General features: G+C 36.8%; 14 protein-coding genes, 1 long non-coding RNA gene and 4 other non-coding genes across 20 annotated transcripts; 9 read left to right on the top strand and 10 right to left on the bottom strand.

Annotated features, from left to right (window-relative positions):
* Nucleotides 1–24,338: 24,338 nt before the first annotated feature.
* LOC133518979 (general odorant-binding protein 83a-like) lies at nucleotides 24,339–30,036 on the bottom strand. The gene is made up of 6 exons (XM_061852804.1): nucleotides 29,880–30,036; nucleotides 27,052–27,127; nucleotides 26,136–26,224; nucleotides 25,706–25,808; nucleotides 25,265–25,335; nucleotides 24,339–24,439 (listed from the first exon to the last, which is right to left on the bottom strand). The coding sequence occupies exons 1-6, from the start codon at nucleotides 29,943–29,945 to the stop codon at nucleotides 24,422–24,424; spliced, it is 423 nt and encodes a 140-aa protein (XP_061708788.1). The 5' UTR covers nucleotides 29,946–30,036; the 3' UTR covers nucleotides 24,339–24,421.
* Nucleotides 30,037–45,871: 15,835 nt separating this feature from the next.
* On the bottom strand, nucleotides 45,872–51,735 carry LOC133518978 (GILT-like protein 1). Its single transcript, XM_061852803.1, has 4 exons — nucleotides 51,543–51,735; nucleotides 50,517–50,702; nucleotides 48,966–49,139; nucleotides 45,872–48,380 (listed from the first exon to the last, which is right to left on the bottom strand). The coding sequence occupies exons 1-4, from the start codon at nucleotides 51,684–51,686 to the stop codon at nucleotides 48,144–48,146; spliced, it is 741 nt and encodes a 246-aa protein (XP_061708787.1). The 5' UTR covers nucleotides 51,687–51,735; the 3' UTR covers nucleotides 45,872–48,143.
* A 3,319-nt stretch (nucleotides 51,736–55,054) lies between these two features.
* LOC133518977 (splicing factor 45) lies at nucleotides 55,055–60,411 on the bottom strand. Its single transcript, XM_061852802.1, has 7 exons — nucleotides 60,055–60,411; nucleotides 59,353–59,530; nucleotides 58,334–58,455; nucleotides 57,243–57,461; nucleotides 56,550–56,703; nucleotides 55,946–56,043; nucleotides 55,055–55,378 (listed from the first exon to the last, which is right to left on the bottom strand). The coding sequence occupies exons 1-7, from the start codon at nucleotides 60,208–60,210 to the stop codon at nucleotides 55,106–55,108; spliced, it is 1,200 nt and encodes a 399-aa protein (XP_061708786.1). The 5' UTR covers nucleotides 60,211–60,411; the 3' UTR covers nucleotides 55,055–55,105.
* A 5,478-nt stretch (nucleotides 60,412–65,889) lies between these two features.
* Nucleotides 65,890–68,193, top strand: LOC133518976 (uncharacterized). Its single transcript, XM_061852801.1, has 3 exons — nucleotides 65,890–66,189; nucleotides 66,414–66,653; nucleotides 68,028–68,193. Exons 1-3 carry the CDS (start codon nucleotides 65,914–65,916, stop codon nucleotides 68,130–68,132), a joined length of 621 nt encoding a protein of 206 aa, XP_061708785.1. The 5' UTR covers nucleotides 65,890–65,913; the 3' UTR covers nucleotides 68,133–68,193.
* A 2,270-nt stretch (nucleotides 68,194–70,463) lies between these two features.
* On the top strand, nucleotides 70,464–80,125 carry LOC133518974 (serine/threonine-protein kinase greatwall). Of its 2 annotated transcripts, none has more exons than XM_061852799.1 (12): nucleotides 70,464–70,676; nucleotides 70,872–71,120; nucleotides 71,755–71,983; nucleotides 72,383–72,529; nucleotides 73,227–73,348; nucleotides 74,107–74,309; nucleotides 74,626–74,835; nucleotides 75,310–75,532; nucleotides 75,880–76,034; nucleotides 77,071–77,195; nucleotides 77,901–78,113; nucleotides 79,688–80,125. In XM_061852799.1, exons 1-12 carry the CDS (start codon nucleotides 70,584–70,586, stop codon nucleotides 79,732–79,734), a joined length of 2,016 nt encoding a protein of 671 aa, XP_061708783.1. In that variant the 5' UTR covers nucleotides 70,464–70,583; the 3' UTR covers nucleotides 79,735–80,125. The 2 variants fall into 2 exon arrangements, with proteins under 2 accessions (XP_061708783.1, XP_061708782.1); XM_061852798.1 differs by having other exon boundaries at nucleotides 72,383–72,562.
* Nucleotides 80,126–80,487: 362 nt separating this feature from the next.
* Nucleotides 80,488–95,316, bottom strand: LOC133518975 (proclotting enzyme). Its single transcript, XM_061852800.1, has 12 exons — nucleotides 95,030–95,316; nucleotides 90,173–90,246; nucleotides 89,366–89,542; nucleotides 85,750–85,871; nucleotides 84,769–84,914; nucleotides 84,158–84,243; nucleotides 83,618–83,716; nucleotides 83,182–83,345; nucleotides 82,775–82,910; nucleotides 82,344–82,482; nucleotides 81,830–81,975; nucleotides 80,488–81,128 (listed from the first exon to the last, which is right to left on the bottom strand). Exons 1-12 carry the CDS (start codon nucleotides 95,163–95,165, stop codon nucleotides 80,973–80,975), a joined length of 1,581 nt encoding a protein of 526 aa, XP_061708784.1. The 5' UTR covers nucleotides 95,166–95,316; the 3' UTR covers nucleotides 80,488–80,972.
* Nucleotides 95,317–127,753: 32,437 nt separating this feature from the next.
* On the top strand, nucleotides 127,754–144,585 carry LOC133518972 (uncharacterized). The gene is made up of 6 exons (XM_061852796.1): nucleotides 127,754–127,942; nucleotides 128,076–128,245; nucleotides 141,701–141,771; nucleotides 142,193–142,332; nucleotides 143,596–143,745; nucleotides 144,368–144,585. Exons 1-6 carry the CDS (start codon nucleotides 127,852–127,854, stop codon nucleotides 144,517–144,519), a joined length of 774 nt encoding a protein of 257 aa, XP_061708780.1. The 5' UTR covers nucleotides 127,754–127,851; the 3' UTR covers nucleotides 144,520–144,585.
* Nucleotides 130,610–138,723, top strand: LOC133518973 (uncharacterized). The gene is made up of 3 exons (XR_009799563.1): nucleotides 130,610–131,308; nucleotides 137,528–137,661; nucleotides 137,765–138,723. It is a non-coding gene; the product is annotated as an uncharacterized LOC133518973 (long non-coding RNA).
* Nucleotides 144,586–146,246: 1,661 nt separating the features above from the next.
* LOC133518971 (phosphatidylinositol glycan anchor biosynthesis class U protein) lies at nucleotides 146,247–149,568 on the top strand. Its single transcript, XM_061852795.1, has 3 exons — nucleotides 146,247–147,295; nucleotides 147,507–147,778; nucleotides 148,123–149,568. Exons 1-3 carry the CDS (start codon nucleotides 146,532–146,534, stop codon nucleotides 148,374–148,376), a joined length of 1,290 nt encoding a protein of 429 aa, XP_061708779.1. The 5' UTR covers nucleotides 146,247–146,531; the 3' UTR covers nucleotides 148,377–149,568.
* Nucleotides 149,569–149,712: 144 nt separating this feature from the next.
* LOC133518969 (uncharacterized) lies at nucleotides 149,713–158,714 on the top strand. The gene is made up of 12 exons (XM_061852794.1): nucleotides 149,713–150,270; nucleotides 150,653–150,830; nucleotides 150,979–151,260; nucleotides 151,589–151,863; nucleotides 153,814–153,999; nucleotides 154,393–154,683; nucleotides 154,849–154,966; nucleotides 155,191–155,330; nucleotides 156,595–156,878; nucleotides 157,280–157,495; nucleotides 157,964–158,153; nucleotides 158,519–158,714. The coding sequence occupies exons 1-12, from the start codon at nucleotides 150,228–150,230 to the stop codon at nucleotides 158,671–158,673; spliced, it is 2,358 nt and encodes a 785-aa protein (XP_061708778.1). The 5' UTR covers nucleotides 149,713–150,227; the 3' UTR covers nucleotides 158,674–158,714.
* Nucleotides 158,223–158,296, bottom strand: Trnat-agu (transfer RNA threonine (anticodon AGU)). The gene has a single exon. It is a non-coding gene; the product is annotated as a tRNA-Thr (tRNA).
* A 282-nt stretch (nucleotides 158,715–158,996) lies between the features above and the next one.
* Nucleotides 158,997–159,069, bottom strand: Trnar-ccu (transfer RNA arginine (anticodon CCU)). The gene has a single exon. It is a non-coding gene; the product is annotated as a tRNA-Arg (tRNA).
* Nucleotides 159,070–161,377: 2,308 nt separating this feature from the next.
* Nucleotides 161,378–161,449, top strand: Trnaw-cca (transfer RNA tryptophan (anticodon CCA)). Its single transcript has one exon. It is a non-coding gene; the product is annotated as a tRNA-Trp (tRNA).
* Nucleotides 161,450–183,925: 22,476 nt separating this feature from the next.
* LOC133518968 (RING-box protein 2) lies at nucleotides 183,926–237,090 on the bottom strand. Its single transcript, XM_061852793.1, has 2 exons — nucleotides 236,824–237,090; nucleotides 183,926–184,992 (listed from the first exon to the last, which is right to left on the bottom strand). The coding sequence occupies exons 1-2, from the start codon at nucleotides 236,984–236,986 to the stop codon at nucleotides 184,811–184,813; spliced, it is 345 nt and encodes a 114-aa protein (XP_061708777.1). The 5' UTR covers nucleotides 236,987–237,090; the 3' UTR covers nucleotides 183,926–184,810.
* Nucleotides 219,707–231,358, top strand: LOC133518967 (facilitated trehalose transporter Tret1-like). Its single transcript, XM_061852792.1, has 4 exons — nucleotides 219,707–220,229; nucleotides 227,766–228,230; nucleotides 228,983–229,096; nucleotides 229,480–231,358. The coding sequence occupies exons 1-4, from the start codon at nucleotides 220,155–220,157 to the stop codon at nucleotides 230,737–230,739; spliced, it is 1,914 nt and encodes a 637-aa protein (XP_061708776.1). The 5' UTR covers nucleotides 219,707–220,154; the 3' UTR covers nucleotides 230,740–231,358.
* Nucleotides 237,091–242,660: 5,570 nt separating the features above from the next.
* On the top strand, nucleotides 242,661–256,997 carry LOC133518966 (facilitated trehalose transporter Tret1-2 homolog). Its single transcript, XM_061852791.1, is given in 4 exon segments — nucleotides 242,661–243,176; nucleotides 252,967–253,086; nucleotides 254,066–254,635; nucleotides 254,637–256,997. Coding segments are annotated over 4 exon segments (1,473 nt in total). The 5' UTR covers nucleotides 242,661–243,092; the 3' UTR covers nucleotides 255,336–256,997.
* Nucleotides 256,998–257,346: 349 nt separating this feature from the next.
* Nucleotides 257,347–265,105, bottom strand: LOC133518965 (uncharacterized). Its single transcript, XM_061852790.1, has 12 exons — nucleotides 263,333–265,105; nucleotides 262,936–263,104; nucleotides 262,429–262,580; nucleotides 261,844–262,073; nucleotides 260,573–260,823; nucleotides 260,152–260,356; nucleotides 259,816–260,070; nucleotides 259,497–259,691; nucleotides 259,009–259,158; nucleotides 258,417–258,636; nucleotides 257,845–258,023; nucleotides 257,347–257,494 (listed from the first exon to the last, which is right to left on the bottom strand). Exons 1-12 carry the CDS (start codon nucleotides 263,572–263,574, stop codon nucleotides 257,361–257,363), a joined length of 2,382 nt encoding a protein of 793 aa, XP_061708774.1. The 5' UTR covers nucleotides 263,575–265,105; the 3' UTR covers nucleotides 257,347–257,360.
* Nucleotides 265,106–265,235: 130 nt separating this feature from the next.
* LOC133518964 (uncharacterized) lies at nucleotides 265,236–274,429 on the bottom strand. Its single transcript, XM_061852789.1, has 13 exons — nucleotides 274,223–274,429; nucleotides 271,870–272,102; nucleotides 270,938–271,115; nucleotides 269,828–269,982; nucleotides 269,447–269,745; nucleotides 269,041–269,297; nucleotides 268,571–268,769; nucleotides 267,875–268,150; nucleotides 267,601–267,795; nucleotides 267,102–267,254; nucleotides 266,620–266,848; nucleotides 266,090–266,280; nucleotides 265,236–265,791 (listed from the first exon to the last, which is right to left on the bottom strand). The coding sequence occupies exons 2-13, from the start codon at nucleotides 272,094–272,096 to the stop codon at nucleotides 265,649–265,651; spliced, it is 2,502 nt and encodes an 833-aa protein (XP_061708773.1). The 5' UTR covers nucleotides 272,097–272,102; nucleotides 274,223–274,429; the 3' UTR covers nucleotides 265,236–265,648.
* Nucleotides 274,430–276,124: 1,695 nt separating this feature from the next.
* Nucleotides 276,125–276,206, bottom strand: Trnas-gcu (transfer RNA serine (anticodon GCU)). Its single transcript has one exon. It is a non-coding gene; the product is annotated as a tRNA-Ser (tRNA).
* Between the last annotated feature and the right edge of the window lie 12,152 nt (nucleotides 276,207–288,358).

Raw genomic sequence — 288,358 nt, 5'->3', positions numbered from 1 at the left:
TTAGGAAGTTAAAATTAAGTGTTCTCTGAACAATGTGACTAAAGTGTTTCAGTTTATAATGACACTTCCGTAAATAACATAATATACAATAAACACAAAGTTTTTAATTATTTTTAATTCACGCTTTAACGAAACATAAGGGTCGCATCTTTAAGAGATAAAAAACCATTAATTTTAAACATGTATACAAGTATATTATAAAAATAACTAATCACTGTGAAATACACTTATGTTCCATAATAGCATTCTTCAGCCACGATAAATTTTATTATGTAGCTTCTTATAGGCCAATTCGAGTTTTAGTTATTTAATCTGTTTCTGATATGATACTGATCTGTCATTGTCAAACGGCCCGAGTCGAAGAATGATTAAGACACATTTAAGATCTTGGAAAGATCTTTAAAAGATCGATAACAAAAACGACATGTCAAAATTGATGTTTACTTCGATTTTGACATTTCTTCAACCAAAAAGTCACTTTTGACAAATTGAAGATTACGAGTAATATCTTGTTATTTATGTTATCGTTATACATATATAACACTTGCATCACCCTCGAAGGTAAAAAGAACCAAAAAAATTGATTTTAATGGAAATATTCTCATTTAGCTCGTAATTATAAATAACGCGATTTGTGTCATATAATTTATCTGGCAAGTGTTGAGAATATGTGAGAGAAGCGTGTGTTTGTTTGTACCTACCAAAACCCATGAAATTTCAATTAGGGAGTATAAGGCACAAGACTGTAAGCATACTGGTACCGACAAAACGCAGAGCACGTAAACGATGGATTATGGCGTATTGATCGAGTCATCGATGCGACAACAATTTGCCGGTCCGCTCGGCTCGAGTGTTGCTATGCAAATGCCCACGCTCCATTTTCCGCTTGGGCCAAGCGTAGGGCCTCAGACGGGGAGGGGTGCGGGGCGCTGCACATGGCGGATGTTCCGCTGTCGTCGCAGGAAATTGAGACCGCTGCATAAATCCTGATCCTACAGACCAAATTTGATTCGACCTAATCCGGATATTGATACGAAACAAACGCCAACCGTGGAAAATTTAAATGATTCCCCGAAGATCCCGAGCTCCGTTTTGCGTCTCACATAAAAGCTCTGGTAATTCAATTTGCTTGGACGAATATATTCTTAAGTCGTATGAGGAAACGTACAGAGTTAGAACACCAACACGATGAAATATTGTCGACTAAATTGAATACGTGTAGGTATTTACAGACATCGTCGTGTCACTATCCATTTGAAGTCGGCCGAAGTTCTGTGTCAATACTTTAGTTGGCACTACAAACTGAATATTAACGTTTTCGGCGACGTCTAACACGTACGGTTGTATACGTAACACACTAACATTTTTTATACTCTTCGTATTTACGTAAGGCTTGTAACAGGAGCAAATATCGCGAACTAGTAAGCTAATTATCAATTACTCATGGTGGTTTTTACCCGACTGCATCAGAAGGAGGATAATGTTTTTCGAGCGTATGTATGTATATATTATGTCCGTCCATTTCTCTTTAGCCCGCCTTACAGCCCAAACAGCTGAACGGTGTTTTAAATATGAGAAGTCGTTGAATTCGTCAGAATTGTGGTAGTGACATAGGCTATATAAATGTGAAAAATGGCGCTCGCATATCAAAAAGGGGGGTTGTTTTTTTTTTTACCATAGCAATATGGGTATGAATTGAAATCTAGTTAAAAAACCGTTTCAAAAATGTATGTAGCACCAGATTTTTTGTTTTTATAATTAAATTACTTGTTTCATATGTAAATAGCAATAAAACTTTCAAATTCAAGAACTGATAGTAAAGTGTCCATGGAGCTAAAGGTACTGCGTGCAGTGTGAGCCTCGATATAATCACTGATTGCAGTTTACCCATAATATGATCTAGTAGTACGACCACAACCCACACTTAACAAGCATGATACCGATGCATGATTCCCATGAAGTATATCCACTTCACTGCTCTCATTCCAATCACGGCAGTCACCCTGCGTGCTCTCTTCTAGTTAGGCGGAGACCCCCGGGTTAGGCGTCTTTGCCACTAACTGTATTCAGTATCAACACAGAGAAGCAAGAATTTAGAATATCTATGTATGGTCACTTTTTTTCTCCAAAAGAGCTCCTTAAGCTATTACTATAGGTATTAAGCAGTTAGGTTTTAGGTAGGTACCATTCATTCGGAAACTGTTTTCTAGAACTAGCTTTTCACCCAACATAGATGCAAACTGTCGTGATAGTAGATGAAAAACGAAAGTTATTTGATAAGAAATTCCATTAAAAAGATTGGTGCGGAGCTCCACACCTGTTCTCAGTGATTAAAGCCGCCGGCAACGACGAGGCGAAGACGCTGAATGTAAATGTTAGCCCAAGAACCTTTTGCGGTACGCCCAACAAAAATTTACACGTTCCTCTTATTTACATGCCTCCAAATGTTCTCTGTTCACAGAAATATCAAACAAGATTTGGAATACAAATAGTTTAACGAGTTGATGTTTGAAGCCAATCATAAATGATGCGAGAGATAAATATTTGGAAGATAAATAAATAATTGAAATTAAACATAAAGATTACAACATTACGAGGATGATTATTCAGATAGCAATTTTCTTGTATCAAATTACAACAAAAAAACACATAACACATTTGAGAACGAGAAATCTTTATCTGATTTACCCCTGTTTGAAATATTCAATTAATCCAGAATTCATGCCAAATAAAGTAGCAAATTTCTTGCCTAAACCCAACAGCGCTAAATACGACATATTTTTATATGCCTCTACGAAGCATTTTGGGTACTAACATGGTAAGGGTACGATGTAGCGCTACAAGCGTAGCTAATTGGTTATTCTTAGCTGCGCTCGTAATGCTACGCTGCATTAGAACTTACAGAACAAAACTTCTAGAGTCTTATACAAAATTAATCCACGTATCGGGTCTTGATCGGTATTCTGATTTTTTTTTTCTTATGATACGACCTGGCCGCGTAGCCAACGTTACAATCGTTAACGCTGCGTAGCGAAGCGTAGTCATCTCTCTAGATCACTCTTCCATATTAGTGCGACTGTGACAGTTGCGTTTCGTTCGCCACGGAGCGTGAACGATATGCACGTTGGCTACGCGGTCTGGCCTTGCACCAATCAGTGTGAACGATCGTTAATCTCGTTTCATAACAAGACCAAAATAAATAAAAATTATCGGGGCATTCTTACACAGATTAACTAAGTCCTACGATAAGCTCAAGAAGGCTTGTGTTGTGAGTACTCAGACAACGATATATATAATAGTACACAAATACTTATATACATAGAAAACATCCATGACTCAGGAACAAATATCTGTGCTCATCACACAAATAAATGTCCTTACCGGGATTCGAACACAGGACCACCGGCTTCATAGGCAGGGTCACCCACTAGGCCAGACCGGTCGTCAAAAAAGCACCACAAACCACAACCAAAATCTTAACAAATTCTAAAATCTGAATAATGCTCCTGGGTTGACGTCCGATATTAAATGTATCGAAAAGGACGTGGACATATGCCTAACAATGGGTGCATACAAACTGACGAAAAAAAAGGAGAGATCGTAAAGGAAGCGGTATATTTAGTGTTGTGATAAATACCTATTAACAATTAGTTACTAAACAATAAATTGAATTAAATTTGCTTTTAACATCTTTACGTAATGCAATGCAACTGTACTACCTGTAGTCAAGTACTTACAAACGTGTAACTGGTGGAAGTGATTTTATCGACATGAGAGGAACTAGGTACGAGCAGGGTACATTAAATTCAATAACACGAGTTAGGAGTTCGACGCTCGCTCCGACCGTCCTCAAATAAGTAAAGAAGAAAACTTTTGAAAAACTCCGCTCAACTTGTACCTACTGTTGTATGTGCGAAATTTTAAAAGAAAGTATGATAATGTTTGACCGATTCGTCATAGGTAACAGGGATGAGTATTGCCAACAGAATATGCTACTTATAGATAAAATCAGTTAACTATTTTTTTATAAATACCAATATTTTAGTTAGCTACTTTCATAAAAAAGGAATAGATATGCATATATAAAACTATAGATCTAACTTTTTTTTTAACTAGCGTGTCATAGAGACAGAGTAACACACATCAGAGGGCCTACCGTGAACCACGGCGACGTGTTGCCTCTCTATCGCACTTGTAAATTCGTACGTAAGTAGGACAGGTAGGCAACTCGTCGAACGTGGTTCGCGGTAGGCCCTCAGGTCACAGACATTCTGAATGAAATATAAATTATCCTTCTGATTAAACAGGTTGGATTTTTTAAAAGGTTAGGTTAATAAATCAAATTACCAAATCCCGTGCTGCAACGCGAAGATTGCTTTAGACCATCCTTAACTTTTTAACTAATGACTAATGATGTCAATTTTTTTGAGAAAAATTTACAGTCTGCTTCGATAAAATTGCCACTTCTGAGACATATTTACCATATCAGTGGGAGTTAATTGAACTTAAAAAAATAGCCTATATACGTCCCACTGCTGGGCACAGGCCTCCTCTGCGCGAGAAGGTTTTGAGCTATAGTCCCCACGCTGGTCCAATGCGGGTTGCGGACTCCACGTACACCTTTGAATTTCTTCGCGGATGTATGCAGGACAAGGACTAGTACCCGCCTAACACCTGATGTTTAAGTATGTAATGAAGTTTTATGTAATTAATGCTACAATGAAACGACTTTAACAAACATAGTTAGCTTCCTTTACTTCAAGTTTCAGATATTCAGATTTACAAACTAGGTACGACTAGAAGCAACATAAGCGTATGGGAACCTGACGAAGAAATAGGTACAGTAAATGTTTGCTCTCCGATAGTCGTATCGGAAGAAGTTGTGAATGTCGTTACGGTTTGTGCGAGTCGCGCGCGTCGCCGTCGCGAGCATTGTTATTCGCCGCGGGTCCCGGACAGTTTACTTGTTAGGATATTCTCCACTCAACTCACTACTGCCTACGCTACGACTCAACTACTAGATAAGTATCTCTTCAGTTTACCCTCTAATTTTCACTTCTAAACATGTTAACGTCTAGTCTTGGTACGGTTTCTAGTGTAAGTTTAGTTGGTCTGCTATAAAGTTGGCTAACTACATAACTATATTGTTGAGTGGCTGGAGGTCTAGCCAAGATGACAATTATACATTAACAAACGCCAAACGAATGGTAAAAATGTATCGGGATTACAGATGCTACGAAAAGTCAGTCATCTTGGCTAGCTGTCATATATTTAATAAGTACAGTGTGATTTTTAGGCACTTCTTTAGAAAAATCTCAAATTCATTCGAAAGTCTTACACCATTCGCCTCTTTTTCTTGATGCTACTCAGTTTCAATTTAAATTCAAATGTATTAGAAGTTTGAATGTAGGTAATCTATTGTGAATTTCCGTATCACGTAGAGGGCGGGCGGCGGCGGGCGCTGCACCGAACTGACGCTCTCATCAAGCCATCATTACGGACGCGCCATGTTTTTAAAATGGTCCGACACAAAGCGCCATAGAAGCCGATCCAAATTAATCCTGTTATGTTTTTCCTATACGAAGAAATTGCACAATCTGTGCAGAGCTAAAACACAATGTTATAAAACTGGATCCAATTTATTTAATTAGAAGTTCAAAACTGTTATTTGATGTTTTAGAAAAAATGGCGTTTAAAATATTGAAAATTGGTATAAAAACAGCCGCATTGACCATAGATACAAAAAAGAATACCTTATAAACCAATAATAAATGGATCGAGACTGTAATGAAAATTAAATTTATTATGCCAAATACATTATAATAATGGCCTATGCAAGCCGCCACTGAGATAAAGAAGATAATAATAACCCTTCTTGTTCAGCGGACATAAAAATAATAGAGGTATTGAAAGTCGATTATAAATTTAAACTTACGAAGGTATTTTTCTGTCACGATGAAGAAGACTTACTCAAAGGGGTCTCCATTATTTCTTTGCAGATTTTAACATGTACCATTTCGTGATCCAACTTTTCTAATTACTAGTTATCGTCCTGGTGAGACTGTATTTTAGCTTCTATTTTTCCGTGAGAGTTAACCGCGCTGGCCAAAAATGCTTCAATATTAATTATTCCGCGATCAACCTCTACGTCAGGCCGTGACTTGCTCCGTGCTTCTGCATATAATTTCTTACTCAGCGAATATAAGCTCAGCTATGCGCACCTCAACGTTAGATGTAATAAATTGTACCTGAACGTTGACGTTCATTGGCAACGATAACTAGTTGCATAAAACGACCGTGGTGTAAAGAGAAAAGCAAGTGGATTAAATATTGATTACCCTTTACTTGAAATAATAAACAAATATCAATTTTGAAATAGCGATGCATTTAATCAACTAGTCCAGTAGGTAGAGTATGGTTGTGAACTGATAAGTTACTTACCTTTAAGGTTTTTTCTAGTTTAAATAAAAAAAAATGGTTGTCTGTAAAAAGATAATTATGCGTGATAACGCCATAAGAAAACATTGATAAAAAATTGCATACTTTTATTTATATGAATTGAATTAAATTGTGAATTGTGACTGAATTGTCATTATTTTGTGAAATACAAAGAAGGAGTTACCATAGAGATCTGTCCACAAAGTGGCCGTAACGTTACCATGGAGATCTGTCCACAACGTGACACTTTTTCGTGTATGTTTTTCGATTTATCGTTATCACGTCAAAAAAAACCTAATTAGGAGACTCTTTTGAAATTTAGAGGCAAACTGATAATACTAGCAGTGAGGAGGGCAGAAGGTCAACGTCCGGTCGATTATTCCTAGTACATCGGAAAATATGAAAGATAGTTATGTAGTGTAGGCGACAAGAAAGTAGAGTAAATTTCTTCTGATGCTTATTTGAATTAAATGTACGAGATGAACTATTACCTCGTGTTGCACGTACAATTTTTCACCGCAACAGTGAAAATATATTAAACTAGAAAATACAACCTGAAAAATATAAAATCCTTCTTCATCACTTATTCACTTATATTTTCTCAAGGTATTCTAACAATTAGGTTTAGTCATCACAATAAAACACAAGATAAAGAAAGAGATTCTAGCAAAATAATGTGTGAATAAAATACTTCAATTTGACACCTGAACTTTTAAGAGCGTGCGGAATTGCGGATTTTTTTTGGATAATAAAGAGAATATATGCTATATTTTAGTTGTTTAAAAAAATATATATGTATTACAAAATCAAATTTTACGCGCTTGTCTGTTAACTCCTCTGGTATTGTGGGTGTCCATGGGCGGCGGTGATTGTTTACCCTCAGGCGATTCATCTGCTCGTTTGCCTCCTATATCTAGTCTTAAGTTTCTCAACGATGTAGTCTCGCTTTTTTCGGGGTCTATTATGAACTGTGAAAATATGTAAGAATGACGTTTGAACGTTTTGCTATCTCTTTATTTTTATTAACGACGTGAAAAGAACAGAGCAAATGGAATACAAGTATTTCAAACGTGTTGAAATGACATTTATTTTACTTTAAAGATTTCAGTGCAGCGTGTGCTATGCGCTACGTGCGTAGCTGGTAACATGTGAAAACTCGTAGGTAGCTAAAAGCCACTATAATCAGAGTGCCCGCCTGGCAGGTCACTGGCAGCGAATGCGACTCTTTTAGTCTCCCGCAGTGAGCAAAATCGAATTTTCCTCACTGTTTTTAGCTTATTAAATTGGATTTGTTATTAAGAGTAAAGGGGACGGCCGCTTCTCCATACAAACGTAGTCCCCGTTTTCCACTCTGGATTTTGATATTATGGAAAATATTTTTACCTAATTTGATGTATATTAACAATAGCTATGCCCCTACTTTTGACTTTATTAGGTTTTTGGATTCGTGCAAAAATTATGAGCGAAAAACATATTTCATACAAAATTTTAAATGCTTCTAACTCTTATAATAATTAAAATTTCAAAACAAAACAAACGTAGGGGCATAGATGTGGTCGATATACAACAAATTGTGTCAAAATATTTTCAATTAAGTATAAGTTAATATCCAAAGAGGAAAATGAGGACTACGTTTGTATGAAAAGGTGATTTCGCGAGGGTTCTCCACTTTCGTCTTAATGCAAAAAAAGAAGAAGAATGTAACTATTTATTTCAGCCAATCTATTCAGGTTAAATTTAAACTTTGTGTTGATTTCTTCGAATTTATCTTTAAATTATCGATGCTATGCCCATAATGAAATAAATATTTATAATGGTACTCGTATTCTTGGTTTCGCATTGGAAATAGGAGATATTCTCGTGTCGCCACGCCGGGTCGCCGCGGCAATAACCAGTACAATGCGGCGCACTAACGACTCACGACACGGCTCGCCCTCTGCAACCACTGAGCAAATACAGAAGGATAACTGGGGCAATTACAATCCAAGCATACAGTAGGAATTAGTGTCTGATCGAACAACGATTAACTCATATCATCATAAGATATCAACCAAAGGAGCTGCTGGAAAAAGTCCCCTTCTACACCGTGTTTTTCTTGATTTCCGTTAATTTCAAGGGATCTATTCCTGAGCTTAAATTAAGTAACTTTCTCATTGACACCGGTATTCTAATTACCTCTATTTCGGAAATAATCAATAATTTATTTTTATCTGATAACGCCCTTACGAGCGTATACCCTTGCCGTAAGGCCTGTTTACATATTGCTCAATGTTTAGTACGTGTTTATATATTTACAAATAAATCCATACCCCAAAATTAACGGAATTCAATAAAACGGTGTAGAGCTTTAAAGTGGTTCGATTTCCATACAAAAAACGACTGCGTTTTATGAAGTCATTACACCCTATTATATAAATATGTGCGCATCTATCTACTTTCGAATATTAGTTTGCGCTAAACTGATAGAAAAACTATGTTTCATACAGAAACCACGCAAAAAACGTTATTTCGGTGTTACTTTCATAGAAAAATATAACGTTTTTTGCATGATTTCTGTATGAAACATAGTTTTTCTTATAGTTTACCATAAATCTTCGTGCGCTGCCTTCACCGAATGGGTCCGGGTTGACCGAACCGCCATCGCCATAGCTCTTTGTTGGAGGCCTATTCACATTGTATTGGCTTTCAATCCAATAAATATAAACAAATCAGTTTGTTGTCAATTGGACATACCTATTTAGGCCTATATTTTCCAATTACTTTTCACCTAGTCCTGATAAATATACAAATTTTTAAACTTAGGGGCATATGTATCTCTTTCGATCCTCTACTCAAATAAACAAGGATTCATTTCCAAAAATTGATATTAAGTATGAAAAAGTTGTAAAGCCATTGAATGCATGAATTTGGAGCTACTGTCCCTCCCATTCGTTTTGCAAGGCAGAGCCCGTGCCGGGTGCCGGATACCCAGGCGCCGCTCGGTAATAAAACCACGCATTTCACTTGCAAGTCACGGACTAGATTACCTACCGCGAGACGACAACCGTCCGACATAACCAGCCGATCTGTCCTTACAGCTCAAGTAGGGGTGATAAAATTACGTTTGAATCGAAGAAGCTTTTTAAAATGTTAGTTTCGAGTGTCTTTTATCAAAATTTGCTTCTTTCACAAAAATGTGCATTTAGCAGGTTATCGAGTCACATACGTCATTTATTTATACACTTAAAATTTATATATGCCACAAAAAACTTAGCCAATCTACCTATCAATCTATCTATATATAAAACACCAACCTATGTGCATTTAATCCAAAATGTATAGGGTTATTTTACTTTAAAATATAAAATATGGGTACTTACCATGCAAATAGATATATTTTACGAAATACTCTCATAAATTTGCTTAAAACAAAAGCAAATTACAAATGCTTAGGTACTTACGTACTTTTATCGTTGATAAGCGTACATCAACAATTAATTTTTTATTGGTAGTCAAATGCATAGATTTGAAACAAACCATCATCATTATTTATAGCCAGTTACCTTCTGCCGATCTACGTCTTTTTCAGAGAATAGATACAATTTTTCTATATACTAAAATGATAATGACGCAATTGGAACTTTTTTCCTAATAATATTAATTAATCTGCTACATAATCTGACGCACGTTGACCCTTTTCAACGATAGCCCCTATCAACGTCGGAAATTCCCAACAAACACAAAGTTAAATCAAAATACAACGAAACAAATTGAAGCCTAATTAAGTTCCGTACAATAACTCATATTAACCTTTGAGCGCAGCATCAAAGAGACAAAGTACAGGAGCCCACCGTGACACGACGTTCCTCCGCCCGAGTAAAATGGAGAGCCCTTAATAACCGACACCGACTCGAAATACATTAATATAATTAGCATATTTTATAAAAGGTAGGTGCGCAATTTGCGTTACATATACTGATGAAAAGACAACAAGGTGCTAAAAAAGGAAGAGTTTTCGAATCCAGCCGTATTTAAACCTATCGAAATAAGAACTTCGTATACATTAGACGGATAAGACATTTATTGATTAATTCATTAAAAATTTAATGTGTTATTTTCGTTTCATTATGAAGGTTTTGGTATTTAATTGCTCACGTATACGTACGTACTAGACCTAGATTATTATAGTAATATGTATATAATAATAATAAACTAATAATTACTTGAAAGGTAACAATAAGAGTTTGTGTCCGACGTCCGTGGCTAGATCTCATGCTTATGAATTCACGTCCATACTGCATGTGCACAAAGTTCTTAAAATCGGTCTGATTCTGCACATCCTAGTAAATTAGAGCGGACAAAGAAAAATATGTCCTATCAATAAGTGGTGGTGGAGCTGGCAAATTGAATTGAACAGAGCACACAAGTCCGCTAACGAGCCGGTGTTTACCCAAGTGGACACTAATTGGCTTAGCCAGCGGTCGCCACCGCCGCGAACGCCGAACAACAATACGGGAGTGATGAAACTTGCAAATAATGGATGAGGTGGTTTTGATAAGTAATCTGCTTTAAGAGGAAAGGAGACGACCGCATGTCCATATAAAAGCAGTCCTCATTTTCCTTTCTGAATATTAGCATTATTGAAAATATTTAGACACAGTTTGATGAGTATCAATCACATACACCTGTGATTGATAATATTTTCATCAAAATGAATAATACCTTCGTATAGGTATTATTCATTTCGATGAAAATATTTTCAATAATGTTAATGTTTATTTAGAAATTGGCGTTGAAACTCTAGGTCCATGGAGTCTCAGCGCGCACAAGATTTTTGCAGAAATCGCGAAACGTCTGGTTGACATAATTGGTGACGAGTATTGCGATACAACGAGGAAATGCCGCCAGCATCCTCAAGGGCCTATTTTAGATTTAAGGTAGTTATAGTATCATCAGTATAATCCTCTGTATATTGTTCTTGTAAATAAAGTAATTGCCCGTGTCATAATATTAATATCCAGAGTAAACATGTTGTGACAAGAGGGACACGGACTCACAAACTTTGTGACGCCACTATAACTTCATCAGTAATCGAAAATGGTTTTAATTTTTTGAAGTGAAAACTTCTTTAGCGGCGCTGTGCACTTTTTGTGATGGGGAAAAAATATTAAACTCGCGACAGGTCACGTGACCGACAGATCCGTCAGATTGAAAATTCGTAAGACGGACACGTGACCTGATCGAAAAACGTTGATTTTTCTGAGAGATAAACTTTTTAATGTTTTGTAATTGTAATAGTTCTGAAGTATTAATTTTTTTTTATATAAATTGTCGTGTGTGTACGATAGCGCAATAAATGAATATTGTATTTTACCACATAAATGATAATACTTACTGACAATTAAAGCAATTCGTGCAATGATAATCGTTTTCATTCATGTGACTTTTATTGCTCTTATCAGAAATATTTTTATAAAAATAATACTTAGATAAATACGATACGTAGATTCGAATTACCAATTTCGTTGAAAACAAAATTGCCTAATATGCTGCATTACACCAGGGAGGAGGGGTTTGCCAGCCAGCCAGGTTCACCAGCCCGCGTAGCCAACATGTCAATTGTTAACGCTCCGTAGCGTAGCGTAGTCAAATCTCTCTATCACTTCCATATTAGTACGACAGCGACAGTTGCATTTTTTCGCTACGGAGCATTAACGATCGGCATGTTGGCTACGCGGGCTGGTGTGACAAGGAGGGGGGACCCCTTAGTACTCGTAGTTACTGTTGTACCAACACGCGACGCATTTTAATTAGATACGAAAACATGGATATATGTTATGTTATATTTAACTATTTACACAGACATTAAATATTATTACAATATTATTATATATATATATATTTATATATATATAATGTTTCTATACGATATATATTAGTTTGTATATTGACGTTAGTATATGGAACATTTTTTCTCAATGCACTTAGCAAATTTCTATTTGGCTCAAGGGTTGGCTGGTAGATAATGCATTTAGGCATTAAGTCGGCACTTTTTACTTCTTTTTGTGTAGTAGATTTTAAAATAAATAAACAGATTCCAAGCTACCAAAGATATGCCACATCCATTATTTTACTTTATACTTTACTTAGTAATCCAACATGAGGTCGATTTGGTGTAGGGTGACTTCTGAATGAAGATGCAATTACTGTGACAAGGCGTATACTGTATGCTATGACCGAATGACCGTGTCCCACTTCGTACATCGTAGTAACTTTTTACGTGAAAAACCCGAAATAAAATTCCGCGAATTGGTCATTATATTTTATGAGAATTAGAAATAGCACCTAACATAACAACAATATACAAATTAGATATATACTCAAATAGGCCCTTGTATTATATCTAAAATAGGCCTAGAGTTTAAGTAAATAACAAACTAGATAAAATAACGAGTACATTGTCACCCATACTCGTTCTCTCACAATCAATACAAATATATAGCAGATTTATTAATTTAAAGGACAGTGTATTTATGGGAAAATAATAATTTAAAAAAAACGCCCCAAGCTTCGGGTTATTATATCTTTTCTCGAGGAAATGAAATAAGGAAGGTAGGTATCATTACGTTTAAATAAACAGATGATGGCTTAAACCGTGGAAATGGGTTCAAAGAAAATAAATTGCGTTGTTTGACGTTTTTATACACAAAAAATATATAAATATGCACTTCAAAAGAAATAGGCGGGAACTGCGGGAAGGTATCCGCGGTGGCAAAATATCAATAAGTCCATTTGTTTGTTTCATAATTAAAGACGAAATAAAATAAAATAGTAGGTACCTTTGTAGAATGGTAAAACGATTTATGCGAGTTTTATATTACAGACGATGTTGTGTGTTGGGTAAGTTATTTGCGAAGTGTTAACACGGGCCGGCGGTGGCGGTGAGAGACCGGGCTATGTCGACAGCTGAGTGGCTTGTATCTTATGTCGGATTTGCATATAAATTGTGTCTTCCGACACGACACACGAAGATGCCATACGTCTATGATGTCCCGCCGCCTGATGGATGCTACTCTCAAACTAACTACTAACAGCTGCTGATTAAGCTAACCCGCTTTGCTGAAATACAGTTTCTGGAGTTTCTTTAAACTCAATTCAAAATATTATTTCGGGAGGTAATGCCATTTGCATAGAAAACAAAGTTTGTGACAACGGAACAGTTTTAATTAGATAGCTTGTTAAAATTTATAATTCATAATTACAATTTGTGTAAGCTGGATTGCTAAACAAAATAGTTTCCTGAATAGAAAAGGAAGTTTGGATAATACATCTGAGTTTTTAAATAACGTGCAAATCGTTAGTATACAATATTTTATACTGAATATAAAACATATAATTTAAAAGTCTTTCCATCAATATAAGATATTTACAATATTATTTTTATTAAGTCCGCCATTTGTACATTGTTGTATATATTTTGTGCAATAAAGATTAAATAAATAAATAAAATTATTTTCATCACATCACGAGGGAGCCATTACACTTTTGATCAAGCAACAATTAACTTTCTTTACCCACACCCTATTCGATGCCACCAATTATGAAGTTAGGGTAGCATTGTCAAATACTTATTAATCTTTATTAATAATCATACATTTAAAGTAGAAATAGCTGCATAAATTTAATAACTGCAATGAATCCCCGTTTCACCGTTACTAAGCAAAATTAACGGTTAAATTAGTCTTCATCAGCTAGCCGAACGCAGCGCGGGGCAATAAAACGATGAAAAGAAGCTAATTTTTCAGCAAATCATCTCCGGCCCCATGAAGACATCAATATTCATTTTGTGGCGCGCCTCTGGAACAACACCTTTCCTAAAAAGCATAACATGATTCCTTTGAAGGGAACTATGCCTTAGTTATACAGGGGCCGGTGCGCGGACTCGGATAACTTCATTTATTAAGATAATTGGCTTGTTTTACCTCGTACCTCACCATAATAAATATTTCAATTACAGCTTCGTCAGTGCCGCTAGGAACTTTAATAATTTGTTTCACAATGGCTGAATAATTTTAATGGATGTTTTATTAAAATATCATGAGCGAAGCCCTCTAAGATTTAATTGTCAATAATAAGGCACCCAGGTGAACTTTTCTCCATTTGTTTTCTTATGTAAGTACCTATAGTTTTTCATGGAAAGAACGTACTTAATTTACTTTCATTTCTGTTTAATTTTCTCGTATCTATATGGTGCAACCCACACACCGGATCCTCTATGGTCACGAAATAAATTCAGATTTTCAGATATTATCTATGGTCATATTTTTATATAGAAAAATCAGATGACATAGGGATGACATAGGGGTAAGGGATGCCTCAGTGGGATAGATGCCTCGATTTCTACTAGTAGCAGGACTGTGTGAGTAAAACTCCACTATATAATAGCAAGCGCTCCCACCGCAAACATCAGTGCCGCTGTAAACTGCGCATACGCGTTTCGTCTATGAGTGCCAAAACCTTCCGCGGCTAGACTTCAAAGAGCGTGCAAATAATATTGGTAAGTATTTGTTATCGTATCGAATTTGTTAACTTTTGACTCGCTTATAATTTCTGTATTTTGTTAATTGATTTATTAGTTAGGACAGTTATTGAGAAAGCACGCGAGGATAAAGAAAAACTGTTACTGGCTTTTATCGACCTAGAAAAAGCATTTGACCGTGTACCTAGGTCTAGAATATGGCAAGCCTTGAGAGCGCACACAGTACTAGAGGACTACATCAATCTGATTATGGATATGTATACAGATGTCCACCCGCGGGTAAGATGCCCTGCCGGAATATCCGGAAGATTCAATATTGATGTAGGCGTTGATCAGGGTAGTGCACTTAGCACTTTATTGTTAAATATCGTCATGAACTATCTGACCGCTAAGATTCAAGAGTCTACCCCATGGAACATCATATACGCAGACGACGTGATTCTGATTTCCAACGTTCGTGATGAGATTCAGCAAAGTCTAAACAAATGGACAAAATCGTTGGAAGAAAACGGCTTACGTATCAGCAGAACAAAAACAGAATACATGGTATGTGATTTTACCTCCACCAAAACCACCGCCTCATCACGACTACCAGATGTTCATCTTACCGTCGATGAAGCTGCATTCCCGCGAGTGAACATGTTCAAAAACCTTGGGTCACAAAAAATATCGACACAGACAATGCTGATAGAGTTTCGGTAGCCTGGTACAAATGGAGATCACTTACTCGTCAGAAATGCGAATGCTTCGATGGTCAGCGGGGGTGACACCCAAGGACAAGATACGTAACATATTGACGACCGGTTTGGCCTAGTGGGTAGTGACCCTGCCTACGAAGCTGATGGTCCCGGGTTCAAATCCTGGTAAGGGCATTTATTCGTGTGATGAGCATGGATATTTGTTCCCGAGTCATGGGTGTTATTTAAGTATTTATAAATATTTATATATTATATATATCGTTGTACTTAGCCCTCAACACAAGCCCTATTGAGCTTACTGTGGGACTTAGTCAATTTGTGTAATAATGTCCTATAATATTTATTTATTTATTTATATAAATCACAGGCAGCTATAAAGTCTCACCCATCACGGATAAAAAATCTGAATCCTGACTGAGGTGGTATGGTCATATAATGCGAAGGCCGGAAAATCACATTATCAGAAAATCCATGAATACTATAAAAAGAGGACGACGAAGACCGCTTACTGCAAGGACGAAAACTATTGAGAAGGATATGGATGGCCTTAACTTACGTATGGAAGACGCTCAGAATAGAACTGACTAGAAACTCAGAATAAAGAAAGCCGACCCCGTATAACGGGAAAAGGCGACCAGGGAAAAGAAGAAGAAGATTTGGGTGCACTGAAGTTTAGGCTTAATGGATTAATATATTTTATTTTTTATTACTTTGTTTTTTTTTTATTGGAAAGGGCATCTATTCTCTGCTAAAAGTATAGTTGCCCTGTTTTCGAATCGACATAGGCATCTAAGGGCATCCCTAAGGGCAGCTATTCTTAACATGTTTCAAATAATTATTATATCTCAGAGGGGCAAAATGGCAAAATATAAAAGAACATGTGGAACACACACACACGACACTTAATAATAATGAATATAAAAAATCGATTACTTATATTTTAGGTTGCTTGATTTAACAGGGCACAGGGCTTTCCTCTGGCCCATTTGTTGCGACGAGTCATCTATCCCCCACGGTGGGCACCTATCCCATTTTTAAGAGGTCAATAAAGTACGATTTATACAAAATCTATACGACATATATCAAAACAAGTACAGTCAAATAATACAGCCATAGTTAGCATACGTATACGACACATTGCTATAAAATGATGATTTATTGAGTTATAAAGCTATTTCAAAAAGGGGCATCTATCCTGGAATTACCCTAGATAGAAAAAACAAGGTGCCGCAGACAATATCTGAATTTTTTCCGAAGCCATACAGATTCCGGGGCTTAATTATAACCCATGTATGTATATATATATATATATATACGTGTTCAGATTCATACTCATACATCCATCTCATTTTACCGCAGTGGCACTTCCTATAGGTCTGCTGTGGTTTACATATGAACGCAAATGACAAATTCCGAGCAAGTATCGCCCTAGCGTAAAATAATGACCTACGGTACCAAAGTTTTATAAAAACCGCAACCAATACTCAGTTTTTAAATCTGAACTCCGGTCCTTATTACATTAACACTATTATAAAACCTCGATTGATTGATTGGTTTAGTAGCTCGATTGGATTGGTGATTGGTTGGAGCTTAAAATTAAATCAATCATATTAGTCGGGCTCACTGAGTGAAAAGGTCGTATGGAGATGGGCAAAGTTCGACTCAACTAGTATTTTCATGTCACCAAGTGGCCTTAAAGTAAATACGTGTAGGCAAGTCCTTTTGTGCTCGTCAATGTTTCGGTCGATGAAAGCGTAATATTCAGGAGCACAGCGCATTGTTCGGGGGCGTCCGCATTTTCATCGTCCAGCCGATATAAGCCACCCCGATGCAAACCAGTTTGTTTCGTATTGACTGTCCACTGTTTGTGATTATCAAATCACTATGCAGTTACCGTTCGAAGCTATTAATATTCCGGTTAGGGGGCACACGAATAATTTGAGGGCGACTCCGGCGTCCGGCGGCCAGGCCACTTCGAAGCACCACCCACTTACTTCATTAACATATAAATTGTGTCTCATATATCGAAAAGAAAACTGTTACAGGCTAGTGGACACCAAAGCACTACAAATATTACATTTTTTATCATATTTTTATTTACCCATTCAAGTAAATGAAAATATTTGGTTTAATATGCAATTTAATGCCTTAAAAATAGCGTGTTTTAGCTGCAGTTTAGTGCAGATGAGTTAAATTAAGTCTATCAAGTAAATATCGAGAGGTCCATTACCTAAATGATAAATTTATAAGTTTTTAATTTAAGTTTTTAATTGTTTATCCACCCATTTGTGTTTACTTTTCTATTAAAAATATTTATTAAAAAAATCTATTGTTAATGTAAATGACTTAGAAAATTATTAAAATTACAATAACTCTAAATAATGTTTGATAGGGAAAAGTCGTAAAGTTTTTATTAAAAAGAACTTCTCATTACTTTAATCAATAGAGAACATGGTACATTTTTAAGGTACGTCGGTGGCAGACAAGCATACGGGCTGCCTGATGGTAAGCAGTCTCCGTAACTGTGGACGCCTGCAACTCCAGAGGTTACATGCGCGTTGCCAAACCTAACATTCCTTACCCTCGTTGAGCACTAGCAACCTTACTCACCGGCAGGAACACAACACTATGAGTAGGGCCTAACCCTAGGTTCGTGATTGGTGCAAGTGGCTAATAAGTGGCTGGTAAGTAGATATATACGAGTACGAGAAAAAAAACACGAACGTCCATTACACTATAAGCATCGTAAGATATAGACAGTCATCAAAACGATATAAACAATAATACCAAACCCTTATCCTTCCGTACTTTAGATACCCCCTTAGTAGTAGTCGCGTGTGCGAAGCAGAAGTACGTGGCCGGTGGAAGAGCGGCGGCCGGCGGCGGCGGGCAGGCAGCGCACGTCGCGCGGCGGGCAGCGCGTTATTACGGCCCCGGCCAAATTGCGATATCCGCAGCCTGCTGAACGCTACTGCCTGCCAGATACAGCCAATTTCGTAATTATGTTCCGTTATTTTGTCCAATAGATGGCCTTAGCATGATTAAAATCTATTCGATTATTCACCGTTATCAACACATTGAATTTGATTCCGATATTTTAATACTATACGGGCGGAGGCGCTTATTTGAAGTGAACTTATTAAAATAACTAACTAAACAAATTAAATTATGTTTATGGGATGTTACAAACATAATTATGAAAAATATGCTGTAACTATAGTCAGTCAAACTAAATTGTGGAATTCCAAACAATTGTAAGTAATATAAAGTTATAAAGTTAAGTTGTAGTAATACTCGACCTACTTATAAATCTTATAATTACTATTAAAATGGGATATTTAAGCTGTATTTTGTTTTCGCGGTTTTATTATAATTAAAGCAAATCACACAAAGCTCATAAAAATACGTTGCAGTACCTGATTTTTGCTCTTGACCTACAGCGTAAAATGAAAATCAGATCGTATGATAAAAATAATTCAAATATTGCCACCTTCAGGGTAAGGGAGCTGGGAGCAGGAAAGTCAGGACGCTAGGCGCGGCGCCGCGATCTGTTTGCAGAGCGTGACTCTGGCGCACTATGACCCGCACCCGCACTGATGTCCACAGAACCTAACAAGCCACTCCTGTTTATTTTACCGCAATGAATTTCTCTGCAACATTTTCTTGGTTTTTTAATTTTGAATACGTTCGAGTACAATTCACCGTGTCGGCTGCGCGCCCCCGGCAATCTCCAAATTGCCTCTTTATGTGCAGATGTTCCGACCCTCGGTTTTCCGTCTTTTGAATGTCGTTTTGCTGTTAAATAATGTGCTCTTTTATTGTAATTGGGGGTTTAATAATTTACTTTTTTTCTAAATCAGTGACTGTTATGGTTGTGACAATGAACCAGTTATTTTGAGGGGTTATCTGGCCCTGGTGGTGTTTTATTTCGCGAGGGTGAAGAAATAAGAATATACATAATATATTTATTATATTATTTATATTAATTACTTAATAAGAGAGCGCCCTGATACAGAAGGTACATATTGTAATACCGAAGGTCCGAAAGAGGTCCAATATATCCTCGTGGAAATTAGCTAAAATATAGAAATAGGAAGAAAATAAAAACATTTACCTCTATGTTACTTTTTATACCTGACTCCGGTAAAACTTAGGATTTACCAGACTTTTGCCGAACGTTGACTCGGTAAATCTTAGATTTTACTGCAGTGACTGGTAAATGTTGAATTGAATAGGTAATGGACTAGTTTAGGTAACATTATAGGTATTTGTAAATTGATATCTAGCCAGCTATAATATTTTTCATAAAATTAATAAAGCCATCTAGGTATCAATTTCGTACATCCTTTTCCTTTCAAGTTCTTGTATGCGTGTTTCTTTCAATATCTTACTTCTGTATAATAAATATTATATGAATTAAGGCGTGTTCGGTTAGGGAGGGTTTCGGAACTCCATACGACATAAAAGCCATACTCTAACAAAAAGTAGTTTCTTTCCGGCATTTACGTCCTTTTAATAAGAAGAGAATTTATGTAAAAAAACTCATCAATGGGTCAACCGAATATGTTTAAAATAATTGTTATTGAAAGCTTTATTTTCTAACTATTTTTAGAATAATATTTGATTTGTGTGTTTTAAGTAGTCACCCTACTAGATATAAATTATAAACTGAAATAGATATCATACACCAAAGTAAAAGTGACCAAGTTCACCGCTGGCCGAGGCGGGAATCGAACCCGCGTCTTCAGCTTACGCGACTAAGTTCCTGACCACTAGACCACCGGCCACGCCGCGTCTTCTAGTGATCCACCTCCACCTTACCAGTGCCTTACCATAGAGAAATAAGTTAGCATAGAGTACTCACTCCATACATCAGTTTTGTTACCAAAACGTTTATTATTTTACACACACTCTCGACATCCTATTGTCAAGTACTGATAAATCCGCTACCTACTTGACGCTGATGTTAACTACGAAAATAATAAGCATTTCGATAACAAAACTGATTTATAGAGTGAGCACTCTATGCTTACTTATTTCTCGATGACCTTACAGAAAACCGCAGCCAAATAACACTAGACCTTACCCTTAATGTTGTGTTCCTGCCGGTGAGTAAGGTTGCCAGAGCCCAAAGAGGTTACGGAGTGTTAGGGTCGACAACGCGCATGTAACACCTCTGAAGTTGCAGGCGTCCATAGACTACGGATATTGCTTGCCATCAGGCGAGCCGCATGCTTGTTGGCCACCCACGTATGGTATAAAAAAAGTCTACGTCTTCATAATCATATTCGTTATCGCTTTGATTGAAAGTCTTTACTTAAGCTTGAATTTCAAGATATTTTCTATATTTTTGGATGCACGTTTCAAAAGTAAGAGGGGGACACAATTACAATTCAACTATGCTGCCACTTGTTATTGAGTTCCACTTGGCCGCCAATTTTTCAAAGGATACTTAACTTTATTATTATGTTCATTTCCTGATCTATATATTGTATATATATAAATGCACGTGTCCTGACTGATTGACTGACTCATCAACGCAGAGCCGAAACTATATTTGCTAGAAAGTTGAAATTTACACACTAGGTTGCATTTATAGTGTACAAGAGCTAAGAAGCAACCTTGACAAATTCAACCCCTGAGGGGGTTAAAAAGAAGATGAAAGTTCATATGGGGTTCAAGTTTTTTTTAAATCTAGGAATTCGAAACTTCGTCAAAAGATACCTATATTATTAAAATACAAGAAAACGAATTTCAGCAATTTTGCAATTTCATCCCCTAAGGTGGTGAAGAAGGGGTTGAAAGTTTGTATGGAGATCAACTTTTTTTTAGTGCGGGACTTGAAGCTCTGTACATGGGCATATTATTAAAATACAAGAAAAGTAATTACAGCGTTTTTAAGAATTCATCCCCTAACAGGCTTAAAAAGGGGTTGAAAGTTGGAATACATTACAGATTCTTTAAAATTTCTTATAAAGGCATAATATAAGATAACAAAATAACATTAACTGAAAGTTATTAAAAATATAACCCCTGAGGGGGCTAAAAGGGGATGAAAGTTTATCTTGGGGTTCAAATTTTATAGTAAGTTAGGAACTTGAAACTTCTCAAAAAGGTATTATAATAAACAGAAAAAAAACTTATTTCAGCGGTTTTTTTTAATTCATCGCCTAAACGGGTTAAAATGGGGTTGAAAGTTTTGTATTACGTTCGAATTTTATTTTAAGCGAGAAACTTGAAACCAGGGACCCGTCCACCCCTTCCCAGAAAAAAAGCCTTTAAATGGCTTAGCCGTTCATCGAATAGGCCTAACGATCCCTTTGAATGGCTTACCGGTTCATTTGACTTAGCTCTAGGAATGAGTTTCCCTTTCAGACATACCGCTAAATGAAAGGGTATCCTTCCTAATTCAAAAACTTATGACTCCTGTGCTGTTAACGCGCTAGACACCCAATTCTTCTCTTTAAACATAAATAAGCAATATTTGATTCTGTTTTTACCAAGAGAAAGTTGAAAATGGCATAAGCGTTATAATTTATAATCGATACCCCTTTAAGGGGTTAGCGCTTAGGAACGGGTTGATACCCGTTCCTAAGCTTACCCGTATTGTGAAGCGCTTAAAAAGCCAAACGAAAGGGTTTATACCCCTTCAAAAACCCTCGGAGGGAATACCAGACCGGTCCCTGCTTGAAACTTCGTAAAAAGGTATTTTAATAAAAGAGAAGAAAACTAATTTCAGCGTTTTTGAAAAATTATCCCTCGAGGGGGTTGAAAGTTTGTATGGAGATCAAAATGTTTTTCGTGTACGAAACTTGAAACTTTGTATACTTAATTGCATATTATTAAAATACAAGAAAACTAACTTCAGCGTTTTTAAAAATTCGTCCCCTACCTGGGTTAAAAAGGGGTTGAAAGTATGAATCCATTACAAATTCTTTGAAACTTCTAAGATAGTCATCATGTTGAATTACAGCAACCAACATCAAAATCCACTTTACTTAAAACTTCATACAATTTGCAAAAAAAGAAAAGTAATTTCAACATTGCTTGGATATGAAAATTATAGGTACCTACTAAAGATGTAAAATGTTCAAGATAAGATTCCACGCGGACGAAGTCGCGGGCAACAGCTAGTCTCCAATAATCATACAAATTGAGCGGAACGGAACGATTATACCCGAAAATAATCACTTTATGGTTCATGAAGACCCCCATTCATTCGTTATAAAAGACATCCTATTGCGTTGTCGTTGAGATTCAAGATGGCAAAGACGTCTCGAGAATAGTTTTTTGGGCTCTTTGCTCATTAATGTTGTTTAAAATGTAATACTTATTGATAGCTTATTATGCAGTGAACTATCGTGGAAGTGTGCAGCTAATGAAAAACTAATCTTAAAACGCGTTTAACCATGTTTTATTTAACAACCAATTCATCATGTGGTTAAAGTCCAGCTATCTCTTTACTAAAAGCAACTACCGAACAACGACTTGACATTGGCAAAATCATCATAGATTTGATGGATGCCATATTTTAAAAGAAGAAGAATAATACATATCCTACGATACCGAAAGGGCTAAGGGTTGCGAAACTCATCCGCATTTTACGTGAAGAGAAGGTAGCCTAAATTATTATTTCTGATTTTTATTTTAGTCAAAGTATTGACTGCGTGATTGAATTATACACCCATACATAATTGGAGCTTTTTAGCACTTAGTGAGCTGCTCAGGCAAATAGACGGACATGGCGAAACTATTAAGGGAAGTTGACAACGGAAAAACGAATAAGTAAAATGTAAGTAAGACGAAAGAATACAGCGCTTGCAATTATTGAAAAAGTATCTGTCTAGGTATTACATTAGGTGGCCGATTCATCCACGTAAATTATAGAGTCTGACGTAGAATTAATTTCTTATGTAAAAAAATCAATACTACCTATTTTTTATCACTGCCTCACATTTATTTAAAAAGTAACTTAATTGAAATCTTTCTGTAGACAATAATATTCTTCTTAAATGATTCTTTATTGGTTTTCATAAAGGAAAACGAAACACATCCAGTGCTCCCTTTGTAAAATGAATTTTAAAATTGCCGCCGCTCACTGGTGGAGCTCCCGCGGATTTAATTTCACTAAAGATCGCAATTACGCGTTATACAAGATTCGAACCCATTTATTTTCCCAAAAAATCTCGTAAAGCAAATTAATTCCTCAGCATTATACTTCTTTCAAGATCTGAATAAACTTGAGGGAGATTTCATGAAAAATAGGCGGCCAAGAGCCTGCGGCAAGCGCCAAATTACGTCTTTATTTACAAGTATTTTCTGCTCTCTAGACAGTGGCAATATGACTTGTAATTATATTTGGCCTACGAATAATAATAATCTCCGGAACCCGACTTTTAGAAATGCGGAGTTTATTACAAGATTTTTATTTAGTTTTAGTTGTTTCGGTGCCTGACGATGTGACGATAACGACCACGGGTTAGACCCTACAAGTTACGGTTAAAATACTTAATCGCAAATCTTGTAATTAAAAAAATGTTTATTCGCTAAAAATGCTCCTAGAAAACACATTATTTCTAATAATGGACGAGTAATGCAAGTAAACGTCGGGAAAATCGTTAAAAATTTTCATCTTTATATGAATTATACCAGAAAGTATGTAGGGCATTGAATGAAAACAAATATTTGCAGTTAAGAAGTATATTTATTAACTTTTATTGTTACCATAGTCTTCTCTTTTTCGTCAGCACACAAGCTTCCTCGTAGTCTAGAATAAGAAATATAACTGAAAAGAAATACGAACAAATTATTAATATACTGTTAAGCATGAACCCTTCATAAGAATGAGAAGTGACAAATATTTAATGAGCCAGTCAAATAGCTCGGTCGGAATATTTAAGTAACTTGCCAAGAATAAGTCAAAATGAAAACAAAAATGTTGTATTACTTTGCTAATCTGGATTCAGTTGCCGGGCGTCAGACCGTTCACATCTCCAGCATCTCCCGAGGATGCCTCGTAGAGAGGCGATCCGAAACTCGTGTCGATTTTTGTACTTTTGGTGGTAGTTTGTTTTGCGTATTTACTTTTGCGGTGGGAGGGTGGGAATATTAATTACATGTCAAAAATACGCATGTAAGTATAAAGGGTTAGCACTGATTGAATAGCACATTTTTAACTCGCGGATTACCAAAGTAATTTTTTTAATTTAATTAATATGGATTTCCGCAAAGTAACGCCTGATTCTAAATAAGTTTGAAACAAGCACGCAAGTTGTCTGTTCTCAGTACAAAATTTGATACTCAAGCCGTAGCCACTTAAGTGGTGGGCAAGCTGTGTACCTATGTGTGCGTTTTAGGGATGTGCACTTGTCGATTTTAATCATGCTATATATTGATAATCTCTACACAGCGGAACGGAACAACGTTAATTGAAGCTTCGATATCTTCACACTAAAAATTTATATCATTGAAATGCTAATGGATTATGTACACTTAATGACATTATCATGAAGTTTCGATTACTTACTTACAAAGTGCAACAGATCTCACTTGCATTTGACGAACATTTTAGAAAATAGGACTGAAAATATAGAAATAAAACCTTACTTACATCTGGATCCTTCGAATATGAACATTTGTGAACGTCAAATGCCCTTTGGCATTTATCTTTGTCAGGTGTATCTGAAAAAAAGATATCTAAGTTACTAATGGCCCTGTTTTATAGTAAATACATCTCTCCGAGCTTATAGAGGTTTCATATAGTCAGCATCAAAAGTAGCAGATTAGACTACGCGTCAAAAGTATCTATATTTTCTAATAGCCTAACAAAAAGATATGTTTTTATTTGAGACACATTTACTTTTGAACGCGAACTGTAGAGATATATCTCTATTTGTAAAAGTATTCGAGGGTGGCAGATACTTTTGGTGCATTGATGTATCGACTAATCTTGATGGTGATTGTACTAACAGACGCTTACGTTTTAGAAAACTCTTTAAATGAGGAGCCACTTTAAATAAGTAGAGTAGTAATAATATAAGTAATTTCTCACCTAAATGTTTGCACGCAAAAATCATCTTGGAAACTCTGTCGGAGTACTGCTCGGGGATCAGGCTCACCATCATTTCGTAATCTACCGTATCGTTTTCATCCACCTGCCAGGCAAAACCAAGAATTAATACGCCATATTGCACGTTAATTACAACGGGCATATGTGTATTTAAGGTACCGGGAGGTCACGACGGTACGAAAGGTACGATACAAAAAAATTACTTATATTTATATTTTAAAAGTTCTCGTAACTTACATGATCAATAAGAAAAAATCAAATATAAAATCTCTTTTTCTTGCCATGCAACATCCATACTTATGTATATTTACTAAGGCAATAAACCCATGCAAAATTTATAAGCAGTTTAATCACGTAACTATGTTATATAAGCCTGAAACCTAAATGAAGAGAAACAAATAAAACAACTCACGAGACTCGCTTCTTCCAGCAGGCAAAACATATAGCACTTCAATTTGGTGTCCTCCTTAAATATGCCGTTTTCGCAATTCGCTATATCCTCTGGGGGCAAGTAAGAATAAAGACTCTTTAATGTACTCAAACGCGAGACATGTTTTTCAAAACAATAGAAGTGAAAGTGAGTAGAGGTGACGTCTTTTTAAAAATAATTTATTGGTATAGCTGTGCATGGATTTAGCAAGTACTAAGCATATTTGTTTCAGGTTACATTGGAGTTTAAATTATTAAATTTTTCAGAAGTTTGGTTATTGGCAAATACTACAAATAACTTAAGGCCGACTACGCCACATTCATGTAAAAATAAAATAAAAATATACAAAGCATAATATAGTAGACGGATTTATGTGTACTTTTTATGACACTGATACATACATAAAAATACATGTTTTTTTATACAAATAAAATCTCGGCTTTGCTGTAGGTGTTTGAAAATAGAAGAGAAAAATATAAAGATGTCAAATGCATTTTTACACACTTTCTACAAAAACACACTTATAGCTCTTGAAAACTAATGGCAGACTTAAGAAATGAGTCCTTTAGAAAAGCCACTCCACCGCCACAGCTACAATGCAGACGAATCGAGAATAGGGTTACCAGTACATTTATTTAGGTTAGGATTCTTGCTTTCCGATAGACACTCGAGACACTCCAAAACCACGTCGAATGCCATTTCGGCAATTTATTATACATTCTTATTTCATAACTGCTTTTTCTAACCACCACATTCCACATCTAAAAAATGTGACAGCCCTATCTAAGAGCATCTTAGAGCTATGGTGTTAGGTTTAGCGGGCTGAATGTTTGACGTCACTCGCATGCGAGCGTAGAACAAAGGTAAGTGGAAATACAATTTTCTTTTGCGAACTCACCCTCGGCGACCCCGGTCTTGCCGACGCACTCGTTGTGAACGTGTTGTATTATTTCTTTGATTTCATCACTGAAGACCTGAAATAGTTTTCATACTTTTAATATTTCATCTCGACATTCTTATATTCGCTATGAAACAATACATTTAAAAAATACATTAAAACGTATTTTGTATTTCTGATAATTCAAAGCAAATATAGTGTGGCCAGGGACTTTCTCATTTTGAACATAGAGAGAATTAAGTATACTATCGTTGTCTTACGCTAGTACTAGCACCTCGACGTCTTACGCTAGTACTAGCACCTCGATGTCTTACGTCAGTACTAGCACCTCGACGTCTTACGCTAGTACTAGCACCTCGATGTCTTACGTCAGTACTAGCACCTCGACGTCTTACGCTAGTACTAGCACCTCGATGTCTTACGTCAGTACTAGCACCTCGACGTCTTACGCTAGTACTAGCACCTCGATGTCTTACGTCAGTACTAGCACCTCGACGTCTTACGCTAGTACTAGCACCTCGATGTCTTACGTCAGTACTAGCACCTCGACGTCTTACGCTAGTACTAGCACCTCGATGTCTTACGTCAGTACTAGCACCTCGACGTCTTACGCTAGTACTAGCACCTCGATGTCTTACGTCAGTACTAGCACCTCGATGTCTTACGTCAGTACTAGCACCTCGACGTCTTACGCTAGTACTAGCACCTCGATGTCTTACGATAGTACTAGCACCCAAAAAATAGGATGAGTAGTTCTTTTGTTCTTAACTACTGAAAAAATGAGCTTGGCAGACGATACCTAAAAAAAATTATAATTTAATAATTTGTTTCACCTATCTACATAGTTTGTAACTAAATTAATAATGTCCACATTTTTTTCCTTTAAACCTCCAGTTACTTTTCGGGGTTGTAAGGGTAGTCACACTGCTCCCCTAACAACACTTTTGAAACATGTTTTTTCAATATTTACTATTGGTAGTTACTTGCACTAAATAAACAACAAAGATAACGTTTAGAATGTTGTCAACATAAAGACAGCCAACTATATATTCACAGCCGGTTCTTATTTTACAATCTGAAACATCAACACGTATGTGTCATATAAGAGTGATATAAAATTGACAAGTCTTGTAGTCCCTATTTTTTATTATTCACTCGCTACGTGCCCCGTATCTACATGTTTTTGCTTTGTGAATAACGTCAGAGCAAAAAAGATGTTAATAAAAATGATATAACATTTCAAAGAAAATTATTAAGTTGTGATTCCACGGGGACTAACCCAATGCGCATCAACTTGTATCATGGTGTTTAATATTTAAAATGGTGCGAATTCATCTCCATTGTCACAAAGCAAATATTTACCACTGAAATTATGAAATGGGTGAGTTTCAGTTCACTATTATTATACACAGAAATTCATCGAGATATAAACTTACCGCAATTTGTATAGAACTATAAAGTAAATACTCAAAGTAATAGTTTGTCATTAGAAAAAGTCGCAAAATTCAATTTTTCTATGGGAAGACAACCATCGATATTTTTTTACCGCATTTTTCTAGTGACGGAAATGTCTTATCAAAATATAGTTACAGACGCATGGCCACACTCCCTGCATGCAAAATCATAATACATATTAAACATAATACATACAATTACATAATAAATTAAGTTTAAATCAGGAGTTACCCAAATAGTCGCATGCTTAAATTTTTCCCACAAACACAACCCAGAAACATTTTTGTTTTTAGCAGCACTAAAAATTCGAAATCAAAAGGCAATGCATACTTCTTTCACACTGCCAGCGACAGTTAGTAACGTGTGATATTGGAACATGCCCCGTGGCTGCATTACGTATGCTCTGAGAGAGACATTGAGCAATAGTGTCGAGCGCTCCGCGCCGTCTCATCCGTCAACCCTTCTGTCTAATTCACAAACATTCTGTCTCTATTGTAAATTGTAAACTTACCTCTAGAACCAGATCACCTTGATAAAACTAAGAAACCTGGATGAGATCACGCTTATACTGGTTTTTCAGATGTGACAAGCTCGGTGAGTTTAGTGAATGCCAGCCCTTACCTTGCAGCTCATAAACTAACTCGAAAAATGTGATGCGACTTCGCTAATGCGATATGTGTACCTACTTGTTTTGAGAACAGGGCACGGAGGGCTTGCGGTGAGGATGAAATAAACTAAATGTGAAACCTTTCAGAATCTCTCGGGACGTGAAATACATCTGTATATGAAACTTAGAAAGATTTTAGAGAGAAGAAAATTGACACACATTTTTCAAATCGATGGATAAAAATTAAAAAAACGATTTCACAAAAATGTTCTAAATACCTACCAATCAAATTAATTTCCTTTCTGGTCTTCAACATCACCAAATAGACCCTAGCGCGCGTCGCCTCTATGAGGAGCTGTCAAAGGGCCTTGTAGAGGCTTCTGGTGACCAGAGGGCTGGCCAATATTTTGGTCAGCGAATCAGCATTTCCGTCCAGCGGGGCAATGCGGTCAGCCTTCTGGGCACCCTACCGCACGACCACGGCAGATATTTTACTTAAAAGTTTCATACATACCTACTTACTGACTTAAGACATTGTTGATGTATTTATGCAATGTAAAAATCTTTATATTTATCGCTACTAGAAGCTAAAGCTACTATAGTCTAGCCAATCAATTCTTCAGTAGAAATAAGATCGACCCTTAGTGCCTCAATTTTTTTAATTTGCTGCAGTTTACTACTGACCAAATTGTTTTGCCCGGCCAAATTGAATAGCTAACTGGACTAATACCTACTGAGTGAATAAAAAAAAACTGTAAATACTCACTGGCGTTTCCTTTCCTCCGCAAGCCAGAGCTACCAGCGCGCAGAGCACTGGCAGCGACCTGGACATGGCTCCGGATGCTGAAAGGCCAGTGAGCGGCGATGGCACGCGCTGCGCTTTTATTCACACAATTATGCCGCGTAATGGCTGCCAATTCCGGAATATAATAAGTCACATTGAATCTTAAAAAAACAACATATTTTTATATGCATTGCGCTCGTACCTACGTACTTGTTTATAGATGTTTATTAGTCACATAAAATCTTTAAAACATTCTTAATTTACATGTCATAAAAAACAGTGATTAAAAAAATACCTAAAAACTACTACTTACATTCATAAATAGCCTGCATTTCTGATGCTCTGAAAGTGGGTAGCTGATGTTGTTCTATAATGTGTGCAGAAAATGATACTTTCTAAGTACTTTTTTTTACTACAAGCAATTGAAATTTTGGTTTTCAATGGATTTTTTTGTGCAATGTCCAGTTTGATAATTATTTCCCCATTCTATAAGTAACGATTTTTTTACCTATATTGTTAATTAAAAGCACCCTCAAAAAATACTACTGAAGTTTATACTTAGGCGCGTTTTTTTTTAAATGCACATGTATTTTATTTTCCTTGTATTCTAAATTAAAAGTAGATGTTTTGTTCAAGATTAGTGTTTAACTCGGGTGAAAGGCACCATTTTATCCCTTGGTTAACAATCTACTATTATAGATTAGATCAAATGATAATCAGTTATTCAAAGTTCAAATGCCGCTTTAGCTAAGTAAGCTGTAAGAAAAGCTACGAAGCTTTTGTCACAATAATTGTTTTTCTCTTGCCTCTTCTTCATTCGATTTCATGATTATTTTTTAAAACAAGATATTTAGTTAAAATATAAAATTAAGTATATTTTTTTAGTAAACCCAAATTGCTTTAAGTACGAGTCGCTTTTTGTGGTGTTCACTCAGTCGATTACTCACGAATCACGAATCAATATCAGATTTCATTTCCGGCATAAGAAAACCGAGTCGAGTTTTTTACATTTTCAAGAATAGAATACTATTCATTTTGAGAATCAGTTACCTGTGGTAGGTAAAACAATAACAAAAGCTAAGCAGAATGTACTGAGAAAAATTAAGAAAAACTATATACCTATCATTATTTATACAATGCGTTTACAACAGTGAGTCTGTTAATATTAAAACTGAAAAAAGGTGCGGTAGTAAATACATTTACTCAGTAATAATTGGGGCTTTTTTGTTCAAATTATAAAAAAAACCTTACAAAGTCAGTAATTACTAATTAGTCATAGTAGGTAGTGTTAGTTTAACGCATTCACTGCCAGGGGGCGTCGCCTAGGAAAAACTTGTATGACGGTGAACACATATATGCGTCGGTGGCAGTGAATGCGTTAAAGTGGTTTTATTTATGTGTATAAGGCACAGGAACTAGAAAAGTTTATTTAGATTTTATTGTAGGACCATCACCTAAATTTCTTGTTTTGAATCAGAATATGCCATCAGATCTCTCACAACCCCCTTCGGCCAGAAGCCCTTCGCAAACAACTAAACTTCGTACAAGTTTATTAACGTTTCGCCTGAGTTTTGTTTCAGAATAAGCAGCAAGCTAACACAACAAGAAGCTGTAGTTACAGACAGACGGCAATTAACACATTACATTAGCGCCGTCTCGTCACTACAAGGTGTAATCAGCGGGCGGAAGTTCGTGAATGAATAAGCAGGTGCCGATGCCGCGGACAACTACTTGGTAAAGAATGTCTACTGCTAATTAAGTTCGTGTTCTTCTCTCACTCTCAGTAAGTGAGATGGAAGTACGTGCCCGAAAGCGCGGATATCATGTTTTTAATTTTTGTAAAAAGAATACCTAATTGATACGTTCCCTCAAACATGATAATGCCCATTTTTAGAAGCAATTTTAATATTTTTAACTTGTGTGCATAATTTATTACAAATTTTTAAAATGCATTTTAGACCTACGTTAGTGATTTTTTTTCTATCAAGCGAAAGTCAAAACCTCAGGATTTGAATCGATACAGTCCCTCGAGAAAAGGCTTCAGATTGCTAATTAACTTTATGGCAGCCGTATTGTGATCCAAAAAAGTTTAAAGACTTCGTTTTCTGGACCTTAAACTAGATTGGCTATTGAAAATATTGACCGCGGAAACAGGTGATTCTTAAGTAATTAAATATTTGAAGTATGTATAAGTATTCCGTTAGATATTTACTCACTCAAATTGAATTTTAAAACCAGTTTATCAATTTTTTTTTTAAGTTTATCTTGGTTACAACAAAAAATCGACTTTTAAACCTTTGTTTACTCTAGTGACATAATTAAAACTTACTTTAATTATGTCACTCTACACTTGGGATTGGGAGCAATATCAGCGATGAAATAACAGCTTTTACCAGCAAATGTGATAAAATTGAATAACGGAGTTTTCAAGCTGGTTGTTTTATTTATGCGATAAACCTGCGTTAAGCATGGTTAAGCGCGATGCGATTGACGCATATCATTTTACATCAATTAATCTAATTATCATAGATTTAGACCAAGCTAATTTGGCAGTGATTTTGATAGTGAAAGTAGAAGTGTTATTTTAAACGTCATAATGATTACACTCGCATAGTCAGTGCTACGAGTGTCAAAATCGCTGCCAACTTACCTTGGTCTAACTCTACATTGTTTTACGCGATGAACACACAGCGGTAGGTAACCGTAGCGTGAGACGCAATGCGTCCAACGCACATAATAACACATTTTATCTTCATAGTATGTGTTAGGATTATCCTTGTTCATTGCGAGAAATTATGAATGATTTCATTGATATAATCGCCATGCACTTTAACAGCTGATGGTACCTAATAGTAGTGTAGACGCACAAAACAACATGTATTTTAATGTCATGCGCAAGCGCTAAAGGTCTCCCAACACCCATCGACACAGAATCGGCAAAATGTCTCTCGACGCGGCTCGGCCGACGCGACGACATCTTCGGTCTTATTGCGTAGACATTAAGGGCCACCCACTCACCCGGAGTTAACCGGTTAATCCGTTAACCCAGTGTCAATTTGTACTGGTAACCAAGGTAACTCCAGGTTTAACCGGTTAACCCCGGGTTAGTGATTGGTGCAAGGGCCCCTAGACATGAAGCTTTTTTCTATCGGCTTACAGACTTACAGAGACCGTAAATCGCGTTACAAACGCAGCGTTGTAAGCATAAAACAAAATTGCCCTATGTTGTTTTAACGTAGGAAAAATTACTTTCCGCGACATTTAACGCACACGTTTGTTTTGCCGCAAAAATCAATGACGTTCATTTGGAACGCGGACACGGTAAACGCATTTGCATTCGCATGCGTCTAAGGCTGAGATTTCCGCACAAAACAACCGAGTGGTTAAACTAACAACTCTCTAATTCAGGCCCCTTGCGTTTTCTAACTTGCCTGAAAATTGTGTAACATCCAAATTTTCCATCCATACTCTATACTTTTGGGATACTTTCCATAAACAATCAAAACGATCCCATACACAAGGATATGATATGACAGATTGTTAAAGTCACTTCCCGGGCAATTTTACACCCCAGTCATTAACGTTTAGCGCTGAACAATGGGAAGACGCTTACGTGTTTTTAGCGGACGACTCTTTTGTGTTCCACACAATAATAATGTCATAATTTGGCGAGTCGGCGGCGCGGGCGCGGCCTAAGCCCGGCGGTATCGGGCTTAATTATTATTAATGGCTGCAAGACAGCCTGTAAAATCACGCTCAGCTTATGCTACACTATAATGATTAAATATGACGTCGATGTAAACGCTTCCAATTTTCGAGAATGATGGAGGGAGTCGTTATGCATTTGTTTAAGGCCAAAAACACCACCAAAACGATAAAACAATGGGTAGAATACGGAAGCGAAAGTCCTAGTGGTAACTGAAATAAAATTTACTCTACAATCTTTCGGGGCAAACATAGACATGACGTATCATGCTCTTTTGCACAAAATTTTCCTGGAATAATCATACTACCTACGGCTAGTTCAATAACAATAAGCTTATCACCTCATGCATTGTGCTAGTATTTTGGTAAACACGAAAAATCCATTAGAGTTGTTTGCGATACGTGGCCCCCGTTATTCCAAACGATCACATAGTTCACCGCTCATCAAAACTAGTTTACTTTCATTCTCAGACTGTGCGTAGTTGTTATAGAACCCGAGCTCACAATTATGCGAGTTCACCTAAACGATTGGCTTTGTAACTGGGATATCCTGCCAGCGCAAGCGGCGGCGTCAGTGACCGTACTAAGCCGATTTGTTGCCGTGTTGCCAGCAATAGTATCATGCTCTCGCGTGGGCCGAGATCAGCACGGATGCACCTTTATAGCGTTTTGATGTGAGCCGATAGCCAGATGGCAAAACTGACTTCAAATAACTGAAAGTCAAACTGATGGGGCGAGAGCGGTTTTCATTTTACCCGCTGTCTTGTGTAACAGATAAATATCACCATAGTATTTATTACATATATATGCATACTCGTATTTATTATTTAAGTATGGAGTCTGCAAGAACACAGCAATACTGTTATTTAGTAAATATAGTACAGTCAACTGCAGAGATAGTTGACCCGTCCTGCATACAAACAGTGTATCAGGGGGAGTCAACTATTTCTGCAGCAAGCTGTACATGCAGCCTGCAGCTAATTTCACCAACTAATTAGTAATCCGTTAAATTAAGTAAGGCCCGCATTCATTCAAGGACCACATTTTATAAAGTTTTTCAATTACAATTTTACAAATATATTTAAATTGACAACATTTCCCTTACATTGTAGGAGATTACCTACGGTAAACAATTGAATGAGTTTTGACCACGCCGGGAATCGATTGTTAAGTAATCTTTATAAAATAAAGTCCTAGTGGGGAAATAATCCTCAATAAGTACTAGCACCTAGGGTAACAGATAAGATGCCTAAGGTGGCCATCAAGGCGGTATTAAAACCTTCACCGCCTCATCTTTACTATATGTCAAAGTTAACTACATAGAACTATATATGAATGGAATAATTTTGAAATCTCGGTTATTAAAGACTTGAAAGTTGCGTAGCGTCTTAGCAATCCTAATGACGATGGACATGAAAGTCGCATCATTATAACGTTTTAATTTGTATGAAGGAATAATTAATTCGAAGATAGAGTGGATGCGGCATGCAAGAGAAGAGCTATAGGCGACGTCATTAAGGTTTGGGTGCGGGTAGCGCAATCAAAGCCCGCAGAACCCGCCCCTAACGACGAGTGCTCTCGATAAAAATTAAAAACACGTGCAAGCCCAGTCTGAGGAAAGTTTTAATGAGTACACGGCTCTCACCACCAACGGGGCTGTTATTACTATCACTAATACTGGCAAACCAGTCAAGTTGTGATCTCAACATACATGACACTAAAAGTGACAGCTCTTGAGTGCACGATAACGACAAGATGCAGTAAATGTCACCTTCTAACACCACCTAATGGTACCTAAGAAAGGCGGGTGCGATAACCGCGAACCTACACGTACCTTAGATTATGTACTTCTGCAGTGCAGATCATCAAGATGGAAAATGTAATGTAACGGCGCATGCAAGATGTGTTGGCCACAAGTAAAGTAAATTTCAAGAATCTGACTGCAACGCTTCAGTGGTAAATCCTGAGATGGACGATAACAATAAAATACAATAAACGTTGCCAACGCAGCCAGCGCAGCTTCTAACACCACCTAATAGGTAACTAAGAGAGACGGACGCGACAACCGCGAACCTAATGTACTGCAGATCATCATGGTGGGAAACGTACCGGAAAAGCAAATAGTTGGAGGCATGCAAGATGTCGGCTACGCTAAAAAACATTTCAAGAATTCGACTGCAAACCTTCAATGATAGACAGGCACTTAAAGTTAGCTACCTACTCGTACTCAGAGATCATATTTATACTGGTTTGGTTAAGACGAGTGCTCTGTAAGGGGTGAAAGCAGGACCAGGATAGACGCCCCTTGCCCGCGCCCTGTCTGTTTGGCAAGAGCTTCGGGTTTGCATTTTGTGTTACGTTTTGCATGTTTTTGTAGCGTAATTTGTGGCAGTAGTTTGCTGGGTAACTAAATTAGCTCTAACTTTGTGTGAGAGAAGGTGACGAAAAAAGGAGAATCCAGTAGGTATTGGTAATAGTGTCAGTAGAGTATGTGTGCCCGACTATCCACCTGTGACTTTTCGCATAGGATATTCGACACATAGCTTTTCTTGAAAGTACAAGGGAAAGCTGTGTACTTAACCCATTCAGGGCCAGCGACTCAGCGTATAGGTCATGCTCAAACAGTTCCGAAAGGCCAGTGACTCACATGTGAGTCCTGAAGAAATTCTGATTTAAACAACGACAACAAACGAAACATAATTTGACGTAATAACGTACGTATCCACTAACTTAACAACCATTTCCATAAGGTATATTACGATAAAAAATTATAAACACGTTTTGGTTTACTATCAGTGCAATATAGTAAATTTACTTATATTCTAGATACATACGCGTTGCGAGCAAACCGAAAAATCCATATTTCAAAGATACCAAAAATATGTATATTTTAGAAGTTATTGACATGACTCAGGGTATGGGTCACCGTGGCCTGGCGCTACTTGAAAAAATTGCAAATGTTTCCGTAACAGGCCAAAATAAACTTTATTGCCTGGTTTTAAAGCTTATTACATGTTGAAGCTGTTTGATGTTGTACCATTTTACAACCGATTACTGTTTAGATGATGGCAAGCAACATTTACCAAGAGTATAATAATATTTTGTTTAGTGTGAGGGGTAAGGCAACGAGGATTTTCTCCCACTGTACTTTTATGTGATAATATTTGGTGATCGTTGTATTGGGTAGGCAATTACCTACTTACAATGATGTTTATATTCATTCATTTTTTTTCGTTACAATATAAAACAAGGCAGTTGAAACAGTCACCGTCACCACTTCACCACTAACTAATTTTGGTATTATCATAACAGTGTGTGACAAATATTTACAAGTTTTTTAAAACGTCTTCTTGGTTTCTAGGATAGAAATAAAGTACTTGCATTTTAAGTGGTCTCTTGTTACTATATTATAATGACTTTAATCACAACAAAGATAACGACCGACCAAGTGTAAGCTTATCGGACACACTTGGACAATAAACAATTAATGCATCCGAGCGGCGGTATTATCTTTCGTATGGTATTTTCACAGGAGTTCAAGAAGTGTTTCATCCCATCCCTACTATTAGAGATGTATTTTGGAGTAATATGGGAAATATTATTTAGTCACGATTTATTCGTCGGCAACTTTATACTGCTCCTGTGCTGTTTAGTGATTTCGTATTTTCTGACCTTCAAGGTCAGAACAATCAGCCAATGGCTATGAATTACCGGAACTTTTTTGTTTTATTTTTTAATTTTTGGCACAAGGTTTTATCGCTGACTGTACTTTGTTTTTCACATGCAACTAATACTTATCGAGACAATTGTAACAACCCCAAACACAATTCGTTTGCGTTGTATTATCACATAGTTCCCATGGCCATTTTCTGTCTTCATCATCAGATCAGCTCCATTTTAATTATAATGTTGCATTGTCATACGATTTACATATGTATACATATGCAAAATTTCAACTTAATTGGAAATCGGGAAATGGGTCAAATTGAACTTCCAAGATGTGACCCAAAAAATAACAAAAACAAACAGATAGTTATAAATAAATATTATAGGATAGATAAATAAATAAATATTATAGGACATTATTACACAAATTGACTAAGTCCCACAGTAAGCTCAATAAGGCTTGTGTTGAGGGTACTTACACAACGATATATAGGTATAATATATAAATATTTATAAATACTTAAATACATAGAAAACACCCATGACTCAGGACCAAATATCCATGCTCATCGCACGAATAAATGCCCTTACCAGGATTTGAACTCGGGACCATCGGCTTCATAGGCAGGGTCACTACCCACTAGGCCAGATCGGTCGTCGAATAGTTAAATATGTAAAAAGTAAAAATGTTCATGCCTACAACCTGCAATCTTTTTAGGGTTCCGTAGCCAAATGGCATAAAACGGAACCCTTATAGTTTCGCCATGTCCGTCTGTCTGTCTGTCTGTCTGTCTGTCTGTCTGTCTGTCTGTCTGTCTGTCCGAGGCTTTGCTCCGTGGTCGTTAGTGCTAGAAAGCTGAAATTTGGCATGGATATATAAATTAATAAAGCCGACAAAGTCGTACAATAAAATCTAAAAATTTAATTTTTTTTAGGGTACCTCCCCTACACGTAAAGTGGGGGTGAATTTTTTTTTTCGCTTCAACCCTAGAGTGTGGGGTATCGTTGGAAAGGTCTTTCAAAACTAATAGGGGTGTTCAAGAAACATTTTTTGATAAAGTGAATATATTCGGAGATAATCGCTCCGAAAAAAAAAGTGTCCCCCCCCCCCTCTAACTTTTGAACCATAGGTCCAAAAAATATGAAAAAAATCGTGGAAGTAGAGCTTAAGAAAGACATTAAATGAAAACTATAGCGGACATGATCAGTTTAGCTATTTTTGAGTTATCGCAAAAAGTTTTCCCTTCATAGTAAAAAGACTTATTTTAATTAGGTACTGATTATGCAAATTTGCCTATTTGTTTAACTCAGGTGAAAGGTACCGTTTTATCCCTTGGTTAACAATTTACTATACTTTAAGCTCCAGTTTAGCTTATTGTGACGGAAGAGTAACTACGGAACCCTACACTGAGCGTGGCCTGACATGCTCTTGGCCGGTTATTTTTGATAGGCACAGAAAAAAGGTGGTTAGTAAAAATGTTGCATAATGTTGTTCAACTGGCCGGCTTCATAAGCGGCTAGCACCCATAAGCTGAGTCATACGTTTTAGCTAAAAACGTTTTGTATGGTGGCCCGGCGTATTGTGTAGATACGCTCGACGGGTCTTGGCCATGAATGGGTTAAAATTATTGGTATAAATACGAAATGTTATGTACTTACCTACTTTAATACAAACGTTCTGGGGCCTATCTAAGATGACAATCGTTCGCACAGAATCGAAACGAAATGCTATCTGTCTCTATCGCATTAATATGGAAGAGTAACAGAGAGACATTAGCGTTTCGTTTCGTTTTCTGCAAACGATTGTCATCTTGGCTAGGCCCCCGGTATTATCATGCTACCCACTTACCGTACCTACTATTTTTTAACCGTATCACTCCATATTATTATATTTTTCATTTAATATTTAATTTCCTTTATTTGTATTTCAAAAAAATTAAGCAAAACATTTGCCCAAATATTTCTTATTAAAAATAGCTAACCGATACTGAACCAATAAAAAATAACTGAGTCTACAAAAATAATTCCAGCAGGATACACTATTAAAATGAATCCCCGATCCGTCCGCGCGGATGAAATCCATTGGCAAGATGCTTTTTCCATTTTATTCATATTGGTGCATTTTCAGGCAACATAAAAAATCCATTAGATCTGTGCATCGGCCGCGGCATCAGCGAGAGAACGGGCGACGACGCAGCGGCCGCGAGCGCGGCAGTTGACCGTGCGTAAGCGGCTTTATTGCTTTCCTATCAACACCACTTTATTCACAACATATTCTATCTCATCTCTGATCTCATTCCTAACATAACTTGACTTTAAAATCCGTGACAACTACCCATAACCGGAGGCTAGGTTCAAAACTGGTTATTTTGCAAAGTGGTCTGCGCGTTGTGAACAGCCTAAATGTGCGCACATCGTGTACGAAGTGTGATACCCCTGATTAATTTTACAGAATGCACTCCAAATTAAATCAATTTCAATGCCTCTGCAGGCGTATTAGTATTATTACAGGTATTAGGTAAAAGCCTTGTTAATTGCGACTAAATAATCGATAGGGTATCTGCCACCTAACGTAATAGACGAGACGTAATGATTTGAAATTAGGTAAAGTATACCCGTACGTACCTACATAGGTATACATACTCGTAGTAGGTACCTATACGCAGAGCATACTGTAATTAGTGACACTGCTGATGAAAGTGGTGTCATATTTTTGAAAAGATTTTTTTGCTTATTAAAATTTCTCAGCGGTTTTGAAATATTGGTACCTAATCTTTTCCATCCCATTGTTCTTAACGGATTAAGTCTTATTCAACAAAGAACTCTAATTTGTCCGAAAGCGAAAGAGAAAAGCTTTTCATTTCTGTGAGTCATAAAGCAGATGCTATTTTAAATCGCAATAACGCTCCTTCTCATTGTGCAGTCGGCTAAAAGTAGGAATAAATCGTGAGAATCTTTGCAAAACAATAGTTGGAAATGGTGTACGAGAGAAAAACCCGGATGCAAATGCCATTCATATTAATTAGCAAGCGAGACGGGCTTTTACGAAATTAGACCCGTGATTTCAGTGGAGATTTATTATGGTGTTTGAAATGGTTTTCGGGGCAAAGGTAGCCATTTAGAGACAGGCAAATTGGTGTTGTCAGAGTGGCTTTTCAATTGAATTGACTGGGGCTTGTTTGTTGATGGCGGGTGAGTCAGAGGTGAAGCGGCTTATTTATGGGTTACGTGATCGGTATGGAAGTCACACTTCACGTTCCATTAATTAGGGCAAATCGTCAGGAGTCCGTTGGCATAATTTAATTTGAAAAATATTATTGAAAACCAGATTGGATTTATTGTCACTGCATCACGCTTGTACCATCCGCCGTAAAAGTGCATGGCGACTTTATCAATGAATTCATTCTTAATTTCTCCATGCAATGAGTCATAGATATGTTTGGCCATATCTGCCGCATGCACCCACGTAGGTGGGCCAGAATAGCGACGAAGTGGATGGCGTATGATGGGCTGGTAGAAGTAGTAGGCCCATGCAGAGACGGCGGGATGACATATATGTTATATGTGGTTTATAATGACTGGCCGGAGATTGCCCACAACCGAGACGGATGGAGATCGAGGGGGGAGGGCGTTTCCCAGAAGTGGAACTCTAAAGAGGTTTTTAATGTTTGATATTATTGGCATATCTATTTTACGTCTAAATTATTGAATATGTGTCAAAGAGTTCGAAAACCACAGTGTACTAAAAACAGCAACACTCGCAGTCATCGATGGACCTTATGACATTGCAATAATGATTACGAAGTGTTGACAATGATGGTACCTAACCAATCCAAGTACAGTCAAGGTATTAAATATCGGCACGGACAAAGTGCCAAAAATATGTATACACGCCCTTATTACCTTTTTTACGTTCAGGTAGTGTGTACATATTTTTGGCACTTAGTCCGTACCGATATTTAATATCTTGACTGTACCTATATCCCAAAACTTTTGTACAAGGTTAGGAAGAGTATGACGTAGGTACTATATATGCCACCATTTTTTCCCTCCCTCGGTATTGTAAGATATTGAACGTTAGGTACCTATTATATATTTTTCACGTCAGCAGCTGGAACAAGGGTAATTTGCTGCTTAAAAACAGTGAGCAAAATCGCATTTTGCTCACTGAGTGAGACAAAATAACATTCAAGTGACCTTCATATTCGAATGTCATTTCAACGTGCGGGGCCTAATACAAGTTCGAAGTATTTGGATTCTATTGTCTTTGTCCCTTTCACGTCATTAGCAAAAAGAAAGAGACAAAAAAAGTGCATACGTAATTCAACAATATATTGACGGTTTATAAATAATGACGAGTAGCTATAGGAAAATTAAAAGAGATACGCTACATAGGTACTAGACTTACCTACATTGTAGGTAACACATAATAATATAGAGACGGGCACTTTTTAATCGCTACGTATCAAGGTGAAGGCGCACACCGAGTAGGTAATTAACTAATTAAGTACTTAATTACCCGAATGAAGTGAATGTACTTATTCTAGCATTTTTCCCATTCGTTATGACTGAGCAGTTGAAGTGCTTACTGGCATTTTTGAGTTGCCTTTTTAGGAGGAAACCTGGGGATGAAAAAAGCTTCTCCGTTTTATTTATAAAAGCCTATAAGTACTTATGTACACTTGTAATTATTATGACTACTTACGTTCATTACATCCGAATATTTTAAGTTCTTTACATCACTGTCGTGTGGTGTCGTTTCCAAGCAAAAAGTCTCACTTTGTCGCCTGCCATACGCTTAGGACGCTTTGACAGGTTATTCGTATAAAGATACAAGCAAATCTCGTCCTAACGGTAAGCGATAGAGTGGGACCTTTGTCTAAACTTCGACACAAATATGTGACTGCCGCTTTCTACTACCGCACCACTCGCCATTGGCAAGGCGTTCATCGTCTCCTAAAAACCTATAAAGTATTTAGTTATTATAGGAACGGTAACGGCTATGTGACACCTTTGAAATTACAAGCGTTCATAAGTTACGGTAAACACTTACCATCATTTTGCTGGCTGTACAAGTGTACATGAACATATCAAATGAGCTCGTGTTAACCTACACAATGGCATAACTTTTATCAGTACTGTCATCAGACAAATCTAATCTTCTGAACAAGACACACTTAAAATGAATAAAAGTGCGTCTATTTGTACCCATTTTCAATGTTTTTTACATAATGTAGCCTGGAATCTAAGTGAGAAAAAGGAAACAAATCATCTCAAAATGTATTTTGATTTATTTTTGGCATGCTAACCACAGCAGCAGGTATATATATCACTTATACCCTATACACCTTTAACCCTTTTCCAGGCATAGTACGATTTATCGACCACATACGCGCCATTAGAATTTCAACTTTAGCATTCCGATTTAAGGTTCAAATTATAATACACTCTCTGGAAATGTTGTTTGTCTTCAAATGAATCGTCAAAGCTGGATTAATTGGAATATTAAAAAATTAAAAAATTATATATATTAAAATTATTTATTTTCGTAAAATATACAGGTGTTTATAAAGTAGGGGATAGTGCTACCCGGTAAGCAAAATTTGCTTGTATTGGGCAACACCGCTCTTCCTTAATTTAAATATATTTGAATTTTTTGGAAAAAACCTTGTAGATTGGTGCGGCCTGGAAAAGTGTTAACACATTGGAACATACGAATGCCCATTGGAACAATAACAAATCATGTCATAGAATCCATGCAAGTAGGCAATTATAAAAAATGGATTCAGTAGTTGTCCTTTGAGGGCGTCATACACGGTGAAGATACTATAGTATTTTCTGTTAACATACCAGATATAAGAGATTTGGCAGTCTGTGTTATTTATATAAAATCCTATTTGAAATAACGTGTAAGCCTGAGGGCCTGCTGCGAACTTCGAAAATCGAAATTCGTGTATCCCCAGATAGGTAGAGATCGATCCAATGGGGCAAGATAGACAATCTTCGAATTTCGTTGTTCGCGGTAGTTCTCATGAACATTTTGCACCAGTATGTAGGTACTTCGTGAAAATATTCTGACAAGTAGTCTGTTACGCTTAGGCTAGGTTCACACGGCGTTAATTTTTCCCGTATACCGTATACGGGATTTTATCGAATACCGCAGTGGCAGCAAAATTTGTATGGCTTCTTTCAAAATCGTTCACACGGCGTCTATGCGGGAAAGCCGTCTAGCCGTGTGAACGATTTTGAAAGAAGCCATACAAATTTTGCTGTCACTGGCGTCACTGCGGTATTCGATAAAATCCCGTATACGGTATACGGGAAAAATTAACGCCGTGTGAACCTAGCCTTACGGGCAGCCAGTTATATACCTGAGTTGAAGTAATCTGTCCGAAGCACTTATAAAAACAAAATTAACAACACGCCCCCACGAGTGCTAGTCCTAGTTAGAAAACCTATGAAATCACTGCCGCTTCATAGGACTTATGCCTTTGGCTCAGGCAGGTATACCTACTGTTTCCACGTTGTTAATGATTACACGCCAACATATTATATAAATGACTATAATTATATAAAATAATGGACAAGTTTTTTTTTTAATTTATCTCACTCATAAGAATTTGCTCCAAATTATATTAACCATAAAATAATACAACCACTTGACGACTTAAATACAACAGACCATAATTATAAGTAATCAAATAAAAGTAAATTTATTATTGCAAACTAAAATTATAACAATAAAATACTTAATCTAATACAACAGATTATAGGCGATAATATAAGCCAACAATGCAAGCCAATTTTAGATTGTTGCTCGTGCTAGACTCGAAGCTAACACTGCGCAGGGAAAAAATGTAATGATACTTTTTAGGGTTCCGTACCCAAAGGATAAAACAGAACCCAATTACTAAGACTCCGCTGTTCGTCCGTGCGTCCGTCTGTCCGTTGACGCTGTATCTCATCAACCGTGATTAGTTAGACAGTTGAAATTTTCAGATGATGTATTTCTGTTGCCGTTATAACAACAAATACTAAAAAGTACGGAACCCTCGGTGAGCGAATCCGACTTTTAGTCCGATTTTTATTACTTATACTACACCCAGAAATTTAACGTTTAACTCTGTCGCTAGTAAATCCGGTGCAGAGTTATCTTGGACTGACTTGGTCACCGAAGTACCGTTGCTATCTTACCACTTGGGAGATATACATATATCTAGACTCACTCTCATCTAGAAAGGGTAAAGAGGAGCGGACCACTCAACGCTCTTATCAGTCTTATAGCGTTCATAATAGCGAAGTCAATGCTATGCGGGCCTAGCGGGCCTAGCCCTAAAATCGATATTTATTTATCTCCCTGTTTTTCACTCTTGCATGTTTTAATGATAGAAAACTAACGAAGTTGTTCTCGAGCGAGTAATACAAGAGCCGAAAGCAGTTATTTTTATATATATGACTTGAGTATTCTTATTTGCTGTTTTTAATTCTAACTCCTTGATCTCATGCGTTATATAAAAATTACATTAAGAGTAGAAAATTGACCTTTCTATTAATCTATAGACTTTCGCCGGAAAAACATTGTTAATCAATAATCATAGAAAGTTGCCACTGGATAATCTAATACGTTAGCGCAGAGAGCAACTTGAGCAAAATATAAGTACCTACTATACATTACAGTCCACACTGCAAAAAATAGCTTAGTTTTACTAAAATATATAGAACTAGCTTCTTCCCGCCACTTCATCTTCGTGCATGATGATAACAAACATACATAAAGACAGAGTTATTTTCGCGTTAATATAACCCGTAACGTTCCTATATGTAGTTCGTGTCATCCACATCACGCGCAGAGTTGTCAAATATAACCTTTAATAACATGAGAATACGATTCAAGGCACGCGTCGTCGTGAATGACACGATCTATAACTGTGTTTTATTACTATGATTATAGATGTTATACAATAATACACTAAATGTAGAATATTTAAAATTAAATGCTGCCCTTCGTCATTCCTAAGTAATAAATAAAATACATAAAAAGCCTCTACTAAAAAATTAAGACATTACGAAGTCAAGAGGAACTTGTTACGACTTACTTAGTAATACATTATTGATATCTAAGTAGTTAAAATAATTATATATACCTACTCGTAATTATTATAGTCATCCGGTTCGGGGTAAGAGCACGCTGGGGGTAAGAGATCGCGGTGTGCCGTTCTCCGCAGTGGTGATTAGAGCAAAGTGTGTATTAGCAGGATTAGATATGTCAACATTTTGGAACCACGTGAGGTGCGGACGCAAAGTGAAAGCAGTTCGACACACCTTGCGTTAAAGAAAAACGGTTAATAATATCTTCATTATCTTTGCTGGGGAAGTGTGTACAACTTACATAAGAGTTATGACCTATCGTATAATTATTTTGCTGTCTGGGGTAAGAGTACGACGTTAAAAGTTCGCACGTAACCCCAATACTGCTACTACCTTAATACAAAATAAAAAAAGAAATTTAATGTGTCTGTATGGTGAACTACTAAAAAGTTTAATTTATCTTTTATAGCTGTTGGAATTCCTTGTATAAATAAATACGAAATAAATATATATATTTTTCATATTGCAGAATATAGTAAGAACCCCAGAAATTACATAATAAAGCGTATAGTTATAATTATTGACGTATAATTATAACCTTTATAGTTGATTTAAGTCAAGTTTTGCAATAATCAATCGCTATAAAATACCTTAAAGTCTTAATAGTTATTTAACATTCTTAAATTAGTAAGTGGATATTGATCAGACAATTTGACTAATATTCATTATACTAATAACTTTTATTTTATAGGCCATTGCATTAAAATTTTATTGATGCGAACAATTACCCTACATGCGTACTTTTACCCGTTCGACGGGGCACGAGTTCAGACATGGTGACTTATACTTGAAACACATATAAATAGATAAATTCTTGATATTGAACGTAAAGCTACTAAAATAATTGAACGACATTAAATTTCCTGTGAGTTTTATGTTTCATCCATACGACAACCTGATTTTTTATAAATTTCTTGGAGATCAGAAAATTAAGTGCGTGCGACCCGAATTACCCTACTTATAAAAGTTAAGGCATATAGTACGTAACCTACTAAGCTGACAGAACGCAAGGCAAAAAACTAGTAGAGATGGAATGAACTACATACAGGAATTAGAAGTTTTATCACTTTTCGATTCTATGTAATGGACTTATGGCTTAAAAGTGACAAACCTTCAAATTCCGTGACTGTACATTGTAATTACATGCTTCTGTTTTGACTAATAGCTTGTGCTTGGGCAACGGTCACCAATTACGTTGTTATTGCCAAGCAGTATGCGCTTATGTATTTCTTTTTTTTTAATCAGGAAGACTTAATGAACTACAATATGACTTAAACTATATATGTTTTAAGATAAGTGTCCAATCTTTTTACTTCTAATGGTAATGTACATACCTAGATATCGACAAGTTTCATTTTTGCCTATAGTAAGTTTACATACTGTATGGGACTCTAAAACAACTATTTGGTACAACTTATTAATCTAAAGTCTTCAAGTTGAATATGTATATAAACAATTAATACTTCAATAGACTTATTACGTTTTTTAGTTCAAAAACGTAAGTGTAAAAATAGGTCTAATTAATTGTGCGTGTTGTAAAAGTGACCACACCATTATACTAGTTTAATTTTCTTGATTGCATTGTAAAAGTGTGTATTTACTGTACATCTTCCTCTCGTTAAATTATTAATTAATCATTTGATTAACTTTAATAACAGACGAGTAAATAATAAAGACTTACAATATCAATTATGCTAAATTATGTTTCTGTAACACAAACAAAGGTATTGCGGTAGGTACCTACTTATAAAAATATATGGGAGAAGGAACCTTTGTAACGGAGGAACGCATAATATTATATACAGATTGAAAGTTTTTATTAATTACTCGTGTATGTTTGAATTAATGTATATAGATATTAGTAGTGAGTCTATAAAAGCACCGATGTACAGAGTGTTCATTATTTCTTGGTATTTTCTGGTCGAAATATTTCTTAGCAATTTCATAATGAAATAGGTACTTAAGTTTTGAGAAAAACTCAACTACATCAACACAAAACAAATTTAAAAGACATTTTTAGGTACATTTCAGTTATAAAAAACACAATAGTTCTCGTAAGTACACAAACTGCATGCTCAATGTAAAACGCTTTAAATGTATTTCAAGCTATTAAATAAACAATGCATAACTGATAAAATAAATGCTCAATACTTTTGAGATATAAATTGCTTCGGAATAAATACTTGTAGGTATAAATAGTCTACTTGAGCCTTAAGATTTATCATTGTCGCGCAAAACTTACCACTTAGTCAATGGCAGTAAGGTAGGATAAACTACCCGTCAGCACCTAAAGGTCGGCACCTTCAACCTTATTTTAAGGCGACAGTTGCTATACAAATAGCTGCTGATGGGATAAGTTAATTCTAACCATTGGATAGTTTACCCTAACTCAGGGATCGGCCAACCGCGGCTCGCGAGTCATATGCGGCTCTTTAAGCCACACAAAAAAATAACGCTACACTTGTGGCTCTTTGAACTACATATTATTGGTAATTTTTGAGGTGTTTGGCTCTTTTTCGAAAAAGTTTACCGACCCCTACCCCAATGGTCAAAATTCTGATGAATTTAGCAACCGGTAAAGATACTGTTTTACCTTTTGATACGTCATTAATATTGACGATCTCCTGAAAACGTCACACTGTCCATGATCAAAATACTTAGTTTTCGGCTTCACATGTATGTTTTTAACTTTAGCATCTGATGCCTCACTCTTCTTCGTCGGGTGCGTCACAAGCAAGGGGGCGGCAGCGGCATGGCAATCCGCTTGCACACCTCAAGAAGGAAATTCTTGAGAATCGCGGGCAAAGTTTTTTTTGGCATCGACCCGTTGAGAGTTATAGTTGGAATGAAGTATGGGTTAATGATCTGCGTGTCGTCTCCGTACTTCTTCAGTAGATCCGATCCGTGCTCGCTGGATGAACACGTGCTGATGGGGTCTGGGTCTACGTTCATCTCTTTTGCACACTAAAAACAATATAGTATTTAAGGTGTACAATGACAATTGATAATAGTTTGGTACATGACATTGTGGATACCTTACATAAAATTAACTATAAATATTAACTCCAACATCAGGGCCCAGACTCTTTTTAGGGTTCCATACCCAAAGGGTAAAACAGGACCCTATTACTAAGACTCCGCTGTCCGTCCGTCTGTCACCAGGCTGTATCTCATGAACCATGATAGCTAGACAGTTGAAATTTTGAAAGATGATGTATTTCTGTTGCCGCTATAACATCAAATACTAAAAAGTACGGAACCCTCGGTGGGCGAGTCCGACTCGCACTTGTCCGGTTTTTTGAAATTGCATAATCCATTTACCAGGCAAAAGTTATGTGAACTTCGTAGTCAGTTGTTTATTGTTATTACGTTAATGCGCTGGTTAGCGAATGTTTTTTTTTAAATACTATATTAGAAAGCCATGATTGGCCCTATGTTGACATGTATACCTAACTTTTTATAGTCTGTCGGGTTACTCGGGCCCACCCTGTATAATTAGGCTTCAAAAGGTAAGGCAGTAAAATATATAAAGTATTTTCAATAGCTTACCCTTGAGAGAGCTTCATCTGGGTCGCTGTTATCCAGAATCATACATTCTGTAAACTTCACTGCTGTTGTCATGTTTCCTATAGCCTCAATAGAACAAGCATGGATCTTGTTCGCGTAGCACTCAGTCTCACCGTGTTGACAGTCGAAATAATACTTTCCGTCTTTCTCTTTGGTCTAAAAAAATACTTCAATCATTATTTTTTAATGTGTCTTAGTGATATTTATTTATATATCTACTGTAAAAGAAAAGGTAATACAGTCCAAATCATAAGATCCACGTGCACATTGCGCACTTTTTAGAAAATGCATTTTTAGCATGGCTGTTAAATTTTTTAACAAACTACCAGAATCGATACAAACTTTACCGATAAACAGATTCCGCATTACGATAAAAACTTTATTGAAAACCAAGTGCTACTATGACATATACGAATATTTAAACGACAGCGAACTATTTTGATGCATGTTTTTGTAATACATATATTATCTAAATTATATAATTTAAATATATACCTTAATTTGACATTTAAAAATTAGAATTTTTACATTAATTGATAAGCATGTGTATGTAAATAGTTGAAATTTATTATTTTGATGATGACAAATACCTACATTGAATCTCATGAGCTACACCGCCACTCACGTTAAATATTTGTATGCCTCATAATATGGCCAAAAGTGGAGCACTTAATTATCTCTATGTAACACCTGTTTGTAACACTACCTGCTTTTCGACAAATAAATGCATTGAATTGAATTGAATTGAATTGAAGACTCATAAGCATATCTTATTATTATTGAATACTTTATGATTGATAACATATGTTTGAGTAACCATTTACCTACAATACAAATAATCAATTAACCATCCAAATTAAAGTATTCAATTATTAGTTTGACCCTGGGTATGTTGGTTGTTTGAGTATATTATGTTGTATGTTAATGGTTGAAATATCTATGACATTCTAACAAATATGATTATGCAAGGACAACACATGTTTATCTATAGAAATAAACATTATCAATATGACCGTGAATGTATAAATCTGTAATATTAACACAAGTGGGCAAAGTGAAATTAAGGTAAGAAAAGGACATAATAAAAACAATAAGTAAACCTTGTAAGGCCCACCATACAAAATTTTCCTATTTTTAATTTGAACCTTGTATAAAAAAATGTGGATGAATTTCCTTTGAAAAAACCTTGAAGCTATTAAACAAAAGAAATGATACATTATTTGGTTAAAAAAAGGGCAGAGTTTGATTGCAATGAATATGTACATTGTAATGAACATTGAGTCTTACAAGGATAGCAAAATTCTGGGATAAAAACCACTACTAGACAAAATTTCGAGGAAAATCCAGTTAATAGAATAGCTAATTACATATCCTAGGTATTTTCTGCAGATTGACAGCCGTTCTTCTGGTCAATATCTATTGATGTACCCATGAATGGATAGTCATAGCTGCTGGGATCCATTCCAACCTTAACAACAGTTTACAGTGATCAGGTTGTATAAACAAAAAAAAATATTAAGTCAGAATATTTACAGTTGCTTTTCCATAAGGGATTAGTGCTATATCTAGGAACTCTGAAAGTTTTTCTGTGACGGGCCAGAGGTGTTTCATGAAGAAATGCCTGGAGTCCGGACACAGTGCCTCATAGTACACCCGCACTTTCACCTTGTCCTGTTTATGTATGTTAAACTTGTCATCCTCCAGTTCCACTATTCCAGACTAAAACAAAAAAGCAATGGTGCTAGATATTAATCATTTTAATTTGGTTACAACATAGTCTGATACAATGGGGTTGGCCAGGCAAAGTTGTTACAGATGATTTCCCCTGGTAATCATATGAAAAGTGTCAAATTCTAGTTTTTATTTTGGAAACTCTAGTCAAATTGCATTGAAACAGCAGAAACTTATACGGGTGCAATCTATAAAATCGTTTGACAGTTGCCTTCCCCACTGGTGCAGAGTATGACATATTTGCCTTTTCAACCTTTATTATGACCAATATTGGATTTGTTCATCAGCTAAATAGTGAGTTTATGAAACCAGGCAAGATCTGACTTACAGAGCCAATATGTCAATACTGTTATGATAGAGGCAAATAAGCAGACGAAACAACTGATGGCAAGTCAAGCAATTGCCATCACCCATGGACACCCGAGCGTGTTGTCGACCTTTAAGGTAGTATCGGCCCGGACAAACCATGAGCCACTGTTCATTCCACAGTTTAGCGTCACAACCCTACATAAATACCCATAATTAGGTTACCTGACAGCATTTTAGAAAAAAATATTGCCTTTCCAACATTCTTTTGTAAAAATAATACATACTTAGTTGAGAAGATTCAGTTAGTAGAATCAGGAAAAAATTTAAAACACAATAAACATTTATGTAAATCAATAGGTATTCTCATTAAATTTTTGTTTATTATTTTTCAAATTGTATAAAAAAACTTCATTAGCAATACACAATTCTAAGTATTACCTAATGTAATACAGCCTATTCAAGCCAAATATAATAGAATTTACCTCTCAAATCGAGTGAGAGATTTCATGCAAAGCATACCTGAGACAGTTTCTCATCTCGCCCAGAATTCCCCGGAAACATACTAAACAGCTGCCACATTATTAATGACAACAATATTACAACAATTAATCTGTATCGATTACAAGAAAAAGCCATTTTCAAAAAATCTTTACAAGTGATCATAAGTCTATAAAATTAGAAGTATTATCAAATGGAATAAACAATGATATATGAAAATATAAGAAATAAGTTACGTGGAAGTCCTTTTTTTGTTCAATTACTTATCACTTCACATACAAAACGACTTGAAAAATAAATAAAAAAGTAATAATAGTTTTCATTTTATTCAGTCCGCGACCTAGTTTGCATTTGGCGAATCCTATTTCATTACGTTTAATGATGCTTAAATTTGACGTACAATAATAGACCTTCTTCAATATAAAATATGATAGGAACTTCAACACAGGCTTTCTACCAATGTTTAGAAATAAGACTTTATTTGCATGGATAAATGTCACATTGTTGACACGTCATTTTGACAGCTGCTCTTTTTTTTAATTTGAATAATCCCAAGCCCGGTTATTATACATCATCACACGAAACAATGAAACAATCAACAAACATGCCTCACCGATGCCAATGCGGCGTCATGGTAGACAACCTAGGCCACCACGGCCTCTCTTGCAGCCGAAGTGCTGGGAGGATACCTCGGCACGCCAGCATCAATAACGTCATCCGTAGGGCCTTTGTTAGTGCCAAGGTGCCGGCGCTCCTCGAGCCAAACGGCCTGGTCAGGGATGATGGCAAGAGGCCTGATGGAATGACGTTGGTGCCTTGGAGTATGGGACGGCCCCTTGTCTGGGATGCTACATGCGTAGATACCCTGGCACCGTCCCATATTCCAGGCACCAAAGTTGACGCTGGTGCGGCTGCATCCTCGGCCGAAAGCCTCAAGCGTCGCAAGTATGTCAACCTCGGCAGTAGTTACATATTTGCGGCGTTTGGGGTTGAAACCCTAGGGCCGTGGGGGCCTAGCGCGCGCCGCCTCTATAAGGAGTTAGCAAAACGCCTTATAGAGGCTTCGGGTGACCAGAGGGCTGGCCTGTACTTCGCCCAGCGGATAAGCATTGCTATCCAGAGGGGCAATGCAGCCAGCCTTCTGGGCACCCTGCCAAGCGGTCTCGATCTGGGACAAATTTTTTATTTATAAGTTTTTAATTGTTTTTCCACCCTCTGTGTTTATTATAAATGTACAAATGAAAAAAAAAAAAAAAAAAAAAAAAAAAACAATGATATAATAACATTTTATTATCAGTCGCTTATATCATTTGTATTGCCAAAACAAGCATTAAAAATTTTCAAAATCTTAATTATATTTGCATTGATTACTAGAAGTTAACTGTTAGAATTATAGTCTGGCAAACTAATCTCCTGAGTCGAAAGAGGCTTTCGCGAACTTCCCCATATGTGTAAAGACATATTACTTTATATATCATAGTAGGACTGCGATCAGCGATAATATACTAGTAAGTAGAGGGCGTCGCGATGCTAAACAAATCACGTAGTGATTATATGCTCTTTGAAACAAATGTGCACCTAGGTTTATGGATTATGTGATTGTTTAAATCCTTGCCGATCGCAGTCTCTCTATATGCTTTGCTAACTAATACCTCGTCGTTACCATGGCGCTACCGTCCTTCATCTGAGGGTGAAATAGTTTTATGACTACATCTATGGTCATTAGTTAAGGTCTGTCAGTAACGTCATGGGAACTCTTAACTCTGCATGGTCACTTGGTCGGTAAGTCAGTAACGTCACAGAGGTCATACTCCTCCTACAGAAACACTGGCTGGACTGGATTTCGTTCGATACCCCCCGTCAGGGGGGTATAAGCTTCCGCCTTCCGGCTGCGGCGGCTGTCGCGGGTTGCTCCCCACCGACCGGTGGGGAGGTCAGAAACACCGGCACCACGACCACAGGGGTGCCATGGGGCATAAATTTTAGAACTGAAACTCAACAAATCTTTTTTCGTCAAACCCATACGTGTGGGGTATCTATGGATAGGTAAATAACAGAACGATAAAACTAAAAAAAATATGTGATATACATTACCATGCAAACTTCCACCGAAAATTGATTTGAACGAGATCTAGTAAGTAGTTTTTTTTAATACGTCATAAACGGTACGGAACCCTTCATGGGCGAGTCCGACTCGCACTTGGCCGCTTTTGTTTTAGTATGTTGTTGACACAATGAAACACCAGGTTTATAGGTTTTCCTTTTTTTAAATTAGCATTACAATTTTTTTATTTTATTTAAAAAATGAAACCTATATACCTAGAATATATTATGCTGAAGCGATTGAGATCAAAATCAAAGTGATTTGTTAACATTTGGTTAGTGGAAAACGTATTCTCCCGAAATGGAATTTCATAGAAAAAGTACCGTTATTTCGCTAGGATCGCTGATCAACATGGCTGCCGCAGGCAATATGGTCGAACGCTCGATTGCGTCGGAAGTTTAAGAGTATTCTCCTACCCACTTATAAAAATATAATTAATGTTGCCGACTTGTCATCGCGATATCGATATCTACATTACATTGTCCGACAAGATCGGAACTCGATTCGCGACAGAGGCTGCAAATCGGAAAATTAAAGACTTAATGTAGACGCGAAGGGTTAATCTACTTGCAAATCTATGTACAATTAACGTAAGCATCATTGAGAATCTGTTGATCAATACAAAACTTGAATTTTGCGTCTATTCTACTGACAAGTTGGTTTGCCAGATTATACACATCTTTTATAAAAGCAGCAGCAACAGCAGGAGCAGCTGGAGGTCCCGGGTTCCAATCCTGATAAGGTTAGAGAAAATATCTCGTTGTTTAGTGACCACAACACAAGCCTAATTAACTTACTGTGGGGCTAGATTGATTTGTGTGAGCTTGTGCCATAGTATTTAATACTATCAGCAAAGAGAATTTGAATTGTCAAAGAAAACTTTGTAGTCACGTAAATTTACTGCCATCTTTCGGCACATGCTTAAAACTTTTAGAACACCCATTTAACTTTGATCCTTATTCTTTCACTGATATATGTTAAATTTGTTAATCCTTTTCCAGGCATAATACGATTTATCGACCACATACGCACCAATAGAATTTCAACCTTAGCCATCCGATTTAAGGTTCAAATTAAATTTCACTTTCGGAAAATATGACTTTTCTTCAAAATAATCATCAAAGCTGGATTTATTGAAATATATGTTTTTTTTTTTGGGAAAACCTTGTAGATCGTTGCGGCCTGGAAAAGGGTTATATATCAAAAAGTGGCGCCATGTTACCGGCACAATCTAAAGGTTATGGTTATGGCGCCATCGCTTGAATCGCTTTGGCCATTGATCTAATCTAATCATGTGTCGAAAGATAGCAGTGAATTTACTGTGGCTACAAAGTTTTCTTTGACAATCCACCTCTATTTCAAATTATTTTTGCTAATACAATAAAGTTACATGTAGGCGGGAGTTTGGATATCAAAATAAATTCCGTAATATTTGTATCATTTGATATAATAATATAGGTACATAAAACTACGAGTCACATTACTCAGTCAACTGTAAAGAGTTGAACTTTTCCACATCATAAAAACCAGCTTTCACTTGTCTACCGCCAAAGAACCTGCCATTCAGGTCAACAACAGCTTTGATCGCGCTTTCAATTCGTTTGAACTCCACGAATATTCGCACGGCCTCGTCGGCGGGCGCGTTCGGCAGCTCGAAGATGAGCACTTTTATGACGTCACCGTACTTGGTGTTGCATTCGTCTTTGACTTCGGGCTCCAGTTCTTCGTCCACGTCGCCTGGGCCAACCATGTTCTGGAAATATTAAGAATATTATCATTTCTTGCCATTGAACATGCACTCTTCGATACCTAAATCAATATATAAACCAATTACAATTAGATTCGTAGTAGTTTTTTCATGTATAAAACAAAACTTTTATTTTAATTTAAATACATAAGATAGAAGTTTGTGGCAAAATAAAGTGATTGAGAAAATCAAATATCGACATGTCTGCTATCGATGTTACCTTATCGTTATAGATACCTATTTTTAACATTGTATAAGAAGATAGCTACCGCGCACTACACAACATGTTCGGAATCCTCTTTGATATATTGGTACTTTTCCATTCTTTTGGCATTGTATACTAGTAAATATATTTGTAATTTATATTCTTGAAATTTCTCGGTAATTTACAGCAAGTAGAGGTTTCATATTTTAATTATTAGTCTATGACTGACTTATCGATAACAGATATATCCATGTTTTATTTTTTCAAACACTTGTTTTTGGCACAAATTCTCCTCTGTCTGTACATAAGACTATTAGTTTTTGGGTTATATTTTATATTATTCAGTCAAAATTCCAGTTAACACTTACTCTGAGCAGTACCACTTTACTGGGCGATTTCATAATCTCCGTGATTGACGGTTCCGGTCTCGACATCTGTGGTGAATTAGATGCAGTGCCTGGAGAATCTAGAATCAAAAATAAGAGGAATTGTCGGTACGCATGAAGGTTGATATTGGGCTGTAGCCACGCGCGTCATATGACGTTTTTGGCGGTCAAAAGGTTAAGGAACTATAAACTAATATGAATAACGTTTAGGTTTTCTGTCCTATGCATGCTACTGCTTGCCAATCTCGGCTGACCGTATCTCGTGAATATCCTTTCTACTTTATTCAGTAATAGGAACAATCTACTTATTTTTTAGGGTTCCGTAGCCAAATGGCAAAAAACGGAACCCTTATAGATTCGTCATTTATTTATTAGAGTGATCTTTGAGTTTCTTTCTGAGTTTTCACTTCTCAGGTCCGACCAATATGATATTGGGTTAAAGAAAGAAAAAAAATCAAAATTTAAAACTTCAAGGTCGTATTTTCCTGGCAAATATCGACCCTCACTGGGAGTTGACGTGTTAAGTCAATGGTTGTTTTCTCAAACATATAAGTAAGTCTATAATGTTCTCCTCAAAAGGCGGTACCTGATCCCGGCAAGGCGGGCACGGCGAACGCCGGCGGCGGCATGACGGCGCCGCCATCTTTTTCATGGATGATGCGGCCACCCCTCTTGGATGTCTTCTCGACTTGCAGGGCTACGGACATTCCTTGTTCCTTCTTGCCAAGCCCTTGCCCCTCCTAAAATATAAGCACTTTGGTGAAATCATTTATCTATATAAATAATACCTTTACAGTACATATGGTGCTACTTTCCCGCACCCGTGCGGGAATTAGCACTTTCCGTGCATATGTCGAAACTTTAAAGAGCCATATGTACTGTAAAACGTTGTAAAACGATACACGTGCGAATAGGTAATTCGCAACTCGTGCCGATTTAAAATTTTAATTTATCATCACTCATTGCGAATTTCCTATTTTCTGCACTTGTATCGTAAATAACTATTTTTGTACGCAATCCTAAAAAGTGCCTTGAATTGAAATAAATTTAATAAATGCTACATTACATTGAAACTTCTTCAATCAAGATTTTGATCTTGAGTTTGACTGGGCCACTAAAAACAATAAAAAGTGAAAGGTTCTAAAACGCTGCCATAAAATCCATGATTGCCGACACCTGTACTATACGAATGGTTGCGAGTTAGCTGTCTGGCCGGCGATATACCCTCACTACAATCCCAACTTTGTCCTCCATCTTCTTCATTAGCATAATAACTCACCTTAAAGCCATATTTAGCCATAATCTTAGCCGCAATGGAGCTGGCGCCGTAGCCGCCGAGCGAGAAGCCGGGCGAGGGGGAGGGGGAGGGGGAGGGGGAGGGGGCGGGCGCGGCGGCGGGCGGCGGCGACGGCGTCTCGGCCGTGAGCGACGGCGGCGGCGCTATGGCGGCGCCCGCGGCGCGCTTCGATATCTCCTCGGCTTCTTCTTCTTCAGGTTGCTGTGGACATGGGAATGTTTATTATAACAAGTTGACACCTCATTGATGATTGGATTAGTAGTTTTGTGTTGATTAGTTAGTACTCAATACTAATGTACTGATATACATGTGCAGTCGGAAAGTTTCCAAAATTGCGTAATTTCCACAATGATAAACTATGAAAACTTCTCATATTTTAATATGGGAATCGAAATTTTCCGTTTCTAGTTTTCCGATTTTTTTTTAAACTTTCCGCAACTTGCACATATGTACTCATTATTCAACGGCTTGGGTGTGGTAGGTTTATACATATTTTAAAAAATTTGGACCTTTTCATATTGTTTCTGAGGGCCTACCGCGAAAAACTAAAATTGAAATTTCGTTACCTCCCTCTCTATTGCTCTTCCATATTCGTGTGAGAGAGATTTCGGTTTTCGCGGTAGGCCCTCAGATGTATCCCAAAACTTCTATGTATGACTTTTCGACAAGTCAGTCACTACAAAAGAATGCTTTCAAAAATATTATCCCTTATAGTATTTTTCAGACTGAAAGGGTACGCTGATAGATGTCAATTCAATACAATTTTGCGACATTTGGCATTTTTAGGTTATAAATTTTATGGATATGACACCTGTCAGCGTACCCTTGCAGGTTGAACAATACTATAGTGTGCCAAGATGCCGGGGAACTGTCTGTCAATAAAATTCCAACAATTCAAAAATTAAGTATGCTATCTAAAGGCTTGTACTAATTATAATGACAGGGGCATTCAAGTTATAAATAAATAACTAAATTACAAGTTTGTACAGTTCTCAGTGAGGCCTTACAGGATAGATCATAATTATCATTTATGTTATGGAATTTTGTCAATGGTGATTTAATAATGTTATTACCATAGGTATAAGTGTTTTTTCAGGAATGATGTCATCCTCATCCCCAAATCTGCTTTTGCGTTTTCTGTCGGATCTGTCACCTCTGTCACCCCCATCCAGCTGCAACCTTTTGGCTTGTAATTCTGAAACAAATATTAGACCTTTTTTAACCCTTTGACCCCCAAAGACGTCAAATGACGCGCCTGGCTACAGCCCAATTTCAGCCTTCGTGTATTTAAGACACGGTTCACAATGACGGGCCGCGCACGATAGGTGTGGCGTTCAACAGGTTGTGTTGAAAACTATGTTGGTGCAAGGAAAGCATCCTAAAGTTACACTACACTAAGCAGTAACTACTACAGTACCCTTAGGATGCAACTCCAGTTGTGCAATCCAATCTTTTATATCCCAGTACACTATTATGAAAGAAACCAATCAACTCTTGGCAGGGAGTTCTGTCTACAGCTAAAAGACAGATAGTTTGAGAAAGGATTAAACAGGACAAATAAAATTATTTACTAAATTTAAATTCATTATAAATAAATATTAGAGATGCAGGAAAGTGAAGTAAAAATTGTTCATAAAAAGACTATCTTACAGAAATAAAATATGTTTGCATCGGGTTTAAGATAATTAGTGGTAACAAAGAGAATTGATTGTAATAGAGAGGTAAAGTTGAAGAAAAAAATGTGCCCCTTAGTTTGACAAGAAAGCAGATGGTGCTGTACTGCGGCATATGTTTTGCGGTGACTGATTTGACAAACATCAGCTATCAGAGTTTCCACAAAATGTACAGCACCATCTTGTTTACCTGTCAAATTTTAAACACTTAATTGTCTTAGATTTTATGCATCTTACTGCATAGGCCTCTGTAAACAAACTGCCTTAATGCATCAATATCACAGTGAAAACTTCTCAAAAAACTATTTAAAACATATATAACTATAGAAGTTTTCAATATGTGCGAGTCCTGCTCTCTGGTGGCAGAACATTGCAGTAATACCCCCTATTGCAGTCAATAAACAAAATGTGTAACATACCTTTGGCTACTTTCTCATAATCATTAGGCCACATGGGGTCATATTCATTAGCCACATTCCAGTCAAAATCCTGTACATTCAATGTTGCCGTTAGAGTGTTCGTTTGCAGACTTGGACTCTCAGAATTTGATTCATCTTCATCTTTTTGCTTACTTTTAAGATCAATTACAGGTGTCAGCTGAAAATAAAAAAAATTATGATACAATTAAGTTGTTCAACAGTATGAATAAACGATCAGACAGCTGTAAAAGAAACCAAATATGTTATGTTGTACATTTGTTTGTTACAAGTTAACTAAAGTAAACTACACCCATAGAGCACAGACAGGAATGCTTTTATGCTTTATGTGTTGCATCTCTAAATAAGACTACTCTTTATTGATAAGATCAATGATTATATACCATTAGAATACATAAGCATCTATAGTTCTATAGACTACAAGGTAGAGGTTATAGACCATACTAGAAATTAAGTGGGTATTTAAACATATAATATATAAATTGACTATTTGTAATAGTTCCTCCTGATGCCCTTGTGCCTATGCCTGAAGCAATTACATTGTCTGGATAATGTTATTTATATACGACCATAATAGTGTTGTCAGAGGCGCTTCTAATAGACACAATGGCTCGTAAACTTAGTAAGCATTTTTATTACAGGTTAGCGTACCGTAGTAGGTAAGAATAGCGGTCTGTCGTTTACCTGTGTAGTTCGCCGTAATGCGTCGCGCTTTGGTTGTGTTACTGCAGCCTTTTTGAGTTGTAGCTGTGACTGTAATAGCTTTATACCTGAAGACCAGCCAGCGACTTTTTCTGTGGTTCTGGCTTTGATAGTGTCAACATCGTCATATAAAGACATTTTGTTTGAAATAACACTGTTGTGCGAATTTGATTATGCTTCCATTTCTATCCTGCAATTTTTAACTAAGCAATTTCTGGATTAATTTTTCTATTCAGTTCAGTTCAGTTCTTCTGGCACCTGCCCATTGAGAGGCAAAGAGAATATAATCACTACATTCACTACGTTTGTTGAGAGGAGAGAGGATTAAACCTCGTACGCGTTCGTTTTGTCACTGTCACTGTCAAATTTAAATTGTACCAATGTCAAACAAACCACTATCGTCATCATTCAAGGTACTTTTAAAAACGCATTTGTTCACATGTACACTCAGCTGCAAAAGCACACTGACATTGTTAGTAAAAAAACACGGCAAATTTAAAAAATGTAGGCGTTAATCTCCATAGTTTACGAGTTTACGAGCCCCGTACAATACTTATAGTTGGTCAAACCAATTTGTCAGTAAATAAGAACAAAAAAAACTATACTCATCCTTTTTTTTGGGTGCTAGTACTGGTGTAAAACAAAGATAGTATGATTCTCTCTGTCTATGTTTGACATGAGATCGTCCTTTGACAAACTATATATCATAGATAGTAGGATCAACCACGGACCTAGAAAATAATCCGGACAGCGTTCATTGGCCAAAAAGTGTGATCAGAAGTTAAAGTGGGCCATTGCATCTCTTTCTAATTAGGGTGACCTATCATGGAGATATAAAGTGGAGCACACTCTAACTTTTTTGTTATAGTAAATTGAACCTTATCACTGAGGCAGAAAGTTGTTCTTACCAGACTAGAGAAAACGGTCCACTTGAGATACCAAAAGTGGGGCGCGGTGTCTCACTCGCACATGTTGCCAATGTTAGTCTGGCTACTGAAATATTACACAATAAATCTTGAGCTGGTCACACTTTGTCTAGTAGGAATTATAGTTTTGATACTAGAATTTTTTTTTGATTTTCTGTGCACACGTAAGGTACCTAAGGAAATAAGTTAATATACGTTAAAGTACACTCAAAGTCAGCTCACGTAATTTCTGCCTCTATGTAAAGTACAAAAACATATATAGACACGTTTCGTCAAGATTTTTTTATATCAATTTACTACTGACCAGTCATTCCACAGATTTCTTCTAAATATTAGTTTTCAGTAACTCATCACGTTCCAATGTTTTGATTTGATTGATATTTTCCAGAACTTCTAGTTTATCCGTTTATTTACACACTTATCCTGTTCATGAGATTCAGGTATTGATAAATTCACGTAATTAATCAAAGTTATAGGCAAATGTTAAAACTAGTACTTACGAGTATCAAAATATTAATAGAGCACCAACCTACTAAATTGTTTACGACTTGTAAACATAGCAGTTTTTCGTTATACAATGCTTCACGTCGACTTCGCACATTATCGTAATTATTTATGAGCTTAAATAATAGTTTGCGGACCTCACTCGGCATAGTCATTATTAATATTATTTAAAATAAACCCCTTATAAACCGCGAACAATTTGAATGAATGACATAAATTGACAACAGACTTTTAGCTTTTTTTAAATCATAAACAATTGGTGATACAATATGGAAATATCTGTCAACAATATTTGGCTAGCCAGACTCTAAAAACATACCATTGTGGTATTTGTGGTAGTATTTATATGAATATACTACTAAAATTAAATACTTTCTTATACTATTTTAGTGCTATATACAGAGTCCGGTTCTCAAATCTTTTAAGTAATTTGTTAATAATTATGATGTCAATATTATCAACTGATTAAACCAAGCATGTGCACAACAAAAAAAAACATTAATTTTAATATAGTAGACATTGTATAAACTTTGAATATTAATTGGTATCCCCTACTTGATGACATATTTTCGAGATATTTCCAAAATACGTGAATGGTGGGGCTCAGCATTTAATTGCGTAATATTTAAAAAACAGGTGTGACAGGTTGGTAGAAGTGAAAGTTTTGCTGATTGTGGTATATATTTTTACAGGTGAACCACAATAATTCAATTTTATGATAAAAATACAAGACGATAATTGTCAAACTCATTAGGGTGACCATGATGTCGGCACGATATGAATCAGTTTTACACAATTCTTATTAAGTACTTAAGTAAATTTATCTAATTAGGTATGTCTATATTTCGGCATGATTAAATTGGTGGAATGACAGCTATTACTGAATAATTAATTGCCAAAATTGAAATCCAAAGTCCTTAAACATTCCAGAGTTACGTTTATACATTATATTTTAATACTGAAACTGTTTTACTAACTATTTATATATACGTAAACGATTCGATATAGGTTGGACTCACATTTCCGTCAGTACAAAACGGCGGCAAATTTAAAAACTAGTTGCAATCACAGATCTACGATGAGTAGATGACGCTTAAAGAATTAAAGATAGTTAAAGTGTGCAAAACGTAAGCCATCAGGCATATGAACTTAGCATGGTTGCGAAAGAGGCAGACTACAAATGAAAAATCGTGACCATTTTTGAGTTCTACAGTAGCGGCTAACGGCCGCCATTTATAAATTTTCAAATACATCGTATCGTAACACCTTAAGTATTTCAATTAGAAAATATCCACATGGAATCCAGGGCTATAACCGCGAAAATCGAAGTTCATCAATTGCGGGCGTTTTTCTCTGTCACTCTTATTACCTCTTGTTACGAATTTCGGTTTTTGCGGTAGGCCCCCAGTTATTAGTATGTGTAAGCGAGAACGAATATCGACAGTCGAAAAATCGGATATCGTTAGTGTTGTGTGTCGACAGAGTAACATCCCTAGTGCGCAAAATGTTCAAGTCAATAAACACGACCAAGTGCGGGTAGTTCGAAAAACTCGCGCGGCTAGAAGATGTTGATGTCAACTTTAGCCGGTCTTCCTCGAGACCAACACTGTTCTTGGAACGTCGGACGTAAACATAAAACTTAATACGCGATTAAGTCCCGTTTATATTAGTTAATAATTTATACATGAAGATATAAAGGAGTTGAGACTGACAGAGAAAGATGCTCGCAATTTGCGAACTTCGGGGTTCGCGGTAGGCTCGACTCTAACAAGGTCCATAATACTATCGTAAAAAAAAAGATAATATTTAATATGTTTCTCTCTAATGTCATATAGAAATAAGAAGTAATAGACTGCTCACTCCATACATCAGTTTTGGTACCAAAATGTTTATTATTGTCGCAGTCGACAATAGATGTCGCGGCAAACAAAAAGTCTAATGCTCAACGATTTTCAGCTAATATTATAACCAGAGTAAGCGTAGGAATTGAAAATAGAGTTCCGGTATAGTTTTTACTTTAATAAACGGGCGGAGTGGACCGCGACCCTGGTCCTATCAGCATATCTCTCTCTCTCTCTCTCTCTCTCTCTTACTCATACCTGTGTTCTTGACAGAAGTTACGGCGGACCACCTTCCTCACGATCGATCATGGTGACGGTCCGCCTATCAGTAACAGCTTTTAGGACGACTAATTTAAGTAAAATTTTGTGAAGCGTTTTACAGAAGAGAATAAACTATATCCATCCCTTTTCAGGGGTCATAATACTAGCACAGCAAAAAGACACTAAGATTCTCTCTAACTATGCACAAATGAGAAAAGATCTTGGCCAAACTATATTCCACGTTATTCTAATATTCCAGATACATATAACTCATGGTCACCCTAACTAGAAAGAGATGCAACGGCCCACCTTAACTTCTCATGTGGACACACTTTTTGGTCGATGTACCCTATCCGGAGAATCTTATAAGTCCGTGGACCTTATAATATGTGTGTGGGATATTAGGATAACATGGAATATATAGTTTAGCCAGAATCATTTCTCATTCGTGCATACCAGTGCATACTCAGAATCTTACTGTCTTTTCGCTATGCTAGTTGTCTGTTCTCATTACAAAATTTGATATGTGTGCGTCAAAATGTGTAGTCTGTGCGGAAAGAAAAGAGTCATAGGATTTGAGGGCGTGCCAGGTCTATTTTATCGTTTTTGCTATGCTGACAATACTGTTACGTAAATATAGTACGACGTACGACACTAAAAATGATGATATGACATGATACTTGAATCCCTTTGTTCCGCCTTTTAGCCACAGGTGACTAAAGGGATTCTAATCTCAAATCAGGAACCTAACGCCTCAGCCAATTCATAGCAAAGGCACTAGTTTTCACTTAAGTAACTGCCATTTCACCTTCTACCCAAAGGTTAACCAGCTCATTGTTTTTATTTCTCGGAAACTAGTGTCATTTTTATTGAAAAAACTATTAAAAGTAATTAAGAATCTGATTGTGATTTCAGTACAATACTAGACAAGGTTTAATTTAATACCTAATGTAGGTACCCAGTCCAACAGCTATTTTAGTACAAGTCCGGATATGTAAATTGGGTAAAAGAGCTGTCATTTTAGTATTTGGGATATAGAAACGATGTGGGTCTATAGGTTAGGTTATACTCTTATTGAAATTAGTTCGGATCCCTCACGATATTTTACTACGACGAAAAGTCACTGCCAAATATGAAATAATAGTTCGTCTGTAACAGAACATACTATACCAGTGTACAAATAAGGAAATATTTTAATTTATTATTTACATCACATCGGTGGCAAACAAGCATACAGCTCACCTGATAGTAAGCATTCACCGTAGCCAATAGACGCATTTAAATCGAAGTCTGAACACTAAACATTCAACGTAACTTATAGTTTAGCTTATGATGAATAACCAGAGACACTCGTAAGATTATCTTCAAATACGTAGGTAAATAAGATGTGCTTGAATCTGACATGTGGATTAAAAACTATTGCTTGTCATCTAATAAATGGTATTTTATTCGACATACTGTAGGTACTTTTACTTAATCTTGAAAATAAATTATACATATAAATATGAATAAAATGGCAAAGTATCAAAACTATTTGTCACTTTTGTCAGTTATTTTAAGATCATTAATAACATGCATATTTTACGTAAATTAAACGAATATACTTACGGATTATTAGCCGGAGACTAATTACTTAGGGGGACTGTTAAAATAAGTATTTATTTTATATTTAAATACAACGCAAATACCTGTCCTAGCGAAAACACTTGTAACTTTTTTAAGTCGATAGTAGTAGGGCTTTAGGCGTTTTTGATAAAACCGAAAAATATGAATTATATTTGCCCTTGTATTCCATGTACGGTTTCATTGCATTTGTAAGTATTTCATACATAAACCTTGCAGTTTTTATATGAAATACACAATGAAAAACGACACAAGTTTGTTGACTTTTTACTTTGTATAAGACAGATGTCAAAGGTTTGAATTTTGATTGCCATATAAAAATGATAATGTTAGTTCCCGTTTCTGCCATGACTCTTTTCTTTCCGAACAGATTCTATGTGTGAGGGTTTGTTTTTTTTTTCTAAAGTTCAAAAATCCGGTCCCACTAATGGAGCTAGCATGACTTGGCATGACTCAGGAACAATCAGTTGTGTTCAGCACACAAATAAATTCCCTTACCGGGATTCGAACCCAGGACCGTTGGCTTCATAGGTAGGGTTAACTATTACCGATTAGGCCAAACCCGTCGTCAAAAGATTATGTAAATGAATGGTAAATTATTTATAATAAATTTATATTTACCATATAGGTCTTGCGTAGGTCTTATAAAAAATTGAGATGTAATAAAAGAGTTTGTATAATACTTCATGTATACTTTATATTTAAAAATATTCAATAACTCAACTGACATTAGCCATCAATCTGGACAAAATTTTATAACGATTGATTTACTTTTACTACTTTATGTTATCCCCATCTATAGTTGTTATCCCCATTTTCCTACTGACTTGGCCATGGGAATTGTTAGTAGTGCAGATACGCGGCGAATTAGTTTTGACAATGATCTAGCAGAGACTCCAGCTTTAGACATTCAAAATTCTATGGGTGATGACGTTGACGATGTCCTACGTATAGAATCTATCGTAAGTAAAATTTTTAAGTATCAATAGACAATACATAGGCATACATGACTGAACTGTTCTTCATTCTCACTTAAACAGTAGGAAGGCTTCCCGCGGTAAACTCGAGCCCTACCTACCACATCCATTCATGATTCATGAACTACGGTTAACGATGCTGCCTACTTAGAACTCAGAAGTTACATTGTAGTAATACTAGTAATATAATGTTGTTGACATTTTTACAGGAGAATGATAGTGATCTAAATTTTAAAGATGAAATAAAAGGTATACAAGAAGGAGGGGATAACGATTACTGGAATCAGAGACTGGAAGCACTCAAAAAAGAGCATCAATTAATTAACAAAATTGTTGAATCAGAATATGAAAAAACGGTAGAACACGCTAAAAAATACTACGAACCACGTACTACTTTAACAATCGAGAAAATAAAGAAAGTAAAACCTTGCTTGGACTGTCGACTAAAAGTAAGTATAACTGTATTATCAACCTAGATTTACTTGGAAAATCATAATCAATCTATCCGGTATATTAGGGCCTCTACAAATCTAACCGATAATAGGGAATATTATGCGAAACTCTGCGTAGGGGGCGCCAGTACCACATTCCCTACAAAATCTTAAGGCTTACCGCAAAACAAGAAAATCGAAATTTCGTTAACTAACCTCTTTATCACTCTTGCATATACGAGCGATAAAGACGCAGATAACTAAATTTCGATTTTCGCGTTTCCTGGCAGGCGCTTTGTAAACAAACCGCCGTGGTGCATCAATGTCATATTTTATTATCTGTGAACACTTGTCAAGAATATATAATCTATGCATCTATGGGTTACGATGGGTGCTAGTGCTGCGCTCTCGCGGCAGAACATTGCAGGAATACTCCCTATTGCATCCCTATTGCATGCGATTTGTGATACATTGCGGCATTTGATCGATCGATTGAATTCGTTGCTCATACTCAGCCGTCAACTATCCAAAATCGTATGCCTTGTTTGGGATAATTGGGATGTCTGTAAAAGCCTTTGGCGATATTACGATAATCATTTCGCCGATAATTATTAGTCGCTAAGTATAGTTTGGCCTAGGACTGACTCATTTCAAACAAAGAGAGAGAGAGAGAGAGAGAGAGAGAATCACATTGTACTGGTATTTGCCTTCGCGGTTCTTACTGACTGTTTCCCAAAGTGGATTAATTTAAATCAGAGTAATTATATATATTGTGACTGCCATTTATATAGTGAGAGTAAGATTTAACATATGTAAAATTTCTTGATAATGTTTTGTTTATATAAATGGAACCAGAACCGGGAACCTATTTAGTGGATCTGAGAATTTCAGGTAATGAAACTATAGTCGCTCAAACAAGTTTGTCAGTAGAAAAAGGCGAGATTTCAAATTTTGTATGGGACGATAACCCTTCGTGCTTACCGTTTTTTCTACTGACGAAAATGGCTTGACAGTACCTATACCCTTATTTTTATCCAAAATCCATAAGTCCATTAAGCCGGATCCCTTTGTTTGACATAATTATTGTAAGTCATAATGTAATAATAGTCATATTATCATTAGTCATAACTCTGAAACCGTTAACTTTTCAGGAATTTCCTCAGGTTATTCTATAGATAGGTTAGGTTAGGTTAGGTTTGTTTTATGGCAATCCTGAAAAGTTACGCGTTTCTGAGAAAAACCAAATTATGACTAACGAAAATGCGGACAAACAATACATTATGACTTAAAACTTTATGGGAAACAATAGAGACCCCCATTAAGCACATACACAGGAAACGTATTAATGTTATAAAGACTAGGATAAATAAAAAGTTTTGTGTGACTTTGCAGATCATGCAATGTTATGAAGAGAATCCACATCAGCCACTTGTATGTTCAGAAGTTGTTCAAGCTTTTACAGAGTGTGTAGCTTCATGCCGCTCACCTGGGAACTAAACTATGAAGGTTTTGTCATCTAAAAATAAATTTTGTGTAAATAAATTAAATTTATTCCATGTATGATCCTTTCATAAGAAACATTTTATTTGTCCAGTCACTATAATTTTAATTACAAAGTATTTTTTTGTTCTAATCTACTGTTATTAATATTTGTTAGCAACGATAGTTTTACATCACGATAAAGCAGGGAAGCCGATGTTATTGTATAAGCCTGTTTGCAGTTGCCCTAAATTACCATGGATTTGACTTTCATTATATGCCGGCCTGTTTCCTACCGTCCGCTTTTAAGAGCTTTCGGCCAATGGCCATATGTATTGTATGGACTGACGTTTATCTCACATGTCTATTTGTGTGTTACGTATAAATAGACATACATTTGACATGCCCCAACCCCGTAAAATTCGGCAGACTGTTTTGGACTGGCCGCCGTCGGCTTCGATTAACAAGTTTTTTTTAATGCAGCGTCAAATCACACTTACATGTAATGGAGATTATTTTCACTGCTTAGGTGATAAATTATAAGTGCAACACGAGTTCAAAGCTATTTGCACCTCTTTTAATTCCCTCGCTCCGAATTCTAAATTAGAATCACGAGCGTAAAGTGATGTGAGCGGGGGAGAAAATGACTAAAAACATTTTTATTCTCGAGGTGGGTAGATAGCTTCTAAGCTAACCAATAGTTCAGCGATCATCTGCCATCGGAGCGACAGCTAACGTTCACGAGTCTTTTTGATACGTATCTTTTAACGAATTTTTTGACGACTGGTCTGGCGTAGTTGGTAGTGACCCTGCTTATGCAGCCGATGGTCCTGGGTTCGAATCCCGGTAAAGGCATTTATTTGTGTGATGAGCACAGATATTTGTTCCTGAGTCATGTTTGTTTTCTATGTATTTAAGTATTTGTATATTATATTATGTATATCGTTGTCCGAGTACCCACACCACAAGCCTTCTTGAGCTTACTGTGGGGCTTAGTAAATTTGTTGAAGGATGTCCTTTAATATTTATTTAATTTATTTATTTAATGTGTAATGTGTTTATGTGTGTATTTCATGTTACACTTTACGAGTCATTGCCTAAAGTCTTCACGGAGAGAACATATCATGACGAAGTTATGCGAGTGTGGACGTACGACTTCACATGTGGTTTGCGGCAAGATGGCGGAAAAGCATCACCTGATCGAGTTTAACTATCGTGTATCGTTTTATAATATAATCATATCAAATTAATTAATATTTATCTTGCCTCTGATAAGCCAAAATATTGTGAAATGTGGAGTTTTGCAAGTTCGCGCTTCGCGCCTCCTTTAACGCGGGCCGAAGAAACGGGGAACAAGGCGCAAAGGCGTGATCAATCTGTGAAATCGGCGCCACACTCGCGTTCGTGGCTTCCATAGCGTTTGACATGTCTCTGGTGGCTTCGCGCCGTGCATGATTCACGCACGAATGTGGAGGGTCCTTAAGAGGAACGGAACTCATAAATTTTTTCCCTGGTTTGCAGTACATTTGCTGTTGATTATAATGTCTATAATATTAAAACAACAGTATAAATGGCAATAAAAACATACGTAGTTATTATAAACTCTGGCACACCCTCTTTGTCAGTAGAAAAAGGTGGCAAATTTAAAAAATATAGGCAATAGGGTTGTTTCCAATTTTTTGAAACGCTTGTATTACGTTCTATATTAACTAAAAGTTGCCCTACAATTCAACTTTTATACTAATAACGGCTTTAAATATGTTAAATTAACAAAATATATTATGACGGATGCTTTCGCGCCCAAAACGCTCTTTGAAAATGGTGTGACGTCACAGTTTACGGTTTGACACATAACTACATACACACGTAGAAAATATATTGGGATACAATTCTGCCCTAAGATTTGTAGATGGAAACAATCCTATTTTGTAACTGACGACAGGGACGCAGTAATACGTAGAAGTGAGATGCAGTCGATGCAGATATCTCTACCGTGTCTAACGTATAGCTGCGTTCTTATCCTTGGCTACTAATAAATTCGGCAAGGTGTACGAAGCTCTTAAGCTACAGTATAAATCGATCTATTTAAAGCCGGCTAACAAGTTTACTAGTAGAAAAAGGCGTAAGTTTCTAATATTCTATGGGACAAGAACCCTTCGCCTAATTTTTTTTAAATATCCCGCTTTTTTCTTCTGACGGAAATGGCTTGACAGACTACATCTATCTGTTACAAGAATTCAGCGTCTTATTAAATGTCTTAAACAGTGCTCTCTTTTTTATGCTAATCTGTCATCTGTCGTATCGCTGTCAGCGCCATAAAACGTAGTGATTATATGCTCTTTGGTCAGCGCTGTCAGTTCAGTAGTGTCAAACTGTAAATTACAATCATGCGGTTGGTTTAAAAATTTTACAACTAAAAATTAAACAGAATCCTTTTACCTGATGTTCTGGTGTTAAAATAATTTTAAAATGGCTTCTAACGATTCGAAAATTGAAGAGCAGTCAGCGGGTCACACTATATTGGAAAAGATAAATGCCATTAGTGATAATGTAATTACTAAGGTGGGTACTTATTTTTATTTTTTAAGAAGCCTTTTTTCTGTTGAAATTTTTTTGCATCGTCATTTGATCAATATTTATATTAAAAATAAGTATCGTTTAAACCTCTGGCCGTGCAATATATTTCAAAACATAAAACAATCTCGGTAAATACCATGCATTTGAAACGAAATTGTATGGATTTTTTTGTTATTACAGGCTCCGGATATAAATGATTTCACGATTGTGAAGCCTATCAGTCGAGGCGCATTTGGCAAGGTGTTTCTGGCCCACAAGAAGAACAACAAAGAACTTATGTATGCCATCAAAGTTATGAAGAAGTCTGATATGATAAACAAAAACATGGTAACTCAAGTGGTTACAGAAAGAAATGCTCTGGCATTGTCAAGGAGCCCATTTTGTGTACATTTGTTTTATTCATTACAGTCATTATCTTCTGTGTATCTGGTGAGTTAACTTTCATGTATTTTTATTTATGTTAATTTAAAAGCGGTGTTCCATGCCGAAAGGGTAATTGTGCTGTTGAGTCTATTATTACCTATTTGTTCCCTTCCTGATGAACTTGTTCATGTACATTCCTCCTCTTTTTTTCTAAATCTGCTGCTCCTTAGCAATTTTTTCCATTGTGTCCTTAAGAAGCTTACGTTCTGTTTGCTCCAACTAATCCCAACAATTGCCACAAACTTATCACCTCATAGGAGAAACATAACCTTATGGGGATATAATTGTCAAATGTGATTTGTTCAGTTTCTACAAAGATTTACTGTTAAATTGAATATCAAGTTATATTTTATATTCTTCTTCTACATTTCATTCTGTAATCTTCCATTAGAATGTAGGGCTTGAATAATGATTATCCACTTAGTTTGGGTCACCTCCTCCCAACACTAAATTTTGTTCATGGGCATCTTTAAGGTTATGTTATAGGTTGCACATTATATTTAATTCCAATAAATTTATTGGTTCAACCTGGGGTCCAAACTTGTGATTTATATGTGATCAGTGATCACATTATATATTTGCCAAATGGGATTTGTTGAATTGGTCTTACAAGTTCATTTTAATAATTTAAAAATTACAGGTCATGGAATACATGGTAGGTGGTGATCTGAAGTCACTGCTAGGAATGTATGGTTTTCTGGAGGAATCCATGGCTGTGTTTTACATAGCGGAAGTGACTTTAGCTTTAGATTATTTGCACAAGCACAATATTATACACAGAGATTTGAAACCGGATAACATGCTGATTGCTAAGAGTGGTCATGTTAAGTTGACGGACTTTGGTCTGTCTAGGATTGAGATCCATAGAGGTAAGATAATAAATCAGTTAGCCTGAGAAGTTATAATTTCCAAGAAGTAGTTATAACCTCCATCCTATACTTTGTTTATTTTTGCATTATGAAAAGTGTAAACAATCTTGACATGTCCTTTTATTGAAAAACACTTTTTAAAAATAATTATAATATGTAACATATATGATTTATATTCTTTTGGTTCCATAAGTAAAAAGACATGTAAAGATTGTTTATCCTTTTACTGATGCTAAAAAAACGAAGTATAGGAGCCGTCACTGGAGGAAGCCATTGTTGGAGGGTTGGTTTGCTAGTCAACAAAATAAAACAATGATAAAAAATGCTAAAGTTAATAATTTTTTTGGCATCTTTATTTCTTTTACTAATTTTTAAGGCCTTCAATTCTCATTTTCCCAGATTTGGAGATTTCCGACTTTGTAAACAGAACTCCGAGCCTTAACTTGCGAACTCCTGGTCAGCTCCAGTCTCTGACATCACACCTGTCGTTTGGCTCGGGAGGAGACAGGGACAGTACTTATAACTCAGCCACATCCGTGGAACCCTGTGAGAACCTCATTGATGACCTAAAAGCGACGTGTACGCCACAAATCTATTTTTAGGCTTATTAATTTATTTAGACTTGCTATGCAAAATCTAACTGTATCATTGAAAAATCATCATCAATCGGCATCATCCGAAAGTTATTAAAATCATATAAGAGTAGAGAAGAAAAATGACATGAGGCTATTTTTTCCAAAAATGTTTTTATTTGTTATTGAATACTTTTTTGTTAGATTTAGATAAAATTTGTTGGAAAGATAATTGCATATTCTTTACAATAACTATATGCGCAATTTCACCGTGTGTCCAAAAAAGACCTTCCTCTGAGTTACGAAAAAGCATGTTATTTTCGTTACTCAACGGAAAATTACGCATCATGTTTTTTTTTGGACAAGGAGCTTTTCAAACCAACCAAATGTTATCCAAACTAAAAAATCGACATCAAATAAAAAATCATCCCAGTTAATCTTTAAATTTTCCAAAGTATATTCAGGAAAAGGGCTAATAGTAATATTTGACTATCCATTTTTTTTGCAATTCAAAATTCGTATTTGAAATGTAGCAAATTCATTTCAGTCAAAACTCTTGCTCCCACATCAAAAGATTTTTATCTGCCTTATAATTTGTAATTTCGGATATAAGCATTTCTAAAAATCGATGGTAGCTTTTGTTAGTTATCTTATTTTCATTCCCATTGCAGGTAAATCGAAGGGACTGTTTGGTGAAATAGGAGACTTGAAGACTGGAATCCTGGACCACTCCCAGCTCTCAGGCATACACCCCTTTATGAGTGCTGAGAGCATTAATTTGGATGACGTGATTGTATGTTTCTTGTTACCTATACAGTTGTGTGCAATATAATAGCAGTACACTCTGCGACGAAGATCGTCTTATAGAAAAGTTTATTTTTTTTCTGGATGACTTGGGTTTAGATGTAAAGCTTTGATTGGAAATAATAAGAAAGATTCTAAATTACAATTATAATACACAATTTTAGTTTTTCGTAGGGTTTTACGGTTTTATAGGAATTTCCGCAACTTAGTAAAAACAGCCGATTTTCATGATATTTTTTTTTACTTACTATCATTTAAGTAAAGGTTACAGTTAATTTTGAAACAATATCAAGTAATTCAGAATAATTATATAAAACGATACAATATTATTGATCTAAAGTTATAGTTTTCCCTTAATTTGCATTTTCTTATGTACTGCTATTATATTGCACACAACTGTATATACAAGTGCATGATTTTATTATTATATTTAACTAGCTCTTGCCCGGGACCTTGCGCAGAATTAGTAGGTATTTCCATATCAAATTCTTTAGTAAATTCCACCCCGCATTTACGATTTTTCAAATTCCATATTAAATTCCACCCTTTTTCCAGCATTTCATGAATTCCGTGAATAGATCGTTCACGAAGAATCGTGCCTTTAATCGTATTATCGTGTTATTCAAGGTTAGATTTGACAAATCTGCGCGTCACCGTGGATGACATGAACTATATGTCTTTACCCTGGAATAAGTTGCTTACTTGTGACTTGTGTCTAATAAATTTCCTTCAAAAAACGTTTTCCAGTCTCAAGACTCAGGTTCCGAATCATTAGGCTCCTACCACACCTGCGAGAGCTCAAAAACTGATACGTCCAGAGACAACAAGTCAACAGATATAAGCAGCAACACTGCATCGTCAATAGAAGAGTCAATTGTTTCTGCTGATTCTCAACATGATCAGTCGACATCACCACTGTGTAGAGGACACTCTTTGAAAAGGATACCTAGGTAAGTCTTTTAAATATACTTATGTTATAATTGATGGGGTGTTTATATAATTCTAATGTAGTCATTTGCGGCCGCTGTATTCCTAGAGAATAGAAAAAGGTACTTACAGAATTTTCACTGTCCAGCAAAACCGATCACTGTAACCCATGAATCGTGTTTTCTTAGTTTAAAAATGAGAAGTTATCATGGCTCAGACTGTTTCGATGTGGCTTCAAATTCTACTAAATCATTTTTGCATTGTAGTTCGATTATGCTTCAGTAACTGTTAAATTAAAATTTCAAACTCAAGTTTTATTAACAAAATGTATAATTCTAGTTTCAGAGCAAAGAAAAGAAAAAGAATCTTGGATGTCGATGGCGATACGCCTACGGGTGTGATGAGCCTCGCTGAGTCTAAGGAGAACCACAGTGGGCTCACACAGGAAATCATGGCGCTGGAGGTTAGCCAGAACACGCCTAAGCGGATGTCCATACATCCCACGCCAGAAAGGCGTAAGAACCCAATCAAAGGGGTTTTGAAAAAGAGGTATGAGTAGTAGATGTTTGTTAATAAAGTATATTTCTATTTATTAGCTAATAGCCGGCTATGTAGACGTGCCTCGGCCGAGGCAAGGCCCTCTGCCGATGTATGTCGTTATTTTAATGGCAAACTGCGGTAGCCACCTTAGATATTGGTTAAAAACTTTATATTTTATAGTTTCAATTCGAAATATTTATACAAAAGTTTATAAAATAATTCAAAATTACAATAAATTAAAACAGTGTTAAAACTATTACTATTATGTTAGTGGCTTACATCAATAGGCTTTACAGAATAGAAAAATATGATAAAAAAAACCTCATACGGGGTAAACTTCATTATGAATATGTATAGATATGTCTGCTCCCCACGATTATTTATTGGAACCTAGGTTACTCAACTTATCAATCTAGTATAACTCTCTGTTTCTATATTATTGTATTTCTAGTTTTTTTCTTTTACACTGTTTTCGCTTCACAGATGGGTTTCTCAGAATGACAGCCATCATTTTAATGTTGGCGTCATATTTTCAACACCCGTATCGAATGCAAAATCACCAGATGGCAAAAAGAAACAAAAAGCTACTCGATTCAACTTACCCAAGGATGATCAACCAATGTCGGGGACTAAGGAAAAGGCCATCGTATTCAGTAAACATATTTCAACTAGTTTAGAAATATTTCCTACTAGGAGAATGAGTAAGGTATGTTATAGAAAATTTTAGGCAGTAAATGTAAAAATATATACAATGAGCCATTGTAAACCTTATCACAATGCACGAACATTGATTTTACACTGTAACAGAGCGTGCCATTTGACGTTTCTAGCGGGCAACACAATTTTATTTTAAATCTACATAGTTGTATACATAGATTACGTCCGCTAATGAATATCAAAATACGAAACTGGCGGACATGCCTAAACAGTCCAAACAGGCATTTCTGACACAAAACTGCTAAAACTGAAACACGTTTTTTCCTGTGTCGTAGTCTTTTAAAAAGTATAGGGGCTCGAACGTGTTTTAGGGTGAAGGAATACTTTATGTTTTAGGGTGAAGGAAGTCGATCGCCCACAGAGTGCAAAACGCCTCTAGCAACGGCCCAGACACCGTACAGAACACCAAAGAGTGTAAGGCGTGGGAATCAGGTCTCTGATCAAAGGATTCTAGGAACTCCGGATTATTTGGCTCCTGAACTTTTATTGAAGTAAGATATTTCCTACTTTTTTTTCTTTTATTGATATTACAGTCGTGATACGACCATCTGACGTTCATGTACTACCTACATGTTTCCACTTCGGGCTAGCTGACGCGGACGCCCGCCGCGTGCGCACGCTCGCGGGTCCTGCTCCCAGGCCAAATCCGTCGCACGCGCCCGCGCCAGTAAGCGCTGTTCATACAATTTCTTATTAGACGGGGCGTCCGTTCCGGATAATCCGCGTCAGATAGCGGAGGCCCTAAATGTCAAGTTTCAGTTTTCAATATAGTAAAGGAACGTGCGTGAACTGCAGGGCGCTGTAGATACCTACTTGCTTAACAAGTGCCCAACGCGCACGGTCTCTATCCCTTTAGTAGATCGTAGCCAGCGTGTCCAGGCTTCCCGGACATACTACCCGGGACACGGGTATGTCCTTCTACATCCAAAGGAAAGGTATGGCCATTGTCAATGTCATCTCGCTTTATGTGGTAGGGCACAGCACAGCGGATGTCATTCCAGGTCTAGAGCAGAGCCAAACTGGGGAAGTACCTTCACCTTACAGAAAACCGCAGCCAAATAACACTAGACTAAGGCAAAGAAAATTTGAAATAGAGGTGGATTGTCAAAGAAAACTTTGTTGCCACAGTAAATTTTCCACAGATCCTTATTCTTTCAATGATATATGTTAAATTTGTTAAATATTAAAAAGTGGCGCCATCTAATAGATCGAAGGCCAAAGATATGGCGGAATCGTTTCAAGCGATGGCGCTACAACCTTTAGCCGATGCCCGGTAAGGCCAACGAGGGTGCGGAGTGTTAGGGTCGACAAAGCGCATGAAACAGTTTTGGTACGGAGATTGCTTACCATCAGGCGGGCCGTATCCTTGTTTGCCATCGATGATGATTGATGATCGATGATTTAAAAAAATACTATATCTATTTACGGATTGTATTAGCTCTGTGTCGTCGCACATCTTTACTTCATAATTTTTGGTGAAAATTCATCCTCTTTTGATTAAAATGATTACAAGTTTGTATTTTGCAGGCAGGGCCACGGGCCTCAAGTAGACTGGTGGGCGCTGGGCGTGTGTCTGTACGAGTTCATGACCGGGGTGCCGCCGTTCAATGATGAAACGCCGCAAGCTGTGTTCAATAACATTTTGTCTAGAAGTGAGTACATACTGTTTCACTGGTGTTCGAATACGGTGGATTTTCTCCAACAGACCTATACATATACATCGCATAGTTTGTGATTTGTTCTGACAGGGTTAGCACTTTAATGGGGTTTCTTGGTAATGCGCTATTGGCAGGGTAATCGTTACCTAATAATACCGTTGACGATTTCATGTCTCTATATGACATATTGTAGTGTACTTCGCGTCTTCCTAAGGGGCAGTATTGATAACAAGAAGGCAGCATACTAATAGCAATAAAAACAGTACAAAAAAAGTAATATTTACCTTATTCCGGCTTGTGGCTGTGTGCTTAATAGATAAATTATATCCTCCGACGGAAAAAGTGAGGTGTAAAGAGTTTAAAATCTCCTCAACTGAAGAACTTATCTGAAAACTGTTGTCTGTTGAGATGTTTTCAGATAGGCGCTGTTTTAATTTGTTAGGGGAATTTAAAAAATATATTACAGTACATATGGGGCTACTTTATAGCACTAGTGCGAGAAGTAGCATATTACGTTACTGTGTCGAACATTTAAAGGGCCATATGTACTGTAAAACGTTGTACGATACATGTGCGAATAGGTAATTCGCAACTCGTGTCGATTTAAAACACTCCCTTCGGTCGTGTTTTAATTTATCGCCACTCGTTTCGAATTTCCTATTTTTCGCACTTGTATCGTAATGTACTATTTTATTGCAGACCTTGAATGGCCGGAAGGTGAAGAAGCGCTATCAGAAGAGGCAGTGGGCGCCGTGGAGGCGCTCCTCACCATGGAGCCCTGGGAGCGGCCCGCGGCCACCGCGGTCAAGAGCATGCCCCTGTTCAGAGCCGTGAACTGGGAGAACCAACTCAACGCCGAGCCACCCTTCGTACCTACTCCCGATGACTTGCATGATACTGGATATTTTCAAGGTAAGTAAATCGATCTGCAAAAGTATGGACCAAAAAGTGTGTAGGTATATTGTAAAAAAACAACATTATTATAAGAACATTATTTAATTCTCCCTTAGGTTTATACAGGATGATTTCGGGGTCGTGGAGCAAGAGAACAAGACATCACACAGAATTCAAAGATGAGTCTAATGATGTTGCTCATTATTTATTATAACCAATAATTATGAATATTTTTCAGATGACAAGTAGAAAAAAACGTTTGCATACAGTTTGGTCACTCTACTCAAGGTGACGTCTTGTCGCTTTCCATACAGCGTATGTCAAAAGTTATAGGGTGATCATGATTACTTCGTATAAGATTAAATTTACTTGAAAAATAATAAAGGTCAAACTAATTAACTTTCAATCAAATACTACCGTATGATAATGTAAATCATTTATAGATTCATAAAAAGTGGTTCTGGATCACGACCCAGAAATCACCCTGTATAGTACATAGTTATTTTTACTCTGTGGGTGACATGCTGCTGTCATATAGGCTTCATAACGGTTTAGCAACACCTACTTTTTCGATTAACTCCTCTATTTCCGCTACCCAAAGGTTGTCTGGAAGAGATCGCTTTAGCGAGAAGACCGCCTGTTGTCTGCCTCTACATTTAATCAATTGTTTATTTTTCTTGTATCTTTTTACTGAGGTGTGCCAATAAAGAGTATTCTATCTATCTATCTATCTATATACAAATAGAACAATTAGTGTACTGCTTGGAGGATTTAAGAACTGGAGTTGCCTTTAAGAGCTTACCCCTCGACAATCTCGGCCAATGGTCATATGTATTGTATGGACTGATGTTTATCTGACATGGCTGTTTGTACATAACGTACACATACATTTGACATGCCCCTCCCCCGCAAAAATCGGCAGACGGCACAACACCTAATGCTTCTAAAAAAGCGTTCGCCAATGTTAAACTTCGAATTATTCACAAACAAATGTTTACTCTTTCGTATGTCTGGTCTAAAATCAGAGGTTCAAACCTCGCCGTGCCGCCTACAGATATGAACCTATTTCTATAGACAAAAAATGCTAAATGATGATTGAGATATTCGGTCAGAATTATCAAACACATACGAAACGATACCACTTTAAGACGAACGGAACTGTTCTTTTATATATCTTACTACCGACCCGCCCCGGCTTCTCACAGGATAACAAATTATACACCTAAAACTTTCTCAAATATCACTCTATTGATAGGTCTTCAAATAAACGCCAGTTACGGAAAGAGAGATCTAAGCCCTCCTACGTGTACACGTTCAACGCAGCTGGCCAGCTTTATTGTCATGCGTGCAAAAGAGTATTTAAGAGCAAGTTCGGCCTGGCCAGCCACATTAGGGCTCATGCTGGACAACGTCCATAATGTTTATTTAGGGTCGCCATCATCGAAAACGATGAGGAGGCCTATATATATTGATTCAGTAGTTTTTTGAGTTTATCACGAACATACAGACAGACGCGGCGGGGGAATTTGTTTTATTAATGGACTTTAGTATAATGTAGAATATGAATCTCATGTTAATATTTCTTGTTTCAGCCCGCAATATCTTGCAGCAACTGCACGTGTCCAACTTCGATATGTAATTTAGTGAGTGCTAGTGTAATTGGATTGTTGGCATAGTCACGAACTTTAATTGGTGAGCTAACGGTATGAAATGTCCAATGTAAAGTAAACGCTAAGGGCCTCTTGCACCAATCACTAACCCTTTCATCACTTACCAGTACAATTTTACACTGGGTTAACAGTTTAACCGGTTAACCCTGGGTTAGTGGGACGGTGCAAGTGGCCTTAAGTGGCTCAACAGTTAAAATCCGTAACTGTGCCTGAAAAGTACGGACTGGCAAACATTTATTTTGGTAACAAAAGTTTTCAAGTAACCATGAATTAGCGCTGCTATCGGTCTCACTTTTAAAAGAGATCAACTGTGATACTGTGTCAGGTAAGTTTTATTTAATTACGGTCGAAAACCTTTAATGCACTTTATCTTTTTACCATTGTAAAATATGCTTGTAATAAGGGCTGAACGTACTATGCCCAAAAAACTTCATTCGTGCAATGTACGCAACACAAGAAAAATGTGCTGAAAAACATGGTAGACATGTGTTCAATTGGAAGTATTCTCTTGGCTTAGAACAATTATGAATCTTCTATTTTAGAAATATTTTAAGGTAGCAATTCGTTTATATTATTTTATAATTAAGACTGATGTTTGAGCTGTGTAGTTATGCTAATTATTGTTTAATTGTAGAGTGAAGCTTTCAATGCATTATTAGTAATTTGTTATACAAATATAAATATTGTTAAACCTTATTTAATTAGGGTATTTTGAATAAAACTTATGTATTATTAAAATATCTAAAATTATTTATTATCTAAATTACATTACAAAATTGGCACAATTTTCTCAAATTAAATGCGCTAGGGTTGCTTTACCCTAAACCACTAGATAATAATACCATATCAATTTATTAAGAAAGGCAAGATTTTGGTTGTCTTTCTCAAAACAATTGATAAACCCGATAACCAAATGGAAATCTACAAAAGCAAATAAGTAGGCGGTCGAAACGCAAGAACCTAACCTTGTTTTTTAATAGAGTTAAGATTAAAAACTAGAAACTCGTCACAGATGGTGCCACTGAGTGTCAAAAATACATGAAAATTACGTGTCAAATAAGTTTGCCATCAAATACAACTTCGACGATTTTCTGCGCTACAAACTTTTCTCTTTAACCTTCCCCATAATTTATCTAGTCAATAGTGACAAAATGTTATTCTACATTTTACTGCGGCGACCTCTGATGGATTTGAACCCCAACGCTGACTACTTGGAGTTCTTCTGTATCCACGGCAGGAAGGCGGTGACGCGCGTGTAGACGCCGGGGTAGTGGCCCTTGCCGCAGCCGATGCCCCACGACACCACGCCCACCTGCGTCCAGCGCCCGCCCTCGCTCACCATCAGCGGGCCACCGCTGTCACCCTGCATACAAAACAAATTATAGTCACTTTATGATACTCTCTATGCACGATTCTCAACTTCAGTCCCGGGACGTGTCTTATATTCTGGGATAATTTTCATCCTTAGAATAAATTTAAAAGTGGAAAAATTACTGCCTTGGGTGAGATTTGAACTCACGGCATCTGGATCGATACTCCAGCGCTCTGCCATCTGAGCCACCAAGACCTCATCCTTAGGCAGCAAATTTTCCCACCATATGGGTCTAGGGGACCCTAGCGACATCTACCGTAAGAACATTACACTTCTTAATAAATTAATTTAAATTAATTTAGTATGGGTAGCACATCGTTACTGATGAATTTCCAATATGACTTGGAACTCCGGTAGTCTAAGAAGTGTATTGCTAAAAATTACTGCTTGTTAAAAATTAATTTTCATTCTGTTTCTAAGTGAAAAATTTCAAGGGCTTGTCAGCATTGCTTCTGCTACTGCAACGACCTATGCTGGGAAAATGCAATCTACTTAAAATGGTGGTTATTAAAATCTGAATCCATCTTAATAACCTAAACCTTTAACTGTATAGTTTACAAGTAGTTTTCAGAACAAACTTGTTTATTTGTTATTTGGTATCTTAAGTTACGATCAAAATGGTGTCAATGCGTTTGAACGTTGTAGAAAAAAAATGCCATTTTAGACCAGACGTAAAAGTGGCTTATACTTACACTGCAAGAGTCCATACTGGCTTTACCGGCGCAAAGCATGTGGTCGACAATACCTCCTGGAGCAGCGGCGCCGTACTTAAGCCTACATTCCTGGTTGGTCCAAATTGGGATTGAGACCTCTTGAAGAACTGAGGGTTGCGGGCCGGCTATGAAACAAATATTTTAAATTAAAGTCTGCATTTTAGGGCCACATTCGGACATTTTAGGGTCTTTTCTGGAATTAATGTGTAGTCGAAACTGTCCGTCTGTGATAAATTCACAGGACTTGGCTTACGACCTCAGAAAAAAAGAGAGAAGACGTTACACTTACGCCTCCGAACGAACACTAGTGGTAAGTTTCATTTTCATATTTCAGAATTATCTTTATTAGATAACGCAGAACGCCGGCGACGTGGAGTTTTAAGTACATAGAAAAAAATACCACATAATCCATTTTCCTCCTAACCCTGCCACGTTACCTGATTTTCACAATGTGTTCATAAAAATCTATGGTAAGGCAAGTGTTTTAGTTTACCTTCTCGCAAACTGCCCCATCCAATGACCGTTCCAATTTGACCCGAGTACGCGCGGCTGCCCGACGGAAGGCAAACAGGCTTGCTGTTCCTCGTGAACGGCACTGGTTGGTCCAAGGTTAGAATGGCGACGTCGTTGTACTGAAATAAAAAATGTGGTATAAGTTCTAAAGACTCGACTTAATGGTCTACAATAAGAGATCTATTATTTTGACCATCTCTTGAGTATTCATCTGATTAGTGGGCATAGTTGATTATATATATATATTTTCGTCCATTACAGATTTTTTTTTCTCCCTTTTTTGCTGTCCGGCTATTGATACTCAGACAATCAAGCTGTAGGCTTGTTCGGTCTTTAGCAGTTTTGCGATTTTGTCTAAGTTGTATATGTAAATGTTCGAATTGTTTTTTTTTTCCTATTCCGCAGCCTCACCAAAGTGCGCATGTCGAACCCACGGTGCCGCACAACTCGCTTGATCTTCCTCTCGATGTGCTGAGTCTCGGTGTTGGTATGGATGTTGTGGTCGGCTATTCTCGCCGTTAAACGTGCCACGTCCCATGAGGTCATGCTGGAAATAAAAGGTTTTCATTGATATTTTTCGATGAAAGGACACGATGTAGGTATAAGTATCAGAATTCACTTCTTATCTGTCGGGGATAACATCAAATTTAAAGACAGATGAGACATTACTGAGGTACACAGTCAGTTGCCACAGAAAGTTTAACTGCCGTGCAGTCTCCTACGATTTACGGCCTCTCGTGAAATTTGGCGCTGGTTCCATGATATATACTATATACTACGTTCTTCGTACGACTAACAAATATTAGTATGGTACGTACTGGGCCACACAGTGAGCCGCCGATAGCACGTGTCGATCGTCGATCAGCGAGCCTCCACAGAACTGCCGTCCGCCATTGAACAGGGCGACGATCCAGGGCCACTCGTTTAAGTCGGCGCTGTGACCGCCTACAATGCGTTCTTCGTCTAGGAAGGCTTCGTACGTCTGAAAATAAAAAAGAACTTTGCAAAGCCTCTTTAAGGTTTACCCCAACACAATAACAGATTGTTCGTTGCTGTACTACGAGACGAGTTATTGCCTAACCAATAATTATAACTGCTGACGTTTAGCAATAAAGAACGTTCATCGTCCTCAAATGGTCAACATAACATTTATTAGGTATCAAGTACCAATATCCGGGTCGGTAAATATATTCTATTTAACATTATGAAAACAGAAAGGTAACGGAAAATTTGTATGTTTGGATGTATCCTTACCCGGTATCCGTTCTTAATGCCACAAGTGCCGTCGGCAGCGGGCGCAGTTGTAGGATTCGTAGGTCTGGTGGGCTGCGTGGGGAACGCCGGAGGCCAGGACTGTGGGCAATCTCAATTTGTAATACCGTTATTTAATAATCATTGCGTCATATTAGCCAAAAGAACTGATGGACAGAAATTCTACCCAAAATTACATACGTTGGGCCACTTAATAACATTTTTGGCCCTGAGGCCCACACTGTGGGCAATCTCAATGTGTAATACCGTTATTTAATAATAATAATCATTGCGTCATATTAGCCAAAAGAACTCATGGACAGAATTTCTACCCAAAATTAGATACGTTTGGCCACTTAATAACATTTTTGGCCCTGAGGCCCACGCACATTTTTTTATTATTATAGTTTGTTGCACTACCCCAGCTAGAGTGAAGAACAGAAACCAAAATGAAAACGTCTCAAGAATTACGAATTTAAATTGAGTGATGCTGGTTAAATAGAAGAAAAGTACTGCGTATCCGCAACTTATAATGGTTGTTACCTGTTTAGTCGTCGATGGGGTAGAAGAAGGCGGTCTCGTGCCCCACGTAGTTTGTGTTGGGGGTCGGGTGGTTCCTCCTCCAGCCACTTTAAAAAGAAAAATCTTTTAAAATTTACGCCTTAACGACTTAACATAGTCACGGGAACAACGATTAAAAGGATCATCCATCATCTGCCTCGTGTTGTCCCGGCATTTTGCCATTTCTCATGGGAGCCTGGGGTCCGATTGGCAACTAATCCCAAGAAGTGGCGTAGGCACTAGTTTTTACCAACGCGACTGCTATCTGACTGCGGGTACTGCAACTGTCATCGATTAAAAAGATGTCCCTCAAAAAACATAAAACTTCTAGTTACTAAATGAAACACCACTGGATTGTCGAGATTACTTACTGTACTTATATGTATGTGAACAACGAACGCCGCAGAACGATGAACCAGATTACTGTCGTCTCACATTTTTTTCGGATAAAAACACGGTTCTGAAGAGTACAGTGAGCTGTGATTAATTACTCTTCTATCACCAGGTACCAGGTACCTACTATTTATATGTGGGCAGGACGCATATAGCCAGAAATCTTATTCGCTAATACTTCTCAAAAGCAAGACATTTACCTAGTGAAGGAGGGTGGGTAGGCGCGGTGTGGTCTGGCGGGTGCGTGGGCAGCGGTGGGATGGTCGGCGGCCACTGCGCGGGGATCTGACGCATGTTGGCTTCGAACTGCCATTGTGGCGAGAAGGCTGCTAGGCGGCCGGGGAACCTTCAAATGTATGTTACATTTGTTATTTTATATATGCTTGTACTATGGGTTGTGTTTCATAGCATTGTTTATGCGATGACCATAACTCCTTTCTACCACCTCACCGCAAGCCGTAGGGTGATCAAGCTTCACACAATGGTATTTAAATGGCAACGACCGGCAAGTTATGATTTCAGATGACTACCCTCCCGCGAATTCTGCTGAAATATTTCCGAGCCAATGCAGAAGAGGATATATATACACCGTGTTTTTATTGAATTCCATTAACTCCGGGGTATGAGTAAGTACCTTTTTGGAAACTAAATGACATGTTAATTTAATGTAAAATAATGTTTTTTTATTTATTTATAAAAGTTATTAAATGTTGCATATAGCGTTGTTGTAACACGGGTATTACATCTAATTCAACCAAATAATTGAAAACTGTGACATATCTATGTCATTTCAAACATCAATCGTCCGAGATAATACTTACAATTAGTAGCAAATGTATTAAACTCGTACTAAACACTAATCAATATATAATTAGGCCCTAAGGCAAGTGTATACGCTCGTAAGGGCCTTATAACATAAAAATAAATTATTGATTATCTCAGAAATGGAGTTAATTAGTTATAGTTATAAATAGTTACTAAAATTATGAATTGAATATGTATTTTAGCTTTGTAAGCCCGCACGGGTCGATTTCTTTGCCGAATCCTGTGTATTCTGACTGGTAGATAGTATAAGTTATGAGCTTATGAGTAGAGCCCTAATACTTATGTAATGTTGCTTATTAGATAATCTTAACAGTTAAGCCAGCAGAAGCTTAATGCTCTATAATAGCGGTACTTACGCTTGATAAGCTAGTGGCGGTCCCTGCGCTGGCACAACCTGGGGCAGCATGCCCAGTCGCTGGACATCAGGTTCTTGCTGCGGCGGCGTGCCCACCGGCTCCGTGCAACACACGCCGAACACCTGTGGGAACAAACAAATTGGAAGCTCTGTATGATTCTTGGAATTTTGACGCAATATGGACGCTCGCCATATACAGGTACAAGTGGTTAAAGAAATTTCATTATTAAGTACCTAAGTAAAGTATTATTTCATTCTTAAAAAGATAAATAATCCGATGATGTAATCAAAATACTTATATTTTTAATTAAAGCGTTATAGTTACTATACGAGTACAAGTATTTATAATTAAGAAGCGCTTATTCGGCGAGCATTATCATGACATTAATCTTCGTAAGTTTTGCTTACCAACATTTATTCGAGAAACTAGTAGTTACATGCGATTAAATGTTATTGATTGTTACTTTATACCATACCTACTGAGAAAAAGAAAACCGGATCGAAGATATTATCAGGATTTCCATACAATAGTGAGCCTATTAATTTACATTATTTATAGAAGGATTATCATACCAAGCGAAACTTTTTTAGTCTTACTCAAATTACAACCACTGCCGTCGAAATAAATATGTAAGTACTTGCAAAATACGAGTATATTCGAAAGATTTTATCCAAGATATATTAAGGTCGGCGCCACATATGTATTCATAATTGATTACCTACTTATCCATTCTTTACGTATTATCCCTTTAGGTCAACAGTATTTTAACGAGAACATAATTACACTAGAAATGTCCCTTTACATTACGATTACGGCCGTTCCAGGCCAGCCATTATTGCCTTACCACTTTATAGACTTTGTTGTTCAGTACGCGTTCCATAAACCTTCCATGTTTCATTACTTACACGACTAAACGTACAAGTGACGGCGGCCGGCAAAACGTCCCACTTGGTCGCTTGCCATATGGACGAAATTTGCTGGTATCTTTATACAAATAACCTGACAAGGTGTCCTTATGGCAAGCGACAAAGTGGGATGCTTTGCCGGCCGCAGTCGCAATTTATTATTAGGCAGTGGCCATTTCTGTACCCCTAGGTATATTAATACATATTACAGTACATTATGATACATATTAAATATTAGACGTCTAGATGTTTTATTTTTATATCCTATAGTATAATTAACTTTATATTTTGGACCGGATAAGCCAGTACTTAGCTGTGTAAAATTATAACATTATTTATTATAATGTAAGAGGGGGCTAACGCTACACTGTAATTTTTATATTAAATTTATACACGTTTTAATCAAGAAATTTACACGTAATCAAGACATATATTTCCAACCAAAACCCTGAAAAAGTTTAAAGTTAGCTCGATAGAAAAAATCACAAAAACATGTCAAAAATGCATCAGTGGGTAGAAGTGTACCTAATTATAGTATACAATATTTACATGTAGCCGAGGAACCTTAAGATCAAAATTTTAGCAGAAGTGTATTTTCAGAGTAATTGAGATAAGTAAAATAGTCAAATCAAAACCGCGGTGCGCCATATCTTTAGTTCCCTTCTAATTTCTCGACGCCCCCTCTTTAACAATTATTTAATGATACTAACATATAATTATGTCCAATAGATCCTCTTGTTTGCAACTTAAGCAAATCCAAAAATCGAACCAGACTTGGCCTATCGAACATTAAACGATACTTTAGGTATCTAATCTAAACGGGTCCATATTGGCTCACATAAAATTAGTTGTCATATTATTGTTCATAATAACGATTTGTGATCAGAATGATCATTTGTCATAATTTTTTTGCTTATAATTATTAATATCCATTTATTTTTACTACTAACAACATTACTCATAACGGTATGTTGGCCGAAAATCGTTTTTAATATTATCATTTCCAACTCTTCATCATGACTCATAACGATGTTTTATATAAACTAAATAATCATAAACTTACTTTGTATAACTACTTATATGCATAAATTATTTTCCACTGTGATCGAGAAGTGTGAATCTTTAAGTATGTGTTTATCGCCAAAATACATATTAATGGATTTATCGATGGTTTTGATAAGCAATGTAATGTTATTATTTTATAACCCCAGTAACCCCAAAACGAGGACTAGCATATCGCCCTCCTTTCTGGCAGGATTTCGGTTCTGTGAGGGTCGCAGTTCTAACCTAACCCACCTTTCTGGCAGGATTTCAGTTCTGCGAGGGTCGCAGTTCTAACCTAACCTAAACCGCCTTTCTGGCAGGATTTCGGTTCTGCGAGGGTCGCAATTCTAACCTAACCTTTGTGACAGGATTTTCCAATCATTTTTGTTTAAAATTAAAAATGATCATTAGTATGTAAAATTTTATGAAAAACATTTTTGGAGATTCAATAATCGAATTTCCAATTTTATTACTGGAGTGTGGGGTACGACAAGGAGGTTTAACATCTCCCTTGCTATTTAATGTATATGTTAACGCTCTGATTGGAGAGCTAAGCGGTGCCCATGTCGGTTGCTCTATTGATGGCGTGTTCATAAACATTATAAGCTACGCAGACGATATGGTGCTGCTTGCGCCTTCGATCAGTGCGTTAAGGAAATTAATTGGCATATGTGAGAGTTATGCTAAAGCTCATGGGCTGAAGTATAACCCCTCCAAGAGCGAGCTAATGATTTTTAAAGCGGGTAGAAAAATTCCTGAGGATGTTCCTTCTGTCAAGCTAGATGATAAAGAAATCAAAAGAGTGTACCATTTTAAGTATCTCGGTCATATTGTCACCGATGACCTAAGAAATGACATGGACATGGAGAGAGAACGGAGAGCGTTGGCGGTTCGTGGGAATATGCTTGCACGCAGGTTCGCTCGCTGTACAGACAAGGTTAAAATAACGCTTTTTAAAGCTTACAGTCAGACATTCTACACGAGCAGCCTGTGGATTAGGTACACCCAGCGTTCCGCAAACGCTCTCAGAGTTCAGTATAATAATGCTTTCAGAATGCTGATGGGGCTGTCACGGTTCTGTAGCGCCTCGACGATGTTTGCAGAGGCGCGCACAGACGGGTACCATGCCATCTTGCGTAAGCGCTCAGCATCTTTAATGCAACGAGCGAGAAGCAGTCCCAACAGCTTTCTGAAAGTATTAGCCGATAGATGCGACTGTCGAATATGGAGGCATCTGGTAGTTGTGACTGGGCGACCTGTACGTTGTTTTGTTACTTTTTAGTTTAGTTTAGTTGTAATTAGTAAATACTAACACTAGTTATTAGGTACGTAGCTTAGATAAACTAACAAAATCTATGGATTGTAAAGATCTGAAATAAATGATAATTTAATTTAATTTAATTACTGTAAATCGATATGTCGAACAATAATATATGCATCAATTTTAGCAATAGAGATATTTATGAAGAATGACATTATGAATATAATAAATTCGAAGTTGCAATCATTATTGTTTAAAATAAATACGTGTAATGATCATTAGAATGTAAAATTTTATTAGAAACATTTTCGGAGTTTCAATAATCGAATTTGCAATTTTATATGAACTTTGGCGCACCCAATCTAAACAGTTTAGAAAAACGTGTATTTCTAATTTCCAGACTGACCTCCATGTTGTCAGCGCTGATGTAACTGCAGGTATCGTAGTGGCCCATGACCCAGCCGTTGGAGCCCGATAGGTCCGCCACCTTCAGCAGCGGGTAGCAGTCGTGGAAGCTCTTGCACGTGCCCTGTTTGCCGAGCGTCGTCTCGCAGTCCAGCCCGAACGCTCCTTCGGGTTGCACCTTAATGTTATCAGGAATATCAAGTTAGTGAATTAAATGCTGTTGTTTATGATCCTAGGTGCGTACAAAATATTGCGAGATTTGGTATGTAGAGATTAGAAGCACATACATCTCTGGGTGTCAGATTTGATACCATTTATAGGTGTGTTAATTTTAGATGCGTCTCTGTTAGTTACATCTGCAGTCTCAAATAATTAAAGTAGCTAGACTATACAATACAAATAGGTGCCTACATGAACTTAACTATATAAAGTACTCATGTTACATTTTAAATCAACTGTTATTGTTTTTGAATTATCTCTAATTACTAAAAAGGAAAAAATAACATTAAAGAACTAGATCACGATGCCCATTCAAATTCGTCGCAGTGCGGTCAATGCTTTTGACAAAAAGTTCGGCTAAAACAGGGATCAAAACAACCACAAGGTTAAAATGACGAATTTTATTGATGGCTATCAATTATTTAATTTAAACGGCCATTTATTTTAATAACCGAATGGGTGCATCCGGTGTTATGTATTTTGAGCTGAATAATAAATGTTTTTTGGCAATTTTCGTACCAAAAAGTACCAAATGTTCAAAAAATAAAATAAATTACTGCGTATCAGAGGAAACTTAAATGTACCTTACCTGTCTCAGCAAAATAAGTTGTTTTCCACTGCGAGTGTTGTTTGAGAGGTCGCGTTTTACCCGACTCGCGGGTGCTGAAAATAAACTTCCCATGATAAGAAAAAGACTTAGAAAAAATAGTTTACGGATATTTAATTCGTGGCAAATACACCTGCTCGTGCAATCCGTCTAAAATATGATGTACTTTGCATTTACGGTTATTTTGTAATTTCGAATCGAAGGGTAGAAAAAAACACATTTTTATTTTTTCCAATATTTTTATTTCCTCCTATGGAAACTCCAAATAGGGAACCATATATAATTGAGAAATTCTGCTACTATAAAATCATCATGAAATTGTTTTTTCCTACTCCTCTACTGTTATCTGTCATTTATGCATTCATTAACACGAATATAAGAACATACATAAAAGATTTCAAGAAAAGTCTATATTGTCTATTCCTCATAAAAGCTCTTGTGCTTTTATAAGCTATAACGTTACTGCGATTAATGGCTACCAACCTAACAAAACCAAAACGAATACAGTTTTAAACTAAGTGCATTGCTGCCAACTTACAAAATATTCATTTGGTTGCATAGTAAAAATAATTACTTCATAAGTCAGAAACACGCATGTGACACCCGTAATATAGCAACACCCATAGACTACGAAGACCGCTTAGCGTTGCTTGTTAGTCTCCGTAGGCTACGGTGGCCAAAATTGAGAAAAAACTGTCCAAAAAATTAATTTAGGAAGTAGCAAGTACCAGGGCCTCATGAGTTACGAGGAGGTGTCGCCGACCGGCCGGCCGCGGCCCGGGGCGGGCCGGGCGCGTCACAAGGTATGCTCGCGCGTCTTGGCTATATACTTTTGCTGTAATTTGTTTACCTAAATTAAGATTTATTTTTGTTGACTCGTAGGAAAAATATTGTATGCAACGTTGTATAAGTAGGTCAAAAAATTCTCGTGGCGTATTACTTTACAATGTTCGCCTACGCCTTCGGCTCCGGCTCACATTGTAACTCACGCCACTAGCCTTTTTTGACCCTTCTTATACAACTGTTGCATAAAATACTATAATGGGGCATATTTTCGAAGTTACTTTTAGGTTACTTATAGTTCGGTGCAAAAGTGTACCATTAAAAACAGCCATAAAAAGTGTCTGTTAGTTCAATGTTAAAGACTACTGTTATAATGCCATAACTAGAAAACTATGGTCACGATTTATACAGTTGATACCTCATTTTAGAGAGGCTAAATTTCTTAATTATGTATGGTTCCCTATTTGGAGTTTTCATAGGAGGAACTAGAAATATTGGAAAAAATAAAATTGTTTTTTTTTTTCTCCTTTTCTATTCGAAATTACACAACAACCGTAAATGCCAAGTACATCATATGTTAGGCCGATTTTTAGAAAATTTCAAGGAGTACTGTTATGACCTCCCTTGATCGACATCAACTTCTCCACATTCTACTAATATTCTACTATTGGGACAGTTTTGCTCCTAAGGGTATGTATGATGGAGGAGACAAATAAAACGGCTAAGCTAAGTGCCGTTATGAGGGAAGTATACCACGTGATCGCCCACACAAATAGAGAAAACGTTTTTCCACTTCTACATATTTTCCATGATTTTTCAGTATGTTATTTACACAATAAAAACCTAGGTTTATAGGTTTTTCTTTTTTTCTCAATTAGCAAAACTAAATTTTATTTTATTTTTCTTTGCGAAACCTATAAACCTAGAATATATTATGCTGAAGCGATCGACATCAAAATCAAAGTGATTTGTTAAAATTTAGTTAGTGGAAAACGTTTCCTCGTGAAATGGAATTTCATGCGAAAAATACCGTTATTTCGCTAGGATCGCAAAGCTATTCTTCCCTCTTAAATCAATGTACTTCACCTTTTTAATCTAATGAATGCAAGTAAAAAACTAGTTTTTTAAACACGAAAGTAGTTACACAACTAAGTACCGACTACTGTGTATTTATATTTAATACCTTTAAAAACAAACATTATTTAGGCAATTAGTGAGCTGAGCTCAACGTTATTTTATTATGTATGTATGTACTTAAAACATAGTACATTCGGTGGTAGTGGTAGTTTATTCTATAGAGTAAAGGGCCGTTTCATTCGTCCCGTAGTGTGTGTTCCGTCGAAAAATTCGCAAATAGTAGCCTGGTACCGAGTTAAAATTTAAATTAAAGTTCAAAATAAAGCTGGTGACTAGGGCCAGTCGCGCCCTTTTTACAGACAAGCGGATAAGTTTTATACTTGTTTGAAATTTCTATTGGGAACATTTTCAATTGTACTTAGTGTTTTATCCTTCATAAATTGATATTTTAGAATTAAATTACCGAATTAAAAAATACTTCGGTTCGTTTTAACTCGGGCATTTTATTGTCCGAATCGTTAGCGAAGGTCTTAACGCGAGGTCTACAATCTACACCTCGCAGAGCCACTAGTTAGTAGTTTTAGTTCTGTTCGTAGTGTTTCTGGCGCTTTGCGTGTCCGCATCACAACGTTAGAATGAAATTAGTGAGTTATATTATATACCGTAAACTTTTAACTTTATATTAAATCGATAACAAAGTGACCAAAAATCGTTTTCTGATGCAACAACCTTTTTGATGTTTATCCGCTGTCGGAAGGACCCGTTCGAACCTTAAATTAAAGATTTTCGAAAGGGGTGTGGGCGGTGATCGTAATCTGCAAGTTATTTCGTATCGCCTAACGGTTTGCTTTTATTGAAATATTTACGTACCAACGTTGGAGTCATGCCATTCAAACTGCGCCCACATTATGTGTGTAGCATGTTTAATACGGTTTCTACAACGTGGTTGTGGTTACACTCTTTGGCTAAGGATTTACCGCCACGTGATGTCCTATACGATAGAAATTTTAGAAACCATTGTTTGTGGTTATTTGTCACCTAAAAAAAAATTGTGGTATCTAGACAATCAACTCGGTGGTCTATCTTAAATGTCACTACATATGGCCTTGAGCATGTTTTTAAATTACGATCACGTTACACTGGGTGCACGCAACATGCGGCTTAAGTTCTAGGTAATTAAACCTTATTTCCTATGACTCTTCGACGAGAATAAAGTAGCCCTAAAGGCCAACTCAAAAAAATCTTGTTACTCTAAAATGTGATTTAAAGTCATGCAGCTAGAAACTATTTTAACGTCCCGCGTTCTTGCGTGTATCCCTAGAACCGGCTGATCCGAACGGTCAGCGGACACCTTGAACTTGATTAAATTGGAGCATCGGAACTTATTTTCTTTCCCGTATTCAGGGTTCCTTAAACAGTTAACCAACAAAAAGTAGACTGATGACAAGGCATTAAATTGTAATTATTTTCATATGAATGACAATTGGGCGTCAGATACCACCCACTACGCTTATTATCATTCAAAATCGCAGTAACGCGTAAAGTAGTAGTACAGTATAGTCGTTTGCTTGCTTGCTTCTCTTGCTTGTCATAAAAAATAATTAAAACTTCGAGAATTTGTCAATAATTGTCTCAAAATGTCACAATATTGTCAAGGAACTCGCTTTACGCTGGTTAATTAAAACAAATGGTTGTATGCATTAAATCCAACATTGTTTTCATGTCGCTGGTTTTCATCTAGCTTTTATTTGTCAACTAACCGGTTGACATTGAAATAGGCAAGAGATAAATAGGTACAATTGTTCTTAGGTTTCCGGGTTCAGCGGCCTAATGCAACGAAATGTCAGGAGCATTAAGTGCTCGGATCTGTCAGATCTAATTAATCAACTTGGGGTGAGGCAAAAAGTCGGAGCTTCTCAGAATCGATGGTGAGGAGTCGTCGATTGATGTGGGCGGTGAAAATTTGCATTGAATCGATCTTTAGACATCATCCAAATAATGGCGTGGACATGCCCATAGGTTGATGACCAGGGCCTCATATAACAAGGTACGAATTATATATTATGTACTGAAATATAACTCTAATGTGTAAATGTCAAATCTCTTGACAATGATGTTTTTTTTTGTACTAATTATATTATTAGGTACCTTTGTTAAAAAACCGGTCCACTGAACTTGTAGGTACCGAGAAACTGTTACTCAATTTTGGTGGTTTGAATATGTTAGTAATGCATTTAATAGATTAGTTCACACGTGTCGGGTTCTATTCAATAATTAACATAACTTAAAATACAATTACGTATTGTAGCATGTATTTTAGTTATTATTTATAGATCCTATAAGCTGCTTTAGAACGTATATGCGCCTGGGTTCCCTTAGCTCTGCTTTTTGAAGGGCTATTGTGAAGGGTATTACTTGGGCTCTTATTCAGATAAGTATATATAATAATGTTACCCTATTTTTCATAAAATATATTCCGCTGAATTGAATTTTCTTACATGTCAGATGTTATCATCAGTATTAGTCAGTTTAATTTAGTTTAGTTTTCGCCGCGACCGGACATCTCAGTTGCAAATTTTAACTTTCTCTAGCCTCAAAACCTCATACCCGCGCGTCTTGCATTGTTTGGAGTCCGCGCCATACAACGCTTTACTAACCATGTCCTTTCTTCACGCGTATAACGTAAACAAACAGTAACTACTGTTAACCTTTAATGGAAATGATCAGAATGGAAATTAATTGCCTTAAATTTGTTATAACCAGCATCAAATAGATAGTCGCAGCGAAAGTGACCAAATATATCACAACACGGCCTTATTATTAAAATGCCACTTTGGTTATCACAATTTATTTAATATTGACTGTATTCCGTTAATAATGATTGTGAAATAGTGATCGTTGCATATGATGTACTGCAATTAATTTTGTACCCAAGACTAAATATGTTACAAACATAAATATAATTTAAAATTCGCTTACCATTTAAAACTACCGCATCGTCAGTATAATACGCGCCGTCCTTTTCAGAAAATCCGTAAAAACCATCCGAGACACTCTCGCATATCAAGCCTAGTAAGGCGAAGCAGAGGGCCGCTAATCTGTTCCTTAGCAGCATCTTGACACAAATTCTACCCTGGAACCATGCACTGAAGAATTGTTCAGTAAATGTATCGATTTGGGACGCGCGCGAAGACCGTACGGCCCACGAGGTGGCTCTTTGCAAAATGCTTGGGCCCGTTGCCTCCGCGCCTTTATAATATTTTTGCACGGACGCTCCACATATAAAAAGTTGAAAAGATAACAGAGCTTTTCCTCCTTTTGTAAAGCCTGACATTTGCGGCGCGGACAATGATACCGAAGCTTTGTAAGTTATGACAACCATTAGGTTCGGTGCACTTAAGATGGATTACGCCTTTCAGGGTATGATGATTTGTGATATCGCACTGACGTGGGAGATCCGTTACACTTAAATTGGTACAACGTGAGTAACAAATGTTTAATTAATATAATTGACATCTACTTGTTCAGAATATTTAGAAATCATGAACTTACATTTCTCGGATTCATTTGTGGGTTTCGTTAAATCAAAAAGTTTTATTTATCATTTTCGTCTAAAATAGCACAATAAAGAATATATTATTATTTATTTGTATCTCCTTGGATTCCACATTCCACGGACCTATAAATCTCGATCTTTTGATAGGCTTGCATGGGGACATAGATCCAACACGTAGAGGCCCCTTGGAGGTTTAATGTCATGTAGAACGCCTGCTGGAACCCGTTCACAGGTGCAACAATTATTGTATTTTCGTGGCAAAACATTATTTACTTAAATCTTTTTTCCATGAAGGAACTTTAATTCTAATGTCAACAACCTAAGTTATGTTATGAACCTGTCTGAACTAGGATAGTTATTATCTGGTAATGTTCCTTCAAATAAGCATTTGGTAAGTATATTATGTTAATTATGTACCTACACAACACACGTAAGTACAACGTTTAAAGTCCATTTCGTGACAATACATTTTAAAAATAACTTACCACCGCGAGGGAAAAACTAACTGTAAAACATTACAAATCTGAGCCAGATTAATGTTATTTAGTTAATCACCGCTCAAAAGTCATTCCCAGCTAATCTAAACAAACTACTCAAAATTTGCAACAAACTACTCAAGAGTCAGTGTGGTAAAATTTTTGTGTTTCACTCCGTTGCAAAATTTGTTTAACCCTCATGCCTTGGAACTGTCCAACTCTCTAGATTCCTGTTTTTAAACTACTCGCTATGCTCGTGGTTTAATTTTGGAATCTTCTACTGGCTCGGGTATCAATATCAATATTAAGCATTAGGAGTTAAACAACAACTTATCCACCTTGTCAAATAATAGTAGATTGTGTCACAAGGGAGTAAAATTACATATTTACGGCGAGGGCGTACATTGAATCCTGAACGAAGCGCAGGATTCTAAAATAGAATCCTGAGCGTAGTGATCGAGGGATTCAAGGGAAGCGTTAGCCCAAGGTGGAAATAATTTTGCTACATGTGAGACATACTGCTTTTCACAACACCTATGAGGAAATTATTATGTTTCATTCCAAAATATTATTTGAACTAAAAAATAGTGTCCTAGAATAGAAAAGTGCCACTTAACATTCCCCGCTAGCTGGAAGAAAAAGTGCCACTTTGATCCTTCATAGCAGGGGAGAAAAAGCTCTTTTCCGAATAGGTGATGTGAAAATAACCATTTCTTTATAGGAATCTGGAAAAGAGATACCCCTAATATAGGTACCTATAGGTAAAATAGGAATTACAGGTACCTATATGTAAATTAGAAATTACTCTCCAGTTAATGTGCTGACGATACCGATTTATTTTTGGAACGTTCTCACGATATCGCAGCACCTTTAAGCAGTCAATGAACTTCGAAAGGATTGATTTGCAATTGGTTTGCAAATCCAAAAATATTATTTTGAATATTTTATGTACGGGCAAATAACGGTAATTGAGAGTATGCAAGATTTTTTTTTTTTCTAATTCATGCATGTAAAGTAAAACAATTGATAGGTACTTAACTGAAAGCTGACTTCACATGTCTTATGCTATCATTGGTTAAAATACTTCAAAACGGAGGAGGTTCAGAATTCGTCGCGATCTTTTTTAGGATTTCGTTTATGTACACATAGGACATAGCCCTGATTTCCAGAAAACGGCTGGACTAATTAGGATTTTATTTAATTTTCGAACGACTGACTTCAAGGTTGGTCTTATTATTGTTTTGTTATGACAAGATCTAATGAGGTAATGGGATCCTGAAAAAATCGAAGGAACAGGCACACCTATTGTGATTTGGGTATTTTTTTATAATAACTCCTGTATTTGCTTTAGGAAAGTATCATTTAGTGAAGTGCTAAATACTGAAGAAAAACTGCAAGACATTTTTAAATTGGTTTGAAATTTTTTTGTTCATCAAAAACGACTGAAGTAACTTAATTTAAAATGTCCTGTAATACTTAATACCCGTTTCTCGCTCGTTCTACATTATAAGCTTGAGGTGCTCGCTGCTCGCAAACAAAGTATACACAATTTAACGCAACGGGATTTTTTAAATATCGCTTGGTAAGACTAATAGCTTTTTGAACGATGAAAAAATGATCATTCTGTGTTGAATATGGGTTAACGACGTTTATTTATTACTGAGCCCAAATTGTATCGTGTACGAAGTTGTAACAACAAGATATCCCATTTTGATTTAAATTAACATGTAATTTGAAAAGGTTTTTTGCCAAGGTACTGACCAAATATAATTAATGATTCATCTTAACCGCAAGACGAGGAGAGATAAATAAACATAAGAATGTATAAAGGGCGCCAGCCTTTCAATGTTGACGAACTTTCGACAAATTTATTTAATTTTTATTTCCAATGCCCTCAAAAGGATCAGTTCTCAGTCAGTTATGGCAGATTAAAGAAAGAGCAACTCTTTTTCGGCTTTCACTAATTAACAACGTATTTAAAAAAAAAATGCTTTATGTATTGTAATTGTAACTAATATTTTCTTTGTTTTGTAGTTTTAAGATATGCATTTCAAGGCATTTATGTATAGGTCAGTAGATGCCAAAAAAAAAAAAGATTTTTCTTTTCTTAGAAAGAAGTAAAATTAATTTTCTGTTCAAGTACCTACCTAAATAATTTATACCTAAATCTAATCATAGGTATTTTAGAGCTTAGTTTTAGGCTTTTTCCTTACTTTGAATCTCCTTTTTAGGGTTCCGTAGCCAAATGGCATAAAACGGAACCCTTATAGTTTCGCCATGTCCGTCTGTCTGTCTGTCTGTCTGTCTGTCTGTCTGTCTGTCCGAGGCTTTGCTCCGTGGTCGTTAGTGCTAGAAAGCTGAAATTTGGCATGGATATATAAATCAATAAAGCTGACAAAGTCGTACAATAAAATCTAAAAATTTAATTTTTTTTAGGGTACCTCCCCTACACGTAAAGTGGGGGTGAATTTTTTTTTTCGCTTCAACCCTAGAGTGTGGGGTATCGTTGGAAAGGTCTTTCAAAACTAATAGGGGTTTTCAAGAATCATTTTTTGATAAAGTGAATATATTCGGAGATAATCGCTCCGAAAAAAAAAAAAATGTGTCCCCCCCCTCTAACTTTTGAACCATAGGTCCAAAAAATATGAAAAAAATCGTGGAAGTAGAGCTTAAGAAAGACATTAAATGAAAACTATAGCGGACATGATCAGTTTAGCTGTTTTTGAGTTATCGCAAAAAGTTTTCCCTTCATAGTAAAAAGACTTACTTTAATTAGGTACTGATTATGCAAATTTGCCTATTTGTTTAACTCGGGTGAAAGGTACCGTTTCATCCCTTGGTTAACAATTTACTATACTTTAAGCTCCAGTTTAGCTTATTGTGACGGAAGAGTAACTACGGAACCCTACACTGAGCGTGGCCCGACATGCTCTTGGCCGGTTTTTCAGTATAAAAGTGGACAAGATTGATTGAACTTTCAAGCAGGTAGGTAGATTGTTTGTTGTAGTGTTTGTCTAGATCGTAAAAAAAGTCGATCGGAATGCCGATGCCAAATACTGCGACGTGAGCGGAACGAGCACCGACGATTATGAGCCTACTTAGATTTAAGCATACGACATTAGCATCATTAATCTTTGCATCCCGTTATGTCAATCCCGTCAATCAACGGGCCAGCGTGAATATAAATATTACTCGTTCGATACGTCGACAGCAGACTTACTAAGCAGATGAGACGAACTTGCGGTTCGGGGCAATCAAAATGTTGTACTCGTATACGTATTAAAAGTAATAATAGTTACATGAAAGATTTACTCAAGATTATAAAATATATATATAGTTCCGGTGATGTCGGTGATAGGTTTACCTACTAGCACAATCGGATTAGAACAGACCTCGAAATCTCTGGGACAGTCCTGAATTTTGGTATGTAAGTAAATTAAAGGCCCCTTTTTCATGTCCACACCATTTGACATTTGGGGACCTCTTAGAATCGCAGCCATCTTGGAAAATGTATAACATTCTGGAGATATTCGCATTATACTCAAAATCTACGTTATCTATGAAAATATGGTGTAACACATCAATCGAAGTTTATTAAATTCTACACAAAAAAGTTCTAGATATCTTTGCGAAAAAATACATATTGTTATAGAAAATACTTGCTGAATCTAGGTTTAGCGCTTATACACTTCCAGGGGACATTCTTTTAATAGGAAACTCGGAGGAATATGAATTCCACTTTTGTCTATACATTTGTACATGATCTATTCCAATATCAACATTTTACTCGATTGCGACTTCACCAGAAAGTAGGGTTATGGGTTTAAGTACTGATGAATCAGTACACCCTGTAGTTAGGATACTGGCCAGATTTTTTAAAATTACATATCTGTAGATTCCTCTTGCCCTTCACAACCTGCTTACACTTTTTTTAGGGTTCCGTAGCCAAATGGCATAAAACGGAACCCTTATAGTTTCGCCATGTCCGTCTGTCTGTCTGTCTGTCTGTCTGTCTGTCTGTCTGTCTGTCCGAGGCTTTGCTCCGTGGTCGTTAGTGCTAGAAAGCTGAAATTTGGCATGGATATATAAATCAATAAAGCCGACAAAGTCGTACAATAAAATCTAAAAATTTAATTTTTTTTAGGGTACCTCCCCTACACGTAAAGTGGGGGTGAATTTTTTTTTTCGCTTCAACCCTAGAGTGTGGGGTATCGTTGGAAAGGTCTTTTAAAAGTAATAGGGGTTTTCAAGAAACATTTTTTGATAAAGTGAATATATTCAAAGATAATCGCTCCGAAAGAAAAAAAAATTGTGTCCCCCCCCCTCTAACTTTTGAACCATAGGTCCAAAAAATATGAAAAAAATCGTGGAAGTAGAGCTTAAGAAAGACATTAAATGAAAACTATAGCGGACATGATCAGTTTAGCTGTTTTTGAGTTATCGCAAAAAGTTTTCCCTTCATAGTAAAAAGACTTACTTTAATTAGGTACTGATTATGCAAATTTGCCTATTTGTTTAACTCGGGTGAAAGGTACCGTTTCATCCCTTGGTTAACAATTTACTATACTTTAAGCTCCAGTTTAGCTTATTGTGACGGAAGAGTAACTACGGAACCCTACACTGAGCGTGGCCCGACATGCTCTTGGCCGGTTTTTTATTTAAGAAAAATCAGTACAGCCGCCTTGAGAGGACGCCGAATATTAAATCATATTTTACGTTCTAGCGCCTAAGTTATTGAGCGGATTTCAATAAAACAGACATCAGTAGATCCATAATTAATTAGTAAAGCATAGTTCATATAGAATTGGTACGCACTAGAAGATTGTTATTTTTTTAAGTTAATAAAATAAGAAAGTTATGAATGGTGAATTTTAAATAGTAATGTATTTAGCTTTCAAATATGTATAAATTAAAAAAAAATCTCTGTTATGTTAATAATTACGAACTGTTTTCATAATGGACCCCCGTCATTTTCTGCACAACACTTTTGTCGACATTTTTGGCGTGTTGATTTCTTGTAGATCGCAATGAATTGATACCCTGGACAATTTGACTAGTCTTATTTAATTTTATTTCATGATTGCCCAATAGTATTTGATAAATTGAAATTGGGGACGATTCGAAGGATTCATCTCGCGGGGTATGTATTTGGCCTGATTATTAGCATACCATGCCAAAACTTTTTTTGAGTAGTGGCAGCTAGCTAAATCTGGCCAACATTTCACAGGACCGTTATGGGATCTAATAAATGCCAATACTCATTTCTCTAAGCACTCTTTGATATAAAGGTCCGACTTCATTGTTGACTATGTTATAAAACGTTTCGTCTTACAGCCGCAATTATAAATTCCTTGCCATATCATATGTTTTTTTGCGAACTTGTCAAGTTTCACGAACTTATATTTTTCGGGTAAATGACCTCTATTATTGGCCATATAAAACTTCGAACCGAGTAGTTGATTAAAATCGAGTTTTACATACGTCTTGTCGTCCAACTACAAGCAACCTTCGAATTCTGTCAATACTGGGTCGTACAATAGTCAAGCTAGTGTTTTAGCTTGTCGGATCTGTTTAACAGTCCGATTTGGCTGTTTTATTGCTCGATAGCTCTTATAGCCACCTATGAGGTGAATCATCTTTATCTTTCTAGAAGTTTCTTTGATTTTTTGGGATAAATCGTAATTAGACCGTCCTGAATTTTGTTTGAGTGACCTTAGTAGACATGCGCGAAACAGTGCTTCAAAAAGTAATGCTATATCACATCACTTTTTCGAAAACGTAATGTTACACTGAGATATCACATCACTTATCACTCGAAACGAAACATTACCCGAACGAATACAGCGCGCGGGCGCGCGCGTGATGGCAACGTCACACTCATCACAGTACCAACTACATTACGCAGCGAGGGTTAGGACTCTAGGGCGTATCATATCGGCGCGTCGATCTATTACGCATTGCGTTTTGTCACCGCCATGTGATAGATCGTTTTTGTAATGTTTTTATTTTTATAGTCGTAAAATATGCATCATAGATAAAAAATAAAAGAAAATATCTGTTAATTAATGAGATTACGCCATCGAGAGTCACTAGGTAGCAGTGGCGGCGCGTCACAAATACTCGTAGGGAGCCCGGAGCTAATTTTGGTTTCCTTTTCTCCATGAACCGATCGTGAAAGTACTCAACGGGCTGAAGTTTAGACAAGCCGGCGGGAATCGAGTTCTTTGAACGATCCGCCACTGCTAGGTAGTATTTTTATTTGGGTATATCAATAAAATTATGATATGATACTGATACGAGAATGTACTGTAAACACTAGCTCACTATTAAATTAAAGATAAATAAGTAACTTCACTCGTGCTTAATTTAGTTTGCCGCGAAAGTCAACCAAACCAAACATTTCACAACAATAATAAACAGTAAATACGTTTTTGTTTGTCAAATTCAAACTCGCAAGCGAATTATCATTTAGCCGCATCCTTATAGGTAAAATACTATAAACATTGTAAGCTCTATGGTAACGCATTACAGTTTGAAATCGATTGCAGGTGCAAAAATCCGTTATCGTATCAATTTAATGAAATTTGCAATAACTCAAATGCGACTGCTACCGACCGGCCGAGCGGACCGATCCGAAGTGTTCCGAAAGCATTGCGGAATGAGAGCGAGCGAGCAGTGAGTGCGGGTGCGAGCGGGATAGCAAAGTAATGATAGCATGGCAAACAAACATCACACATCACACCATCACGTGTCATTGCTCATTATACATTACGCGGATTCTACTTGAACGGACCTTTCGTACCGACTACCGGCGCGTCAATCTATATTGATGCTTTACGAGTTTACGCGCGCTTCGGCCAGTCATATGCTCGAGTGATGTTTGAAGTAATGCTTGGTTTCTCGGAGTGATGCGTAATGCAACATTACGCGTTTGAGTGATATCTCATTTGTGATGTTACGCGCATTACTTACACATGTCTAGACCTTAGGTCTTTTTCCCCAAAATCTTGTTATTTGTACCAGACCTCCGATTAGTTTGTGTTTTCCTGTCAGCTGATAGAGTCTCCTTGTAACGTTTTATGACCCCACAAATACTAACTTTTAACATCTTAAGCGACTTAGCTGTCTTTGTCCGGGATCGATAAGAATTTTCGAAGTATTTGTGCACAATCAATCTCCTGTTCTCAATTTTCATGGTCGAAAACTTTAAAATGCAAAAAGCTAGGAAAAAAATATTTTGACAATTAATACTTTGAAGGTTGGTGATTGAACTGTAATTGTCAATTTTTTTCCCGCCATGGAATTATTATTTTTTAAACATTGCTAATTATGTGCCAATTCTATATGAACTATGCTTTACAGGAGTGCTATGCAATACAAATTTATTAAAATTAGCGGAGGAAAAATGTTTAGGACTTAATATTGTGATTGGAAAAACAGATTTTAGGTCTTAAATGGGGTCCAAACAATAGTGACGGTAATCAAATTTGACACATATACAATCTGTGGGATCCATGTTAACTTTCCTTAAAATTCGAGCTTGGATCATGACATAGAAACCGAAGTTGTTATTTTTATGTTTTTTTTTATTGAAATAGGTTTTGCCTAGCATTGTTATGGTAACCTATGAATTTTAGACGATTTGGAATTAAAAATGTCGAGTTACGAATTAAAAAAAAATGTATGGAGCAGGAACAAGAAATCATTATTACTCAAGAACCTCAAAACAAACCGTAATATCCTCGCAGGTGGTTATACTACGAATTATTTGTGATTTTTTGGCATACTACATATATCCGTCACGGGTGCGGTTTTTTTAAATCATTAATTGTTTCTATGGAAAAAGCACAAAAACCAAAGTCAACAATTTAATTTTATTTTGATTGAAATGAGTTTTGCGTAGTTTGTTTATGCTAAGTTAAAAGTTTCAGACAATTTGAGTTGAAAATAGTAGAGTTATGTTTTTTTTTGTAAAAAAAAATGTATTGTATGGAGCCGGAACAAAATATCAAAATATCTTAAGAACCGCAACAAATACGGTAATATCTTCGCAGATGGTTATACTACGAATTATTTGTGATTTTTTGGCATACTACAGATATCCGTCGCGGGTGCAGTTTAAAAAAAAGTCATTAATTGTTTCTTTGAAAAAAACTCAAAAACCAAAGTCAACTTTTTAAGTTTTTTTTTCATTGAAATGGATTTTGCCCAGTATGTTTATGCTAAGTTATAAGTTTCAGACGATTTGAGTTGAAAATAGTAGAGTTATGATTTAAATAAAAATGTATGGAGTCGGAACAAAATATCTCAAGAACCGCAACAAATATTATAATATTTTGATTTTTTGTTCCAGCTCCATACATTTTTTTGATAAAATATCGTAACTCGACAATTTTCATTCGCAATCGCCTAAAACTCATAGGTTACCATAACAATGCTGGGCAAAACCTATTTTAATCAAAAAAACATAAAAATAACAACTTCATTTTTTGTGTCAATGAGAGCCGAATTTCAGCCCACAGTGCGGCATCTTGAGAAGTAGGTTCCTTTTGTTTTTTCAATTTTTCTCAGATTCTATGAGTTTTATGTAAATATTGTGTACTTATGGCGAAACGAAAGCTTATTAAATTCCACACAAAAATGATATATAACATATCACTCTAAAACGAAGCTTTCTTTTAGAAATATGGGTCACATTGCGCATGGCAAGGGTAAAACATGCATACTTTTAAATAGCTCTAGTATTGTATGCCTTGTTTCTTTTATTTGGCTAATTTCTGTGCATTGCATCTTTTAAATATTATTGACCGACCGAGCGAAAGCACGATCGTATAGTGTCTCCGCTCCGTAACGACCGTAACTCCGTAACATCTTGGGGAAAATGCTTTCGTTTTGATAATTATATGTAGGAAAACCTTTTCGTCGATTAATTCTGTTTTTGGAAAAAAAAATACCAGAGCCCTGGCGGTTTACGACATCTACAACTCCCTGGCTCTGTGAGTGGTAATCTATTTAGGTTTAAAAATAACTTTTCAGTTTTCAAACAATATTTTTAAAGTGTTTTCGCTAACATTGATCAATACATTTTTCCAACCACACAAATATACCATTACACGTAAAGAATATTTCATAGGTAGAGAGTAGAGACTAAATATATCGAAAAAACCCCAAATCACATAAAACAACATATTATTATTATTTATTAGGAACTAGGTAGAATTTAACTTGTCTAATATAAATACTCAAAAACTGGCCAAGACTAGTTGAGTTACTTGCAGTTCGCCGGTGATAGCATTTTTTCTTTTACGAAAGTAGCAAATGTAGCAATGCAGTTATTTTCTATATTCCAAGTTGTCGATATACTACTCAAATTGTAGTCCTGATTACCTACAGGCGAAAGATTTTAAGTCTTAGAATCCTTACAAAAATTATCTCCCCATTTGTCGTATTCGTGTTCCGTCGAAAAATACAGTTTTAAAATAATAACATATACACTGGATGTAAACTATGAAAATCATCATGACTTTATTAACATTCTGGTTAATCGCAAACTAAGCTATTTTATGTTTGATAAAAAGACGCCTATGTTATTTTTTCGTGTTACATTTATAACAAAGAAACTTTGCTTTTAATTTTCTGCAAGGTTTTACATAGAAGATGTTTCGATTAGTAAATGAACAAAAATGTAACGAAAATGACGTAATTCCATCTGGACTATCAGGAATAACAGCCGTAAGCAGTTTAAATTTTGAATGCCTTTTATTATTCTTATTCTAAGTTTCTTAATAATATCAATGATACGAGCTAGTATGACATACCTTCCATTCCGTGTCCAATATACACGGTGCCCATGAGGAAAGGGAAAAATTTTAACATCATATTTCTGACCATATTAGAAGTTAAAAATGTTCATTAATGTCTGCTAAATTCGGCTTTATTTTAGAGATATTGCCATTTTTGTGTAAAAAAGTTGTAAGTAAATCACCAGTACAAAACACCTTTATGATTGCGACGTTGCAAGACTGACACGTCTAAATTGACTGCATAAGTCAAATCGAGTTGGATAATGTCATTGTTGACTTATTAACCTTCAGAATATATTCTCTCTCAAAATCAGAGACTTGTCATACGCTTCGCTTGACAGACAGATGAAGTGTTCGAAAGGAAAGCCATCACGTATATGAACAAGCCACGAGTGTGAAAGAGGCAGACTACATATGAGAAAACGTAACCATTTTTTGAATTCGAAGGCGGCCGAGGCGGCCAAAATCATATTGCCGTATTTTTTAACGCTAAAAATATACGAGAATCAAAATCAAAAATAAATATTAAGTAATTTAGTGAAGATGGTGTCATGTTGTGTGCCGGATTGTTGTGTTTCAGGGCCAAAAAACCCAGGGAAATACTCATTTCACAGGTAATTATGATAATCGTAGCGAAATTTTCGTAACAATATTTTATCAAATTAACAGCATAAAAAGTGTAAAAAGCCAATTTATACAGTTCATTATAAGTTTTTCTTCAATTGTGTGTTAATATTTCATGATATTAGTCAATAATTTAGAATATTTTGTGTAAAAACCTAAACTGTTACTTTACGCTAGGGCTTGACAAAATGTTCATATGACTGTATCGATAACTTGTCGGTATATTAGTAGGTATGGAATTAGTTGTTCACAAGACATCATTACAATATTAACCTTTACAACCGACTTAAAATAATAACGATTGTTATAATACCTTTTTTGAAGGTGCACATGTTCAGCGATAAATTTAAACTTCACTTTCCAACACATTACTTACATTTTAACCACTTTTCCACGGCTTTGCCGCCAACACAAGGAAACACAAGACAGCGTATACACACCCAACCCAACTTGTCAGGCGGAAAAGGCGCGAAATTCAAATTTTCTTTGGTAAGTCAACTATTTGCGCCTACTGTTAACACTTAGCATGTGTTTGTGTTAGCGACATTGCACATGTTACACCACTCACACCCGCATACGACAGAAACCTGCTTTATCAACGCGAGTCCCCTGCTTTACCGACAGCGCCGCGTTCCATAATGCTTGATCGGACTACGTTAGTAATTTAGTCAAGTAAAAACGAAAAAACGTAAAAAGAGCATACCTGGGTCGCCTAGCAGGTGGACGTCCTATCGGACGCCCTAGGTATCGCTGGAGCGACATGGTGGATGCGGATCTGCGCGAGCTTCGAGTCGACAATTGGCGAGAGGTCGCACAGGACCGAGAAAAGTGGCGCTGTCTTGTGTCGGAGGCCAAGTCTCATTTTGGGTCGCTGAGCCAACGGAGTAAGTAGTAAGTAAGTAAACGTCCCAGAACACCAAACCAGGTGAGAAAAATAAAAAATCGCAATGAGTGGCGATACGATTTTAAGTCGACACGAGTTTCGAATTAACTATTCGCAAATGTATTACAATACATATGGCCCTTAAAATGTTCGATATAGTTACGTAATGTGCTAATTATCGCACTAGTGCGGTAAAGTAGCTCCATATGTACTGTAAAATAAGTAACAATATATATTTGACCATTGTGACACATGTGTACCTATATATTTGACCATTTTGATGCAGACTGTAACGACTGTAACTGTAGCCTCGGTTATCACTATCAGTATTGTTATTTACTATCCGTCCGCTGTAAAAGAAAATTAAAGGTACTAAAGGCGCTAATAAGGTCTAATAGTAGTAATAATACTCATACCTATTACATTTTTTATAAAAACAAACACATTTGAAAAAGTAGTCGATAAAGCAGTTAAACATCGATAGATTATTAATATGTTGTAACATGACATCACTATTTTTGTTCGCACATAGACAATTTACGCACACTCTTGCATTTCATTTTTGGTCACACTTTTGAAGTTTGACAGTCGTTCTATACTATCCTATTTCTATGCTCAAAATACAGAACATCAGTAAATATGAACAATCTAACGGTTTACGAATTAATTGGAAACTTGCAATGCAATTGTCCGCAAGCCAACAACAAGTTTTAAATTGTGAATAAGTAGTTTGTTCTCGTATTTACTAGTAAACGTGGAAAGCCATATACCTAAAACTATGGTGTATTTAAATGAAAGTGATATTTGTTTAGGAGATTAAATGCCTTTTTCCATGACGGATATGGTAGTAAAAGGTAGTACTATAGTTTCAAGTTCGTTTTGTAATTATTGGGTTTTATTAAAAGTTTGCGCTTATTATTATGTATCTAATTTAGCCCATAAATTAACGTACACAATATCTTTACTATTCATTTATTTAAAAAACGCTACCTACCTGAAATTTAGTTTACAATTACAACCTAGGTATTATTCAATTAAAATCATACAACGATTTTCAAGAATAATTTGAATTGCAAATCCTTGATGGCTGTCTGGGATCCGTCCTCCCATCTGGAACATCTAAATATTCTAAATGCTCAAGTCACGATGTTGCCGGAAGATGCATGATGGAACTTATTTCACCATGAGTGTTACACTCAAACAGATCGTTTCCTTAAACTTCCGTTATTAAAGGCTGACCGTCTGAACTAGATAACCCTCTTTTTCTTAATATTATTCGGTGACTCTTTGAGAGTTTCATGTATGTACTTCGTAAAACTAATATTATTCGTTTAAAAGTACATTTCTAGAAATTCAGGTCTATTACTAAAATTAACAACAACACCACTGACGTTTAAAGTCATTCTGAATGTTGAATGACGTGGGCAATTTTTAAGTGGCCATTCATTTATCGCATCTAATCTAAGGAATATCTGTGATGGCGAAACTCTTGTAAAAGAAAGAAAGAAAGCGAGAAAGACATATTTCGTATTCGTCTTTTTGTATTAACCAACCTTTTTATTATTTTATTATACTAACAAAGAAGGATCTAGACCTGGCTTTGAATAATTTATGCCCAAAAAGTCTTCATGATATTGCCTCTTGTAAAAATAAAAGAGATAACAACAATATACGTTGCCAGCTCGCCCTAAGGCACTTTTACACTAGAGAATCAAACGTTATGTATTTATTAAGTATGAAAAAAAAGAAAAAAAAAATTAAATTAAAAAACATAATTCGACCTAGGTTTATATAACATTTATTACTCCTTATGACCCCCAGGAATGCGTGGTTTAATTTTTTTCCTTTCCTCATGGACATCCTGTATGTGTCCCTTATTTTGCGATTTTTATAATTAACAAGGTATATCTCCTAGATCTAAAGATCCTACTCCAAAACACCCTCAAAAAAATACGGACATTCCTGTAACAGGAACCTGTGGCGACTTGCAACTGAAATTCCCATACAAATTACTATGAAAATGCCAAACAGTAATTTGATCATTTTTCATTGGTTTTGTGTTCGCACTAGAGATTGGTAGGTAAATACTGAGTATTTACTCAATATTTACTCAAAGCACGGGTATTTATCGGGATAAATACTCGTATTGACTCATTTAGGTGAGTAAAAACGATTGCTAATAAAATATTTCAAAAAGTGACATTTAAGAACTAAATTGTTTTTTTATTGAAGAGTGTTAAACGTATATTAACAATATTTACATAATAAAAACCGGACAAGTACAAGTCGGACTCGCCCACCGAAGGTTCCGTACTTTTTAGTATTTGTTGTTATAGCGGCAACAGAAATACATAATCTGTGAAAATTCCAACTGTCTAGCTATCACGGTTCATGAGATACAGCCTGGTGACAGACGGACGGACGGACGGACAACAGAGTCTTAGTAATAGGGTCCCGTTTTACCCTTTGGGCACGGAACCCTAAAAAGCATATAGGACGCTTAATTTTTGAAAAAAGTGTAATCATCAATGAGAGGCTAATTATGATATAACAATTTTGTTTTTAATAAGAAGGTATTTACTTTAAAAATATGGGACTCTCTCGATGTTCTAGATAACTGCATGTCGCGCAAAAGTGCGTGTTTAGGCTGCACTTACGACCTCTTATTAAGGGGTTTGTAAAGAAATCTCAAAAATGGCTCAATCGATCGATATGCTACGGCTAATCTCCCGATATTTCGGCCTGTAGAAACCGTTTTTTCCAAAAGTATTCAATTTATCCAAAAATGTTTTTAGAACAACTTCAGTTATTTTTAAAGACCCCATTTAATGATTGTAAAACGGTGGTGGTCTCTGAATGTTTCTTTTCCCCTTTCAGCACTCTTAATAGTTTATATACCCACCAATTTGGGTATAAACGAGTAAATACTGCAACAAGTGCGAGTCGGACTCGCCCATGAAGGGTTCCGTACCATTTATGACGTATTAAAAAAACTACTTACTAGATCTCGTTCAACATTTTACCACTTTGGACACACATTTTACCACTTTGGTAGTGTCTCTCGCGCAAACTATTCAGTTTAGAAAAAAATGATATTAGAAACCTAAATATCAGTTTTGAAGACCTATCCATAGATACACCACACACAGGGTTTGATGAAAAAAAAATATTTTTATTTTATGACTTATTAAAAAAACTACTTACTAGATCTCGTTCAAACCAATTTTCGGTGGAAGTTTACATCGTAATGTGAATCATATTTTTTTTTTAGATTTTTCATTCTGCTATTTTAGAAGTTACAGGGGGGGGGGACACACTTTTTTTCACTTTGGAAGGTTCTCTCGCGCAAACTATTCAGTTTAGAAAAAAATGATATTAGAAACCTCAATATCATTTTTGAAGACCTATCCATAGATACCCCACACGTATGGGTGTGATGAAAAAAGATTTTTTGAGTTTCAGTTCTAAGTATGGGGAACCCCCAAAATTTCTTGTTTTTTTTCTATTTTTGTGTGAAAATCTTAATGCGGTTTATAGAATACATCCACTTACTAAGTTTGAACAGTACAGCTCTTATAGTTTCGGAAAAAAGTGGCTGTGACAGAATCGGACAGACAGACGGACATGACGAATCTATAAGGGTTCCGTTTTTTGCCATTTGGCTACGGAACCCTAAAAATGAGTAAATACTGAGTATTTACTCACTACCCATCTCTACTACAGGTTGACTTCAAAATGATAATACAAAATTAATGTCTTACAGACATCTTCTCTAAACTAAGCCCCTCCATTAAGTCTCATGCTTTTAGAAGTCACCTTGTATACGTCTCTGTAATATTGTATAATATACTTGACTTGTTGGATACATACTCGTTATGTATTCTGTAGCATTAGTTTATAAGACTGCTAGCTTAACAGTCTAGACGCGATTTATTTTCTTAGTATAAATTTTATTTTGGCACTTGGAGAGACTTTACGTTTAAACCTCCAAATCTTATTAGTATGAGTACTCTGATATTGGGGACCTTTTACATCTCTAGATTTAATGTATTTTTAACCATAGAGACTATACATCTCTGTTGTATTGTAGTAATTATTCATTTTAAGATTATTATAATGTAATGTTTACCCAGGTATTGGCTGTTGTATTTATAAATGTTGTATTGACTTGTAAAAGAGCCCTTGAGGCCTACTTGCAAAATACATTATTGAATTTTGTAGTATATTTCGGCTAGTACCCTATCATTTCTATCTTCGCCGTTCTAACATTGATCAAAGCTGATCATTATCGAAGCAATTTCATGGTGATGATTATCATATGCCATCGGTTAATGAGCATCCGATTCCATTGAGCCTGCGGGGAAAGGTCAGTCAACACCCGTGTACTAAATAAAGTATTGGTTTTAGCTACGAAATTATGAATTGGTTTAAAATAATTTTAGTTATTTCCAGTTTTCCCGACGTTCTTTTCTCCGGTTGGCATCCTCTAGTAAGTAGGTATTCAGAAAGTATTTTCACAATATGCGTATTTAATTATTTATTGCCTTATTGCACTATAACCTAGTACAGTCAGCATCAAATAGTGACGGTCGATGAGACCAAAGCTATTTCGGAAGAAATCTTTATTTATATCGTAAAAAGACTACAAGCTCTCAGGAGTCGCAAAGGACGGAGAAAAGTGGCGCTCTCATGGGTGGGGTGGGAGGCCCAGTCTCATTTTGGGTCGCTGAGCCAACGAGGAAAGACGAGATTTCTAAATCATTGCCGAAAATTATTTTACTGAATGTCAGTTCGCAACCAAATTTTTCGCATAGTTTCATTTTTCCAAATGGCCACGTTAGCACCAGTATCTTGTATCTTTGGACATCAACTCAAAAAGCTCATTTTTAAAACGCTGTGCTTTAGTTAGCAGAATGACTCCGAAAGTGTGATGTATGTCAGAATACGAAAGTTTGTTTTTGTAAGTTAACATCGTACAATGAAAAAATTCGGTTCCTAGGGCATTAATTCTGGAAAATAATATATGGAAAACTTGCCATAATTATTAGACGAATTTTTGCAAATCAACCCCTCCCCAAAACGCGGTTTTACACAGTTTTTAATGTGATGTATTTTTTTAATAGTAAAGAATGAAGGAGTTTCATAAAAAATAATACTTCATCTTACAGAAAAAATATTAACTTATTTACTTAAACAATTTTGGCGATATTGTTTGTATTTTTTAAGAAACAAAACTTTATCTTAATAAATAAATAAAAACGTTAAATGCTATATATATACATATACATCTATCGTGGCAGATTACTGCACTTATAGTTTTATTGTGTGATAGTTAATTTATTAGGGATCACTTCGTACACACTTTTTCTGTATCTTGTAACGGTTTTCTTAAAAACTGAAAGATTACGTTTTGACCCTTCGCGGGGGTGCGGAGGGGTGACGCAGAGATGGAAGGGGTGGGGAGGGTTGATGAGGACTTCGGTCTATAACGTTCATATCCCTATTGAAAAAAAAATCTTCCATTAATTATGCCGTAATTGTAGCTCATTTCCTTGTATTATCTGACACTCTCGCTCGCTTCCCTCATCGCTTGGCTGTTTTTGGTCGCAGTCGTAGCTAATCTAAATCCCCTTCCAGACTATGTGCGTGAATCGCGGCGCGACTTCGTGGAGCGAACATATAATAATAATAATAATAACCCCCCTAGGGATTAACCTTGCCGTGGTGGGGGGGCTTACGGGTTGGTGATACTACGAATGTCGAGGTCGAAACATCCAGACCACACCCCAATATGGGAGATACAAAAATACCTGCCAATAACATCTAGGCTTTACCCTTCCTTAACTAAGATCCCAATCTTTCCTATCTCTTCTTCTCTTTTCCTTCCCTCTTAGGATATCATGCAGCTACGTTCAAGAAGTTTACGTCCGGGGCCGCTACCCGAGGGCAATCGTCGGGGCGCATCTGGAGCCGTTGCTGGATGCCACAGCATGCGATCCAACGGCGATGCGGAGTTGAGCAGGCGGGCTCCCATCGAACAATCTGTTACAGCCGCACACGGGCCGCTGCCCGAGGGCGATCGTCGGGGCGCACCTGGAGCCGCTGCTGGGTGGCACAGCATGCGAACCAGCGGCGATGCGGAGCTGAGCAGGCGGGCTCCCATCGAACAATGTACTACAGCCGAAGACTCCTTGATCCCTGCATCTACAAATACAACGTCGTTTTCTCCATGTCCTTCGTCGCCAGCTTCCTTGTTCTCGTCAATCCCGTCGTCACCAGCTTCGTACTTGAACTACTCTGATTCGGAGAGTTCGATACAATCTCTGCAAAAAGAAACAGTAATAACACGTAGAAAAGTTTCTCGTTCTCAATTGCCTACCCAGTCTCAGACTGTTGTAGACACTTCTCGGAATTGCCGGGTATTAAGAAGTAGGACAACAACTCCATCAATTGTGGAGTTGACCAATAAATCACGACCAAACTCAGCAACACTAACCTTGTGTGCTACGCAGGAAGCAAATGCTTTTCAACCTGCGTCCACCAAGGCTGGTAAACCACGAGTACGCATGAAATGGAGTAATGATGTGAACCTATTTATCATGCGTACATACTACAAAGTAACTAAATTAGAAACAGACTTCACAGTATATCGAAAACTTTTACACGAACACTTTAAACAACAATATCCGGGAGTAAATGTTTCAGAACAAAGAGTTTCAGACCAACGGCGAACTATTATACGTAACAAAATGATTTCTGATGATGAATTGACACGAATAAAAGAGGAAATTAGAGTAGAATTAGAACGCGAGGTATTATCACCATCCCAACAACCCTCACAATCTAATAACATACCTGGTATAGATTCAATGACTATAGAGATACCCACGACACCATATTCACCCAGTACGCTTAGCCAGAATCTAACAGAAACCATTCCGGACACATCTATACAAACAGAAACAACAAATATGCAAATGGAAGATGAAGCAATGCTACCTTTATCTGATTCTGTAAGCCAGAGACTTTACGAAAATCTTCAAATTATTTTAAGCCAATACACCGGAACAGACCCTACTCTAAGACCTAAATTACCAAAACTGAAATACAACGCACATCTTACACAACTAGTATCTCTATTTAACCAAAAAATACTACATGATTTTATATCAGCAGAAACACAACTTATTGATATTCATACGCTAGTCTATTGCAGTGCTTTGGTAATATCACAGGAACTAGGATTTAAAATAGAAGAAAGTGACACACCTCGCCGTAGAAACATAAGAAAACCCGCCTGGTGCATACGACTAGAAAAAGACATAGCCCAGTTGCGATCAGATATAGGTAAGTTAACACAATATATTAATAACAATAGGTCAAGGAAAGTCGTAGGTCGGAAAATGAAAAATTTAAAATTTTTAGAGTTCACAGCAGTCACGAAAACAACAACAGGAAACCTGAAGAATATCTCGACACTCTGAAACAGAAGTTAGCACTCAAAGTTCATAGATTAAAAAGGTATAACAAAGCACTCAAAAGACAGAAGGATAATAAATTATTCACTACCAATGAAAAAATATTTTACAGACAGCTCAATAACCCTACAGGTGATACAACGACCAACGAACCTGAAATACCAGAGGTAAGTGAGTTAGAACAATTTTGGGCCGGAATCTGGGAAACTGAAGTTCATCACAATGAAGAAGCGAGCTGGATAGAAGAAGAGGAAAGAAAATGGGAAGCAATAGATGAAATGAAATTTGAAACAATATCCGAGTTAGACATAAAAATCATCACGAGTAGATTACACAATTGGAAATCCCCAGGTATAGATAGAATCCATAATTTCTGGTACAAAAAATTTCACGTCCTCCATAAAACAATAGCTATCAACATGACGGAAATCATTCAAGGTAAGCAAATAATACCAGAATTTATTGCAAAAGGCACCACTTACATGTTACCAAAAGGTAAGTACACAGCACAGCCATCGCAATACAGACCGATCACATGCCTTCCAACCATTTATAAGATCCTCACGTCCACAGTTACCCGAAAAATTACCAAACACATAGAACAAAATAACATAATAGCTGAAGAACAAAAAGGGTGCAGACGGAACCACATGGGGTGCAAGGAGCAGTTAATTATAGATTCATTAATACATAAACATGCCTCAAGTAATAAAAGAAACTTACATTGTACATACATTGATTACCAGAAAGCGTTTGATAGCATACCTCATTCTTGGCTAATACGTATACTATACATATATAGAATAGATCCTGTTTTGATAAATTTTCTTAAAAACATTATGCAAATGTGGAAGACTACCCTACATCTTGACCGGATTAAGACTAGAGAAATTAACATAAACAAAGGTATTTACCAATGTGACTCCTTGAGTCCCTTGTGGTTCTGTCTTGCACTCAATCCGGTCTCTCATCTGCTGCGCAACCAACAAGCCGGATATATCCTGAAACATAACAATAATGAAACAAATATATCACACCTAATCTACATGGATGACATAAAATTGTACTCAAACACTGATAAGGAAATGAAATTATTAATAGATACAACAGCGCAATTTAGTAAAGATATTAGAATGCAATTCGGACTGGATAAATGTAGAACTATACACATCATTAAAGGTAAGATCCGACCCGGAGATTACGCAATAGATAACACAGATACAATAACTGCAATGGAACCGACTGATTTATACAAATACTTAGGATACCAGCAATCGAAAGGTATTGATCACTTCAAAATAAAGAAAACGCTTACAGAAGAACACAAAAAAAGGGTCAATACTATATGCAGAAGTCAACTGACAGCAAGGCACCTGATAAAAGCAATAAACAGTTATGCATTTCCAATTCTAGTTTTCTCATTTGGAATTATTAAATGGACCAAGACCAATATCCGACAAATTGAAATTGCCACAAGGACAATATTTACAAAACATAATAACCATCACCCCAAATCTGCAATAGAACGAATGTGTCTAAAAAGAGAAAATGGAGGTCGAGGATTAATAGACATAAACGCATTATGGGCAAGACAAGTAAGTAACCTCAAAACATTTTTCTTCCATAAAGCCAACAGCAGTGACATACATAAAGCAGTAGTATGCAATGATGCAAACTACACTCCTCTGAATTTGATAGAGCAGGAAACACCGACTACTGAAATTAACCCGGATGCCTTAAGATTAGTGTTACGGACAGCATGGACCCCTGCCGAGACGAATACTCGGACGGTACAGACCCGGGCCGGAAAGAATTACCTAACGCGTAAAACTAGATAAAATAGCTATAGGGTGCCTAGCTATAGGATAGAAATAAGTTGACACAAGCACACTTTGTATGATTGACTTATCGGTCGATTGACTAGAAACAGGATAAAATTGTAGTCGCTATGAAAATAGCGTTTTGTGTCAGCTTGTTACGTGACGTCATCACCGCGGGTGAGCGGCCGGTGCGATCGCTGCGGAAGCCGGAAGCGTACTGAGCGGCGCGGACTTCGGTGCGCGGTATTTATATGTTCGGGCCGAGGCGACCCAATTTCACCTGATTTCTCCCAAGTTAGGCTTTCCCCAGGGATCGTAGTGACCTGTATAGATAGAAAATAGGGTTAGCTATCCGTAGACACAAGCATTGTAAGCATTGGGCCTAGAATTATCGAGATATTAAGACTTAAAGTTATTTTTGTATGGAGTTGAACTATCGATGAAGATAATTCTTATATTCATGAATATTTTCAGCTGAAACTGGTATAATAGGGTAGATCTTCGTAAATGCTTTCTAAAAAGGTACGGTTCATCACTGAAAACCTCAGGGTTCCCGAGATAAACCCGAAAAGGTGGTTAAATACGGGGAAAGTTCTACGCCCAATGCGAGAAAGAGATAGCACAAGAAAGAGAAGTCCACGTAACGAGGCCGTTCTCGAATTATCTGGAGTTACTTTCGAGACCTCGTATTCGCCCTATATAAGCAGGCGAGATACGGCCTGCGGACAGTGAGTTAGTACAGTCAGTTCAGTTCAGTTCAAGCGATCGGAAAACAAAAAGGAAAAGTGAGGAGAAAGTGAAAGTGCCCTAAAGTTGTGATCAGTATTAGTGGTAATAGTGGTTTTAGTGCTAGTTACGTGGACCGCTTAGTTATTTTACCTTAGTAAGTACTAGAATAACGTTATAGTGAAAGTGCCTATAGTGTTAGTGTTTAGTGCTTAAGTTTGGTGCCTAAGGTCTAGACTAAGTGTGTGCTAGTGCTAAATAAATAGGAATCTAATTAAGTGGTGTTTGTTTGACGCTCCAACTACGTCCCACCGTGGGAGGAATTGGATTTCCGAACCAGCAGGCTCCGTAAATAAATATTAAACTGAGTTATCGCTGAGAGCTGACTCCAGGGTGTCCTCTGGCGGTTACAGTTTTGGTCCTTCGAACCGGATCCTGAAATTCAGTGGGACCTAGTAACTTTCAGTGAGTACAGTGAGTGTCTAATTAGATTCTTATTGGACTAATACTGAACAGTGGGAACTGTGTTGTGTGAATATTGTGTGTGACTGACGAACCGTGCAGTGAACTGTGTTGTGAAGTGTTAATAATGTCGGGAAGTAACTCGAAAATGGGAGTTACAACAAGATCGCAGTCGGACCGCACCAGGAACGAGCGGGAACGTACGACCTCCACGGATACCACGGGTCGCGTATCAGAGGTCGCGGAGCGGGCAACGGACACGTCGGGAGGATCTAGCCAGCGCACCGGGAGGCCGTTAACGACGGCTACCGGAAGGGAGTCGACGGCTAGCCCTCCATCTAGGGGGGAACACCGCGAGGACGTCGAGGGCACCGGGTCAAAGGCCATCGACGAGGAAGCAGAGGCGGGTTCCAAATCTTCGCCGCCGGTACTAGGGAAGGCTAAGGCCGAGGTACCACTGACAAAGGCCGTGAAGATAACTGTCCACAAGGGGCCTCCGCGTTCACCGTCTGTGATCGAGCGGTTTAATCAACGGCGGATTGAGCGACGCCGCGCCGAGCGCGAACAATTGAGCGCGCAGTCAAGGAGAATGTCGCCCATTTCCGAGGGGGAGAGTAGGGCGGCGGAGGAGAGGCAAGAACCTCCGCGCACCTCACCCCTACCTCCAGCACCCTCGCCTAAGAAAAACGCACGGAATGAAGAGTCGTCGGTCAAATCTGCATCATCAAGGGGTTCACACATCAGCAGTCTATGTTCAAGCAAAATAAAAGAGCTTCAATATATAAAAGAAAAAAAGAAACTGGAACTGAAGCTCAGGGAGCTCGCTCTGGAACGCGAGATGCTTGACATAGAATATAAGCACCGTCTTAACGTCGTGCTTAACGAATATGGGTCACTTTCGGACACCTCCGTGGCATCATCACGCGGGAGTAGCCCCAAGCGACGAGTACGAGCCGAACCCGAGACCCGAGTCAGCGAGTGGCTTAATGACATTGGAGAGATCGTCGAGACGCCGCATCGCCCCCACGACGACCCGCCTCGCGTTCGCGTAGAGACGCTACCCGTGCCGACACGGGCCGAGCGCGCCCGATCGCCGCCGCGCGGGCCGCGAACTGAGTACCGATCGCCGCCGCGCCAGCCACGGAAAGGGGATAGATCGCCGCCGCGCAGACCGCGCAATGAATATCGGGCGCCGTCACCGGTAGAGCCGCCGCGACGATCACAATACGAGTACCGTGCGCCGTCGCCCTTAGAGCCAGAAATGGGGCCGTCGCGACCACGCAACGAGTACATGGAGTCACGAACTGAACCACAAAGGGATTACTTCGCGTCAACGCCGTTTACTCCTCATACCAAACTAAGGTCGTCGGTAGAGCCGCCGCCGAGTGACGCGGCTACTGCATTTAATAGGCTCGCCAACCAATTAAGGGACGCCGTACGCACAACGCCGCCAAAACAATGCTACGAGCTGCCACCTTTCTCGGGCAACCCGAACGAGTGGTTATTATTTTATAATGCCTACAGCGAGTCAACTCGACGCTACAATTTTAGTGCATTCGAAAACATGGCAAGGCTTCGAAATTGTTTACGTGGGGATGCACGCCAATGCGTGCAACATCTATTATCAACGTCGACACAGCCAGATTTAATAATGAAATTGTTGAAAAAGAACTTTGGAAGGATTGACCTTTTAGTCGATAAAGCGCTAGAAGAGCTTAAACGTCTGCCGCCTGTGGGTCCTAGTGCCATAGATTTAAATAACTTTGCTACAAAAGTCGTCAATATAGTAAGCACCTTGTGTGAACTGGATAGTAAAAATTACAGTAACAATCCTTTGTTGGTAAGAGAAATAACCGATCGTCTGAGTCCCCACTTACGAAGCAGATGGTGTGCATATGCCCGAGAAAATATAAAGAATGGTAAATGTGAGCTTATGCTCATGGCGGATTTTCTCATCGAGGAAAGCGACGCCGAGTTAGAGTTCTCACACGCTCGGCTACCTACCAGCAATATGAAGAGGAGAGAAACGGCAGCGAAGGAAACCGCCCGCCCATCAACGACGAGCCAACGAGTCCAGGGAAGTAGACGTCCACAGCAGGCGCAGTACCACGCCGAGCAGGCATATACGACGGGTAACGCCGAGGCGCGGCGTGTACCCTGCCTATGTTGCGGCGGTGGCCACAGAACCCCGGAGTGCAAGCGGATCTTGGCCATGGACATAGGAGCTAGATGGGACTGGGCCAGGAGTAACACAATATGCTTCAGATGCCTAAACAGCAAGCATAGAAAGACTAAGTGCCATAACAAACCTTGTGGAATCGACGGATGCACTTTTAGGCATCATAAGTTGCTGCACGAGGGAAAGGCGCAGGAAGTGACGCGTGAACGCCGGCCGCCACCAGTGTCCCGCGCGGCCGCGCCCTCTTCGCAGCCCACCGCCAGCCTAGGGTCCGGACATACGCCGGCGGTTATAGCACAAGAGCCGGACACTGTTACGAACACTACGGAGTATGTGAATAACACAACCACGGTGTTCCTCAAAATGGTTCCCGTCACCGTAGAGGGTCCTAAGGGGAAGGTGGACACCTACGCTATGTTGGACGACGGGTGCACTATAAGCCTGATTCAGACAGACGTAGCGGACACCGTAGGAGCTACGGGACCTGCCACGCCACTATGTCTCGCAGGCGTAAGCAATATGGAAGCGGAGCCTGAAATAAGCAGACAGGTGAAGGTGCGCGTACGCGGAAAGGGCTTGGAAACCGCATACGATCTCGTCTTCACGACTGTACGACGTATAGGCCTACGCACGCAACGGATGAGTAAGAAAATCATGGAGCTGGAACACTTCAAAAATATACCGACTGCGTGCTATGAAGAGGCTATACCTAAACTGCTTATCGGCATCGACCAATGGCCTGTGCTACTACCACAGGAAGCAATCGTCAGGGGTCTGGACGAGCCAGCGGCAGTGCTAACTGGGCTTGGCTGGGTGATCTTCGGGGGAAAACCACGGCTGGTTATTCCCAAGGAGGGCGAGGAACACCTGATGCTGCACTGCCGCGAGAGGGATGAGAACCTAGACTCCATGCTACGAGATTATTTCAACATAGATTCGCTGGGAATAAAAAACGTTACAAAGGTGGATCCGCAAGTCCAAAGGGCCATGGATATTTTGGACAGAACAATAAAGAAAATCAACGACAATGGACCACGCTATGAAGTAGGTCAGCTATGGCGGGACGACGAACCACGAATGCCACCGACCATACAAACTGCAATGTGTCGGTTAAGGAGTATCGAGAGAAAGATGGATCGGGATCCGGCATTCGCTGAGAGTTATAAGGAACAAATTGATAATTTATTAAAGAAAAAGTACGCCGTGCCACTGCAGGAGCCGCCAGATAGCAAGATAGCGTGGGTGTTGCCGCATTTTGCGGTAACTAATCCGAACAAACCGGGAAAGATAAGGCTAGTCTTCGACGCTGCGTGTCGCGTTCAAGGGAAATGCCTAAACGATTTTCTTTTGGAAGGACCGGATCTACTACAGTCAATTATAGGGATTCTCTTTCGGTTCCGCGAAGGGCAATTTGCAGTTGTGGCGGATCTACAGGAAATGTTCCTCCAAGTAAAAATAAGGGCCGAGGATCAACCATCACAAATGTTCATTTGGAGAGGGGACCGCCGGACAGGGAATCCGCAATTTTACAAAATGACGAGCATGCTTTTTGGTGCAGCAAGCTCACCATTCCTGGCCCATAGCGTCAGAAATAGAAACGCTATGGACAACGCTGATGAGTTCCCGGATGCTGTGGAAGACATCACACGTAATCATTACATGGACGATTACGTAGCCAGCTACCCGGATGAGAAGGAACTCTTACATCGTGCTACGCAAGTTGCGTCGTCTCACGCCAAGGGAGGGTTCCAGTTACGAGGGTGGACTTCAAACAGTGTGAAGCTACTCCAGCAGATCCCGACGGAGTTACACGCAAGTACACCGGCACAGCTCGGCAAAGGCAAGGAAAATAAGATCCTCGGGATGTACTGGAACCCTGAAACCGACCAGTTGGGTTTCAACACAACAATGATAAGGGTACCGGCCGAAGTGAAGGAAATGATACAGACGCCTACGAAGAGGCAAATGTTATCGGCCGTGATGTCAGTATATGACCCGCTGGGGCTGTTAAGCCACTATACTATAACAGCAAAAGTTCAGCTGCAAAATCTGTGGGCCAAGAAGCTGGACTGGGACTCTCCACTGCCAGAAGAGGATAAGCGTGACTTCGAGGCCTGGCTGCGAGCTCTGGATAGCGTCGCGAAGCTCAGGATACCAAGATGCTATCTTTCAACGGGGGCAGTGGCGAGAAGGGAACTACATGTGTTCGTGGACGCCAGCACCAAAGCATACGCATGCGTGGCGTACTGGCGAGTAGCCTCAAAGGGCGGGGAGGCCCAAGTGAGCCTAATCGCGGCAAAAAGTAAGGTTGGGCCAACGAGGCAACTCAGCATACCACGCATGGAACTTCAGTCGGCGCTCATCGGGTCAAGGCTACAGCAGACCATCCGAGAGGAGCATCGTCTGACACCAGATCAGGTCATCAAGTGGACGGAAACCTGCCGCGCAATGTGTGGCCACGCGGCATCGTCACCCAGGTGTACCCAGGACCGGATGGTGGAATACGATCGGCTGACGTTCAAACCCGAGGAGGCGTGTTCCGGAGGCCCGTCACAAAGTTGGCTGTCCTACCGTTGCAACAGGAGCAGTCGCAGGAGCGTCAGCGGGGGCAGACTGTTACGGACAGCATGGACCCCTGCCGAGACGAATACTCGGACGGTACAGACCCGGGCCGGAAAGAATTACCTAACGCGTAAAACTAGATAAAATAGCTATAGGGTGCCTAGCTATAGGATAGAAATAAGTTGACACAAGCACACTTTGTATGATTGACTTATCGGTCGATTGACTAGAAACAGGATAAAATTGTAGTCGCTATGAAAATAGCGTTTTGTGTCAGCTTGTTACGTGACGTCATCACCGCGGGTGAGCGGCCGGTGCGATCGCTGCGGAAGCCGGAAGCGTACTGAGCGGCGCGGACTTCGGTGCGCGGTATTTATATGTTCGGGCCGAGGCGACCCAATTTCACCTGATTTCTCCCAAGTTAGGCTTTCCCCAGGGATCGTAGTGTATAGATAGAAAATAGGGTTAGCTATCCGTAGACACAAGCATTGTAAGCATTGGGCCTAGAATTATCGAGATATTAAGACTTAAAGTTATTTTTGTATGGAGTTGAACTATCGATGAAGATAATTCTTATATTCATGAATATTTTCAGCTGAAACTGGTATAATAGGGTAGATCTTCGTAAATGCTTTCTAAAAAGGTACGGTTCATCACTGAAAACCTCAGGGTTCCCGAGATAAACCCGAAAAGGTGGTTAAATACGGGGAAAGTTCTACGCCCAATGCGAGAAAGAGATAGCACAAGAAAGAGAAGTCCACGTAACGAGGCCGTTCTCGAATTATCTGGAGTTACTTTCGAGACCTCGTATTCGCCCTATATAAGCAGGCGAGATACGGCCTGCGGACAGTGAGTTAGTACAGTCAGTTCAGTTCAGTTCAAGCGATCGGAAAACAAAAAGGAAAAGTGAGGAAAAAGTGAAAGTGCCCTAAAGTTGTGATCAGTATTAGTGGTAATAGTGGTTTTAGTGCTAGTTACGTGGACCGCTTAGTTATTTTACCTTAGTAAGTACTAGAATAACGTTATAGTGAAAGTGCCTATAGTGTTAGTGTTTAGTGCTTAAGTTTGGTGCCTAAGGTCTAGACTAAGTGTGTGCTAGTGCTAAATAAATAGGAATCTAATTAAGTGGTGTTTGTTTGACGCTCCAACTACGTCCCACCGTGGGAGGAATTGGATTTCCGAACCAGCAGGCTCCGTAAATAAATATTAAACTGAGTTATCGCTGAGAGCTGACTCCAGGGTGTCCTCTGGCGGTTACAATTAGAACAGTGGAAGAAAAAAGTTTTGCACGGGAGGCACCCCCAGCACCTATCACAGTCACACATAGATTCGGTAGCTTCAAATAAGTTCCTAAAACTCGGATATTTGTTCCCTGAAACAGAGGGTTTCATAATTGCCATCCAAGATCAAATCATAAATACAAGAAATTACAGAAAATATATAATCAAAGACCCTCAACTCTCTGATGATAGATGCAGAAAATGTCACAGCCATCCAGAAACAATTCAGCATATCACCGGAGCATGCTCTAATCTTACACAAACAGACTACACCCATCGACACAATCAGGTAGCAAATATCGTACATCAAAAACTAGCTCTGAAACATAATCTTATACCACATAATAACACACCCTACTATAAATATAGCCCTAGCTCTATTCTGGAAAACGAAACCCACAAAATGTACTTTGACCGCGCCATACTTACCGATAGAACGACTCACTATAACCGACCGGACATAACCTTGACTGACAAAATACATAAAATCACTTACCTTATAGATATCGCTGTCCCCAACACCCACAACCTACATAAAACTATTACTGAAAAAGTACAAAAATATACTGACCTTAAAGATGAAATTATCAGGATCTGGCATCAGGAAAAAGTATATATTGTCCCTATAGTTCTGTCAACCACTGGTATCATCCCTAAATACCTCCACCACAGTCTGAAACTTATTGACCTGAAACCAAATACTTATATACAGTTACAGAAAGCAGCTATACTAAATACTTGCAGAATCGTACGAAGGTTTCTGCAAGAAGATGAAAGAATTAATTGAACCTGATCCGACGTTTCATCTACTTGGCTCTGGCCCGTAGATGATACTATAATTACCAGCTTAGGCTGAGAAAGAGAAATCTTGAAAATAATAATAATAATAATAATAAACCCGCGGGGGCAGCTTGTGGCGAGCTGACGGTGAGTGGCGACACCGCGGACCCCTATTCCAGAGGATCCTTTTATTTGGCCCTCGCCTCTGCGCTTGCCTTCACCGGCCGGCCAGAGTGGAGTCGCAAGAGCGGGACCTATGCTCCAGGTTGGAAGTGTAAAATGTCATAACGCCGGCGGCCTGCTGAACGGATTACCGGGATCTGGCTTCCGCAGACTCACCTCTCGACAACCTCACAGCCGCTCCAAAGTGTTGCCCTATTGTCGCACTGTGCGTGCGGCCGTTGTGGGGCCCACTCAATGAGTTGGCGAGTCACCACCTGTCTTAAACAATTCCGAGACTGATTGTCACGGCAGGTGTCCGTTAGTCTCCTCCCATAGCCCATTATCCAGTCCATCCAACTTTCAAATCAATAGCCTTATGACCTTAGATCCCATCGCAGCACAAAAGTGCTGCACTGCAATAGTCTTTGCACCTGGCGGGGACCATCTCCGGATGTATCATGTTGTGCGCTCGGGGATGGTATCCGCTACGTGTATCCCTTGCTTTTAGATTAATTTGTCTTAAAGGGCCTCTGCGCTGTTGGCTTCGGCCCCACGCATGCCTCCCAAAGGTCCGGGACCCCATGGTCCCGAGATATGGTAAGACAGACAAATAATAATAATAATAATATTTATTTATTTCAAGAATTTGGCATTACAAGACCAGCAGTACATTGATCCCCACACTAGGCTCAGCCTGTCACGTGGGAATCTCAGAGAAGTATCGAAATGGTGCGGTTCTCATTTTAACAGAATACATTATTGTTAAAGCTAAATTAAATAAGATTTTTTTAATTATATGACTAACTATCAAACTAAGCACAAAAACAGTTAAAAAGGTCTCAGTAAGTTGTATGTAAGTGAAAGTGGGTATGTGTGTATATATGTGAGTATGTATGTATGAATATGTGCGTGTGTATAACTACGAAATGTGAGAGAAAACAAAATAAAAGAAAAGTAGCTGTAGAAGTTATTCATCTTTCGGGAGCAGACGCAATTGAATATTGTCGTCTACTACAGTCATTTCAAAATATCCTCTGACTCATCATAGTTCCAAGAAAGTAGTAGGGGTTGGATATGCCTTTTTGCTTCAGTTAAGTTACAGTGCCTTATGTCGCAGATTTTTACTAATTTATTGTATAAATGCGGAAAGAGATAAGCCGAGAATCTCATAGCAAAAGCAGTTTTAACAGGGGGCTTGGGAATTTTGTACACTCTTTTTAGTATCATGTCTTGTAGATTATATCGATGTTGACATATGACTCCACAGTCCACACTCACACTTCTTCACGGCGATTTCGCTGTTTAGTTTGCGGCAAGATGTGAAAGTGTGTGGAGGGCCCTTAACACGGTCCTCCTCACTTCGCTCGTCGTCGCACCTGTCTTGAAAAATGGGGAGTACTTATTCGAAAAAATAATTGCGAGATATATACGAGATAAAGCCGCCTGAAATCTTTGGCGCTGGCCTAACGTGGGAAATATTATAATATCCACTTATCCATTCTGTAATTTAGAGCACTTGACTAGCCCAAGTGGAGATGAATGGATGACCATGACGCACTATCAGAATGCCTGCCCAAATTGATAATTTAATACTTATCACATTATGTTTTTGTTATGAAGTTGTGTACAAGAGTAAAACGGGTGTTTCAAAAATACGCAATATTTAAATAAAATGGAAAGAACTTCTTCATTGTCGAGGAGAGAAAAGTAAGGAATCGCAATGTCAGGCTGGGTGCTTGTCAGGGCAATTGGTAAAAAAATAATTTTTGGTACAAGCTTTTATTTTTATCGATGACTACTTTTCTTTCCACGAGCAACAAATACTCATCGAGCCAATTTTTAAAACCCCAAACACAATTAGGTTGCCTTGTTTTATCACTACACTTGAGTCGTGTTGTCCATATACCTAATATACATAATTTTAAAATAGGTATACCTACTTCTTTTTCTTTTTCTAAAAATACTGACACTAGGTTAATACTTGATTATATATTTGTTACGAGTACTAACCAAGCTGTGGAATGTCTAAATTCTGAAATAAATTGAACTCTATATATGGTACATAAGAAGCTCGATAGCTGACCGTTGGGTTAAATAGTACCTATGTATACAGCTCGGGCAGCAAGCAGGAGCTTTATGGTAGATATGTGCTGTGCTGTGCGGACCCTTAACCTAGTAGCCAAGCATCGATTTGTTTTGGTGTTCTAGCTCTGACTGAATTCACAAAGTCCACATTAATGTCCACACTATTATATATATAAATATTTTCACACCTACAACTATCGTTACAGGTACTAGACCTAAGACAATAGTGTAACTAATATAAAAATATTCTAATATATGGCGCATATAACCTAATGTGAACAATGTGGACTTTGTGAATTCAGTCAGAGCTAGAACACCAAAACAAATCGATGTTCTCGGCTACTAGGTTAAGGGTCCGCACAGCACAGCACATATCTACCATAAAGCTCCTGCTTGCTGCCCGAGCTGTATACCTAGGTACTAATCCAACGGTCAGCTATCGAGCTTCCTATGTACCATATATAGAGTTTGTATTGTAGGTCCATATACATATGTAGTAGGTACCTATTATTTTTTTGTCTGGTAACAGTGCCTACACCGTACAGACAATTTATTATTAATTTGACAAAAAAGTGTAGGTTCCTATTACTGTAATTAGCTGTTAGAAGTAATCGGGGTCTCAAGGCTGGCTTTTGATCCAGGAAGCCAGTTTTCCATCCATCACATTATTCTTTAAGAAAAACACTTTTGGCACTGGTTTAAGTTAATAAGAAGGTGAGGAAAATAACCGCAGTTTAGTGATGTAATGGTTATGTATTCCGAACACCTAGTAAATGACATTGAAGGCAGGGTTTACGCAATTAAAGCGCTCAAGCAGGCCGGCGCAGCGTCAGAATAGGTAGTGAACTTGGTCACTGTGGTTCGCTGCACAATTCTTTTAAGAATATTAAATTAGTAAATGTAGTAAACAAATATTAAGTTGCTCATGCGAGTGGTTACTTGCAGAGAGATGCCTTTCAAAAGTGTTTTGTTTTTGCTGACTGTGTTACGTGTTGGTTATGGTTCAGTTGATCTAGGTACGGATGTTTGTTATTTGTAGTTCAGTACCGCTCTTTTTTAAGTAGGTATAATAGTTATACAATAACATTATTATACAGTTATATATCTGCATTTATGTGGAATATAAATGATCATATTGTTTTATAACAGGAAAATTCCTGAAGATATGCGATAGAAATGCTGTGGATGTGAACGATTGCCTAGTGGAAGCCATCCAGAAGGGTATTGTGGCGATGGCCGGAGGTCTCAAAGAACTCGACGTGCCTCCTTTGGATCCTAATCACGAGAAAGAAATTAGAATAATGTATCAAAGGAATCAGGTAAGTGTATAGTTTTTAGCGGAAAATATGTACTCCATATTTCAACTTCGAGTTACCGAGCGTTTTCCCAATTGTGTGCTAAAAATAGCTGATTAGTTATAAAATTAAACTTTATGTTTCTATCAAATAATACATATAAGGTAGAGTCAGAATAATAATGAACCTAGTCCGTCAATTTTGTGATCTGGACCTGTACGGTTGCCACCAGTTTGACACTGCTGGACACACCTTATATTCGCTATTGTGTGCGTAACTTACGAGCGAGATGCATAGAAAGTAATTTTCGCAGACGTTAGCAAATATGTCAGTTTGACACAGCTAAGGCAATCGCGGTAAGGCTATTCGGAAAACATCTAGACACGCGGTAGCGTGTCCGGCCAAGTACAAAGAAAAAGAAACTGGCGACGCAGTAACCGTGTGTAATAAATCGAATAAAAAGTATTAATATATATATTATATATATAACGAACCATTTCCAGCTACTTTTGACCCCTTCACTACTTGAAATTTATTTAACCTCCACATATGAAATTTGGCACATCTATTCAAAGTATTCAAACCCCTTAGCTTGACTAGAATACAAAATTTCGTAAACGTAGCTGAAACAGTTATTGATAAATTAACGTTTAAAAACCGGCATTTTTGTGACCGACTAACTTATAGATCAAAAACCTAACCCACTTCCAGATGACCTAGAAAACTTGATATTTGGCATCAAGGTAGACTATTAGGTGTACATAGAGGGGAAAATCTAAAAACTGAAAATCTGTGGATAATTCGACGGAGTCAAAAACCTAACCCACTTCCACGTGACCTAGAAACTTGATAACAAAGTTTTATAACAAAGTTCCCACTGATATAGTGAATTTGCCTCTTAACAAATTTAAGTCACACGTTAAGAGCTCTTTGTTAAGTAAGGCGTATTATGCTGTGAATGATTTCATAGATGATAAGGATGCCTTTAAGCCAGTAGCTTGATCTTGATCTTGATAGTATGATAAAAATGTAAGTAATAGTGTTTTCGTTTTCTTTCTGTGAAATAACCATACTAGCGTCCAGTAGAACTGACACAAGAGAACATCATGTTCTCGTTTGATTGTATTATTTTAGTTTTGGACACTTAGAGACCTTATACACCTCTAAGATTTTATTTTATTTTAAATTTTATTTTATTTTAAATTCAATTTTATTTTAATACCTATTTTAATGATTTGGACACTTAGAGACCTGTACATCTCTAAGTCAATTTAAATTTATAATTTAGTTTTATAGGTAGGCACTCCTTATGAATAATATGTAGTCGCGTTTATGTGGCGCTATGCCGTCTTTAATGTAACTTACAAGCACAAATGTAGTATCTCACATTTTTTTATTATATTTTTATTAATACAACCCGGCAGCTTGAACATGTCATGCTCGCTAAAAAGTCTTTACTTACGGTGGCGTCGTTGATCGGGTCGCCACTTTCCCGAATGAAGGTTGAGGGAGGCGATGGCTGAGATACACGTCATACTCGTGAACGGGTGCTGTTTGTGGAGACCGGTCTGTTTGAGCTTACACGGGGTACAGGTTATGTTAAAGTATGTAACTTTACTTTTGAGTGACATTAACGTGAGACACTTCATTCGGTTCTTGTCTGTTTTATTTTTTTTGTCTTTTAATTATTTATATAAGAATTCAAGCCTTGGCGACCCTCTACATCTCTAAGGATAATTTAATATATTTTTTATATTTTATCTCTGACACTTAGAGACATACATCTCTAAAGAATTTTAGTATTTTATGGTTTTATTTTTTTATCATAGTTTTTTTTTTGTGTAATTTGACATTTAGAGACAGTATACATCTCTAATAAAGTATTCATTATTTCATAGATTCGATATTTGTAATTGTTTTTTTTTTAATTTATTGTTTGTAAAAATGGACATGTAAAAGTGCCCCTGTGGCCTATTTGCTGAATAAATGTTTGATATTTGATATTTGGCATCAAGATAGGCTATTAGGTGTTTATAGAGGAAAAAATCTGAAAACTGAAAATTATTGATAATTAGTATCAACAAAGTGATGAAGATAAAGTTAAGTAAGAAAATATTGGTGAATAATGGAGTAACTATTCATAATGGATACTAATAATTTCTGTACCAAAACTAATGATATCCCATCAAAAACATGAATGTGAAAAAGTGAGCCAAATTCAATATAAAGTACGAGTATATGCGTTGTTGTTGATTTCGCCGACAAAAGTATTGTGATCATGGGTGCCAAGCTCAAGAATCTACTTGGCTAGGTTTTACGAATGTAATGTACATGTTTTATTATATTGGATTATGTTGTACTCACACATTTGGTTTGATGGTAACCCTATTACTAAGACTCCAACTGGCCGTCCGTCTGTCTGTCTGTCTGTCACCAGGCGAGATACAGCCAAGTGACATGAACCTTGATAGCTAACAGACAGTTGAAATTTTGACAGATGGTGTATTCCTGTTGCCGCCATAACAATAAATACTAAGAACAGAATAAAATAAATATTTAAGTGGGGCTCCCACGCAACAGACGTGATTTTTTTTGCCGTTTTTTGCGTAATAATGGTACGGAACCCTTCGTGCGCGAGTCCGACTCACAGTTGTCCGGTTTTTGTTAACTTACTTTAACGTTAACTTACTTTAACTAGGGAAGTAGGCGCTAAATGAAATGGTTATTTAATAGTTAGCACCTGTGGAACGTTTTCGCAATAGCCAAGTTTTAATAACGTTAAATTACAATGTGAATTGATTGATGGACCATTTACTCATCCAACTGGCAGTGTAATGACAGTAATGATATGTTTGACGTGCAGGCTGCAGTGACACTGCAGTTATCTCGCCACAAACGTCTTGTCAGCTCATTGTTAAAGTCTTTAAATTGATGCCTAGGGACTTGTTTTTCTTTATAACAATTTCTGCTATTTTCAGGTCTTCCGTCTATTTTAATTACAGTTAAATGGATCATAAATTAGAAGTATATTTATATAATTATACAGGTTTTAATGTCAATCATGTATACACGTAACTAAAGATTACGGTGATTTTCCGAACTAGGGTATCATCAGACCTGTTACGAGCCCCAATGCAGAAGAGTTCGGCTACTATTTAATATTGAAAGAAACTTTTTTTCAAAGTCAAATCTAGTAAGTAATTTTAGTAGCATAGGAGAAAGAATTAAAAAAAAGTGTTGTAAAATTAATCAACTTTATTTCCTATATAATACAACAAAAAAATATTCATGTATTGCAATAAAAAAATACAATTCTTCTATCAACTACAACGCATAATAGTTCGGCTATCGATCTTGAGTACGCAAAATAGTTCGCCTACCACTTAGTTGACCATTAGACGGCTGTAAAGTACTTATTTGGACAGGATGATATATTGAGACAACGAGTGCATTGCTAAGACTGTTTATTCATAATCTCCCCTACCCACATATCATACATAAGTCTACCCACAACCCCTTTCTTTTCAATAAACAAAATAGCGTAAGTACCTATACTAGTTTCTATAACACAATATTTAAAAAATAAACATCTTTTTATGTACATAGGTGCTTAAGTTAATGTTGTGAGTGTATATATAATTTTGAAATAACAGTAGCCTTCTTATACTACTTAAGTACTATTGTTTTATAATGAACCATTTTTACTTCATTGATTAGAGAGAACATTGTTGTAATGATTTTTGTATACTTCCTTATTGATCTAACATTTACTTTTTACTTGCAGTAATTATAGGTATAATTATTTTATCATGCAGGTGCAACAACAACAAGTTCATTAATGAAAAAAAAAATATAATTTATGCATGCAAGATACACTTTTTTATTTTATTTTTTTCTTATTCAATATACGTACATTGCCTATTTTTTTTTACAATGTTGATATTATTTATCATTGATTACAAATTAATTCAATTAGTATGTAAATTAAGACTTTGAATACATTTGCTCACATTAGGTAATATTTGATTGCTTACATATTACAAATCGAATACAGATGCAGTTACCGTCTATATATATAAATATGTATACCTAGATACTCAGTTGCGTTGTGGTACTCCTAGCTCAGAGTATCCCCACCGATCAGGAGGTCTCACTGTCCTGCCAAAACGTGTGACATAATTATTACCAGAATTGTTATTGTTGATATTATTACTTTCTAGGGAGCATGGGACAGTGGGACTGAATGTCATGTCTGACTCAGCGCGAGAATTGTTGACCGGCAGGTTTATGTTATCGTATAAAATGGGATCCGCGCGGGCGGGGGGGCGGCGCGGCGAGTCTAATATAAGCTGACGACGATTCCTACGGAGGAACCTCCAGCTACCCACACCGTCCCCAAAAAGACGGCCATTCGACCACCCCACCAGTCGGTGGGGAAGCGACCCGCAACAGCCGCCGCAGCCATTGTGCGGTAGCGGCCCCTCATACCCCCCTGACGGGGGGTATCGACAGATCACTCAAGTCAAGTCACGGAGGAACCTGCCCGTTTCTAGTTTTACTGAATAAGATCTCGGACTTACGAGACCCACAACCGTAGCGTATACCCAGTTGCCATTAATGCGTGCTTTAACTGGCTGACCCGCTCGTAAAGTTTGTAAATTTTTGGCTCCCCTATCGTAGTAGTACTTTTGTTTTTCTTGTCGCGCCTTAAGTTCATGTCTAACCTTTGTATGATCTAAATTGGCTTGTTTTAACAAATTTGGTGAACACGGCAAGATACTTCTCAGTTTGCGACTGTTTAATATCTCCGCAGGAGAAGCTATCCTATCACTAACTGGCGTATTTAAAAACTCCAACAATGCTAACCTATAGTCTGTATTGTCATAACTAGTTTTTCTTAAAATTGATTTTATTGTCTGAACCGCTCTTTCCACTTGGCCATTCGATTGTGAGTACCTAGGTGATGATGTCATGTGAATGAATTTCCAGTTTTTACTAAAATTATGGAACAGACTTGATGAAAATTCCGGTCCGTTATCTGTAAAAACTGTTTCCGGAACGCCCTGTCTAGAAAATATGTTAATCAATTGATCAATAACATGAGATGACGTCATGTTATTTAATTTTGTTACCTCAATGAATTTACTAAAATAATCAATGACAATTAGAAAAGATGAACCCGCGAAATGAAATATATCCGCTCCTATTTTTGACCACGGTCTCACGGGAACGTCGTGTGGTATCATTGGTTCTTTGCAATTTTCTTTGCGATAAGTTAAACATGCTTGACAGTGTGATATCATGTCATCAAGTTGCGTATTCATGTTAGGCCAGTACATGATTTCTCGAGCCCGCAGTTTACATTTCTCAGCACCCAAATGACCTATGTGTATTTTCTTTAACATGGACTGACGCATACATTTAGGTATAACTATACGATTGTTTTTCCATACCATGCCATATGCGATTGTCAACTCGTCTCTGCAATCCCAATACGGTCGTAACATATTTTCCAGCTGACTTCGATGTGTGGGCCAACCCTTCTTTATCACTTTTCGCAAGGCTTCAATTTCGCTGTCCGATTTTGAGTGTCTTTGCAATTCTATGAAATGTGAATCAGTTAAGGGGTTGTCGACGGCCACGGCACATACTTGAGCTTCCATCTCTAAATGATCAAGTGGCTCCTCAGGTGCTGCGCTGGAGTCGGCCGGCGCCACAGCGCGCGACAGCGCGTCTGCCACGTACAGGTACTTGCCCGGCTTGTACACCAGTTCAAATGTATATGGTTGTAACCTTAGCAACATTCGCTGCAGACGTGCCGGGGCACTAGCAATAGGCTTTTTAATTATACTCACTAGTGGCTTGTGATCAGTTTCCACTGTCACGTCTGTACGCCCATAAATATAACAATAAAATTTTTCGCATGCGTACACGCATGCTAGCAATTCTTTTTCAATTTGCGCATAGGCTTGCTCGGCTTTAGTTAAAGAGCGCGACGCGTAGCAAACTGGCAATCCATTTTGAATAAGACAAGCACCTAACCCGTTTTTTGCTGCATCAACGGAAATCGTGACCGATTTTTCTAAACTAAAATATTGTAATACGGGAGGACTTACTAGACATTGTTTTAATTCATTGAAACATTTCTGATGCCTGTCATCCCAATGCCAAGCTATATCTTTTTTAAGAAGCTCTCTCAGCAGATGGGTCCTTTCCGACAAATGTGGTATAAAGCTGCCAACATACGTTACAAGCCCTAAAAACCTTTCCAGGTCCTTAGTATTTTCTGGTTTAGGCATTTCTCTAATAGCTAACGTATGCGAGTTATCTGGTCGTATACCTTCGGATGATATTCTGTGGCCTAAATACTTTAATTCAGATAGTCCAACCTTGCATTTTTCCTTATTTAGCTTAATATTGATTTTCCTACAACGGTCCAGCACCTGACGAAGACGTGTATTATGTACTTCCTCCGTTTCTCCATACACAAGCAAATCATCAATAAAGAGTATTACGCCCTCTATGTCATCAAACTGTTCAAATAGCCTTTTATGAAAAATCTCCGATGCGGAAGAAATTCCAAACGGCATGCGAAGGAATTTGTATCTGCCAAACACCGTGTTAAAGGTACAAAGGTCAGTTGACTCATCGTGTAGCCTTACCTGCCAGAATGAGTGTTTAGCATCTAGAGTACTAAAATATTTTGCACCCGATAATTTCGTTGTAATCTCATCCAGAGTTGGTAATTTGAAATGCTCTCGACGAATAGCTTTATTTAGGTCTCGAGGATCTAAACAGATACGAAGGTCTCCATTAGCTTTCTTTACAACAGTCATACTGTTGACCCAGTCCGTGGGCCCCTCAACCTTCGCGATAACCTGTTGCTGCAGCATCTCATCCAGCTTATTTTTAACCGCATCCCGCAGTGCTAGTGGCAGCTTACGCGGCGCATGCACAACTGGCTGCACATTAGGCTGCAATTGTATCCTATATTCGCCCGGTAAGCACCCCATGCCTTCAAACACATCCCCATACTCATCTAACATTCCTAAACAACTATTTAACCCTGAGGTCTCTATAGTCATAACACGCCTAACCAAGTTTAATTCTTCGCAGGTCGATCTACCTAGTACCGGGGGTGATTTCACGTCCGCTATAATAAAACTTACAATGTGGTAATCGTTTTTGTATTTTACTTTTAAGTGACACTTGCCTGCAACATGAATTTGATCTCCTGAGTATGCTGTCAATCTGATACGAGTCCGTACTAAGTCATTTACACTATAACCGATTTCCGGTAAAAATCGCAAAGGCAAAACATTAGTATCAGCCCCACTGTCTAAATTAAACGTTATGCTAGCTCCGTTAATTAAAAGGTCTACACTCCAGCGCTTATTTTTATTTATGGAATTAACGAGACATACCTGATCTGTGGAATCCTCCTGTACTGCATACATACGACACACCTTCGCAAAATGATTCGATCTATGACATTTAGTACAACGTTGACCATAAACGGGACACTTAAACTTTTCATGATTCGATCCACAATAATCACACTGCCTAATACGGTTGTTTACATGTAGCGGCACGGACTTGCGCGATGACGCCGATGACGTTACGGCCGCGCCGGACCGCGGCGGCGGCGCTCTGCTCGGCGGCGGCGGCGCATTCACGCCGCATCGGCACTTTCGACTTCCAGGACGACTCTTTGCAGGACGCCCTACCCAGTGCACTTCACACTGTTGTTGCTTGTCCTCAGCCTTAGTCGTGAGCTCGTATGCATTATACTCGCCTGTATCCTCTTGCTTAATACGGCCCGCTTGCATGCGTGACATTTCCGCTATACGACACATATCCACGGCTTTCTGTAGGGTCAAAGTCTCACTTTCCCGAAGTAAACGTTCCCTCATAGCATCTTCTCTCAATCCACAAATTAGCCTATCTCTTATTAAGTCGTCCTTCAGGTCCTTGAACTCGCAAGTCATAGCTAATTTGTTTAACTCAAATGTATATTGTTCAACGGACTCGCCTTCTTGTTGACCTCTTGAAAAAAACTTGTGCCGTTCGATAGTCAGATTTTTTGTTGGTAGGAAATATTTATCAAAATGTTCTAATAATCCTTTTATTGTAGTTATTTTATCTGTGAACTGTTCATAGACTTCCCGACACTGTTCTCCTATGACATGCAATAAAATGCTCACTTGTACGTCTTCAGTTTTTTTATTGAGCTCGCATGCTTTAGAGTATATCTCAAACGATTTCTTCCACTTTAACCATTGTCTACTCAAGTTTCCCGACGTAACGCTCGATAGATTATTCTCGAAACAAAATGGAGGTGGCGGCCTTAGAACTGTATCCATTTTCCGCTAGTCACAACGCACTGCTTTGTAAATTCCACTTCACTCAATACCCAAATTACACTAATCCCGTTAACGTATAACAATTCAACGATTACTTATAACCGGCTGCGCCATGTAAAGTACTTATTTGGACAGGATGATATATTGAGACAACGAGTGCATTGCTAAGACTGTTTATTCATAATCTCCCCTACCCACATATCATACATAAGTCTACCCACAACGGCCACTCCATAGTGGGGATTCCTTTAGACTCGAGCCAAGTCTTCGTGGTCTTCACAGTATGGCAAGATGCCCCGTCTTGTTGAAAAGTGTAGAAATTTTCATATTTCAAGCTTGGAATAGATGGAATTAAACTGGTTTTCAAAATGTCCTGGTATTTCACTGCATTAACAGTCCCTTCTACAAAATGCAGGCGGCCTACCCCTTGTGCCGACATGCAACCCCATATCATCACAGACCCAGGACACTTCACTTTTCTCTTAATGCAGTCCTTGATGAATGCTTTGTCTTTATTTCAAACGATTTTTTTTCGTTCGTCGCCGACAGTTACTTCAAATTTTGATTCATCACTCCATATTATTTGACGCCGAATTTTACAGCACTTTTTTTTAATTCTTGCTCCTATGCTACTAAAATTACTTAAGTACTAGATTTGACTTTGAAAAAAGTTACTTTCAATATTAAATAGTAGCCGAACTCTTCTGCATTGGGGCTCGTAGCATGAGTTGCGTTCTCGCGCGCGACGCCATACATCTAGCGCGACTTCAAGTATGGATGGAGTCGCGCGCGAGAACGCAACTCATGCTAGCCGGTCAGCTGGTACAAAACACGTCTTCTCATCACTCCGTTTTTTGCCTGTCTGTCCTTATTTGATATTCAGGCACTTTGTATAGGTTATGCACCTAATAATAAAATTAATTCTTATAATACCTGTTTGTAGAGATTCGAAAGGATAAAAACAAATATAAATAGTTATGAATAATGTATTAATTTGATGTTGATTTTTATAGTAGCTAGTTGTTAATTAAACTCGCCATCAGATATATCGGAGCGGCCAAGGTGTTCACAGTCAAGGTATACATAGTCTAAAAAAAAAGAATATTCTGCCTTCTCTTTTCGTCGGCTAAGAATAATATAGTATTTCATTCATTTACATGACCAACACTTTCTCCTACAGGCAACTCGTCTCTGGGACGATTTCCCTTTACGATAGACACAGAGCATGCAGAACAAATATTCCTTCAAACGCGCAAAGTACGTTATTTTCGTCACAAGTTTTTAATAGTAGTTTATGTGACTGCTACATAATAAATGGCATTAAAATACACGAGTGTGGGTTTAAGAAACGAACGAAGTGAGTTTCTTAAAAAGATCACACGAGTGTTTTAATGCCTAATTATGTACAGTTACATACGCTATTTTATCTACACACAACTTTCTATGAAATATTCACTAACCCAAATTACAGCCTCCGTTGCCCCAGCATCGTTGCCAAATCGTTGCTCTCTTAGCGGAACTCGCGGATATGTGGTGGCGTCACCGAAATATTTTTATCGCTTATTTTACACGAATAGGTATAGTACCGGTATAGTTACCTTAAAAACAACAAAACATATTCAGTTTATACTTAAAACTAATTAAACGATAAACTGTACGCCAAATGGCGGTAAATGAAAACTTTTTTCACGCATGTAGTTTTTTTTTTTAATTCACAACTAGAGGGCCTATTTCCGTATCATTTGACACAAACTAATATGCGAGATATGTCAAAATTGTGTGCAATTGGCATTTCATTTTGAACAAAAAGGCATCTCGACAGATATTGGAATAGAGGTCAAATCGAATTGTTTTTTTTTTCAGAGATGTTTCAAATATGAATGCATAACCAAATCGATTTTGATGTAGTTATGAAGCAATAACAATATTATCACAGATAAGAAATTTGTTGTAACAAAACAGTTTATCGTAATGTTGGCCATTATTTACGGATTTTGAAGGCATCATAGAGGGTTTATGATATGTGTGTCGATAAAATACATAATACATATGCTTACGCTATTTTGTTATGATTGGATAACGGTGATAAAATTTATTTATTTATTGTTGTGGATTTATGATAAATTATTCTGAGAGTATTATGTAGTTAATCAAGTTAATGATTAAAATGTAACGTATAAAAGTTAATTTGCAATATTATAATAAGCTTGCAAGATTGCATTCTTTGACATAAAAGTCAAGGCCTTCCAAAGTTGCTTCCCTACCCTTCACTATGCACATCATGCACATAATGCTATGCTCCGTAATCGTTTTTGTTAAACTTTTAACCTTTATAATTAGTTAACAACATAGTAACTAAGCATACGTGATGCAGGGGGGCCGATGGGCCGATTGTACATTAATTAATTATTTAATGACCTTTCCAGTAAACCAAGTTAGAAATAGGTAACCTTTACATTAATGACAAATAATGTCAACGTAAAGTCTACTTTTGCTTGCGAGGAAGTTGAAATATGGAGAAGTCCTGAAAGTAGACGTAGCGCCCGTACATTCCGCTAAGTTGCATATTGATGCAACCAAAACTGGAACTTCTATTTGAGGTTGATAGTACGTAATTTATGGACGTTACTAATTATTAAACGAAAAAATTGCAATAAGTCGCTTCATTGAATTTAACGACCTGTCTGGCCTGTCGTTATGACTCAAGTAAATTTTAATTTAATCTTGTGATTTCACTATAACACTAATACTCGTAGGTAATAAATATCATTGGTTAATTCATGCACACTAATAGTTATACTCCTACCTAACGGCTAGTTAACTCGTATCCGTATCAAAAACCACGATGTGCAGGTAACAAGTCACGTAACTAGGTACGTGTGTACCTAACCTACGCTACGTATAGCTGTATACCGCGGGCCAGGCGCAAATTTCGTCAGTCATCGCATCCCGGGCGAAAACTCGTATAGTAGTCAACGGCTATGTTTGATGAACCGTCGTGGACGTCAGCTGCCGCTCCGTTGGTGGGTTGAAGACTGGCAGCCACCGAAACACTTTTTTTATTTATTTAGTCATCGCTTCCCGTTTGATACTTTGTCATATGATAGTTTAGATGCTATTGTGAATAAATACAATCGTCAGCCGGTTGTATCGTGGTGGATAAATCGTCAGCTGGTCATATGAACATGTAAAAAAATCTTTTTCAGTCATCGCCTCCCGCTTGATATTTTGGCATATTTTATTTATTTTATTTAAGTATAGGATAGTTTAGATGCTATAGTGAATAAAAAAACCGTCAGCCGGTTACATGAACACGTAATTTATTTCAGTTATCGCGTCCCGATTGATATTTTGTCAGATGCTATGCATAAAAAAAATGTGGAAAGATCGTCAAACGGTCATACGAACATGAAAAAGCAAAATGATTTTCAGTCATCGCCTCCTAATTGAAACTATGACAGATGGTAATGTAGATGCTATTGAGAATAAAAAAAATTGACAGGTGGTTGTATCGCGGGGGAAATCAGTATGTAAACTGCTATCTGACAAAGTTTAAATCGGAAGGCGAACACTTTTTTTTTTACATGTTCTTGTTACCAGCTGATGGTCTTTCCAACGCGATACAACCGGCTGACGATTTTATAAATTCACAATATCATCTAAAGTATCAAACGGGAAGCGATGACTAAATAAAAAAATTACGTGTTTCGGTGTCCGCCATTCTTCAACCCACCAACGGAGCGGCAGCTGACGTCCACGAGAGTTACATAGCCGTTAACTACTATACGAGTTGCCCGGGACGTGATAGGTCATGGAAATCTGGTGTTGGCTCGCGGTCTAGTGGGAATGTATTACCAAGTAAAGCCTGACCTTCACGTACTGGTTATTACCTATAGGTACAAATTAAGATGTGACATTATGTACCCTTGATATAGAATATCCATGTGGGTCAGATGAATAATGAATGCAGCAGAAACCTAATATCCTTGCCATTCTTGGCTCTAATAACGTTAATGCAGTTATAATAACAGGCAAATGATAAAATAATAAGTATACTTATATCTCTTGGTACGGTTAAGAGGTAGGTACTTACTTACTATTCTATAATTAAAATGAGATAGGTAACATTAATAGTAGGTAACATAGGTATAACAAAAATAAATGAAGGAGAATAAGTGGAAAACTATCTAAATATAAGGGAAATATAATTACTCCATAGATATAAAATATTTTATTTCAATAACAATATACAACTTAATTACAAACACGATAAAAAAACTAATCATTGAAACTAAAACTAAACTTGTAAATAAAAAACCGGATACGTGCGAGTCGGACTCGCCCACCGAGGGTTCCGTACTTTTTAGTATTTGTTGTTATAGCGGCAACAGAAATAAATCATCTGTGAAAATTTCAACTGTCTAGCTATCACGGTTCATGAGATACAGCCTGGTGACAGACGGACGGATGGACGGACATCGGAGTCTTAGTAATAGGGTCCCGTTTATCCCTTTGGGTACGGAACCCTAAAAATGCTCCCCAGGTCATCTTCATGGTGAGGCATAAATACTGTAATAAATTAAACTTTATCACTATTAATAGATTAAATATATATATGTACATATACGGATATAGAAATAAAATAAATAAATAAATAAATATATATATATGTGTATATATATATAAATAAATAACTAATAATAAATATTATAGGACATTATTACACAAATTGACTAAGTCCCACAGTAAGCTCAATAAGGCTTGTGTTGAGGGTACTTAGACAACGATATATATAATATAAATATTTATAAATACTTAAATACAGAGAAAACACCCATGACTCAGGAACAAATATCCATGCACATCACACGAATAAATGCCCTTACCAGGATTTGAACCCGGGACCATCAGCTTCGTAGGCAGGGTCACTACCCACTAGGCCAAACCGGTCGTCGTAAATATATATATATTCATAGATAGGTATATACAATCTCCTCTACTGTCTCCTACGCTGGTGGATAGGAAGTTAGGCTGGACAGCTGAAGACAAGCTGGCGACAAGCGAGAGAGGGTTATGTTGAGTGAATCATTAACTAGGATTTTTCTCGTTTTTACAGATTTACGCCAGGATGAGCATGAAGGATATTTATGTAGAAGGGCTGAAAACAAGTACTGTCCACGATGCCAGGTTGGTTGGTACAAATTTCTTTATATTATAATGTTGAATCTCAGAATACTTACGAATTAGATCTGGACTAAGTAACTTACCACATTTTTCCCGCTAGTTGTTATATGGGATAAACTACTAACCTATGACGTTATTACTCGTAATGATCCTTATATTCGTGTTATATCTCTTTCCATATTGCAAATGCAAACGTTGCAAATTTGCACACAATGCAATAGAAAATGTATTGCGGGTTCAAGATAAATATTTCTTCATAATTTATTTGCGACTTTTTCCATAGGGGGTCTATTTGACTTAAGCATGTGACAGAGAAGGTATAGTGAATCAAATACTCCCCAGTTCTAATTAGATATTAATTACTTGATTTATGGTTGAAGAAGTATTCAATATAAATTTTAAATAGGGCTATTGCTTCTTGCAGATTACGCGCAGATGAAGATCGATTCCACCTAGAAGTAGATATGACTACGCCGCGGGTTTTCGTACAAGGAAACTATGTCGGCGAAGGGCGGTTCAACTCGCTTACATTCAACGCAACTGGGATGTTCAACACTACCATGAGTAAGTAAATTGTTAAAGACTTTTAATATATTTTAATATATACGACTTAAAATTATTGAAGTAGCTACGGGTTGGTTGTATTGGCCGCATAAAGGACGGCTGAAAAGTAATCGAGTGAAGACGAGGACATTGGTTCACCACGCTGACACTTGACACCGGACACTGAAATATTTCTGATAACCGTCACCTTACATAGACAATTCACCGTACATTGCTGGCGTCGATGTCGTTACTTACCGACCGAGGAATGTAGGGATGTCAATTGTCAAGTTTATGAAATATGCGCCTATAAGTTGCTGAAAACTAAATAGCTGAAAATCTTCATTATTTTCGGATTGCTCGCTGGTGAAAACCATGGATTGTTAGAGCACTTATCATTTTTTTTTATCGATTGTTTTATGGTTTTTGAAAATCATATTTATTTTGCTAAATGCTGCAACAATGATTTAGTCACATATACAGGAAAGTAGGAATCACCTAGTTCACAGCATATTACTTATTTTAGCAATCTAAGTTAATTAGTTAGTGCGTTTTTCCGCAAATCGACAACCATTTAGGCTTCGCTTAAGCTGAATTAGACTTCGTACTGCGATTGTACCTTCCTAAAAAATATGACTAAGGGTGCATTGCATTAGATAGCTCGATAGATAGATAGATAAACCATTTATTCGCTTGCCACAATACACACAACTAAACTAAAAAAATTATACAAACAATAGCAACACCAAAATAAAAATTAAATAAAGAACAAAAAGCATCAATAAAAGGTAATGTGTGCTGTGTGCGTTGCAGCAAAACAAAAGGGTTCTGGCTCAGTAATACGCTCCACTCTTTCGGGTGAAGCACTAATAATTCTGCATTACATCGGGTCGTTCACCTAATGCAGGGGTCAGCAAACTTTTGAGAAAAAGAACGAATCACAAATTAAAATCACCAGTTTTTGAATCTCAAAGAGTTCAGAGAGAGAAAAATACTATGTTCAGCGGTCTAAAAACACTCTTTTGGGTAACTTGATATTACCTTTAAAGACCCTCATGCGGCTCGTGAGCCCCGGTTTGTTGATCTCTGACCTTAGGTTTAGTTAACAATTAGCGGTCGCCAAATCAAAGAATGAAGTTGCAAAGCGACATTGTTTGATGCTGCGAACGAACCAGAATCGACGCAGTAATGCGCCATAAATGACATGATTGATGATGTGTGTTACAACTTTTTTGCAAAATTATTTTACTTTGTAAATAATGATGAGTTCAATACTTTTTGCAGCTGATCTGGTATACACCTGGAAGTTGGACGGGATCCCGGAGAAACGAGACAACGAGACCTACATCAGGATCAAGTCATTTTACATGCGACCTGACTTGGGAAACTTGGAGTCTTACGTGTCCAACGATATTCCCGAGAGTCAGTCTATAAGTGAGTACCTACACCACCGTTCTGTTTAATCTCATCTTGTATCCCAATGTACAAATGCTCTTTTTTCACGTTTCTTTTTTATCATAATCGACGTTGGGCCGTGCAGTAACGGGTTAGATTTACGCGAACCCACATGTGTGTAAATTCGCGAATGGTTAGGCGCATGGTTTTCCAAGTCGTGTCGCTTTTTGACACCACAGATCAACGGTTTTGTCGGTTAAAACAGGAGTCCACCAGTGTGTGGGACAAGCATTTTTGTACTGAATATGCTTGTGCCGCACAGTGCACACTGGTGAAATCCCGCCTTTAGACACACATCAATCAAAGGAGTCAAACGACACGAATGTAGGGTAACTCATTCACGAATGGATACTTATTTATTTTATCGGCACCGTTTACTGGTGACTAGACCAGGAGTCGGGAAACATGAGACACCTCAAACCTTAACTTTGAAAGGTCTTAGACAGCTCTATCCAATTTTTGTGGCTCTATCTACGAGATTATTAGAACGAAGAATTATTTCTACTGCGATTAGCACCCTCCCTCTTTCTAAAAGTTTGTCAGCTCAAGCCAGTACATCCGGAATCCCGTTACTTGCTAACTTTTCAATTTTATCTTCCAGTCCAGCTAGCGAACAATTTCGCGAACGCCAACTGGCGACCCCTGTACCGGGAGCTGCTGCCGTACGCGCAGGCCAACTGGAACAAGATAGGCATCAGGATCGCGAACAAACTTTTCCTCAAAGTGCCTTACGATAAGATGTTCCCAGCTTAGAATATTTTTTATATTTTCGTGTAAGGTTATTTTGTATAAATATAGTTTTATTTTATAGATAAACAATTGTTTTTTTGTGCTATATTAGTTCATAAAACACGTGTCAAGATACTAAATTACATCGTGCACGCTCCCAATATATAACAGAAAGTGTCTGCTATGGAACTGTATTTTAAAATCAATAAAATGAAAAGATATACAGTGTGTAGATATACGCATAGCACACTGGATCTGATTCGCATGTCGCTATAATACTATAATAAATTAATAATAATACGCTATAATACGATATGCGCATAGCGTTGTCTCGATCAAACATTGGATCGACGTTCGAATCGGGTCCAGTGTACTAAGCGCCTAAGTTAGCAGCTATTTTGATAGCACAGGCTTTGCAAGTGACGCTTTGCAAGTCATAAGTAATTGACGTTTAAAATAATACTTGTGCAGCCTGTGCTATCAATATCGCTGCCAACTTAGCTTGGTCTGATTCTATTACCTTACATAGTAGTATGGACGGCCAAACGGCGCGAATTTGTAATTTTCTATTGGACGCTAACCCTTCGCATATGGAGTGTGGAATTAAAAGGAGTGAAATCTCTTATGATAGAACGTTGCAAAAGTATCCAGCTGTCAGCTATAAATAATAGTTCCAAATCTCTCCAGAGTAGCCAAGTATCTAGGCGTTATTGGCGGAGTGAAGTGCGCTGTCTATTCTATGATTTAAATTTATTTTTTCAAGTATTCTAGGTATTGTAGCGCCACCTTTTTAAAGGGCCCTCCACATTCGTTAGCGAATCGAGACGCGAAGTCGCGAACGCGAGTGTGGATGGCCCTCGCGTCGATTTCGCAGATTGTTCACGCCTTCGCGTCTTATTGCCCGTTTTTTGTCGGTATTTGGCCCGCGTCAAAGGAGACGCGAAGCGCGAACTTGCAAGACTCCACAATCGCAATCGCTTCGCGCCGCGATTCGCTCACGAGTCGGTTAATCTGTAACTGTCATAACCTTCTATGGCGGCTACTTGGTCATATTGGTTGCGAACTTGATCAATCAGAAATCAATTTGACAGTTCCCAGTTTGGATCAGTGCCTTGCCGCTTGCCGCAAACTAAATCCGATCAGCTGACGCCTCGGCGCCATCTTGCCGCGAACCAAACTGCGAAATCGGCGTGAAGTTGTGCGATTGTGGAGTCTATGTCAACGTCGCGGTATGTTCGCTCCGCGAAGTCGCGCCCCGATTCACGCGCATAGTCTGGAGGGGGCTTAAGGTTTTATGATCACATTTTTTGGTACACGGAGATTCCATTCAAAGAGCATATAATCACTACGTTTTAATTCCATTCAAAGAGCATATAATCACTACGTTTCCATTCCTTACCTTCCATACCTTCGCACTTACATTTTTTAAATTTGCCGCTTATTGTACTGACTCTTTTAATCTATTTATTGACAATAACAATATACATAATGGATATATACAGATGAATACTATAACTAGCTTATATCTAAAAGAGGCCCTTGAGGCATTGTACCAAGGATGCTGGCGGCATTTCCTCGTTGTATCGCAATACTGATACGTTGTGCGAGGAAGCCGCCAGCTCTTCGGTCACCAGTTACGTCAACCAGACGTTTCGCGATTTCTCCAAAAAACTTGTGCGCGCTGGGACCCCATGGACCTAGAGTTTCAGTTGTACTGACTGAAATGGCTTGACAGACAATAGTAGGTTGTTTTGTCTTTGTATGCGATTATTTTAGTGTCCGGAATAACACCTGTCACAATGGGAACAAATTTAATTTTCTGACAAGTGCCAACAAAACGTCATAAAATAGAATTTATAGAATAAGTCATTGTCAAACTTGAGGTGCGACAATTGCCTTTCTACAAAAGAGTGGTGTTTATTGAGTAAATTAAATGACACTTATAAATTAATTAATTGTCAAAGGTCCATACTTAGTGGCGGTGCGTGGTTTCCTTTCCCAATGTAATCGCAATACATGTACAAACCGACGAAACTATGGCTTCCTTTTTGAAATACCTCTTTGCCGGTTTGGTCCGGTATTGGCTGATGCACATAGATTACTGGCAAACAATATCGAACAGAGTGGAGATAGCTACACCTCTGAACTCTTGGAAGAGATTAGTCGAGGGCGTGTACCTTTACGATCATAATGTGAACCCTTACGAAGGAGATGCCTTCCACGAATCACCCATAATGCTCATAATCTTCTACTACATCATGAAGAAGGCTCCATTCGTATTGCCACTCTTGTTTACGTTACTTGACCTACTGACGGCGTTTTTGCTATACAGAATGTCGAAAGCTTTTGTAAGAATTTTAAAGGATTCTCAAGACAAAATTATGGATGAGATAGCTGAGGATTCAAAGTCTATGCTCCTGTGTAATTCGCAACTTAATGAAGCATCGGAGTATGTGCTGTCAGTTTATCTGTTCAATCCTTACTCTATATTAAATTGTGCTGGTATGACTACTACAGTTATACAGAATTTGTTAGTGGCAGCTGCTTTATGGAGTGCGTCTGGTGGGCGCAGGGTGCCAGCTTGTGCGTTCGTGGCGCTTGCTACACACCAGGCTCTCTACCCAGTGCTGCTCATTGTGCCGGTGGCCATATTGCTGGCGGATGTCAATAAGGGTTGCAACAAGTGCTCCTATATCAGGACTTTGCTGGTATTTGTCTTGTGCTGGGGATTCCTTATTTATATCTCAGCATTTATTATGAATGGTTCTTATCAGTATGTGTACAACACTTACGGTTTCATGTGAGTATTATTTCTTTCAATAATATTTTTGTCATTTTTATTAGTTTCACTGTTAAAAGTTTTACTATTATTATCTTTTTCTGTGATTTTTCCTGTTTGTAATGATACAATTTTAGGCAGCTGCATATCCCATAGTAAAAGCTAATATTAACTAAAGACTGAATTTAATGTGAGTTTAAATTCTAAACTACCATTATATTTTATTTTTCAGATTAACTGTACCAGACTTGAAACCAAACATTGGTCTGTTCTGGTATTTCTTTACGGAGATGTTTGAGCACTTCAGACTGCTGTTTGTGTGTGCGTTCCAAATCAATGCCCTGGCTCTGTATGTGATCCCTCTTACATTGCGCTTCAAGACGGAGCCTATTCTGCTTGCTACGGTTCTGATTGCTCTCTCGGCCATATTCAGATCTTATCCTTGTGTGGGAGATGTTGGATTTTACTTGGCTCTATTACCTATGTGGAAACATCTATTTACCTGTAAGTATTTTTAATAGTTACTACGTACTTATGTAATCATAAGTAAGTACTTCATTAAGGCTGCTGATTTCCATTGTTATGAAAATAGTGTAGCTGTAATCTAGATAGACTAAAATGTAATATATTTTGTAAAGCACTTTGTTTGGCCCATAGACCTTATAAAATAGAATACATATTATTTTAAAATATAACTAAAAACACAAAATGCTTTTATTGTAACCTCATCTTATTATAGTGAACTTTGTACAGATAGTAGCAGTCTAATAATTATAGCTAACTAATTTCTCATTTCTGATATATATATATATATGATAACTAAGCTATAATTTTTATTTCTATTTCAGTTATGCAACAGAAGTTTATAGTTGGCTGTGCATTCATCATTACTTCAGCTCTTGGACCAACAGTGTGGCACCTCTGGATATACTCTGGCTCAGCAAATGCCAATTTCTTCTTTGGGGTTACACTCTCCTTTGCAACAGCGCAAATATTTTTAATAACGGACTTACTTTTTGCATTTATCAAGAGGGAATTTACCCTTAAACATGGCTCATCAAGAGAGGTAGACGGGAAACCTGCCAAGTTAGTGTTGCGATAATACCAAAGTTGTGTCATTCTAGTGATAACTATGTGATTTTCTAAGAAAAAATGTACAACTTTGTTGGTTGTTAATAAGGATTATTTCTAATTGTATGCCAAGCCAGTAAAATAATGTTTACAACCAACAATGGGATACCTTTTACCAGAAAACAGCATTTTACAATTAACAATTACTTACTTTTTAATTCTTTTTTAGTTTGTATTACATTAATGCTTAATAATCTTGAGCAGAAGTTTAGTTAATTATGCTCAATTTTATTGAATTATAGTATATTAATGACGAGTTTTGTACCTACTGCGAAATATTCTAGTATGATTGTCAGTTGTGTGGCAAGTAATTAAATTACTTCTTTATGTATTTACTTACTTCTTTGTGTATTCATTATGTATGATAGTCTCATATACATGGCACATTAATTTATTGAAGCCAAAAGGACATCTCGTCATTATTATTATTTCTAAACGAACAAAATGTATACATCCATAATTTCCCGCTGAAATTATGATGGTACTCAAGTAAAAATTTATGAGAATGTGTTCTTGAACTTTAAGTTAACTATACATTTGATATCATGTCCAGGTACCCCACCTATATATATATATATATTATAGATAGATACCCCATCTAGTGGGTTCTCTGTTGTCATGGGTCTACTATTTTACTCAGGTGGTTGGTTGAGTGATTGAGCTTTTTTTATCGGTGTGCAACTGTTTTGTTTTAAAACAAAATGCTTAAACAAGATAGACCCAAATGAAGATTTACGAAAAATGTTTACTACTAATTGACTAGCTGAGTTAAATGGTAAGGCTCTATTGTATACTCTGCAATAAATATACGTGAAAATAACAGTAGGAAAAATAAAAGTATTACTAGTTGGCATTGTTTTGCAGATTAAGTATTAATATAGGTACCTACATTCAAATTTAAAAGTGAGTGAACATCATTAGTATCAAGTCCCAATTCTATGTGTACCTATTGTATATTCAGATAGGCAATTATAATTATGACAAGATACTAAGTAATATATGCAAATTGCAAATTTATTTTCTGCAATTGAAATAGAAGGATGTTTTTTTTTTATTAAATGTTTATATGTTTGAGTAAAAGGGCTGTCTTATTTATCACAACTTAGAACTTAGTTAGTATCTATGATTGTACTGAAGTCAATAAAACAAAATATTTTTAATAATGTATATTTTAATATAACTTTTCCCAGATTTTAATTTTTTTGTGTAGGCATAAGCACATATTAGCGTCCCACTGTGGCATATCGCATTAGGCAAATTGCAAATCTCCCGAACCTCCCACATTGGCGCATTATAAAATAAGGCCCACAGGTCCAAAGCAGAGCGCGCTGCAGTGGCTTATTTATGATACACGTACCTAACTTTACGCCGTTAGTGCCGATTTTTCTGCATGATTTAGTTCACTGTGATTGACATACATTCTCTTTTTAAGGGGTGCCAGAAAATAGGTGTTTTACCCTATGATTTGGTTTTAAGTTTTAAACATCATAATCACAAAACTTGATTAATGTTGAAGTTACAAAGCGCATCTGAGAGCCTACCGCGAACTACGTGTTGCCCCCATGTCACACTTACGTACGTATTTACAAGTGCGATAGAGAGGCAACACATCGATCGTGTTTCACGGTAGGCCCTCTGTTTTAACGTCACGAAATATGAATTGAATGAATAATACGTAAAGCATGGCTTAATATGCCGGCTATCTGCTCACCCATTCTGGGTATTATCTTATCTATCAGATTGATTACGCACCGACCGACCACGGCACTCCCGGCGTATAAACATACTTAGGTTAAACAAATGAACAAAATATACAGTGAACATGAGTAAATCCATAGTGCTTGTAGTCATAACTTTAATTTGTGGTAAGTACAAACTTTATTGAATTATTTTAGGTTTGGGTTAATCTACAGCGTGTTAGATTCTTATTGGTTTTTGCTGGTAGTACTTATACGGTGGAGAGAGTCTCATCTACATCCATCTCTTTTTTACGAGAACCGCGTTTTTTAAACAGCTCATGCATGGAGCCAGAAACAAGTGAATTTTAAAAACTGCTAATCTCCACACGGTTTGCATTTCTCTTTTAGTACCTACTTAGGTAAATAGCGGAGTTATAAGCGTGGTTCAGTTTCGTACATTACGTATGGAACCTCACGTATTCTCTAATTAGATTGTTTCTAAGGACCGTATCTTTGTTGTCATATACATACTAAATGCGCAAATATGTTATTTTGTTTATGTTTTCAGCCGTGAGTGAGGGCGTGGTCTTCTCCAGCTTGCCAGAGCACCTCCTGCCATGTTACCGGGGCGGCGGACCAGCCCTCGGGGCGCCGCGACGGCTGGACGTCTTTCTGTCTCTGTTAAAGAAACTAGAGGTGAATCATGCGCTGGATATGAGACTGTTTAGTACTTCTTTGCTTAGAAGGTAAGAAAGACATTGCAGTTATTCTTGACTAAAAAAAAGATAATACAGGTGCGTGTAGTAAATAAGTCTTTTTTGTCTAACTAATTGGTGAGAAATTTAGTTCTATGGATACCCATGCTGCTATTCATGAACCTTCTGATACTTCCAGCTACCGCTTAGACGGCATAGAAGAAGCTGCGAATGCTGTAGAAATTGAGTTTGTCACCCCGTACCGAGCCTCCGGATTCCAATTCAACAAGTACAAACTCCTAATGGACCTGTTCCTGCCGACTCAGAACCTCTTGGACCCGGAGGTCCTGTCGGTTGAGGAGAAATGTCTGTTGCACGTAATGATGAGTGGGTCAGTGCGGCATTGGGAGAGGGGGGACGAAGACAGAGTTTGTTCTTTAGCGAGTGAGCAGATGCAGCATTTGGCGGTAAATGAGAGTAGGTTAGTAAAGAGACACATTTTAAAATTAACTTTAAGCATTTATCGGAGCGGAGTTTCCATTTTAGTAAGTTCATGATCATGATTTTCATGAATTAAACTGGTTACCGTCAAAGTTACTACGACATAAAGCGGTGAACACCAAGCCAATTATTAAACTGTATTTTCTAACCGCACCTTGCGGATATGTGACTATGAGAAATTTGTGATTTAGGTATTTAGTCAGAACCCTGGCAATTGCGAGAGATATGGCCTGGCCTGGCAGTGCATCTATTATTGTCAACTGTTTTTCAAATAATTTTTAATAATATGTACCTCTAAAAAATTTCAGGGTCATCAGTAGATGCCCAATAGAAGTCGGCGTGATAAAGACTGATTGGGGTTCAATATCTGCGGGTATTCTTGTGGCAGCCGTGGCCGCGGCCCTGGAGCCGCAGCGGGTGGCGGTCGCGGACATCCTCAATGCGGACGTGTACAAGGCCGACGTGGCCGAGCCGCTCATGGTCGAGGCCAAGGAAGAGTGGTACTCAGACATAGAGACGCTGAACGTTGATGAGAACCGGGATGTGGCTGATATTAGTAATTTGTATGTTGCTACTTTAGCAGGTATGATTTTCAAACATATTTCATAGATGCGTTAATGTGGAAGTTAAAAACAAATCTAACAAAACTTCCGTGAGACACCGACATATTAAAACGGGTCACTCACGTATTTCAAGTCGAAAACGCTCGACATGTTTCACTCCGTACCGAGGAGTGTCGCCAGGAGTTTGCGCTGACGGACCGGCGCAGACTGCGAGCCGCAGCCCTCCGCGCCCGATGTCTCTGCGCGGGCGCCGGTGGCGGCATTAACTACCCTCGTTTACGGCATTATTGACAAATAATGGGTTGCACATACACTCACTACGTCATTTGCTAATGGTTCGTCCACATGCACTGTTCACAGACGTAGTACCCAACAGAGTTTTCCAGCTCGGAGGCACTGACCAACCACAATGACGGTTCAATTTTCAATGTTCAAAATTCGGATGACGACTAATTTCGATCGCCGAATCACAATTTTATTTTCGCCAGCACGGTTACCTTATCGAAACATATATGGTGAGACGAATCCGAATCCAATACGTGTTCCGTCACCGCAGAGCCCCGGATATCCCTGTTATTCATACTACGTTACGTGCTCGAATAATCTGGTAGAAATGTTTTGGCCCATCTCTCCTATGTAGTTTCTCCCACATGAGCAAGGAATCATATATATGCCCGGATTGTTCAAAGGAAAAGGACGGAAAATCGTCTTAATTAAATATCTCCGGCGTATTAAGTGTCCGATTTTATCCGTCACGCTCTTAATGTAAGTTAGGATAAGGTATAGGGGCAATCGCTCTGCCGTGGTTAAACGGGGACGCGCTGGCCGCTGATGCGTTCGCAACATTGCCTCCAGTTATAGCCTGACGACACTCCTCGGGTACGGGGTGAAACATGTCGAGCGTTTTCGACTTAAAATACGTGAGAGACCCGTTTTAATGTCCGTGTCTCACGGAATTTTCGTTAGATTTGTTTTTAACTTTCACTTGTTTAAAAACAAATCTTTGAGGTCATTGTAACCATCCGGTTCTAAACCCCGAGTAGCTGATCATCAAGTTATTTTTAGACCAAGCTTTATAAATTAATATTGAAATTATATGTAACCGCAAGCTCAATACAATTTATTTTGCATAATATTAAAGGTGTCCTAGCATTGGTCGGTATTAGTGATCTTGCCTACGAAGCAGGACGTCCCGAGTTCAAATCCTAATAAGGGTGAGAGTCAGAATGGCGGGTGTACCCAAATAAAATCAAATGAAAAGCATACCATATTTTTGTACCTAATTTGTACTATTTAGTACATCGTTTAAAAAAATTGTATCTCACGGTACTTAAAGTTATCATCAAAAAACAGGTCACCCGCCATCCTGACAGTCAGAATGGCGGGTATACTTTATTACGCTATGATCCCGTGGTTATTAGTAAATTCTATAAAAGGCAAATTTTTGTACCTTCACATTCAATTATAATATGAGCCATTTTATTTGTGGTTTTACTCATTTTATATTTTGCTTGCTATTACAATTTTGCAGGCGTTATAATTTTTCACGTTATCGATCTCATTTTGAAGAAAAAACGCAAAGGCACAATTATTTTAATTACGCCAGGATTTAGTACCTTTAATGTTTAATCTGTTAAGTTCAAATAACTCAGAAAATCATGTCTTAGAAAAGAGCAGGCGCAATTTCAAAGAAATCTTCCTAAGAAAAATCATGCACTTGAATGTTCGTTTTTCACTGATTGTTGGCGATTAATCAAATAAAAGCCGCAAATAAAAAAAAACTCATCACAATAATATTCCGACAAACACGCATAATTTGCGGCTTTTATTTGAATAATCGCTGATGATTCCTATGTATATAAGTACCTATTCATAACTCATAACACAAGCCTTATTGAGCTTACTGTGGAATTAGGTAATCTTACACTTGTCCTTTAATATTTATTATTTATTTATGATAATAATTCCAGGGGATTTAGCAGAAGTAGTAGTAAACCAAGGCCCCCGAGTGGGCTCCGCGTCGCAGCGCCTGGTTATCGGGAGCAACAACCGCTGGAACGACACGATGCTGCCTCGGAACTACTTCATGTATCCGCATAACAGCTCTATCGTTGATTGGCAAATTACGGATGCTGAAATATTGGCTGGAATCGATGGTATTTATTATTGTTTAGTCCCTAATTGACTTTGCTAATTCTTCTTTCTTGTTGGTTATGAATTCCCATGCGATTCTTCTGTAGATAGTTCCATAGAGACTAGTCTAGAGAAGAGTCAGGTCCCGATGCTATTTTTGGTCATTACGAGTATAGCCATACTTTTTTTTCGAATCTAAACTTCCACGGAGACATTAGGTATACTAGCAACAACAGAAAACTCAGAAATATCAAACAATACTACTAATCAAAGTGAAATAGCGTTCTAAAAGTTTTAATCATGTGTCAAAAGATGGCTGTAAATTGACATTATTCTAAAATGATGTCTTTACGTTACGTTTGTCCACTTTAAGCCCTAAAGGCAGAATAATCCAAAATAAAAATGTTGACTTTTAGGTTTAATATTAGCAAGCTACTTACCCACATGGATTTCTCAAAGGAATTCCCTTCGGCTCTCCCAAATCCTCGACATGTATTACTCCGACGAAGGCGTGTCGTTCGAGCCCCGAGTGAGGGCGTGCAACCGACAGTCGCTGTTCAAAGCTATCGTGGATAGCGTCACCATTGCTACGGAGACTTCTCGATTTGCACATGTTTTGTATCTCACTCAGGGCGGAGTGTACATTCCTGTGGAGAAAATGAACAGGATCAGTGATGCCGCTGTTTCAGCTTTTACTGAATACCTTAGTAAGTTCTAAAAATACTTAAGGAACTGCTTGAACGGCAGACGTTGATATTATGATGCACACTGTTTTTTTACAAATGACAGGGCAGGATATAATCATGAAATAATGAAACATTGAATATTTTGTTGTTCAAATGCTTGTTATCACAGTTTGAAGTTGGTTTCAGCTACATTTTTTAGCCAATATCATAGAGAATGTAAAGGCCCGAGCAGTGTTCCTCAGATGAATCTCGTCATTGCGACAGATGCTGCTTGGAAACAATACGATGTGGAACAATTTGTCTCGTAAGTTCATACCTGAAGGTCATAATGTTGTCAATTCTTTTTAAAAAGGGAGGTAAGGGTTTTCTGAGTACATTCATATAAAGACTACTTTTCTTTTCACTCTAAAGTAATGGCGTAAAACGACGGTATTTTTAATAAATAAGTCAGACCTTTGAACTCTTAATTCCAGTCCTGTTTTACCTCTATGTTGTTTTTAATATTGAAGTTATTGCAATTTTACGCAGATGGGTGGGAGGCGCACTAGAGTTAGACTTAGAACGGAGCACGTTGGGCTTGCTCCACGGGAACACCGGCCGATGGATCGCTCCTCCGGCCCACAACCTGACCGCTGTATTCACACACATTAGCAACTTCACTGACGATTGTAAGTTGTATGAGATGGTGAGGCTTGCTACCGATGAACCAAGAACGGAGCACGTTGGGGTTATTCCGCGGGATCACCGGCCGATGGATCAATCCTCCGGCCACAACCTGACCGCTGTCTTCACACACACATTAGCAACTTCATTGACGGTTGTAAGTTGTATCAGATGTTGAGGCTCGCTATACCGATGAGCCAAGAACGGAGCACGTTGGGGTTGCTCCACGGGAACACCGGCCGATGGATTCCTCCTCCGGCCCACAACCTGACCGCCCTGTTCACGCACATTAGCAACTTCACTGCCGATTGTATTAAGTTGTATCAGATATTGAGGCTCGCTACAGATGAACCAAGAACGGAGCACGTTGGGGTTGCTCCACGGGAACACACCGGCCAATGGATCGCTCCTCCGGCCCACCACTTGACCACTGTGTTCACATACATTAGCAACTTCACTGGATTGTAAGTTCTATTAGAATGCGAAGGTGCGCTGCAGCCCGGAATGAAGTACCTTACCCATCACGAGCAACTTTACTGATCATTGGAAATTATATTGAAGAGTGGGGCGCAGATGGGTAGAAGCTATTATGCTGTATTGTTTATTAGGGTTGCTGCATTGGTACACTGGTCGATGGACTGGTCGTCTTCAAATGGGATTTCAGTAACTTTTATCAAACACGGCCAAAACCGATCCAATCTTGAACAGTCCTTAAAATTAACCAATTATCTTCCTAACGGTCCAACGGCGTGAATATCCCAAACATCACAATCGCACACAGACAGCCCGATCTTGAGCAACCCAAAAGCACCGGCCTTAGTCCAAGCGATCGGCCTTCTGCAAACGATATCAAAAGAGTCATGACATGAGGGAGAAAAATTAAGTGGGCCAGATCGTTCGTGCACAAATCGCGTTTATGCGCGTGTTCGCTCGGAATTATATAAACGGGCCTATCTTTACTTTAGAAATCTTTGACTAGTCCCTTTCTTTTAGGTACTAGTGTAGCATAAGCCAAAGACAGTAGGATTCTCTCTGTCTATGTTAGAAATGAGACAGACCCTGAACTCACTATATCATTCAACACGCACAAAACCAGTCCATTCTTAAAAAATTCAGTAGCGCAGCCATAACCAAAGTGATCCTTATAGGTAATCAGTGCCAGCGACCGCCCTTCTAACTAGAGCAAAGGAGGCAGGGAACTGATAAACCCTTTGAACCTTCCTTAAGTATTATTTTAGTACAATTTTTAACAAATCGTTTTTTCAACAGGGCCAAATCGTATGAACCTTCCAAACGTGATTTCAACTATCATCCAGCATGCACAAAACCAGTCCATCCTTGAGCAGAACAGCAGCGCTGCCATAAGCACAGTAGTCCTCATAATCAGTCCAAGCGACCGTCCGTCTGCCAACGATGTCGAACGGGCCAGGGAACTGATGAATTCTCTGAGGAGTTCCTTCTTCGATATATACTTCGCTTACGTTTCGCAGGACTTGGTGCCGTTTCAGAATATCAATAACGAGTATATGGATTATTCCGAGATATTTTTACAGGTAAAAGATTAAAAAAAAAAGTTAGGTAATGTACAGCACTATTTAATTATATTTTAGTTACATACATAGTATAGCTAGTAAATGCTTTCATTGTATATTTGTGCTTGTGAAGGGCACATAGCGCCATCTACAACAATAATGAATTAGGCACGCGGTGCTGTATGGAAATGATAGATTGTCTGTGTTCTCTATTTTTTTGCCTCTGGTAGTAGTAACAGTAGAAATTTAATTATAACAGTGAGTGACATAAATGATAATGTATTAAGCGCTGTATAAAATATGAGTCTGTCAACGAGGCATCTTGTGATACACTACTGCTGTTAATATGGCATCAAACTACGCAATTTTCTCTATATACTTTTATAAATTAGTTACAACTAGGTAATTATCCAATTTCACAGACAGAATCGCCAACCGTCATGGATGTAATAAATGCTGTTGACCTCTACTTGAAGGAAAATGATCTGCCGACCAGAATTATCGGCACGCAATGCCCGTTCAACGACACCGTCTTTGACTTGGTCCCGTACGAGGATTTCGTGTTGGTGCCAGGCGTAAAACGGTCTTATCGCATACATCCGTTCTTTTTGAGGGAGCAATCGTTGATCAATGTACAGGTACTATATTTTTAAATTCCATCTAGCGTCTGCCCGCGACTTCGTCGGAATGACGATTACGACGGATAAATTATATTCTAGCCCATCCCCGGTCTCAAACTATCTCCATACCATTTCATCTTAATCGGTTTAAGCGTGAAGAGGTAACAGAAAATTACTTTCGCGTTTATTTTTTATACGGATTAGTAGGGATGGACCGGATGGACGCATAAATTATAACGACTTCTGATCTCATTACAAGTTTCAATTGTCCTAAATAAAGAGATTGTATCGCCATCTAATAAGCTTAGATATAATTCATAAGTTTTAATTAATGTAAAAAGATGGCAGCACATAAAACTCAAATACAACGCCATCTGTCTTCGTATTTATCAACCACCAAGAAACAAGCTCATAACACGTCCTACTAAGTACCAAAATTAAGCGATAGGTGGATTTAAATAATGAAAATGTAATAATTATTTTCAGTTTCGTAATCAAGGTCACGGAGAACTTTTGGTTTGTAGTTGGCGTGGTGCAGAAGCATCACGTAGCTGTCAAACTATTCCTCAAAGAAATCTCCAAACTTTCAATGTCACTACACCTTGTCCGTCGATAGATTTCTGCATTCCAGTCAATTTCGAAGTAAGCGCCACGGCTACAGATAATTTATGCGCAAGTAAGTATACTAAATCCAAAAACGAAAAATAAAAATTAAATTTCAGCTCCCCTTGCATTAGGGAAACCTAGGCCCCGGGGGGATTCGAACCCCCGATCTCCTGTTTACTAGACAGGCGCTTTAACCAACTAAGCCACGGCGCCGTTGGGCTATGGGTCGAAAATAATAAGTACTTGGGTATAATGTAAAAGTGTTCGCAGGAGAGGAAATGAATTTATAAACGGGCCCTAAAGTTAAATAACCTTTTTAATTTTAGTAACTTTCCGATATGACATGCAAGTAGTCCACTCATTTGTTAGTATAATGAGTACTAATGAGATTTTTATTCTTATGAAATTAAATATGTAATATTATATCTTCAACAGATAACGATTGCCGCTTTCCAAATCAAGTGGGTTATTATATACAGCATTCAGGCTTGCGCTGTCTGCCCCTTCGTGGATCCGCGTCAAGAATTTCTCTTCATTGGAGAATGCAATTATTTATTTACCTTATAACTGTGTGTGTTTATAGACTATAAGGATTTAGTTCAAGTTTTGTAAATAAAATATTTTAGATCTGTTCGGTCTCTTGCTTCTTTTGGTGAAAAAAGGTCTACGTATCATAAACATTCCATAAATATCAATTTAACGCTATAACGGGCAAACTTCGATTTTATATGTCAAAATGACCACCCTTTATTAACAATGATATTAAACTTCATTTTAAAATGACAGGGTTTAATTTTCCGTTATTTCCGATACTCGCCTGCCTTTTAAAGAGTTAAAATTAAATTTCATAAAAGTAAATATGTTTTCCTTACTTGTATAGTGCATAGCTAATTAAATAAAAAAAAGAATAATGTACCCCTGGTGGGACTCGAACCCACAATCCCCGGCTTAGGAGGCCGATGCCTTATCCATTAGGCCACAGGGGCGCTTGAAATGAGTGTTGAAATTACTCGCTACGATCTACAGGCTATTTTAAGACTACTATAAAAATGAATCTTATAATCGTAGCAGAACCATGGAGATATAAAATGGAGCACTAACTTTTTTTGTTATAGTAAATTGAACCTTATCACGGAGGTAGAAAGCTGTTCTTACCAGACTAGAGAAAACGATCCACTTGAGATAGCAAAAGCGGGGCGCGGTGTCTCACTCGCACCTGTTGCCAATGTTAAAAACATACCATTGTGGTAGTATTTATATCAATATACTACTGAAATTAAATACTTTCTTTGACTATCTTAGTGCTTACAGAGTGCGGTTCTCAAATCTTTTAAGTGATTTGTAAATAATTATGATGTCAATATTATTAACTGATTAAACCAAGCATGTGCACAACAAAAAAATAATAATTTTAATATGGTACACATTGTAGAAACTTTGAATATTAATTGGTATCCCCAACTTGATGACATATTTTCGAGATATAATTGTGAAATATTTAAAAAATGGGTAAAAAATGTTGTGTGACAGGTTGTAGAAGTGAAAGTTTTGCTGATTGTGGTATATATATATATATATATATATATATATATATATATATATATATATATATTATTACAGGTGAACCACAATCATTCAATTTGACGATAAAAATACAAGACGATATTTATCAAACTCATTAGGGTGATCATGATGTCGGCACGATGTGAATCAGTTTACACAGTTCTTATTAAGTACTTAAGTAAGTTTATCTAATTAGGTATGTCTATATTTCGGCATGATTAAATTGATGGCATGATAGCTATTACAGAATAATTAATTGCCAAAGTTGAAATCCAAAGTCCGAAACGGTTTTACTAACTATTTATACATACCCAATCGATTCGATATAGGTTGGACAGTAGAAAAATGCGGCAAATTCGAAAACTAGTTGCAATCACAGATCTACAATGAGTAGATGACGTTTAAAGAATTAAAGATAGTTAAAGTGTGCAAAACGTAAGCCATCACGCATATGAACATACCATGAGTGCGAAAGAGGCAGACTACAAATGAAAAATCGTGACCATTTTTGAGTTCGACAGTGGCGGCTAACGGCCGCCATTTATTAATTTTCAAACACATGTCCGGCATCGTAACACCTTAAGTATTTTAATTAGAAAATATAAATCTCATCCACATGGAATCCAGGGCTATAACCGCGAAAATCGAAGTTCATCAATTGCGGGCGTTTTTTGTCTGTCACTCTTATTACGTCTTAGTGAGAGTAAAAGAGAAAGATCCCCGCAATTTGCGAATTACGGTTTTTGCGGTAGGCCCCCAGTTATTAGTATGTGTAAGCGAGAGGGAATATCGAAAGAAGTTACGTTGGACCACCTTCCTCACGATTGATCATGGTGGCGGTCCGGTACGACGAGCGTTTAGGACGACTAAATTAAGTAAGATTTTGAGAAGCGTTTTACAGAAGAGAATAAACTATATCCATCCCTTTTCAGGGGCCATAATACTAGCATAGCAAAAAGACAGTAAGATTCTCTCTGACTATGCACAAATGAGAAAAGATCTTGGGCAAACTATATATTCCACGTTATCCTAATATCGCAGATACATATAATTAGAAAGAGATGCAACGTCCCACCTTGACTTCTCATGTGGACACACTTTTTGGCCAATGTACGGGTTATCCGGTAAGTCCGTGAGCAGAACGAGCAGAACTAATCCGATGTTTTCAGACAAAATGATGTTAATAAGTTTTAAATATAGGTACTAGCAATTTCAATTTATTTATATATTTTATTTAAAAATTTGATTCAGGCAACAACAACAGACAACAAAAGTGTGAGTTATTAGATGGGGCGGCTACCTAAATAAAATATGGTGAGTACAGCGAACGAAAAAAACATGTTTATTATCAATCGCTGCGCAACGAGAGTCGGGAGTTATCAAATCGATACCTACTGTCGCTAAATAAAGAGATTGTATGGATTGCCAAAGATAAAACCAGCAGTATATTTTTATGGGATCTAGTTCTCATCGAATAGAGAAGCTGGATTTAAAATTCTAATTTTGCATTTTGATAATAAACTAAAAATAAAGAATAAAATCATTAAAATGACATGATCAAATAGCTATTACTTTATTCTTAGTTATTCTGATAACTTTCACCTAAAATCTTTATCACTCTGAGGTAAAAAGTGCCCTCAATTAGTGATTTAATTATAAATACTAAAATGAAATGAAAGTCATTTTTAATACGTATAAATACTGTACAATAAATTCGTTTGCGTCTTCAACGACTCCGTGGCGCAACGGTAGCGCGTCTGACTCCAGATCAGAAGGTTGCGTGTTCAAATCACGTCGGGGTCAAGAGAATTTTTATTTTTTGTTTTTTAATTTTGTTTTACGAAAAATAAATGAAGTTTTCAATAGTAAAGCAAAAGAAGCAAAGATAATTTGAAATAGAGGTGAATTGTCAAAGTAAATTTTGTAGCCACAGTAAATCTACTGCCATCTTTCCACACATGATTAAATCTTTTAGAACGCCATTGACTTTAAACCTATTTTTTCATTGATATGTGTTAAATTTGTTAAATATCAAAAAGTGGCGCCATCTACTCGAGCATAGGCCAAAGGTATGGCGCCATCGCTCGAAAAGATGCCGATCATCTATTTAAATATCAAAAATAAATAACCAGAAATATTACAATATTAAATAAGAGAGGTAACGTTCCTCGCACAACGTATCAGTATTGCGATACAACGACGAAATGCCGCCAGCATCCTTGGTACGATGCCTCAAGGGCCTATTTTAGATATAAGCTAGTTATAGTAATCATCTGTATTTATCCATTATGTATATTGTTATTGTATTGTATTATGCTAATAAATTAGAGAGGTAATAACTACATCAATTCTCGAAAGCATAACTGAACTGAACCTACATATTCACCCCTCATGCAGAGTTAGGTCAGTGATAACAAAAGCATCCTGTATATGGTACCTAATATACTTATAGTGATCACTTAAAAGGGCGAACGTGTGTGTGTGTGTGTGTACTAATGGGGAGGAAATGTCCCGGGGATAGACTAGTGTTCAATTAATTATTGTTGATGTATTGTAAACCAGGATTAGCTTGTGTTTTGTGTATCTACTCTTAAATATATAAAGAAATAAATTACGCCGATGAGTTGTCGAAAAAAGCAACACTTGGGTCACTTTTGGTCTAACTTGCAAATTATCCGTTCGTGAAATTCTCATATCGGAATCGCTGAAAGTGCTAAATGCTCTAATTAAAGAGCTGCACGGAACCGGCATGATCCGGCGAGTAGATATTTAGAAGATCAAATGTGTAATTGTGTTGTGTATGCAGAGGTACCAAGCTAATAGCTTTTCTGACTAATAATACCTGCTGTGACCAGCGTTTTCGAAGCGCAGGAGAGTTGATCGTCCAGGCGAAATTCTAACTTATTCAAAAATTGCAATAGTGACAGAGACGGACATACGATTCGCTTGAGGAGGAGCTTCCTATAGGAATATCCCCCATTATACGCATTGTATTTGGGTCTCGTATATTAAGGTCTCGTTACACTGGTTTTCACAGAAATCTACTGTCTTGAGCTCGCGCAGACTATGCGAGTCAGGCGAGCTTTTAACTTTTCTAAGATTTCTAACAGTTCTAAGTATTTATTCAAATACTGGAGCATGTTTTACACTTTTTACTATTAGCGTTATGTTGCTGCATTACTTAGTAAGTACTATTATTAAAACTTACTCGTGTAAATTAGCGTACTGAGTAGGTACAACTAATAATAAATATAAAAAAATGGAAATAATCGGCCAAGAGCATATCGGGCCATGCTCAGAGTAGGGTTCCGTAGTTACTTTTCCGTAATAATATGCTAAACTGGAGCTTAAAGTATAGGAGATTATTAACCAAGGGATGAACTGTGGGTATTACGTCTTTTTACTATGAAGGGGAAACTTTTTGCGATAACTCAAAAACAGCTAAACTGATCATGTCCGCTATAGTTTTCATTTAATGTCTTTCTTAAGCTCTACTTCCACGATTTTTTTCATATTTTTTTGACCTATGGTTCAAAAGTTAGAGGGGGGACACATTATTTTTTTCTTTCAGAGCGATTTTCTCCGAATATATTCACTTTATCAAAAAATGTTTGTTGAAGACCCCTATTAGTTTTGAAAGAACTTTCCAACGATACCCCACACTGTAGGGTTGAAGAGAAAAAAATTTTCACTATACGTGTAGGGGAGGTACCCTAAAAAAAAAAAATTAGATTTTATTCTACGACTGTCGGCTTTATTGATTTATATATCCATGCCAAATTTCAGCTTTCTAGCACTATCGACTACGGAGCAAAGCCTCGGACAGACAGACAGACAGACAGACAGACGGACATGGCGAAACTATAAGGGTTCCTAGTTGACTACGGAACCCTAAAAAGCGTTAAAAATACGATAACAATAGAGATAACAACAAGGTGATGATAGGGTTCCGTAGTCAACTAAGAATCCTTATAGATTTCCATGCCCGTCTGTACGTCCGTCCGCGGCTTTGCTCCGTGATCGTTAGTGGAAGGAAGCTGCGATTTGGCACTGATACATAAAAGTCATGCATGGCGATAGAACGGTAAAATAAAAACTATTAAAAAATTTTTTTTTAAGGTACCTGCTATGATGTTTTTTTTTTTTCGCTTTTACCCAATGGTGAGGGGTATCGTTGGGTATGGATAGGGCTTTCAGAATACGGGTCTCCAACAACTACTTTTTGATAAACTGAATGTTTTCAGAAATAATCGCTCCGAAAGAAAAAAAAATGTGTCCCTTCCCCTCTAACTTGAATCAGGGGCCAAAAAAAAATATCGTCAAATAAAAGCTTAATAAATACTTTCAATTAAAACTATAGCGAACATGATCGATCCAGCCATTTTTGAGTAATTGCGAAAAGTCTTCTCTTCTTAGTAAAAAGACGTACAAAGCGCTGCGAAGGCACCCCTTTATGCTTGTAATGTACATGATACTTACTATATTAGCCCCCGTTTAGCTTATTCTGACAGAATGGTAACTACGAAACTCTACACAGAGCATGGCACGACATGCTCTTGGCCGACGTGACCTAAGAAATCCAAGTTTTATGTCAGGAATATTTTTAAAGATTTTGTATTGTCGATGTAAGTGGCTTTAGTCTAAACAGTGTACTCCTACATAGTCTTTACAGTGTGTACTCCTACATAAAACACACAATAGATACTTAATATTTAATGTAATACCTAGTTACGAAATAAAACGAGACTGCAGGCAGGCGCGCTATTGTAAATCATCTGTTGAGTCATAATTTTTCACCGAAATGCAAGTACATCCTAAGTATTCCTAAGGTACAGCCTAGGAAGGTTTCTTAATGAGTTAAAATTAGACACATCCTGATAACTTATTTGTCAACAGTAAGTATTTATTTGCTTTGCGGTTAATTTTCTTTAGCTTTGCAAGACTAACTTCTAAAGGTGAAGTTTAGATAGCCTATGCCGCTCCTTTTACTGAGAGGAATTTAACCACACTTTCCTCAAACAGATTATATCCGTCAAATTGTTTTGTATGGCGTGCCATTTTATTTCCGTTTATTTTTGGGATCGCCATAACTAGAAAGTAATTATAGTGGTTCATACACCGATACGGATACTCATTCCTTGTTAATCATTGACTGTTGTTAATCCCCATTCTTGCATAAGTCACATTTGAGGGTTGAAAATGGTTTGTCTGAAAAGAAAAATATCAGATGACGTTCCAGTTATGGGGTTGCGCTTGTGGACGAGACGGTTAGTCAGGTGACTGGCTTTTACGTCTCCACCGGCGCCTTTCAAATGAATCGCATTCTTGCCAGCACACCCACATCGGCAGATATCCTTGTGTGACCGTGTGTTTACTCACTGTTATGTGTATGTGCATTAACACGCCTTCCAGATGGGTGTGAATGTGTGCGAGTTTGTGGATGTGTTGGAATCTGGAGGTCATGAAGTGATTGGATGCTTGGAAAACATTTTGAAGAATGTTCATACTAAACTCTAGGTATCGCTTACATGATAACAATGCTAACTTGCCAATTGAAGACGTAATTTGTTTTACATGGCTATTTTCAGCAATGCCGTCATTGGCAGTCTCGGCAGTTAATTCCATATATCGCCAAAAATATTAGAGGAACACTCATATATTGTCATATATTGGTGGCAAACAAGCGTACGGTCGGATGATGGCCATAAGGGACAAGGGTGTCATTTGCGTGATATATGTTTGTCTTCAAATTTAATGAACTTCTTACATTCAAAGGAAATTCTTTAGGCAAAATAGACTGAGATAGAAATTCAGAATTCCTTCTATTTTTGATGGTGAGAAGCAAAAGATGTAACAAGTTGCTAAGAGATCTTTTCCGGGGTTTTGCACATCGCTGAATCTAAAAATCCCATTAGCACTTCGACATATTACTCCTTGTGCCTGAAATCCAAGATGGCGGCTAAAATATTTTTTTAAAGTTTTAAACGCTAAATTTTTGTTGCGTTTTTTTAAAACCTGCATTTTTTAATTTCTAAAACTATTTCTCGCCTTCGAAAACCCTCAGATTCCAAATTTCATCGAAATCGTTGAAGCCGTTTCCAAGATTTTAATATGTCAAGCGGTTTTACCCTCGAATTTCTTTCTATATACCTGGCTGAGAATCTGTTATTTTTTAAATATTTCTGGTGAAGTCTTTGTTCGTTTTAATTAATTAAGAGGACATCCCAAGTAATAAATAAAAGGTTTTACAGAAATTCATTTAGTCGTTTTTAATTTACGGCAATGCAAAATCAACTCCTAAACTTGATTTTTTTTCAATGTTTAAAAAAAAATGCTTGACCTGTGAGTGCAGATATGGTAACATGTTATATATTTGTTATCTACTCAAGACGCACTTTCATTTGATACCCCACATGGTATGCTTATATAATTTTTTTTTTTTGGCGGCCATCTTGAATTTGAGGAAACTATTGATAATTCGAATTGCTAATAGCAATTTTCGGATTCAGCGATTGCCAAAATCCTGAAATAACTCGCTTATCAACTTGTTACATCATTTGCTTCTCACAACCACAATTTTGAATTTCTATCCCAGTCTAAAACAGCCAGTAACATATTTTTATGAAAGTCATAAAAACCGTAAGCACGGTTTCGAAATATCAAAATAAATATAAATGAACGTTTTCGTAGGGTTTCAATATTGAGGGCAGACATGAACAGCATCCCCGTTGTATTGTAAGGGAAATGTGCAGTTTCCTTTATAAAAATGCAGGCGATCCAGTTCGACCAGAAAGAGCGCCTCCAGGGATTGGAAGTACGAGTAGGAAAACTGAAGAAACTGAAAGTAGCGGATTAGGTAGATAGCAAATAACCAGGCCCTAGCTCTACGAGATAGTCGTTTCGAATTCGATCGTCTCTCATTATCTAGCTAAAGATCGAAACAACTGGAGAGAAGCTGTCAGAGAGGAGGTGATTCTAAGTACGAGCAAGTCGCGAGGTTGCGATGAAAAGATGGAGGCAAAGATCAGATGCTATTAATTCCACGTTTATATGGGGTTATCTATTTACATAGATGTTTTTTTAAGCAACTATTTAACGATCGGTTTTTATGACATTTTTATCGAGTGACCTTTCGTGACTTTGACCAGAGTAGGTACATTTTCCAACCTTGGAGTTTAATACTATAGGTATCGAATCGTGATGACGCTGCCAGTTCGGAATATAAATTAGCGTTGACGCAAATCATCCCACGTCTGCCTATGAGTCTTGATTGCTGTCTATTAAGTTTTTTGCGAGCAATTGACCCCAATTTTCTGATGCGCACGAGCATTGTCATAGGCTATTCAACGAACAATAACAGTTTTTTACTGTTCAATCGTGCAATTAACAAGGACATACCCCCCAATTCAAATGATGATACCTAAACACGAACTATTTTCTGAACAATGGTACTGTTCAGAAAATAAATCCGTGAACCGGTTTTTTTTCCTAAATTTTGTACTTTACATTTTTTACTCCACTAATAACGATTATTTATTTTTTATCAACAAGTTAATACATATTTACATGTGTAAATATATATATATATATATATATATAATATATATAATATATATATATATTATATATATATATATATATATATATATATATATATAATGTGACACTGTTCGTCACTTTTTCTTTAATAGTAAAGAAAAAGTGGCGAAGCACTTCAGTTGCGAAGGCCGGATTCAAACCTAGGTATTATTTTTCTTTAATATATGACCTCTATTTCAGTTTATAATTTATATATAGTAACGTCAGTAGGTACTTAAAAACATCTAGATAATTGTCTAGATAAAATTCAAGATTGACCAAGTGGGGGAAAAATAGGCTGAGAAATGTAAATTGAAATATTTCCGTAATATACCCTACCTAGAAAAGATGTCTAGCGGCTAGAGAACTATTTGACATTTTTCCTACTCCTCTACTGTTATCTGTCATTTATGCATTCATTAACACGAATATAAGAACATACATAAAAGATTTCAAGAAAAGTCTATATTGTCTATTCCTCATAAAAGCTCTTGTGCTTTTATAAGCTATAACGTTACTGCGATTAATGGCTACCAACCTAACAAAACCAAAACGAATACAGTTTTAAACTAAGTGCATTGATGCCAACTTACAAAATATATATTTGGTTGCATAGTAAAAATAATTACTTCATAAGTCAGAAACACGCATGACACCCGTAATATAGCAACACCCATAGACTACGAAGACCGCTTAGCGTTGCTTGTTAGTCTCCGTAGGCTACGGTGGCCAAAATTGAGAAAAAACTGTCCAAAAAATTAATTTAGCAAGTAGCAAGTACCAGGGCCTCATGAGTTACGAGGAGGTGTCGCCGACCGGCCGGCCGCGGCCCGGGGCGGGCCGGGCGCGTAACAAAGTATGCTCGCGCGTCTTGGCTATATACTTTTGCTGTAATTTGTTTACCTAAATTAAGATTTATTTTTGTTGACTCGTAGGAAAAATATTGTATGCAACGTTGTATAAGTAGGTCAAAAAATTCTCGTGGCGTATTCCTTTACAATGTTCGCCTACGCCTTCGCCTACGCCTTCGGCTCCGGCTCACATTGTAACTCACGCCACTCGCCTTTTTTGACCCTTCTTATACAACTGTTGCATAAAATACTATTATATTTGTTAATTTACTATGACATTGAACAAAAAAGAAATTACGTAATTACAATTTATATTTCAGTTTTTTCCTTTTATATGTATAGTCAATTAGTCATGTCCAATGCCCAGGTTGGTTGGGGAGGACGAAAAATGGAAAATAATAAAATTAGTAATTTTCAAAAAAAAAACTTCTCTACTAGTTCCTCATTGTGCGAAGACAGCTATTAAAAATAAAATCTTCATAGACAATTATTCAATCAAACAAGTTGGTAAGTATATAAATAACAATACACAATGTTAATATACTAATTCCTCATAATTATTGTTGTTGATGGCACCGTGTTAGTAGCAATCAAGAAATTACAGTGTCTGTTTTAGGACCGTTAGCTATTGTAGATGGCGCCACGAAACTTCGCAATTTTCGGGGATCTTTCTCTTATACTTTCACTAAGAGTAGAAGAGAGATTATATATTGGTATTTATTTAGCAATATGTCTATATATATGTAGTAATATCATTTGTGTAACATTGTAAATAATGTTATTAATGTCCTAAATTGTAAATAGTTTTTCAAAATTACTTTTATAGTTGTCTTTTCTTCTGAATTATTTTTCTCACTGCACCTACATTCGATTCTGTTTTGCCCTATGGTTGACTGGTAGAGAATGCCTTAAGGCATTAATTCCGCCATTTGTACTTGTTTTTATTGTGAAATATAGTTTAAATTAAATTAAATTAAGACAAAACTAGAGTGGAAGAGAAAAATGCCCGCAATTGCCGAACTTCGATTTTCGCGGATATAGCCCGGAGATACAGTAGTTTCTTGGCGCTATCACGTCTTTGTACGGAGCAAGTACGGAGCTTAGAATTCTTTGTTATTTCTGGTAAAATCTATATTCTAATCGTAAATAAGGTGTCTAATAATCGCTTCGGTAGGTAGTGTGTAGGTACACATTTGCATTGCAATCTGAAACTCATTATTTACGGTAGCTCATTCAGCAGCAATAAAAAATGATGAATAGTTAGTTACCTATTCTCAGACACCTCACGTCACGCGGTTTTTATTGCTTGCGATGACGATTAAACTCTGGCCAGGGCCAAAGTGCAACTGGACTATTGCACTTTTGTCAAATACCTATAATATAGAAATAATATATTCAGATAATTAGTTTAATGGTACGCAAAATAATTAGGTATAACTAAACTAAAGCAGGTTTAACTATTAGAAACAGTTAGTTGTAGGTATTTCTGCATTATTAGTATTCATTTGAAAATTACAGATTTTCTGATAACCTAATACTTATATAGACAAATATAGGAAATTGCATTGATTGTAAACCGACAATCCACTAATTATCAGATTGGCATAGTTGAGTTCTGAACACTTGAGAGTTTTGTTTATTGCAATTATCATAACAATCAAATGGCCCTGGCGATAACGATAAATAGCACCGGTAAGTCATTGTAGCCATCAAGCCACGTGATGGCGGACTAATGACGTCAACGGGGGCTTGGTTGAGCCGACCAATCACGACGCACCACCGAGTGAATGTTTGCGTCAGGGACGGAAAAGCGACAATAGGTAATGATAATGAAACAAACACTTATTTAGCTGAAATGAAATGAAATGCTGATAAGGAATGTAGGTGTAGACTTTGAACAGGAAAACATGTTGCAAATAATTGCCTAATTTCTGGTCATGTACACAAGCATGAGTCATATAATAAAAACCCTAAAAAGCAAGTCATCACTTAAACTAGGTACACAAAGGTGAAGCGCATCAAATCAAATGATATGATGTTTTCACAAAATGTTCACTTCCTTGCTGTAACTACATGATGATTTGGCGAAATTGGCGAATGTATTGTGGAATTAAACCATATTCGAATAGCTATCTGCACATGGTTTATTTAATTATTTTTCAGGCACGTGATTCTCTTCCAACTTCGTCGATAGATAGGTATTTTGCCACCAAACATTCTTGTTTTTTTTTGCGCGATGTCTACCGTTTGGCCTTGCCTCGTTGTTTGATTATTTTATTTAGAACTTTATTACCATTATTAAATGCTAGTATGCAACATCTCGGTTTTGTGGTATATTTTATTACATTACCATTGCTGATGCAATAGTACGTGCGGTTGGCATGCGCTGTGACGCGGTAGGCGCGCGCGCCACACCTCCACGGCGTATTCTGATTTATTTCGTGAGCGTATATAGGCGAGGCAAACCAGACCAATGTAAAGTCAGCCACATTACTGCCGTGTAGGGCTGATGCCTTGAAGTAGTAGTGAGTAGTGCGAGTAGCCGGTAGTATGAAGTATCAACTCCAGGATGCACAGTCGATGCACTTTTCTATTCAAGTATAGTATGACGACGTGGTATTTAAGTCTTATTTTATTGGTTTACCAGTATCTGTTACACCAGTAGTAACTACATACGTGTACACTAAAATAGAGGTAAACATTGCATTGGTTGGGCAACTTACTGTACCTAAAGGGAACTGCATGGACACGTTATGAATGGTATCGATTCATAGTGTCTATGTCTATGCAATCTTGCAGCTGGGTGTGCAATGTACTACAATATATGTTGCCGTTCAGTATGACAGCTACCGTCTTATTGTAGCGGCCACAATGATCGACATAGAAATTGCCTCTCTATGTGACAATCGTAACCTAGTAGACCAACAGAGATCACCTGGATCCTGGATCTATAATAGGAACTTACACTCATGCGTCTCTGGCACGGGGCCAATGTAGGAAATTGTTCATGCTTGCCTATCCAGATCATATGTCATATCGATCTGCGACAGGTGTGTTAGTAGTCGGTTAAACTACGTGACCTCATTATAATTATATCTAGTTACAAAGAGAGCGTTTTATACTGGTTCTCTTGAGTATTCATTCGGGTTCGGCAAGCGACGACGACAATCCAGTAAACTTGTGGTAGACTTGGACATGTGTATACGCACGCACGCACGCACCCAAGCTTTCTAAGCTGACGTCACTGACCTCCACACACTGTTTTTGAAAAACACGAATAACTAATAATGTGTATGTGCATCAAAGGTTCTTCAGTACCTAATTGCATAACTTAACTTTGAGTTTTCTTAATCGCTTTGTGATTTATGTTTTTTGAAGATGCAACACAAAATGTGATTCGTTATACGTTAATTTTAATTATTTTAATTTACTGGTATTGTACCTACACTATGACGCGTTACATCACAAGATCACACACTGTGCTCGTAATGTCATTATTCTACCATAGCTTTTGCAACATGTATTTCACGAAGGCAAAGGAAAACATATATACCTAGCCTAGATAGCAGAAAATTAAAGACTTCATTAGGAATTTCTCAAGCGCTGGTTGTCCACCACATGCCCTGAATATGTAACTTAACATTCATCATTTGCACGATACATACTTGTTGAATTTAGATGCTACCTTAAAGTCTTGGCTACTCTTTGTTCCAATGGTATTACGTATCCATATGGTATCGTATCTAAGTATTTCAGTTTACAATATTAAAATATAGGTTTGCAGAGGAAACTTATTTCGCTTCATACGCATATTACATTCATATTACAAGTATATTAAACCGGGGAAAACGTTGTGTGATGAAATATAAAATTTTCTTAAGTATGTATCTAGTGTAGGTATGTGTAGCATGTTTAATTGTTTATAGTCCGTTTTTCTTTCAAATTAGTAATTTTATGAACTCAAGAGCAGTGGCAACTTTTTTACCTCCAAAATTAAATCTTCGCTGAATTATGAGTCGTTTACATATTGTCGTCGTATTTTACCGCAATATTAGATGTCATAGGAACCTTAGCAATTCGGAAATAAAATTTAATAAATGAAATAAAATGAAAAAAAGTTAATTAGCACTACTATTCCAATGTTAAAAAACGGGCTATAGTTTCAACAATAAAGGCTATACTTAATAATAAAATAATAATAATTATTAAATAGGTTTCACATTTAATTAATTGAGTACCTAACCAAATAGGTAAGTATAATTACGAAATAAAACATGTATTGAGTACACAGCACGGACATACTTACCTAATTAAAATAATAATGAAACTCATGCATTGACCTCAAACCTATTTACTCTTTGTAATTGTATGTTTTAGACACCGCCACCGTAGCGCGAGATCCCATTAAGTATGTTATTTTTTTTGATTAAGACCAATATTATGTGTTAAGTATATACACTTGGTACAATGCCTCAAGGGCCTATTTTAGATATAAGCTAGTTGGGAGAATCAACTTTTTAGCGTCACTCGTTGCCATGGTTACGATTAGTTGTCCAGGGGACAAAAGTTCATTGAAATACTGATTTTATGGTACTTAAAATGAATTAAACTTGCGTTTTGTGGTCGTTATAACCAATGTCCATAATGGGCCCCCTACTAAGCATGTTAATAGAATGGCATACAACATCTCTAAAAACAAACTGTGCCACTGTTGTCCCTTGGACAACGGGACAGGATAACAAAACAAAAAAAGTTGATTCACCCAGTTAAGTACAATGGATATATACAGATGATTACTATAACTATAGTAATCATCTGTATATATCCATTGTGTGTATTGTTATTGTAAATAAATATTAAAGTTCATAGACAAAATCTTCTATAACTTAAAATAATTTTATAAATAAGTATATACACTACCTTGGGTGCATGTGAATTCCGGATTAAGTGGGAAATAAAAAACCGGCCAAGAGCATGTCGGGCCACGCTCAGTGTAGGGTTCCGTAGTTACTCTTCCGTCACAATAAGCTAAACTGGAGCTTAAAGTATAGTAAATTGTTAACCAAGGGATGAAACGGTACCTTTAACCCGAGTTAAACAAATAGGCAAATTTGCATAATCAGTACCTACCTAATTAAAGTAAGTCTTTTTACTATGAAGGGAAAACTTTTTGCGATAACTCAAAAACAGCTAAACTGATCATGTCCGCTATAGTTTTCATTTAATGTCTTTCTTAAGCTCTACTTCCACGATTTTTTTCATATTTTTTGGACCTATGTTTCAAAAGTTAGAGGGGGGGGGACACATTTTTTTTTTCTTCCGGAGCGATTATCTCCGAATATATTCACTTTATCAAAAAATGTTTTTTGAAAACCCCTATTAGTTTTGAAAGACCTTTCCAACGATACCCCACACTCTAGGGTAGAAGCGAAAAAAAAAATTCACCCCCACTTTACGTGTAGGGGAGGTACCCTAAAAAAAATTAAATTTTTAGATTTTATTGTACGACTTTGTCGGCTTTATTGATTTATATATCCATGCCAAATTTCAGCTTTCTAGCACTAACGACCACGGAGCAAAGCCTCGGACAGACAGACAGACAGACAGACAGACAGACAGACAGACAGACAGACAGACAGACGGACATGGCGAAACTATAAGGGTTCCGTTTTATGCCATTTGGCTACGGAACCCTAAAAAGCGGGATTGAAAAATGTACATTAATGTCTCACGAATCGTTAATTTTAGAAAGAATTTTCAAAGTTTTATATTATAGACATTTGTTTATCATCGGTAACTAGGAAACTTGTATATTATCTAATAAAGTCTAGGTATGAATCTAAAAACATATATTGGCCAGGAGCATGTCGGGCCATGCTCAGTATAGGGTTCCGTAGTTACCATTCTGTCAACTGATCGAAATGGACCGATCATGACCGCTATAGTTTTTATTGAAAGTATTTATGATTGGCAGCAATATCGTTTGGCAGAAATACTTTTGTCATACTGCTTTTCGCATAATATGTATTACTTCGCAGAATTACTTTTCGCATAATATTATTTGGAAGAAAACCCTAACCTAACCCACTTAGAAAATTCGTCCAAATGAATATTATGCCAATTGACTATTATGGCAAGTATTATATTTATACGAAAGTATAATTTGATTAAAGGTTTTTCTGCGAAGTGTATATTTCTGACAAATAATATTCTGCTGGATGAGGGTAACCCGTTGCCACTACTATGTGTCAGCATTTCAAGTTGATTAAATTACCTACATCATATCAAAATATGAAATTTCATACAAATTAAGTTTTAACAGCCCAATTCCAATAGTTGATACCCCATTTGTCGCCTCTAAATATTCTTGGAATTAAAGAGGGTCGCAACTATGGGGACAGTGTCCAGCGCTGGGACATTTACGTTAGCTGTCGCAGAAAACTAAAGGAGAAAGGTCTGCGAATTGTATACAGACACATGTGTGCCATGTATGGCTGTACGTGCGACTCGTACAAACCGCCGGGTCCGCCCGGCGCCGGCGCCGACTGGCTAAATTGATTTAATTGCTGGCCAACGATCGAGAGCGGAATTTTCCGATTGGTGCAGATTGGCATAAACTGCTGCGAGACGTTTTCATTTAACGAAAATTGTTACATTAACGTGTATGTTACATTCATAGTAGGTATGCCTACTTTGTAATATACAAAGGAACTCTACACAAGGAATTCGTTCGAGGCTTTATTACTTTTACCTGCCTGGTCGCAGACAAGCTAGTTAGTTGTCAAGCGGACCCCAGGCTCTCATGAGCCGTGGAAAAATGCCAGGACAACGTGAGGAAGAAGAAGGTTGCAGAAAATCAGCGAGAACATAGGTAGTAGCAATGAATGAGTATTGTCTTCACGAGTGAGTGTTTTCACTTAAGGGATCCGCCGGACGGTATCGGCCTGTTTAGTTAGAACAAAAAGTTGACAATTCCGAACAACTGACAGGCCGATACTGTCCGGCGGACTGTTAATCAAAAGTGGGCCTCTTTAGAAAAAGTGTTCGCTAGTAGCAGTGGCGGTGGTGGCTGGTTATCGATCAATTAACATTAAAGTATGCATCTTCTTTATTTTAACCATTCGGACTGGTACAATATAATATGATTTTTGACTATACTATGAATGTAAGTATGTTTACTTTAACACCAGTTTACCTAGAGTTAGACCAAGATAACTCTGCAGCGATTTTGATAGCATTAGACTGCAAGTGTTATTTTAAACGTCAAACTTCTATGACATTATATGACATATAAATAACACTTGCACAGTCTATGCTTTAAAATTATCTTGGCGTACCGTAGCACGTTTTTCAATTTCTAAGATTTGCTTCATTGTTAAAAAAGAACAACCGAAATTGTTCGAGTAGGTAATACTGTACAGTTAGAATTTACTAAGGTGAGTTTTTGGGCTCGCACCTCTAATCTGTTAAACAAAAGGTATTGTTTCTTTATGCAGCGGTTACTACTGCTACTGACTGAATGAAATAGGCCCGTTTAAAAAGCAATATTGTCATCCTATTTATATAGTTCCCTTTTGTTTAACGGTTGAGCCCAAAAAATCACCTCAGAAAATTCCACTTATATATGCAGCAGAGCTTGCTATAGCGGACAGGGTATTTAAAATGTTAACAATATAATTAATTAATGTTAACAATTAATTTTGAACACCTCGCTTGCTTAGCTTCTTCTACTGCTGACTATACACACTTTTACAATACGTATATTTTCATGGTCGATCACGGATCCATTAAATATTCAATATTGCATAAGGATTCGACCAGTAAATATTAGATGGGTACATAATACAATACATAACATCCGCGACACTCAATCCTACGAGTGGTTTACCAAATATTTTGACAAAAACCCGATGTACGAGTATGATGAGAGCGATGTTTAAGTACTTGTTCTTGGTGACACAAGTGTTTTAAATGTAAGGCGTCGAGAAGCTTTCTACTGCGTAGCTTACGTGTATTATTTTTACACAACAAAAGGCTAAATATGGGCAAGGTAAAGGACAGGATTATTCTCGTATAACAATCATGAGCATGCCTTTCCCCTGTTTTATCGTGACGATAAATTGTGTCGTTGCTGTACACGCTAGAGAAATGACCGTCTACGAAATGTCAGGATTTTAAGGGCGATGTCCGGAGCCGGACCTTCAGGATAATTCACGTTGGGGAGACGAAAAACTGATGAGACATCCACCAAAACCGTGGAAACACCACAGACCCTATACGTCCATCATGTAGGTGCAAACCAATTGAAGACTATGTATCGTTAACTCTATGAGAAACAATGGTCACGGGCGTAGGTAGGTATTTAATGTGTTTTTGTAACGTCAAAATTCCAAGACATAGGTAACAACACAAAAAACTGCTTTTTGTGTTTTTCAGTCAGAGTCATCAGAAATCGGTGTGTATTCCAAGCGAGTTGTTGCTTGAAAAATAATGGTTGTGTTTAGAAAAAAGTAGGTACTTATCCATTAAATGTTCATATAACAGTCCTAATTTAAGTTGTCCAAAATAAGTGATTTGTATTTTACTGAAGTTTAATGTTATTAGATGTACTATTTTTTAAATTAATGGGTAAGACACGGTTTTGACTCACCAGGGAATATTAGTACGAATACATAGTGGAACGGTGGTGATTCCCGACAGCCGCAGGCTGGAGGGAATTAAAAACCCGAGATTGCAATATTCTTACCCCCGGAGTTACACACAATGTTTTTCATCACACGCCCTAGGGAGTTATAGCTTTTTTTTCACAAACCATAACTCCCACGGGAACAAAATAGCCCTTTGTCCTTTCAGTACCTCTGCATGAAATAGGTAAGATCTTTTTCGAGCAAGTGTGATGAAAAATTAATTGATTCAGTGGAAGCAGACGCATTAAGACGTTTAATTAGGTTAATGACTTTTATAACTAGGTAGAATTAGACTTGAGTATGGCGGCGATTCCGACAGTCAACCCTGCAAAGCAGATTTGCTCGAGGAATAAAGTCTGCCATGGTTACCTATTGTGTACACGCAAACCTGTTCTGCTATTTATTGCCTGGAAAAGGACAATTTAACGTCATGCTAGATTCTGCACTATAACAGTGAGATGTTTAATATACACCTAGTTGTAACAAATCAAACAAAGCAAGTTTCTCTACTTTCTATCTACAAGAGTAGGTATGCTTGGTTGAAGTGTGAAATTTATGACGCATGTGTATTTTGAAGACCTCTTGTGGCTTAGGTTACCTAAGTTAGGTATTTCAATGAGCCTGACGTACATGTCAATAGTACATGTCCCTTGGATTTTTTTAAGGAATGGGTCAAAAGGAATTCAGTCATATTTCACTTAAACTGTAAGAGCGACGAATATTTACACCCAAACCAATACAAATTTCAAAAAAAAGCAATTGCCTTGGTCGACGTCCCTATCGGTCCGACCGTTATGGCAACATAATATAATAAGATTAAAAGGACAAAACTAAATCAGTGACGACAATACTGAAAGTTCCGGAAAAGTAGGTACCTTGATAGTCATCTGAGAGAAGCTTTCCATTTATTAATTACACGTCAAGATTAGGTACATTAAATTTGATTACATTAGAGTTGCCTGGGGCATCGTCCCCAGAACGCTTGCTGCATTTCCCCGTTGAATTGCCAGACTTAGCCGCTGAGCGAAATATTCCCCCGCACGAAGGTCGCCGGACACCCACACAAGTTTGTGAGAAATTTCTTTCACGACTTGTTTGGTGTCCGATGACCACGGCCCAAAGGTTTCAACTGCAAGTGCCGCAAATATGTAATTGTTTTAAAAAAATGCATATTTGCATATAGAGAAGCTTGAGCAAGAACATAGAAGTAGAAAACGACTTTATATCTATCATTCTCCGAAATGTTTAGTTTAGAGACAAAGTTCGGAATAGGACAGGAAATTGGGCTATGCCAACTCTAATTAGTGCTTCTTATAACCCACATGTAATCTTCATTTGATGGTAAATGACTAAGCATTGGTATGCCTTTTATTCGACGAATGTGACTATCGAATTTTCTGGTGCAGGTTCGTATTCCATACGTGTGAATCGCATTGGTGTACAGTAGTGTTTTGTTTCATGAGCGTCGCTTATTACTTAATTCATCGGCGATGGAAAACTACTGAGTCGCGACTACATGGTGTCCACTGTTTACATAACATCTTGAATTGTCTCACCTTCGAATGCAAAGAACTTGCTCGAACAAAGTAGTATGTTACAGAATAAGGTGTTTTGACTTAAAATATACACTAAATACATTACGCATTATCATAATCAGAAAGATAATCTGTAACTGCAATCAATGAGATAACTGATAAAGTCTCATAATCTGCCCGTACATATGTACTTATAGTATTTATAGCTGCGATAAAAAGTAGGTATTTATTAAAAATAAGCTAAGCGGATGCGGATCTGTGCTCAAGCTTAAATTCCATATTTGTGCATGTTTTGTGTTTCCAAAAGAATAAGTAGGTACACTCAGCATCAAAAGTAGCGGATCAAATAACGCGTCATAAGTACCATACTGTAACAGCTTAACAAAAATTGATGTCATTAATATACAATAACTAAGACTGTAAAACGTATACTTTGGAACGAGAATTTTAGAATTGTATCTATATTTGGAAAAGTTATCTCGGATGTCAGATTCATTTGGTGCGTTGATTCATCCGCTACTATTGATGCTGACTGTACCTACCTAGCCTTTTACCAGTTTGCAAATTAAACAAAATTGTTTTCATAATTTCAATATCATCGTGAAACGGCGACAAAAATAATGAGCAGTTTTGCTCATTCAAATTGTCTGATGAAAATGAATAAACGCTCATCGTCCTAAGTCAGCCTGACGCAACATTATTCATCAAGGTTGAAATCCAACACATAATGGAAAGTAGCGATTACTGCTCATGCTAGACGGCAGCCTGTGATTGGCGCGATATGGAGGCCTGGCCGGGTGTGGCGAAACGTGTTGTTATCCGTTCAAAATGCCACTCGATATAAAGTGAACTGAACAAGCAAAAAACTAGCCACCAGGAACTGTAGTCATCTCAAATATCATTAAGACTAAGCGAATATTTAATTTGCTATTTAGTCGGGCACAACACAAGTGGCTAGACAGGCCTGATGTTTTTGCAGGACGTCGAAAATACAAACAGACAAATTAACTATTCGAGGTCGGCTCAAGAATAATCAGGAAGTTTTGCTTTCAGTCGCCACTCACCAGTTACCAATTAGCTATTTGAGTTGAATTAGCAAAGAAGCCCCTTAGGTATAAGTAGTTAGGTAAACTTACTTAGGCAAGGAGATTAGGTCAATTAGCAGGATGTAAAATTATATCCTTCTACTTTATCTAATAAAAAACCACCCTCAAAAATCTTTCTTAGTAATGTTAGCTATGTTGAAGAACGTGCATAATTGACTTGACGTTAAAATGTTCTTGTTAGCTAGAATACCTTTATTTCTATCGGATCAAAACGTAAATCTAAAAGTACAGAAACTCCTGCGATGCGACGTTTAATTAATAATGCACCAACACATCTAATTATAAATAATTATTATACCATAACATCTAATTATTGATTCACCAATTGTATTAAAATTACATAATTATAATATCTGATAGGTCAAAATAAGAAGTGAGTCGGAATTCGTAATATATCCATAACAACTAGTGATGTTTTTGTTGCATTGTAAATCGTGTGCAATAAGTAGGTATATGTTACTCTGGCTCTGGCGCCTGCGGCTCGTCTGCGGTATGTCCTAGATCTTTGATGAACATTGGTACTCACTAGCGATCTTTACCATCACATTAAACTGAAAATAAGATATAGACTACGAGTATAGAGTCATCAGACTTTTTCTCTACTAACAAATATCTTTGATGAACACACAAATAAATGCCCTTACTAGGATTTGAACCCGGGACCTCCTGCTTCGTAAGCAGGGTCACTACCGACCAGGGTAGGAGGCCGTTATAAGTAGTTATTCTAAGTTTCATCTGAATTTGATACATGAAAGCTGTTTTTCTGATACGGTCGTGTCGTCGTGTGATCTGCCACGAGGAGGCAAATGGTGGTTATCCATGCATAGACTTTACCGAGCGAAACTAGTTTTTGGAGGTTGTCTGGAACTAGTCAGTCTGGTTGCAGGATAAATAGAATATACGTGTTGAAAACTTGTTTCTCTCATTCGTAATGCGAAATAAGAAGATGGCTACCTATAACCTTCGCACCTCCATTTGTAAATGTAACGAGAGCTATTCGGTGTATAATATCAGCATAAAAATAATTACCGCCTGACCTGCTCCAGTTTCTTTTACGACTTTGTCTCAAACATAACCATGTACGTTGGTACGTCGGTTTGCTCTTACATATGTATGTAGTTCGGTTTTTCGTAAATTTTCTGCGCTAATTGCCAATAATGTAGTCTAGCGTTAACATGCAAATCGTGTTCAGTTTCACTCGCCTGGACATGTAACTATTTTTCATCGTACAGACACCATCAGATATATCGGAGCGGCCAAGGTGCTCAAAAATATCTGAACAAGCACTTTATATAACGCCTTAACAATAGCGCCTGGGCCACTCCAATACATCTGATGGCGACCGTACGAGTAGGTATCGATTATTTAGATGACAATACATATATAAATAACAATATTCTCATCCTATGCACCTACATATTCAACCTATTCAGACAAATCACGATGACACGAAATTGTTTAGACATGACTTTAATGTGTTTTGGCGTATTTTATTTTGGTCGGTGGCTTATTCCCTTTCTCTTTATATTGTTTTTATTTGAATTGAACTAGCATATGTACACCATCAAGGCATGTATAAAGTCTCACCAACATGTCACGGTAGGGCTGTAACATGGGTAATTAAACAAATGAATGTTGCCGGTTATCCTTCGTGTTTACGGCTAAAAGAACGAATTAGTTACGTAAGCGATTAAATAATGACATTCTAACCATACTTATTCATTGATTCCTTGGGGTGAGCATGTATCTTTAGGAATGTTGTGGTTGGCTTTTATTTAGTTTGTTTAGTGACTTTATATCCATTCATTAGAGTAACACAGGCATTCATTATTTTAAGCTTGGAAAAAAAAACACCTAAATAGTTGTTGTTGCTAGTTTTTTTTTTTTGTGATAGTTAAGTATGTAATAATCGGGTCGAAATTCTTTTCGTTGTCTTGTTTTGGACCACCCTGTCACGTTTGTATTTTATCAAATAAATAAAAATAGACGAGTGCTATTTCATGTCTTTTTAGCTGTAGATTAAATTTAGCATAGCAAATATTAAAAACCAAATTTCATCACATACAAAAAGCTACACTCCGTCACATTTTTTGGGGACAAAAAACAATAAGTACAACGAAAATAATTTTGATCCAATCACGTGTGATCCACATTATTATATAAGAGAAGTATGTATTATCTTGACAATAACGTAAATATTCGAGTGCTTGACACTTCCTAGTATAAGAAGACTGACTAAAATACTGAATTTATTTATCTTTGAGTTTTCTATAATGAAAACAATTCATTTATTTTAATTCATAATAATAGAGATTAAATACTAGGACGTTTACCCTACATGGTAGCTTTTGTTCGGCGATGAGTAATGAAATATTGATCAAAGTGTACAGCTAAATAAAGGAGGACTCACTCCGGATTCACTTTAATTTTCTATAGATCAGCCGTCATAGAAATGAAGTGTCAGAAACCTCAACCCGGACCCGGACTGCTCTAGCGAGTCTTAGCGTATGTGACACTTAAGTCGTATGCTCGTATCCAAATCCATTTACGAACCAAACAATAGAAATTAAAAAAAAACCTGAAGTCTTGACCTGATGTTTCAACCAGTGCTAAAATTTTAAGCACATACAAGCACTCATTATAGACATTTTGTCCCCACGATAATACAATGATCTAAAGTGATGGTAATTGATTCGACATTGTGGCTGTCGATCATATCGATGAGTTACGACGCAATATGGTAAAATACATCCAAAGGATTCGAGATTGAAGTCGTCCATACATGATGGAGTGCAATAAAGGTTAATTTTGTCGCTTGTTGTTGTTCAAGGTGCTTGTGTTAATGAAATCAGGGTGATACCGAAGTATTTGTCGAAAGCCGCGCCCACTTATACTTAGAAGGTGTTCGTCAGCCAACAATCATTTATTGCCCAGTACATATATGCTCTCCATAGTATAAATAAATAAATATTATAAGACAATTTCCATTGCTGCAGCAGCAGTCTTGAATAAATACGGGAAAATGACTTAAATTTTTTTACATTTCTGTATATTTTCCTCGCAACCGAAGTGAAAAGCAGAGTACATACCTACATATGTAACTCGGACATAAATGGCCTCGGATAAAATGGGTTACTTTATTCTATAAGCTACTATATATTACTCAATTTTCAGATTTTCACAAATATGAGAGAAAAACTAATAAAACGATACGATATGATTCGACGTCCTTGTCAACCTGCATACGTCTGTTTCAATTATAACATTGTTGTTAGATGCTTGGTATTTTTCAATTAAAAAGTTGCATTACTATGTACCTCGGCACGGGTAAATTTCCATGATACTTGGAAGGTTCTTTATTCATGAGTTTAACTAAACCGTTTATCATTACAAATGAGTTAAGTAAAGAATTGCAGGTTATAATTGAACACCAAACAGTCAAGGTTGTTGTGCATTTGGCGTCGGGCCGGCATATAGGCGATATGTACAAGTATAAACGCGGAAATATGATGATTATCCTGTTTTCTTCCTCGTAATATTTTATTTGAAACCAAGGTCCGTGTTTTTTATATATTATGTTTCTTGGACAAGGAAAAAAATACAAGTTGAACGTCTGACCTAATGACACCCGTTTCCGAGGTTTTATAAAAGGTCACTTGGATCAGACAAAAGAAAAGAAAGACTGTCAATATCCATATAAATTCACGATACTCATCATGATGCAGTTGCACAACGTATTCATCTCCGCTTGATGACATAAAGCCATCTACCATACCTAGGGACTTAAGTCGCTAACATGACGCCATTTACAACAACGATAGGATTGAAACTTATACTGTAGCCGACCCGTCTTTATTTTTACCTGTCTCTGCTTCGATTCATGTTACGCGGAGACAATCAATAAAGTGACGAATAATAATGGGCGCTGTGAGGTCGACCAATAGTCGAGGACCCTTCGTAGTTATGTGGCAAAAGAACATGGTATCCTCCTAAAACAATAAGGTCAATACGCGTAAGTGTGGCTGGCCTTCACTTGGAGCCTTTTTACTTACTGATTAGTATTTTTGCGAGTTTGCTAAATGTATAAACTCGCAAGAAACACTAATCAATGTAAACAAACAGGCCCAATGTGAAGGCCAGCCACACTTACCCGTATGCCACACTTAACCACATTTACCTTACTCAATATATTACTCAAATGATTTATGATTTTAAAATATTTTTAAAGCTCTAATATTATTTTTAATTTAATCGCGTATGAATTTAGATTTCATCTACATATATATTTCTCTTGACGTTGCAAACGTGATGTTACGCTCTTGGTACCACGTCGAGTTGATATGTAAATATAAGTAGAATTTAAAAACTTGTATTATTATAAAACTTGTATCAATAACAGAATACTCGCTTTATCTTTAGATAATAACGACTTAACGACACGGCAAACGTAACAAAAGCGAAACATACAAAACCAAAGGTTATATGGTGGGACGTTTCCACGTTGAATTACAAAAAAAAAACGTTCGCACTTTAAGATAAAGTATATTTTATGTTTGCAAGATGGAATTTACATATATTTCCAAAATCTGTAAATGAATGAATTAAAAGAAGTTGACACCATTTTGCGCATCGGAATCTGACCACACCATTTAAAATAAATTCAACCTGTACCTATTATTATATTGTTTAATACACAAAAGTAAACAAACAAATAGTACATTTTCGGGTTGTTATAACATTTATTATTTAACCAACCAAATACAAAACCGCCTGGTTCTCTCAGCGAACGACCTGACTTTAAGCTATATTATTTGATCATGTAATGTTTTCATCTACCCTCAAATGGCTCCTTAAGCCGTTTTGTTTACTTTTATTGAAATACCTAAAGATACAGTGTATATCACTGCACTTGTTTTTTTATACGATTAATGTTCATTTTGATGTATGTACGAGTATGTATGTATTTAACACTTAGATTACAGTGAGGGAATTTGATTTCTGTACAATTCCGAACCTTGTCTTTACTTTAATATCTTTATCAAATGAATCGGATATAACAAACAAAAGAATTGATAACTTTTATAAGACTGACGGGCATTTTAAATGCACCCAATATTCATTTAAAACAAATGTTGAAAAGAGGTTCTCTGTATTCATAATTTACAAACAAAATACCGATTAAAATACATATGCCAATATGCAATACATGAATACACCTGTACCCTACACGCAGATGCTTGTGAAGAGAATCCCATTTTGAAGTCACTCCTCGGCGAAACGCACGCTCAGAATGTGTACGCTTGACGCTGACGCCGATCGCCATATAATTGATAAAACAAATGTCAGCGTTGAGCGTGCACGCTCGCAGGGTGCGTTTCGTAGCCATCGGGAGAATGGGCCAGAAGCTTCACTTGCCCATCCGCTGTATGGACCACTCCTGCTGGCACAGCGGGCAGCGGTTGTTCTGTTTGACCCAGAGCGACATACAGCAGAAGTGGAAGCTGTGGTTGCACTCGCCCCACACCACCACGCAGTCCTGTTTCCCATATGAGTCCTTCTTGCTTTCGCCTTGGCAGCGGAGGCAAGCATCTGAAATAAAGTTGAGATGAAATTAGACGGGCAAAACTAAGCGAATTTCGGCGACAACTGAATAAAAATAAAAATACTGTTTAAGCTCAAATTAGTTAAATTACTCTGACTTGCAAAAAATTTACTTTAAATGACCATGAGGCACATTCCGATTGTAATAACAGGTTATGAATTTGACATGGATTTGTTAAGGATATGATCTGTCAGTGTTAAAAGTCGCGTTTCTTGTTGAAGAAAGGTCACTTTAGGCAATGACAGATCATATAAATAACAAATGCAGATCAAATTCGTAATCTGTTATTACAATCAGAATAAGCCTCCGTGACTCAATTTGACCCAAGCACGCTGTTGATTCAGGAGGTAGTCTACAACACAACGCATTGCATTTTTTTAAGCAAAAGCCAATAGAATTACGAAGTTTTTAAAAATAATATAGGAAAATTATAAACTATCATAACATGTTTATTTACAGTGAAAACAATAAGTAAGTTTTGTACATTATTATCAGACAATGTCAAATCTAAGGGTGATTAAGTGTAGTAACAGCTGTTAGATAAAAAGAACTCAACAAAATTATAAGTACCTATTTTTTTTAAAGTTTAATACACATCAAGGTTCCTTTTAGTTTTGTTTGAGTTGGTTTTTTCCATTTACAAATATGTTTTGCCATAGAACTACCACACTCAAACAATCACATCTGAACGACATTCGGGTTCATTGCACCACACTGGACCACAATTAAGAGCTTTTGTACTAATAATAGATGGTTTTATCACAGGTTATTCGTTTTTCATTTAAATAAAAAAATATATATACGTTGTCTTTCTCGTACACGGAACAATGGTCTTTGAGACATTTGGGAGGTGTGCGCAGAGCCGAAGGGAACACATAGAAGCCCTTCCGACAATTTAATGAAATATAAAAAGTATGCATTAATTGGAAACAGTTTAATTTTAAACCAATCTTATTATTATTATCATTGCGTCCTATAGCTTGCGGAGTGAAAGGAAGCGCGTGCAACATTCCAATCCAATCAAGCATGCAACTTGTGGCAAAAAGGAGACCATTATACGATATGGACAAAGAAATGGACATCTTGAGTAAATCGTTATCTTTATTTATATAATCTGCGGGTGTTTGTATAGTTGCACATCATCGCGTCGATACCGAGACGATAGCGTTCGTCTACAACGGTCTCGCGGTGTCAGAAAATGAAATAGTTTTAATTGAACGAAAATACTTTGTGTAGGTAATAGCACCTAAGTTAGAAGGCGACGTGCTAAACATTAAAGCATTGTGAAACAGATTCTTTATCTCGAAAATATCTGCCGAAGTCACGTAGAAAGTGTCCTATGACTTGATTAAGTGATCTTGAATTCCTCGAGCTTCTACATCCGCCTCGTTACGTGAAAATACACAATTATTCATGACACCTACTTATGGAAACTGCGTCACAAAATACCTTAAATTGTTGGTTCGGTAAATAAGTTGGCCGCTTCTTCGCAGTTGTGCAATCAAGTGTTTTAACTTTTAACTCAAAGAGCGCAAATGGCGTATTTCCTCTTTCTAAAACGGTATTTTTATTCTAGCTATATAAAATTATGTAAAAATATTTTCTATACCTAATGTCAATATATTGAAAGATATATGGGGAGTATGTTTGTATGGACAAGCAATCGCGCGGAGTCGTCTACTTTCCTCTTTTTCATTCAGAAGGCAAAGTAAGCTAATAATATTTTCAATAATAGACAATCCAAGTTTAGTTCTCTTAAATATTCAATGTATTAGGTTCATACTCAAACATATCAGTTATCTTCCTATCTTAATAGAAAATTTGGAATGTAACAAAACTATAATTCGGACATTCTAATTAATAATACTTCAGATTAATAAGTAGGTGGGAACAACGCAATATTTAAAAAAAAAACCTTTTTTTAAACTTATTCCTCACACGAACACTAACAACCAAAGCAAAAAAAGTTCGGAACCCACAGCGAACGATTTTAAACAATTATAATGTAAATTTAATTGGTACCCACTTTTCTTTGTAGGTAATTGACATGAGGGCATATTAAAAAAGAACAATTTTAACTTCAATGTTATTGCAATTAAGTTAGAGGACAGAATAATCTGATAGTTCTACGTAATACATTAAAATTTATTAATAGCGAGTTTTAACATATCCAAAGATAAAAAGTGGCTGTGACATAATCGGACAGACAGACGGACATGACGAATCTATAAGGGTTCCGTTTTTTGCCATTTGGCTACGGAACCCTAAAAATGGTTTATTATTCCAGCAGGCATATTACAATGCGCTTATGAACGTCAAATAAAGCTACACCGGCTCTAACTCTACACCTCTGACTCGAGAATATTTAGATCCACCCTCAATTGGAGGAGGGTATCCCAATATGGACCGGCCACCTATGTCCTTTACAACTTATTATTAATAAGTAAGGAAAGCCAAGTATGGAGTGAGCATGAACACCCTTAAGTTTACCTACTTATTTTTCTTTGCTAATACTCAAAAGGAAGTGCATTTGTTGTTATACTTTTCAAACTATTTTTTTTTGTCAAGGCTTTCATGTTTTGTCTAATAAAAGCTTTTGAAAAGGAGATACAGTATTAAATATTAAATTGTATAGTTATAACTGATGTAAACATAAATTACATAAATAATGTAGTAATTTCCTTGACACTTTACGATAATTATTTTTTTCAACGTGTAAACATTTTTATTGAAGGTGAACTAGCACAGTCATGCTCATCATACGACAATGTTATCTTCGCCAAGGTGCTAACTTTTCAAAAAGGCATTAAAATGCACCTTGTACGCACGAAACAAAAGGTTTGTTTATTTAAGACCTACGAAATACAGGGCCGCTCAAACAATATATTTACATTATATCCATGAAACATAATGGTCATGTTATCTAGTATTATTTACACTTTAACTAAAGTCGAGGGCAAATAAAATGATAAATGGTATTTTACTGTAATTTTAATTCCTGTCATAAACTAAGACTTCAGGCCAAGCAGTCAAAATTCCTGGCGGAAATTAGTCGTTCTGTCTGATAGCAGATTTATTGTTAGTTTTTCGTCGCGTAACTTTACACCGTTACCCCCTTATTCATAAACGTGTACTAAAGTTACGATGCCGCTAATCATCGTTTGTCCCTTTCCGACGTATCGGTATGATGGAAAGGCATGGCATCGTAACTTTAGTTGGAAAGGCATGGCATCGTAACTTTAGTACACGTTTATGATCTAAAAACTTCTCGTATTTATTTGTTCAAGTATTAAGGAATAAACCCAACGATTCATTATCCCAAAAAGAAGTCTTTAATGAAAAATTAATGCTTCATTACAAGTTTTATGGTCTGCCAATAAATTTGTCATAAACTCCGTAAGCAATGTAATGTGAATTCCGTCGTCGAAATCAATAATTTATTGCTATAGTTAAACGGAATGGAATCCACCATTACGGATAAGGCCATCAGAATCGGGGACGTTCGTATGACAACATTATTACTTGTTGAGTTGTTGAAGTCTGTCATCGAAAAAATTAAAATCAATTAACTTTCGTCACTTTCTAAGTTTGGGTCTAGTTTTGCGGAATGACTCTCACTTTTAAGTAATATGAATAACAAATAATAATGAATATTAATGCGGCTGTCCTCGGCTAGATCTACCTGCGTATACACCAACGCCTAAGGCTATGACTATTTCAATTGATTCAATAGCCGATATGCCAACTCGCACAAAGGTATATTTTTGCATAAATATTCTCCGACAATCACCGTGAATCGAGACATCAGCAATGAAAAACGAAATTATAGTTTATCTTATAGTTTCGGTTGTTTTGTTTGAAGTACATACCTAACATTATTTGAGACAAGTATTAAGAATACTCGTACATAATGTGACCGGAACAATGATTACCTACCCGTTGATTTTACTACTCCTTTATTCCCAGTCTTTTGTAATGACATATAGTAAGTAAAGTATATAGGCACCTACTAGAAAAACAATTAAGCATTGATAAATTTAAGTGATACTCTTAAATCATTGATACAGATCGGATAGTGATGCGACACATTTATTTCTGAAAACTGGATGAAATTGAAATAAAAACTTTTAAATATCAAAAAACCCAGCTTTTATTTAAAATTGATTTATAGTATGTCAGGCTACCTAACGCTTAGGCTAGAGAAAAATAAGTCAGTGAGATTTATTATTCCAATTATCAATATTATATACCGTCGTACGAACTGTAGGTATGGTTAGCAGCTTCCTAGTGATATTATTAATTTTCTACCATTTCCTATTTATAACTCACAAGACTTAACATCCGCGTAGCAAGAATTGCAAGGCAAATATACAAATTGGACACACCTACTTTAACGGTCATCAGTAAATCATGAGAAGTTGGCACCCGAATCAAGCGATAATAATAATTGGTATCAATGAATTTAAGGCGTTGACATGGTTATCAGACATTTCGTCACACGGGTGTTGCTGACATTAATTGCAATGTTTGTGGGCACAACCCGCCCCCAATCAAGATCAATCAAAGCCTCGTCAGTGCCTACGCACGGACGGCGTAACTTAATATCTCCAATTTGCTACATTGACCTCATTATGGGATGCAGAAAAACAACGTACATTTGTTTGCGATTCTAGACGACTAAGACAATGAAGTCCTTTGTTTATGTTCAATGACGTAAAGAGTTACGTAGGTATTTTATTATCGATCTCTAAGTCAAGCAAGCTATTGCTTAATGCTGTGGTATGTTCGCGGAGGCGCGCACTGACTGCTTTGGTGCAATAATACGCAAAAGAACTGCCTCCCTGATGCGTCGCGTGCGTGACAGTGCCAACGGCCTTTCGCACCTAGTGTTAGAGTCGCCTGCTTGCGCCATCTGGAAACATTGGGAGGATGTCCATATGGGATCCAGAGGCTTAGTATAATTTAGTATAGTAGTTAACTAACATAACTGGTGACCGAAGAGCTGGCGGCTTCCTCGCACAACGTATCAGTATTGCGATACAACGAGGAAATGCCGCCAGCATCCTTGGTACAATGCCTCAAGGGCCTATTTTAGATATAAGCTAGCTATAGTAATCATCTGTATATATCCATTATGTATATTGTTAATAAAATAAAAAATTACATAGGATTAAGGGAATGTACACTAATACTATGGACATGGTCCGAAATAAATAAAACTTTAATTTAATTGAATTGAATTAAAAGGCACAATGGTTAATAGAACTTAGAACATGTAACTCAATTGATGATTAGAAAAAACGGGAGGAGCCAATGGGAGCAGATCAGGTTGTTCATTATTTCATTGGGCATAGCAAATGAAATCCTTCTACTAACTTTAACTTTATCCTAACTACTAATAAACATTTATTATAACAATGACGCCATTATGGTAGAATCAACAGTGTTAATTTAATTTATACCTTGTCCAGTCTATTCAGAGTTCAGACAAGCAAGGCTTGTATGGACATTGGCGGTGTCGTAATGTTTGTACGAGATAATTTTAAGAGTATATGATTAAAAAGAAAAAAAAAAACTAAGCTATAGTAAGCTCTTAGCGATATTTCGGATAACGTAAACGTAAACAGATGTTTTCGGGCGGGTGTTTAGAATCCCTATGACTCCATGAGCGTTGTGGTCTAAACCTTATAAAGGTTATAATTAAAAAATAAAGGAACTTTTCGTGGTTCTACTCCTTATTTATGTTATACTACTTAGCTTCTATTCGCGACATCTTCTGTGTAGAATTATTATTTCAATAAAACACTTCCATAGTAATATTCACACCATTTCCACCACCTTAAGGGATGATTTCCAGGTTAAAAACTATTCTATGTACTTCCCCAGAGTCAACCTATCTCCATGCCTAATCAATTCTCCGGTCAGTGCATACAACAAAATGCAAAAGCTTAGGTTTTTGCTAGATGAATATGTTTTTATACGAGTTCAATACTACCAATACGTGTGTTTGTACGTAATATTTGATATTCTTGTTTTTATAAGAACTAGGTTAGTTCAAAAAGCGCTAAAAAAGGGTCAAATAAATGTGCCGTAAACAGATGCCTAGCATGCAGAATCAGCAAAACAATAAACGCAAAAAAACGGCCAGACACAGATAATTTCTTTCTCATTCCGTTCGCAAAATTTTATCGTGATTCTTTTGGAGGAGGAAAATGTCGAGGACGAAACTTCGTTTTCAGAGGTTTTTACGCAGGATTTTTTAACCCTTTAACGGTCAGACGAATAAATTACGGAAAATTGAACCCTGTCATTTTGAAATGAAGTTTAAAATCATAGTTATAGGGTGGTCATTTTTGCCATATAAAATCGAAATTTGTCCGTTAAAGGGTTTCTGGCGTTGCTGCAGTTGTCCTCATCGCACTAATTTTAGGAGCTGCTTCTAAAATTAGAAAAGGGGCTCAGCTGGTATTTCCTCTTAATGCGAAAATAATTCCGTCTGCTAAATCCGCATGGTATTTAGTATTTGCAATGACAAAGTGTGAAAATGACATTAATGTCAATGGAACTTCCTCAGTTTGTTCTGTCCAAGTGGGTGCAAAGTTAGTGTATATGGCCACTAGCTACTCACCATTCGGCGTAATACAGAAGACAGCTAATCTAATCGTAATAATGGCATCATCTCCGCAAACAATTTAAGCTGCGACCGGTCTACATATATTTGCTCTATACGAGTAGAGCTTATTTGCGCCGGGCGCGGTAAGTAAGCATTAGTCTGATATTGCCTTCTAATTGTGTATAGAGAGCGATAATCAGTGTCAACAATATAAGTAAATCAATATATTAACTAGTTACTTAGATTAACATTTCACAAAAACAAACAAGCGCGAATTACATCATTTATGTATGTACAAATGGCGATGGCGGACTTATGTCCGTCCATCTTCACTTCAAACCTTATACCTTTCCCTTTATAACTGTGTAAAATGAAGGCATGCAGAAACGTCCCCTACTATCAAGAACCACAATCTTCCTAACAGTGTCCTGTAAGAGAAACAGCTATTTGCTGGAAAGAGAAAATATTAAGTGGGTGTGTTATTATCTCACTCTAGCATACATTACATAGATGTATCCCGCTTTTGCAGAACTGTTTAACAGACTAAGGACCCGGGGTTAACCGGTTAAACTTCGAGTTACTATGGTTACCAGTACAATTTGTCATTGGGTTAACGAGTTAACTGCGTGGTTAACCACACGCAGCGTGGTTGCGTGGTGGTGGCACGTGGTTTGCTAAGTTTTACAATGAAAATATCAAGGCGTGAGACGGTTTAGGCGGTTTAACAGTAGTGTCATGTCATCAACGGTGCAATCTGCTGCAGAGACGACTGACCACTCTGCATAGTATAATGTAAGCAGTTTTCAGATATCTCTACAGCTTACTGTACATCTATAATATACCTATAGTTTTATTACGTGAAGCTCAGCTGCACAACGATATTTCCTGCATTTATTGCATTACCATTACATGTAACCCTGAGTAATTGGCGATATGTACGAATAAATACGCATTTCGATGAGAACGTTTGAACACTTCCTATTACGAAGAATCAGGAAATGCTGAATATAAAAGAATAGTAGGACAGATGACTCCTTTTTTCTATAAATACATATGGCATTGTTTTCAATCCCATAAACCTAGTACAGTTAACAACCACATCGAAAATGTTCCAGATGTGACGTAGAACTATTAGGGTCCGCTGCTTTCAACCTTGACATATAATTATAAAATTCGAGACGCTTAGTTTTGCACATGAGAAAGCAAGTTATGATGGTATCATAGCAACATTTTTTTTTAAATCCATGTAGTTGATATTCATAGCAAATTAATTATACCTACTTTAAAATTAGCAACTATATTCAATTAGTAACGAAGTGTCAATCTCAGTTGCATTGTACCTAGAGATGGGTGAGTAAATAATAATGAGTATTTACTCGGTATACTTCGGTATAAAGTGGTATTTTAAGTTTGTATTTTGATTTTGATCTTTATGTTTCAAAGCTTTGATGAGCCATGTTGCTTGAAAAAAAAATGCAATAACTTCGGGGTATCGGTAAGCAGTGTTGGCCGAAACGTTAATGCAATTAAAAATTATTGGCCATTAACCATTATAAATTGAACCATAAACTGTAACCGTCCGTTACGGTTACGATTCAATTTATAATGGTTAATGGTTAATTGCAATTAACGTTCGGCCAACACTACCGGTAAGTACGCTTAAGAGCAATTCCTAGCGGAGCAACTTTTCAAATCTCGAATTTTTGAAGCTATGTTTCTGTCGCGCTGCGGTGGGCGGGAGCGGGAGCTATCTAAGTGTGAGTGCGCGCACACAGACGCGAGACTCGAACGCTCGCTCATTGCGCGCCGTTCCGTCGACATCGCCCGCGGGCCGGACGGAATTTATCCTGCGCTGCCCGACCGACGCAAGTTGTTTTTGTTGTTATCACATAATATTGTTTTTCATTTTTATATTATACTGTATCTATTAATTACTATATAAGTAAGAGAAAAAAAAGAATGATGTCCCTGCTTCGGTCGTCGTCGTACAGTCAAGTGCAAAAATATGTATCGAAAGAATCGTCTCATAAATATGGTACTACGCTCTTATTACACTGGAATAAGATGCAACGGGACATATTTTTGAGTAAGATGTGTACACCCATATTTTTACACTTGACTGTACCTATCCGTATCAGTAAGTTGGGAGTGATCATGGTGTTTTGTGAAATTTTGTAAGTAGGTATAAATATATGTTTAAACTACAATCTATTTAACTTATAGTACGATGGGGCTAAACTTGATGACAATGACAATCTGGGTAATGCCGGACAATTTTGGGACCAATTGAGAGAACTCGTGAAAATTTTTTTTTCGAGATCCCAGCACGTGACAGATTCTTGAAGTAAGGAGCGAATCGTTAAATAATAACCGTAGATTCGGCCTGAATTTTGGTAATCTTCAATATAGAACGGTTAGGGTAACGAGTGTTTTGCCATCAAGGGAGAACATCGAATGGTGACAAAAAGTTGTTTCTAATGGAAAGAGAATAAAGTATCACAAAGAAATAGGTCCGGTGTCTACCCTTATCCATTGTATATAAATTACATTACAGCCACCAATAATTACAAACTTAAAAGTTGTCAACGAAAGTGTTTTTTTTTTTCGTATTTTTGTATCCGATCTTAACCCTGATACAAAAATTGGTAAAATTGTGGCTCTCAAACTTTGATACCTATGTCATAACTCATAAGGTAATTTGATAAGTAAACAATGTGCTAAGAAACCTCTTATTGTAAGGTTTACACGAAGTAATAAAATAAGAAAAACCACTAAAATAATTGATAGGTTTCGAAGTTTTGACAATTTAAGATCTCGTGAACTGTACAGGTTTAGTAAAAGTGTAAATGTATTGTTTATTGAAAGGAATGTACTGGAATATATTAAGTACTTAAGTAGGAGGGACAAAAATCAAAATAAAAAATAATCGTGCCCAATCATTTTTAATGAAGGTCGCCAAAAAAATAAGAATCAAATTTAAAAATCAAAAAGACTAAGTAGTTCTTTAAAAAGGTCAAGGTCACTGCGAGCCCATCTTGAAGTATGGAAAATAAGTAAAATTGCGATTTTATTGGTTTAATTTTGCAATTATGTATATAATATATAGTTGATATATAATCTTTTTTTTTATAAAATGTAAGGATCGTATGTAAAGAGTAAAGTAAATATATAGGAAAAGAGAGCCCTCTTGAAGCATTTTAAGGAAACTAATTTCGAAGCCCTATCTCTATTTTGTATCCGAAACTAGCTATGTATGTATGCGTGCACATCTACATATGCATCCGTATGTGTATTGCGAAAAATTGCTCATTTGCTATCTATTTTACTCGATTTTGTTATAAAATTCAACATGTATCATCATCCCTATACAATATAAATACTCTTTATTACACACCTCAATAAAAGAAAACAATACAAAAGAAAACAGAAACATAAGCACAGGTAAACAACATGCGGTCTTATCGCTAAAAAGCGATCTCTTCCAGGCAACCTTTGGGTTGCGGAAATTAAAAAAATTACATTGTCAGTAAGTAAGTGTACATACACATACAACTGGATGGTACTGGATAAAAATAATGGTACGAAAGTGTGATCAAGAAAACAATAAATGTGATAATTAAGTAGGTCAGTAGGTAAATTGAAGAAAATTTAAAGTTTGACAATCACTGCTGTTTTAAATAGGTAAAGATGGGATTGTTTCTTTCCGATCTTTACCTGGATGGGTCACGATCGGATATCGGTCTACAGCAGTGCTAGGTCTGTTAACACAATTACAAAAACAAACACAGTTTCATCACAATACGCAAAATAAATTACAGGGCGAATTCAAATTCGCGAAATTTACCTTGCTCTCTGTGATTGCGCATAGCACAAACTCCCTAAGCAACGCGGGGACACTGGCAGTCGAGGCGCAATGAAATGATGTCTTACACAATGTTGCCACCATTAAAAAATAAAGCCAAATTAGGGAGAAATGAATGTCCTACGTTCTTCACCCGCATCCGGTATTTACCCAACATACCTTAATCGTTCAACCGCCGCATTTCAAAATGGCCCTTATTTTGATATCGGCTAGCCGTAATGTAATACGGCGGATTATACAATACGACTGCGATACTTATAAGCAGGGATCGGAACCGGTTTTTTGCAAAAACATCGAAATAACCATATATTTCGGTTTATTTTATACTCAAAATGTAGGACTCAGTTGTGTTTTTAGATAACGACTTCGTATTATTAGATTGCCCGATTAGGAATGAAATAATTAACAAAGAACGAAAAAATACCGTTTTCGTTCCCATACAAAAAATACCGGTATCCGATCCCTGCTTATAAGTATATAAATCCCCTCGTCAATGTAATTGCATTAAATTTGCCATCTAGTCAAACATCAAAGTAGTTATCTTTTACTTGTGACGCACAAGTGTGCGCAATGTAAAATACAAAGTATATTTCTTAAAAAAATTACCTTGTTTATTGTGATTATACGTAGTAAAAGAACATGTGATTATTAAATTATAATACGAAAAGTGGTCAAATCGCAAAATGCTGTCGTTTTATTTAAAATAATGAAATAATTAGACCGGTTACGAAAGTACCGGGAAATCCTGGTTCTTTAAAACAGTACCGGTTCTGCAATCCCTAATAAGGATGTTATGCCCATCACTATTTCTTCTGTGTACGTATATTTAGAAACTGTCTCCGCCTCCAATTCGTGCGATAAGGACAACTGCAGCCCGGACTGAAATTCACATGCAAAAAACTCAAAAATCGAGGTTTCGCTCTCGACTGTTTCCTCCTCCAAAACGCAATCAATCTTTATGAAATTTTGGAAACTGCAAGAGGAAGAAATAATCTATGCCGCTATGTTTTGATTTTTTGGATATTTTTTGTCATATTTGTATACTGTGCCTTTTTTTACAGCCAATTCAATTGAGCCGTTTTTGCGATTTTCGAGGCGCTGTATCTTTCTTCAAAATAAAATAATGCAAAAAAGCAAAACATAGCGGCACAGATATTGATGATATTGATCTTATTTGAAAAAATCACTGCTCTAGGTTAAAAATCCAGGGAGGAATCAGTCGAGAGCGTTTGTATGGAAAAATCGCAACTAGGAATTCCTCTTAAGGAAACTTAATGGCATAGTTAATAAAAAATAAAAATAAAATTTTCGCTCTCTCAATTTCGCTCGCTCGAGCGATTAAAATTAATGTTGTATGATACCTTTGGGTATGGAGCTCTACGCGCAATAGCGTCCCTTCCCCTCCCCCTGATGCAACCCCTCCTTTTAGGTTCCGGTGGACGTATTTTCATTTTTGAGAAAAGTATTAGAGTTAGGAGAGGAGGAGAGGAAAAAGTGTCAATGGAAGAAATCATCCGTAATAACGAAAACTAGAGCATCGATTTTTATTTTATGTCGAAAATATACATATAAGTAATATCGTTGGGATAGTGAAATTGCGTTTCATTACCCAGTATTATTATTGCTTTTACGTAGTCTCGGAGTGCTGAGAAAATTATTTATATGAACGTTCCTGGAGTTAGGAATTAGACCGTAAGATACTTTACACTTCTCATCAATAAAAGTCAATTCTCTCAAAACAGTTTCTTGTTAGAATTTGTGTGACGTAAATGTCTAGGAAGTGTGAACAAATTTGACAACGTGAACTCATCCGATCCGGCTAAATAATATATGGAAGTAGCATGGCATTAGCACGTGAATGTGACTCTTATAAGTGTGCTACTCGTAAAATCCTATGCATTATGGATTTCCTGGCTATTAAGAGATTTTCTGCGTTTGTTACTTTAAACAAAATTATATTGTTTACAAACAAAACTTGGATTGTTCAGCTTAAGTAGTATAGGCATGGGAAAAGCATTAATAATTGAGTTTATCGATATAGGAACTTCCAACGTGTCATTAAATTTTCCGACGTGAATCCGATGTCTGGTGTATACTGTCTCTTTAACAACTTTTAGGGCAAGTTCGGAGTTTATTAATTTAATTAATAAAATTAATGTACAAGTTTACCGTAGTTTCAGGCATTGACGTCAGAGATCAGCGGGGTGATTGATCCGTTAGGCGACAGGGCAGAGACGTCAGTAGAAAATGAGGCGACATTTATAAATATACAAACTAAGTACATTGGTACGCGGACGCGATCGGCAGTGCATCCATACATATATGATGGACTACGTGATAGGCTCGGCGTGCGTGTTTTTGGCAATGAACTGGAGTCAAGATGTAGGAGCAAGGAACAAAAGCTTAAGTAGGACAACGAATTATGAAAGAGGTTACTATCAATTATTTTTTTAAGAAAAACGAAATAGCTATCATGACGTTTGACGTCTGTTTGTACAGATGCTTGTCCTAAAAATCACGTATAAGTCACGTGTTGTTCGTGCTGTTACGTTTTATTATAAAAAAAAATAAAACAGACTTTTTCAACCTTTTTACCTTAATGCCACCTTTATTATTTGTTCTGAATGATTTCCTTTTTTTTCGGAAACGCAAGTAGTTCGCACTAAATTTGAAAGTACTCTATGTTTGAGTAGGAAGTCTGTTAATTTTTTTTACAACCAGTTTTACGATATAACTTCTGATAATCGTACCGTCAAAAATATATCCCATAGATCTTTAGTCGACAAATTATGAGCTATGACATATTTTTGAATAAGTTGTGTGGACCCATATTTTTACACTTGACTGATTCAATTTATTTTATGTACCTAAGACATAAAATAAATTGAATGTAATTTATCATTTTCCTGTCTTTGATTACGGTTATATGTATTCATTCTGTCATACTTTGACGGTTGCTATAACAGTTTGAAGGTCAGAAAGCGTTATTTTTCCTTAGGCGTCGTCCCCTTTATCAAATTTTCGCAGTTCCTGCGAATTCTGCATTTCGGCATCACAGATTTACAATTTAACTTGGCAAATCTTCATACTAAGTAGTTTATAAGAATCAAATTATTTTGTATATCTCTATAAGTATATTTAAATTATTTTAAAATGATTCCGATCTTTACGCTTCGCTCTCTCGATAACACGTTCAGAATACAACATCCTGCTCGCTTACTTTCAATCCAATGAGAAAGGATATATCAAGCAAGATGCAGTAAGACAACATTATTTCTTGGGATTACGGTTAAAAATACATTTTTAACGGTCAGCGCGCGAGATCGCCGTGTGTCGCCATATATATTCTTCTTCTTTGCGCGACTCGAGTTATAGTGGTCCAATGTACCGTAACTCCAAGAACCATTACGACTATGCGTAATCAGAAAGCACTTTTATACTGGTTCGCCTGATCAATCCCCCAGCACGCGCTTACTAAACGATAAAAGAACACTTGGGATCTCATTTTCTTCGCTTACTGAATATGTGCCTCATGTAATCCAATGCAGTTGCAACCTCGAATTCGTAACAACTACACTTAATCGAAGATCAAACTAACACTGATTATTTTAGGGCGAACGCTTCATGACATGAGCGACGGGATAAACACTGCTGCGCCAATGCGTCGCCATGTACACACATTCACTTTAATCTTCAAGATCTCATTAAAAAGGACGCTATTGCATTTTGTGGGTCAGCTTTAAATTCGTTATAACGAGCAGAAAACTCATTTTCTTCAATAACACTCACATATGAATGTGTAACTGTAATGACAAAATGCCATTAGAAATTTTCTCTTAAGAAAAACTGTCAATAATTGAATGGTTTATATGAAACTTTCAGTGTTATATTTAATTGAGGTTTAAGTAATGCTTGTGACGCGTCTGTGGCCCGCACACATGCGTGTTTTCAAGTTAGTGAGCGTAAAATAAGTTTTGTGGCTGCCTCAGTTTACATTTTAACACATACGTACTTCGAAGTACGTACACTTTGAAAATGTGTGTGTGTCGTGTCAATATTATGAAAGATGTGAATGTGTTACAGCCTTTACGCCAGTGTTCGCTTGCTAATTCAGATTCGTCAGAGGTTAAAAACCTGTCTGAAATTATTTCAAGAGGAATCTGTGAATACAAAATTGCACACCAGACTGTGTTTATTTTCTAGTAATAAAAAAACTAGTATGTCCTTTTTGTTTTTGGAAGTCAAATCCAAGAAACAAAGTCATCTTAAAACAAGTGTGTGGCTAACGATGACATAGCCCAACCGGCTGTGCTGTATGAATCATATTTCTTAAAAATTAAAATGTTTCCGATCCCTGCCATGCGGGCGAACCGTTGGTTTGCGCACTTTTCTTCCAGTACTTTTCCATCAAAACCTTGAGTGCTTATTTACGATGCGAATTGCGAAGGCGTTAAGCTAGTATTTGTCTCTTTCGCACGCATGGTTAAACCTAGTGCATTAAGTCACACAAGAGACTGTTTATAAGTTGGGAGATAAGTAAGAAGTGTATGCGCTTTAACTTAGATCAAAATTCAATTTCCATCAGCAACACGAATTATTTTTATTCAAATAGTAATTGATTTGACCAAGAAAAAGCTTTCTTAGAATTATTTGCATTAATCACATAACAAATAGTACATTACGATACAAGTGCGAAAAATAGGAAATTCGAAACGAGTGGCGATAAATTAAAACACGACCGAAGGGAGTGTTTTAAATCGACACGAGTTGCGAATTACCTATTCGCACATGTATCGTACAACGTTTTACAGTACATATGGGGCTACTTTATAGCACTAGTGCGAGAAGTAGCATATTACGTTACTGTGTCGAACATTTAAAGGGCCATATGTACTGTAAAACGTTGTACGATACATGTGCGAATAGGTAATTCGCAACTCGTGTCGATTTAAAACACTCCCTTCGGTCGTGTTTTAATTTATCGCCACTCGTTTCGAATTTCCTATTTTTCGCACTTGTATCGTAATGTACTATTAAATACTTACTTACTCCGTTGGCTCAGTGACCCAAAATGAGACTTGGCCTCCGACACAAGACAGCGCCACTTCTCGGTCCTGTGCGAAAGATTTTAAATACAACTGAAATGATTCCTTTCATTAATGTAAGTTAGCATTATTATAATTTCCCAGTAAAATGGCTGAAATTCGGTTTGATCGACATATTGGACATGACAACTCTATGAGTTTCGGTTTTTGTCATTATGGTTGGTTACGGAACCAATGGCGAAAAAATGGTCTCGGTGGAGGCTTACAACATCTAAGCTGTGTCTCACTAGATATTCAATTCTTATCATGTTATTTACATCTGTATAAATTGATTCCATAAATATGTTAACCCCAAGATTAAAATACAAATACGACGTTTTTAGGTTACACGCAAGCGTATAATACCCGCTATTTAAAAGGAGATACAATTTGCTAAAAATATGTGCAACTACGCCAACTACCCGACTAAAACTTGTGTAAGGTATGTTTATTAAATTATATTTACGGTTACGTCGATAATTTAAGCATTTATTTTTCTTTTTTTTTATAGCACGTCGGTGTCAAACAAGCATACGGCCCGCCTGATGGTAAGCAGTCTGTCATTCTGTAGTGTCAAGGAAAAAAAATATCTACATGGTTAACGTAAGGTTTTTCGTTGCAATTTCACAGACTCCATTCATAACTACTCAAACCTTGGGTATATTATGCTTTGTCAATTTAAGGTGTATTCCCATCTGTCCCCACCGGGCACTGGTGGGAATAGGCGCTACATACAGATCATTCCTATCTGAGCCCGCCTCTTGTATGGCGGTGGTCACGTGGGGCGGGCACAGATGGGAATACACCGAATTTAAGATATTCCGTGTATTCCAATCCCGACGATATTTCCTTAGGCGGTAATCACACATCAGTGCGGGTTCTGAATGCAGATACTTATTTTCTTAGATATTTATTTTATACGGAAAAGTTGATATAGTGTACAGTCGACGTCAACGACGACGTTAGTCGTCGTCATAGATATGTTTACACTTATCACTTGTAATAACTTGTTCACTTGTAATAAGGCGAAATATGTAAACATATCTTTAACGTAGACTGTACAATACGTGTAATAGTGAGCGAGGTCAAGCGGCTATTGATTTTTATTTTATTTCAGTATTAATAGGTTATTACATAACGTCTATACCTAATGGCAGTATCGACCATTTTCTGTAACATTAAGTTACCTAATATAAATAATATTAGATAATGTACACAGACATTGCAATAAAATATTTGACTTTATTTACTATTACTCTGGTTTCAGCTGCAGCACTACAAGTTTTTATAATATCTACTTATGCAATTTAGCTTTAAGTTCTTTTGCAAGTGCTTTTATTCAAGTAAAACATAATAAAAGCTTTCATTAAACGATTCTATAGGTACATGATTTATTACATGATCAGTTGAAATCATTTTATCTACTATACTATACATATTCTAAAGGAAATGTAGCTACCCTATGACAAGAAAAAATATATAAAGTATGTGTGAATTATCTAATGACTATAATAGACATTGCGCGTTACGCAGAGTATTACATAGTTACTTAACTTTCATCAATTTTCATGGCAAACTTGTTACTTTTCATGGTAATGTATAAAACAAAAGAGGAATTATCCTATTAATGGCTGGGTCAAAATTCTTTTCGTTAACATTATGAGTAAGTGCACGTACGAGTAAAAGTTGCACTTTTCAGGCTCGAACGATGCGTGCGCAAGAAAATCTTGATTAATAAGCATTCCTGCACATGGCGCCACGATCGGGCCACGTCTCGCGCGACTAGTCGACCAACCACGATCGACAACTCGGACACTTCGGATTCAGAATTTTAAAATATGATAACAACATGCAAAGGACATCGGTGCATCTTGCTTGCACTAATACAGGCGCAAGACATTCTAAGATTGACATCATATCGGTTTAATATGTTGTATTATCCGAATAAGCCTCCCGATCGCTTTCCGCACCACCATCAAAGTCGTAGATTAATTATATTAAATTTTGTTTCCTAAGGAATTGCTAATAAGGCAAGTATTCCTTAGACGGAGATAATCGTTGCAAGCTGTGACGTTCTTACTGACGAAGTACATTGGTAGAAATCGAACGTCACAATAGATGAAACAAGATTAATACAGGTAATTACTTAGTTTCTAACGACAAGTCGATTCAAGCAATTATGTGGAAATTATACTGCGAAGCAATCTTTTTGTTTTTTATAATATGTAGTAACATACACTTCATATCGTGACAATCGTGGAAATAAGTTTTGGACGCTTAAAGTTTAACATGAAATTTCAATTGAAGATATATAATGAAAGTTCTGCCTCGTGGATGATATCCCGCATTAAGGTAATAAATACCTTATCTTAAGACGATGGGTACATATTAGAGCATCTAAGCAAACCTTGGTCATGTGATAAGATAATATCTGCTAATTTAAGTTCAAGGAAATTACGGTAATTATCTACTGCTATATGTTATATATATATTCATAATGTTAATCCTAATCCTTCGGCACGCGTTTTGGTCAAACATATTTTAGAATCCTTATTCTATGAATCACTTTTATGGACAATACAATAGAAATTAACGTCTCTGGTACATATAATTGCAAATGTATCCCGTTTTACTTAAATGAGTCACAAGACTCATAAGTACTGGAAGAATGTACCGCCTGTAAGGACTGTAAGGGTGCACTAAAATTTGCTTTAGATTCCCTATCTTTGCCATGTCTACAGGAAAGACGCGATCGAGTTAAACTTAATACTATAAAATGGGTATGACCCGTTTACTCTCGACTGCAGTAAAATCATTATTTTGTTGCTGCACAGTTGAAATTAAATGTATGCACGGTACGCTCTTGACAAACATATACCCCCTTATTCATAAACGTGTACTAAAGTTACGATGCCGCTAATAATCGTTTGTCCCTTTCCATCATACCAATACGTCTGAAAGGGACAAACGATGATCAGCGGCATCGTCACTTTAATACACGTTTATGAATAAGGGGTATAGTTGATATCAGTATGATAATGCCATAAAGTACCCGTGACATAATACATACAGAAGCGTAGGTACGAACCTTAAACCAGCGACGGATTATATGTGATGTTCCACAATGAAAGGTACTATACGGCGGTCGGCGCTTACATTACGTCCCGTTACCCGTAGTACCCCATTAGTATTGGGGCGCCACTAATAATGGCGTAAGCGCCGACCCCCATAAGCCTAATAATACCTTTCGCCGTGGAATGTCAGAATGTCACATACAAAGCTATTAGTAATTTTTTACTTCTAAAAACGGTTAACATGACTGACACGTGTCACTGACAGCTATCCATACTCCATAAATATGTATATACCCCGCCCGCAGCTTTGAAAATTAGCCAATATACAATTTCATGCTGTTCAAAAAAGTTGTGATTTGTCACTAAAAGTTTTGATTGGCTATAATCATAGAGAAATAAAAAGTAATAGAGTGCTCACTCCATACATCAATTTTGGTACTAAAATCCTTATTATTTTCGCAGTCGACATCTAGCATCGATTAGCGGAACTCTCAGTTCCGCTATTCATTTTATCAAAACTGATGTATGGAGTGAGCACTCTATTACTTCTTATTTCTCTATGCTATAATAATATTCTATATGTCAAACATCTTGCGTGGCATTGCAATATTTTACGTTATCAAGCTGCGCGCAGTACAGTAGAGTCGCTCTCGGCTCATACACGTGGGGTCATTTTAACGATCTAGTGAGACTTCTAGTTATAATTATCCCAGTTCGTTGCCTTAAACATACTTCTACTTATAGATACACCTAGGACCATAATACACTGGAGTTTATTTTGGTATGGACATGTTACGGAACAGCATCGTTGCATCGGTTATGTCGGAGATCCTTTTATAGCGGGTTACTCAGTGCTCAAGCATCCAAGATCAAGTATAGAAGCGAGGTTTTTCTTGGCGTTCCGATAGGCGGGTCACACGCTATAAATAAATACGCAGAATGCAGTACGATCGCCCCTAGCCGGATCGGTTATGGGACATGGGTGTGAATATAATCGCTTACCAAGAAACTGGCTTCAGATAAGCCAAAATAAGTGTGATTTTTTATCTAAAAGCTTGCGCCGAATGAAATGCATAAATCAGGTTTTTTAGTCAAAAACAAAATAATGACAATTTATAAAGTTAATGTTGAAATATTTTAATAACGGCGGTGCTTCAAAATAGGCATATGATAATATAACTTAGTGGCTCTGTGAGCTGTATAGTATACCTCGTGAACTCCACAATAAAATAAAAAAACAAAAACCGAATCGACCAAAATTATATTTAACCATCGAACCTGCTCAATGGTTGAGAATTGCGAGAATTGCCGTAAGAGGAAAACATCCGGACTTACGAAAGCATTCTTTTCCAAGCTGAAACTGAACGGAAAATTTCGCTGATACTTCGGTCAATACCTTGATGCGTACGTTCCTTGGTACCCCTGAGGTTATAAGCGCTCGGTAAGCAGTGCAAATACTGAGAAGGTGCCTGGCGCCAACGGCGGATCTAATTTATCTGCATGTGCTAGTGTGAAGGTGTGCCTGACACGTCTGAGCAAACTAGACAGCTCCAAGTTGCATAGGCGACTAAGAAAGTTTAATGACAGAGTCAAAGTAGTATCGATTAAATCTGAGCAAGCTTAAAAGCACGTTAAGTCTATTACTGGATTTACTAGTTAAGTGGTAAAAGGCTATAATGTTTTTTGAGCCCCTTATACGTTCTTACGTATATGGGAAGTAAACTACCAATAAAAGTCTATCTGCGTTGTAAATCCTTGTCTTATATTGGTTTTACATTAGTGTTCAGGAATTTACTCGTAAATAAACGGTTTTAATTTAATGGCAGGTATCAGAATATATAAAGTAGATACTTACAAATTAAGTTTAATAAAAGATATAGAATGTTGGTAACTTAAATACAGTATGTACAAGTAGTTCGACTCTCGGAGATTTTTTATCGTTTGGAGGTAAAAGGTTAGACTGTGTATAAAACAAGAGGAAATAGAGGAGGATTTTTTTAAATAAAGAGATTTTATAATACGCAGACCGCAGGACGCTAAGGGTATAACATTAAATAATCATGCAGCGGCGGCCTTGAGGCAGCTCGTGGTATTGTTAATAATGCAACCAATCAATACGCAGTGTTGGTTTTACATATTTGTTCATGGTGACAGCTTAATGCCAGCAATTATAACGTCGTTAAACCATGATTATTAGTATTTTATGTTATAAATAGAATGATGACTATCACGAATTAATACTCGTTATTAGAATACAAATAGCAGCAGAAGTAACCACATGACATTACCTCCGACATATGCTCAACACGACTGACACGACTATAAGTTATATAAGTGAGGATGGTTGCTGACCAACCTTAAACGTTATAGATTCTATATAGTCATTCAAAATGAAAATTGACATAGTATTTCGATTTTCTTTGTTACAATATGGCGTCTAATTCTCGCCACATTGTTCATTTTTTATTGTCATGTCTTTAATGACACACGAAAACTATCTCCTATCAGGAATTTAAGACAAATTAATTAATATGAAGAATAAATGTACTTTTTAATCTGATTTTAGTCTTAATTCGGGACTTTTATCCAAGAAGAGTCCAAAATTAGTATGCTAGTGTTTACGTCTGTAGAGCAAGGAACCCTTGGATTTTTTTACATTTATATCTAGGTACTTAAGTATAACTAAACTAAAATGAAGAAACGGGGGATTACGGACACTCATTCACTACCATATTTACCTCCCTTTCCTCCTACATTCATATTTTTTTCCTTTTCACAGCCAGAAGCAAAACGATTCGAGCGGTTAGAACGGTAATTAGTAATCACCTGCATACATGAGCTGTGTTTACAAATTACATTAAGTCATGATCATGAAAACATGCTATTTCTAATTAATGAACTGACTACGGATCGTGATCAATGTGATGCATTAAGCATCAGAACGACACCATTAACTTCCTTTAGCATTTCAGGCACGATTATTTTGTGCATGATAAAAAGGATAAATGAAAATAATAAGGATAAAGGATAAATAAATTTTGTTAAGAATAAATGGGAGTTGGGATTTCGTTTATAAAAAAAACGTACGGGCAGCAGCTCGAGTAAATAATAGGGACGATTATCAAAATGCGACATGTTTTGCAATCTGCAAAAATTAAGAGTAGTATAACTGACCGACACAGTGAGACTTATTTTTTCTAATAGAAAGAACATCATGTATGGTATGGGTGATATACTTGTCCATAATTTCTCTTTTACTTACACTGGAATATGCAGTAGTGAGGATCATGTTATTTGAATGTAAATATTTGTGGAAGGGCTGCCTTGACCTTCATTACGCAACGAAGCGCCAATGGCTGTTATACCATCACTAAGTGCATTTCTTTAGGACCAGATTAACTATGATCTCTGGCTACATATGGTGATTAGGGATCGCACAGTTACAACTACAAGTGGTCGAGTGAGGCGATGCGCTCGAGGTGATAACGGTCAGTTGGCGTGGAGGACGGTCGTTGGCATTCGTCGGCCTTGCGATGGACTGAAACTTGCAATTTGAATGCAGAAGGTAAGTTCAATGAGTTTAAATTCAAGCTCATATGACATGACTAAAATAAGTTACTTAACTTTTGTGAAAGGTTCGTACTCACGACGATGATCTGTCAAAACGTTACAACGACAAAATTGCTTTTACATTAAGTGCCGGTTTCACAATGTCCAAGGAAAGTCCTGAATAAGCTACTTGCCACTTATCTGACGAATAAAGTCATCGTTGGCGTTTCACAATCTTCAAATAAGCTTAATTGGTATTAGATAAAGTGCTAAGTTTTGCAGGAAGTTTTATCTGACAGTTAATTTATTTGTTAATTAGCTATCCGATACTTTACTCAGACTCAGACTTTGTGAAACAGACCCTAAATCTACATATCTATCGGAACGCATACAAAGTTATTTGACATGATGGTTTTCAAAATTTGCGTGCCGCATAAGTTGAATAATATATGTAGGATTTCGTCCCAGTTGTCTTCGCCAAATAAACATGTTGTCGAAATTAGGTCTAAGATTATTCCTGTCACGCCGTATGTGGCAAGTGTAAGTAGATCCTGTCACAATATGTGACATGTGTAAGTAAATACATCACAGATCGTATTCATGTGATGTAATTATGAGCATGTGATTGTTTGGTTTGGCGTAGGTATAGAGTCATGTTCTATGCTGTCTTCTTCCATTACAATGAGCCGACATAAAGGCTGATGCAGAGATAGTTGATCCCCTGTAGTCAATTATCTCAAGCGGTTCAACTACATATTTGGAGATATTACATAGCCCGTTTTTTTGTGTCGTTACATTAGCTAGCATTTGGTTGCAATGTGCAATACGTCAAAGCATGATGTAACAAAACGAATAGAGTACATTATTTTAAGTTTAAGACGAAGAAGCGTAATTTTTTTAGTAGCAGTACAAATACATTTAAATCTGACGACAAAACTGGCCATCAAGTGTGGAAGCACTACTCATTCAGAAGTGTGTACAAAAGGAGAAATTACGGTAAATTAGTTTGTTTACAGTGAAATCATAAGCGATTAGTACAGATAATTATAAATAGATAGGCCAATCAACTTAAAAGACTCATTGATCCCAATAAAACCCTTTAATGAAGTTGGTAATTAATCCCAATTCGAGGTTGCTCATAACAAATATGTTGTTAAGTCTATGAACGGCATTTTAAAATATACACAATAATAGAGTCGCTACTAGTATTTTAAGTAGACATTACAAGTGCATTGGTCAATAATTTTAGGAATGTTCTCCTGGGGTTTTTGAAAGGATATTTTCCCCTTCTCTATTTGTCAACAATGCCGTTATTCTAACATTTATTTATGAACAGTCGATGATGTCTAATTTGTAATTAATACGCGTAAATATTAATATTAAATACGCGTATTATGTGATACTTATAATGTATGTTGTTAATTCCAAATTTTGTAAGGTTATTTTATCTTTGGCACAGCACGCAGTACGGGATTATGCCGTATTATGTAGGTAATATGAACCAGATATTCATTTTTTATTTCAATAATAAATAAAAGGTACTTATGATTATTTGTGTTCATATTTAAAATGCTACCAAACGTCTTAAGTAATCAACGGCATATAATTCTGCGGTGTCCCAACCACTTTAAGTGGCTTACCGTTTCGGGTTTCCCTTTGTATTTGCAGCATGCATATGCATTAAATCATCAAATTTGACTAAATTATTATTCAATAATATTTAAGGTCAATTTTACACACATCGACCTATACGCAATGATTTATTATAACTCAGGATAACATAGGCGTTCCAAAAAAAGCGCTTACCTTGTGACAAATTGTACAAGATTCCTTTAGTCGCAGCTGGGCAAGTGAGAGATGTGCACGTGCTAACGAGCTCCCGCTCACCGAAAGAGAAAAGTTCATGTTTAACAACGGAATGGAAATGGAATGTAAAAATAATTAAAAATAACAATTTTTTCGTAGGCATAGAAATAAATATAGAGGTATTTTTTTGTAACCTATCTGTAGTTATTATAATATCATTGCCTATACGACTACTAGCAGCAGCCTTTTCGCGACTGCCTTAGCAGTGTCAGACTGATATTATTCGCTAATGTCTGCGAAACTTACTTTCTATGCATCTCGCTCGTACTCGCATATTAGTGCGAGTCTATTCTAGCCCCACAGTAAGCTTAGTAAGATTTGTGTTGTGGGTACTAGACGACGATACATATTACATAATTATACATATAGGTACATAGAAAATATCCATTGCTTGAATACTTTTTAAGGTTCGGTACCCAAAGGGTAAAACGGGACCCTATTACTGAGACTCAGCTGTCCGTCCGTCTGTCTCCAGGCTGTATCTCATAAACCGTGATAGTTAGCCAGTTCAAATTACTACAGATTATGTATTTCTGTTGCCGATATAAAAACAAATACTCAAAACAGAATAAAAAAATATTTCTTTCCTATCTCGAGGTTCTCATCTAATCACCGAAGTTAAGCTACGTCGGGCGGGGTCAGTACTTGGATGGGTGACCGTTTTTATAGCTAATGGTACGGAACCCTTCCTGTGCGAGTACGACTCGCACTTGGCCGGTTTTTTATTTTATTTTATCGAGGACCTAATTATACAATAGTTTTATGTAATACATGCAATAGGACTTAACCATGTGTGTAATGTGACAATTACTAGTGGTTCTATGTATCTTACAACAGTTTAATAGGCAATTAGCAATTGCTGGGAAGCCAATTAGAATGCGTGGTGCAAAACGGTTACAACCTCGCATACTTATTGAATTCGAAGTAATCTCTTGGAATTTAATTGTAGGTAACATTGGCTGTTTGGCTACTAGTAACGTGCCTAGGCGAGTTACATTATTTTTGGCTTGGGAGCTTAGCCCTGAATATGTTGAACAAAGAAAAACAGTAAAGAACTAGTTGTTAATGTTGCATTGAATTTAAAGATACTTTTAATTTACTTTCTATAAAATAATAACGCCAGGACTGGCGATATTTACCAAGCAACCGACCCTAAGGACCGGTCACAACGATTAAATGATCGATCAATGTAAAATATAGTGACGATGACGACGGTTTTCAATACCATTTATTTTAAACGAAACTAACTCCAATAAGCGTTTACTTCTAAACAACCGCCTTTAATTATAACGGAATATCAATAATAGATTGTTAACTAAGGGAAAAAAGGCACCCATTTCTGTCGAGGTAGTTTGGCTAAATAGTCCGAGAATGAAATGGTGCATTTCGCCCGAGTTAAACACTCTACTTTTTATTTTGAATACGAGGAAAGTAAAATACATGTGCATTTAAAAAAACACTGCTAAGTATAAACTTAGTAGTATTTCTTGAAGATACTTTCAATTAACAATTTAGGTAAAATATCGTTATTTATGGAATGGGGAGTTAATTATCAGAATCGAAATTGTACAACCAATCCATTTAATACCACTTTTGTTACTTATTGTAACAAAAGAAAAAAAAAAACGTAGGTACTTAGAAAGTACAGTGCTCTAGAGTACGAGAAATGAAAAACTATATTAATTTTTGATTACATCATGCAAGGACAAACAAAAAACATGCTTCCCGCCTACATTGGTAAAGTAAATAAATATCGATTGCCCTGGATACTGCAACACACAAGTGCACAATGACCTGACAACTAAATAACCAAGGTGAATGTAGTTTATAATTTACCTATCGTTCAGTAGCCATCTAAATATATATTACAGCAAAAATGATTGGTAAAATGCTTAAAAGAATATTTATTGTAACAATACAAGTTCATTAAGATATGTTTAAGTATTTTTGGCTCTATATAGTTAACGTCAAAGATATATATACACTTTTGAACCTTCTCCTGTTGTAATAAGGCGAAAAATGTATAAATCTATCTTCAATGTCGACTTTGGGACATGACGTATGTTTATACGTAGACGTAGGATGACGTCTATAGAGGATTAAAGTTGTCTTGTACCGCATTTTGTATGTGTAACCTTAACGAAATGCGGTATATTAAAAGTACTTACGTGTATGTTAACAGATATGTTTTATAATTTTCTATAACTCATTCCAGGCTGAATCACCTTAAAAATTTAATCTGCCTGTATAACATAACACTAAAAGGAGTTTACAAATTGTATCATAACAGCATTACGATTTGAGTATTGAGCTGACATTAATATATACCGCCGTTACATAGAAATCAAAACAATTTAAACCGGCTTTTCCTTCTGTTTCTGTTTGCCAGTAGTGAAGAAGCGATCGCTCTAGGCTAGGTGATCTGGTGACATGACACCATCAAGAATGCTTGTAATATCACGGCTTTCTTAGGCGATGTAATGCAAAAATCACTGTATGAGCCTCGAAAAACTGTTTATTGATAGAAATTGAAATGATCAGCCAAATGGACAGTTATGAACCGAAACGTCTGAAGAGAAACTCTTGGAGACAAATCATCATTACGACAGATTCAAGTGACGATCATGATCCTCAGAAATGAGGGGCCGAATGCAGAAGAAGAAGACATGACAGAATGCAAGACAAAAAGTCACTGTTTTCGGTGTCGAAAATTTAATGCGCAACGGTTTAACGTAATTTTAGTACATTTCCGAGATGGAGCGATAAAAGATAACAAAATGCAGCCATAATGTATCACGCGTTTATCCTTGCGGGAGTGTCTTATCTTATCAGCCGTAAATTGTGATAAATGACTGATTCAAAATTTTCCATACACGGCCGGGTGATAACTTACAACACATTTGTGCATGAAACACCTGATGAGATACACGTTGCACTCATTAACGACACAAATATTAACAATACAACCACTGTATGTATTTCCATAGATAGATCCTACTGTTATAATATGTATGTAAAATTCTCTCAGAATGGATTGTATGATTGTTTGTTACTGTTTCACGCAAATATTAATGAATGGATTTGTATTTGCAGATACATCGTGTATAATAAAACGTCGATCATTCTTTTTAACCCGGAGTTATTCCCGGGAAAATCACGGGTTTTACTTTATTTGTAGATAGTGCGATTAACGAGCTTTAAATGGACAAAGTCATGGTCAAAAACTAAAAGACAAATCCCTACTAATATTATAAATGCGAAAATAACTCTGCCTGTCTGTCTGTTGCCTTTTCACGCTTAAACCGCTGAACCAATTAAGACGAAATTTGGTTTGGAGATACTTTATGGTCCGGAAAAGGACATAGGAATAGGACAGTTTTTAACTATCATTATCATCATCATTCCACGCTGACGAAATCTCGGGCAGAAGCTAGTAAAATATAGGTACAACGTACGAAACTGTATGATAGTTTGTGCAGTAATTTTGACGGCTCAATACTGTACGCCGCTAATCATTTCATCAACCCCGGTTCTCAAATTCTCTTTTTGATTGATTCTATGAGCGTAGCCAGCGCTAAATTATTACACTTATTTCCTTAAAAATTGCTAAGAATAGTACAGTCAGCATCAATTGTAGCGGATGAAACACACGTGCCACCCTCGAATACTTTTCCATTTTGATTTGATGTCTCTACAGGGGGCCGATTTTTTAATTCGGAGCGCTCGATTTCGTCACTCGAAAATCTGTGGCAAACGCCGAATTGATATTTTTTTTTAATTCGAGCAAAGAGGCAATACACTCGTTTTTAATTCTATTAGTAAAATTTATATGCCTAGTGGTGGAGATATAAATCTATTGAAGGAAGTCACGCGAAATTGAGCGCTCGAAATACAAAAATTCGCGAGTTCGCGATTAAAAGTATCTGTAACAGTCTATATGGTCTGTTTCACAAAGTCTGAGTAAAATACTGGATAGCTAATTAACAAATAAACTGCTACATATATCTCCCTGCAAAACTTAGCACTTCATCTACTAGTTAAGCTTATTTGTAGATTGTGAAATGCCAACGATGACTTTATTCGTCAGATAAGTGGCAGGTAGCTTATTCAGGACTTTACTTGGACATTGTGAAACAGGGGTACCTAATGATTCTCCGAAAATGAATTTGCAGATTATCGATTCACAGACAACGATTCGCCGAATATCGTTTCGCAGAGTGATTCATTTGTAGATGTAACTTTTGGTCGACTAACGTTACGCAGACTCTTCGTTCACATTCAGTTCAGTTCGCTTCTGTGTAAATTAGCAGAACTATTATTGGACGATTTTCATTTGGCAGAGTAATCTTTTCGTTTAAGGAATGTTTAGTCGAATAACGTTTCACATTTTATACATCATTATTTTCAAAATATTATTTTTTTACAAAATAAATAGAAAAGCGATGTCAACGAGGATGAAATAAAATGTTATAAATTTTTTAAGTATATGCGTTAAGCACAGTTTAGGTTTGAATCAATTTTTAACTTAAATATGAACAAAAACTTAGGTATTGTACGGTCACGTCTGAAAAAATATATACGAAAAAGTGCCAAAAATATGTATACACGACTTTATTGTCCATATATTAAGGTAGTGTATACATATTTTTGGCACTTTTTTCGTATCGATATTTTCAGACGTGACTGTACAAACAGCAACACTTCAACTGTACACTGGTGGACCTTATGCCTTTTGTAATAGTCCACCGATGGACAGTTAACAGTGTGGGCCATCGTACCTTTGCAATATAGGTTTTTAGATATTAAAAAACTATATTGCATAGGTACGATGGCTCACACTGTGTGGGAGACCGAGCTTTGCTCGGAAAATGTATAAAACTCAAAAATGCGTGTTTTCCCAGAGATACGACCTAGCTAGATCGATGTTTCGCCCCCCGAAAACCTCCATATAGCAAAATTTCATCGATATCGTTAGAGCCGATCCGAGATCCCCAAAAAAATATATATACAAGAATTGCTCGTTTCAAGGCATAAGATTTTATGGTCATTTGTGCTAGTGAAAATAAGTACATATATAATTAAATGTATCAAAACCATGTTTATTCAACTTAAACTAAAATTTGTTGTGTAGGTTAGTCATGTCCTAGTCTAGGCATAAATAAGAGGGAAGTTTTGCTAATCAATATTACTGCCAATTGATTATTCGACCTATTGTGTTTCAACCAATAGTTTCTCGGGTAATTGTGAGAGTTACTAAATGATTATTCAACGAAAAGTAAATATGCGTATCAATGTTCTGCGTAGTGACTACTCGTGAAAACAACTATTATGCGTAATGACATTCTGCCAATCGTTGCTCGGCCAAAGAACCCGTCTGCGAATCTTTGTCGGCGAATCGAAAATCAGCGTATTGTTTGTCGGAAAATCAATAGGGCACCGTGAAACAGACCCTTGGGGATCTATCTAAAATTACAAACTTTAACTTGCCCTCTTAGTGTTTATGTTGGTTAGTTACTGTAGGTCATATCTTGCAAACTAAATTTGACCCAATTCCAGGAGGTGGGAACTCTGTGATAAAAAACCCAAACGGTTGTTTGAAGTGTCTCGATGCGTATTAGGTAGTAGTCAGTCGAAAGAAAAGTACAGTCAGCAATAAAAGCTTGTACCAGAAATTACATTAAATTTTTGCCAAAAACTTATTTGTTATGTTACAAGAGAATGGTAGACGTACTTTTGACACGTAGTTTGATCCGTTATTTTCGATGCTGACTGTACCTAGTTCAGTTTTATTCATTCACCATGCGGTCACGACCTCACGTCAATAAAGCGTTACGATTCTAAACGCTCGAACAATGACTGAAAATATTTTCAGTAACGCTAAGCGCGCACGAACATGATTATATGGTTGGTTTGTAAAGATATTTTTTTAATAATTAATGTGTTAATACACACTACACTAATGATTTTACATACATTTCTTGACTCCTGACGAAACAAAATGAGTATTTCAAATTTTGATAAGGACAATTAGTATGATTAATGTATTGCCATAAATAATTCAGCCATCAATATTGCAAATTATATCATTATGATAAGGTAAACCCAAGGTATCAACATTTATTGCTCAATCATCCAAAGTAGTTTTCGTAATGTAAATATTTCGTATGATAAAGCTCTTTTGTTCACATTATAAATCGATTTTGTTTTCTAGGTTCGTATTTAAATAAAATATTAGATAAATAGGTAAGTTTTCTGCTCGATTAAACAAAATTCTCTGAGGTTTATCGTAAAATATAAGGGGAGGGAGGTCTAAAACGGGTAAGCTAATGAAGAAGGCCTAAAAAATGAGCTATTCTTTGATTTTACAAACAAATTTCATTCCATTAGACAAAAGAGTTATCAAATTGTATGTAAGATGAAAAGATTTTCTTATTTATTTGTATGTAATAATTGTTTAAGACTAAAATAAATACTCTCAAAAACCCCTCTTTGTTGTTAGGGTTAGGGGGTAGGCTCCCTAACCTAAAGTGGGTAAGCACTTCAAACGAAGACAATCAAATCACAACTACACAACTACTAACTTTGAGACTTTACTATCTAACTGTCATAAAAATGATTTTCAGATTATATTTATTTTAATAATAATCCTAGACTTATCCATCAGTTTTAGGAAATCAAAACTGTCTTTCCGTTTTTTTTCTTATATTTACTTATTCATCATTCGATAAGATTGCATAAAAAATAAGAATAAAATTGTATCAAAGCTAAACAAGTACCTAAGTTGCCCCAGAGCACGTATATAAATTAAACATAATTATTTAAATTAAACGTATTAAAATTAATCCATCTTGGATCTACTGGTTGGATCTATAGAGAATGAAGAGAGTTTCATCAATCAAAATTAATTATATACACGGTGTAACATGAGGAAACCGAAAGAATTTAACAGTGTATTCCTGATCATATTTAGAGACTAAAATGTCATATAAACTTTTTTGGATTTCTCTAGTTCCAGAGTTAATACCAATTAAAAAAAATCTCCTTATTGTAACTTAGTGCAAAACGCCTTTTTGATGGCGATGATGCCATTATGTAGCGTAATCTAAATATCCTTATCGATAGATGTCAAAAAGTGACAAGTAATCTTTGCAAAAACTAGGTGTCTATGTCTATGTCCAAAAAAATGTTTTTTTTTTTCATATAACAAATTTTCCTTCTTGTGGCCTCAGAAGTGCGTAGTTAAAATCTTTCGGGTTCCTCGTTTTACACCGTGTATATTATGGAAGTAAGTTATTTATATAGTTTTTAATATAAAAAATACAAATTTGATACTATTTTGTTATAAAACATGAGATTTATTATTGATTTAAAAATTGCAATCGTAGTATTATTATTTGTATGTCACGTAACCGCAAACGCTGACCGCCATTTTTCTAATGAGTGACGTCATTATAGCAAAAACAAGTTTAATTTTCACTTCACATTTGATGTTTCTTTGTTACTGCACAGCTATCACGTCGTCACACTCACACCACACGATTGAGTGTTGACATAATCATTACATATGTATAGTTGCATACTTTGACATTCGCACTTAATTTCACAATAAAACAGAGCCTACCTGTTTTAGGCGGGGTACCCGCTTTAGGCTTCTCTCCCTACAATATGGAAATATTTTAGAATATGAACATTAGTTTAATACTTTGTATCAAGCGCCCTATTTATTTCCAATAAGTACAAAATGAAAACACACCTAGTGTGTCCTTGGCATTGAATGTATTAAAACAAGCATATAAAGTTGACATGATGAACAGCCATACACCAATATAGGTGCAGACGAATAACTCCGAAGAATGTTCTCGAGTACCTAGCCTAGTCTAGTGTGTAGTAATTTTCCACTATGCCATTTTGGCTCCTTTACACATGTGTGCACCATGCGTGTACGCACACATGAGCAAAGCTCACGTACTTACGTCAACCAGACTGTAGCGGTTTGACGTATTATTTGAACCACTGTTCGTTCTATCTTTGGTTTAGAGCTCAAGAAGATAAAAATAGCGTATTACAACGTGCAGAAATAACATACTGCACTAAGGCCAGCCCTGGTTAGCTGTAGCTAATGGTAGGTATACGATAGGTATTAATTAAATTATGATAGGTAATGACTGAATGACCTGTTGGGGGCTGTCTAAGCATTGTCTGTTGAGGGTTTGCATATTTCTACCCGTCTGGCGAAAAAGGAAATGTCGTGTTTTTCAATTGGCTGGTCAAAAAAATGGCTTATTGGATTTTAACGTGTAGTTTTTAGTAGAAGATTTGCTTTAGCTTCAGGAGTAATACAGGCTAAATATATTTTAAAGACACTATTTTAAATTTAGCTTTTGTAGTACACATATAGCTTTACCGAGCACACATAGAGGTGTGGCACTCGCAATTCTGGAGACTGATGTAATCACGCGCAAGGCATCCATGACGCGCTGCGTGACGCTAAGCTCTGCGTACGTGACGGAGCGGAGGCGCGGCCCGAGCGAGAGCTTTCGGGAATCACGCGCCTACTCTTCCTCATAAAACCACAATGCATTAAGTTAAAAAAATAACAGTTGTAATTTGACTCTTAATACATGGCCTTAGTGTACATAATTAATAGCTTAATGCTTATGTTCACCATAGCGCACGTGATTTAAAACACGCGCTTTAATACCGTGGGTGCAGTCCAGAAATTTCTCTCCGATACTTTGGGCACCTCATAAAAAACGAGGCCATCACAATAGAAAAATGCATGAGCAGCGTCTTAACTTTATTTATTGTGATGCGATCGCGTATTGTGTAGTGCAATCCAGTTTGTTTTGGCATGTAGAGCATTTAATTTAGTAAACGATGCTGGTTTTGACGTCAATGAAAATGCGTTAGTTTTAAATATGAAATGCTGTACATTACCTGTACATTTGTGTATTTTTTACATAGTATTTCCTTTCAGTCGATCCGCGCAAAGTACCTCGGCAATATATTTTTTAGTACCGATCGTAAAGCTTTAAAATACTTTGAAAGTTCAGTTTACATTCAATAACCTAGGTGCCTCTGGTGGATCTGGTCATACGAATTTGTGTTCCACAATTTAACCAAACACTTTAAGCGACAGTAAGTATAGCTATAAAACATACACTTTAAACAAAACAGTTGTTGCGCCAAAATTTCAACAATTGCGGGGGCCAATTTAATATAAGTGTGCTTGTTAGCCACAATTGGTCTAAATGCCTTGATGGCGCATTTCAATCAGATCGGTTAAGCGTGGATGAGCTCAGCAATGCAGACTGCTTGCGCCGGCGCCGTGACGCAGGCGACCCGCCTCCTCGGCCACTATCAGGAAACTACTCGGACAACCACACCCTTTCTTACGTAGGTTATGACACACCCTTTTTATGAATACCTTGTGACAAGACAATGCCAAACTTTATAGGTTATTATGGCGAAGAAAGGTGATCAAATGTTTTTAATGGCATACGAGATATGAGTAAAAGTATTAATTATAATATGAAAATCATATATTGAATAGTTTAATTTACATTCAAATAAACTATACAAATAATAAAATTTCATTTAAAATAATAGGCATTAAATAAATTAAATATTTTTATTAGTTGGGATTGTTTATGTTCCAAATACATAACTAACTAAGGATAAAGTACAGGAAAACGATTACTATTGTTAGGTAGGTAAGTACCCACTATTATTCCTTACGCTTCCTACGGTCAAATACATTGTCGTTCAATAATAATGGATAATAACTGGACAACGACATTAACGTAATATTTTTTTATATTTCTGAGCTACAGTTATATAAAAAAAAACCGCCTAGTGTGGGTCGGACCACACATAATAAAGAGTTCTGCCTGATATTACAATATTTTTCACCTTCGGACGCGGAAGGTCTTAAGCAACCTTAATGTTGTTAAATACCAGATATTATTAAAGAGTATGTGCCACACGTTGATTTTACTTGTTACGTTAGCGCCATCTGCCATAGTTAGTTAAGTGCTAAATAAGCTTATGAACGCAAGCACTTATAATTATGATTCATCATTTTTATTCTAAACTATCGTTTTTGTCTGTAATAACATAACGTCGTGAGTTCATGGCTCTATTTTATTTCCACTGGTAAATTTCCACTACAAGGACATTTTCAGTTGTTTTGGAATTCGTGAATCATGATGATCGATATGAGTAGGCCGGTTAAAATTAGTAATCATGTAACTAACTAGGTATTCTAATTTTAGAATTCGTATGCATGGCATATCTTATCAAACTCCGACTGGCCGCCACAAAATTATCACGAATTAGTTCCCCTCAACTTCGCAAATGTTAGGTTTAATATATATCATATTTATATAAAAAAAAAACAATATTATACTGAAGTAGATGCAGCATAAAAAATTAGGTTGTCTACTGTTAAAATTTGAACAGTCTATGCTAACATTTGAACCATAATTCAGGTGCAAACTGTTGATAAAATTATGGTGTGTGTGCACACACACGCGGACAAGAAACTCAAACATAGACACGTGTGGCTTACACGCGGAGGCGCCGGGCGCGGGCGCGGGAGGGGGCGGCGGCCAACCTTCTATAAAACACTGCGCTGCCATCTGCAAGTTTCAATAGATAACTTGAGCTCTGTACGAAAAGGTACGCGCTACCAACATTTTCGCTTGTTGAACTTAAAAGTTGAATGTTGCAGGAACGTGGCGCCGGATCTAAACTTTTCAATGAAAACGTGATATTCCATGGACTTTTGTAAATAAACAATACGTATACGAACGTCTGTGATAGAACTGTGTTGAAATAGCTTTAAATTTCGTTTATTAAACTGTAATAGGGAGCAAGTTTCTCCACACTACATGATGTGTGTGATTTACCGGTGATTTTTGCGATCCTGGATCTGAAGAAAGAGCTGAAGAAGATAATAAGATATAGGAAAATTCGAAGTGTATATTTTTATAGACATTATCATTTCGACGTCCCCTGACGCCGTGTTCAGTGCATTTAAGAACTTTTAATCAGACTGTTACAAGTGCTTTGAACGTGAAGAAGAAAGGAAGAAATCAAGATGAGTTTTAATAAGAATAATCCGAACCCCATGGGGAAGATCATGGGCTACCTCAAACAGCTGTCCACCGAAATGGTAAGTTTCTCACTTAGTTATAAATAAAGTAATTTAAAAAACAGAGTCAGCTTTACATACAGTTATTTTCCGCTGACACAAATTCTTGTATGGTCTAGGTATTTGTGCATACTTAATTAGTGATTAACATAGCCGTTGTCAAATGTCACCGTTTGATTTCAATCGCGGTTCGATACGTACACTAAAGCAATGTTATGTGGAATGTTAGGAAACTGAGTTTAGTTTAGCGCGCTTCGCGAAGTTTCTATGGGGAACGCCGCAAAGCCGGTCCAGAAAGCTCTCTCGGCTATGCGCAGCGCATAACATAGACGATCGATGGCTTGATGGTTGCTAAGCAACGCACACCATTACCCAATACTACAATATCTTAATTTGACGTAAATAAAATTTTAAGGGTCCAATTCATCATTATTATTTTAAACCTACTAGCGTGTGGCATGTTTAGAATTATGCCGGGGCGCTACTTCAACTTTCTATAACGATTTTCGAATATTTTGCCAAATTTGACAATTCGCCGATGTTATTGGGATTTGCATTCAACAGCAGGGATGATAACAGGCGTAATTCGCAGCCATTTTTTTAAATCAAATAAATACTCCTAAGTTTAAATAAAAGTATCAAGTTAGCATGACAAATCTAACGCACGCGCGACTATAGCGGCAGCCTAACTGAACCAAGCAGACGGCCTTGCAAGGTCGGCGCCTCGCCCGCGGCTATCGCTTGGCTTGGCTCAGCTTTACTTTCCATTGCCTCTACCAGCTACCTCCAACTATCATTTTTTTAAAGAATATTAAGGCAAAGACATGCAAACCCGGTAAGGATGAATAAAAATAAAATTAATAAGATTCTGACCTTAAACAGTTTAATCAGTTAGTTGGGGTTTTAAAATATTTTAATTTAACAGAACTATATTGTTATTTTTATTTTGTGCTGTTTCGGACTTCTATCGCCACTATATCCTCAAACTACCCATATCGCTTTGGTTTTGTTATAATTTATTTCGCGACTAAGGGATTTCAATCATTCAAATAACAGATGTCAACATCAACGTTAAGTATAGTTTTTAACGATAAAATGTTAAGAAAAAGATTTTTTAAGTTAAGACAGCTTTTCTCACATATCACATTGTTTCGTTTTGCGATGCTTTGCGATGTTTATGTTATTTAAAATTATAAACTCTCTAGATTTAAGAATGAAAAAATGTCCTTGAATATAAATAAAATCTAGCTGAAGTTTTTCAAATCCAAATTTTCATGTCTAATGTTTGGTAATCATAAGTAGCGACACCTATGGAGATTGTTTGCAATATCTCTGCAGTTAGAGTAGAGGTAGTCGTTTTCGTCAAAATGGCTGCGTAGTTCCTGCAGTCTACCATAGATGGCAGTGTTTACATGTTATCATATTGTAATAAATAAAAACATAAACTCTGAAACTACAACACAACGAACGTAGTGTCGCTAATACAGAACTGGGACTCCATCATAATATATGCCAATTCTTTTGTATTTATTTACGCGCGACACCATCGCGACACACAAACATTGACAGCTATGTCATAGGTACCAATCTGCCGTCAGTCGGTCCGAGACGTCAGTGCAGTGAATTTGTTAAAAGAAAAAACCCGAATATGCCGGCATATGTTGTTAAATGCTGCAATAATGATCAAACGAAAAAAACAGACAGAATTACTTTTCATTTGTAAGTTAATAAATTATCTCGTTATTGTATGTAAAATCAGTATATCAATATTGTTTACAAAACTACATTAAACTGCGCAATAGAAGTGTGACCAGTAAGTTAAACAGGGTAATTTCCCAGAAGTAGGGTAGTTGATGCCCTTCTTGTTAATAATTTTTATATGTGAAATCATTTCGGTAAATGGCTAAATTATTGATTGTGTAAGTATATATTTCAAACTAATTTTGACATACTGCTTAGGTAGGGTAATTTCCCGAGAATTGGGAAACTTAAGGAGCTTTTAAAACTAAGGTTTTTGATACTTAATAATTATCGGTTTGCTGTGTCATTACAGAAAAGGCTAAGAGACTCATACTATTTTTAACCGATATCGAATAGAGAAGAAAGTTGTATATACGGATGTATATAAGTTTACAGATCATTATTTATCAATTATCAGTTTTTCCGATCTGCCTCATTATTTCTTGTTTAAACCAGATATCTCGAATGTTTTTTTGATAAAAACACTAGTGAATTGATTTTTTCCGATGCTAAGTAACATGATTTTAAATTATGTTTGCACACGGTATCTTGAGCAAGTAATTTAGCTTGCACATTGTCCATTTTTCAAAACCTATAATGACAAAGTGTGGTCATGTCATCATTAATGTAAAATTTCTATGGAAATATGACCTTTGTTATGTTCGAGGTGGCAAGTTAGCTTAGGTGGACTCTATTTACTGATAAAAAAATTAAAATATAAAAAACTCTAAATAATAAATGAGTGAAATAATGCAAAAAAATTTTTTGTTTAAAAATAATTATGTATTTCTCAATCGGGGAAAAATTGTATTACCTACATGGTATCTTTTAACTCTATGACATAAACAAAAGATTATAAGAATATGAAACCGAAACTATAATGACAAATTTGGGCTTAATATGCATTTTATGGTAATGTTTAGATTTGTGATTATAAAAATGTTGTGATGTCACTAAACCCTAAACTAAGAATGTTTAAGGGTTCTGTAGAATCCGTAGTCAAATTAGGATACCTGAAGAAGAATAATTAGTTATAGGCCTTTAGTAATGTGGAATTATGAACCCTAACATACCTATTCACTATATCTACTTACTACTTATTGAATTTATATAGTCCCGTTTCAGTAACCTTGAACAGGTAAACTAAAAATATCAATTGTTAAACAAAACAATAAGAAAATAGTTTTCGCAACAAAAACAATGCATTGCATCACTTTAGAGTTCGTATGCATGAAAACATATTACTATAAAACAAAGTAATGGTGATGCTATTATTTCACAATGTCCCATCTAAATATTGGCTTAAAGTTAACATAGGCTTGGCTAATATATTGGCTGTGCAATGGCTAAACTGGCCATGGATTATCGAGTCTAGTTCATGGTAGTACTAATTTAACCTGACCTACCGATCCCTTCCTATACGGCAACAGGTAGAATAATTAAACTGGTTTTCCCTGGCGATCACCTCTGCCTCGCTCGGCCTGTGTCAAACGATTGAATGAACACATAGCGTCCGGTATGGAAACGATCGAAGCGTACACAACGCAGTGTTCATAAACCCGCCCTAAAGAGTTCGATGTGACCTTGACAATGTGACAAGTTCAGGGTTTTATCGATTTTTCCAAGACATTACATTCTACCATTTCTTTTACGGACGACGACGTTACGAGTTTTATGGAGATTAAAAACTGTATTAAAATAACAACTAGACACTTTGGTCCAGGACAAATGCATACGTTAATATCAGAATATTTGCTTGTTTATTGACATCTGGCCCCTATTTTTTTACTCTTTCTATCGGTATCTGGTGACATGACATGGTGGGGTGGGCCCAGAAATGTACCGACATTGCCACGTCACAGTGTAGAGTATCCGCTAAAGTCAAATAACACTTTTGACAAATTTGTGAAATAGACACCTGGAAAAGAAATGCTGCATACCCTTGGGAAGGGTTCTGAAGTTTAACCTTTGTCTGTTTGTAATTTGCGTACCACCGTAGTGTCAAAACCAGGGACTGGAACCGGTTACCTTAACCGGGGTTTTTTATAGGACTATTTTAGAAGTGGTTATAAAAACCCCAACAATATCGGTAACCTTCTGATAAGGTTAATTGTTGATTCGGTAACCGTACAGATCGAGTTAACTTGTGTTACCGGTAACCGAAATAAAAACCCAGTCTATTCAGTTAATTTATAACAGGGTTTTGGACCAGTTCAAACGATTGTAATCTTTACGCACGCTTAAATTCAACTTATTATTAAATAACCGTAATTGGTATGGGCTGTCTCTGATGCCTGGACCTCAAACAAATTTTTTGCCGGTAACGTCGTTTTTGTCAATTCAAACAATATTGCGCTTTGAGTCCTTAGGCTAAAATTGAAAATATTATTAAGCGATTATAGTATTGTTTGGAGCGCAACCGCAACGCGGCCGTTCCTTTGTGTATCTTTATACCTGTGTGTTCCTATTGTTTTTGTTAATTTCGGAGCAATTCTAGTTTAGACTTTTTAGAAAAAGGGTTTGCAAGTAAAGAACATTCTATCCTAATTCCGATATTTTACCTTTTTAGCAATATCATGCTCTTTAGCTTATATTTTTTGGCTTAGAACTTACTTTCACTCCACTCCCACTCCCACACCTCCCCACAAATTTTGAGTTAATGCGTCAGCAATACGCCTGTGTAGAAAGCTACTTTAAATGTAGCAAAACAATAAGCAACCAATAATAAAGGTTAGATAACTGAATAAAAACCCTCAACAAATACCCGATGGGGTTTTGAGATTAACCCAGTTAAAGGTCAAGGTTAACCTTTCAATAAACTTACCAGTACAACCAGGTAACAGTATGATACGGTTACCGAATGATAAGGTTACCGAATTGATAGGGTTAAGCGTAAAGAGGGGTTTTCCGGTCCTTAGTCAAAACTATTCAGGATTATTCGATTCGTTCATTAACCGACTTTTAAGGATTTTCTATACGTATAAAAGACGTTTCCGGGTCAAAGTTTTAAAAATACTTTTGTATTGTGTCTATCGGACGGAACGTTATTTTAATATTATGTAAATGACTTCAATGTATACATAACCTAAATAATTATCCGAACAAGTAAAACATTGACAGACCCTCCTATATAAACATATGATAAATATGTAATTAAGATATCGACTTTTCGGGAATGTTCGAGCGTCTTCCCGGAATCTCAAGATGTAGAAACAAAGGCAATAACAGCTATTTACCGTGTAGTTATTAATAGGAAATATAAGAATTTCGAGAAAATTCTGTTTGTGAGTTAAAGACAAGTTTTTTCGTAGCTGCAATCAATCAAAGCTAAAAATTAGATACCTACAACCCTGCACGATATGTATATAGTACTATAATATATATTAACAATTGCTATGTTTACTATAATATTTTTCTCACTGCGCAAACTTCATAAAATTTGAATTGTAGCCTGAAATGCCTGACTGGTAGAAAATGCCTAAGGCGTTAAGTCTGCCATTTGTATCTATTTTCATTGTGCAATAAAGTTTCAACACCTCATTAAACTTTACAAGCCTCCATTAGTTTATTTATGTTTTATCCCTTTCTTCCAAACATAAATAGTCAAATGACAGATTAACACAAACGACTAGCCATCGATTAGCTAATGAAGGCTAAGCACATCAATTAATAATGCCATAAAGAAATTAATAAATGTATTCTTTGTAAAACAAGCAGAGCTGTCAAAATTAAATTTTTTATTTTAATATAGCGGAGAGTGGGGTACAGTAGATCACCTTTTTTGGAAGAGCTGTTGTTGTGCCATTTTCACTTCAAATTATATCGTTTTCTTATTTTGTTTAGCCTAGAGTAGGCATATTTAACTCTTAAACGTAATATATAAGAAAACTATGGGTAACAGTGGATCACCGTACTACTAAACGAAAGAGAAAGAGCTGCTGCATTGTTTGAGTTTGACCCTTTATCCGTTATATAATGCTAAGTTTTATGATGTATGTTCAGAATTTTGGCAGTGGTGTTTGGTATTTGTACTTAGGTGTTGGGATTGTTGCAAATAAAAAGTTCAGACGCGGTAACAATAATAAATCTATATTAACACAACTCAATACTAAACTAACACTAATTACAATAATAAGTAGGGAGCGATATATAATCGAGCTCGACCATTAAAGATAGGTACCAAGAGAACGCGAGGGAGCGATACGATATCAAGCTCAACCTGTGATGATAGTATTGATTGAGTTGTGTTAATATAGATTTATTATTGTTACCGCGTCTGAACTTTTTATTTGCAACAATCCCAACACCTAAGTACAAATACCAAACACCACTGCCAAAGAATTATCAACACATCTGTTAATTATGACTTTTTAGAGTGTGAAATAATTTTTATAAGATATTTTTTTATAAGATTTTTGCATAGTACAATTTTAATAACAGAAATTTCGCTCTTTGCATGGATATTCATATTAGCACTGTTCAGTTACAACTGATATTACTATACGACTACTTATACTATACTATACGACTTTTATTCCTAAAAGAAAACTTGATTTTCTTTTATTCACTGTACCCCAATTTCATGTGATCCACTAACATTGACAGTAGTTGTAAAAAAATCTACTCAGGATTTTTTATTCGGTTTAAAGTTAAAATAATGTAATTAATAGAATTTTCATATTTTAAAAATATATTTACAAAATGATGAAAATATGTTTATCACAAGCCATATAGAAAAAATGTTTTTTTTTTTTGCAAAACATGTAAAAAAAAACCTCTGCTTGGTGGCCAATGCTCACAAGTAATGCTCACATGCTGTACAAGTAATATTAGCAAAGTTATTGCAATGGATCCAATGTACCCCACTCTCCCCTAAGATAATAACATACGAGTCTACCACGTGATATTCATCTCATCTTGACCCACATTGACGGTTCAATGACGTACGTCATAGTATCAGTATCAAAACCAATAATAAATATTTAATAAATTAAAGATAGCTTATCCTTTACTTTTCCGTTGAGTAATTATGATAATCAAATAATTTGGGAAGTGGTGACAGCTATGTAGATCATAAAACAAACTTTTCTCAGAGTTGTTGTGGCATTACCTACGGTCTGTCATTATGACATGTCCATGCTATATATGTAGCGAAATGAAATTGAACAAAATTAATTTGGAGTGGTTTAAAAATTACAATACTTTTCTTTATGAACTAGAGGTAATTACCGATTAGGTGATAAACTCAAGTATTTAACTAATAAGGATGTACATTGAATTGATGAAGACTACAATAGCGATGTTTTACGCTAAAGGTAGGAATAACATAAACATCGTTACAACCACAGTGAGATGATTATCCGATAACGTCAATAACATCAAATAATAAGCGCTGTGTGGGTGGTCATTACAGCTCCTGCCTTCCTCACGAGGCTTCAGTCTGTGTTGATTCTGTGTGCGGGGCTGTCTTGAACAGGACTCTAGGGGTCAAGACGGGTTACCCTTATCACTACCCGATCATGCCGTGGCCATATGACAAGTTCAATGAGCATCGTGTTTTCCCGATTTGACCCCCGACTCCCTAAGTTCACAATGTGTCTTATCGTCTTGGACTTACGCAAATTAGATAGCGGTGGTTAATAAATGGGGTGCGTTTGTGGACATTAACTTCAGTCTAGAATCTCGCGCTGACCGCTTGGCCAGTTAAGATAGTGTACGTATCGAACAGCAGATATTGCCAACTTAAAACTCTTTGTTATCAGTCAGTATGATATTGTGAGCAAGGCTAATTTTATTAACGAATATGTTTTATTGTAGGGTGGAAGCGAGCAGGTCCGTCGCGGCCAAAGTGACGAGGAGCGATTGTACAGGCAACGGGGGCCTAAATACGCCAGGGTTCCTTCTAGAGCGACCCTCTCCGCCTCGACTACATGCACCTCCCTAGCCACTTCGTGCGGATCACAAGGGACACTCGCGCCTAACTACGCGGCCATCCCTGAACAGGTTTCTACAGAAAGCAGTAGCGAAGACGAACAGGACTCCTTCGACAAGACCCGCAGGCACTTCCAGCAGCTTCGCCAGATCAGCCTCGGCAACGAGTTCAAATACAAGATGGAGATGGAAATAAAGAGTGAAGGAAGGAAGGATGAGAACCTGCGCAACTCGGTGCCGTTTGTGAAACAGCTGAGCCTTGACAGTAATAAGGCGAAACCTGAGTTCAGCATCAATGGAGACACCCCTACGTATGCTCCGACTACTCAGCGCATATATCTGTGGACTCAGGTACGTAAATCGCACTTTTGTAACACTGATAAGCATATTTACGAATGTTTTAGAACTTTCCTTTTTTGGCACTAAAATTCGAGCCATAAAGTTTCTTGATAAGGTTTTTCAGTCAATATCGAAAAGTTATGTGGATTACTTGATAGTCAAAACGTTTTTGCTGCAAAATATGTTTGGTTGTGTGAATACATTTTGGCAGTTTAAGCATGTTGTAAGTTTGTGTTTCTTTTTAAACAATTTTTATATTTTAAAGCTGACATATATGTGACGTTTTCAGACAAACGGTTGATACTAGTTACAATTACATTTTCGGTAGTCGTATAGGCCGACTTTTAATTGCATCTATATGTCAGGAGGTAGACTTGTGGACAATCGACAATAACTTACCTTTTGCTTGAAAACGACACATATTTTTAGCTTCCCGTAAAACCGAGTTAGATTGTATACAAACAAACATTAAAGCGACCTGCGTAGGTTCCCGTGTACTCAAGTGCGGGCATAAGAAGTCGGACTCGCTCCTTGAACTTCAGAAAGTATAGCGAAATGGCAGAGCAAAAACGTGTAGCGGTACTTCTATAGTTTTCGGCATTTTTATCAACAGTTGAAATAAGTTTATGAAAATTAATAGACACCACAAAAAAAAACTGTTTTTAAAATGTCTCAAGTAAATTCATTCCAGGTGCGAGTTTAACGAAGGTCTGTGCGAAAACGTGAACTTAATATGGCTAAATTAATGTTTATATTTGTTATAGCTGGTTGCTGCGTTTGCTGTGTCAATGGGCTCTCTGATTGTCGGTTTTTCATCAGGCTACACTTCACCTGCTTTTGACTCCATGAATAAGACCTTGTCGATCGACGAGACCCAGGTTAGTATGACATAATAAAAAAATATAAACATAGAATTTTATATATTACAATAGAGTCAGACCAAGCTAAGTTAGCCACGCATCCTGTGCAAGCGTCAAGTAAAAGTCGTAATTTCATATAAGTTTGACGTTTAAAATAACACTTTCACTGTCTGGGCTATCACAACCGCTGCCAAGTTATCTTGGTCTGACACTCTTCAACAATCTCTAAAAAAAAACAAATAAGTTCACCGTTCGGAACCTACAGTTCCACAGACATAAATAATACCTAGCGGTCGTGCTGTACAAAAAAAGATATTATTTCAGAACTGGCCTTACATTCTGTATATCAATAATTTAATAGGTTATCGATCAGGTATAATAAAAACATTTTTTTTTTACAGAAAAGCTGGATAGGTGGTCTCATGCCCTTAGCTGCTCTGGTTGGCGGCATCGCCGGGGGTCCTATGATCGAAATGCTAGGCAGAAGATTAACCATAATGGGAACTGCCATCCCCTTCTTCCTTGGCTGGATGCTCATCGCGAACGCAATTAACGTGCCTATGGTGTTTGCCGGCCGGGTACTATGTGGCGTGTGCGTTGGAATCTCCTCCCTTGCTTTCCCCGTCTACCTAGGAGAAACCATCCAACCGGAAGTGAGAGGTGCCCTCGGATTACTCCCGACTGCCTTCGGCAACACAGGAATTCTCCTCGCTTACCTCGCTGGAGCGTACCTGACTTGGGACAAGCTGGCATTCCTCGGAGCTGCGCTTCCAGTACCATTCTTTTTACTAATGATTTTGATACCGGAGACACCTCGCTGGTACGTCACCAAAGGACGACCAGAGGATGCTCACAAAGCCCTTCAATGGTTAAGAGGAAAGAATATTAACATTGATAAGGAAATGAGAGACCTGACACGGACGCAAGTGGAATCAGATCGGGCCGGCGGCAGTGGCTTGAGCTTACTATTTACCAGGAAATATTTGCCTGCAGTTTGCATCTCGTTAGGATTGATGCTGTTCCAACAATTCAGTGGAATAAACGCCGTGGTGTTCTATGCCTCAGATATCTTCAAGAAGTCGGGCAGTACCATAGACAAGAACTTGGCGTCTATTATAATTGGCATTGTAAATTTCATATCCACTTTCATAGCAACAGCTATTATTGATAGACTGGGCAGGAAGATACTACTGTATATCTCATCAGTGTCTATGATTATCACTTTGGTGGCCCTGGGAGGTTATTTCTACGTGTTGGAATCCGGAGCCGACGTGTCTTCGATTGGATGGCTGCCTCTCACGAGTCTCGTCATATACGTGCTCGGATTTTCAGTAGGCTTCGGACCCATTCCATGGCTTATGTTAGGTGAGATCTTGCCATCAAAGGTCCGCGGAATGGCTGCTTCTACGGCGACATCATTCAACTGGACCTGCACATTTATTGTCACGACGTCATTTAAAAGTATTGACGCAGCCATCAAGATGTCTGGCACGGTGTGGTTATTCGCTGTCATTTGTATGGCTGGCTTATTCTTTGTAATATTCTTCGTCCCCGAAACACAAGGCAAGAGCTTGGAGGAGATTGAGAAGAAATTGACAGGTGGTTCGCGAGTAAAAATACGTAGCGCTAATGCCAGCAGACACATTAAAAATGATTGTTAATACAAGAGATTACTTTTTGTGGTAGATATGTCAATATTTTCCAGAGTGCGTGAGGCACGAAGGCTGTGTGGCAAGTCCACGAGAGTTGCAATAGGATGCACCGAGCTACGTTCGGTGTATTTATTGAAGAGACTGATTTGGATTGTAGCCATTTAAATCTCATTTACTTAATTTAAGTAATAAGTATAACAAAATTTATATGTAAATTGTCCATAATAGTTCCTTTAGGATAAGGATTGTAATATGGTCTGTGAACTTAGACCTTATATTGATCATGACAAAACATATTTTTTTAGATACCAAATGTTTATTTGTAAGTAAATCTTTAAATTGATTATAGAGTCGGACCAAGCTAACTCTGCATGGAATTTGCAAAGACAAAGTGTAAGAATGTCACCATTAATGTCAAATGTATATGAAAACATGACGTTTATAATTGCTCACATTGTTCTGTTCAAGTCGGTACGAAGTTAGCTTGGACGGACTATAACTATATTTAAAATATTTGAAATACGACACTCTTTTAGATTATTATACTCAAATGCCTTCGTATATTATGGAGACATTGTTTTATTTATATCGTTATTTTTTTATTTAATAAAATGCATTTTAAGAGTTTCATAAATTGTTTAATTTCATCCCCTAATCTATTTCACCAATTGTACATACTACAGTAAAACCAGCATGCAGGTGATAACTGATAACTCATAAATATTCAATGGAACATAAAATGCTCATTATATATAGGCACTTAATAATTACCAGAGTAGAATAAGTAAAAACCAAATTGATTCCAGAATTATTGTTCCAAGTTACCATCCGAGTAGATCTTCATAATATCATAATATATGAGTTCACACGTCTCACCGTTATGACGTTGTAAGAGTAAAGTAAGTACATTAGGTAGTCATGACGATGACTGATACGTCACGTCGGTTCACTATAAAACTTGTCCATAAATGAGTTAAAAAATGTGCCTTTAATTTGGTAGTTGAGCTAGATGTTACTGTACAACCCCGTAAATAGCTTGGATGACATCTGTCAAATCCATACAATTAATAACCTTTATAGTCTTAAAACGAAAAATATGTGTTGAGATGACAGCTCTATTACCGTACCCAAGCTATGTGAAAAAACATAAAGCCCATAAAGGTAACTCTAGTTGTCAAAAGTTGACGTTTGACAATTCAGTTACCACCAAACATATGGCGTCGGCGTCGTATAGCGCGGACGACCGATCTGGCCAGTCGGTAGTGAGTGAAACTAGTGTCCCTACCTATGAAGCCGATGGTCCTGGGTTCGAATCCCGGTTAGGGAATGCAAACCGGTTTTAACCGAAACCGAAAAAACCGGTTAAAACCGGTTTTTTGACGGAAATCCAAAACCGGGTTTTTAGAATTTGAAAAAACCGGTTTCGGTTTAATTCGGTTTTTTTTATTTACCTAAGTTGCATGTTTTATTCATTATAAGGGTTAAATCGGTCCTAAACCGGTTGAATCGACATCAAATCAAATAATGTGGTCTTGTGTTAGTTTGATAATTTGTAACGCTAAATGAATTTTTACGGTACAAAATACAAAAATACGAAAGATTTAAATAATATAAAGTACTGGCAGTGGCAGGACATCCGTGCTGGTGTACGAAATAATTTAATAAAATTGGTTTGTTCCTATTCCTAGTTACAAATAACATTAAGTCATTTGACAATTCCCATACAATAAAATAAAATAGTCAGATATTCTATCTTTAATTTCGTGACAAAATCGTGTATATACTATACTAGCATTCGTTTTTACACGTAAAGCAATCTTTTCTTTATTCCATGGCGATGAATTTAAGAATTGTTGGTTTTTTTTTTTTAAACCGAAGAAAAAACCGGTTTTGAAAAACCTCCGGTTTTTGCATTCCCTAATCCCGGTAAGGGCATTTATTTGTGTAATGGACACAGATATTAGTTCCAGAGTCATCGGTGTTTTCTATATATATATATATATATGTATGTCACTTAATTGCACATAAACAAGTTAACATAAAACAGACAGAACAAACAAATAAAAAGTTACGTATTTGTATATTATACACCGTGGGTCCATATAACCCGACAGATTTTAACCACACATTCCTGAGTCCTGAGGTCATAACTTTTAGTCAAATTCGGCAATTATTTTTTTTGACAAAACAATACAAAAGCAACGTTTTTTCCATTCAATAACTATTTAATTATTAAATGGAATAGAGTTGGAGTTAATCTGTACTAGTATTAAATAGGACCATGGGACGCTAAAGGTTACTCTTATATTACTTAAATCTTGTTGAGAATAGCTATACTGTCAACCAAAAAAATATCATTGATAGTTAGGTACACCTTAGAGTCAGCAATTAAACTTGGAGCATTGCGTTTTATGGGCGATCAAGATATGAAACAATCATTAATTAACATTTTTTTTTTTATTTGCATATCAACACAATTCATTTCTACATGTTTTTTTATATGAAAGAACAAAATATGTGTAACTTTGATAGTTTACGCTTATTATAGGATTAATGGCAGTAGTTTAATTAATAAATATGTTAAAGTTTCATAGTTTTGTTAATTATGATAGCATAAATAAAATAAATGCTGGCAGATAACAATATAAATGTATTCATATATATTTTGGCAATAAGTCTATCTATCTATCTATATAAATAAAAATGAATCGCCAAAATGTATGTGATCGCATAACTTCAAAGACTAGACCTATTTGGCTAATTTTAGTATTGAAATACTCGTGGAAGTCCAGAGGTTTGCATGGTGAGGAAATATGGAAAATTTGCGAGGAAAATACTAAAAACAACGATATCCTTTTCCCATACAAACTGTTCCTACCTGTCAAACATTTGATTCGTTCGCCGGTGCCGTAGACTCGAGTCGCCTCAAATTAAATAACGTATTAAAATAAGGAAGGAGGAGATTTTAAATACAAATAATAATAACTATAAAAAGTGTCATTATCACAAAGGATTGTCATTGTTGGTTGTCGAACTTTATGGGTGCGTTCAGAAATGGACTATGGTAATTATTACATTTATTAGAGACCCTAACTATTTAAACTATTGATAGCCCACATGGGGCACGTATTTTATTAACGTCTAACTTCTATGAAATGATGACGTTTACTTAACACTTAAAAAAATCAAAATCGCTGCCAACTTATCTTGATCTGACTCTAAAACTTAATGAAACATTCAGAAATTGAATGGGTTTGTGACTGCGACATCCGCGGATCTCGCAGTCATCTGTTCAAGATGAAAATCGATATCTGAGGATCTGAGAGGCCCTTTATTAGGAATGAGAGGTTAAAATGGAATAAACGGCCACCATCTTGAATTTCTGCTTTGATTAAAACGAAAATCGATATCTGTGGATCTGAGAAGCCCCTTATTAGGAATCAGAGTTTAAATTGAAATAAACGCCATCTTGAACTTCTGCATTTCTGCTCTGAACAAGATGAAAATCGATATCTGAGGATCCAAGAGGCCTTTTATAATAAATCTGAGGCCGAAATTTAATAAAACAAAGACACCATCTTGAATTACTGCATTTTTGCTCTGAAAAAGATGAAAATCGATATCTCACGATCCGAGAGGCCCTTTATTATGAATAGGAGGCTGAAAACGAAAAATAAAACCACCGCCATTTTGAATTTCTGCATCTTTGCACTGATCAAGACAAAAATCTATATCTGAGGATCCGAAAGACGCTTTTTTATGAATCTGATGTCAAAATTGCAAAAATCGGCCGCCATTTTGAATTACGGCATTTTTGTTCTGATCAAGATGAAAATCGATATCTGAAGATCTGAGAGGCCCTTCATTATGAATCTGAGGTCAAAATTGACAAAAATAACTACCGCCATCTTGAATTTCTGCATTTCTGCTCTGATCACAATGAAAATCGATATCTGAGGATCTGAGAGGCGCTTCATTAGGAATCAGACGTTAAATTGGACTAAACATTTGTTATCTTGAATTTCAGCATTTTTGTTCTGATCAAGATGAAAATATATTGTAACACCTCTACAGAGAGGTAGCATGTAGGACACAATCCTAAAGCGATTCCATTTGCAATTAAACCTATGTGCATGTACACAAAAAATAAATATGAAATAAAATCGATACTTATCCATGGATCTGAGAGGCGCTTTATTATGAATCTGAGGCCAAAATTGGAATAAACGGCATTGGAATTCTCTGCCCCTCTATCACTTTTGCATATTCAACCGATAGAGAGGCAGGTAACGAAATATCGATTTTCGTGTTTCGCATTTGTGCTCAAAAAAAATTGAACGTAGGGTACTTATTTGATAAGTCAGTAACATCTGTAAAATAATGATTGGATAATCCGCGGCGTGCTAAAAGGATACATTTGGGACTATACATTTATATAATACGAACACGATAGGGGATACGAAGTTCACCGGGTCAGCTAGTAGATAAATATAATTCTTATACCAGGGAATCCTCCTCGCCATGTTAGCTATCTATTTTGAATAGACTAGCTATTCAAATTGCAAGTGCAACATGGACTGAAAAAGATTGAGAACTCCTGTCCTATACTAAAATCCGAGTTTGAGTTTTATTACTATCCAATATGGAAGATAGTACCTGTATGAATAATTAATAATATATAATTCTATCATAATTATTTAAATACTTTGTTCAAATTGATAGCTTAAAAATTATAAAATCCTTTAAAAACCTAGCTACTCTGGTTCAGTGCCCAATTCATCTTTCACTTGATTGTTTTAAGAGAGATATTGTATTTAAGCTTCTTTTATTAACAGACTTACTCATTGTTTCTAACTAGATTCCTTTCTGATAAGTGCTTTTATAATGTAAAAGACTACTTCGATGAAAAATTTGATTAGTAATGCTCGTATTCTTAATAATATTGAATGTTAAATTATTTGAAATGTATTATTTCTTAGTTTTAAGTTAACATTAGTTTATATGTTGCTGTGTCCTTACAGGACATCACTAAAACTAACCACATAATATGTACCACCTTTATAACTGGTTTGTGATATGCAATAAACAATTCATTCATAACAATTTATTCATTCATTCATTCATTCATAGATTTTAATATTTAAAGGAGTTATATCAGGTGACTTATAACAAACAACAACAAAGTAGTTATACAAGGTGTAACAAAAATAGTGTGAACCTGTTTAAGGGCAGGGCTGCTATGTTCCATGTTCTGATTAGGAAATAGTAGAAGAAAAATTTCTGTATGGAGGATTGGCCAGCTTGGATGACCTACCTCATAAAAGTTTTTTCTTTGCATCAACAATATTTTTCATTTATCTGATCCCCACTATTTTTGTTCCTTGTAGATAGGTAAAAATACATGTGTGAATACCCGTTTAAAAGCTTTGTAGAGTATTGTATATTATTAACCATTACTGCAAAGAATGTTCTAAAATAAAGCAGTGATTGCTTGATTCTAGAACATTGCTTGCTTCCGAACATCCTTGTTATCCAATATGATTGATATTCCAAAGGAGGAAGATGTAAAGAATGTAAGTGGATGGTGATGCTGATAACATGCATCATATTTGAAACATTGTTTTGAAATTTTATGTTGGGGTGCAGAATCATGTCACGTCTTAATTGATTGGTATTTCGTAAAAATGCATATGTTAATATTTAAGAGAAAATTTGATTTTTTTTTTATATTTCACTGATACCAGTAAAATTTCTAACGCTATGCGCGTCAAAAGTTGAATGTCCTATTCGTCTTTTATGTTTTCGACGCGGTTAATGAAAGATACTGCAATTGGTTTCGACATAATAAACGAATTACAATTAGGCAGGCGAACTCATGGACTATGGCATCATGTCTTTTAAAACAGACAGAAATTAATGAAACATTAAACTTAAGCAGCTCTATGACTAGAGTTAATGGTAAAATGTTGCTAGTGTTTAAAAACTCATGTTATATACTAATTTTACAGTATTTGTGGTTTACGTCTCATTATTGGTGCCACGTCCATTAAAGGGGTGTTTGCTATATTTAGAACAACAAAATACTGTACTAACCCATAACTTGGACGCGGCAAATCGCGCAGGTATCACACTCGACGTCCCAACTCCACATAGCCACCGCATTCCATTTCTTCAACGTGAACATTTTATCCGACTTTTGGCCATCGTTATCACCTCGGTCTAGACCGTCACAATCTTCTCCGGACATATTCGACATTCTTAGAATTCGCAAAAATAAAGTAAGGATTACAAAAACTTTACAGAAACCTTTGAAATGTATTGTTTGCGACAGCTGACATACGGCATGTTTACGAAGTTAGCCATTTACAGAGCGCTATAGTTTACCGACCACTATTCGTTATAATTATATTCTAGCAGAACAATAAAATATATTTGCTGCTACTTCTGTTATTTATAAAATTTATTTTGCATTTGTTTAGCTACTATTGTTAAAGTTGATCAAGACAATTTCCACTAAATAAGATTAAATAGCAAACTTAGTACACACACATATCGTAAAGTGCCAATGTGTTCTTATAGATGGCTCTAATATCAAAATTCATTTTAATGTCTTTGAAACGATTGAGATGGCGCTCGTGTACTATAAATAAATACATCGAGCATAGAATAAAAGTTACCTTAACCGTTTTGCATCTAAAGCAGGTTTTAACCGTTTCTAACGTATACCTTTTGTTCAATATACTCCTCAATTAAGCTCTTCTGATGAAGAATGAAGAACTCCAGGATAGTACTATCGTATTTTTTTTATTAACTTAATAACTATATACAGTATTTTTGGTAATATATATAATATGTGTAGCCGCTTCGGCTGTACCGTGCAGTCGATTCTATTTTCCTTTAAAATTTATTTTTAGTTTTACATGTATGTAAAATGTATAATTGTTGGTGCAATTGCAATAAAGAATTTTACAGTACATATGTGCTACTTTCCCGCACGGGTGCATGCATGAGCGTGCATATGTTGAAACTTTAAACATCCATATGTACTGTAAAACGTTCTACGATACACGTGCGAATAGGTAATTCGCAACTCGTGTCGATTTAAAACACTCTCGTTATAGTAAATTACAATACAAGTGCGAAAAATAGGATATCCGAAACGAGTGACGATAAATTAAAACACGACCGAAGGGAGTAAAATTGGAATAGTTTTGCATGTTTTTAGTTTATATATTGACCAAAATGTCATTTTCAAGCATTGAAAATGAAGAACACATAAAATTGACGCTGCCAGTAATACTACGAGAGGCAAGAGCCGAGAACGATAGCCTTTTACCATCAAAATCGGGTGAAAAATAATTGGCGGCATAAGAAACGTTTATTCAATGGAAAATATTGGGAAAATATAGCAAAAACGGCCAGTCTTTCTTGGAAAACGTGTTGGTAGCTTACTTCAATGAACTGGCGAATAAGTGCCTACAAGCCCAGCACGATTTGGTGCAATTATTCAATGTTAAAACTGTAAGCCACCATTTTTAAAATTGTACTTTTACTGTTTTGACAAAAAAAAAACCAATTTATAAGTTTTGTTTTTTCCTCGCAAGTGTGTTGAAAAACGTCGTATAAAACGAGTGTAACTTGTATCATAATGATGTACTATTTACTTATTATTATTATTTAATTTTTTACGTACTTAGGTACTTACATTTTGTTCAATTAAAAATATTACAATACAATGAATCAAGATTATTAACCTGCATAAAACACCGCATGATTACGCATTGCATAGTTAGTAATTTTATTATTTATTGTAGTAATGTTGTAGGTGTTGTTATTTAGGTACTATTTTTGTATTTAAGGTTCGTGCATAGAGTTATGTTTTAAGTTTAAGATAAAATTATGCAAATCATTTGACAATTGTTATAGGTGGCGCCGTACAACGCATAGATTAAAGTTTGGGTACTGAAATATTACACCAATTTATGGCGGGAAATTCAAAAAATCTTGGGCTGGTCAGACTTTGTGTAGTAGGAATTATAGTTTTGATACTTGTAAATATTTTCTATTTTCTGTGCACACGTATGGTACCTAAGGAAATAAGTTAAATATAAGTTGACGTGCACTCAAAGTCAGCTCACATAATTTCTACCACTATGTAAAGTATAAATAGACATATGTTTCGCCAAGATATTTTTATATCAAATTACTACTGACCAGTCACTTCACAGATTTCTTCTAAATATTAGTTTTCAGTAACTCGTTACATTCCAATGGTTTGATTTTATTGATATTTTCCAGAACTTTTAGTTTATCCGTTTCTTTACACACTTAGGATTATTCATGAGATTCAGGTATTAATAAATTCACGTACTTAATCAAAGTTATAAGCAAATGTTACAACTAGTACTTAAAGTATCAAAATATTAATAGAGCACCAACTTACTAAATTGTTTACGTCTTGTAAACATAGCAGTTTTTCGTTATACAACGCTTCGCGTCGACTTCGCACATTGTCGTGATTATTTTATTTTATTTTCCTACTCCTCTACTCTTATCTGTCATTTATGCATTCATTAACACGAATATAAGAACATACATAAAAGGTTTCAAGAAAAGTCTATATTGTCTATTCCTCATAAAAGCTCTTGTGCTTTTAATCGCTATAACGTTACTGCGATGAATGGCTACCAACCTAACAAAACCAATACGAATACAGTTTTAAACTAAGTGCATTGCTGTCAACTTACAAAATATTCATTTGGTTGCATAGTAAAAATAATTAAGTACTTCATAAGTCAGAAACACGCATGTGACACCCATAATATAGCAACACCCATAGACTACGAAGACCGCTTAGCGTTGCTTGTTAGTCTCCGTAGGCTACGGTGGCCAAAATTGAGAAAAAACTGTCCAAAAATTTAATTTAGCAAGTAGCAAGTACCAGGGCCTCATGAGTTACGAGGAGGTGTCGCTGACCGGCCGGCCGCGGCCCGGGGCGGGCTGGGCGCGTAACAAGGTATGCTCGCGCGTCTTGGCTATATACTTTTGCTGTAATTTGTTTACCTAAATTAATATTTATTTTTGTTGAGTCGTAGGAAAAATATTGTATGCAAAGTTGTATAAGTCGGTCAAAAAATGCTCGTGGCGTATTCCTTTACAATGTTCGCCTACGCCTTCGGCTCCGGCTCACATTGTAACTCACGCCACTCGCCTTTTTTGACCCTTCTTATACAACTGTTGCATAAAATACTATAAATAATAGGTTGCGAACCTCACTCGGTATAGTCATAATTAATATTATTTAAAATAAACCCCTTAAAAACCGCGAAAAATATGAATGAATGACATAAATTGACAACAGACTTTTAGCTTTTTTAAAAAAAATAGATAATTGGTGATACCACAAGGAAATATCTGGCAACAATATTTGTCTAACCAGACATCTTGCTGTATAAATAAGGCCCAATATGACTATGAAATTTTACCTTTATAGCTTGTTGAATTTATTTGTTTTAATTGCAAATAAAACAAATGAAATAAAATAACAATAAACAATTTAAAATATACAAAGTACAGATTTATAATCTCAGCCAAAGAAGCCTCTTGTTGACAATGTAATCGTCAAATTATCGGTTGGTCATCATAAGAAACACGACATTAGTGCGGTGTATATTCCACTGCAGCAGCCTTTTCAGCAGTTTCAGAGAAACCACCCTTAAACATTTCCGAACATAACATTCGAACGTCGCCGGTCGCGGACACGCGTCGGTCGCCGGTCGCCGGCGGCGTGTGGTCAGAGAAACCAGGGCCTAACCGGCCGCTGCCGCACGCACGCTGGTGAGCGCGCTCCTCTGCGCAGACTTGTCAGCACTTACAATAAAAAAAAAAAACACGTAGATATTTTTGGTTGTAGTTTAAATGATTATAAAAAACTTATTATTAATGTTTTAACACACCCTATAAACTAAGTACTTCTTCTAGTTTCTTGTACTGTATTTCATGTAGGTACCTACCAAATACATAACCAACCATTCTATGTTGTTGTTGACACCAAGAGTCCTTAAGACTGTCGGTGATTAGCTTTGGCTCTGAATTAATATTAATTAGTGGTAATCGCTGTGGGCCACACATATTGTAAACAATATAGTAATTAGTTTTGTAAGTATTACTTGTAGTGGCTGTTTGTTTACCCAAATAAAGAGAAAAAAAAAGAAAGTGAAATGTCCCTCATATTTATGGTAAAACCCTTCAGGGCTAAAATGGTCTAAGCTGTTGGTAAGATGGTAAGATGGTAAGCGAGAAAGTGACGGGCATAGTAACGGGTGATAAAAATTGAACTATGCTGCCAACGCAGGTGTATTTATATATTATATATAAATACGCTGTCTAAGTACCCACAACACAAGTCTTATTGGGCTTATTGTAAGGCTAAGTTAATTTGTGTAGTAATATCCTGTATTATCTATTTATTTATTTTTTTAAGTCCTAAGAAACTATATTATTTCGGTGAGCAGTCTCATAGTGTATCCTTGCCTTGTGGACGCGCCGCCTCGGCCTCGCTACAATAGGGCCTGCAAGGCACGCAGTTGCGTGTCTTATTATACACTACACAGCTGTGTATATTGTTTTACAGTCTACCATTTAGTTGTCTCTGTATCTATGAAGCCGTGACGTCAGGGAAGGATCGGGGGCTGGGCCTGAACACGTGCCCCTAATGGTTGTGCAAAAGCATGTGTGGTATGTTTACCGAGTGGGACGCAAACATTTGCAAACAACACGTGCAACGAGAATTAACGATCGAGATCAAATCATGATATTTTAATGAAACGTCGCATTACCGAGTACTTAGGGATATAGATATATCGATCGACATAAGGTGTAGATACAGGTAGTAGGTACGGTACCAGCATCATATTACTTTCACGGAGCTTAAAACTTAAATATGTTTTGTAACTTAAGTTTTTCTGTAAAATACAAATCTACAAGTAGGTATATTACACACTGTTTTTTTCAGTAACTAATGTAACTATAATAGCTGTTTGGTATTTTTTTACAGTATTGGTAATTGTGCCTGTCATGTACCTACGCCGAATTGAGTTTTTATAATACCTTTGCAAGCCATTTCCGTTAGTAGAAAAAGGTGGCAATTTAAAAAATGTAGACACGAATGGTCGTCCCATAGAAAATTTGCATTTCGCGCCTTTTTCTACTGGCAAAGTGGGTTTGCCAGAGTACCTATAAGTAATTAATACTTTTGAAAGTGCATGATCCTTGGCAGTCGTTTCATATTTTTTGTTTTATATTACACTGTCTGTGATTTTTAATAAACAATTTCTATGTCTGACTAATATGAGAATATGACTATGTCTTAAATCAAATGCTAGACAAAGTATATACAGTATGTACTGTAAGTATGTGCAGGCGACATATTGAATTGCAATAGTTTTCAAAATGGGCCCAATTGAGTCAACTGTGAGCCAAATGTAGTGACAATCTAACTGTTAGTGCCATGTACTATAGCTATTCTTGCATTGTAAATATTTTTGGAGATAATTAGCGTGCGGACGGTACTGTAGTGAAAACTTAATTATATGATCGTACAATGCTAGAATTATAATTTTCAATTATAAAGAAACTGTAAGTAGGGCAACGACATGTCTGATAAGCATTTCCTTAGTTTTCATTGTGTAAACCTGAAATGGCCGGAAATTGGTATCCAAAACATCGATTGCCAGTGTCAAACGTACAGTTTAAATAACAAATATTCCTCAGAAATATAAAAAGAGCCTCTCTAAGTAGAAGTAACTTCTCTGTACCTACTTATACACAAATTGATCTTACCTTAATAATATTTTGTTATTTAGGTAATGTCAATTTGCTATCCAATGTTTATGTCGTGTTTCAACGTCCCGACGTTCTCCATGAGGCATCCTCAAGAGATGCTGGTTTATTTTCTAGCGGTCGCCGAGCCATCAACATCTCCTTACGGTTTCATTTAGCGGATCAGTAAGCTAATATTTTCCTAGTAGGTAATTGAAGTCTGATTTAATTATTTTTGTAAATAAGTAGGTAGGTACTTATATTTCCGGCAATCATTATTCAAAATAATAATTCATTTGTTTTCTTTCCCCATGTACAGGCTGAAACGCGAAACATTGTTTTGTATCATACAACCTCGAGCTCCAATCAGTTTTGTCAATCAATTTGTGCCTATATAAATCGCGTCGTGTGTACTGAGATGTCATTTCTTCGGTCGCCTACGCTTGCGACGTATATGTACATATTAATTGTGCGTGGAAATTAAACGGTTGACTTTGACCAGTGAAGTGTTTCTAACAGTGTGAGATAATAATTAAACAAAAATGAAGATATTAATGAGAGCGGACACCCATTACAGCATAGCAGTGCGGAGTGATTATGAGGAACCAAAGTATACATTTTCACAGGTGAGTGCGGAGTGCGGGCAAACTGTCTCTGAATCTATTATCTAAAGACACTGATGACCGTTTGAAAAGTGATGACGTTTTCCCGGAAGTTGACAGCTTTGGATTTCAAATTGTGGATTGTATGTACTTATATACATATATACATGTACATGTGTAGTTCGTCATAAAGCGCTGCCATTGTAGTTCTGATGTGTTCCAAAATTGTAGTCAATACAAAGGTAAGTATACCTACATTATAACTAAACTTCTACTAGGTATAGGTAAGTACATACATACATAAGTTAATGTAGGAACCAAAAAGATACCAAAAGTCGGACTGAAATGCGCGTGTTTTAAAATATTTAGGCAAATAGTCCTACGTAATTATATCTGCGTGAAGGGTTTTCAATATTTAATATCCACATGTCCATAAATCCAATTGTTATATATGGATCCTTTTTACAAGTTTTAATCAAGGGCAAATGCCAGAAATAAAATCACACAAAAACTAGATAAGACTATATTTGCAAGGACAGACTACAACCAAAATTTTAAATGGGTAAAGTTGGCTCGATAGAAAAGAATCACGAAAACTTGTCTAATTTTCATTTATTTTCAATTGTATATCGTTAGGTACTCTGCATGACGTAGCAGTTCGTTAATTAGTTAGTGTTTCTGGACATTTTCCGAAAGTCGACAACCATTTTGCCTATTTTTCATCAAACGAGGTAGCGCTACCTAACCACCCCAGCTCCTTCACGAAGCCTAGCAATGTTTTCGGGTTGCCTCTACCTCTTTTAGTGTGCACGGAGTCCCTATTAGCACATACAAGCAGTATCAGTATAAATTGGTGTTTAAGTCACCTGTAAAAAATTATGGGATGAACATATAGGTTTATGACCTAAGAAAAATACTTACTCTGATAAATAAATACAATTCTGATTAAAATTTCGCTCGTCCGATCTCTTGGCTATACAGGATGTTTACTCGTATTTAGTCACCTGCAACAATTTATGGATTGAATATGTAGGTCATACTGAGCAACTTTTACTACGGGACCAACCACGAAATCGGGAAAAAAATTTGTCTGTTTCATACATTTTGGCTGTCTGATCTTGACATTTTGTATGGGAGGGTAAATTTGTTTTCTCTGTTTCGGGGTTGGTCAATAGTGAATGTTGCTCAGTATCACCTTTATATTCACCCTGTAAATTATTGCAGGTGACTAAATAAACATCCTGTATAGCGCAGAGATCTGACGAGCGACATTTTAATCAGAATTGTATTTATAGAGTAAGTCTTCTTTTTCTTCAACCTAGCGTTTTCCCGATTCCCGGCCTAGCGCCAAGGTCCGCTTTCCTACTCAATCATCTCCACTTTGCTCGGTCTTCGGTATCCTCATGTGTGATATTGTTCTCTTCCATGTCCGATAAAAGGTAAAAATCTGAGCGAATTTTTTTTTTCAAAAAACGAAAGTTATAAACCTAGAATATATAATATATTGAAGCGATCGACATCAAAATCAAAGTGATTTAGTTAGTGGAAACTGTTTTCTCCCGAAATGGAATTTCATAGAAAAAATACCGTTATTTCGTTAGATTCAAAACAGGCAATAAGATTATGTAGATACACATATTCTTGGCACTTTGTTCGTGTCACGATGTAGTGAAATAAATAAGTAGGACTTAACTTTTTAGAGGTTAGCTACATAAGTTTCTAATAGCTAATAAACCCGTAGGAATGTCTGAATATCAATGCGTTGTATTACATGAGCAAAGTATGGCGAATGTAGCATTTAACACGGTGATTCGAGTTGCCCTTGGCAATTGATTTATACCTACCTATGAAACCAATTATATTACAGCGAATATAATTACTTATTTTCTTCAATTTCCTCTTTCTTTATAGTTTTCAAATATATTTTAATGATAACAAAAACATGTAATTGCTTTGTACAGTCATATCGACACGGACAAAGTGCCAAAAATATGTATACACGACGTTATATTGCCCATTTATTAAGCTAGCTAGATGTACATCTTTCTGGCACTCTGCCCGTATCGATGTTTAATAACTTTACTGAAGTTGTGTAAGTAATTTGTCGGTCTTGTCCATTGAGAAATAAGTATCGATCCATACAATAGTTTCATTACTTCATAAATAATAAGTTGTATAGGTAAGAAAATAAATACTTAAAGATATTAAAACTATATTAAATAAATAAAACAAATAAAATTAACTTAAAAATACTTACCTAAAAGAACTTCCTAATTTTGCTCCCTAGGCAAAGTGCCCATCACGCAGGCGGCATTCCCCCGCTGGATTGCAATGGCCAATCTTTGCGCGAGCAGGGGCGGCCTTAGCCTCTACGAGGCTCCGGGCGGAAAGTCTTTGCGAGGCCCCTGTATTTAGTACTAAATAAAAAAAATGGTAGGTCGTATCAGGGAAACGCCTTGTAGAGAGTCCAAAGGATCCTTCAAGAGAATGGACCTCAGTCGTGTTAGTACCTCTTCTCCTCGCGTTGTCCCGGCATTTTGCCACTGCTCATGGGAGACTGGGGTGCGCTTGACAACTAATCCCAAGATTTGCCGTAGACACTAGCTTTTACGAAAGCGACTGCCATCTGACCTTCCAACCCAGAGGGTAAACTAGGCCTTATTGGGATTAGTCCAGTTTCCTCACGATGTTTTCCTTCACCGAAAAGCACTAACGAACTAAGTACCTATATATGTGTTATAAAGCGAGAAGCGAGGCAGAAAGCCGAGCTCCACCTAGGACAGAAGATCCGGGGCATCAAATCTCGATGGCTTTCCGTGTAATGCTGAAGACTGAGCTGCAGGAAAGCAGAGCTTGGAATCGAACTCGCTGAATAAGCGAGGCCGACAGCTAAGCTCCGCAAAGATAATCCGGCAGTCCCGAATGTTTCCTGCAAGTCTGAAGTCGAGCAGCAGAAGAGCATTACTCGGAATTGAACCAGTGGCCAAATGTAAGCAAGACCGAAAGCCAAGTTTGGCTTGGTGTTGACCAACGGCCAAGTTACGACAAAAAGCAATGCCCAAGTTTTTTAAAACACAAGGCTTAAGGCTGAGAGATCAGAGCTTCAAATCGGACAAACGGCCGAAGGCCCAACCGTCCGATCGAGGAGCGTTTCCATGCAAGGCCAAGCTGCAGGAGAACTTAGCCTGGACGTTAATCAATATGATCTCCATTCTCTTGCTACTCAACCTTTAGCATCGCATGGAAGCGGGACTTGCTTGCATGTTTTGGGCCTTCAGCCGTATGCATTTTTTTTTCATTTCATATTTGAGTCATAAATATGAAATGATAAAAAAGTGCAGTAAATCTGCATTAGGCCTCGGGCTGCACGTTTCGGGCTTTAGGCCTGATGTAGAGCGCGGAGTTCGACCACCTAGTCTTGAAGCTCATTCTTGCGATGCGACAAACATATCATCTTTTGTTTGTGTCCGAGCTCTGCTGCCCAGCATATGCCGGCAAAGGCCGCCCCTGTGCGCGAGAAAGCCGCCCGCGCCGCGCGAGGGTCATCTATGGCCTCCCTCGAACGTTTGCTGAGTGCCTTTTTCTTACTTGTATTTTATTTGTTTAAATAAATATAACTAATAAGTTGTATAGGATTAGGAGGCATGGTAATCGTATTATAAATAAATAAATATTTGGGGACAATCTTTACACAGATCGACCTAGCCCCAAACTAAGCAAAGCTTGTACTATGGATACTAGGCGATGATATATCTTCTTTTCTCTTCTTCCTCGCATTGTCCCGGCATTTTTGCCACGGCTCATGGGAGCCTGGGGTCCGCTTGACAACTAATCTCAAGATTTGGCGTAGGCACTAGTTTTTACGAAAGCGACTGCCATCTGACCTTCCAACCCAGAGGGTAAACTAGGCCTTGTTAGGATTAGTCCGGTTTCCTCACGATGCATGTTTTCCTTCACCGAAAAGCGACTGGTAAATATCAAATGATATTTCGTACATAAGTTCCAAAAAACTCATTGGTACGAGCCGGGGTTTGAACCCGCGACCTCCGGATTGCAAGTCGCACGCTCTTACCGCTAGGCCACCAGCGCTTTGACGCGATGATATATATACGTATATAGATAAACATAGAAAACACCCATTACTCATGAACAAATATCTGTGTTCATCAGACAAATTTATAAATGTGCTCACCGGAATTCGAACCCGGGACCCATACTCAATCCACTGGGACTGGGTGGGACTTAGTCAATTTGTGTAAGAATGTCTCTATAATATTTATTTATTTATACTCTTAGACAAGGTCACTAACCCATTAGGCCAGACCGGTCGCAATAAGTTTAAAACTCGCTTAAAAGTTAGTAAAATACAATACAAATACTCTTTATTGCACACCTCAATACAGAAACAGTACAAATAATACAACACATAAAGAAGAGGTAAACAACAGGCGGTCTTATCGCTAAAAAGCGATCTCTTCCAGACAACCTTTAGGTAGCGGAATTTAAAAAAAAATTATGTCATGTCAATAGGTGTTCCAGATGCATATAAAAGAAGTCTAGCACAGAATAAACACAAAACAAAACAATATATCATATACATATATATATATATAAATACATATACATACATATGTTAAAATACATATTATATATATAATAAATGCCAGCTATAAGTATGGAAAAGGAAGCAGATAAAAGTATTACGGAGCAGATAAAAAGTGAAGTTTAATGAGTCTCTTGAAAGAATTATTAGGACATTGAGCGCGCCTTAAGTCTATAGGCAGAGAATTCCATAGTCGTTAATACTTATTAAGCTTAAATCTTATTACTCTAATGCGTCTTATTCTTCTCTTTTTAATTAGTATTATCTTTAATTAACTCTTGCATGTTGCATACCTACTGATAAACACACCCCTCCAGTAGACGAAATAGCTATACACATTTGAAGACCGTCTCCAAATCACTACACCTTATAAAATAAAGTCCCCCGCCACGTCTGTGTCTGTCTGTATGTTCGCGATAAACTCAAAAATTACGGAACGGATTTTCATGCGTTTTTCACATGTCAATTGGGAGCGTGCACGACTGTCACGCAACCTAGTGTCCGCAAGTCTAGGGGAAAACGTCAATTCACTACAACTTATAAAACTACTCCAAAACTAAAAACTACTGAACGGATTTTCATACGACTTTCATCTATCAATAGAGTGATTCTTGAGGAAGGCTTAAGTATATAACTTGTTAAGGTTTTGTGTAAATTGTTTGAAATATAACGATGTTTTCGGAAAAAATCACGCTGGCTAGGAGCTTTAATCGAAAACGCTGCCTAATCCGTTAGAGCTATAACAACACAATAAATGGTGAGGTTGTTTCTCATTCATAGGTCTACAAAAAAGTCCGCGATGTTAAATGTCTATCTTTTAAGGATAACTTACTATATCCATTCTTAACTTCTAGAAAAAGATCACGTAATATGTGGCATTTGCAAAGCTATTTACATGGATACATTATTAACAATTATCAAAATAAATAAGTTAGTTATATTAAGCATTTCATACAGATTACAACGGTCCCTTACACCATTCAATTCAAATGAATATTTCAGGAGTAATCGTAAATCAAAGTTTCATTTCGAGCCATATAATTGTACGAAATGTTAAAGACGCCATCCGCAGTTAGTTCAAATTTTTACCACCTTATGCGCTGGGATCGCTTTGCTTACCCCCACCATGCACTTCGCACGGTCCCAATAGAGTGATTCTTGAGGAGGGGTTAAATGTATAATTTGTTAAGAGGGAAGTATACCATGTGATTATAAACCTAGAATATATTATGTTGAAGCGATAGACATCAAAATCAAAGTAATTTGTTATTAGTAGAAACCGATTCCCAGAATGGAATTTCATAGAAAAATTACCGTTATTTCGTTATATTCGAAAAGCTATTCTTCCCTCTTAAGATTTTGTGTAAATTGGTTGAAATACGACGCTTGCTAATACCCGTGCGAAGCCAGGCCGGATCGCTAGTTGAATAATAAATCAGAGTTTACTACATAAACTAACGCTGTGCAGCAGTGTAAATGATGACTCACATTAGAACGACCCGGATCCGGGCCAAGGCATCCGACACTTCATTTTCTACAGAAACCATCACATGATCATCGTCATCATCGATTACCTGTCATAGAAAATTAAGTGTCGGTTGCCTCGGCCCACAACTCTTCTAGTCTGAGTCCATCATCCTTAAAGTCATAATAATAGTTGTACATAACGTTGTGTATTAAGGGAGATGAAGAAGAATTACAAACAAATGTAATTTTGTATCGCTCGGGGCACATCACAATATTTCCATCACACTTTTGAGGAAAAAATTAAATTTTAAGCTTAAATACGGTGACATTTCAAACATTCATACGCCATATTGTAATTTTTGACAGGTTATTAGGCATCAAAGGCACAGACCTATCCATTCAGCCACGATTGAAAATTGTGTAATAATATTTTAAACTACAATTAAATAATACACAAAAAATTAATACTTAAAAAAAAATAGTATTTTAAAATAAAACTCATTTTAAACCTACATGGACAAAAAACATTACTCCTATGCTCAAGGTCGAAGAGAAATTAAAAAAAATTACGCCCATGGGCATAATATAGCTCATTCCATCTATGTATGCTGGCATACTATTATCCGTTTACGAGCAAGTGTCATGAAAAATACTGAAATAAGCTGTGGTTACCTATAATTGGACAAACATCTACCCTTAATGTTATGTAAGCTACAGATTATTTTTTCTCTGATGTATTGTCTGTTGGTGATCCTAAAAAAAAAAAAAAATACATTATTAGTACTATGCACTGAAAGTAGCTAAGAGAGTAAAACCTATGTCCAAATTGATATTCATTACCCTCGTTCAATTACCTAACTCTAATCAATAAAGTTTGTCAATTGCACCAGCCACACTTTGTAGACTGATCAACGTTACCCAGCAGTGACCGAGTGAATTATAAATAATGATCAGCCACGAATACTGCAACTACTGCAAGACACAGTTACTCCTAAAACTCCTGCTTTTTTTGTATGGGAAGTTTGTAAAAATTCCCATAATACAAAATAATGCAAAAAAAATACGGGTAATTGTGACTTGCAGTGGTCGTAGCCAATGAAGTGATCATTATTCATAATTCTAATATAGCTACCACATGATTTACTTATGAAAGCAATAAATGACTGATTACTGATTCTGCTAAACTACTGATGACCGGTGCAGTCAACCAGAATTATGATATTGGTTTAGCAATATGCAAGTTTACCTATAGTTTTGGTTATCCATGAAAAAAGCTACGCATGAAAATACGTTCTAGTGGACTGTACTCACAAGTGGGTACAATCAGAGTTTATTAGACCCTAAATTAATAACAGAGCAGACAGACCGCGTGTAACCACGAGCTACAAATGTACAATGAGCCTAACGTCATTAAGACCATAAAGATCGGACGCCTGCGATGGGCAGGGCACGTGATGGACGAGGCCAGAGTACCCAAACGCCTTCTAGAAGGCCGACCGGAGCGCCGCAGAGATAAAGCAAGCCCAAGCTCAGATAGACGTATACCAGGATATCAGAACCTTAGGAGTGACAAGTTAGAGAAGGAAAGCCACGAATATAAAGAACTGGAGAGATTTGCTTGTCCAGGCTAAGGCCCACCCGCCGCTGTAATGCCTCAGATGATGATAATGAGACAGACCACACCTCTCGCAGTTGTTCGGCCTGTAGCGATGACGTTCATGTTAGGTCAGTGCACTAGTGGGGTTATTTTGTTGCTAACCTTTAGACGAGAATAGGATTTGGAATTGCATCATTTGATTTTAAGTTTTAGGTAGTTTAGTAGCTATATATTAAAAATAAATAATTGATGTATTCAATAATATGATTGAAAAACCGCCCAAGTGCGAGTGGGACTCGCGCACGAAGGGTTCCGTACCATTATCTATAAAAACGGCAAAAAAAATCCTTTGTTGTATGAGAGGCCCCTTAAATATTTATTTTATTCTGTTTTTTAGTATTTGTTGCTATAGCGGCAACAGATATATACATCATCTGTGAAAATTTCAACTGTCTAACTATCACGGTTAATGAGATACAGTCTGGTGACAGACGGACGGACGGACGGAGTCTTAGTAATAGGGTCCCGTTTTATCCTTTGGGTACGGAACCCTAAAAAATCATATATAATAGTAGTTTATGTGACTGCTACATAATAAAAGGCATTAAAATACACGAGTGTGGGTTTAAGAATTAAAAGGATCACACGAGTGTTTTAATGCCTAATTATGTACAGTTACATACACTATTTTATCTACACACATATTACAAACTTTCTATGTTATATTCACTAATCCAAATTACAGCCAACGTTGGGGCGTCGTTGCTCTCTTGGCGGAACTCCCGGATATGTGGTGACGTCACCGAAATATTTTTCGCTCATTTTACACGAAACTTTTGCTATAGTTACTTTAAATAAAAACAACAAAACATGTTTATTCATTTTATACTTAAAACTAATTAAATTAAAAGATAAACTACGTCAAATGGCGGTAAATGAGAACTTTTTTCACGCATGTCACGTATTCGTCGTTTTTTTAAGTTCAGATACAAACGAGAGTTGGGGGCCTATTTCCGTATCATTCGATACAAAGTAACATGCGAGATATGTCAAAATTGTATGCAATTGACATTTCATTTCGAACAAAAAGGCATCACGAATGATAATCGAATAGCTTTTTTTTCAGAGATGTTCCAAATTTGAATTTCATAACCAAATCGATTTTGATGTAGTTATGAAGCAATTACAACATCATCACAGATAAGAAATTTGTTGTAACAAAACAGTTTCCCATAGGTGGTCATTATTTACGGATTTTGAAGGCATCATAGACGGTTTATGATATGTGTGTAGATAAAATGATTTTAAACCTTATAAACTGGCTAAGAGCATACTATAATCTTCTACCTATTTACTTGAGAACGAATGAAGTTTTAACCAGCGGCCGTGGGGGAGCGTGGTACTTGACTTTAAAACAGCAAGAGCCCAAGACTGCCAGACTTACGTCTTAGTTTAAAAGCTGATTTTTTGTCTATAAATGGCCCCTTAATAGATAAGAACGATCCCCGATTATGAAACCTGGGTTGTGGTGGCTTTGGCAGTTTCTTGAGAAAGTTACTCAATTTAAGCTTAGGAATGCATCTTTGAAATTAACGCACTTATTTAAACTATCGTGGCGTTTTCAAGCCATAATATAATGTATACACCTTTATTACCTTCATAATCGGGGATCGCTCTTAGCTTCTTATTCTTTCTTCTCCATCAAATCTATGATGATGTTGCCTATGTCAAGTATCGTTGTTCAGTAGTAACTTTTAAGTGTGCTCGTAAAGCATGACATTGGTCGGTAGTTGCTTTAAGTAAAGAGATAGCTGGACTTTACTTAAAGCCATGATGAATTGCCGGGTGGTGATTAAAACATGGTTAAACGCTCTTATATATCAAGGAGCCATTTATAGAAAAACTTTCAGCTATACTAAGACGTAAGTCTGGCAGTCTTGGGCTCTTGGCTCTTGGGCCAAGCCTAACCTTAACTCTACTCTTGTCGCCCTTCCCCCTCTCTTTTTTGGGTTAAATTTCAACAAATATTTTTTATTACATGGGGGTTAATTTCAGCTTTCACGCTTCAGAGGTCTAATCGAATGGCTTGGTAATTACATTTAATAAGTGCAATTTTGTTCTTTTATAAATAAACATAATTTTTACAGGTACTAGCAGCCATAGCCGTGTCACTGGGATCAATGGTTGTAGGGTTTTCGTCCGCTTACACTTCACCAGCTCTCGTCACCATGCAAAATGACACATCAATAAACGTTTCGGAAGAAGAGGTACGCTTTAAGAAACTATCAATTGCTGAAGTATCGATGTAGTATTGGTAGTATGTCCAATAGTGAACATTTCACTGAAAGTAAAACTACCCAGCTGCCCATTTCTTACTCAAGGGTCAACTCTACTTAAAAAACCAAACGTTTTCTCCAAAAATGTAGCATTGAATTATATTTACTTTGACTAGGTCAATTTAAACCTAATTTGATGGGTTGACTACAATGTCTACAACAACTTTATCAAATTGTTTATGCATATTTTTCTGAAATATTTGTTTCTTTGAGCAAGTAATTTACAAATTAAGACACTGAAAATTATTAGGCATAGAGATTAGAAACCATTCTTACTAAAATTTAAATTTATAACTATTAAAATCATACACAAACAATTCACTAGTTGCCGTTCCCGGTGCACATGATGCTTGCGACCTTTCTACGTTGGATTATAAACAACCCCTTATACCTAATTAAAACGTTTTCATCCCTAAATAATATAACTTTAATTGTAATACACGGCCCGATTCGAAGAATAAGATACGATAACGACAAGCTCTGGTTTAGATAAGTTCTCATTTTGATATCGTTTGTATGTCGTATAATTGACAGAAGCAGCTCGATTCGGGCAACCAATGTCACTTTGACGTTAGATATATCGTAGATAGATCTTATTGGGATCACAGCGGAATCGAAATAAACGTCAATTTTGACATGTCGTTTAGTTATCGATCTTTTAAAGATCTTAAACGTGTCTTAATCATTCTTGGAATCGGGCCGTAAGTAGGAGTTAATTTTATTTGAGTAGTTTAGGGATTACATAGGGATAGGGGTACAGGAATGCGTTGCGTTTACATTAAGTACTAGGTAGACACACATTTTAGGTTGCTTAAGTTCACTGCCGCGTTTACCATGCGATTGAACTTGCATGCTTGTTTAGCAGCACATTGATTAACTATAACTATAAAGTACCTTTTATTGTTGATAGGCAAGCTGGGTCGGAGGTTTGATGCCACTAGCGGCCTTAGCGGGCGGGGTGATCGGCGGGCCTCTCGTCGACTACATCGGCCGCCGCAAAACCATACTCTTCACCGCCCCGCCCTTCTTCGTGGCCTGGATCCTCATTGCAACGGCTACAAGTGTCCAATTAGTTCTAGCGGGACGTGCCGTCTGCGGTCTATGTGTAGGCATTGGATCGTTGGCTTTTCCCGTGTATCTTGGAGAAACAATCCAACCCGAAGTCCGCGGCGTATTAGGACTTTTCCCCACCGCTATAGGAAATATCGGTATACTTTTATGCTATACTGCTGGAAAGTATTTAAATTGGTCGCAACTAGCGTATTTAGGATCAGCCCTGCCTGTACCATTCTTCATTCTCATGCTATTAATCCCGGAGACTCCGCGCTGGTATGTAAATAATAATCGTTTGGAAGACGCTAAAAAAGCTTTACAGTGGCTTCGAGGAAAAAATGCTGTAATCGACAACGAAATCCGAGAGATCCAACTATCGGAAGCCGAGACGCAAGATTCCGAGTCCACTATTCGAGAGCTATTCAGCAAAAAAATCCATGAGGTCCATTTGTATTTCCTTAGGCTTGATGGCGTTCCAGCAATTGTCTGGTATTAACGCAGTTATATTTTACACTGTAAAAATATTCAAAATGTCCGGAAGTTCAGTTGATGAAAATTTGTCAACAATTATAGTTGGGATTGTTAACTTTGTCTCCGTATTTATAGCGACTGGCTTAATTGACCGTTGTGGGAGAAAAATACTTTTATATATATCATCCGTAACTATGATACTTACTCTGGCCATACTTGGCACTTTCTTTCATGTTCGAGATAATATGGGCCTGGATGTCACGACTTTAGGATGGTTGCCCCTGACGTCTCTCATGGTGTACTTGTTAGGTTTTTCAATGGGATTCGGTCCAATACCATGGCTAATGATGGGGGAGATTTTGCCAGCAAAAATCAGAGGCCCGGCTGCATCAATCTGTACGGCTTTTAATTGGTTATGTACATTCGGAGTCACCAAATCATTCCATAATCTAATAGATGCCATTGGTCCTAATGGTGCATTCTGGCTATTTGGGTGTATCTGTTTCTTGGGCTTATTCTTTGTGGTAGTGTTTGTGCCCGAAACCCGGGGGAAAAGCCTTGAGCAGATTGAGAATAAGCTCACAGGTAGACCCAAGGGCAGAACACGCAGACTTAGTTCGATAGCTAACATTAAACCTTTGCCAAGTGGTTGTTAGTAGTTAACAATAATGAAATAGGTAATGGCTTATAAAAGTAAATAAAATGGTATCGAATGACAATATCGGTAATGTTAATTAGTTTATTAAGAAAAAAGTTAATGAGACATGCTACTTACGTGCAGCAATAACATATTTTGAAGTATTTTGCTTATTTGAGCAAAAATTTCATTATTATATGCATAACTAAGATAAATAGGTACTTAATCTTATTATTCGTAGTCAACTAATAAATATATTTTGTGAAATATTTACCTAGTCCTGTTTTGTTAGAATAATTAGCAAATAGGAAGGTGGTGTTAATATTTTATAAACACAAAAAAAATTGTAACAACTAGAAATGGCATTGAATCTCAACAGTTTTTTTTTGTATTGCGCGCGCGACCTAATTAGAATGAGAAAAAAATATTTTTGATAAATTAAATTCTCGATCGCTCGCGCCGGGTCAAATCTGTGGCAGTAACGTTATTACAGTTATACTACTGGGGCCCTACCGCGGAAACCGAAATTCGCAAATTGCGGGGATCTTTCTCTTTTACTCTCATTAACACGTAATTGGAGTGACAGAGAAAAATGTCCGCAATTGACGAACTTCCATTTTCGCGGTTATAGCCCTGCAGTCGTCATCCGGGTATACCTAATCTTAATCTTAACGGGCTGTTAAGATGTTCCTCTGTTTCGATATTAGCCACGTCAAATTAAGCCGAATATGGGCAATCAGGGGAAATAATTCGTGTAGTTTTGTAAATTGGTACAGTGTAGGTACGAGCAGGTTTAAGCTTGCTTATTCTGAAAAAAAAAAAAAATAGTTATGATGAACTATTACGCAAATTCTTAAATCGTCTATTTTTTATCTCTTTGTTAACTTGAAAAACCTGTATCTCTTAAAGGATTGATCGTAGAGTAAAAATAATTATGACTAATTTTGTAGGAAATTTTATGTAAAAACTTGTATCAGAAGTAATATGAGCAAAAATCAGAAAAAGGTACCTTCGACAGCTTCGACTACACCGTCAGCACAACCCCCGCCCCGAGAACTTTTAATATATTCATGAATACCATATCTGTACTAATTTACAAAACTACCCGAATTATTTCGCCTGATTTTATTAATTTTTTAGCTTTAACAGTACTTACTTCAAATTTGGCCTTCTTGCCAATTGCCTATTTTGGCCACTATTTCTTGATGTCGAGTACAAAACAAAAAGTTTTCTCTTATCAAAACAGTTATTACGCGTATATTGTGCCTTATTGTTCAACACAGAGTGCAAACTGTGGTATATTGTAGTGATTGATTGAGCCTCTCAATGTATGATTGATCGTAATTAGTATAAGTAGTCTCAAATGCTGAGCGTTGATATGTGATTGTTTGCTAATGTCAAGTTCATAATATTATATATCTACAATCTTCATAATTAAATAGGTACTAAGTATATAGTTTATTTGATGTCACTTCTTAGAATTTGATTTAGGTTTATATATGCCGTCGTTTGGACAGTGTTAGCTAGTGTATTAAGTTAATAATATCATCATGAATATTTTTTTTTTCATACCTATTTGTAATTATGTGTATAAAAATAAAACTGTTATAAGTTAAAATTGGTGATAGATCTGGTAAGATCTGATTTTTTGTTAAACATAAATTAAAACCCATTCTTGAAATAGGTATGTGTTTTTATTTTACCCTGCCTAGTTATTCTAGACCAGGTAAATTCAGCAAAAAGCATATACTCGTAATTGCTGTGTCAAATTACAGTATAAAAATAATAAAAATTAAAAGCTCCTGTCAAAATTATAACACCATACAAACAGCCTCACTCTCGCCCAAAACACATATACCATTTCAGTTCAGAAGTGGTTAAAAACGGTTTAATTTTAGAAAGTTAGTCGTCACACTTGAATGCTCTAGAGTTGAAATAATTTTTAGGTACCAATTTGAGTTTTGGGTTTCGAGCATCGTTCCTGGTAGACCTTTCAAGCAGGGACCCCCCGTGCCCATAAATAGTCAAAATTTTAGTTTATTTTTTATATTGATGTATGTACCAGCACATAGATTAATACAAATATACCTAAATTAATTTTATTTGCATTACTGTAGCATCCAAGTTCATGGGCAGCAACCAAATACTTGATATCATTTGGGTAGCGACATCCTGAACCTAAAACAAATGAAAATATTCTTTTTACGAAATTATATTAGCAGAAGAAACGCACAGGCTAAACTTAGCGGTCAAAAAATAATGCAAGACCGGAAAAAATATATATAAGAGGGACAAAAGGAGACATCATAAGAAGATAAGCACTATTAAGTACCTATAGGTAGTACATGCCGCGAGGTACTAACTCCCGCAGACGCAACTTTTAAATATAACGCTTGGCAGCTGTCACGACGCTCAGCATCATGCTTTATTAGGCTACGCTAGCGAAGGTGACAGACTGGCACGTATCTCAGGCTCTGAACCGGAGTTCATGTGGTACAGAATGTACTGATGGACAGAACATCATTTACCTTTACACTGCGGTGTCAGAGGCACTGTTGCAGACGCAACTGTCAAATAGAACGGTGGACAACTTTCCACTGAGGTCGCTTGGTGGCATGCTTCTGCCAGGCTTATTTCCACTGCGCTGGCACCAGTCGCCGATTGACATATCACATCCCCCGGCACGGAACCAGTGGTATGGTTACGCCTATAGATAAAAAAAATACAATCGTTATGTATGGTATAGTTACTTTTATAGTCGGTAAGTGGACAGTAAAGATGGTAAAAAATCGGCCTTCGTAGTCAAGGGAAGACGTAACTTATGAGCTCCACGGGTACTGACAAAGAAAACCTATTATTTCGTGTAATTGAATACATTTACTTTTACAAAATCCACAAAGTGACTGTTCATTATAATTTTTTAGACTGATGAAAGATTGAAATTGTCAAAAAATGATTTGGGAACTTTTGAAACCTACTAATGTGCCGTTCCTTTGAATGTTCTTCCCATCGAAGAAATATGTATAGAAAAAATAATTCCGGAAATGACACATCGTGAGGTATAAGTTATAGTATCTGTAAGTGTCTTCTACACACGTACCTTGGAAAAGAGTCCGTCCTAGAGTAGCATACCGATAGGGTAGATGAATCTTGAGTTTGAATTCTCAACAATCTTAAAGGGTTGTTTACAAAGAAGTAATTGGGTAGTATTCTGTACAAATTAATGCCATTGGCGTCCACGTAGTCTTCAAATCCGATCGTTCCAGAGTTACGGTCATTCCAATCAGTACTGCATAGAGGGTTTACAATTCTTCTTTGACCTATGTTTTTAAAATAATTGTTAGAGATACTCTGCTGCTTATTTAACCAACAACTGATTTTAATTTATAATGCTACGAGTATCTATACGGATTGCAGGTCGTATTTATCTAAGTGAGAGCCCAATAACAGTGGTCTCTTTCAACCGCGTAGTGTTAAAGTTACACTTTTTTGTCAAGTGGATAAAGCCATCCGTAATACGCATGCTGAGAGCATATGCGATAATAATGTCATAGGTCTTCAAGATTTTAAATAAAAAAATATCTAATTCGGTCAATAACTAACAAAACAACAACAAAACAGACTAAATATTGTGATAATTAAAGATAAATATAAAGTAGTATTCAAAGATCCTCAAAAAAAAAAATACATACTCTTTCTAATGTTTTCAAGTAAACTAGATAAAATTTCTGGTGATTCTCTGGCCGAAGGCAACGTCACTGGTATAAAATCACTTCTTGAACGAAGTAATGGAGCAACGGTCTCACTTCCTGACGATGATGATGCGAAGACCAAACGCAAGTCTGCAAGTAACAAACTAAAAATATGAGCTAATAATTGTGAATTTACTATTTATAAACACATTAGGGACGTTGTAGTCGTACAAAGTACGAGTACTTGATTACTAATATCCGGTCGCCACATGATATAGTACAATTATAATCAACACGCACACCACATTTACCTAAGTAATACGTATATAACTTTTGATTTAAAATTTTAATACTTATTGGGTACTTTTAACTCGGCCATCTCAAACACAAAACCTAACAAGCACCATAGGTAGTAACTATGCGTTGTCAATATCTCATGGGTTTTATATGTTTATATGAACAAATTGGGATTTTCAGATTATTATTACCTGGGGCAAAGCGCCGTAGCCAAATAATTTGGTTCATAGCTTGATTCCAATCGTTACCCGTGAGCGGTATGGTATCGGAGAGAAAGAGAGCTACTGTAGCATTTCCTCCAGAGTATTGCAGAGACATTTCTGACGCTGCTTGAGTTGTCATCAATTCTTGTATCGAATTTAACGACTTTACTACATCGAGGGTACCTGGAAATAGCATATAATCTCGATTAAATTGTAGATGCTCTCATGAACAGAAACAAATATTATATTCTTTCAGATTGAAGTATGTACAAAACAAATTCCAAAGTAAACCAGGCATTTCACTTACCTACCTGTGCTCTGTATCTTAGAGCGAAATCAGTGTAGAATTTTGCTGCCGAAAAGGTTTTATTAATAATCACTTCACCAGTTTCTGGTTGAAGAAGAGTAATACTAGATCCGTATTTGCTGACTTCAATGTTGTCAACTATATAAGATATCAAATTGCGGTTTATTTCTGAAGTTATCAAAATTAAATTCACTTTTGGTCTTATCATTTGGCTGACAGATACGGGGCAGAGAGGATCACTGTTCATGTTGAGAGCTGCAAAATACGTAAATAGGTTGTAAAATATGCTTTTAAATTAGAATCAGGCTTTAAAAAAGTGAGCGTGAGCATGCTTACGTATGTACGAATGGAAAGCAGTCACAGTATTGTTAACGAACTGCTCTATGCCCCTTATGTTGGTGGTCCCTGAGAGTGAGGAAGCGTGGTATAAGGCAATTGCTGGACCTAGGCTCCGCTCAATCAGGGTCGTAGAAGGAGCGATGTCTGGTATGAGCACTATGCGATTACATGCCCGGAACCGAGGCTCGTGCATAATTCCATTCTAAAATATACAAATTATACAGATTACTTATGTAGGTAAGTATTAGAATACGATAATTTTCAAAATTCACAAAACCTTGATAATATGGTGATAACTAGCGAAGAAAGAAGATAGTTCAATTGGTGTAGCTGTAAAGTAAGTATCTATAGATATATTAGGTAGGTATTAATGACTAGAGTATGTAAGGAGAAGTAGCATAGTAAATTTATATTTTACCGATGTATAATACATGTCTATTAACTGAGACAGCCTCAACTCCGGAAACACGTTCACATTAGACAGTCCCAGTTCGCTGAGGATGAGTCCATCCAAACCACCTCGGATCTCAGCGTCAGTAAGTTCCAGATCTGTTGTGCGGGTATGGAAATAGTGCTGGTTGGCGTAGGAACTGTTCCAGCCACCAGTACCTCCCACTGTTATAGAATTCCGCGTCATTCCTTGTCTGATTGCAGTCTCAGCAATGTCTCCTTTAGAAAATGATTTAAAAATATTTTTATTTAAATTTTAATTGCCCAAAATAATTTAGGTAACTCTTGAACAATTAATGCCATAAGAAAGTTAGGAAATAACTATCCGTATCCGCCTTCATTATTGTATTCACCAGCACTTTTTAGGGTTCCGTATCCAAATGGCAAAAAACGGAACCCTTATAGATTCGTCATGTCCGTCGTTCTGTCCGATTATGTGACAGCCACTTTTTTCCGAAATTATAACAACTATACTGTTCAAACTTGGTACAAACCCATACGTGTGGGGTATGGGTAGGTCTTCAATGGATAGGTCTGATATGGATTAATAGGATGATATTGAGGTTTCTAATAATATCATTTTTTTCTAAACTGAATAGTTTGCACGAGAGACACTTCAAAAGTGGTAAAATGTTTCCCCTCCCCCCCCCCCCCTCTGTAACTTCTAAAATAAGAGAATGATAAAACTAAAAAAAAATATGATGTACATTACCATGCAAACTTCCACCGAAAATTGGTTTGAACGAGATCTAGTGTAGTTTTTTTTAATACGTCATAGAATTAAAAAAAATTTTTTTTCATCAAACCCATACGTGTGGGGTATCTATGGATAGGTCTTCAAAAATGATATTGAGGTGTCTAATATCATTTTTTTCTAAACTGAACAGTTTGCGCGAGCGACACTTCCAAAGTGATAAAATGTGCCCCCCCCCCCCTGTAACTTCTAAATTAACAGAATGATAAAACTAAAAAAAATATAAGATATACATTACCATGCAAACTTCCACCGAAAATTGGTTTGAATGAGATCTAGTAAGTAGTTTTTTTAATACGTCATAAATGGTACGGAACCCTTCATGGGCGAGTCCGACTCACACTTGGCCGCTTTTTTTTAGATTTTTGTCTAGTACCTAGATTAAATAGTAATTATTTTATGATCCCATAGGTATTTCATCATTGTATTTTGTGATAGTTAATTTCTCTTCTTATAAATAAGTACTCAATTACTTCAAAACTTACCTGCGACTGTAGCCGCATATCTATTGTTAACGACAATCGAGCTGTCAGTGAACCCCGACTTCAGGGTGACCAGGTCAGACACCAGCACGTTCTGTTCCTCCAACCCTGCAGAAATACCTGCTATCACCGGGCCCATGGATACATCACCCCACGGGGTAGATACTACGCCAGTCTCTATTGGGCAATTGGTTGTTCCTAAAATTTGACGGCCGAAGTGATCCTTGATGCCACTGAAAAGGTTTTTAAATGTATTGATAAGCAGTTACATTGTGTTACCGTTAATATATGTTGCCTATTCAAAATGTTATCCAGAAAATAGTTTAGTACAAGTATTTGGTAACTGCATGCATACATACATTGTCAAGATGAAAAGAATAAATTATTTGTAAAGATTCGACATGAATTTAATAGAGCCATTACTGTGAAATGAAATCCTAAGGACTAAAAGTATCTATTGGATTTTGGTACGATCTATTAAATATTAAAGCACATGGATGTTCTGTAACTATCCTCAAATTTGCGTTGCAAAATCGATGTATCACTGGTGTTTTGAGTTCAGTAGTCCGATATAATTAACTCACTCACTTCACATCAATGATCTCGATATCGTCAGCTTCCCGGTAGGCCGCCGGGCGCCCGCTGCGGTTGCTGGGCAGCGATATGCTGTTGCACGTCCATTCTTCGTCGCCTCTCGCGTTCAGTAATATGCTGGATGACACCATGAAATGAAGTGCACACTGAAAATACAATAAACATTGTATAAGACACTTTTATAAGTCAAAATGCATATGCTATCGGTATATCTAAGGAGCAACCTAATCTTTAATTAATGATAAAAGAGATATAAGTAGTTAAGAACAGTAAAATGATAGTAATCGCAGTGTAGGCATGTTGTGTGAAAAAAGTTGTATAAACAATAAATAATAGACGAGCAACTAAAATGCTGCGGTAAAACTTATTATTAAGTAAAAATTTAAGAATTTTTGGTTTAAATTAATTGGCCTAGCCTTGATTGTTCTCTGCCAGAAACTGCGACCAACGTTTATTTCTGCATTTTGCATCTTTGCATTGTCAAACAAATATTGATGTTACCTTTTCTTCAGGCGTTAGACTGTCTGTAGGCAAATTAAATTGGTTCCCTGGCAAAAGTTTATTTAACAACAGCATGTTTTTATATATTGGAAATCCAGTAGCACTGTATGGTACTACGAACTGTTGCACTATCGCTGTTGGATCATATACTATTCCATCTTGTCGAAACCTGAAAAACTTAATAAATATATTATTAAATAAAAATACTGTGAACCATATTTTCATTATTCTCAAAATACTTTTAATAATTTCAATCTCATAAACAGAAAGTGACTGAAGTGAAACTGAGTTAAGTATTGTTAGCTCAATTTGATTGCTCATACTCGTAATGTATCACTTGTTTAGACAAAACACAATCTTTTAAGGTAAGTACATAGTTTTAAGGAGAAACACTAACATATGCACAATGGCAGTGGAGATTTGCCGTATATCTCCAACGGCATTAGGATGGTCTTCAATTTTCCTTATTATGTCTAGCAACACTGTTAATGTCATTGGTGGTAAGTTATTTCTATCCAATAAATTAGGTTCACTAAAACAATCCCTCAAAAAGGGCGACAGCGTTTTGCCTGCAGTCTGAGCGAGTGATTTTACCACACAACCAAACAGAAGTATTGTTATTAACACAGTTTTATTCATTTCGTCTAATTTATATACTAAAACACTAAAATTATGTAACGAAGTAATTATTTCATTTCGTAGGAAGCTATTGTCTATGTATGACTAAGGGACACTGCTATCACTGTTTGGTTTCGAGTGAAACAATCTTATCTACATAGGTGAGTAGGTTGATAAAACAGATAGCCGCTTTAACTCCCTATTAGGTCCACCAAACATAGTATTCAAAATACACGTTACATTGTAATCAATTCACGTAAAGCGTGTGCCCTACTTAACGTGTTATAACGAAGAATTGATGCACTCGTAGAAATTTGCTTACTTCAGGCACATAGAAGCTAACATAAGGTCCTTACTTGCACAGATAATAAGGTCAAGGTGCAGTACGAGTACGAGTAGGTTTAGCTAGCAGAGTTTTGAAAAATCGTATCGCTTTTTTAGATCACAATACGGTTATCTAAAATTCAATTACCAATTCAATGAGGCCGTTTTCTAGTAATTTCATCGATTCGAAATCTGATTTCTGGACTTTCGCTCGATAGAAAAAAAAAGCGGCCATGTGCGAGTCAGACTCGCCCATGGAGGATTCCGTACCATTTATGACAATGATGTGTACCCATCCAATTCTTTGCCACGCTCTACAGCCGTGTCACTGGTGGATTTTAATGTAGGTTTGTCGTAGTCATGGGAGTAACTTAGGCTATGTTCAAATTATTATACCGGGTTTTTCCCGTAACAGGAGCAATAAATGAAACTGCAGGCTGTACTCCTGAACGTAATTCTAAGACGCAATGTATTGCGAATTTTGTTATGTTTAAAGCGTGACAAGCAACGTCAAACACACTGATGTCAGCGTACATTGAAAATAATATTAAATTTGTATGAAAAATTTAAAGTCTAAAGATTTCATAATTTTTAAAAGTTGTTACTCAAAAGTTATATCGTTTTAGGAGTACAATATATGGTTTAATTATATGCTCGTCTTACAGAAAACACCCGGTATAAATCAAAATAGTGGAGTTGGCCGCCAAAATGCCTACTGACAGTACTGACTGAGGGACATCGTCACAACCAAGTCACAACCGTGTTTATGTACTCACTTAATTTACCTCTTATGAGGGTATTAAGCTTGACCATATGCGTCCAAAAATTGTTTTTCGTATGTCCTTTTCATATAGTGATATACGTCACAATATGTGAAATGTATATTTTTAAAAATAAAAAATTACAGAACCAGATGGGTTGCAAGTGCGTTTATGACGCTGGTAAACGACTGCTTCTCCAAAGAAACGTAGTAGCTATAGAAAATATTTTTAGGCAACCTATTCTTTTGCTTTTTCCCGATTTTATTATTATTATAAAAGTTAGGAGTTTTTAAGAAATTGTACGGAAATTAAGTTTCGCTCCTAAATCTTATCAAAAAAAAAACAAGCGAACCCCTTAAAATATTTTCCATAGTGTATCACTAAATCCACTCTTAGAACATATCTCCCCTATCATCTTTTCTTAATACCAAAATCACAAAATCTGACACTTGCTATTAGGCGATTCGTCTGCTCGTTTGCCACCTATATTATAATAAATTAAAATATACGGGCAATATGGGTTAATCAACAGATTATTTAGGAACTTTCAGAATTATTGAAGCGATTTGAATTCCACAAGGGACAAAAAACTGTAAATTTCCTAAAAAATATTTATTTTTTGTATAAAAACATAGGTTTATATGGCATAAGTAACATTTTACATCAGCTATTATTTTATTTTATTCACACGATTTGCTACCCTGTTGAAGTAAATGATCCTTATTAATATTTTTTTCTAACAAACAACTTATTATATTATTTATTACAGTTCAGACGTCTCAATCTACATTATAAATATTATTACAAATACAACTCTTAGGTGGGATGGGAGTTAGTAGTCAAACGACTAGTTCGAAAATTGCGAATCCTTGTTGCAAAGCAAACAAATATGGCAGCTTGGTAACTAAGATGACTAATATAAACTTAAAATCACTTAATCTAGTATCTAAACAACATGGTAGCCAAAATGCATTAAATAAAGCTAATACGCATACAAATGTTTGTTCAATCTAAGACAATCGGAATAAATTGATGATGAGGGCAGAGATGACCATTACGAGGCTTGCGGCGATGCTGTTCGAGCTGCTGTAGCAGCCGAAGCTTTCGATCTGCACGGAATACCTCACGTTGTACGGGAATCTACACGCAGCTTCTGTGAAACGAAAAACATTTATTAATAGCTATTAGTATTTTATTTAAATTTTCACCAGGGATTGAGTTTCAGGATTGAGGGTTAGTTAGTTCAATTAGTTGAACCAGAATTTTCATTTCGTAAGGAAATACATACATTCATAAATAATCGTTAGAAAATACCAACACGAAAGGTCTTCGAAAGGTTATAAATGTAACGAATAGAATATTTCATAAACTTCGTAAAATACACGTTTTAGGTACAACTGTATACTGTATTGAAACATTTGAATGCACTAAATGGAATTCCGCCAAGTTACCTGTGCAAGTGGCACTGAAGGTAGAAACGCTGGTGGTGGTGGACTGCACGGAGACGTAGAGGAGCGGGCAGGAGTTGATGGTGAAGTAGCCGTCGCAAAGGTTGCGCATGCTGATCTCCACGTTGCCGGTGTTGGCGATGGTTTGGCACGTGATTGCGTTCTCATCTAGACCCAACGCTGTGCCATTTTGTCTGAAATAATACGCATGGACATTATGGATTAATCATATATACCATGTATGTTTTATAATAGGCATTGTTCATATTAAAAATTACAAAACACCGAAGGTTTATAAAGCGAATATTTAATATAGACAACATAGTCAAATGCACTAGAATGGAAAATGATACAACGGTCGGCTGTGTTATTTTGTACATTTTATGTTGCCAGTGTAGTTACATTTACTTTCCCTGGCTAATATAATTATATCAAGATTATCAAGCAAAGTTGTATAAACAAACAATAAGCACACATTTAAAAAAATCAAATGCCTCTGCCGAAATTTAATAGAAAAGATTAGAGTCACTTGCCTTGGTTGAGTAACAGTCCGTGAGTGGCAAATAACAAGGCTGCCCACGCCGGCCCCTGTTCGGGCAATGCGGATCCTCCTGTTCTCGTCATCGGTGTAGAAATAGTTGGGATGGATGGAGTAGTAGTTGATGTAGCCAGGCTCCACATAATCGTCGAAGTTTCTGCTTCCGGAGTTGACGCCGTTGGGGAATCTTGCTCCGCAGAGGGGATTGATTATTCTTCTTCCGACTGAAACATTATGTGTAACGAAAATCACTAGTTTCTACTTAATGTATGCTAAAACAACATTAATATTGTATATCAATTATGTCTAATACGGCTTCCATGGGAATTGAACTATTGAAGGACCCGTGTTTAAATATAAAAAATAGTTATAACTTTTAAATGATACATTTCAAAACAATCTTCAATGCAAGTAGTACCACACTATCTATAATTCTATACAAATAAACGATAGTATAGGATAAGCAAACACATTTACCTTGTCGAATACGATTTAGCGTGGGAGCAAAAGCTTCTATGTGATTAACGGTGGTTGTTAAGGAAATTGTATGGATATCTTCATGCATATCGCGGACCAAGTTCCACAGATTATCGATTTGATTTGTCGAAGTTGCAAATAGAATCCTCAAGTCTGAAAATTAAAATAACGTCAACATAAAAATCATAAGGATTCCTTCATTTATTATTAAATTATAGTCTAGACTATCTTCTTATAGGGACAAGTGTAACAGAATAAAATGTAGCCGGACGAAAACAACATAAAAGCGATATTAGATACTATAGCTGTGGATCTTGTGAAAAGGGATACAAGTCTCAGGTAGCACCGGTAAAAAAGGGTGGTAGTTCCATATAATACTTGTGTTCTTTTACAACTGAGGTGCGAGATTTGTACCCATTTTTATTAGGGCCACAGTATTACACTTTATACTATTAGGTATATTTACTAGTTAACATTTTGGCTTTTCTAAAAGTCTTACCAGGCACAGTTTCGTTCAAAATACGTGCTTGCTCCCAAATTAAGTCATTATTCTGCAGGTTCCCGCTGTTTAACAAGAACAGAAGCACCGACGAGTTGCCGCCAACGTAATTGTGCAGAGTTTCATTTTCCATTTTGTCTTGCATATATGTACGGATATTTGTGAATGTATTCTGCAAGTTTACCCCTGTGAACACTGTGAAATATGGTATAGTTACAATTGGCTCTGACAATTACCTATGTTACAAAATGCAATGTAATTAGTTAATACATACTTGATTGGTGTTTGGCAAGAGTGTACTCAGAATGGAAGTCTGCCAAAGACCAAGTCGTGTTGATCACAACTTGGCCGTCAAAGGCATTCAGTAGTGTCACACTGGAGCCAAATTTGCCGACTTCTATAGAGTCCAAGAGATAAGACACTGCCGGGTAGATGACCTCATACTGCCAAGCGGCATCGAGTACCAGGTAAAGGTTTGTCTTTAGACGATAATTATGGCTTGATGCAACGGTATCGGTGCTAGCACAGTTAAGATCATTCATGGTAGAAGCTGTAAAATTATAAAAGCATTAGTACTCTCTTTATCCCACTTAAAAAATAACTACTACGGGTGTCAAAGTAGACTGGAATCAATGTGACTATAAAGGGACCAAAAGGTTTTCTCAAGCTTTTTGCGACGCGTACTCCTAATAATGAATTATTCAGATATCTGCGAACCACATGACAAAAAAAGCACCATAATAATTTGTAGTTAAGAAAGTCTAGTTATTGGTACTTGTCGCGGACCCCTTTACGATCGCTGGCGAACCTCTGGGGGTTATTGTACTTTGAGAACCTCTGGTTTAAGAGTAAAGTTTATTAAACAGCAGAAATTAAATATATGAAAATATGACTAAACGAGCAGTACATATAAGCAATCGAATTATACGTTAATTTATATGAAATGTAATTATTAACTTTGGAGACTTACAGGCATAACTCTGGAAGTTAGTAACGGCGCTGTTGACCAAATCGTCGAATCCACCAGTAATAGTTCCTCTCAAAGGCATTTGTGTATCTAAAGCCGCTGCGAACGTGTATGTTTCCGGTACTAAGTTTTCTGCTGTGATGTACTGCTGCATTAGTGATCGACGGTTGCATGCCCTAAAGTCATGATTGAAGACTCCGTTCTGTAAACAGATAAGAATTTTGTGTGGAGTTCTTCAAAAATATCTAGACTTATCGGGTTTGACCGCTCAGCCCTCGTTTTTTAGATGAAAAGAAGCATAAGGTCAGGTTTGATAAGTGGAATCGGTAGGCGTTATAAAAAGATAGCGTTATCGTTTTCTTAACCCCTGCAAAACTATGTTCCTCTTACCCCAACTTAAAGATTGGATAAAGTTACCACAAGTTATACAAGGACTAACTAATACTAAGTAGAAACTTGATACACATTCTTACACTTGAGTAGTACATGTCGATTAATTGTGACAGTTTCAAAGAGCTGAATGTTCCGAGGTGCGTATTTAAATTAAGGCCCAAAATAAAACCGTCTATGTCGCCACGGATTTCGGGGTCCGTCATTTCGATGTTTAGACGAGAGCGCAGCATGTAGTATTTGGGCGCCTGCGTACTGTTCCAGTAACCAGTTGCTCCAACGGAAATTGAGGCACTTCCTCTCTCGGTTCCTTGGATCAAAACTGCTTCAGCTAAGTCGCCTGTCAACATACATTTAACGCTTGTTAATCCATGGTCGAAACAAGAATGGTTGAAAATAACCAAAAATTCATGTTTTTCAAGCATAATATTAACACAATATGTCTGTACTAGCGGTAGACTTGGATGTGCTCATTTAGAGGTAACATACCTGATAATGTTGCCGCGTATATCGATGAAACAGTCTGTTGGGCATTCGGGTAGTTAAGGACTGAACCCTTTGATAACTCTTGGGTCGGAACACGTTGGGCCTCCGAACCAGCGGCAATTCCTGCTACCAGGTTTCCAGCAGAAACTTCTCCCCAGGTAGTCTTAACTACACCATTCAGTATGGGGCACAAGCTTTCTCCGAGTAGTTGACGTTCGGATTTGGTGCCGCTAAAATCGTTATACTCAACATCGTTCTTTGGATTGTAATGTCTCATTTGGCCAATCTTATTCTTAGTATTTCTATGAAAACAAAATAAATCATAATTAGATTGTGGAACAGCAGAATTTAAATTACTCATTAATAGTTAATATTTACACATACAGTAAGGCAGGGTCTATAATTTCGACGTCTGCGTCGATGTCTTCGGAAACCTGTCGTGCTGTCCTCAGAGCACGGTACTGTGAGAATTCATTGCAATTCCCGTTTCCATGAAGTCTTGCATCCACAGTTGTCGAGAGCATGGCATGAATGGCGCACTGAAAATAAATTAGTTAATAGTAGATAACCAAGGAGTAGGATGGTGGTCATGTTGTAAAAAGATTAAGGAGTCTATATAGTATGGGCATCAACACAAGTTAAATATGAATCTCGAATTTTAGGGAAACGCTATGATAGGAATCGAGCCATAAATTGCAATAAATTAAGTTGATGATGATGATTCTCCTGACCGATTTCGGCCACTGTTATTGTGTAATCTGGAGTAGGTTTTATTAATTAAGTTCGTTAAGAGCCCTGTAACGATTACACGTCTTCTCATTTTGCCTTTTAATAATGAGGCCGCAAGCGCGCGTCCCCAGTAATATGTGACGAGAAGGGACAGTTTTATAAAAAAATCATCAAACAATTATAGTGGTAAATTATACAAAATAATGTATAAGAACAGTTTCAGCAAATGTTTTAGATTGTTGAAGTATCAAAAATTACGTTGAAATTAAGTCGATTTTCAGAGAAATTGTCACTTGTTTTGAAGTAATTTCTGGAGAAAATTGATATAGTCTAACTTTCATTTACACTACTTCAAATTTATAATAACAAAAATGTAGTTTATTAAAGTTGAAGTACGGGATATGTGTAATACAAAATTACAATTTTTAGCAGCCCAAATTTTACGAAATTTACAAATAAGAGCTTTACTAATTAAGTGACTCTGTTTTTTTTTTAATGAAAGATAACAAGAAGTGCTAATAGAAACCAGTACTTGTTATTTCTAATATATTGTTAACAAAAGGTGTACAATTTTATCGACTAAATCTATCAATTTGATATTTTTGCGACTAAAATCGATAACGGCCTCTTAGAGTTTATTAGAGTTTAGCTGGTCCACTCTCTAGTAAGCCTGTAACTGGCCAGAATACCCGATATTCCTGCTAAAGATTCGAAAGCATTTTTAGTTGTGTGTGTTTAGGTAATTTTAATTAAGCTCATAATTACCTTTAGTGATGACGACAGGGTAGTATTTTCAAATACTTGGAGATTGTTAGGAATCAATCTCGTTAAAAGTAACTTATGACGATAAAAGGAATGGAAAGTAGCCGCCCACGGCAAAATGTTGGCGGAATTCAGTAAATTTGAGTCCGGCTGATGATATTCTGTACCGTCTTGTCTGTACCTGTAAATTAATAAAAGTGTTGAGTTATTTTTTAAGTAGGTAGATTGATATCACTTTTGTCAAAGCCGTGATTTTCTGATTAAAATAAATAGGTACAGTCAACATCAATACCTATAACAGTAACAAATTCATTAACAGTAAAAAATTGATTACCTCAATTTTTAACTTAATGAAACATACATAACAGTAAAAAATTGATTAACTCGCCAAAAATATCTGGGGGCCTAGCCAACACGACTATCGTATCGCATTAATATGGAAGAGTGATAGAGTGAAATTTGCGTTTCGTTTCGTCTTCTGCTAACGATTTTCATCTTGGCTAGGCCTCCTAACTGCGTAGCCAACGTGCCAATCGTTAACGCTCTGGCGTAGCGTAGGTATATCTCTCTATCACCCTTCATATTAGTTCTACAGTGAAAGTTGCGTGTCGTTCGCTACGGAGTGTTAAACATTAGCACCTTGGCTACGCGCCCAGACCTCCTAAGAGTGTTTGTAAAGTGTATAACAAATATATAGTTCTCGCTCAAAAGTATCTGCCAAACTCTAAGTGATGCTTTTACCCATAAATACCTAAGTACTTATATCTTTTTTAAGCTTAGGTAGCAAAAGGAATGTATAATTGTATACATATTTTTGACGCGTAGTTAATAGTTATACTTTTGATGTTTGACTTTTGACGTTTTCTATGTTACGTATCTTCTCTCAAGCATCGCGTGATGGATGAAGTTAATAAAAATAATCAAAAAAAACTTACGTATGTAGTAATGTAGTCGCAATCTGCCTGAGGTCCATGTTAACATTAGGGTGGTCTTCTATCTTCTGTATGATATCAACGAGCACACTGATGGTGGCAGGGGGCAGGTTGTTTCGGTTGAGGGCGGGGTCGGTGTAGCACTCCCTGAGTTCTGGAGCCACGCTGGTCTGCGCCGTGAGCTGCCCGTGGGCGCTGCTGATGGCGACCGCCAGGACTAACCACCACATCTTGATCTGTGTGAATATCGATAGGACTAAATAAGCTTTTGGCAAAAATGTATCGATGACTGTACTTTTCTTTCCACAGGCAGTTGCCTGAGTCTCCATGAGTATTAGTTAATAACAAGTCTCATAACCCCAAACACGTTGCGTTGTTTCATCACAGAGTTTGTATGACCCCATTTCTGTCCCCATAATAATAATAATATTGCATTGTCACCCGACTTACATATGTATGCAAATTTTCAGCTCCAAATTTAGCTTCCGAAATTTGACCCACAACCCATACTATACTATTTAATACACTAACTAATAAACTTAGCTGGCCATACACACTAGGGTATGCCTGCGCAGTTTTACCAACTGCACAGGTAAAACGGAGCGTGTGTGGCATTCGGCTGTGCAGTTTCCGATACAGCTACGCCTGTGCAGTTGAACTGTACAGGCAAAACTGCGCAGGCATACCCTAGTGTGTATGGCCAGCTTTACATACTAACAGGGCAAGTTAAATAAAAGCTTGTCAAAAGTAGGTTTGACATTGACTTGCTTAATACTTCGTTAACTGAATTGAAGGCAATTTCGACTTGTTTTTAGAACAGTTCTAGACATAAATTAATTTTTAACAAGCAGAAACGTCTACGAACGATGCTATTAAGCTTAGAATAAATTTAAAAGTGGAAAAATTACTGCTTTGGGTGAGTCTGGAACTCACGGACTCTGGATCGCTACTCCAGCGCTCTGCCATCTGAGCCACCAAGACCTCAAAATTGCAAAATTGGCTAGATGATAAAGATGGTAGAGGCCGTGAGTTCAAGTCCTACGCAAGGCAATAATTTTTCCCCTTTTAAATTTATTCTAAGTTCTTGACATACCTACTATTTTACCAATTTTATGAATCGCGCTGAACTAACGAATTGCTATGAATGCCCACAGAAAGTTAATTCGAACATAATAACTAATTTCGCAAGTTGTTGATCATGTAATTAATGTAACACTGTTATAGCAGTTGCATACCTGAAGCTGTCAAAAACAAAGTGGAATCGTTTTGTTCAGAATCGATTTTAATATCCGCAAATGCATTTACGAGTACAATGTTTGTCTTTTGTTCTGAATTCGCGGAAATGAAAATGTAGTCATGAGGTTTTCGATAAAGAAAATCGATGACGAACTCTATTCGGCATCTGCGATTATACATGTTATCAGTAACGGGGAGCGGTCGCGGATGTTACATCGTGTAACTTTTACACTTGAATTGTTTTAACATTAGTGTCAAAATATTTGTAATTTTGACATTCGAGTTTATTTTATGCTAGAGTAAGGTTGGTTTAAATATTTTTACCACCGCAATAAGTAGTTGAAGCAATAATTCATTTTATAGCGATAAAACCCCATACCGATTTAATGGATCCTGTAGGTACAGGTATTGAAATGACATAATTTGGTAGATAATAGATGATATTAAGGTTATACCTACACAGTTTAGTTTATTTTACAGTTTTGAGCTTAGTGTTGTAAATTTTTAGGCTGTCTCCAGACACTTCCTTTGATTGTTTCATGCTACTTATATGCATTTTATTCATTTTCTTCTAGGGAATCATTATATGGTATAAATAACTGCCTATAATTTTGAAGAACAAAATCTACGTTCTACCTTTGGTTGAGGCTCCGTTTTGTCGGTCAGAGTGTGTTTGTTAGATATTTTTATATGCAAAATCAGTAAGTAGAGCAGTACACAATTTTGGTATACTTAAGTACAAAATAATATCTAAACAAAACGGCGTATCTATATTCGAATAGAGATTACAAACGATTGCCCAAGTTATGATATTTGCTTGCTCCAGTTATGATAACAATTTGTAGGCTACAGGCTTCAGAACCGTTATAGTAAACGCGTTCTATTTAGCTTTTGAATCCATTGATTGAATAAATATTTTTAAAACAAAGTGTCTGATGTTGATTCGTTTATATTGCGAACTAAAATAACAAAGTCATGAGTCATGTCAGTTTTGTTATTCACCGTTAACACCTACATAGTTAACACTTCTATCTAAATAATGTATACAATTGTAATTTTAACAAACACAGTTTTATATTAAAGCTGTTACTGTAAGCTATATATTATATATAGGTGATACCTGTTGTTGCAGTAATCCAAAGCGAGCTTATCACTTCACATTAAATAACGTTCTATAACTTTTCAAGATCACTTCACATCACCATGTGCAAAAAAATTAATTAAGAAATAAATAATACAATATGTGACCAACGTCAAAAGCAATGGCAGAATGACTTTATCAGCGCAAGGTGCGACCAACGCCGTATGCTAGGTCGACTGTAAAAATAAAGGGTATCAAGTGTAAGATAAGATAATGGAAATCAGGTCTAGATAAATTTGTCGCACATTGTTGTGGGAGTATGAAGTTTAGCTTAATCCGTCAGGGAAAACAATTCTTTACATCTATTTCTTTCTATGGAATATTTTAGAATGTATCTAAACATAATAAAGTTAAGAGGAAAGGAGACGGTCGCTTTTCCATAAAAACGTAGTCCCCATTTTTCTCTCTGGATATTGAAAATGTTTGTACATAATTTGATGTAGGTATATTAAAACTTGTGAATATTGTAAAAGGTAGGAACGAAAAACAGATTTCATGCACATAAATGCTCCTTACTCATATAATAATTAAATGCTCGAAAAAAATCAACGTAGGGCCAGCCGTGGTTGATATACAACAAATTGTGTCCAAATATTTTCAGTAATGTTAATATCCACAGAGGAAAATGAGGACTACGTTTGTATGAAAAGGTAATTTCACGCGGGTCCTCCACTTTCGTCTTAATTAGTCCTGACTGAAGAATAGCAATCATCAGTCAACGCAGTGCTAAAACTACTGAAACTAGATATGATATTTTAAGATTCTTACTGTGCATCTTTGTAATTTGCACAGTAAGAATCTTAAAATTTCTCAAGACTATTTGTGAATAAAACACGAAAAGCCGTACATCATTTTAAGGGTTCCTAGTTTCTAACCACAGGACCCATAGTTTCGTCATGTCCGTCGTCTTTATTTTTAGGGTTCCATAGTCAACTAGGAACCCTTATAGTTTCGCCATGTCCGTCTGTCTGTCTGTCTGTCTGTCTGTCCGAGGCTTTGCTCCGTGGTCGTTAGTGCTAGAAAGCTGAAATTTGGCATGGATATATAAATCAATAAAGCCGACAAAGTCGTACAATAAAATCTAAAAATTTAATTTTTTTTACGGTACCTCCCCTACACGTAAATTGGGGGTGAATTTTTTTTTTTGCTTCAACCCTACAATGTGGGGTATCGTTGGAAAGGTATTTCAAAACTAATAGGGGTCTTCAACAAACATTTTTTGATAAAGTGAATATATTCGGAGATAATCGCTCCGAAAGGAAAATAAATGTGTCCCCCCCTCTAACTTTTGAACCATAACTCCAAAAAATATGAAAAAAATCGTGGAAGTAGAGCTTAAGAAATACATTAAATGAAAACTATAGCGGACATGATCATTTTAGCTGATTTTGAGTTATCGCAAAAAGTTTCCCCTTCATAGTAAAAAGACTTACTTTAATTAGGTACTGATTATGCAAATTTGCCTATTTGTTTAACTCGGGTGAAAGGTACCGTTTCATCCCTTGGTTAACAATTTACTATACTTTAAGCTCCAATTTAGCTTATTGTGACGGAAGAGTAACTACGGAACCCTACACTGAGCGTGGCCCGACATGCTCTTGGCCGGTTTTTACCTATGTCACAGCCAATCTGTTCCTTATATGTAACTATCGAAATGTAAAATAAAAATAGAACATCAACAAGGTGTCGCACATTATTCGATTATACTTACATATTTAGAACATAAACTTGTTGTGCCGTTCTCGAGCTTTGTTCAAAAAAAATATTCTATTCAATAAAAAACGTAATATGCCTGTCTACTACGTCTATACCTTTCTACTGAACATTGAACAAAATATATAATAATCAAACTGTTTAAGACATGGACATACAAAAAAATATCGACGAGGATGGGATTCGAACCCACGCGTGCAGAGCACATTGGATTAGCAGTCCAACGCCTTAACCACTCGGCCACCTCGTCATATGACCAAGAGGGCAAATTTTAGGATCACTACCATTACTATTTCTTTAAAATAAATTATATTTTATAGTAGCTAATATGACACTTAATAATGTTGTTAACATTAGATATTAACAAAACAGCACCACATATAACGTTATTTTATTATAAATTCAAATGAGCATGTAAGAGTAAGTAACTTCTAGTGATATCTAGCGACAAGTGCCGACATTAGAACGTTACTGTAGTAAAGGCAAGTAGAGGTACGTCAAGGGAATATTTTTGATGATTTATACTAGGTCATATTGCTACTGTTTTATCCATAATATTTGTTTATCATATAAAAGCAATTTATTGTGAATGTCTACGCTCCCATAATAAAAAGAAACTTGACATCAAACCATCCGTTTAAACACCTTGTAACGCCATCTAGGCAGTTTGCTTTGAGGCGCTTTGAGTACAAGTGCGCTTTACTTATGCGAATATATGACGAACATTATTAACTTCGCCCATAGGTGGCGCTGATATCAATATTCAATATGTTTCATTTCACATTTTTTTAGGAAGTAGGTTTAGTGTATATTTTCAACTTGTGTTAGAGAGGTAATGTGAAATAATTTATTTTTATTACCTACCTACCGTCCTATTAGTCCTATCATACTATTTTCTATACATACCTACTTATGTACAGTCGCAATCAGATATATCCCAGCGGCCGCTGCTGCTCAAAAATATCTGAACACGCACTCTAGCTCCCCGACAATAGAGGAGTGTTCAGATATTTGTGAGCACCTTAGCCGCTTCAATATATCTGATGGCGACTGTCCTTGTTACGTGTACATAGGTATTTACATACGTTGAAAAAACTCCAAAACTATCGCAGGCCGAACTTCCTGAGAAGATACATACTTAATTAATACCAAATTACATTTTTTGTATCCATGTTTCACGTTTGAGCTCTGGGCGTCAGGCATCAGCCACCATTCAGAAGAATAAGGAGTGATTGCGTACAAACCGTAGGGGACTTAGAACCTTTTGGTAATAGATATGTCGTCCCCGACTAAGGGACGCGTTGCCTAGCGACGCGTTCGTCGATTCGTCTCGGTTCCATTCATAAATGGCCCCAAATTACAACGCAAACAATTAAATGCCCTATGACATTGTTCTTAGATGGTTGTCAGGCTAATTTGTAACAACTTTCGGTGCGTTTGGGGACCGATTGAAGGACGTATTGTTATTAACACAATAACCTTACATTTTGCAAAGAGACGACGCTAAGAAAAGTACCTACCTACCTACGTAGTTTCAACAGTTTCTACAGCCAGCATGTTGTAAAGCCGTTTTTATAGTTAAGACTATCTTAAACATAAAGTAGGTAATAATTTTGAACAAAGAAAGTACAAATTAAAGCAAGAAATATTACTTTGCTAATCCGCGAGAAAATAACGTGTTAGTCAATCAGTGCTAACCCGTTATACTTACTTGCGTATGTTTACATGCAATTAATGTTTTCACCCTCCCACCGCAAAAATAAATACGCAAATAAATATAACAACCCATCACCAAAAGTACAAGACTCGACACGTGTTTCGCCTCTCTACGAGGCATCCTCAGGAGATGCTGGAGATGTTGACGGTCTGACACCCGACAACACAACCTAACTGACCTGTTTCTGTCAGACCAGGATTTCTCTAGGCCCGCGTTATGGGATATATTTTAAAACAAAATTAAAAAGAAATCGGTCTATTAGTCTCAAAATGGCAAAGCAAAGTTATCGAAAAAAATATATTCAAACAAGCTGAGAGGTACTCACTCCTTTTCTTTTCAAGTTAGTTAAAAACTTTTCTGTCAATATAAATGATACAAGCTTTTGTCGCCGACTATTACGTTCCGACCAACAATCATCTACCGCACATCGAGATGATTCTAAAATTTCTATCAAACCCAAACGCAATGAGATTGCTTGATTGAAGTCACGGGTACCACAGGTATATATGTATCTACTTATAACGTTATTTAATGATAATTAGTTAATTATTTGTTAAATTGTTACACAGATACCACAGAGACTGAGGAAGGTTGACTGGTAGAATACCGTTTGGCATTAAGTCCGCCTTTTTAACTGTGTACTTATAACTGTACAAAAAAGTTTAAATAAATAAAATAAATAAATACTATTGCTATGGCATCAAGCTAGTCTAAGCTGCAGCAAATTTAATTACCTAGGTACATTACTTTTATAAGACTTGTTGAAATAGACAAGCCGATGGAAATTAAGTTCCATAGAATCATCGCCATTGGAAGCCAGAGCATCGCCAGAGAATATTTCATACGTGAAGCCCATGTAGATCCGACATCAATCTGGGATATCTTTATTTTATTTTATTTTTTATTTCATTTATAAAACCAACTAGAGTTATGTCAATTATTCCTTAAACATTATCTTGTCAAATAAAAAAGAAATCGAGAGTTCAAGCCTAGCTTGTTTCTAATAGATCGGAAAGAATTATGTACAAAAAAATACAGAAATAATTGTACTAGTAATACCGACATCATTTTATTTATTTATTTAGAACACAAACAGTCACATGTACAAATGGATTTAAAGTACAATGTAGTGTACTTAAAATACTTAAGGATCATAGACTTGGAGGTTCATTATTAAGTATACATACATACTACAGTTAACATACATACTAACAGCGTAAAGAAAATGAAATCATGAACCATACTTAAATTCTATTTACCAGTCTTCAGAGCTCAATCGCTATCTAAATATCACATGAAACTCTTACGTTTAATGTAATAGGGCAGAAAAAATACAATAATAATAATAAATAATGATTGTGTGAATTTATATGGATGGTAAGTACCCAGAAGGTTGGTAAATAGGTTGAACATTCATTTGTTTCATTAATTATCGGATAAGTTGTATTTTTTTTGTTTTTATTATTATCTGGTAGGTATTAGGACAACCGGAAAGTTACATTTATACATTGTATTATATTTAATTATTTTTAATAATAAATAATTTACGTTTAAGTATCATTTTGAGACTAGACAATAAAGTGTGAAAAGGATCAATAGATCAAGTAGGTACTTATTATAATAACTAGGGACTCGTCTGAAAAAAGTGTGCCGAGAGTAATTTTAATAATCTTATCGAAATTATTTAAAGCAGTCTCAAAGTTTCATTCAGAAATTTAATCAAAAGGCGACAGGTGGCGCTACAAGGAGGTGCTCAGAGCAGAGACAGTGTTTAGGAATTTATAACAAGGACACGGGCTGACTCTGAACGGCTATTAGGAGACACTCCGACTTTACTTGATATAACATAATTAAAAAAAAAACAGACTTCAATGAAACGGTTTAAAAAAAACGGTCTCCCGGTGAAAGAACAATTATTGTTGATTTTAGGTTTCATACAATGAAATTAAAAAGACAGCGTCCTACGCCTAATTGAGTAGAAAAGGAAGTAACTTGTTTTTTTTTTGCCACTGCATTTGCCCTATATTAGGGTATTCGACTGTATTTAAGATAAATTATTTCACACCATGCATGAAATAAAGCACCAGATAATTATAAAAAAAAACTAAACAGGATAGAAATATAAAAATGTGCCTTGAAAACCTAACTGCTCGGCAAAGAGAACAAATTGCCAAACGTGAACTATGCATAATTGAAGAGTTCCGTTCTGTTCATCATCAGCAGTTCCACTTCATCAAATGTCACTTCTATAAATGTAAATACTTGATTTGTTAATGAAAATACTAAGATCACTATATATATGCCTTTTATGTTTGAGGAGTTCCCTCGAGTCCTCATGGACCCCATCGTCAGAACCCGAACTTGGCAAAAATTTGTCTTGAAAATCTAATTTGCTTAACAAACACAGCGAAAAGGACAAATCGCCAAACGTTTACTATGCGACGTTGAAGAGTACCATTCTGATCATCATCAGCAGTTCCACTTCATCAAATGTCACTTTTTAAAATGTAAAAGCTTGATTTTTCAAAGAAAATACAAAGATCATTATATGTATGCCTTTCATATTTGAAGAGTTCCCTCGATTCCTCGTGGATCCCATCGTCAGAAGTCGAAATTGACAAAAAATTGTTTTGAAATTTTAATTTACTAAACAAACACAGCGAAGAGGAGAAATCGCCAAAAGTGTACTATGCGTCGTTGAAGAGTTCCATTCTGCAGTTCCACTTTATCAAATGTCTCTTTTTTAAATGTAAATGCTTGATTTGTTACAGAAAATACAAAAATCACTATATGTATGCCTTTCACATTTGAAGAGTTCCCTCGATTCCTCATGCATCCCATCATCAGAACTGAGCTTTGACAAAAACGGAACCAATGTGTATATATATAAATTCAAACAAAAAAATAATTTTCAAAATCGATTCAGAAATGACGGAGTTATGGAGTAACAAACATTAAACAAAAACATACTATTACAACCGAATTGATAACCTCCTCTTTTGAAATCTTGAAGTCGGTTAAAAATATTGTTACCAAGGTCGTGAAATTTCTCAACCTACCGACCTGCCCATATACCTGACAGATTTTAACCACGCATTGCTGAGGTCATAAGGAGGAAAAAGTTTTATATAACTTTTGGTCAATTTCAATGTGTGTTTGGTTTTTCTATCTTGACGAAAAATACATTAGAATAAGCAAGTAAAGTTTCTTTATTTCCAGATAAATTTTGCGAGTTTCCTTTGAAACTTTAATGTCTCTAAATGCGGTCAAGAATACACATATAAAATCTGTCGGGTTATATGGGCCCACGGTGTGTATATTTATTTATAAACGTAATTTAATATTCACATACCCACTGATGTTAATAAAACAAACAGAAGAAGAAAGAAGTTACTTGCTTTATTATTTATATATAAGTGTAGTACTATAAGTACGTACCTACGAGTACCTTTAATGGGTAAAAAAGATGTACGTAGCTAACTATTCTTCGTTTTTTTAGTATTAGAAATAAGGTAAGCGAATTGACGAGTCTTTTTAATGAAAAACGCTTTGCTTTTGAAAAATAATTCAATATTCTTTTCATAAACGTACCTAATAAATAACTATGCTTTACAGTTACTATAAAAAGCGGCCAAGTGCGAGTCGGACTCGCCCATGAAGGGTTCCGTACCATTTATGACGTAGGTAACTACTTACTAGATTTCGTTCAAACCAATTTTCGGTGGAAGTTTGCATGGTAATGTATATCATATATTTTTTATAGTGTTATCATTAGGTTATTTTAGAAGTTACAGGGGGGGGGGGAGGGCACAATTTTCCCCCTTTGGAAGTGTCTCTCGCGCAAACTATAAAGTTTAGAAAAAAATTATATTAGAAACCTCAATATCATTTACAACATTAAGACCTATCCATAGATATCCCACACGTATGGGTTTGATGATTTTTTTTTTAATTTTATGATGTTTTAATAAAACTACTTACTAGATCTCGTTCAAACCAATTTTCCGTGGAAGTTTGCATGGTAATGTATATCATATATATTTTTTTTAGTTTTATCATTCTCTTATTTTGGAGGTTACAGGGGGGACGGACGACGACACAGATTTTACCACTTTGGAAGTGTCTCTCGCGCAAACTATTCAGTTTAGAAAAAAAATATATTTGAAACCTCAATATCAATTTTGAAGACCTATCCATAAATACCCCACACGTATGGGTTTGATGAAAAAAAATTTTTGAGTTTCAGTTCTAAGTATGGGGAACCCCCAAATTTTTTTGTTTTTTTTTTTCTATTTTTGTGTGAAAATCTTAATACGGTTCATAGAATACATCTACTTACCAAGTTTGAACAGTATAGTCCTTATAGTTTCGGAAAAAAGTGGCTGTGACATAAACGGACAGACAGACGGACATGACGAATCTATAAGGGTTCCGTTTTTTGCCATTTGGCTACGGAACCCTAAAAAGCTCGTAATGTCATGTCATGTTATGTTACGGTAGTACTATTAGTTATTCTGTGGTTATGTCTCGTAATGTTAGCAGTTGATAGTGATAGTAGTAGTAGATACATACATTGCTACTCGGAAAATTTACAAAAAATAATTATGGGGTCATAATTAAGTGAAATTAAAAAAAACTTCTTAATTAATGATTACACGGATACATTTTATGGTATGTAGATTAATTTATACACTGTATATATGTGTAATATGTGTGTAGATCTGTACCTACACAAATACATTTGTCTGTACAAATGACGAGCAAACAGAAACAACTTTCAACTCAATTTTTCAAGTTTTATGTTTTAACTTAGTTACTTTGCTTTTCAGAAGCGCGTCGCATAATTTGAATAACTTCATGTCGACTTAGAACTAAAGATGAAGTGGAGTAGGTAAGGTGAAGGTGACACGAGACAGCTGGCAAATTTTAACCAATTTCAAAAAACGTGATCGTCAAATTATAGATTGTTAACCAAGGGAAGAAAAGCACCCATATCTGTCGAGGTAGCCAATACTCCGACACTGAAATAGTGCCTTTCACCCGAGTTAAAGACAAAAGTAGACTTTTCATTTCTAATACGAGGAAAGTAAAATACATGTGCAATTAAAAGAAAACATGGGTAGGTAAGTTTAAACTTCAGTAGTATTTCTTGAGGGTGCTTTTAATTAACAATTTGGGTAAAAATATATGTTATTTATGGATTGGGGAGTTCATTATCAGAATGAAAATTACACAACAAATCCTTTGCATTTTTTAAATTCTTTGCAATCATCACAAATTACGAATATTTTTGTCAACTCAAACTTAAAGTTCGTGAATCCAGGTTTCACACTGTGTGCACAAAATACTGGTACGAAATAGGACAAAGTGACGAGTATGAATTGGGCCCAAGATAACTATCGATTTTAATTGTGCTAGGTAACAAAATAGTCATTTAAAACGTAAATAAGTATAAAATTAATCAAGAAACTCCCGAGTTACATAAATCACCATGATCGAAATTGAAAACCTCATGAATCAACGAAAAACATTACAAGAGAACAGCAAAATTACTTACTTTTAGAATAATTTTAAAGAAAGCGTGGAGTCGAGTCGTTGCTCGGGTCACATGGCGAATAAAAGTTCCATTTTCTAGCACTCGCGTCGCCACTATTGTTTTACAAAGGGAGAACTTGATAGGGTACGATTTAGAAACAAGTACGATTTACGAAAGTTTCCCCTACTTTTTGACGTCGGTTTTTAATGACATACAAATTATATTTCTTTTATTATATTAACTTGCGTCTTCGTCTCTACCTAACTTGGCAAGATAACATTAGCAACCTATGCAATATTACTTACTAACAAGATTATTAAAAGTTTTGGAGCAATAGAACACCAAAGCACGTTTGTAGATACTTTCAAATAAGTTGTTGATCTATTACTATTAGATACAAACTAATAGTATTGTTACTAGAAACGTTATTTTATCGACTTACATGGTACTTATGAAAACGCAGCCGGAACTCTTAACAACACCTAACCTTTTTTTTTTTTTTTAAAAGAGGGGAAAATGCGTTACGCATACCACCGAGGCGTTGGGACGGGCCCCGGTGGTTATGTGGGACTCCCTACCCATGGTGTACCCACTAAAAACCCCTCTATTTGCCGTACACATTGTATAACTCGTAAATATGTCAGAAAGCAGTTTATGCAGATATTCTTATCGTAATATAACAACCAGCTTCTACATTTAGAAAAGAAAAAAATCATTTTTTTTTTTTATATTACTTAAATATGGTGTAACTTAACTATGGCTATTTAGTCTCTTATATTATATATAATATGTATTTCTAGCTAGTAGCTTCTTCATTTTTTATAGCCAAGGTGCTTTTTCTACCTCCTTTTTAATAGGATTAATTAAATAAATCTAGGAACCAGAAGGCCGGCTCAGCATCAATGCCGTCTAGACGGAGCTCTCATTTAGATCGGTTCGGTTCAGGGCATTACATTGATTTGTGCGACGTCTACAGCACTCCGTACTGCCTTGTGGAATAGGGCCCAAAGGGCATAACTCCGGTGTCATTACAATCGCTTGGCTTGACGATCGTCGCGGAGTCAATTGAGTATACGATGAGTAAAGAAATTTCGATTTTTAGTTTTCGCGGTAGGACATCAGAATGCTCTCTCAGATTACGTGTAGTTCCTAGACATTTTTAATGTTATTGGATAGCTATGACTCCCTTTTCTCGGATTACGTCCCCATAACCTGCTCATACAGACGATATAGTGCACTTTCGTGCACCTATTGAGTACCTAGTTGTCTGAACTCCGTAGCGAACGAAGCGCAACTATCTCTGTCGCACTAATACGGAAGAGTGATAGAGTTTATTACGCTACACTACGGAGCGTGAACGATTGGCATCTTGTCTTATTTGTCACCATCAGGGTATAAAAAATTAGAGATCTTTCTTATACTGGTTCGGCTTCGTCACTAACTGGTTCATAAACGACGACAATGGCACTCACTAGTATTTATGCCCTTTTGGTTTTAAATGGTTATCGATAGGGGGCAACATATCATTATTTATGTATAAACCTCGTCAGCACCAGTTGTTCTATTGTATAGTGGTAGGCAAAGTTATTATGATATATCTTTTTAATCCGCCAATTTACTTCCTTAAAACTAGAATATTCGTCATGATTAAATAATAGTATTTTATACAATCGTGGTATAATGGCCTATGCTTAGAAGCTCTGGTAGCCTAGCGGTAAGAGCGTGCGACTTGCAATCCGAAGGTCGCGGGATCAAACCCCCGCTCATACCAATGAGTTTTTCGGAACTTACGTACGAAATATAATTTGATAGGTATTTACCAGTCACTTTTCAGTGAAGAAAAAACATCGTGAGGAAACCGGACTAATCCCAATAAGCACCTCAAACAGGCCGGCCCTGGTTGCCTCTTCGCTTCACCGTGGGAGACCAAGCCACGGCTACTAAGCCCCTCCACCACGACAAGGTGGGCAACCATCGGGGGGAATCCCAATAAGGCCTAGTTCATCCTCTGGGTTGGAAGGTCAGATGGCAGTCGCTTTCGTAAAAGCTAGTGCCTACGCCAATTCTCGGGATTAGGTGCCAAGCGGACCCCAGTAGGCTCCTATGAGCCGTGGCAAAATACTGGGTCGACGCGAGGAACGTGGTGGTCTAGTACTTACCCCACAACACGATAAAAGTCTGTTTAAGCAAGACTAGGTCCGTTACCATACGTACCGTACACGCATTTTATACGTACAAAACTACACTCGAAATAGGTGCGGTGTAGGTAGGTGTGGTGTTGTGTTCCTGTCGGTGAGTAAGGTTGCCATAGCTGTTCAAGGGGGGGGGGGGGGGGGGGGTTAGGGTTAGAGGCGCTTTGAGTACAAGTGCGCTTTACTTATGCGAATATATGACGAACATTATTAACTTCGCCCATAGGTGGCGCTGATATCAATATTCAATATGTTTCATTTCACATTTTTTTAGGAAGTAGGTTTAGTGTATATTTTCAACTTGTGTTAGAGAGGTAATGTGAAATAATTTATTTTTATTACCTACCTACCGTCCTATTAGTCCTATCATACTATTTTCTATACATACCTACTTATGTACAGTCGCAATCAGATATATCCCAGCGGCCGCTGCTGCTCAAAAATATCTGAACACGCACTCTAGCTCCCCGACAATAGAGGAGTGTTCAGATATTTGTGAGCACCTTAGCCGCTTCAATATATCTGATGGCGACTGTCCTTGTTACGTGTACATAGGTATTTACATACGTTGAAAAAACTCCAAAACTATCGCAGGCCGAACTTCCTGAGAAGATACATACTTAATTAATACCAAATTACATTTTTTGTATCCATGTTTCACGTTTGAGCTCTGGGCGTCAGGCATCAGCCACCATTCAGAAGAATAAGGAGTGATTGCGTACAAACCGTAGGGGACTTAGAACCTTTTGGTAATAGATATGTCGTCCCCGACTAAGGGACGCGTTGCCTAGCGACGCGTTCGTCGATTCGTCTCGGTTCCATTCATAAATGGCCCCAAATTACAACGCAAACAATTAAATGCCCTATGACATTGTTCTTAGATGGTTGTCAGGCTAATTTGTAACAACTTTCGGTGCGTTTGGGGACCGATTGAAGGACGTATTGTTATTAACACAATAACCTTACATTTTGCAAAGAGACGACGCTAAGAAAAGTACCTACCTACCTACGTAGTTTCAACAGTTTCTACAGCCAGCATGTTGTAAAGCCGTTTTTATAGTTAAGACTATCTTAAACATAAAGTAGGTAATAATTTTGAACAAAGAAAGTACAAATTAAAGCAAGAAATATTACTTTGCTAATCCGCGAGAAAATAACGTGTTAGTCAATCAGTGCTAACCCGTTATACTTACTTGCGTATGTTTACATGCAATTAATGTTTTCACCCTCCCACCGCAAAAATAAATACGCAAATAAATATAACAACCCATCACCAAAAGTACAAGACTCGACACGTGTTTCGCCTCTCTACGAGGCATCCTCAGGAGATGCTGGAGATGTTGACGGTCTGACACCCGACAACACAACCTAACTGACCTGTTTCTGTCAGACCAGGATTTCTCTAGGCCCGCGTTATGGGATATATTTTAAAACAAAATTAAAAAGAAATCGGTCTATTAGTCTCAAAATGGCAAAGCAAAGTTATCGAAAAAAATATATTCAAACAAGCTGAGAGGTACTCACTCCTTTTCTTTTCAAGTTAGTTAAAAACTTTTCTGTCAATATAAATGATACAAGCTTTTGTCGCCGACTATTACGTTCCGACCAACAATCATCTACCGCACATCGAGATGATTCTAAAATTTCTATCAAACCCAAACGCAATGAGATTGCTTGATTGAAGTCACGGGTACCACAGGTATATATGTATCTACTTATAACGTTATTTAATGATAATTAGTTAATTATTTGTTAAATTGTTACACAGATACCACAGAGACTGAGGAAGGTTGACTGGTAGAATACCGTTTGGCATTAAGTCCGCCTTTTTAACTGTGTACTTATAACTGTACAAAAAAGTTTAAATAAATAAAATAAATAAATACTATTGCTATGGCATCAAGCTAGTCTAAGCTGCAGCAAATTTAATTACCTAGGTACATTACTTTTATAAGACTTGTTGAAATAGACAAGCCGATGGAAATTAAGTTCCATAGAATCATCGCCATTGGAAGCCAGAGCATCGCCAGAGAATATTTCATACGTGAAGCCCATGTAGATCCGACATCAATCTGGGATATCTTTATTTTATTTTATTTTTTATTTCATTTATAAAACCAACTAGAGTTATGTCAATTATTCCTTAAACATTATCTTGTCAAATAAAAAAGAAATCGAGAGTTCAAGCCTAGCTTGTTTCTAATAGATCGGAAAGAATTATGTACAAAAAAATACAGAAATAATTGTACTAGTAATACCGACATCATTTTATTTATTTATTTAGAACACAAACAGTCACATGTACAAATGGATTTAAAGTACAATGTAGTGTACTTAAAATACTTAAGGATCATAGACTTGGAGGTTCATTATTAAGTATACATACATACTACAGTTAACATACATACTAACAGCGTAAAGAAAATGAAATCATGAACCATACTTAAATTCTATTTACCAGTCTTCAGAGCTAAATCGCTATCTAAATATCACATGAAACTCTTACGTTTAATGTAATAGGGCAGAAAAAATACAATAATAATAATAAATAATGATTGTGTGAATTTATATGGATGGTAAGTACCCAGAAGGTTGGTAAATAGGTTGAACATTCATTTGTTTCATTAATTATCGGATAAGTTGTATTTTTTTTGTTTTTATTATTATCTGGTAGGTATTAGGACAACCGGAAAGTTACATTTATACATTGTATTATATTTAATTATTTTTAATAATAAATAATTTACGTTTAAGTATCATTTTGAGACTAGACAATAAAGTGTGAAAAGGATCAATAGATCAAGTAGGTACTTATTATAATAACTAGGGACTCGTCTGAAAAAAGTGTGCCGAGAGTAATTTTAATAATCTTATCGAAATTATTTAAAGCAGTCTCAAAGTTTCATTCAGAAATTTAATCAAAAGGCGACAGGTGGCGCTACAAGGAGGTGCTCAGA

The sequence above is a fragment of the Cydia pomonella genome, chromosome 6 (assembly GCF_033807575.1).
Source record: "Cydia pomonella isolate Wapato2018A chromosome 6, ilCydPomo1, whole genome shotgun sequence".
Lineage (NCBI taxonomy): Eukaryota > Metazoa > Arthropoda > Insecta > Lepidoptera > Tortricidae > Cydia > Cydia pomonella.
This window is presented reverse-complemented; position numbering and strand designations above follow the sequence as displayed.

Excerpts from the sequence above, each read along its gene's own strand:
- LOC133518965 (XM_061852790.1), bottom strand. The coding sequence starts at position 263,574 with ATGAATAAAACTGTGTTAATAACAATACTTCTGTTTGGTTGTGTGGTA. Across the intron at positions 262,074-262,428 it reads ATCGAGATCATTGATGTGAA|TGGCATCAAGGATCACTTCG; the intron begins GTGAGTGAGTTA and ends AAACCTTTTCAG. Across the intron at positions 260,071-260,151 it reads TGCTTTCCATTCGTACATAC|CTCTCAACATGAACAGTGAT; the intron begins GTAAGCATGCTC and ends CGTATTTTGCAG.
- LOC133518977 (XM_061852802.1), bottom strand. The coding sequence starts at position 60,210 with ATGTCTTTATATGACGATGTTGACACTATCAAAGCCAGAACCACAGAA. Across the intron at positions 59,531-60,054 it reads CATTACGGCGAACTACACAG|CTGACACCTGTAATTGATCT; the intron begins GTAAACGACAGA and ends TTTTATTTTCAG. Across the intron at positions 57,462-58,333 it reads AAAAAACACTTATACCTATG|CAACCTGAAGAAGAAGAAGC; the intron begins GTAATAACATTA and ends CCATGTCCACAG.
- LOC133518968 (XM_061852793.1), bottom strand. The coding sequence starts at position 236,986 with ATGTCGAATATGTCCGGAGAAGATTGTGACGGTCTAGACCGAGGTGAT. Across the intron at positions 184,993-236,823 it reads TTGCCGCGTCCAAGTTATGG|ATGCTTGCCTCCGCTGCCAA; the intron begins GTTAGTACAGTA and ends ACTTTATTTCAG.
- LOC133518967 (XM_061852792.1), top strand. The coding sequence starts at position 220,155 with ATGAGTTTTAATAAGAATAATCCGAACCCCATGGGGAAGATCATGGGC. Across the intron at positions 220,230-227,765 it reads AACAGCTGTCCACCGAAATG|GGTGGAAGCGAGCAGGTCCG; the intron begins GTAAGTTTCTCA and ends GTTTTATTGTAG. Across the intron at positions 228,231-228,982 it reads GCATATATCTGTGGACTCAG|CTGGTTGCTGCGTTTGCTGT; the intron begins GTACGTAAATCG and ends TATTTGTTATAG.
- LOC133518978 (XM_061852803.1), bottom strand. The coding sequence starts at position 51,686 with ATGATCACTTGTAAAGATTTTTTGAAAATGGCTTTTTCTTGTAATCGA. Across the intron at positions 50,703-51,542 it reads GAGATGAGAAACTGTCTCAG|TCTGGAATAGTGGAACTGGA; the intron begins GTATGCTTTGCA and ends TTTTTGTTTTAG. Across the intron at positions 48,381-48,965 it reads CAGATGAAGCTCTCTCAAGG|TGTGCAAAAGAGATGAACGT; the intron begins GTAAGCTATTGA and ends TATTGTTTTTAG.
- LOC133518964 (XM_061852789.1), bottom strand. The coding sequence starts at position 272,096 with ATGTGGTGGTTAGTCCTGGCGGTCGCCATCAGCAGCGCCCACGGGCAG. Across the intron at positions 269,983-270,937 it reads CCCTGTCGTCATCACTAAAG|TGCGCCATTCATGCCATGCT; the intron begins GTAATTATGAGC and ends ATTTATTTTCAG. Across the intron at positions 266,281-266,619 it reads CGGACTGTTACTCAACCAAG|ACAAAATGGCACAGCGTTGG; the intron begins GCAAGTGACTCT and ends GTATTATTTCAG.
- LOC133518976 (XM_061852801.1), top strand. The coding sequence starts at position 65,914 with ATGTATACTTTATATTTAAAAATATTCAATAACTCAACTGACATTAGC. Across the intron at positions 66,190-66,413 it reads TCCTACGTATAGAATCTATC|GAGAATGATAGTGATCTAAA; the intron begins GTAAGTAAAATT and ends ACATTTTTACAG. Across the intron at positions 66,654-68,027 it reads GCTTGGACTGTCGACTAAAA|ATCATGCAATGTTATGAAGA; the intron begins GTAAGTATAACT and ends GTGACTTTGCAG.
- LOC133518975 (XM_061852800.1), bottom strand. The coding sequence starts at position 95,165 with ATGCTGCTAAGGAACAGATTAGCGGCCCTCTGCTTCGCCTTACTAGGC. Across the intron at positions 83,717-84,157 it reads CCCCATCGACGACTAAACAG|TCCTGGCCTCCGGCGTTCCC; the intron begins GTAACAACCATT and ends GATTGCCCACAG. Across the intron at positions 81,976-82,343 it reads ATGGGGCAGTTTGCGAGAAG|CCGGCCCGCAACCCTCAGTT; the intron begins GTAAACTAAAAC and ends TTTGTTTCATAG.
- LOC133518974 (XM_061852798.1), top strand. The coding sequence starts at position 70,584 with ATGGCTTCTAACGATTCGAAAATTGAAGAGCAGTCAGCGGGTCACACT. Across the intron at positions 71,121-71,754 it reads CATTATCTTCTGTGTATCTG|GTCATGGAATACATGGTAGG; the intron begins GTGAGTTAACTT and ends TAAAAATTACAG. Across the intron at positions 71,984-72,382 it reads TAGGATTGAGATCCATAGAG|ATTTGGAGATTTCCGACTTT; the intron begins GTAAGATAATAA and ends TCATTTTCCCAG.
- LOC133518971 (XM_061852795.1), top strand. The coding sequence starts at position 146,532 with ATGGCTTCCTTTTTGAAATACCTCTTTGCCGGTTTGGTCCGGTATTGG. Across the intron at positions 147,296-147,506 it reads TACAACACTTACGGTTTCAT|ATTAACTGTACCAGACTTGA; the intron begins GTGAGTATTATT and ends TTTATTTTTCAG. Across the intron at positions 147,779-148,122 it reads GTGGAAACATCTATTTACCT|TTATGCAACAGAAGTTTATA; the intron begins GTAAGTATTTTT and ends TTTCTATTTCAG.
- LOC133518972 (XM_061852796.1), top strand. The coding sequence starts at position 127,852 with ATGCGAGTGGTTACTTGCAGAGAGATGCCTTTCAAAAGTGTTTTGTTT. Across the intron at positions 128,246-141,700 it reads TAATGTATCAAAGGAATCAG|ATTTACGCCAGGATGAGCAT; the intron begins GTAAGTGTATAG and ends TCGTTTTTACAG. Across the intron at positions 142,333-143,595 it reads GATGTTCAACACTACCATGA|CTGATCTGGTATACACCTGG; the intron begins GTAAGTAAATTG and ends TACTTTTTGCAG.
- LOC133518979 (XM_061852804.1), bottom strand. The coding sequence starts at position 29,945 with ATGTCCAGGTCGCTGCCAGTGCTCTGCGCGCTGGTAGCTCTGGCTTGC. Across the intron at positions 25,809-26,135 it reads TGCTGGAAGAAGCGAGTCTC|GTGGATGAAAACGATACGGT; the intron begins GTGAGTTGTTTT and ends TTTGCCTGGCAG. Across the intron at positions 25,336-25,705 it reads TTTTGCGTGCAAACATTTAG|ATACACCTGACAAAGATAAA; the intron begins GTGAGAAATTAC and ends TCTTTTTTTCAG.
- LOC133518969 (XM_061852794.1), top strand. The coding sequence starts at position 150,228 with ATGAGTAAATCCATAGTGCTTGTAGTCATAACTTTAATTTGTG. Across the intron at positions 150,831-150,978 it reads AGTACTTCTTTGCTTAGAAG|CTACCGCTTAGACGGCATAG; the intron begins GTAAGAAAGACA and ends TGATACTTCCAG. Across the intron at positions 156,879-157,279 it reads ATTCCGAGATATTTTTACAG|ACAGAATCGCCAACCGTCAT; the intron begins GTAAAAGATTAA and ends CCAATTTCACAG.